Source organism: Mastigoproctus giganteus, chromosome 7, assembly GCF_048544385.1.
Source record: "Mastigoproctus giganteus isolate SK-2022 chromosome 7, ASM4854438v1, whole genome shotgun sequence".
In the NCBI taxonomy this organism is placed as follows: Eukaryota; Metazoa; Arthropoda; class Arachnida; order Uropygi; family Thelyphonidae; genus Mastigoproctus; species Mastigoproctus giganteus.
Window position 1 is genome coordinate 224,733,010 of NC_143581.1, and position 269,490 is coordinate 225,002,499.

Sequence of the window (269,490 nt, forward strand, 5' to 3'; positions counted from 1 at the left end):
GAAGAACCTGCGGCCAAAGTCAAGAATGGACACCTGGTACCTCCATCACGATAATGCTCCAGCTCACCGCGCCAAAGCCTGCACCGAATATTTGACCACGACAGGACTGAAACTTCTCGAGCACCCTCCCTACAGACCAGACCTTGCTCCCTGCGACTTTGCACTGTTCCCGCATGTGAAAATGAAGCTAAAAGGGAGGCGGTTTTCCAGTGATGAGGACCTTCTACGGGCTTGGGACAATGAGTGTGCTTTACTCCCTAGTGAAACTTGGCAGAACTGGTTTAAAGATTGGTTTCGGAGGATGGAGAGGTGTATTGAATGTAGAGGAAATTACTTTGAAAAAATTAAATAAACAAAGCTGTATTGCAAAACTTTCCTAGTACCCTTTGTATGCTTCCAAAATTTTCTGTGCTTAGGTATTCACATGAAATGGTAATACAACTCTGCTTCTTTTAGTCTTCTACCTAAATGATTTTTAACCTTTTGTTTGTGTTTAGAACTATCATAAAAATGCACATTACATCAGCACATTACGGTCCACCATTATGGCAGTGGGACTAAAATGTGTAGGTCTGTAATATGCTGCAGTTTCAAGCGATAATTTTAATAACTGGAGAAAATGTGGGACTTTTACCTTTCGCTTCCTTCTAGAAAACAAAAACGCGTTATTGTTTTTCTCTATTGAATAATTTTTGTAAATTTAATTCTTACTCTCTTAAAGTAACGAAAAATAACAATCAAAAGCTTTTTAAAAGATAGCAATTTTGCTGGAAAAATTCTTTCTCAGCGCTCTTTAAATTGTCTAAACCAATCATTACATGCTTCCTTTTGTTAAAGTCTCGTGACATATTTGGAAACTACTGGCCTTCTGAAAAAAATGAAGAAAAACGAAGTATTTTTAATGACAGAGAATTGTCCTGTGTAGTGTAGTATCATTTCACCTCTTAAAATGCTAAAAACAGAAAGTGAGGCCAGGGACGGATAGCTCACCTACTGACAAACGTCAGAACTCAGCAGACCGTAATAGCGAAGGGAAGCGTGTTACACTTCGCAGATTGGAGGCGTATCGCCAATATTGGAAATTAAGTGCATGACATTAGAAGCAGCAAGAATGTAAGTAGGCTGTAAGTTTTGCAATCAGTGCACTATCATTATCGTTTGATAATGGTAATCATTTGACTTCCCGATGTTCTGAAGCAAAAAAAAAAAATTGTTATTTTTAAGGAATAAGAAAAATCTCAACTCGGAATAGTCTATATCCGTCACCAATTTGGAAAAAACAGAAAGATTCTTTGTTCCGATATTTCGATATAAAGAACTTTCGAAACTCCTTTAAAATTAAGTGTGTATTGCATAGCAGTTCAAGAAATACCGAAGTAATAAATGTTTGTTATTAGAAATGTTTTTGGGAGGTTCACAATTGAACCATTTCTTTGCAACGGATCACTACTTAAACGAACTAGTGGCACCTATTTGGTGACTCCTTAGTTTCCCTCAAATCGCTGAGAGAAGCGCAGTAACTAGCCGAAACGGAAAAAAGGGCTTTGGAAGTTGAGAATAATGGCAAAAATCGATGTTTCACAGGCGACAGAAATACACGAAGTGATGTTACCGAACAATTTCCTTAATGGACTTTTAATCACGGGAGTAAATGGCTCCATAAAAAAGATTATCAAAGATTTATAAGATGAACTAGTTAAATATATGGCACTGAGCGCTGTCTCATCAATAATGAATAACGGCAACAAGCCGATGATTACACTGTAAACTCGACATATGCTGCATGCTAATAAGAACTTTTATTTCTCTCTGAACCTCAGATACCAGAAGTTTTACCATCCTATATCGGGGGGGGGGGGGGGGAAGAGAGAGAGATTCTGACACAAAATACCATATATTGACTGGATTCCAAAGATTAAGCAATTTTATTGAAAAAATTCAACGTTGATTGAACTTACCTCAGTAGAAAAACTTAAACAGATTGGACTTAAAGGGATTTGGAGAAGTCTGTTTCTAATCGTCGAGCTTGTTAGAATGGATTAACGTGCAATGATTAATTTCGTGGTTTATACCTTAAGCGCCAAGTATTCACAACTAATTAAGGATGGGATAACGTCAGTTATTACAATACTAACCGTTTCATTTCCTCAGCGGAGAAATTTTTTTAGTTTTATTTTGATCCTATCAACTTTCATATTTTTTTCTTTTTATGCAAGAATATAATTTTTCTCTTTTCGTTTTGGGTCCACCTGTTGCAACCGCACCTTCTGCAACATAGGATGTTGCAGAAGGTGCACATCCTATTTCTACTATACACCTACCCCTATTCTTTAAAAAATAAAAAACGAAGGTGATACACTAGTTTAGAAACGATCTGGTACACCAGTAATAGTTATGGAGAAAGATTGATTTGCGATCCCTACAGAGTTTACTTATGTCATCCTGACGGTTGTCTCTTTAAAAAGTAATGTCAAAGGTGATGTGTATACAACTGCTATCAACAGTTGTATACACGGAGCAATATGGTCCTCGTTGCTGATGTTCCTAAAAACCCTATAACTACAATCAACAGTTTTCTGTGATCAGTTTTACTGTTTTGTGGGATGAAATACCGAGGTTTTTAGGGGAAAAATATGTAAGCCTTGTCAGAGATCGACTAATTTTACTTACGTATACATTATCGTTACAGCTTCGTGCCGGTTCGATAAGGAATCCAGTTTTCTCCATTTATTTCTATCTTTCTACCGTTTTTCTCTCTCTCTCTCTCTCTCTCTCTCTCTCCGCCCCCCAACTCATCCCAGCAAAATCTCTTCTTGCCGTCTTCGTTTCAGCCTTTATCTTGATTTTTTTTAAGCTCAATTTTCGTTTATAACATCCTCTTTGGCAGACTATCCTCCATTCTCTTTACATGTCCAAACCATCTTCGTTTCCGTCGCTTGCATTCTGATAATATTCTTCTCCCACATTACATATGATTTTTATCCATGGGTTAACATTGGTACATAATAAGCTCAATAAAGTACCATCTTTCACTACCTCGGGTACCTTCTTTCCCAAACTAGATCTAGATCTCTTAGGCAGTTATAAAACATTTTTCTTCCTTGGTTTGCTCTTCTGCATATCTTCTTATCAATTCTCCCTTATTTTTCTACTATACCCCGCAGAATATCTGAAACTATCCACTTCTTTCCCTCAGTAAAAAAGTTAATTCCCTCCTAGCTTGTCATTTGCATTTTACTCTTAGCATCTTTAGACTTTAAATTGCATTTTTGTCTCCGCCACCCAGCTTTTTGTGTGCTCCTGTGCCTCCCATTCCCATAGATCAACAAATCATCAGCAAACATCATACCCTCATGGGTAGCACAGCTTGAATAATCAGAGAGAGAGAGAGAGAGAGAGAGAGAGACCTGTAATTTCTTAAACTCAAATTTTCCGTTTCCGAGCTCCATGAAAAATTAGGGGACCTGCTGAAGAATTTTAAGAAAACAAGAACATCAAAATATGCTTTCAACAGTAACAGAATCCCAGGACTCGCTGTAATCAGGTCTCAAGGGGGGTGGGGGCCCACTCCGTCTTGACAGCATAGATTACCCGGAAGTGGCAACAATTTTTTTTTTTAGCTCGGTGGCGAAAATTTTGATCATATCTCCTATTTTCTACACGAGTTTCTAAAAGTTTGTATTTTAAGTACCACAAATATTATATACGTAAATAATTTTATTATTATTCTTTGTCATACTTGCACCACCATTTGTCTTTTACAGATAGCTTTGGTCATCAGAAAATTTCTTCCCTAAGCGCTTTGAAGAGAAGTGTAAATCACTGGGTCTCTTCTCAGTGTGATCAGCGACACCTTGTTTTTAACTTAATTCTCTAGTGGCTACGCGTATGTCCATATAAATCGAGCGTACTGCTTTGTTTTCCCATGTGTCTCTTCCGTTAGTCAACTTTTGTGTTCTAGAGCCTCACAGTGGCAACCCACTTAAGTGTTTCTGTGACAAATAGCGGTGTAGTTCATCAATCCCATTAACGTTGCATCGAAGCCGAGAATGCAGTGTTAGAGGAAGGCTCTCTATTCGAATTTAGAGTACACAAAAACATTTAGATTTTTTTAACCCTACACTGCTTCGGATGATTGTGAAATGAGGACGATGTACGAACTTGCTTGTTGTGATAAAAACCGATCAGGTTCCCTACTTTCTTTTCTGTCCTCTTACTGCCTGGAAAAAAATTATCTGTTTTGAGAACATGCGACTTTAAAAAAGTAGAGCAGTTGGCGTTCTTGGGTGCAAAATTAAAAAGTAAACCTTTTGCTGTAGGCCTGGCATCCTTCAGTAAAATAAGAGGGATTGTAATTTTGATGTTTGGTTAACAATAGAATAAAGTGTAAAAGGCGTTAATGAAATATTTTATTTATATTCCGATCTAACGTTTTACGTTATAAAAATTACATCCGAACTCAAAATATTGTTTTAATTAGAAATATTTAATTATCATTACACTTTGATTAGTAATTTTCGAAGATTTTTTTTTTTTTTTTGGTGGATGTACTTCTAGTTTTTGTGAGCGTTGTCAGTATGTTTGTTTTTCTCATTAAATAGATCACTTTCTAACCAAACTGGATATCAGTTTGGTTACGGGGTAAATACCGTAACCAAACTGATGTGAAAATATTCTGTGAGAAAGAACTAAGTATCAACTCTTCAGTAAAAATGTATAATTTCTTCAATGCCAAACGGCATGAACAAATCCCGGCTGTATCATTTGTAATAACAAGCCAGTTCCCAATAAGCTACTGTAGAACAGTTACGACCCTTACCTTCACGTGTAAAAAGGCCTAACTTACACATCTAATCTAGATGGGTGAATTTTCAAACTGTGGTCGAGTTAGCTGGTCTCGAGCAAGGATTTTTCTTCCTGAAACGGATTTTTCATCCTAAAAACTCGAAAATGTATCATTAAATATGCGCAGTTATACTGATACCATATTCTCTTAGTTGATTATAGCAATTAAACACAACCCAGGGCTCCCATACCCCTAAGAAATGGCCTGGATTCGATAGGAAATCGAATCAAGGCCGCTTACAGAGCCTGTAACTTTTAGTTTTTTTTGGTCACTGCTGCCGAGTTAGTCTGCGTGAGAGTTGTCCTTATTTCCGTCCTGAAACTCTACAAAACAGGCGTTTAGAGATACTATATAAATGGGTGTTATAATTAAAGTGCATCGCTCTGCCCATTTATAGGTGGAAAATCATCCAAAGATTAAATTTGAAATAGACACTGCCTCCCACCATGTGAAATTTGTAAAATATAGAGATTAACTCACCTTTTTATAGGAAGTTCTTCGGCCCGAAGCTCGCATCAAATTACTCCAATTAATACATTATATAAAACTAAATTTATGACACGATATTATGGTTTAAAATCGTTAATATATAGGGGTTTCTTAAAAATAATCCTGTATTCAATTTCCATAATCTACTCACTGGTAAAAGAAGAGCAAAGCGAAGCCAATGCACATCAATCCACTAAAATCTAAACGAACCAGCAATAACGGCCTGGAAATTGAAGACAATTGTCAAATTTTATTAAAATATTTTAGACTAAACTTCTTATTTACTAAAATATTTTAGACTAAACTTGTTTTTAGTAAATTTGACAATTGCCTCCAATTTCCAGGCCGTTATTGCTGGTTGGTTTAGTTTTTAGTGGGTTGATGTGCATCGGCTTAGCTTTGCTCTTCCTTTTATCAGTGAGTAGATTATGGAAATTGAATACAGGATTATTTTTAAGAAACCCCTATATATTAACAATTTTAAACCATAATATCGTGTCATAAATTTAGTTTTATATAATGTATTAATTGGAGTAATTTGATGTGAGTGTCGGCCGAAAAACTTCCTATAAAAAGGTATGAGTTAATCTCTATATTTTACAAATAGTATTTAAGTTCTCATATATTTTGTTCTCACATATATCTTATATAAGCTCTCATATATTTTGGCACCATGTGAAATATAAAAATTCTGAAAAAAAAAAAAAAAGTTTAGCTACACTAGGATGCGCTTGGCACCAGTGACATATTAAGGAGTCTTTGGACCCCAGTGTGCTTGGAAAGTTGTCCCTGGATCTTCATCTTCGCTTACCCAAATAAAATATGCGAGCTGCCGTTACTCTGAACTTACGACTCAAAATGAAAAAGTTGAGAGGCGACATTTTGATAGACACAACAGCATATGAGAGAGAGGCACCTCCGTAGCCAGGTGGGCAGGAGCAGCAGTGCGTAGCACACGCTTCTTGATTAGACCAGGGTTCGAACCCGTGACTGCCGAATGAATTTCTTCAAAACGCAGGAGAGCTTGGCAGATGGTATGAAGAGGAGAACGAGCTTGTTTTTATTGGCTTCTGTGATTCTAGCGAGATGCTAAGACCTTTTCCTGTAGGTTTATTGATGCAGAAATTATTCAAGTCGGCATCGAGGTGTTGTACTTCATTTGCATTTGATTTGGGAGGAAGCGATCCGAGATATGAAGTCTCCGATGTTTCGGGCAGAGCATCGAGGTTGACCGAAATTCTGGCTTGGGTTTTCGCCAGTAATCCCAAATGGACGGTGTAGAGATTTTGTCTGTGACCATCTTAACTGTGGCTCGCTGTACTTTTATAATATCAGGTAGTCGTTGCATCCCCAGTGAAGTAGCTAAGGTTGTAGTCAGTGGCAGCTCGTCACTGATTTTTTGGAGTGCTGCGTCTTAAAGTTACATTAAATTGCCTTGGTTATAAGACATGTAGACACATATACACAATAATAATAATAAGCGAGTTAAAAATACTACAAAACATTAACTAGACATTTACCATTACCAGATTTGAACTTTTATTTAAAAACAAAATCCAGTCTACGGGTTTTTATTTGTCGAAAATAGATTAATAACTTTTTCATTCAAGTTTGGTGTACTGTTGACCGAGATTTTCTCTATTGAAAGCATTGCTTGAGCATTTAGCCTTTCCTGATTCATAGTGCTCCTTAAAAATGTTTTCATTCTTTTTAATGTCGAATGGCAGCGTTCGGGCTCTGAAGTAGTCATCGGAACGGTCAAAAGAACTTTTATAAGTTTTGTAAGTTCACTAAGAACTTCAGCTAGATTATTTTCTGAGATAAATTTCAACGAGTCAGTTAATTTGAAATAACTGTGTAGATCATGTCTGCTATAGAAAACTTGTAATTCCGTATGAAGTTTTTCTCTTTCAATCATGGGATATGCCTCAATAGTCTCCCGTAACTCGTTCGTGGGCATTTTCGTACGAAAAATAAAGTTCTCCTTGTTAAACAATTTAGCAGCAATTAATTGCTTTGTAAAAGAATATCTCTCACCTCTGCCAACACTTATATAGTCGCATACTTCCTTCGCTTCAATCATGAGTGTTTTTGAAGGATTTTCACAGTACATTGAATTCCTGATTTTTAGAATGGCATTCTTAAAGTTTCCTATATATTCATGTATTTTAACTGCCTCAATTTCTCGAGATTGCATTTGATTATAAATAACTTCCACGTGAGGCATTATCTGATAGAAAAGTTCTAACAAGAACTCGAATTTTTCATTACTCAAGATGTGCAAATTTCCAGTTATTAGGGTCACTCGGAAAGTTATTCCATCTACCCATGTGTATTGTATCTGTAAACTGCGTATTCTCTGGTCAATTTGCTGCTTTTCTGGTTAAAAATCCCCGTTTTTTTTCGGGGTGAAAACCTTGCTATCTGTGCATGAGAACAATTAACTCAGCCATGCAGTGAAAAGAGCCCAGAAAAGTTCCTCACTCCATCGACGCCTTTCTTGGTAACAAAGCAAACTATTATTTTTAGGCCACCCGAATAATTAAATTCATCTGTCGTGCTGTGTTTTTTTTTTTTTTTTTGTAGTTGTTGGCGCATCGGCTTCTGTGGCCATAATGCCTCTCCCAAGGTTTTTGCAGTACTTTGATCCAAGCCCGAGGCGGGATTCGAACCCGCGACCTTTGGTTGCCAGGCAGGCACTTTACCTACCTGGCTAGCCCGGTTGGCGTGCTGTGTGTCGTATGTCTATTAAATGCGTGTGTTCTATGGTCGATTTATCTGTTTTGCTGGGGGGGAAAACCTTGCTATCTACGCTTGAGACCGACTAACTCAGCCACGGAGTAAAAAAAGTCCATTAAAATTTCTCACGTCATCGACGGGATTCGAACCCGGGCATTTTCCACTCGGTGTGGGAAGGACAGTGACGATACCACTGTTACCACGCAGACTCCTCCTTTCTTGGTAAGGATCCCCTTTGTAAGCATCCCTTGGTAAGCATCCCGCTCACCAATCTCGTTGCATTTCTCTGTATTAGTTCCAGCACCACCACATCCTTCCTAAAACGAGGTCGCCAGACTTGCGTGCAGTACTCAATTATTCCGTTTATCCTGGTGATTATCCCATTGCCTTATATAATGGGATAATCACCTCCTTATTATCCTTGCTAGCAAATGCTGTGTGTAGCAAAAAAAATGCTATGTGTAGCAAATAGCAAAATTACTGAGTAATTTTGCTATTTGCTACACACCCCCGCGTAACGTACACAGTTGGTACGTTACGCGGGGGGTTACTGCTATTCGTATGCAGTACTATGCATTTATCAATGTAAAAATTACACTGGTGTGCAAAACTTAAGGACTAACACGATTTCTAAAGGCTACAACCACAAAATCTTAAGGTACCCCTTATTGATGGGAGTAGATTCAGTCTCAGCAGCGATTCTGGACGTCAGCTTATCTGGCGAGAGGTTGGCACACGGTATCACTCCGCAAACATCACTGAAAGGGATCGATATGGCGGTCGAGGTGTTCTCGTTTGGGGAGACGTTATCTTGGATGGACGTACACAACTCCAGATACTGGAAGGCGGTACTGTAACCGGTGCATGCTACTGTACTGATGTCATCCTTCCCCGTATGCGTCTGTTCCGAGGTGCCATTGGCCCGAGTTCGTGTTTATGGATGACGCCACACCCCCATCGCACTGCAGCTGTTGATATGCTTTTGGAAGTGAGGACATTGTTAGTATGATTGGCCTGCCCGTTCCACCGATCTAAATCCTATCGAACACATATGGAACGCTCTGGGGAGACGCCTAGCGGCACGTTCACACCCACCAGAAAATGTTCAGCAGCTGAAGATGGCGCTGACAGAGGAATGGACGATGTTACCGCAAGAACTTATCAACAACATTGTTCTTAGTATGGACAGGCGGTGCACAGCCTGCATCAACATTAGGGGTGGCCATATCTCCTACTGAAGACCACCTCTTCCCTTTGTTCCGTCTTTGGCAGTGATGCATCCGTATCATGGCAGCCAGTGCTATGTTGCCATTTTTGAATAACGTCCCTCTGTACCGTTTTGTTTCCGTTGTTGTGTCGGTGTTTCCTTCATTTCTGTACCTCACGAAGTTCCTTTGGTATGCTTTTCCCATATCCAGGCCATTCCTATGAGAAGTTACAAGTGAAAACCTGATTGGTCGTTAAAATTTGCACACCAGTGTAGTTGCCATTTCTCAGCCATCTGCTTAAGTTTTCGAGATCCTGTTGAAGTAGCATGCTGTCATTAACCACCCTGCCAACCTGTGTAACAGCTGCAAACATGGACATTAAGCCTGGTATGCCTTGATCAATATAAATGATAAATATAGAAAACAACAATGGGCTCAACATCAAAAACTGGATGACTGCACTAATAATATTAATGCATGAAGAGCAATGTCCATTGATTACTACTCTGTTTTCTCCCACTGAACAGTCCCTTTATATATAGCAGCCACTTGCCCCTAATGCTACACTGGCCCAATTTGTACAGCCGTCTTTTATGTGCAACAGTATCAAAAGCTTTTCTAAGATCCACGTATATGATATCCAAATTATTTTTTGCATCCAGTTCCTTTGTGACCACATCATAGTATTCAATCAGATTGGTCAGACAAGACTTCCCCTTAGCAAATCCATGCTGTGTCTGAACTATAACTGCAGTCTTGTTTAGATGATTCTGCAGTGCTTCTTTAACAAGTGACTTCATTATTTCCCCTGAACAGAAGTTAAGCTAACGGGTCCGTTAAACCTCGTGTCACCCTTTCCTCTCTCTTTTTGAATTAGGGATACATTCGCACATCTCCAGTTTTCTGGGACCTCCCCTGAATCGAGGGATGCTCTCATAATTATCGCTAAGGGTTTATTACTCCCTTCACTCCCTCCCTGAAGAATGAAGATAACTGGATAGATACTGTCCACTCCCCAGTGCCTTTCTTACGTTTAACTTCAACAGTTTCTCGTACACTTTCCTCTCAGTTATTACAAATTTATTTAGCTCTCTGTTGCAGAGTTCGATAAACTTGTGGCCTTCACTTCCCTACAGACATTCCTCGTGTGAATATTGATGCAAAATACTTGTCCAGTTTGTCAGCAACGTGAGCAGGATCATCAACAGTCGAACAATCAATGCAAGTGGACCAATTTGATTCATCTCCTTTCTAGAATTTTCATAAGTAACGTCTTTGCTGATTTTATTGGCAGCCTTTTCCAATGCTTTTGTGGTAATCTGCGCTCGCTTACCGGACACCTTTTGTGACTTGATTACAGACCATATCTACCATAGGCTTCTGTGTCGCGCAATAATTTCTGTGCACCCCCATGCAATTTTCTTTTGTTCCACGAGTTTCATCCGTTCATCTGAGATTCATTTAAGCCTATACGTTGAAGAGTATTTCTTAGTTGGTATGAAAAGCCTTGTAGCTTTTGTTAATTCCTTGAATTCTCCCCATTAGAATTTGCTGATGGTAAAATCATCAGTTAGTGCACTTAATGGACTTAGATTTTATGGACTTAAGTCACTTATTCAGAAAGGACAAACAAGAAACTGAGAAGTTCATGTCACAATCATGTCGAATCTAAAAAAAAAAGGTATAACTGTTCAAGAAGTGATAGCATTTGTGATTCTTCTTCGGTCCATGGAAGACAACTTCCGACGTTTGAGGAAGTGTGCTGTCGAGATACACTTAACAAACTTGCTCCCAAGGTTTTTTTTTTTTTAATGCTGCTGATTTAGATCTTATTTTATTGATTATTGTTTGTTATTTGGTTTTTAGGGGCATTAGCAACTAAGGCCATATTGCTCCGGGGATATGCGGTGGTCATTCCCTGACATTTCCGCATCATCCGTATTTAGCATTAGTAGAGGCATATGATGCAAGAAAGCAAGCTTATGCAGCATCAGCCAAAAAAAAAAAAAAAAAACCGCTACAATTTCACCCCTCCGTTCGTTCCAAATACCTGTCCAGCTCAGCCTTAAATTTATTTAGGCTATCAACTTCCACAACAAGGGATGGAAGTCTGTTCCACCAACCAACTACCTGCTGGCTAAAGGCAAATTTCCGCACATCTATCCTACATCTGTCTTTCCTCAATCTGAATTTATGTCCTCTCAGGTGATTATTCTGAGCAAGAGGAAGAATCCCATCGGCATTGAGCATGCTCAAACCATTCAAGGCTTTATACACCTCTATTAGATCACCTCGCCGGTGCCTAGTCTCCAGACACTGTAATTTGCAGAACTTAAGCCTTTCTTCGTAATAGCAACCCTTTGTTCCATTCACTAATCTTGTCCTTCTCTGTACTCGTTCCAGCAGCTCTACATCCTTCTTGAAATGAGGCCTCCAGACCTGTATACAGTACTCAAGGTGTGCCCTGACCATTGCCTCATACAAGGGAATAATCACCTCCTTATCCCTGCTAGAAAAATTCCTGTATATCATTGACAAGACACCATGAGCTACTCTTGCTGCCCGTCTGCACTGCTCAGAGAACTTCATGTCTGCCTGCACAATTACCCCCAGGTCCTTTTCATTCTCTACCACTGTCAGTGTAGTACCACAGAGTTGATACGTTGCCCTGGGGTTGCTGTTTCCCATATGTAGTACTTTACATTTGTCAATGTTAAACTTCATTTTCCACATGTCAGCCCATCTGCTCAATTTTTCTAGATCCTGTTGCAGCAGCGTACTGTCATTATGTGCTTAACAACCCTGCCAACCTTCGTATGGTCTGCAAACCTGGACATTAAGCTTGTTATACAATCATCAATATTATTTATAAATACAGAAAACAATAGTGGACACAACACCGAACCCTGAGGGACTCCACTAATAACATTAGTCCACGATGAGCAGTGTCTATTGATTACCACTCTGCCTTCTTCCACTCAACCATCCCTTTATCCATAGGAGCAATTTGCCTCCAGTGCCACACTACTCCAATTTGTGCAGCAGTCTTCCATGTGCAACAGTATAAAAAGCCTTTCTAAGATCCAAATATATGATATCAAAGTTATTCCCTGCATCGAGTTCCTTTGTGACCACATCATAGTATCTAGTCAAATTGGCCAGGCAAGACTTTCCCTTAACAAACACATGCTGTGTCAGAGCTATAACTTAAGTCTTGTCTAGATTATTCTGGAGTGCTTCTTTAACCAGTGCCTCCATTAATTTTCCTGGAACATAAGTTAAACTAACAGGTCTGTAATTACTTGTGTTGCCCTTTGATCCTCGTTTGTGAATTGGGTTCACATTTACACATATCCTGTCCATGGGTACCTCCCGTGAGTCCAAAGAAGTTCTAATAATTATGGCTAAGGGTTTGTTTACTTCCTTTGCTGCCTCCTTTAATATAACGGGATAGATCCCATCCACCCCGGGTGCCTTTCTTGTGTTTATCTTCAACAATTTCTTCTCCACTTTCGTCTCAGTTATGACAAAATCATCTAGCTCGCTGCCAGAGTTTAATTCACCTTTGGAATTCCACTCCCTGAATAACTCCTGATGTGTGAATGTAGATTCAAAAAACTCATTTAGTTTGTTAGCCACCTGAGCAGGATCATCAACAGTTGAACGATCAGTATCCAGTGACTAATCTGATTCATCCCTTTTCTTTTAGAGTTTACATTGGTAAAAAACTCTTTCCTGGTTTTCTTTGCATCCTTTGCCAAAGAATTTTCATAATCTGCCTTTGCCTGCCTAATCTCCTTTGTGACTGCCATATGTCTCATTTGTTCATCTGACATCAGTTTAGGCCTAAACCTTGAACAATATTTCTTAGTTGGTATGTAAAGCCTAGTAGCTTCCAAGGTAAATTCTTTGAACTTCCAATTTTGAATTTGCTGTTGGTAACATCATCTGTTTTTCTCACCGTATAGAATTTAAATACTGTCTCAGACCACCGTAATCGCCTTTACGAAAGCAAAAACCCTCCCCTTTACCCCTGGTTGTAGTTACCTCTTTGAGTAAATCCCACTTCAGCACACTGTGATCACTTCCACCTAGTGGTTCCTTTATCTGCAGATTCTTAATGCATGAAGAATCACTACTGATAATCAGATCAAGAGTATTACTCCCTCTAGTTGCCTCCCCAACATGCTGATGTTAAAAACAATCATCCAATAAATCCACAGAAAACCTTGCTAGTGTGTGAGTGACCAACCCACAAATTCCAGTCAATATCTGGGAAATTAAAATCCCCATTATAAGACTCTGATTTACTGGCCCACTCTATTTCCCTGTACAGTTTCTTATTATACTCTTCAGAGTCATTAGGCCTATAGCACACTCCTACTCTCAATTTTGATCTCCCAATGCTTATGTCACACCAAACTGACTCGACTGCACTGTCCAACGATGTCGACTGGCTTCACTTCCTTGGATGTTGTGTTTCTTAACTAATAGCATAACCCCTCCTCCCTTCCTATCTTGTCTATCCTTCCTGTACGCATTGTATTCCTCAAATTCCACATCTACATTCCTTATATCTGTGGACACCACGTCTCTGATATCCGAGCAATATCTGCCTTTGATGTTTTGACCAAAACCTCAAATTCATCAAATTTATTTACCAAACTCCTAGCATTGGTGTATACGCAAGTATACATGCACCTGTTCCTATTCTTAGCTACCCTAACAAAACCCAGTGACTTGTACCGCAGTGACTCCCAGCCGTCTCTGAAATACCCTGCATCTTGTTTTCCAGGCGGCTGCTGCTCATTCCAATAGAAGCAGTGCAAGAATCACTTTCACCTCTGCCAGTGGCTACAGTTGATTTATTAGTCCTTGTACCTGCCCCCCAAGCTAGCAGTTTTCCGACCCACCTAACACTGCCTCGATAGCATCAGTAAATATTCTTGCACCCTTTCTATTTAAGTGTGTCCCATTCCTGTAGAAGCGGCCTCTCCTGTTAACAAGTACAGACCAGGCTGAAAAAAATTCTACCCCTTGAGCCTTGCGCAATCTTTCCAGGGCCGGATTGATCGACAAGGCTTTCATCATATACTCCCTCCTATCGTGTCTGGGCAGAATTGCAGACATTTTCAAATTAACTGCTAATTCATGGCTTTTTTTCGACAATGGCCTGTACTTGTTAAGTAATTCCACCGGTCTCCTACTCTTAATATCATTAATTCCAACGTGTACAATAATATCACCTTTTGTGCCCTTAAAAGATGATATCTGCTCTACAACGTCATGAACCTTTGCCCCTGGCAGAGATATCCTGATCGTGTTGCACCTATCCTTTTTAAATACCATGTTCCTCGTTTCCCTGACAATAGTCACCAACAACTACTAGTTCCTGTGGGACCAGCGGATTCTGCCTTGGCAGTTGCCGCTTTTTTTCTTGATGATCAAGTGCAAGTTCTGGCGTTGATGTGGGCAGGTGAGAGCTTAATGGGCCCCTCAATTTAGATCCTTGGCAATATCATGTCCTGTACCTTATGGCTCCACAAACATCAAGCAAGCAGTGCATTTTTAAAGGCTGTGATTCAGAGGGCAACTTCTCCCGTTAGCTTGAGCCTATTGCTTTGCTACTCTGGTCTGAGTCATGATATCGATTCAATTTCAGTACAAAATTTTTACCCTAAACTTGTATCCTAACGCAGTTTTAACACTATATATATTTTTTCAGTATCGAGTATTATCTCTGAGTTTCGTTATATAATTTCCGTATCAAGTTATGTATTAATTAATAATGTTACATTTGTAAAATCTAAGTCGTTATATGTATTTAGTTAAAAAGTACAATTTAATTGACAATGAAGTTTAACAAGATTAATAATTTTTACAGCTTAATTGATAATATTTATATACTATACTAAGCTAACGCTATCTAATTCGGGATATAACGTATCGTATAACAACAGCTGCAAGTTACGAACTGTAAATCTATGGACACTTAAGTATTAATTAAATTCCAAAATTTCGCTGTCGCAATTCAGAATAAACCAAGGCTCTTGACTAGGTCTACAAGCTACTTATAGAAAATAATTTAATATAACAATTAGTCAATAAAGCGGCTAAATATAGCTAAAAAAAACTTTCGTTCCCTTGCTGATACTAAGTAATAACCTACAAAATCTCTGTCTAAGTTAAAATTTAAACTAAGTATCGTAACTAGGAATATAAAGCTAATATGCCTAGAAAATAAGTTAATATAACAGAAAAAACTTCTCTGTTTTCCGGAGCCATAAAAACTTCGCCTGCGCAAGGCTACTTTCGTTCCCTTTCATCCAATTTGGTAGTCACGGGCTCGAACCCCGGTCTAACCAAGAAGCGTGTGTTACGCATTGTTGCTCCTCTTCACTTGGCTACGGAGGCGCCTGTTCTTTTGGTATGAACATCTATTCAAATGACTTTTTTGGTATTCCAAAATAATATGGTCGTGGTATGGTCAGCTGAAAATCCAACTTAAACTTTTGATAACTAATTAAAAAAAAAACTGTAGGTATTACTTTTGTGTGTCTAATATAAAGAACTAGAAATATGAAAGCCAGAACAGCAGAATTTAAAGGGTAATAAATAAAATTTATAAACTTAAAATATTTTATTGCATATTTTATTGGATGGACAGTACAACAGGCGTTCGCATATTGAAGTAGCTGTACAAGTGCATGGTAAAACTTTACATTTTTTCATGATATCTTCTGACTTTCTGTATAGATTCCATTCTTTAGATTCTCGCCTCCAGTAAACCATCCATCCATCAATAAACTATCCATTACGTATTTTAATTTATCCTCCACCCTCTACCATACGCTTCTTGACCTCTATTGTGTTTCCAATGACCGCCGCCCTTTGTTTGGGAAATTCCATATTCTTTATTGTCACTATATTTGCTACTCTGATGTCCATAACTGTAATTATTGCTCTGTCCATCCCTTTGGTTACCACGTGAAGCCCACGTCTGGAGACCATATCCTATCTTCGCAGGTCTATACCCATTGATTGCATAGTCTTGCTTATGGTCATTGTTCGCCTGTTGATATCCGTACCTGTTACCCATATGCCCGTATCTCCTGAATCCAACTCCATGACCACTCTGCCTACTGCTTTCATCAGACAATCTCATCTGAGTTTGTTGCAAGTGTCTCTGATTTTGATCACTTCCAAACATTTTTTGTGCAGCTTCTTCAAATATTTCTTTTTGGGTTCTTTGCCAAGGTCTGGGATTTCGATCACTTACTGACATCTTTTGTACATTTCGGCTAAACATTTCTTTCTGAGTGCGTCGCCAGGTTCTCCGATTTGGACCGCTTACTGACGTCTTTTGTACATCTTCACTAAACATTTCTTTTTTGGTTCCTTGCCAAGGACTCTCATCTTTACTGAACATTTTTTCTGCACTTTGGACAACCTCTTTCATAGTATGCTGAAAGGTGCTCTGCTTATCATCACTTAATGCCTTTTGTGTACCTTGTTCAGATATTCCCTTTTGAGTTTGCTTCCAAGATCTCTGACTTTTATCGAATAATACTTTTTGAACCGATTGGCCAGACATTTCCTTTTGAATTTCTTGCAATGACCTCTGACTGTCGCCTTCATTTAAAAACTTTGAAACTTCGCCAAATAATTCCTTTGGAGGTTCCAAAGGTTTTTGGTTGTTGTGATTGTGTAATGCCGGTTTTCCGATTTGCCTCGACCATTGCCTCTGAGACTGCCATGGTTTTTGAGCCTGCCAAGCTTTTTGACCATAAACAACTGTTTTTTGAAGCATCTTTCCGGAACCTTTGGAGTAGGTCATTTCATCCATTGCTTTAATCTCGATTCGAGACACCGTGACTACTGCCAGAAGAAATGATAGCGTTACCTAGGAGGAAGAAAATATAATCCTATTATTGCAGAATTTTTTTAATGCATATAAAAGAAATAGGACTATCATATAACAGTCATTGCAAATTAAAAATAATAAATTAATAATATATTTATAATTTACGAAAATTTATACAAATGTATGCACTTTTTAAAAAGAAATTTATATAAATGTTGAAAATGTTGATTATTTAATAGTAATAATACAGTGATTCAAATTTATTGTAACGTATAAACTCTGAGATGTATCTCCAAAGGTTTATTAGGCAAACATAAAAGAAAATTTGCAACATAGTTGGCGAATATGTAGGAATGTAGTTCATGGCAATGTTTAGGTTACATGTTCAACTCTGTAGGCATACATGAACAGCATCTTTTCTCAAAAACTCGGTATATAGTAACGGAAATAGCAACTGTAATTTTACTTGATGCTTGCACACTTTTTCCTTAAGATATTCTCAACCAGAGCCCAGAATTATAAGATATCTAGATCTTGGAGATTATCCTTCAGTAGTTCCCAACGATCTATCAACCGTTCTTAGTTTCGAGACACTCACGGACATCGGCGTAACAATATGCTGGGGCACCATCCTGCTGAAATTACACCCTGTGTTCCGAAACATGTTTGTTATTGCTGGAATTGCATTATTCATTAATATTTAAATAAATCTTTATTGAGTATACCATTCCAATAAATAACAAAGTATAAAGTACATTATGTCCATCACGACAAGAAGCCGGAGTCTAACAAGAAGCATAACAGATACATACTCATGAGCCAAATTATGACCAATTAATTAATATCGTGTTCGGCCACCTTTAGCCGCGATAACCGGTGAAATCGACTCCACGAGACCGCAGAAGACGTTTTCAGATATCCTGGGCCAGTTGGACAGAAGGACGTCCGCAGTTCGGAAAAGGAGCGAGGCACTGGCGTGGAGTGGCGAATGCTGCATTCTACCGCATCCCACAAATGTTCGATGGGATTGATGTCGGGAGAATTTGGCGGCCAGGGAAACACATGAAATGCTTGAACATGATCCGCGAACCTATCCTGCATATCTTTGTGCAGGCCTTGTAACGCGGTGAGTTGTCCTGTTGAAAGAGTTAGTGTCATCTGGATACACGTCACCAAGTAGCGCAAAGCTTGGTCCGAAATAATGCAGAGGTAGAATCCTGGTGGTTGCGGTTTTTTTCAGTGGGAATAAAATCACCCGGTAATGTCCATGAAAACATCTCTCAAAACCATGATATCACAGCCACCGGTCTGTTTTCATCCAACTCTCCAGTCTGGTTGAAGTTCTTCATTTTCTCGCCAACGAATATGCACATGTTCATCAGCACAATGCAGCTGGAACCTTGATTCATCAGACCAGGCGACTCTTTTGCAGTCGTCCAATGTCCAGTTACGATGCTCATGTGCCCACTGCACGCGAGGGGGTCGATTCAACGTTGGCACATGAACTGGTCGCCTAGTCCGTACGCCTATCCACAAGAGCGTCCGCTGGATGTTGTTCTCGGAAACGTTTCTCTGTGCTTGTAGGCTAGCGTTAACTGGGGTATCGTGAGCAGTATTCCCCGGACAGAACGTGCCAACCGCCATTCACCTAGGCTGTCAACCAGTGAGTGGAGTGGTGTCCTCTGATCGCTCACTGAGGGTGATGGTAGATGGCTCTCTGTCTTCTAACTTCTCCGCTAATGCTGGTGGCCCCCAAGGTTCAGTTCTTTCCCCCCACTCTTTTCCTTTTGTATATTAATGACCTTCTTCCATTGACTGGAAATCATATCAATAGTTTTGCCGATGATAGCACGATGCATTCCACTTTCCATTTTGAGAAACCCTGCCCTGAGAAACCCAATCAGCTTAAACTTCTCGAATATCCGCTACCAATTCATTAAATGCCGATCTTCAGGTAATTCTCCAGTGGGGCAAAGACAACTTAGTTGATTTCAGTCGTTCTAAAACAGTCTTGTCTTATATCTCGCAAAAGGATTCTTTTGCTCCTATGCTTATCTTTGGTGACACTCCGATTTCTAGGCAAAATGATATATATCTTTTGGGGATTACTCTGACTTGTAATCTCTCTTGGCACAAGCACATTACAAATATTGCTTCCTCTGCATCTAAAAAACTTGGTTTTCTTTCGCTCTCGGCATTACTTTTCTTCCAAACAGCTGTTCACTCTGTACAAATCGCAAATCCGCCCTACCATGGAATATTGTTCCCACATCTGGGACGATGCCCCCAAAATCTTTCTCAGGCTTCTAGATTCCATTCAGAAGAGGGCAGTTAGGTTAATTAATGATTCCCTCTCTAACAATCTCTCTCCACCCTGTCTCATTCACGTACTGTTTCTGCTGCATGCCTTTTCTACAGATACTTCCATGGGCACTGTTCTTCTGAATTGGCTTCTGTAATTTCCGCTCTCTCTCTCTCTCTCTCTCTCTGTCTCTTTCAAACAGTCCGAACACGTGCTGCCACCAGCCAACATCCATTTATTGTCCAACTTGAAACTCACAGAACCAACTTTTCAACTTCCTCATTTATTCATTCGACTGTCGTTTTCTGGAATAGCCTTCCTTCATACCCATTTCTTGAAAATTACAGTCTACAGAAGTTCAAGTCTAATGTCAACAAATATCTTCTTTCGTCTTCTCAACCTCCAACCCAAGCACGGTACTAAGTACTATAGGTTCTAATACCTCTCGTGTTTGGGGTTTTCATAAAAAAAAATAATAAAATAAAAATAAATAATTTAATCCGAAAAATGTTTTTTTTGGAATACCGGTATCCAGGTTTGTTTCATAAATTAAAAATACCGAATTACCGGTATTGAGATGTTGACCGGTATTGAGATGTTGACCGGTATTGTGAGCCCTTGCGCGGTTGGAATTTCATCACTCTGTAAGACACTCCAAGTGCATTGTGTATCAGAGAGTCGTTTAACAATATAAAGGTAAAATAAATTATGGCCCAACACCACAATAAGCATAAGTGCCATACTTTAAAGTTTGTTGAGCTAAACGCTCAGAGAGCGCTTGCCGTCGTTGACCAAATAAAACTCAAAATGTAGGAAGAGCATATTGACATATTAACTGTTCAAGAGTTCTACAACCACTTGAGAGAAGATTCAAGAGTAAACCGCACGTATCTAATTGTAGAGTTTACTACTAATACCACTTGGGCAGCCATAGTTATCAGGAACACTAAACTGACAGTGACTAAAGGCAATTTCATTTGCTGCCTGTGCAGCAAATCATATCATTTGGCTCTCTCCATGTTATATCAGTGTACTGTCAAGCAGGAGAGGACACTGCTCCCTGTATAAACTACACTGGTGTGCAAAACGTAAGGACTAGTCAGGTTTTGACCAGTTGCTTCTCATAGGAGTGGCCTGGATATGGGAAAAGCATACCAAAGGAACCTCGTGAGGCACAGAAATGATGAAGGAAACAATACCGACACAACGGAAATAAAACGGTACAGAAGGACTTTATTCAAAAATGGCAACTAAGCACTGGCTGCCATGATACAGATGCATCACTGCCAAAGATGGAACAGAGGTAAGAGGTGGTCCTCAGTAAGAGATATGGGCACCCCTAATGTCGATGCAGGATTTGCACCGCATGTCCATACCTGTTGAACAGGCGGTGTTCTTCTTGCGGTAACATCGTCCATTCCTCTGTCAGCGCCATCTTCAGCTGCTGAACATTTTCTGATGGGTGTGGGCGTGCCGCTAGGCGTCTCCCCAGAGCGTCCCATATGTATTCGATGGGATTTAGATTAGTGAAACGGGCAGGCTAATCTATACGAAAAATGTCCTCACTTCCCAAAAGCATATCAACAGCTGTAGTGCGATGGGTTGTCTTGTTATCATCCATAAACACGAACTCTGGGCCAATGGCACCTCGGAACAGACTCACATGGGGAAAGATTACCTCAGTACAGTAGCGTGCACCGGTTACAGTACCGAATTCGAGCTTCCCAATTATTCGACACCGGTTATAGTCATCCAGTGTTGTCTACTGGCCATTTCGTTGTCTGTAGCACTGTATGAAACCAATCGAACGTCTGTAATAATCGTGCTCACCATTCGGTAATTTGCACATAACTGCTGCTTTTATCTGTTTATGTGAGCCCTCTCATCACGATTAAAATTTTTGCATGTGCACCATCTTTCTACTGAACGGCCACAGTTATGCAAATCGCCACAGGCTGTTTCGTTTGATTTTGTGGTTGTAACTTTTAGAAATAGTGTTGGTCCTTACGTTTTGCACACCAGTGTACCTGCAGTCTGCGCTCACTCTATTACCAGGATTCAAACTGCTGGTTGTCATAGATACCCACTCTTGCTCTACGTTATGGCATAGCCGCACAGAAGATCGTGCAGGCACAAATAACGGTCAGCAGCTGGAGGACTTTATGACAACACCTTTCATGGTTTTAAACCAATTGAATAATTTAAAGAAAGATTTTTATAGAAACCTTCACCAAAATTACCATAGAAGAAAATTAACATAGATTATAACCTCAGCCTTCAATACTGCCGTACAGAAGAAACAAACAAGGAAACGTGCCCTCCCGTGGTGGTACCCCGAGCTCATAATCTCCAGCTACAGGCACACCAGGCTAGGAAGGAATTTTAGATATTACGAAGGAACTGGCTAGTAAACGAAATAAATGTACTTAGAGAAGCTTATAGAAATCGGAGGAAGTCTTAGACACCTATGATTGAAAAAAAAAAAAAAAAAAAAAACCTGAAAAGAAGAAAAAAAAAAAAAAAAGCCGGTACCTCCAGCAATGCAGACACTTGGGGCGTGGTATTCCGGATCATCACTAATAAAAAGATGTGACATCGTTATTGCTATAATTATGACTATCCGTACTTCAACTCATACTTCGTCTGATCAAGTACAAATCTTGATAACGACATATAGCAATTACAGCGCAGAACTATCTTTTATCTTAGATGAATTAAAAGCAGCAATTGATAGGTCCAAGACAAACGTCCTGGCTACGATCTGCTAGAGATCGAGGTTACCAAAAAATTCGCTGAAAGCTACCCGGACGACCTACTAGAATTATTCAACAGTTGCTTAGCAATATTCCCTGACACTTGAAAGCAAGAAAATCTTAGGCTTATTCTGAAAAATCCGGAAAACTGCCGACGAAACCCAATTCCTACAGGACTATATCACTTTTACTAGTTCTGTGCAAGCTATTATAAAGATTACTACTATACAGGCTGACAACTCACTGCTCTGAAGCGAATTTACAGTCCTTACAAAGAATAATATTATTAACTATAACCAGAGCTTGTACAATTAGTACACCTGCTTTACAGATAATATCAGGTACATTTTCGCTGTCCATAGAGGCCTAAAATGGCCGCTGAATTTATGGGAATCGCTCTAGATTTGACAAACGATCCCAAAAAAGGAGAAAACGGCCTTCGCCACCGAACTCCATCAAAAGTGACAAATTGAATGGGACAAAACCACAAAGAGGCGACTAAAAAGTTTCTACTTGAGGTAGCTTTAGTCTGCCCTAAGCCCTTTCATGATACTCTCCCAGCGTATACATTGCTTTCTTCTTAACAGGTATGGTTCCTTCAAGGTTAAACTCCATAGTTTTAGGTTGTCTGAAGATCCACTACGCTTCTGCGGTGCTAATGAAGATTTGCCACATATACTATATGAGTGCCCAAACTATGACAATGGAAGTCAATTGGCAAAATCGGCCCAGTGCCAAAAGACCATGAACATCTTTTCATAATATAACAAAACTATAACAAGGCCCGGTTGAATATGCCCATATATTTTTTACAATAAGATGTTCTAACTAATGGCTAGCACTGCCTCAAAATACAACTTCAAATTTATTAGATAATCCAACGGCACTATCTCAGGCCCCAGGAGCTCACCCTGATCCGGTTGTAACCACACTGATGAGACTTTCCCCTATCGTGACTAAAAAGCTAGGGGTAAGGATACTGTGCCCGGGACCCTTAGAGACCGGCCACAACCGCTACTTGATTCGATCGCTGATATCGCGCCATGGTATGAAGCGGGATTGTTGCAGACACTGGCTCAGCCAGTGTGGAATAAAAATAGACCGGAATTGACTGCTGACATTGTGTCTTAGCACTTTGTGAGCTTGTTGCTGACACAGTTCCCCTGGGGACTGGTGTGGGAATTCTGCCTGTAGCCTACTGCGGGCCTATTCATCGCTGTCTGCACAGAGTGCACCTTGGCCCTATGACGTTATTTTTCTCACACCAAGTGCTGTCTCCCCTTCTACTTCACCCTCTTTGGTTTCGCCTGAAGGTAGGACCATAATGTATTTCCATCTTTAGGTAAAACTCAGGCGACCCCGGGTTTCGCCCCTCTATAGTACTTTATTCCTCCGTACTTCCTGGCTCTGCTCCACTCATCGATTGACGGGAAACAGGAAGTCGGTGGTGTTCTGTGGGCCCTCTGGCTAAGAGGACAGATAAACTACATAACACAAAAACACACTAACTCACCCTCTCTGAGCATTACAGAGTTTGAATAAGACACGGAGTTCGCTATACGCCCAGATGGGGGATATCCCCGATGGCGCTTGTCGTGTAACACTAAACTACGTCAGGTTTTCCGTTTCTCATTGCACGGGCTTCGTTCTGACGAACTGACAAGCACTAGCTGGTCTATAATTATATGCTTCGCTGGTCGGTAACGTCACTCTTAGGTGTTATGGGATTCGCCCACCAGTGGAGCAGGGGTGGTCATAATGTTTTGGCTCATGAGTGTAATTAAAAAAATTTTTCACAATGAAAATCATCAGTAATTCAGTCTTGTGACTGGTCAGTTCCTCTGAGCTGTCTCCATCTTTGTCTCTCTTGCGCCATTTGTTTTAGTTTCTCAAAATTTCGTCGAAGTCCTGCTTTATCCAGCAACGTCCTGATGAAGGAAATTTTTGGTCTTTCCGTAGGGCGTTTTCTTTCCACAGTCCCCTCCAAGGCATCCAGAAGCAAACCACTGTGTGGAATCATGTGGTCCACCCATTTGAGTCTAGTTAATCTTATTATACCTAGAATTTTCATTTGTTCTTAATATTTCCACATTTGACACTTTTTCAGTCCATTGAATTTTTTCCCTCCTGCGCCACCACCACATCTTTGTAAGAATCCGTCTCTGCTGCATATAGTGCCACTGACCAAATATGTCATTATTATATTCTTCCTAATTTCGTGCGACATCTTCTGTGTAATTAACGACAGTTTATTCTTGGAAGATTGTTTTGCCGTTGCAGTTCTGGTTCGAATCTCAGTTTGACATGAAATATCTTGTGCAAATAACTCCCCAGATACCTAAAGTAAACTACCTGTTCTGTTCTTACTCCGTCGATCTCAATTCGGAAAGGAATTGACCTTTTATCATTCACCATTGCCTTTGTTTTCATCATGTTTATCTTCATTTCATACGTCAGCGCTTTCTTATTTAGTGTTGTGATAATTTTTTGCAGCGTAGCAGGCAACCTGCTGGTATAGCCTGATTGTTTGCAAATTTAATAGCCTATACGTACTTTTCACCTATTTTAATCCCCCACTTCTTACTCCCAAGTGCCTCCTTTATTATCACTTGGGTAAAAACATTGAACAATCCAGGTGAAAAAAAACATTGAACAATCCAGGTGAAAGTAAGCATCCCTCTCTTACTCCCTTTTTAACTTTAACTTTTTCTATCAGTTCTCTTCCTTACTCTTATGTTCGCATTTTGTCTTCTATATAAGTCATAGATCAGTCCAATAATCTTCTTGCATCCTATTTTCTCAAACAATGGGAACAGTTCTCTCCAGATTGCTCTATCAAACGCCTTCTCGTAATCCACAAAACATACATAGAGGTTTCTTCCCATGTTATACATTTTCGCTCTCAACACTCCCAACCTTCCAATAGCATCTCTCGTCGACTTGCCTCTGCGAAAGCCGCACTGTGAGTCATCCAGAAATTGTTCAATATGACTCTCCATACGGACTTTAACTTTCAGCAGAATCTTGGATGCATCGTATAGTTCTGTAGTCTTGGCATACTGTTGGTGTCATCTTCTTGGGTATGAGGATTATGATTGATGTGCAGAATTCCTCCGGCTAACGTTCATCCCTGTATATCTTCTTTATTAGTTCAAATAAGGCTTTATTCAGATTTTCTCCACTGCATTTTAAAAGCTCTGCCGGTATGTTGTCAATTCCTGTTGCTTTGTTATTGCTAAGAGACTTTAAGGCTGAGTTGAATTCATCTTTAGATATTTCCTCTTTCATGGTTTCTTGTTTTTCTAGTGAAGAACTTTATGAAGATTCAAGCACGTACACACGGAGGAATACTCCATGTGTACGTGCTGGAATCTTCATAAAGTTCTTCAGCATATCTCCTCCATATTTCGTTTTGTCTTCAAAATTCAGTACTCTCATTCCCTTTTCATCTCGCATTGCTCTCGTTAGAATTCCGCTACTCTTTCTCGTTAATTCTTATTTTTCTGTGTGTCAAGTCCATTCAACCTTGTTGTTCAAGCGTTTCAATATCTTGACAGTTCTTTGTCCACCACTGTCCTTTTGTCCTACAGTGAAAAGACAGAATTCATTGGATACCTGGTCCCTGGATAACGCGACACTGTCACCCCTCTCGCTAGTGGACGAACCCACCGCTTGGCAGGTATATAGGTACACTGTATCACTGCATTCATGTAGACGGTAATTCGATGTCAGTATGGATAAACGTCGTGAGTTAACCGACTTTGGAAGAGGGATGTGATAGTGAGTGCCCGACGCATGGGTCACTCTATCGCGGAGGTGGTACAGAAATTGCACGATTCCCGTTCGACAGTATCAAGAGTGTATCGGGAATACGCCATTTTCGGAATAACATTTCATCATGGACAACGCTGTGGACGTGTATGTTTGTATATACTATGTCCGGGTGGTTCCTAGGCATGTGCCCATGTCCACCTAATTCATAAATAGTTAACAGAAAAACTGTAAAATGGGCCTGATAAATAGAAAAGAAATAATTTTCAAAACAAGAGAAATTTTGAGTTGATAACAATTTTAAGCGAATATTTAAAATTAATAATAAAAATTTTGTATAGGAAGGATTAAAAATGTGTTAAAGAAATGTGTGTGAGTGTAGTATGTTGTTAATGTCAGGTCACTTTGTCATCAGGAAGCAGCCGACACAAAGCAGCTGCTAACTGATGCCCGTCCCCGGCATGTGGAGCCGGACCTGCTTCTACTATTTTAAGCTGTAGTGCAAAAGCATAATCCCGCACCCACCAGAGGAAGGCCAATACTGGTGGGTGCCTGTATTCTCGGTCTCAGGCCGCCCAAACCCGAGAACCGAAAAAAAAAAAAAAAAAATGCTCGGGAGCCACAGACAAACAAGGCACTGCCAGGTCTGAAGCCACCAAGCCTAGATGCATTCATACGTTGATCATATACGCTGCCAGTTCAATATCCGATAGATTCCTTATGATCAGTCTCTTAGCAAATACAGCAGCAGAAAAAGTCTGTAAAGCCTGAAAACTAGATACTCCACTAAGAAGAACTTGTACATTATCCTCAGCAAGATCAGAAATCTCTCCAATAAGCCGACGCCGTTCAACACCATAAAGAGGACAAAGGAACAGTACATGCGACCAAGACTCCGCCTCACCACAAGAACACCATGGATCTGGCTCCAATCCCCTTGAATACAATTTGTCACGAAAGGAACCATGTCCTGTCAGTATATAACTGGCAAACATCGAAGGATAAAACCATGGCGAAACTGTTTTCGAAATGGCAAAATCCGCCAATGGAATAATTTTCCTTGTTATCTCTCCAACCTCAGAAGAGTTCCAACGAGTCCTCCATATTTCAATTAGACCATTCCAGATTCTAAGTTTCTCTTCTTTAATACCAGCAACCTGGTCAATAGAAATATCCAGAGAATGAGTAGGAATTCCTCTTCTCAGTGCATAAAGCATTCCACGATAAACAATGTACAAGTCAACAGAAATGGACTCCGCAATCACCTGCAGCGCAGCCCTGGATATAGTTCTCGGAGCAAGCAACGAAGCCAACAACATTGATCTCTGAAGCGACATGAGTTTATTTCTAATTCTAACTTTGACCACTGCTCTCATCCACACTCCTGCAGCATAGGCAACGATTGGCAAAAAGATAGTTTTATAGTACAAGGACATAGTATAGTTCTTTTATTAAGTCTCCATTCTTTCTTTGAAATACGAATCACAGAGGAAGTAAATTCCTTGAGTTTATCAGACATGCAACACATGCAGATGAAAGCCTAATCTGTCATCCAATATTACCTCTAAATGCTTAATATTAGACACAAAGGGAACTTGATTTCCATTTAATAGTACTCTGGGCGGACGATTGTAGTCAAAATGCTTATGAATAGCATGAACTTAGTTTTCTTAGACGAAATTTATTCAAGACAGCCTACTCGGAGAGGTCCTCCAAAATTTCTTGTATTTTTTGCTCCAACACTATTCTAGATCCTCCAGAAACTCCCAGATTCATTCCAGAACTTCGCATTCCAAAATGTCTGCCCCATCTCCGACTGACATATTTTCAAAACATCAAATGCTTTGCACAAACCTTCACTAGCCGATCACTGAAGTAGGAACGTATAACTCCATAGATGTGCCTATCACATCCAGCCATTCTCAAAGACTTCAACACGCTCTCCCACCAGACAGAATCAAAAGCACCCTCAAAGTCAACAAACACAACCAAAACATACTTATCAGGAGAAAATCTTTTATGTAAGTTATCAATGCTAAAATTGCTTCCTCCGTCGAGTGTCCTTTTTTGAAACCAAATTGACAATCTGATCTAATATGACTTTCTATCAACATTCTAACAATTCGAGAAACCAACAGCCTCTCAAACAACTTCCCAAGATTAGCCAAAAGAGAAATAGGTCTATACGCCCGAGGGCCTCGCTTCGGTTTACCAGGCTTGGGTAGAATCTTGAGTAGAGCAATATTCCAAGATCTAGGGAAGGTCATCTCCAACAAACATTTGTTGTACATTTTCAACAAAAATCATAAAATTTAATCAACATTTTGTTTTCAATCAAATCTAGGCCTGGGCATTTTTTAACATTTTAGTTTAGCAATAGCAGCTCCAAGTTCCAACAAGGAGAAAAGATTTATTTCAGATGAACCCACATACGCACCATTATCCAAACGTATTTTGGATTGATCTCTCGTATCAAACTCTAGCTCATCCTCAGGAAAAAGTTTTTTAACAATATGCTCCACAGTATTATACCAATTGTCAGTTTCTTCTCCATCAGATATAACGGTACTATAAATTTCTCCGTGCAATAACTTATCACGTGAGATCTTATAAATCAGTCACCTCTCTAACAAGACCCTGCCAACAATCAATTTTAGCTCGAGCAATCTCCTTATGATATTCACTGCGCAAGGATCTATAATTCTCCCTAAACAGCTGAACATCTCGCTCCGACAAATGCCTATTCCGCTGGAACACTCTCCTAGCTCTTTGCACCTGAGACTTCCGCACAGTCAATGCCGGAGTCCACCAAGGAACCGGGGTCACCCTGAATTGTTTTATTTTAGTACACTGCAGCATTGCCTGATATAAGTGATACTCTACATGGGCTACCAACTCTTGAGCGTTAAGATCATTTAGAATCAATATATTCTGATCATTATACATTGTGGGCGGAGAAAGGTGGTGGATGAACGTGGCCGTCGACGTCTGTCTCGCATTGTTTCAGCCAAATCACCGCCGACCTCAACGATGGTGGTACCAGAAACATCTCCACCAAGACCATCAGGCGATCATTAACCGCAATAGGTTATGGGAGCCGCCCACCCACCAGAGTCCCATCGCTAACACCTCGGCACAGGACTCTACGCCTCAACTGGGCGAAAGAACATCGACACTGGACCTTGGATGATTGGAGACGGGTCTCCCGATCCGATGAGTCCCGTTTCCAGTTTCGAGAGAACGGGAGGGTGCGTATCTGGCGGAAGCAGCACGAAGCTATGCACCCGTCATGTCAACAAGGAACTGGTCCAGGCAGGCAGGCAGACGGTCGGTCGGTAATGGTCTGGGGGATTTAACTGGCGCACGGGACCGCTGGTACGTCTAGGCGCATCTCTGAACGGTCCAGGTAACGTGTCCATCTTTGCAGACCATTGCATCCTTTCATGGTCATCGTGCACCAACAGGGCAATGGACTCTGTCAGCAGGACAATGCGCCTCCCAACAGAACCGTGGTGACTAGAACGAAGAGAATTCTGCAGATTTTACCACCATGGAACAGCCTCTCGTTCACCGGTCATGAACCTTATGGAGTATCTTTGGGATGCTGTGGAAAGATCCGTTCGAGCTTTGGATCCTCCACCCAGAAATGTGACGGAATTATAGACTGCGATGCAGCAAACATGGATGGAAATACCTGTGGAACGCTTTCGTGAACTAGTGGATTCAATGCCTCGCCGTGTGACTGCCCTTATCCTGGCGAAAGGTGGGTCTATCCGTTACTAGGTAGGTATCCCATGATTTCTGTCCACTCAGTGTACATTCTATATCAATTTCATTCTTCAAAGTACGATACTTCCTTTGATCATCATCATTTTTTTGCCTTTCAGTCTCCTCCTCTCATCCATTCTCTGCATTAAAATACCTGTGATCCAAGGCATCCTCATTTTTTCACTCTTCTCCGGTGCCTGTGATGCAGTTTTACAAATTTTAAGACTAGATTGATTTAAGACTAAATTTGCTCTAGATTGTTCGTGGTCTCCCCAGTAGCTATAACGTTGGTCAGACCTTGAAACAATTTTTTTTTGCATTCTCTCTAAATTTCTCAATGTTCCATCTCATGAATGATTTCCTTTTATTCAGGCGCTTTAATTTTAGTATCACATTCATCTTCACGAGTGAGTGGTCTGAATCTCCGTCCGTTCCAGGATAGGACATTGCTTTCTCACTTGGTCACGGTTTCTTTGTTTAACTAAGATGTAATCAATTTGGTACCTTCGCGAGTCGCCAGGATTCTTCCATGTATGTCTTCTGCGGAGTGGTGCGGTAAACCACACATTTGCTACCATTAGTCTTTCTTCTGTACAAAACTCCTAAGCGTTGGCCTTTTGTGTTTCTCACACCTAGACCACAGTTCTCCACAGTCTTTTCTTCCCTTCTTTCTCCAACCGTCTTATTCCAATCCCCTATAATTATCACCTTGTCTCCTGATCTAGTTTTCCTTATTAATTCCTCCAACTGTTCATGTCTCCTCAGTTAATTCGTCAGCACTATTTGTATAATCACCATGTCGATCGGATTTTCAGAAAATCTGACCATCATCGTCGCAAATCTGACAATGAAAATATGGCACAAAGTAAATGTCTTAACTTTTTTTTAGACGTTACATTTTATTATATTATAATTTTATTCGGGTGTTTTTAAACTTGCAGTGTACAACCAACCAATTTTAACACGGCAATAGCCTAAAACTTGAGAGTAAAAAGTCGATGTCTATCACTGGAGGGATAAAAATTTCACCAAGATAGAAATTGAAAGCAGAGAAATGCCTATAATTTTTAAATTCTAACAGAGTGAACATTTAACCTCCTAGATGGCGACACTATCGTCTCGTTTTGATTTTTTTCACTTTTTATACAGTCGAACCCTTTCTGTAAAAATGAAAACTTTAAAATTTATTTCAGAATGCCGATTTTTATAGAAAGATTAAATATCAATCAGAAATATGAGTTTTTATTTTTAACAGTATTATTTAATTTCATTGAACAAATTACTTGCCACTTAGTCAGTAATTTAATGTGATTACCGTGTATTAACGCCGAAACGTTTCTTTAATATTCTTGCAATGAAATGGGCCTACTGTATAGCATTCTTTTTTTTGAACGATATTATTTATACTCTAGTCCCGAAACGATGTTAATATTTTCTGATGTGACCAGTGTTCAGATGTTGCACACTTCAAGATAATCATGCTCCTTTGTTTGATGTGCAAACAAAGGAGCATGATTATTTATGAAACTAGTACAAGTACTCATCCACCAAAATACGGGGATTTAACATTGAAATGAAGAAAATAAGTTACGATAATATAGAGAAGCATAATGGAATAATTTAACCGAATCAAAAGAACAATAAGATATAAGGATAATTTGTCATATGAGATGATTTCGTAATTGAAATCATCACTTCGAAGCATAGAAATATACAATCCAAATATCTTATATTAGTAATGTTCCATCGGGATTTTTACGTGTGTATATTCGACCGGGAAGAAAACAGAGTATACAGAGATAAGCGATGAAGTCGAAGGCATGGAGGCAATACTACGGAGTTATATGAATTCTGTTATTGATAAACTAATGATACTTTGAGAAGTCGGCGCCTGTTAATAAGTAACTTTATTTCATCGCATTCATTTCTTGAGTTTGTTGTAATAACTGTGTCGACACCGTGTAACAATTCAAGATATGTCGAAAGTGTGCCACGTAGATTTCTGGTCCATGTTGATTGATTTGCTTCCGACACTGATTCTACACCCTCACAAGTTGCTTCCGCATGTGCTCTATTTCAAAACGCGCTTCTGTGTTGAGATTTGGAAGTGCTATTGGAAGGAGTACAGTAACATAGCAATTCATTGTGAAGGTAAATGGTTCTCTGTATGATTAATCTGTACAGTTACTTTTTCCTATTTATGCACTTTATTCTATTACGATCACAGGTTTGTAGGCAAACAACAGAAAAAGAACGTGTCTAGCTCAATCATATGTTTACTTTTTAACAAGTCGTGAAGCTGTTTCAAATTTCTTCTACTTACATACATTTCTGGTATTCATTTGATTAAGTTGGTGTCCTTTTCGAATGTCCTGTTGTAGTACGACTATTTATGCACACTCATTTAAGTTTTGGGTGATGGTAATCTTGAAAGTGTGATTGTGTTAATTAGCATTAGAATGGCCAAATGTTGCAAAAAGTTAAAAAAAAAAAAAAAAAACTTCTCCATTCACTCATATTCCGTTTTCAGGTTATGCCTGTCTAGTTCCTCCTTAAAACCTTGACAGACTGGAGAGATAATTTATTGTTCTTCAACGCTGCGTCCGAATGCAGACTTTATGAGATCAAACCTTTTGTTGTTCCTTCAGAGTTTATATTTGGGGCCCTTAGTCTCTCCAACTGACGAAAATATAACTCTCTCAGGTAATGCATATCAGTCGAGTCCGCCCCCAACCCCCTTCCAAGGTACTGTATTTAGTTGCCGAGATTTGCAGTTTGCGACTTCTAAATCATCCTTCAGGATGTAGAGGCAGTGATTACTACTGCTCTGTTGAATCTCTCTCTAAAAGTTTTTTCTTTTTGTATAATAATATCCCTTTTCCTACTCGCAAAAAAAAGGTCGGATATAATATGATATTCCTTCCTGGCTGCCTGTTTACACCACACGGGAAAAAAGCCATAAGTGACAGTGAGAGACCTCCTAGTTTTATTTGTTAAAACTGCGTTCTGTGTCAAAGTATGCAGAAAACTATTAATTACTTATTATAATTCGAATTTTTTTTCTGTTGCTAAAATTCAATGCACTTAACATCTTTTCCTGCTTCTAAGATGTTCATATTATTTGCTCCTTTGAAAAACATCTTAAACTCAGACCTGGCTTATATCTCGCAAAAAAGGTTTCTTTATCCTTTGCTTATCTTCAATGACACTCAGATTTCTAGACAAGATCACATATCTCTATTAGACATTACCATGATTTCTAATCTCTCTTGGCATAAGCACATCACAAATATTGCTTCCTCTGCATCTAAAAAACTTGATTTTCTTTCGCTCTCGGCGTTACTTTTCTTCAAAACAGCTGTTCATTCTGTACAAATTGCAAATCCTCCGTACCATGGAATATTTTTCCCACTTTTCTTCCGAACAGCTTTCGAATCAGGGACGGTGCCTCCTCAGGCTTCTATATTCCATTCATAAGAGGGCAGTTAGATTAATTAATGACTCATCTCTAACAGAGTCTCTCCATTCTCTATTTCATAGTCGCCTTGTTTCTGCTGCATGCTTTTTCTATAGATATTTCCATGGGCACGGTTCTTCTGAGATGGCTTCTATAATTCCGGCCCTCTCTTCCAAACTAGTGAAAACACGTGACGCAACCAGTCAGCATCATTTTACTGTCCAGCTTTAAACACAGAGAACAAACTTTTCTTCTTCTTTCTCATTTATCATTTCAACATCCGTCTTCTGGAAAAACCTTTCATATGCATTTTCTGAAAGTCACAATCTACAGGAATTCAAGTCTAATGTCAACAAGTATCTTCTTTCATCTTTCCAATATGTATTCTTGCATGTACGCCAATCCTAGGAGTATAGTAAATAAATTTGATGAATTTGAAGAGTTGGTCAAGACATCAAAGGCGTATATTGTTGGGATATCAGGGACATGGTGTGACACTGATATAAGCAGTGCAGAATTGGAATTTGGGGAGTACAAGGTGTACAGAAAGGATAGACAGGATAGGAAGGGAGGAGGGGTTATGTTGTTAGTTAAGAAACACAAAATCCAATGAAGTGCATCCAGTTGACAGAGATGGTCAGTGCAATGTTGGGTCAGTTTGGTGTGACATAAGCACTGGGAAAGCAAAAATGACTCCGATCAGTACAACGAACATCTGTACAGAGAAATAGTGGGCCAATAAATCAGATTGTCTAATAACGGGGGATTTTAACTTCCCAGATATTGACTGGAACGTGTGGATTGGTCACTCGCACGCTAGCAAGACTTTTGTGGATTTATTGGATGATTGTTTTCTGCAGCAGCATGTTCGAGAGGCAACCAGAAAGAGTAAGACGTGGTCTGACTAACATTAGTGATTATTCTTGCATTAAGAATTTGCAGATAAAGGAAGCACTGGGGGCAGTAATCACAGTATACTGATGTGAGATTTACTTAAAGGTATTACTACCATCGGGGGTAAAGGGAAAGGTTTTTCTTCTGTAAAGGAGACTACAGTGGTCTTAGACAGTTTTTGTATTGTATACAGTGGGACAAACTGATGATGTTAACTAGCAGCAAATTCTAAATAGGAAGCATTCAAGGAAGTAATCGTGGAAGCTACTAGGCTTTTCATACCAATTAAGAAATACGTTCAAGGTTAGGGCAAATGGATGTCAGAAGACCTAGTGAGACATGGCTGAGAAGTAAAATTCATGGGACGAATATAAATTATCAGGAGACACAGATGCGTATAATAGATATAAGATAGTCTATAATGAAGTCACACAGGAAGTTAGGCAAGCGAAGGCAGATTACGAGAAATCTTTGGCAAAGGATGCTAAGAAAAACAGCAAGGACTTCTTTAGTTATATAAACTCTAGAAGGAAAGGGTTGAATCAGATTGGTCCACTTGATATCGATGGTTCGACTGTTCATGATCCTGCTCAGATAGCTGACGATCTGAATGAGTATTTCGCATCTACATTCACACATGAGGAGTTATTAAGGGAGGAAAATGCCAGACGTTTATCAAATTGTAACAGGGTGTTTAATGATTTTGTATAAACTGAGTGCATAGTGGAGGAGAAATTGATGAAGTTAAACATAAGAAAGACACATGGGATTAGTATTAGCAATGGCCACATGGTGCAAGAAAGCCTATGGCTTATGCTGCACCAGCCAAAAATAAAATAATAAAATAAACAATAATAATAAAATAAATAATAATAAAATAACAAAAAAATAAATAAATAAAATTATAAGAATAAAATATACTGGTGTGCAAAATTTAAGGACCAGTCAGGTTTTCACCTGTAGCTTCTCATAGGAGTGACCTGGATATGGGAAAAGCATACTAAAGGAACCTCGTGAAGTACAGAAATGATGAAGGAAACAATACCGACACAACTGAAACAAAACGGTACAGAAGGACTTTATTCAAAAATGGCAACATAGCACTGGCTGCCATGATACAGATGCATCACTGCCAAAGATGGAACAAAGGGAAGAGGTGGTCCTCAGTAGGAGATATGGCCACCCCTAATGTCGATGCAGGCTTTGCACAGCCTGTCCATACTTAGAACAATGTTATTGATAAGTTCTTGCGGTAATAGCGTCCGTTCCTCTGTCAGCGCCATCTTCAGCTGCTGAACATTTTCTGGTGGGTGTGGACGTGCCGCTAGGCGTCTCCCCAGAGCGGCCCATATGTATTCGATGGCATTTAGATCGATGGAACGGGCAGGCTAATACATACGAACAATGTCCTTACTTTTCAAAAGCAGGCGCACTATAGCCCCGGCAGCTTATGCGCCCCTAAACACACACACACACACACACACACACACACACACACACACACACACACACACACACACACACACACACACACACACACACTCTCTCTCTCTCTCTCTCTCTCTCTCTCTCTCTAAAGGCGCCTCCGTAGCCAAGTGGGAAGGAGCAGCAGTGCGTAGCACACGCTTCTTGATTAGACCGGGGTTCGAGCCCGTCACCACCAAATACGGAGGATGCGGAAAGGTCAGGGAACGACCACCGCATATTCCCGGAGCAATATGGCCTTAGTTGCTTATGCTCCTAAAAACCAAAATAACAACAATAACACTTTCTAAAAGCATATGAACAGCTGCAGTGCGATGTGGTTGCGGTGTTATCATCCATAAACACGAACTCGGGGCCAATGGCACCTCGGAACAGACTCACATGGGGAAAGATTACCTCAGTACAGTAGCGTGCACCGGTTACAGTACCGCCTTCCAGTATCTGGAGTTGTGAAAGTCCATCCAAGATAACGCCTCCCCAGACGAGAACACCTCGACCGCCATATCGATCCTTTTCAGTGATGTCTGCGGAGTGATACCGTGTGCCAACCTCTCGCTAGATTAGCTGACGTCCACAATCGCTGCTGAGACTAAATCTACTCTTATCAGTAAAGAGTACCTTACCCCATTGCGCTGCTGTCCAGTCCTTATGTTCGATGCATCACTGTAAACGGTGTCCCGATGGGCAAGTGTGAAAAGAACACAGCGTATTGGCCTTCGGGAAAACAGTCCACCTTTGTGGAATCGCCTGGCCACAGTAAACCGCGATATCCTGTGTTCTGTGCAGTTGGTTTGCAAACGATCCCGCTGTCTGGTGTCGGTCCCTTTTAGCCTGTAGGTGTATATAGCGGTCATCGTTGGGCGTTGTTTTTCGTTGACGACCACCACCACCACTGGTCCTTCGAACAGCTGTACTTGTCGTTCTGAAGGCCGACCACGCACGTGAGATGATGCTATGGGAGATACCGAACTCTGTAACCACACTCCTCGCACTTCGACCTTGCTCGAGCTTCCCAATTATTCGACCTCGGGTAAAGTCATCCACATGTTGTCTACTGTCCATTTCGTTGTCTGTATGAAACCAATCGAACGTCTGTAACAATCGTGCTCACTATTCGGTAATTTGCATATAACTGCTGAATTGTAAGGAGTAAATATTTTAGGTTTTAATATTTACGTACGCCAGGGTCCCAGCTGCAGCCTCCTTTGTTAAATTATCTCTCTTCTCCTAGCCTCCTTTTGTTAAATTTTAGAGGGGATTCACTTTAAAAGCCAACCCACGTTATTAGTATTAAGTACTAATAATAAGGATGTGAGAGTTTTGTATTTAAAGTACTGTACAGTACTGTATTAAGTTTGTCACAATCCGAATTTGAGGTCGCACGCGTCATTACTGGCGAATAACCGTCATACCGTATACTACCGGACAACGTATTTTTTCAGTGGAATCGTACTTGGCACTGTAGCATTCATCACACGGATTACCTTAAGAAACGGTTAAATATAAGCATAAACTTTGTTTTTTTTTTTTAATATATAGTGATAATGTGTGTCCGTGAGTTACATTTCAGGGCGTTTAAATTTTACTTCCTTAAATGATTGAATTTTCATTTTCTGTAATAATAATAATAGAGAAAAGTACATAACTAATTAACTTGTTACTAATAATATACAAAAGTGAAAGGTATACGTAAAAAAAGTAAACTGCAGGATGGAAGCTTCCTCAACAATTCATGTTGAGGGAAATGGATCATAATCTGCCACGCTGGTCAGCAGATCGACCGTATTTAGCAGTCAGGGGTTTGAACACCAGTCTACTCAACAAGCGTGTGTTACTACACTCCCGCTCCTCACCACTCGGCTACGGAAGCCTGCTGTATGCATACGTGCTGTGATTGATATAATAAATTTATACATTTAAATTAATAACACCAAAACCAGCCCTTCAAATTCTTCATGTTCGCAGTGTTGAGAGCGAGCGAGAGAGAGAGAGGGAGTTTTCCCTTACAGGTAATGCCCGATTTCGTTGGAGGAGGGGGGGAGGCAGAGGAACTTAGTGGTCTGCGAAATCGACAGTTCCCCTTAATACCTTTCCAAGAATCAACGAAATATACGCTGAAAATTTGGAGACCAATCGACTTTTTCTTCTCGAGTAATGTTCGAACACCCTAAGCGATATGTAGATTTCTGGAGTAGGGGGAATAAAGAATCGTAATTTACCCTTATTTTCAAGGATACTAAAAAGGGAGGGGAATAAAGAATCGTAATTTACGCTAAATTTTCAAGGATACTAAAAAGAACATACGCTTAAAATTTTGTGTTGATCTCACTCTCTTCCTTATGGAGTAATCCCGAATATCTGAAACTTCTGAAAGATTGCTTATCGAGATTTTCCGAAAAAAAAAAAGCATAGCCGATTTCTTTTTTCACCAATTTTAATGAAATTTGGTGGAACAGCTTAAATCTAAAAATATAAATTTCATGAAAATATGTCAACTAGAAGTCGAATTATTCCATGCTGAATAACGAGCGTACTGAAAGTAGAGGCGATGCATTTTTGATCAATATTATTTCAAATTTAAGGTAACCGAACCTTATTTTATCGAAAAATATTGTTATTTGCTGATTAATTTGAATTAACTTATATTTGAAAGTATTTTTTAGCTACGCGATAATATATAAGTAGTGAACAGTATTGGTACGTAGTGAAAAAATAAATTCGGTATACTGTTCAGTACTTATGAAATCACAACATCGTGGCCCACTTCGTTGTCCAAATTGAGCAACAGCAACCTCTCTTTGTAACTCTGATGCTGATGAAACCAATTTTTTTTTGTGAACTCTTTCTGCATCCCCCAGTATTTGAAGGACGCAGAGAAATTCAATACTTGAAGCATGCAGATTCAATTCGCAGTGTAGAGACCATTCTTCAGTACTTGTAATTTCTTAAAACTACCCTGAAAGTATGTTTAAGCACTTCCAGCTTAGCTGGAAATTCCCAATGTCCTTTGCATAGCGAAAGTTTTTTCATTAAACACTAATACTTTAGTACATATAAGTAAGTGGAGCTTGCTTCATCTCTATACTTAACCGGAAAAACTGCATTTACTTATATGTAATAAACGTACCGTAACCTGAAGCTATATAGCCCTAAATTAATTATACTAATCCTTTAGTTAATCCATATTGAGACTGTGAAAATACGTTGTAGCGATTTTTCTATCTCCTTATGCCTGAACAGAGTCGTCTTTTCAAAGGTACTTGCATATTTTTGTGGGGAAATAAACTTGGAAGAGTCATTTAGATATTTGTATACTGGATTCCCCCCTTGGTACAAGTGTCTAAAATTCCGTGCCCAGAAAATAATGATTTCTCTCAGCATAGACTCTTAACTTTTGGAAACCTTGTCGCGGTATATTGACGCTGGACATGTTTCGGGCAATAGTTGTCCATGCTATACTGCGTCTACAGCTCATTTATAACTTATATAGCTGTTTTATCTTCAAAACCTGTAGCTTCGTCATACTGTAATGTAACTTGATCAAATGAACTGTTGTGTGTCAACTATGGCTGCATACAGTTTTTTTTTTTTTTTTTGAAACTGTTTTGTACTTTTCGTTCGTTTCTGCATGGTGTCGATGCTCTCTTTTTCAAATTCCATATCTGGATGATTCGTGGTTTGTTTGCCATCTACTGGCACCCAGAGTGATGTACTTCGATTATAGCTATCCTGCATTTACTGAATTTATACAGTTGTTTGGTGACAACTTAACAATGGCTAATGGGTGTAGTTAAACATGATTTCCCTTTTAACAAATCTATCCTGCGATTTCAGTATAATTCCATTCTCGTTCATGCAATGCATTCTTAATTATGGACTCCATAAATTTTTTGCCCTAAAAGGTAAACTTGCAGGTATGTGTACGTATCCATTTCACCCTTATCTTCGGTCACTCGTCCCCTCAGTTGTAACCAAGATACTCATGTGGCGTCTGCTTAACCCCCTGTTTTGTTTGTTTTAATTATTAAAAAAAATAATTTTTAGCTTGTTTACTGAATCGAAAACGGTGATATATAAATTGATTCGCTAAACCCAGTTAAAAATATCGAACGAAAATAAATGAGCAAAACCAATAATAATAACGAAAGTTTTTATCGTACATTTTTAGAATTTTCCAGGTCACCGATCACGGAATGAAAGAGATGCTTGCGTGGCGTCTGACAGTCTGTATTTTTTGTCAGCTGTCCGCGTTTAGCTGACGAAATCATAACATTACGACATGATTAGACATCTGTCGTTGACGTCTCTTGGACACCATGCGGGATAGGAGTTGCCTAGAAGAGCGGCTGTTAAGCCCAACAAAAATTGTGTCTCGTAATTCATAGTACAGTATATCGAAATGAAAACAGAAAATACTGTATGTCCAGTTAGAGAATATTAGTAGGGAAAGGTAAAGGGGAGGATTTCATTTTATTTAAGATTTGAGAAAATATCAGAAAAATTGGAAAAAGTTGCATGTGTCAGACACCATGCTAGCAGATAAAAGTTAACATCTCCTTTTGTTATGTGAAGGCTCGTTCAGTCTATATTGGAAGTAGTGGCCTTGTCGCCGAAACATTTATAACGAAGAAGAAAGCTGAGATCGCACCCTTGTGCACTCGGAAATTCTTAGATAATCCAGACGACGTTGCGGATGAATTGAATAGGTACTTTGCATTGGTCTTTACTGACGAAAGACCCTTCGTACTGAGAAGAGGCTGTGCGAGTGAGGCTGAGCCATATGAAATTAGTAATTTCGTAATTACAGAGATGATTGTTCATTAGAAAAACCTTTGACCATAAAGGCAAGTAAGGCTCCCGGAGTTGATGGCATCTACCTGGCAGTTTTGAGGGAGATCGCCAGGGACTGTATTGAACCACTGAGGTAATTATGAGGCACCTTTGGATTCGGAGGAGATTCATTCGGATTGGAGAAGTGTCAACGTATCGCCAATACATAAAGGCAGTTTTAAGAGTGAAGTTGGTAACTGCTGACCTGTTAGTCCGACTTCAGTGGTAGGAAAAATTTTAGAGGCAATGATTAAGAGTGGAATCCCTTGACATTTAAAGAGATATGGCGCTCTGAAGGACACACAGCATGGTTTTGTTAAAGGGAAATCATGTATTTAGCAAGTAATTTTGACAAAGTTACTCATGAGCTGGAGGTAGGGAATAATTTCGACATTGTTCATTTGGATTTTAGCAAGAAATTTAATTTAGTCCCACATGAGAGTTATTGTATAAGCTGAAACATGTTGGGATTATTGGAAAATTTACGTTGGGTGGCTGCGAGGCAGAAGGCAGAGGCTTGTGATTAATGGATATGCTTCAGATTGGTGTGAAGTGAGGAGTGGGTTCATCAAGGATCGGTTCTTGGACCATTGTTGTTTCTCATTTTCATAAATGACATCGATGATGGGATAGAAGGCATTAGGTAAACATTTGCCGACGACGTGAAGATTTGTCGAGTCGTTAATGATCAGTCCCAAGCAGCGCTCCTTCAGGATAACTTGAAGGTTTCAAAAATGGTCAGAAAAATGGCAGCTAAGTTTTAATGCAGCAAAATGCAAGGTCTTACATTTGTGAAAGAGCAATCCCAAAATAAATTTTACCCTTGGGGGTGGGTTGAACTAAAAACAGTAGAGGAAAAAAGGGATCTGGGAATATGATACGGGCAGATATGAAGTTTTCTGAACAGTGTAAACAGGCAGCCAGGAAAGCCCATGGTGTCTTTCGATGATTTATCGAATAGATAGGGCTTATATCGAATAGATTATGACTACGGGCTTAATGCATTTTGCTGCATTAAGCCCGTGGTCATAATCCCACTGTAAGATCCCATTTGGAATATTGTGTTCAATTATGGAAACTTTATCCGAAAATGACATTCTAAGCTTCTCGAAAGGTATAAAGACGAGCAACTCGAATGCTGAGATCGGCAGACGGAGGACCGTACGAGGAAACACTCCAATTATATGGACTAGAGAGCTTGGAAACTAGGCACATCGGAGGTGACCTGATTGAGGTTTATAAGGCACTGAAAGGGATTAGTAAAATGAGTGAAGGTGGAAATTTCACAGTTATAAAGAATTCCAGAACTAGAATAAATTCGAAGGTGAACTGGATAGTTGCATGTATGAGGAGGGAAGCATATAATTTGTATTTTCTTGTCTACATGTTTTTTTTTTTTTTTTTTTTTTTTTTTTGTCAGTGCAGCAAAAGCCCGTGGTTTCCTTGGTTCACTATATAGGTATTACTATTTCTGTTATATATGTTTATATCTCAAATAATTAAATAAAATAAAGTAATAAAGAAATAAAGATTGTGTACAGAGTCGTAAGTAAATGCAGGAAGCTTCGTCAGGTATTTACAACTTTGTTTCTCAAGAGACTAGGAACAAGAAACAAAGAAAACATAAGCTTTAACTCTCTGCTTTTGGGTTCACTTGTAACCTGTATAATTTTTTATGTTAGTGTTTATCTGCAGTTGCGTTTTAGAATTTCCTACTGGTTATTAGGATAACAAACAAAAAGATAATTTTTTCCATTTTAGTTTCACAAAACATTTAACACAGTTCTTCTTTCTTTGGCGCATTTTAACATAATTTCTTCATGCAGATCAGTTTTAAATGAAATAAAAAAATTAATAATTGTCTGTTTTTTTTTTTTTTTTTTTTTTTTATGTTGGAAGCGTTGTGTAATACTTATGCCTTACCGTTCAGAACAGAATGTACGAGATGTTTTTCTTCTCTATAACATTTAATATCATGCTGTAAAATGGTGAGCTCGTAGAGAACCTTCGGCCAGCACTTGACGTGCCTAATATTCACAGAGTAACTGCAGTAGACTGTTTAGTCAGATAAGCACACATGTAATATAAAAGCTCTTCGTGTTACTTAAATTACATTTATCAATTTCCTTACACCTAACTCGGCGATGAAAATGTAGCATTAGGTCTACACTATGTTACTAAAAGTTCGGGATAGTGAATAACACATTTTAATTAAATGAAGTTGTACAAATAAACAAGCATTCACAGTCGACATGCTTCGTCGAAACAAACTTAACGAATTTGAACGTAGAAAATTATGGAACTTTGCATATTGCGAAGATCTCCGTATGGAACATCGTACCCGAGTAGAAGGTTGCATTCACTGGCCAAAAAAATTAGAAACATTTATTCAGTATCTAGTTGGGTTAACTTCAGTCCGATTACAGCCCGTATACACCATGACATGGATTCCACTATGTGTCTGAGGGAGTCTATCTCCAAATTTATCCTTTTTTTTATTGTTAGTACTGATGAATGATGCAAGGAAGCAAGTTTACATTTCATAGGTTAAAAAACCACCCCATCTATCCATCCCCTATAATAATATATCTAAGTCTTCCTTACATTTATTGAAACTATCCACTTCCATGAAAGCAAATTTTCCAACATATAACCTGCATCCATTGTTTTTCAATTTAATTTTATATCCCCTTGTACGTTGTGCGAGAAAGGTTTAGAGTACCATCATCATTAAGTATACTTAATCCGTTTAAATCTATAAACACTCTTTTATGGTAATAGTTCTGTACACCTCTGTGTTCTTGACTAATTTTTGCTCTTCTCGAAATAAGTTCCGACAGATCCACATCATTTCTTAAAATGAAATTTTCAGACCTGGATGCACTACTCAGTATGTGACCTGACATTGCCTTGTACAATGGGATAATCACCACCTTGTACCTGCTGGAAATTCCTGTATATCATTCACAGAACCCATGAGCTGCTCTAGGAGCCTGAATGCACTGCTCAGAGAACTTCATGTCGGACTGTACAGTCCCGACATGAAGTGCTCCACCCGATTAGTGTGGTAGAACCTATGCCATTCTGGAATTACTGCTGCCCATATACAATTTTTATTTACCAATGTTAAACGACAATTGCCACTTTTCATCCTACCTGGCTAATTTTTCGAGATCTTGTTGCAGTAACATACCCTGATTACTGTCATTAACCACCCTGCTAATCTTTATATCATCTGCAAACTTAGACATTAAGTCTGATAATGCCTTCATCAATATTGTTACTAAATACTGTAAACAGTAAGCAGCTCAGAACTGAACCCTGCAGGACTCCACTAATGACAGTCCAAGAAGAGCAATGTCCATTGATAACCATTATGTCTTCTCACACTCCACCATTCTTTATCCTTAGTAGCAACTTTCGCTTAATACCACACTGTCCCAATTTGTACAGCAGTCTTTTATGTGCAGTAGCATCAAAAGTTTTCCTGACATCTAAATATGAAGTAAAAATTATTATTTGCATAGCTCCTTTGTTGCTGCGTGATAACTAATCAGATTGGTCAAACAGGATCTCCCATTCTTGACAAACCCATGCTGTACTTACTCCATTTTTCCTAGAACAGAAGTCAAGTTTATAGGCCTATAATTTCTCACGTTGCCCTTTGATCTCCTTTTGTGAATGCGAGACACATACGCACATCTCCAGTATATGAGAACCTCTCCTGAATGTAAGGTTGCTCTTATGATTGTCACCAATGATTTGTTTATCTTTTTCCTTTTCTTTTAATATAACCGGATAGATCCCATTAGCTCCATGTGCCTTATTTACATTTAGCTTCAGCAATTTCTTTCTTATCAGCTATAACAAAATCACTTAGCGCACAACTATAACTTGGTGTATTTTTGGTGTTCCCACCCATGAAAATTTCTTCGCAAGTGACTATAGATGCAAAATATTTATTTAGTTTGTCACCAACTTGAACAGAATCAATAGTAGTTATGCCGTTCGTATCTTGTGGGCCAATGTCCTTCATCCTTTTCTTTCTACGAGATGCGTTTGAAAAGTTCATGGCCTTAGTATGAAAAGGTGGTAGTATAGTGTTAAAAAATTTTGTACTTAAAGAATAACACTTCAAATAGTAACCCACAAGTTTCATGCCTTTCAGTGACATCTCTTTTTAATTGCAGATTCTGAATTTAACAAAGTTTTGTGAATGAGAAAAAATGGACAAAATTTGTCTCCGTGTAGTCATCCAATATTTGGGAAAAGGGACTAACGCCAAAGTCAATTCATGAGGATATGGTTGCAACATTAGGGAGGAGGATGTTCCCTTCCTGTTCCGTGGTTAAGAAGTGTGCAGCAGAATTTAAACGAGGGAGATTACCTATGTTGCCCACGCTGTGCAAGACCTGCAACGTCCACCTCCAGATGTTGTTGACAGTGTGCAGGATCTGGTGATGTGGATTACCTTCAGAAAGGTCAGACAGTCACAGGGGAATATGGGAATATTACTTACCTTGTGAGGCGTCTGCATGAAAACATTAAAAACACAAACGCTGAGGAAAACTCAGCAAAGGAATCTTGTTCCACCAAGATAACGCCCCTGTTCACAAGCCTGTTATTGTAATGGTTACACTACATGAGAGCGACTTTGAAATCTTGGAACATCCGCCATATTCATCAGATCTAGCACGATCGGACTTTCATTTATTTCCTAATTTAAAAAAAAAAACCCTGGTCGGCATCCATTTTCTAAAGTCATTGCTGAAGTGGATGCGTTTCTGGAGACCAAAGCGAAAACTTTCTTCGCAGTTGGAATCAACGCATTGCAGCATCGGTGTGAAAAGTGTATTGACATAATCAAATTTCAGCATAGCCCCCTTTGATTTTTGATTCCAAAGGGACAATGTTGAAAAATAACATGTTACCAGGCCCCTCAAATAAACCCTTCGTATTCAGGTCACGAACTCTTCAAACGCCCCTCGTAGTGTTAAAATGGGCAAAAAATTATTTGCTTCTTTTCTTTTCAGTCTTAGCCAGAGACTTCACGTAATCTGTCTTAACTGGTCTAACTGCATTAGTGAACTGATTTCAGACTATTTCGTACTTGCTATAGGATTCCATATCCCCTATAATTTATAATAATCTCACTCATTTTCTTTTCTGCCACTAGTCTCATTAGATCATCTGGCATCCATTTAGATTTAAACCTCGAACTAGATCTCTTTAGTTGATATGAAAAGCCTAGTATATTCTATGATTCCTTCCATAAATTCCTCCCATTTAGAATGTGCAGTGGAAACGTCATAAGGGTTCTACTGAAAGGAACTTAAAAACTGTCTAAGGCCACTGAATTGCCTTTACGAAAGCAAAATCCTTTCCTTGGAATCCTCTAGCAAGTACGAAACCTTACCTTGAGAATATTTAAATATATCCCACATAAATACGCTCTGAGATCTGCCACTTTATCTAGATATTCTTTAGTGCATGAAGAGTCTCTGCAGATGATCAGATGAAGAGTATTTCTTTCTCTGTTTGCTTCTTTAATAAATCTACCAAAGTCTTGGTAGATTTTGGTACATGGTAGTGTGAGTGTCCAACCCACAAGTTGCAGTCAACATATGGAAAATTAAATCTCCCATTATAAGACATTCTGATTTACTGTCCCACTCTATTTCTCTGTACAGTTCGATTTTCACTCATCATTGTCATTTGAACTAACACACACTCGTTCTCTCATTTTTTGTTTTCCCGCTGCTTAAGTAACATCACAACTGACTGACTCAACATTGAACTGGCCAACTGTGGAAATTGGATGCACTGGCTTAGATTGGATTTGATATGATTTTTAGCATTACTCTTTCCCTTACTGTCCTTCCTCCACACATACAACCTCACGTGGGTTGCACAGTGGTTATAATTATCGCCCTTTCCACACTGGATGGAAAAGCCCGGGTTATAATCCTATCAATTATGCGAGGAACTTTTATGTGCTCTTTTCACTTCGTGATTGAGTTAGTCGGTTTCAGGCGTGGATAGTCGATTTTTGTCCAGGAAAAACAGGCAAATCGACTAGAGCATACGTAATTTATGGACATGTTACACACGGGCAGATAAATTAGCTTTCAGGTGGCCCTAATATCACTTTTTTTTTTTTTTTTAATAACATGCTCACCACATTCAAATTCCGCATTGTTTATGTTTGTAGTGGCGCTATGTTTCTAATATCTCTACTGTTTTTGACATGGTAAACATTTCAATATATTTTTTAGTAACTCTAACAGAGTCCATAATTTATGTATCACATGGTGATCCTCAGAAGGCCATGGAAGCTCTGGCAACTCGTTTTTTAGGCTTCTGTATGTCCCATTATAAGCAATGCCAGAATCACTTTCATATCTACTTGCGGCTGTTGTTAATCTGTTATTCTGTGTATCTACCCCAAGCTAGCAATTTTCCGACTCGCCTAATACTGCTTCGATGGCATCAGCAAATATTCTTCTACCCCTTCTATTTAATATTATCCCATTCCTGTACAAACTGTCTCTCCTGTTAACGAGAACAGGCCATGGTGAGAAAATTCTACGCCATGAGCCTTGCACAATTTCTCCAAGGCCGAATTGATTGACAAGGTTTTCATCATGTACTCCCAACTATCGTATCTGGGCAAAATTGCTGGCAATTTCAAATTTATTTCTAACTCACGAGTTTTTCTCGACTTTGCTCTAAACTTAAGTAAATCTTCGGGTCTTTACTCTTCATATTATTAGTATCAAGGTGTACAACAATATCATCTTTTGTGCCCTTGAACGATGATAGTTGCTCTAAACCTCATCAAATTTTGCACCCCGTAGACATACTCTGCTCCTATTCTACCGATCAAGATATTTGTCAGCTGCTTATTGTGGTCAGTAGAGAACTGCCAAGCCGAATTGCCCTTTTCAACATGTACCAGACATTCTTAATTAGATTCACATCTGGGAAATTAGGAGGCCAGAGTTGATGTTGGAAATCCTCGAACCATTCCAATACAATATTTTTGCATTGTAGATAGTCGTGTTGTTCTTGAAAGAACAATCCGAGTAAAAATGAAGCAGCGCAGGGCTAAGTTTATTCGATGGCGATAGAACGATATATATTGTAGGTAACACGACCTAACGGTATGTTCGGATGGTATGATACCACCTCCAGTTTGAGCGGGTAGCACGGTGTTATGTCACCGTTCTCCCCCAAACCAGGTGGAAAAGGCCGGGGTTCAAATTCCGTCGATGACGCGAGTAACTTTTTTTCACTCTGTGGCTGAGTTAGTCGGTCTCAGGCATAAATAGCAAAGTATTTTCCCCCAGAAACTGGACGAAAAAGTCCAGCAAAACAGGCAAATCGACCAGAGAACACATGTAATTTACAAACGAAATAAATTAAGATTCTTAGCAAAGCTTATTAATTTACTAAGCTTATTAATTTACAGACGAAATGAATATATGGGTAGATGTAATCATTTATGGGTGACCACTATCATAATTTTTTTTTTTTTTTTTTTTGATACCACCTCCAAACGCTTGAATGGTGAACACGAGACAGTCTGGATACATGGCTTCTGAGTTCACGCCACTCTTTCACCGTATAATGGTGCCAAAAAAAAAAAAAAAAACACGTAAATCGAGACTTATAGACCCTATGATCTATTTTCACTGTTCCACAGTCTTGGTGTAGATATGTATTGGTATATGTATGCAGCTGTCAAATGCCAGATTCTTCATCTCCCGTCTCATATTAGGTCTTTCTTTCCCTAATTTGAATTTTTTAATCACTTGTGCACACTGAACATTCTGTTCTGATTGCAGGTTTCATTTGAAAACTTGTGAAAATCATTTGTAAGTTTTATTCGACATTGAAGGAAAGCAGTTGAAAGTTATCATTGTCCAATTTGTCTACTAAGGAGATCACATAAGAGAGAGAGAGATGTTGTTTAAGTGCACTCGTTGATTGTTTATTCTGGTAAATCGACTTCTCCTATGGCAAGGTGATGCACAAGCCAAGGATGAACTAGCCAAAACTTGCATGGAGATTAAACGTAATGGTGTTTTGCTGTAAAATATTGTAAAGTATAGTAGATTAAATTTATTAACCTTTTTAATTTTAATTGTTATTTAATTTCATCGTATTTGAGTGGAAAATCATGTCCCAGACTAGAGCAGCAAAGCAACATGCATAAAGTAGCGGAAGTGTTGTGGCTCGGGGGAGAACCGAAGGGCGCGATTCTCAAACCCATAACAGCCTAAAAAAATGTGTACTTCTGAAATGTTTGCGGATTTCTGGAACAGGACATGATATAGCCAAGGAGGATGTCTTTGTATTTTCTAGGTGCACAGAGTATAAAGAAATTAGGCGCCAACTCAGCTTTCTGATGGGCGTCTATGAGAGTTTGAAGAGTAGGCTAGATGCCCCAGAAGGAATTGAAATGGAGGGCCCATCAAACTGTTAGCTGCCCAACTCAACGCCACGGCTCACGTTTGTGCATCAGGCAACACCGGCAACCTTCAGGGCAGAATGCGCTGGTCCCGCAGGAGCTAGTTATTGTCGGTGACTGTATTATTGGAGCCGGGAAATATATTGTGCAAAAAGGATAGGTGGAACAAGACCAGGGTATGTCTGCCAGGGGAACAAGTTGATGACGTTGTAGAGTAGATATCATTTTTTAAGGGGACAAAGGGTGATATTGTTGTACATGTTGACACTAATGACATTAAGAGTAGATCTGCGGACTTAAATAACAAGTACAGGTCAATGTTAAAAAAGTCGCGAGTTAAGGTTAAATTTGAAAGCGTCTGCAATTCTTCCCAGATACGATAGGAGGGAGTATATAGAGGAGAGTATATCAATTCATCCTCGAAGAGATTGTGCAAGGCTCATGGGGTAGAATTTTTTTTTTTTTTTTTTTTTTTAGCGTGGTCTGTGCTTGTTAACAGATTGTTTGTTTCCACAGGGATGGGATACACTTAAACAGAAAGCGTGCAGTAATATTTGCTGATGCTATTGAGGCAGTGTTAGATGAGACGTAAAACTGCTAGCTTGGGGGGATTCACAGACTAATAGATTAACGGGAGCCACAGGCAGAGGTGAAAGTGGTTCTTGCACTGTTTTATTGGAATGAGCAGCAGCCTGGAAAGCAAGGTACTGGGGATTTCAAGAGTTGCTGGAAGTCATCATGGAACAAGTAAATACATAAGTTGTGTTAGGGAAACTAAGAGTAAGAACAGGTGCGTGTATACTTGCATGTACACCAATGTTAGGAGTTTAGTAAATGAATTTGAGGTGCTGGTGAAGACATCAAAGGCTGATCATGTTGGGATATCAGAGACGTGGTGTCACGCAGATATAAGGAATGCAGAAATGGAATTTGGGGAGTACAATGTGTACAGGAAGGATAGGCAGGATAGGAAGGGGGGGAGGGGTTATGCTATTAGTTAAGAAACACATAAAATCCAAGGAAGTGAAGCCAGTCGACATCGCTGGACAGTGCAGTGTGGAGTCAGTTTGGTGTGACATAAGCATTGTGAGATCAAAATTGAGAGTAGGAGTGTGTTATAGGCCTAATGACTCTGATGAGTATAATAAGAAACTGTACAGGGAAATAGAGTGGGCCAGTAAATCAGAGTCTTATAATGGGAGATTTTAATTTCCCAGATATTGACTGGAATTTGGGGACTGGTCACTCACACACTAGAAGGGCTTTTGTGGATTTATTGGATGATTGTTTTCTACATCAGCATTTTCGGGAGGCAACTAGAGGGAGTAATACTCTTGATCTGATTATCAGTAGTGATTCTTCAAGCATTAAGAATCTGCAGATAGGTGGCAGTGATCACAGTGTGCTGAAGTGGGATTTACTCAAAGAGGTAACTACCATCAGGGGTAAAGGGAAGGGTTTTTGCTTTCGTAAAGGTGACTACGGTGGTCTGAGCCAGTATTTAAATTCTGTACGGTGAGACCAACTGATGATGTTACCAACAGCAAATTCTAAATGGGAAGCATTAAAGAAGTAATCTTGGAAGCTACTAGGCTTTTCATACCAACTAAGAAATATTGTTCAAGGTTTAGGCCTAAACGGATGTCAGATGACCTAGTAAGACGTGGCTGAGAAGTAAAATTCATGGGCGGCATATAATTATCAGGAGACAGATACGTATGGTAGATATAAGATAGTCTGTAATCAAGTCACAAAGGACGTTAGGCAAGCCAATGCAGATTACGAGAAATCTTTGGCAAACGATAAAAAAAAAAAAAAACAGTAAAGACTTTTATGTAAACTCTAGGGGAAGAATCAGATTGTTTCACTTGACAACAATGGTTCGATCGTTGATGCACCTGCTGAGGTAACTGAGAAACTGAATGAGTATTTTGCATCTATATTCACACATGAGGAGTTATTCACGGAGGTGAATGCCAGAAGTTTATCAAACTCTGGCAGGGAGCTAAATAATTTTGTAATAACTTGAGAGCAAAGTGGAGGAGAAATTGTTGAAATTGAAAAATAACAAAGGCACCTGGGGTGGAGTGGAATCTATCCAGTTATATTAAAGCAAGCAGCAAAGGAAGTAAGTAAACCCTTAGCCATATTTATGAAAGCTTCCTTGGACTCACGGGAGGTCCCCATGGACTAACGATGTGCAAATGTGTCCCCAGTTCACAAAGGGAGATCAAAGGGTGAGGAGTATTTAGAGACCTGATAGTTTAACGTCTGTTCCAGGGAAATTAATGGAGGCACTGGTTAAAGAAGTAATGCAGGATCATCTAGACCAGGGGTCACCAAACTTTTTCTCGACGGGCCAGATAACTGAGAGATTGACGAGCGCGGGCCGTATAATCATTTTGTTCAATATGTACAATTAAGTAAATACAACAAAAATGAAGACAAAGAATATATTTATTTACCAATCACAAAATATGCAAAAATAAAGAATATATAGAAAAATAAAGATAACAAATATATTTATTTATCAAGGAAGGCGACATTAGGAATAAGATAAGCAGAAAAGATTAATGTGATTATAAGGAACTGGCGTTTATCTTTTAAAATATCATCAGTGTTTGCTTTTGAATTGCTACACCCAACCAAGAGAATTGCCTTTAAATGTTCATCACTCAGCCTTGTTCGATATGTGGACTTTACATATTTCAGTTTTGAAAATGCTTGCTCACAGACATAAGTTGTACCGAACACTGATGCCATAGCAGAGGCAAATTTCTTCAATTTTGAAAACTCATTGTCAGATCATCATCAGCCATTTTCAATCCACTGCAGGATGAAGGCCTTTCCAGTTCCTTCTGTTTTGAGCACTGGCCATCCATTTACTACTCACAAACTCATGAATTTCATCTATCCATTTCCGCCTTTGTCTTCCAGGTTTTCTTCTAGCTCCTCTTGGGTACCATTCTGTTATTTTCTTAGTCCATCTGTCATCATGTCTCCGAGCTATGTGTCCTGCCGAAACACCATTTTAGTTCTTTGGTTTTGATAAGAATGTCCTTTACTTAAGTTTGCTGCCTAATCCATGTGTTTCTCTTCTTATCTAACAGTCTGATTCCCAATATAATTCGTTCCATTCTTCGCTGTGTATTTCTCACCTTCTCTTCCATTCTTTTGGTGAGTGCCCAAGTTTCACTTCCATAAGTCATAGTGGGGAGTATATATTGGTTGATTATTTTACGTTTCAGACAAACTGGGATATTGCTCTTCAGTATGTGACCATATTTCCTGAATGCTATCCATCCAAAATTTATTCTTCTCTTGACTTCCAGCCGTTTATCATTATTACAGCTAATCACTTGTCCCATATAAGTATATGACTCCACCTTTTCAATTACTGCTCCTTCAATCATAATTTTCCTTTCTGTGGCATACTTGTTCATCATTACTTTTGTTTTAGCCATATTCATCTTTAGTTCAAAATCCTTACTAACTGTGCATAACTGATTAAGATTTTCCTCTAATTCTTTGGAATCGTGGCTTATGACCACAATGTCAACTGAAAATCGTAAATGGTTTAGGTATTCTCCGTTCACATTGACTCCTTTCTGCGACCAGTCTAACCTTCCGATCCTCATTGTCAGATAAGCAGTGATAAAATTCTACAAGATTTCCTTCTCTGTGTTTCTCTTTCAATAGGTCATTTGCTTGTAAATCAATGATCTCTAACTGTAGTTCGACTGGCACGTCATCAACGTTACAATGAAACGGATTTTGAAACAAAAGAATATCACTCTCAATTCTATGGAGGTCTGAAAATCTTTCCAAAAAATGCTTTTTTAAGTCATTAATAATTTTCTTTGGAAACTCGAGATTGATATCTTCTCCGATTTCGCTCGCCGTTGCCAAGGTATAAACCCCGCTCACAAGCTATCATTGAAACAGTAGTATTTCGTTGATTCACTATTTATTATATTTCCATATAAATAATTACAATATATTTTAGAAATTTTGATCATTTGTAGCACAGTGCGGGGCGGGCCGGATGAACAGACTACGCGAGCTGGATCTGCCCCGCGGGCCGTAGTTTGGTGACCCCTGATCTAGACAATACTGCAGTTATAGTTCAGACACAGCGTGGGTTTGTTTAGAGGAAGTCTTGTCTGACTAGTTTGATTGGATACTGTGATGTGGTCACAAAGGAACCGGATGCAAAAAATAATTTTGATATCATATAGTCGGATTTTAGCAAAGCTTTTGAGACTGTGGCACATGGGGGACTACTATACAAATTGCAGCAGTATGGCATTTAGGGCAAGTTGCTACAATGGATAAAAGAATGGTTCATTGGGAGATGACAGAGTGTGGTAATCAATGGACACTGCTCTTCGTGGACTAATGTTATTAGTGAAGTCCCTCAGGGTTCGGTGTTTTGTCCATTACTGTTTTCTGTATTTATCAGTGATATTGATGGTGTTTCAGGGTTGATTTCTAAGTTTGCAGACGATACGAGGGTTGGCAAGGTTATTAATTACAGTAATGATAATACGCTACTGCATTTATACATGTCTTATATATCATTTATATATTGAGAATAATGTCCTTAAAAACCTTGCCAACCTTCGTATCGTCTGCAAACTTGGACATTAAGCCTAATACATCATCATCAATATCATTTATAAATACAGAAGACATGTAATACATGTCTTCTGTATTTTTCTGTATCTTATGTAATTGGCAAGGTTTTTAAGGACACTAATGACAGTATGCTGCTGCAGCAGGATCTGAAAAAGTTGGGTAGATGGGCTGAGAAGTGGCAAGTGAAGTTTAACATTGACAAATGTAAAGTAATGCATATGGGTAGCAGTAATCCCAGAGTAACATCAACTGGATGGTACTACACACAGGGTAGTGGAGGATGAAAAGGACCTGGGGGTAATTGTGCAGCAGGCAGATATGAAGTTTTCTGAGTAGTGCAGGCAGGGTGCAAGAGTAGCTCATGGTGTCTTGTCAATGATATACAGGAATTTCGCTAGCAGGGATAAGGTCGCGATTGTCCCCTTGTATAAAGGAATGGGCAGGCCCCAGCTCAGCCTTGAATTTATTTAGGCTATCAACTTCCACAACAAAAGATGGAAGTCTGTTCAATCAAATACCCGCTGGCTAAAGGCACTCTTCCGCACATCTATCCTACAACATTCTTTCCTCAAATTGAATTTATGCCCTCTCAGGTGGTGATTATTCTGAGCAAGAGGAAGAATCCCATCAGCACTGAACATGCTCAAACCATTCAAGGCTTTATACACCTCAGTCAGATCACCTCGCAGGTGCCTAGTCTTCAAACCCTGTAATCTGCAAAACTTAAGCCTTTCTTCGTATGAGCAACCCTTCGTTCCATTCACTAATCTTGTTGTTCTTCTCTGTACTCGTTCCAACAGCTCTACATCCTTCTTAAAATGAGGCCTCCAGACCTGTATATAATACTCAAGGTGTGGCCTGACCATTGCCTTATACAAGGGGATAATCACCTCCTTATCCCTGCTAGAAAAATTCCTGTATATCATTGACAAGACACCATGAGCAACTCTTGCAGACCGTCTGCACTGCTCATAAAACTTCATATCTGCCTGCACAATAACCCCCAGGTCCTTTTCATTCCTACCACTGTCAGTGTAGTACCACAGAGTTGATACGTTACTCTAGGGTTACTGCTTCCCATATGTAGTACTTTACATTTGTCAATGTTAAACTTCATTTGCCACCTCTCCGCCCATCTGCTCAACTTTTCTAGATCCTGTTGCAGCAGCGTACTGTCATTAGTGTCCTTAAAAACTTTGCCAACCTTCGTATCGTCTAAACTTTGACATTAGCCTGATACACCATCATCAATATCATTTATAAATACAGAAGACAACAATGGACCCCCAACACTGAACCCTGAGGGACTCCACTAATAACATTACTTCACGAAGAGCAGTGTTCATTGATTACCACTCTGTCTTCTCCCACTCAACCATCTCTTTATCCATAGCAGCAGTCTTCCATTGCAACAGTATCAAAAGCCTTTGTAAGATCCAAATATATTACATCAAAGTTATTCCCTGCATCCAGTTCCTTTGTGACCACATCATAGTATCCAACCAAATTGGTTGAACAAGACTCCCCCTTAACAAAACCATGCTGTGTCCGAGCTATAACTGAAGTCTTGTCTAGATGATCCTGCAGTGCTTCTCTAACCAGTGCCGCTATTAATTTCCCTGGAACAGAAGTTAAACTAAGAGGTATATAATTACTTGTCTCGCCTTTTGATCCTTCTTTGTGAATTGAGGTCACATTTGCACATCTCCAGTCCATGGGTACCTCCCCTGAGTCCAAGGAATACAGAGCTTCTGGAACGAGTACAGAGAAGGGCAACGAGAGTTAGTGGAACAAAGTGTTGCTGTTACCGAGAAAGGCTTAAGTTCTGCAAATTGCAGCTTCTGGAGATTAAGCATTCGCGAACTGATCTAATTGAGGTGTATAAGACCTTGAATGGTTTGATCAAGCTGAATGCTGATGGCATTTTTTTTATGTAACCCCAAAACACAAGAGGTATTAGAACCTATAGTACTTAGTACCGTGCATGGGTTGGAGGTTGAGAAGACGAAAGAAAATATTTGTTGACATTAGACTTGAACTTCTGTAGACAGTAATTTTCAGGAAATACATATGAAGGAAGTTTGTTCCAGAAAACGGCAGTTGAATAAATAAACGAGGAAGATGAAAAGTTGGTTCTGTGAGTTTGAAGTTTGACGACAAATGGATGTTGGTTGGTGGCGACACGTGTTTGAACTGTTTTGAAAGAGTGAGCGGAAATTATAGAAGCAAATTCAGAAGAACAGTGCGCATGGAAGTATCTGTAGAAAAGGCATGCAGCAGAAGCAGTGCGTCTATGAGACAGAGTGGAGAGAGTCTGTTAGAGATGAATCATTAATTAACCTAATTGCCGTCTTCTGAATGTAATCTCGAAACCTGAGAGGTTTTGGGGCACCGCCCGAGATGTGAGAACAATGTTCCATGGTTGGGTGGATTTTCGATTTGTACAGAGTGAACAGCTGTTTGGAAGAAAAGTAACGCCGAGAGCGAAAGGGAAAATCGCGTTTTTTAGATGCAGAGGAAGCAATATTTGTAATGTGCTCGTGCCAAGAGAGATTAGAAATCAGGGAAATCAACAAAAGTGATGTATCATCTTTTCTAGAAATGGAGTGTCACCAAAGATAAGCATAGGTGCAGAGGAATTTGCGAGATATAAGATAGCACTGAGTTTTAGAAGGATTGAAGTCAATTAAGTTGGCTTTGCCCCACTGAAGAATTACCTGGAGATTGTCATTTAACGAATTGGTAGCGGATATTCGAGAAGTTGAAGCTGATTGAGCAGGGCAAAGTTTCTCAAACTGGAAAGTGGAATGCAATGTGCTATCATCGGCAAAACTACGGATAGGATTTCAGGGCAACGGAAGAAGGTCATTAATATACAAGCGGAAAAGAGTGGGGATACCAGCATTAGGGGAGAAGTTAGAAGACAGAGAGCCACGTACCATCAGTGAGCAGTCAGAGAGAAAACTGGATGACCAATTACCAAAAACAGTTGGCCAACCATAACATGGAAGCTTGTTTAGAATGCCTTTATGCCAAACACGATCGAAAGCCTTTGAGATGTCAAGAGCAACTGATTGTGTTTCACCGAACTTTTCCATTGAATTAGTCCCTAAATGGGTAACATAAGCCAGAATATCAACAGTGGATCGACAATGACGGACTCCATACTGGCGATCGTTGATCAGACGAATCGTTTCTGTATAGTTTAAGAGTTGGCAGTTAATTGATTTCTCCATTACTTTGGAAAGAGCAGAAATAATTGCAATGGGACAATAATTGGATGGGAGGGATTTGTCACCCTTTTAAGGAACTGGCTGGATATGAGCAAATTTCCAAGCAGAAGGAAAAACATTTTTGGAATTAGAAAGTGAAAAAAGCGGCAAAGAACAGGATTAAGTTCAGGAGCGCAGGTTTTGAGAACAGATGGAGAAATACCATCAGGACCTGGAACTTTCTTGAATGAAGATTGGTCAAAATCCTGCTGACATCCTTTTGACGGAAGATCACAGGAGGCATTGAATGGAGCGTGCTGGGAAAGGTGAGAGGTGTTTTTCTATGATCATTAATACATGAGTTGGAAGAAAAATGGGATGCTAGCAGGTCATCTTTATCCTTAGCTGAAGTGACAATAGAACCATCTGGTTTTGACAGAGGTGAGCGCAGAGATGGGCAAAAGTTGCGGCCAATAATTTTGCCAAGAGCCCAGAATTCTAGGCTACCGATAGGGCAAGAAGCAAGTTTTCTACTCTTAGCCTGTTCAAAATCTAGTTTGAACTGATTAATAGCTGCTTTACAACTGTTGCAAGCTCTGGTGTAGGCAGAAAATGAAACTGAAGAATTGGAAACAAACCAATTGCGATATGCAGCATTCGTCTCTTGAAGAGCCTTAGCACATTTATTGGAAAATCAAGGTTTAGATAAAGGATGAGATTTTAAGGTGGAATGTGGAATAAAGGATTCCATTCCTACAAGAATAATTTCACTGACATGATCTGAGCAACCGTTGATATCAGGAGTTTTGAAACAGTAATCCGACCAAGGAAAAGAAGAAAAGAAATCTCGCAGGTCATACCATGTTGCATTCTTGTAATGCCAAACAACACAAGGTTGGGAATAGTAATGAGATAAAGGCTCCAATGGAGAAGAGTCAATCACGAAGTTGTGATCTGAGGTGCCTAAAGGACCACTCACTTCGACCGTGTACTTAGAAGGGTTGTTTTTGAGAAATAGATTAAGCGTGTTGGCTGTATGGTTAGGATTGTCCGGTATTCTGTTCTGGTAGGTAAACGAATAATCTGTGTGGTCATTAGTAATTGCAAAAGTCTCAGCATCTCGACCAGCTGGTTCTGTATGAATAGAAAATGGAAGCCAGCTGGAGTTGTGAACATTAAAATCACCAAGGAAAATTACCTCACTATTAGGAAAGTTGGACTGGAGAAAGTCCAGTTTCAAAGAGAGGAAGTCAGAGTTCCAAGTGATTAGTGGAATTGGGAGAATGGTAGATGCAACAGAGGAATTTGACAGAATGAGGTAGGGATATTTTAAGCGAGAGAAGATCGAAAAGAGGAGTTTCCAAATTACCAAGTCTCTGACAGGGAATATCAGAACGGACGTATGCACAAGTATCACCTTTGAGGCGAAAGGAATAATTTGGTCAACTGAGATGAGCAGTCGTTGAATCAACCGATAACTGACATTCTATCAGAAAAAGTACATGGGGTTTGGTAGACTGAGTGGAATTGGGCATCATTAAGATTCGAACTGAGACCACGTATATTTGCGAAATGAACTAAGAAGTGTTTCGGAGGTTTAGATCTTTTCGCAGATAAGCTTACTCTATCAGTTTGACAATTCATGGTGTATTCAATAGTAAGAAAAAGTGGGGGGGGGGGGGACATGACATGCTGTGTGAAGTAATGAAATTTTTGGATATGGCGTACACATAGTAAAAATATACACAGATCCTTGACATAACGTGGCCTCGAGAATGCCCCCCCCCCCCGCATACACACTACTCGGACTCCCTCCAGTCATTATCTGGCAGAGTAGAAGCAGCAAGATTGTACACTAGCTGATCCGGAAGCCTCCTAGAGAGTTACCAATAGGTTCAGTCCGGTGTACTAACTAGCGGCTGACCTGCGAACACCGTTTTAGAGCTGTACCCTCGAATGTAAGGAAGTTTGGATTTCACCATTTTGTTCATCATAACCTCAAAAGACGTCAATCATACTGCAAGATGGAACAGATGGGGAGAGGATTGACTGGAACTTAGCTGTGGAGGCTAAACATGGGTTCCACCACTTCAATCCTCCAATAAGCATTTCACCGGTTGCTGAGAGTCATATACTACCTTGCTCAAGATTACTCGCCTGAGGGGGCATAAATTCAAATTGTGGAAAGACAGTTGTAGAATGGATGTGCGGAAATTTGCTTTTAGCCAGTGGGTGGTTGATAGTAGGAACAAACTTCCATCTGCTGAAGTGGAGGTCAACAACTTAATGGCCGACCGGGCTAGCCGAGTGGGTAAAGTACCTGCCCTGCAACCCAAAGGTCGCGGGTTCGATTCCCGCCTCGGGCTTGGATCAAAGTACTGCAAAAACCTTGGGAGGTGCAATATGGCCACAGAAGCCGATGCGCCAACAACTACCAAATCAAAAAAAAAAACAACAACTTAATGTAAGTTCAAAACAGAACTAAAACATTTGGAGTGAATGGATGGGTGAAATGGGAAGGTTTTTTTTCCCCCGGGTGATGCTATATAAGCTTGCTTTCTTGCATCGTATGCCTGTCCTAATGCTAATGCTATTTGCATCTTAAAGTGTTTACATCAGAAATCGTGATAGTGTAAAATCCTAAGACGTAGTCATTTCACAAAGACTAATTTGTGAGCGATGTAATGAAGAAAAATAAGACAAATTTAGAATCTACTAAGCTAGATTATTTCGTTACCATGCAAGGTTGCGATTTTTTAAAATAAACATCGAGGTCCGCAGTTTATCACAATCGCGTGTTTAATTTTAGTAAGGTTACTGTGAAGGGCGTGCCGGATATGTGTCCGTTGGTGACACGAAGAGGAATTGACAGCATTACCTCGAAAGCAGAGACAGATATTTTATATAATTTGAGCGCCTTGTTACGCTTAAAGCCCATTATCCTACAGCCATCAGAATATAAATGAAGAGTTGAGAATGTAATTGGATTTATGATATCACTTGCACGTGCACTACATGCGAGTTTTTTAATTACCGCTTTTTTGTTTCTTTGCTGATATTGTGCATTAACAGCTTTGTTTTATTATGAAATCGCGAATTCCCACGGTTTTAATAAATCTTATAATTTACTCAGTAATGCACTTTGTTAATCTCTAAGAGATAGTAATAAATAATGAAACCGAAATACCATTTTGATATCAATATTTAATGAGAGTTGAAAGTTCTTGACGCTGTTTATTTGATACTGATGACAGAAAATAATAAAAAAGTCAAGTAGTTTTTATTATTTCCTTTAAAATGGTCCTATGTGCGGCCATGATAGAAAAATAATTTAATTGCAGTTGGCCTCCTGGAAAAATAAAAAGCAATAACAGCATTGCCAACTAAACACCGATATAGAGTTTGGCAATGGAAAACTTAGGGAGGATTTAATTGAAGTACGTGTATAAGGCCCTGGGCGATTAGTAAAATGAATGAGTGAGGGATATTCTCACTGGTGAGTGAAAGAAGAACCAGAGGATACTACTATAAAAGCTTAGGGAGCAACAGTAGGCTTGATTTTATGAAAGTTATCTTCGAGCAGCGTGTTGTGGAATATTGGAATAAATTGCCTGAAAATCGAAGCCGAGGCGGATAGCTTGGAAAAATTCAAGGAAGAATTTAATAACTTGTCATATTAGGGCCACTCGAGAACCAACTAATTTTCCCATGTGTAATATGCCCATAAATTGTCTATTCTTTGGTTGATATGCCTGGACGAAAAACCTTGCTATCCACGCCTGAGACCAACTAAGGCAGCTATGGATTGAAAAAATCTAATAAAAGTTCCTCGTGTCATTGACGGGATTCGAACCGAAGCTTTTTCCACATGGTTTGGGGAGGACGGTGATTATATCCACTGTGTCACCCGCGAGGGCAGTTACTTTCATCTTCTATTCTATTTGTTTCTTAAGGGACCACGTTTCATTTCCACAGTTCATAATAAATTAGAATAATGATTCATTCTACATTGCAAGCATAGTGGTAGATTAACTTTCAGAAAGCCATTGTACATCTTGGAATCGTACATATCAAGCCCTAAAAGGTCTTTCCAAGTCCACTTGAAAAGTGGACTTTTGAAGTCCACTTTTATTAAGTTATTAATAATCAAAGTAACACACTGAAATATACTACTACATATGGATAGGTAGCTTTAATAAATTACATAAACACTGTACAAAGTGATAATTTAGAATTATTTAAGGTCCCTCTGATTTTTCAAATTCATTAATCCCAGCTTCGTTATATGGGTAAAACCAATGGCGATCTCTGGATTTCCTGAAAGGGAAGGGGTGGGTAAAGCAGTTCCAGGTAATCATTGAAAAAAATCACATCACATTATTTTTATCATACTGGATGGGGCAGTTGTTGTTGTAGGATTTCGGGTGCATCAGCAACTAGGCCATATTGCGCTGTATATAATGTCTATAACTGCGTGTGTTCTGTGGTCCATTTGTTGTTTGCTGTACGAAAAACCCGCGTTTCCTGGTGAAGAAACCATGCTGACCTACTTGAGACCGACTAACTTAGCCACGTTGTGGAAAATGTGAATAAAAGCTTCTCACGTCATTGACTGGACGTGACTCAGGTCTTTCACTATGGGAGGACTTTGATTATACCAACTGTGCTCATCATGAGGCAATGGGGTGGTATCCCTATACTCCCATCTAGGACCATCACCGGTTGTAACATCCACTTTGATTCTCAGGTCACAAGAATGGATCTATGTTAGTTTTTATAAGCCGGATGAGATCCTACCTAAATGTACGGTTCAGGCCATTCTTTCCAACTTAATTATATTTTGTTATTCTATTCCTGCCACTGGCCATTGCTTATTCGTGGTTTTCTCTCATATACAGGTCACTGTATATTGAGGTCATCAGTGGTACTGCGATAAGCGCGTTTTTTCCCCCTAAGCAATGTCTTCCTTTTTCACTATGAATGCAATTTATTAACTTTTCAATATCTGGTGGAATAGTATGGGTTCACATGCTGTCTCGCGGGGCCTTAACAAGTGGATATATTCTGTTTATTAGGACCCAGCGCGAATAGTTCCTTTTTCTTAAGGTAGCGCTCTGTGTGAGGCTCTTATTTTAACAGCAGTCTCTCAGCGAAGAATAGTCCTGATGTTCTTAAGTGAAAGTGCACGTCTCGCTATAAATTGTAGTAGTCTTCTATTTTAGTCAGTAGTTACCTCCTTGCAGTTCAGAAACAAACTAACTTGCAATGACAAATAACACGGTTTCTGTATGCATGCGTAGTAAATGTATAGACAGTTCTGTTGATTGCAACAGAATCGCCTAGTTTTGTTTCAGAATAAGTACAGTATTAAAACAGTTAGATTAGGTTATGTGTGTGTTGAGCGCCAAAGCAACTAAGGCTATGAGGTTTTTGTATATTGTATCTGGGTATATTCATCGGTCGGTTGTGCTGTTTGATGGACGAAAACCCGAGTTTCTTTGAAATGTGCAATCCTTGCCTGAGACCGACTAATCACGTTATCTATATAATATCGGTGTATATACACCAGTGTACCCATAAATTTAACTACTTACGCATGTAGTGTGAAAGGCATCGTTTTTAATTGTATCTCATATCTTATCTGGGTACCCGCCCACCCACCGATGATAGGCCAACAGCTTTGAAACAGTGCCGTCTGGATGGTGGTATACACTGAGAATAAATAACATTAGTCTTCTCTACTAGAGAAGCGTTACTTATTCGAAGTAATACAATACCTGGTATCTCGTTGTGATGAAGGTAGCCACAATATGGGATACAATTAAAATCGATGCCTTTCACACTATGTAAATAGTTTAATTTATGGGTAAACTATGGTGTACCTACACCGATATTATATATAATAGTTAATTTAAACCCATGTCATATTATGCCTTGTACATTTAATCTTCAAATAGTCACGTTATAAAAAAAAAAAAAAAAAAAGCCTATAAAAATTCCTGATGTCATTGACGCGATTCGAAGTCAGGTCTTTTCCGCAAGGTGTGGGAGGACGACAATTATAACTACTGTGCTGCCCACGAGGCTTGTGAAAATGCGATATCGAAAAATACACACTGTACCCATAGAGTCCTACGGCACGTAGGAATATTATTATTTTGGAGGCATTCTATAAAATCTTGGGATTTCTGATTGTATTCCGTTATTGTTGTAACCAATTTATGTAGCTTGTTATCTGTCCTTCAGTTTGGAGAATACTGCGTAATTTGAATCACGACACGTTTCTTGAGACTGTCCAACACTTATGCATTGGACAGCGTGAGATCATAAACGAAGAAAGTTTCGTTAGTCTGTTCTTCGTCCAGTAGATTTTGCAAATGCCACCGTGACCATTTTATAAGTTCCCTTGTCTTGTATTATTACTTATTGGTATTGTGTGATAACGGTCTCACTTATGGTGCAACTTGAGAGTAGCTGAAGCCGAGGAATGATGTGTGAAAACTTGACACCATTGCAGTTGGTGTTTTCCCCTCTTCAGAAAACGTCTGGTAAAAGTTCGTAGTTTGTCTGTGTTCTTAGATGCGCTCGGACCAAATTGTGGAACACTTGGTACTGCAGGAGAACTCTTCAGCCATCTTGTGTCCTGAGTTTTTTTTTTTCTTCTGAATACAAGATTCAAAATTATTAAATCTTTTATTTCTTTGCTAATACTTGCATGTTGAACACTGTGCTTGACACAGAGCCTACAACCTGTATTTTTGCTGAGCCATATCATTATGCGTCAGATAATCATGGCAGAATTATAGTAATTCTGGAACTCCTGTTCTGTAACTGCTTATTTTGTAGAAATTTCTCCAGGTGTTCGAAGGAGAATTCTGAAGGAGAGTTCCTAAATGAAGTTTATACATCCAGTTAACCTTGCACTTCATTCCTGCCAGTCTGTCTTGGTTCTGGATAAAGATGTTTAACGTGTTGAGGATGAATCGTAATTTTCCTTGAAACTATTAGAATTTGTGTTGTATTCTCTTAGAATCCTGACGGCACGTTTGATGAAAAGCCTTTTGTGGCAATGGGAAATTGTGGGAGCGAAGTTAAAAAATATGTAATTAATGATATTGAAATTTCGCAAGATTATTTAATGAAAAGCTTTCGAGCCTACAGACCAGTAAGGCTCCTGGAGTTGATGGAATATACTCTATAATCTTAAGAGAGGCGGCAAGCGAGTGCATTGAACCATTGAGGCTAATTATGCGAGCATCACTAGACTCTGGGGAGATTCCCTTGGATTGGAAAAGTGCAAATGTATCTCCCATACATAAGGGTGGCTCTAAAAGTGAAGTTGGAAATTATCGACCTGTCAGTCTGACTTCAGTAGTAGGGAAAATCATGGAGGCAATGATCAAGGGTGGAATTCAGGATCATTTGGATCGAATTGAAATTCTCAAGGATACTCAGCATGGTTTTGTAAAGGGAAAATCATGTTTAACAAATCTGGTTCGCTGTTTTGAAAGGGCCACTCACGAGCTGGATTTAGGGAATAATTTCGACATTGTTTATGTAGATTTCAGCAAAGCTTTTGACTCAGTCCCACATGAGCGGTTGCTTTATAAGCTGGAACAGGTTGGAATCACTGGGAAAATCCTTAGATGGATAGAAGGATGGCTTCAGGGCAGGAGGCAGAGGGTTGTGATAAATGGCTATTCCTCAGATTGGGTTGATGTAAGAAGTGGGGTTCCCCAAAGATCAGTATTAGGACCACTGTTGTTTTTAATTTTCATAAACGACATTGATGAAGGGATAGAGGGCGTGATGTCTAAATTTGCAGATGATGTTAAAATTGGTAGAGTAGTTAATGATCACTGTCAAGCTGAGCTTCTTCCGATAAACCTAGATAGACTTCAGGAATGGTCAGAAAAATGGCAGCTGTGCTTTTATCCAACAAAGTGTAAGGTATTACGACTGGGAAACAGTAATCCCAAAAAAACCTATTCACTTGGTGGAGTTCAGCTAAACCCAGTACTGGAGGAAAGGGACTTAGATGTTACGATACGGTCAGACATGAAATTCTCTGAGCATTGTAAACAGGTTGCAAGGAAGGCCCATGGTGTCCTATCGATGATCTATCGAACTTTTGCAAGTAGAGATAGGGACGTGATAATCCCATTATATAAGGCTTATGTTAGACCACATTTGGAATACTGTGTTCAAGTATGGAGACCGCACCTAAAGAAAGACATCGAGCTTCTTGAAAGGGTGCAACGAAGGGTAACTCGCCTGGTGAGATCGGCAAAAGGGCGTCCTTATGAAGAAAGACTTCGAATATGTGGGTTGCAGAGTTTGGAAACTAGACACCTTAGAGGAGATTTGATTGAGGTTTTTAAGGCTCTGAGAGGCATCAGTAAAATGAATGAGGACAAAATTTTCAAGATTATAAATGATGCTAGAACTAGGGGACATAAATTCAAGTTACGGGGGGAAATGTTTAGATTGGACTGCAGGAAGTTTTATTTTAGCCAGCGAGTTATAAATTACTGGAATAAGTTGCCTTCATGGGTGGTAGAGGCCGACAGTTTGGGGAAATTCAAAGGTCATCTGGATAGTACTTTCGGGTAAGGGAAGCGCATAGGATGATAGGCTTAATTTCCTTTTTTTTTTATTAATTATTATTATTTAGTTATTTATTTTTTTATTTTATTTTTTTTTATCATTGTTTTGTTCGGGTTTTTTTTTTTTTTTTTTTTTTTGGCTGGTGCAGCATAAGCCATAGGCTTTCTTGCACCATGCGGCCGTTGCTAATACTAATACTAATGATAAAAGTGGCAATATGGAATGATAGCACTGACTAGACGTTATGGCTCATTCTGCGGCCAATTTATTACAGCTTTTCTGCATAAAAACAGTATTTATGTTGTTATTTTCTCCTAGGAGGTGGTAGAATATAGTTCCTCCCTGAATGTATCCAGAAAAAGGACCGAAGCCTTATTCAATTCCTGCCCCAGTTTGTTCCATTTTATAGACAGATTCTTTTTGCTACTTTTGCTGCAAACACAACTTATTTCTACCTTCAGTTTTCATGGTAAACTGACACTTTTTCCCATCATCTTTATCCAAACGTGACGTCTGGGTGAAGTCCATTCTTTTCATATAAGAGGCAACAGTATGAACGATACCCCGAGGGCATGAGCACGTAAAGGTGAGCCTGTGTGGTATAGTCGCTCCTCCGAACAAGACAGAACTCTTTAAAACCATCACTGATGTTATTCCACACTCCGGCAAATGAATTTCTTCGGCACGAACCCAAGAATACTATATAGAAAGAGAGAGAGAGAGAGAGAGAGAGAGAGAGAGAGAGATTGCCAAACCACTTCACTGTTCACAGTGCGTAATTTTAAGTACCTTTTCAGTCGGATGTACAGCCTCGGAGTGTTGTTTGCGGTAGGGCAGCTAAAGTTCGTAGTATATTCCCTCTGCAATCTCGCTGTCTCTTTAATTATGCACTCCGCGATTAATTACCTTGAGATACATAAGTATTTGTGCAAAATTAAGGTACGTTTTCAGAAGTTACTCAAGTAGCACAAGTAAATATTATCTCCTAACTTCAAACGTAGTAAAATTTATTGCTTGCCATTACACAAAATACTGGTCTTGTGATATTTTTAGTAATTTATCATGGCAACGTTCGTCGATATTGAGAATTGTTGCTAGGATACAGATGGTCAAATACAAGCAACGGTGCACTATCGTAGGACAATGACTCGTTCGAAGGGCCTCTAAAAATTTTTAATATTCCTGATCGTGAAAAATCGAAAATCTAAATTTTATTGATAGAATAACGAGTTGATTGACAGGGGTGTAGTTTCAGATTTCAGCTGTTCTCTACTACATATCCATAAATCTGACATACGTGTATCCGTTGGTTACCCAACCGATCCATAACAAAGAAACAAAACGTACCAAACACACCCTCCAACAGATTCGAGAGAGAGAGAGAGAGAATCTTAAATAGAAAGCCAATTTGGTATAATCCTAACATTCTTAGACACATTTTCAGAAAGTACCTAAAGACAAGAAAAGAAAAAGAGTTTCCCACTGTGATTTCTGTTTTTCTTATGGATTCACCAGCAGACTGTTTTTCCTACTGAAATTACCTTTTAAAGGTAGAGATCGGGAAACCCCTACAGATTTTTTAGCTGTAAAACAGGAACAAATACGTACCGTTTTTGCCATGTTAACTCTAGACGGATGATCCTATAACACGTCTTGTTCTTAATATCAGGCGTTAAGTAGATGATGATCTAGGAAAATCCAAAATTCATAGCTCTACGCGCCTAAGTGACCGTTTTAAACTGCAGGATGGATGTGACGTTAGCTGCTGCTAATACCAAATGACAGAGGTGCTCTGATTTCTCGATACTGCGCATGTGCCTCACGTCACATTCTTTAGATTAGTTGGGGTTTGCGAAAGCTTAAACATTTCTTAATTACAAGCCAAATAACACTAGGACCCATAACACTAATCAGGAAAAACAAATAACGTGCAAATCGCAACTATTTAGATTTAAAGTTGGTAGTTTTCAAGTAATTGTATTGAATAAATGCGCAGTTTTAGTGAATCAGACTCCTTTCAACGTGACGTACAGTTGGAGGAGTAAGGGAGTTAACTACCGCATATGCAACTATTGGTTACAAAGAGGATGAAATTATCTTATTTTCATGCACATAAACTAAGTGGTTTATCTGCATAAAAATAAGCACAGTAAGGAATTTTACGAATAAACACGGTTATTTATACTTCGGGACAGCTACGTAGTGTGAGAGGAGTTTGCAAGGCCACTACATATTTAGTAGTATCACATGGTTCGAACGAATGGCATGTATAATTCTGAACTCGTGTTGACCATTCGCTTGTGGTCATGCACAGAGGTAAAAATCAATTAAATCGTTGAAATACGCCATTGCTACTGTTTTTGCTTGACATGGTAAGCCGAAAACAGAGACGATATACTTGGGTATATCATCTATCGTATACACTGGTGTTCAAAGAAAGTGCATCACCTGGGAATTTCACATTTAAATTTTCTGTTTATACTCCGGCACAACAACCAAGTCAGTAGTTTACAATAAATCGTCAATACAAATATTTATCGTATTTAGTAGTCACGGGCTTGAACCCAAGTCCACTCAAGGAACGCGTGCTATGCACTCTCGCTCCTGACTACTGGGCTACGTCAGGCCTACTCTAACCCTTTTTCATGATGGTATGTTGCATTAATGACTAGCATCACACATAGAAATTTAAACAAAATATATTTATTAATAGTTAAGGCAAAGCTAAGTAATATTTGACAGGTGCTCTCCAAATATTCCAAAATGAGCATTTACAACCTTTATATAACAGTTTTTGGCAGACACGACAATTATGGCTGAAATGTTATCAGAAGCCCTCAGTTTGCTTCAGTTTATCAAGGGCTAGCCGGGCGGGTAAAGTGCCTGCCTGGCAGCCCAAAGGTCGCGGGTTCGAATCCCGCCTCGGGCTTGGATCAAAGTACTGCAAAAAAACCTTGGGAGGTGCATTATGGCCACAGAAGCCGATGCGCCAACAACTACTACCAGTTTATCATTTTATATGGAAAACAAAATGAAAGGTTCACCAGGTGCAAACTAATATTTAATTGAACGGCCTCTAGCCCTGATGACAGCAGCACATCGTCGAGGCATTGCCAAGATCAATTTCTGAAGATAATCAACTGGTAGTTCGTGGTTCCAAACACCAATTATGGCTTCTTGAAGTTCACGAAGGGTCTTTGTTTTCTTTCTGCCAACTGCAAGATTCCACACGATGCCAACAGTTCTCTATAGGATTCAGGTCCTATAGAGAACTGTTGTTTCTCTATACGACCTGAATCCGGGTTGTTTCCTGGCCAGCTAAGAGTTGTAATGGACCGTTCGTCCAACCGTTTTTTCACCTGAAACAAATGTAAACACATTACTATCGAACCTCTAATGCAGAAATAAAGCTAAAGTAACTACAGAAGCGCCTACTTACACTTTTCACCCGAAAGAAATTGCATCACCCCTTAAAATTGTAATTGTCGTCCGAATAACGTAGGTATATGACAATATTTCTTACAGATTGCATCATATAAGATTGACACGCGTAGGTGATGACGTAATATTGCATCAGCTGTTACTTTCAGCTATACAAGCACCCTCTGCAAGAGTTCCAGTTATTCCTTGCTTGTGTCAGGATGGCGAGTTATGTGCAGTTGACGCCAGGAAGGAAGAGTGCTATTGTTGCATTACGTGAGGAAGGATGTTCTTCCCGTCATATTGCTTGCTTATAGAGTGTCTTGTAATCAGTAGACAGTGAGTAGCATTCTTTCCAAACTCAAGAATATTGGTTCTGCTGATAAGAAAAAAGGAACCGGACGCAAACGACTCTCTACGCCAAAACAGGACGGCGTTTTGAAGCGCTTATGCCTTAAAAACCGTAAAGCTTCTTCCTCTGAGCTGAAAAGAGAATGAGAAGAACATACAGGAGTGGTAGCAAGTGCAGTAACAGTCAGAAGACACCTCTTCAAAAATTGACTTGTAGCCCGTCGTCCTAAGAAGCCCCTCCTCACACAAATTGAAAAAAGTAAAAAAAAAGTAAAGTGCAGCCATTATCAACCCACTGCAGGATGGAGGCTTCCATCAATTCATGTATTCAACAATTCATGTTGAGGGAAATGGACCATAATCTGCCACGCTGGTCCAGTGCGAGTTGGCAGATCGACCGTATTCAGCAGTCAGGGGCTTGAACCCCGGTCTACTCAATGAGCGTGTGCTACTGCACCCCGCTCCTGACAACTCGGCTACTAAAATTGAAAAAGGCATGATTAATTTGGTGCAAGGAGCATGTCAAATGGACATCCGAGCAGTGTAAGTCAGTTATTTTCTCGGATGAGAAGAAATTCAACCTACATGGCTCTGATGGGAGACAAACGATTCGCCGTAGACGTGGTGAAGAATACTATCCAGACGGCAAGGTGTCTACAGTGAAATTCCCTACCAGCCAAATGATATGGGGGTGCTGCATTTCGTATCGCGGAGTAGGTCACCTGCAGTTTATAAAAGGTTCCATCTGGCTGCCAGTGGATACCTGGCTATATTATAAGGCAAATTGCTGTCAACCATTAGAGACCATTTCAACCTGCCAAGTAACTGCATCTTTCAGGACGACTCTGCTCCTTGACATCGGGCGAAAAGTGTAAGTAGGAACTTCTGTAGTTAGTTTAGCTTCATTTCTGCATTAGAGTTCGACACTAATGTGTTTACATTTGTTACAGGTGAAACAATGGTTGGAAGAACGATCCATTACAACTGTTAGCTGGCCAGGAAACAGCCCGGACCTGAATCCTACAGAGAACTGTTGGCATCGTGTGGAATCTGCAGTTGTCAGAAAGAAACCAAAGACTCTTCGTGAACTTCAAGAAGCCATAATTGGTGTTTGGAACCACGAACTATAAGTTGATTATCTTCAGAAATTGATTTTGTCAATGCCTCGACGGTGTGCTGCTGCCATCAGGGCCAGAGGCGGTTCAACTAAATATTAGTTTGCATCTGGTGAACTTTTCATTTTGTTTTCCATTTAAAATGATAAACTGAAGCAAATTGAGGGCTTCTTTCTGATACAATAAAAGGGTAAACTGCAGCCATTATCAACACACTGCAGGATGGAAGCCTCCTCAATAATTCATGTTCAGGGAAATGGACAATAATCTGCCACGCTAGTCCAGTGCGGGTTGGCAAATCGACCGTATTCAGCAGTCAGGGGCTTGAACCCCGGTCTACTCAAGGAGCGTGTGCTCCTGACCACTCGGCTACGGAGATAAAGGACGAGATGTTAAAGTGGAGTGTGGGATAAAGGATTCCATTCCTGCAAGAATAATTTCTCTGTCACGATCTGAACAAATATTGACATCAGAAGTTTTGAAACAGTAATCCAACGAAGGAAAAGAAGAAACGAAATCTCGCAGGTCATCCCATTTTGCATTCTTGTAATGCCAAACAATACGAGGTTGGGAATAGCTATGAGATAAAGGCTCCATTGGAGAAGAACCAATCACCAAGTTGTGATCTGAGGTGCCTAAAGGACCTCTCACTTCGACCGTGTACTTAAAAGGGTTGTTTGTGAGAAAACGATCAAGCGTGTTGGCTGTATGGTTTGGATTGTCCGTTATTCTTGTAGGTAAATGAACAATCTGTGCTAGGTCATTAGTAATTGCAAAAGCCTCAGCATCTCGACCAACTGGGTCGGTGTGACTAGAAAACGGAAGCCAGCTGGAGTTATGAACATTAAAATCACCAAGGAAAATTACCTCACTGTTGGGAAAGTTGGACTGGAGAAAGTCACGTTGCAAAGAGAGAGGAAGTCAATGAGCTCCAAGTGATTAGTGGAACTGGGTGAACGGTAGAGACAGCAGATTAATTTGACACAATGAGGTAGAGAGATTTTAAGCCAGAGAAGATCGAAAAGAGGAGATTCCAAATTACCAAGTCTCTGACAGGGAATATCGGAACGGACATATGCACAAGTACCACCTTTGAGGCGAAAGGAATCATACAGCGAATAAGGAAATAAAAGTAATGACTATTATTAAATGTATGAATAATTTAAATAAAATTTGCCATTTGTAAGAATATTATAATAATTAAAATAATTCATCCTATCTGATATAATAATAAATTGGAAACCATCCTTACAGAATTTTTCAATTAAAAGTCGTCATCATCAGCCATTTTCAATCCACTGCAGGATGAAGGCCTCTCCAGCAACTTTCCAATTCCTTCTATTTTGAGCACTGGCCATCCATTTACTATCCACAAACTCATGAATTTCATCTATCCATCTCCGCCTTTGTCTTCCAGGTTTTCTTCTAGCTCCTCTTGGGTACCATTCTGTTATTTTTTTTGTCCATCTGTCATCATGTCTTCGAGCTATGTGTCCTGCCCAAGACCATTTTAGTTCTTTAGTTTTGATACGAATGTCCTTTACTTGAGTTTACTGCATAATCTATGTGTTTCTCTTCTTATCTAACAGTCTGATTCCCAATATAATTCGTTCCGTTCTTCGGTGTGTAGTTCTCACCTTCTCTTCCATTCTTTTTGGTGAGTGTCCAAGTTTCACTTCCATAAGTCATGGTGGGGAGTATATATTGGTTCATTATTTTACGTTTCAGACAAACTGGAATATTGCTCCTCAGTATGTGACTATATTTCCTGAATGCTATCCATCCAAAATTTATTCTTCTCTTAACTTCCAGCCATTTATCATTATTACAGCTAATAACTTGTCCCAGATAAGTATATGACTCCACCTTTTCAATTACTTCTCCTTCAATCATTATTTCCTTTTCTGTGTCATACTTGTTCATCATTACTTTTGTTTTAGCCATATTCATCTTTAGTCCAAAATCCTTACTAACTGTGCATAACTGATTAAGATTTTCCTCTAATTCTCTGGGATCGTGGCTTATGACCACAATGTCATCTGTAAATCGTAAATGGTTTAGGTACTCTCCGTTCACATTGACTCCTTTCTGCGACCAGTCTAATCTTCTGAATGCTTCCTCAAGGGCAGCAGTAAACAGCTTCGGAGATATTGTGTCTTCTTGTCGAACTCCTTTCTGGATTTTAAATTTCATACTGTCTTTGTCTAGTCTAATAAAGGAGGTAGCACTCTCATATATTTTCCCTCATATATTTTCTTCAAAATCATAATATATGGGGTATCTATGCCTTGTCTTTCCAGTGCCCGAAACATTGCCTTATGCTGTATGGAGTCAAATGCCTTTTCATAATCCACAAATGCCAGGCATAATGGTGATTTATATTCATTTGCTTTATCCATTAGCTGTAATATTACGTGAAGGTGATCCATAGTTGAGAATCCTGTCCTAAAGCCAGCTTGCTCTTTCGGTTGATTCTCATCAAGCATTCTTTCTAATCTGTTAGTAATGACCCTTGTGAACAACTTGTAGATGTGGGATAACAAGCTAATTGGTCTATAATTTCCAATTTCTGATTTATCTCCTTCTTATGCAGCAAAACTATGATTGCATTATTCCACTGCTTAGGCGTCAGACCTTTTCTAATGCACATTGTGAAGAGCCTTGCCAGTTTTTGTGTTATGTCTCTTCCTCCCAATTTTAACAACTCTACAGTAACTTCATCTTCCCCCGGGGCTTTCTGATTCTTCATTTTCTTCAATGCATGTTCTACCTCATCAGGAAGAATATCGGGTATGTCGTATGTGTTGCTACTTTGCAACCCATCTTCCCCACTGCCGGCATCATTCCCTCGCTCCTTGTATAATTCTCTATAATAGTCTTCTGCTATTTGAATTATGCCTTCTCTGCTGTTTATAAGTACACCATCGCTATTCTTCAGTTTCAGTATCATTTGTCTTTCTGTATTACTGCTCATGGCTGCTGATTTAAATCCTTTGTTTTCCCTTAATGCTTGTTCTACTTTTCTTGTGTTAAATCTTCTTATGTCCTCTCTGAGTCTCTTTCTAATGGCTTTGCATAACTCAGTATACTCAATTTTCTCCTTGTCAGTGTTTTTCTTGTTCTTCATTTGTCGTCTTCGGTTCATCATGACAAGTTTTCTTGACTAATTTTTTCTTCTTTGGATTTCTTTTTCCCTATAGGTTTCTTGGGCTTTATCACTTTCAGAAAGTTGTAATGTTCCTCGTCGATATCTTGGTCCTGAGCAGTCTGCAGAAGCTCAAACTTATTCTTAAATTCCAGTACATACTGTTTTTTCTCCTCTTCTGTTATCTCAAAGACCTTTGTATTATTTACTCGAGTCAGTTTTTTCCTTTCCTTTCCTTTCCTACATCTATATCAAGTGTACATCTTACCATTCTGTGATCACTTCCAACATTTACCCTTATTCAGGACGGTAATATCATTCACAATATATCTTGTGTTAGTGAGGATGAAGTCGATTTCATTAGTTGTTAATCCATTTGGACTCTTCCATGTCCACTTTCTGTTCACCCTTTTCTTGAAAAAAGTGTTCATTACTGACACTCCTTGAGATTCTGCAAATTCCACAAGTCTTTCTCTTCTTTTATTTCTTTCACTAATTCCAAAATTTCCTATAGTTCCCCTTTCTGCGCTGTTTTGCCTTTTTCCGACCTTATCATTGAAGTCCCCCATAATAATAGTGTAGTGGGTTTTCTGCTCATCTAGAAGACTCAATTTCGATGTACATTTCTTCAACCTCTTCATCATCATGGCTCGATGTTGGTGCATAAATCATTATAATCTTTAGCTTGTACCTCTTAGAAATCTTGAGTATTAGTCTTGGCACCCTTGGTGATGTACTTTTGAATTCCAAAATGTTGTTTTTAAAATCATTATGGACCAGAAACCCAACTCCACCTTCACTCCTTTCACTGTTTCCATTGGTGTACAGCAGATTTCCACTTGATAAACTTATAAGTGATTCATTTCTTCTTCTTGTTTCAGCCAAACCGATGATATTCCAATTCACATTTTCTAATTCCTTTTCCAGCTCTAATATCCTGTCTTCACCGATGAGTGACCTTACGTTATAACAGGCCAAGTTCAGTTTCCGTGCATGGCAGCCTGGTCGTACCCAGAGATTCTTAGCACCCTCTGCTTCCACTCTGATCCTCTCGCTGCCGTAAGAGGGAGAGTGAAAGCTGCTTGGGACTGAAGGCCATTTCTTTTATCGTGCTGTCATATGCTGGAGGGTTTGGTCTTTTCCTCTTCACGCTGACCAGGCGTCTTGAAGAGAACCACTCTGCACGTTCGTTGCCACCTAAGTGACGTAACAGGACTTACCATCGAGAAGGTGTGCATGAGTGGATTTTAGGGAGGCAGGTCAACCGGACTTCTCCTAAATCTTCTGTAATAGAGAGATATTGGATCCATCAGTGTTTTAGGCTGAGTGTCATAACACACAGGATACCTGTTCTCCTCTATTCTGCACTAAGTATAAAAGAATGAATTTTTTCGAGCATATATTATCTATTATGAAACAAATAGGGACAACAGCGCCGTCTTAGTTCAGGTAACTGCAAGATAAACTAAATAAATTTAAAAAATATTAATTTATAACACCAAAGAAAGCAGCGCCCCCTGAATTTCATGTAACTTTAAGACAAACTAATTGATTGAAATTATAGTTAATCATCATTATCAGCCATTTTCAAAACACTGCAGGATGAAGGGTCTGCGCGCGTAGCACAGTGGTATTGTCACCGTTCTCCGCACACCGGGTGGAAAAGGCCCGTGTTCGAATCCCGTCGATGACGCGAGCAACTTTAGTGGACTTTTTTCACTCCGTGGCTGAGTTAGTCGGTCTCAGGCGTAGATAGCAAGGTTTTTTCCCCCAAATAGACAAATCGACTAGAGAACACACGCAATTTACTGACAAAATAAATATGGGTAGATGTAATCATTTACAGTGTACCCTGATATCATTTTTTTTTTTTTTTTTTTTTTTTTTTTGCAGGATAAAGGCCTTTCCAGTTCTTTCTGTTTTGTGCAATGGCCATCCATTTTACTACCCACAAACTCATGAATTTCATCTGTCCATCTTCGTTGTTGTCTTCCAGGTTTTCTTCTAGCTCCTCTTGGGTAATTCTGTTATTTTCTTAGTCCACCTTTCATCATGTCTTCGAGCTATGTGTGCTGCCCAAGTCCATTTTAGTTCTTTAGTTTTGATAAAAATGTCCTTTACTTGATTTTGCTGCCTAATCCATGTGTTTCTCTTATCTAACAGTCTGATTCCTAATATAATTCGTTCTATTCTTCACTGTGTAGTTCTCAGCTTCTCTTCCATTCTTTTGGTGAGTGCCCAAGTTTCACTTCCATAAGTCATGGTGGGGAGTATACATTGGTTCATTATTTTATTTCAGACAAATTGGGATATTGCTCCTTAGTATGTGACTATATTTTCTGAATACGTACTATCCATCTGAAATTTATTCTTCTCTTGACTTCCAGCCATTTATCATTATTACAGCTAATGACTTGTCCCAAATAAGTATGACTCCACCTTTTTAATTACTGCTCCTTCAATCATTATATCCCTTTCTGTGGCATACTTGTTAATCATTACTTTTGGTTTAGCCATATTCATCTTTAGTCAAAATCCTTACTAACTGTGCATAACTGATTAAGATTTTCTTAATGAGTTAACCATCGTCTTATACAAAGGAATAAAGGCATCATTTTTCCTACTTGCGCAGCAGAGGCGGATTTAACGGCACGCGCCGTGGGCCCCGACTTCTGAAGGGCCCACGCAAAACCCCAACTTTATTCGCAAAACCCCAACAAATTAGTTGAACTAATATGTTCAACTATTAGTTCAAAACTTTGTGATTATTATTATGCTATTATTAATTATATTATACATATATTATATTCAAATTTTATTGGAAATAAAACATTAATAGTACATAATATTTTTTATTTATTTAAAAAAATGGTTAACATGTATTTTTATTTTCCCTGTCTCTCTCTTTTTTTTAAGGGACCCAATATTTTCTTCTGCGCCCGAGGCCTCAACCGACCTTAATCCGCTACTGTTGCGCAGGACCTATATATCATAGACTGCGCCTTCCTAACTGCCTGTTTGCACTGCAATGAAAATTTCATGTCTAATAGAGTCCTAATCTCTAAATCTTTTTCATTTTGGACCACTTTTAATTCCACGCTCCCTAAGCGTGTAAGTAACTCACGATTTCTGTTCTATGGATTTGTACCGTGAGAATACATATCATTTAGCAGCATTAAACTTCTGTTGTCATTTTTGAGACATATATGCAACTGATCTGTCATTTTGAAGCAGAATGGTCCGATCCTTGTGGTTAACACCCTTCCTACATTTACATCATCAGAAAACTTTAAAAACTTTCCTTGCACTCCCTTATCGAAGTTATTAAAGAAGATAAGAAGTGACCCCAACATTGAACCTTGAGAGAATCTACTCGCTATATTGTTCCACCCTGACGTATGTCTATTTATAACTACTCTGTCTTTAATCTTTAGCGGGCTCTCGACCCAACGAAGCTCTAATTTAAATAATAGCCTTTCATTGGGAACCGTATCAAAAGGCTTACCGAAGTCAAGGGAAATAACGTCAGAGTTGTTTCTTGCATATAACTGTTTTATGACTTCGTCATAATAATTAAGTAGATTGGTCAGCCACACTTTCATCCACCTATTGGTGCAAAAAAAAATTTAAATCGATATTCGTCAGACCACATGATCTTTTCCCATTTTTCCACCGTTCAGTTTTCTTTAGATACTTTTATATCTGTTTAGATACGTTTTGAGGTCTTTATAGAAGCAAATCCAACATCCAGCTGTCCATTGAAGATGCTCCGATACCGGTTGCCAAACAGCATGTAGGACTAGCTGTGATGTTTGATCATAAAGTCAGATATGACTTGAGGACGCTACATTATCTAGTATAAATTTACCCCCCTCCCCTGGCTTTTCTCAAGGTTGGTTTCACTATCGTCCTATAGACAGGAATAACTATTTTCTCTCTATCTCTCTCCTTGCATAATTCCGAAAAATCATAAGAACACTATATGCCCTTCTTGTCATCTGCTAAGACTGCATGTTGAACTTTCTCCCACTGCAGTGGTTCGACAATGGCTTATGATGATGAGCTTTATTGCTCATTTAACTATGGACTCCATAATCCTACCAAACGCAAATGTAACACTCACTGATCAATAATTGTCCATTACTGTTTAGCTCCTCAATTATGGACTGGCAAACATTGACACTTTTCCAGTCCGTACTTTCTAATAACCTCTGAATCTAACGATGGTCTCATTAATGATTAATCAATGGAGGTACTCACCTGTCTCCTCTTTCGATGTGTCTGGTTGTATTATACTATCCGACCTTGAGGCTTGACGCTGTTTTAGCTTCAGTAGCTTTTCAGATATCAAAATTAAAATGCAATCATGTCTCTAGCATTACACTTTTTGCTCTTCTCTGCGCATTTTCAAAGTGTGCCCTAAAACGAAATTTCCAAACTTGTACGTGGATTGAAGATGCAGCATAACCATCAGTGTCTTATACAACGGGACAATCACTTATTTTCTTGGCTGGAAAAATTTACCGACCCACATGATCAGTTCTAGCAGCCTGTGTACACTGTCCAGTCCAGGAACTTCATGGCGGATTGTAGTAGTAGTAGTGGCATGTGATGCAAGAAAGCAAGCGTATGAGCTTATGCTGCATCAGCCAAAAAAAAAAAAAAAAAAAATTACAAAACAATCCCCTCTAAATATTTGTCCAGTTCCTCCTTAAATCTATTTAACCTATCAACTTCCACAACGACATATGGAAGTTTGTTCCAGCAATTAATCACCCGCTGGCTAAAGGCAAATTCCGCACATCTATTCTACATCTGTCCTTCCTCAATTTCAATTTATGCCCCCTTAGGGTTGGTAAGCTGAACAAGTGTAAGAATCCCATCAGAATTCAGCGTTCTCAACCCATTCAAGGCCTTATACACCTCAATCAGATCACATCGCAGGTGCCTAGTCTTCAGCTGCTGCAATTTGCAGGACTTAAGCCTCTCCTGGTAAGAGGATCCCTTCGTTCCCCTCACCAATCTTGTTGCCCTTCTCTGTACACGCTCAAGCAAATCTACATCCTTCCTAAAATGAGGCTTCCAGACCTGCACGCAGTACTCAAGGCGTGGCCTGACCATTACCTTATACAGAGGGACAATCACCTCGTTTTCCCTGCTAACATAATTCCTGTATATCATTGACAAGACCCCATGACCTGCCCTGGCAGCCTGTCTGCATTGCTCAGAAAACTTCATATCTGACTACACAATTACTCCCAGGTCTTTTTCATTTTCTACCTCCTTAAGTGTAGTACCACACAGTTGGTACGTTTCTCGGGGATTACTTCTACCGATATGCAGTACTTTACATTTTTCAATGTTAAACTTCAGTTGCCACTTTTCAGCCCATCTGCTCAAATTTTCTATATCCTGTTGCAGTAACACACTGCCATTACTGTCATTAACAACCCTGCCAACCTTTTTATAATCTGCAAACTTCGAAACTAAGCCTGATATACCTTCATCAGTATCATTGATAAATATGCAAAACAACAGTGGACCCAACACCGAAACCTGTGGGACTCCACTAATAACATTAGTCCACGAAGAGTAGTACCCATTGATTACTACCCTCTGTCTTCTGCCACTCAACCATCCTTTTATCCATTGTAGCAACTTACCCTTAATACCATTCTGTTCCAATTTGTACAGTAGTCTTCCATGTGCAACAGTGTCAAAAGCTTTCCTGAAATCCAAATATATGATATAAAAATTATTTTTTGCATCCAGTTCCTTTGTAACCACATCATAATAACCAATCAAATTTGTCAGACAAGACTTTCCCTTAACAAACCCATGCTGTGTCTGAATTATTGCTGCAGTCTTGTCTAGATGATCCTGCAATGCATCTTTAACCAGTGACTCCATTATTTTACCCGGAACAGAAGTTAAACTAACTTGTCTGTAATTACTCGTGTCACACTTCGATCCCCCTTTGTGAATTGGGGATACATTTGCACATCTCCAGTCCGTGGGGATCTCCCCTGAGTCCAAGGATGCTCTCATAATTATGACTAAGGGTTTGCTTACTTCCTTTGCCGCCTCCTTTAATATAACTGGATAGATCCCCATCTATCCCAGGTGCCTTTCTTATGTTTAACTTCAACAATTTCTTCTCCACTTTGTTCTCAGTTATTGCAAAATCATTAAGCACCCTGTTAAAATTTGATAACCTTGTAGCATTTTGAAACCTTGATAACTCCTCATGTGTGAATGTAGATGCAAAATACTCATTTAGTTTGTTTGCTATCTGAGCAGGATCATCAACAGTCGAACCATCGATATGAAGTGGACCAATCAGATTCATCCCCTTCCTTTTAGAGTGTATACAGGGTGTCTCAGATTATTGGTACAAACGTTTAGGGGAGGTAGGTAACATCTAAAGGAAAGTGAATCGCATAGGATCCCATAACCGGAAACGTCACGGGAAAGTAGTAGCAGAGGCACAAGAAGCAGAAATGACACATGACAGTAATTAGTGGCAAACATTTATTTGACATAATATTAACAATGGAGTACGAGATGGATGCATTTCATGATGTTACAACAGATGCTCGAAGGTTCCACCATGAGACGCGATGCATGCGTGACACCGACGCAGCATGGATTGGCGGACACGGTCGAACATACCTGGAGTTTCTTTGACAGTAGCAGCAGCGCAGACGAGTCTCGCCACAAGATCCATTTCCGTCTCCACAGGCGATTCATACACGATAGATTTGAGGGCCCCCACAGAAAGAAATGAATGCTCGATAAATCAGGTGAGCGTGGGGCCAGGCAACGGGTTTACCACGGCCAATCCATCGACGCCCAAAACGCCTGTTCAAATGGTCAGGAACAGACCTTCCATAATGGGCAGGCGCCCCGTCATGTTGAAACCAAATGTTGCGTCTCACATTTTCTGGAACATCGTCAAGTAACCCTGGTAGAATTTGTTCAAGAAAGATCCGATATTTAGCGGAGTTCATGCGGGATGATAACAGGTATGGGCCGACTAAGCAGTCACCGACCATACCTGCCCACACACACATTTATTGCGAAGCGATGTTGTGCCGCGTGTGGGCCCTCTGCTAATCCATACACTAGGTGGATGTCTGCCAGCTCACAGTTCGTATATCGATGCATGCTCTTCGTGCGGCGACTACTGCTTGAATGAGTAAACCAGAAAATTTCCCTCTCCCGAACTGATGAACAGCGCCGTTTACCGACTTACGGTGACGTTTCCGGTTATGGGCTATGCGATTCACATTCCTTTTAGATGTTACCTACCTTCCCTAAAAGTTTGTACGAATATTTTTGAGACACCCTGTATAAGTAAAGAAATCCTTGCTGTTTTTCTTAGCATCCTTTGCCAAAGATTTCTCGTAATCTGCCTTCGCCTGCCTAACCTCCTTTGTGACTTGATTACAGACTAGCTTATATATATCTTAGTCTTTTGTGTCGCCTGATAATTTATATGCATCCCATGCATATAAATGCGTGTGTTTCTCGGCAGACACCACCACCCAGACGGCACTGTTTCAAAGCTTGTTGCCCTCTCATCTGTGGGTGGGTAACTGACACAATGAATGACAACCCAGTTATGAAGTTTAACTCTACAATATGAGAGATGCCAGACGGTGTTCGATAGTAGGGACTAAAAAGGTTTAGGGCTGAAAGCCTCAGACTAAGGGAAATTTACTAGACGAACAAGTTAGTGCGCAAAGCATTATTTTAGTTCGTAGTAAATCCAGGCGACTTGTTGTGAAGCCATTCACTGGCTTTGAGCCCTGTGAAACCCTTTTCAATACTTCTATATTGCACACCGTCTGGTATCTCTCATAAGTGGAATTAAACCTCATAACTGAGTTGTCACTCATTTAATATTTATTTTTTTATTTATTAAATCTGTTTATTGCTCTGCCGAAGAGCTGGAGTAATACTGGAGTACCCACCCACTGATGAGCGTCCAACAAGCTTCGAAACGATGCTGTCTGGGTGGTGGCATCCGCCGTTAGTCTTCTTTACAGGGGAAGCATTGCTTATTCGAGATAGTGATATAAGCATGATAACTTCCACTATCATGCTTGTCCCTTGGAAGCATGACAGTTTGGCAGTTTGGAACTTCTGATCAGAATTTAATGTGCACTGAACAACACAGTTTAATTAGATATTGTCTTTCTGGACATTAAAGCAGTATGTGGTGACATGCGTATTCCAGCGATCGTTAATATTTTTAGTAAACGTTTTAGAATAATGTGCGGTCTGTCGAAGTTTATTGAGAATCCTGCTTCAAAGCTGAAACTCCATCATATTCCATACCAGTCTTTAGTGCATTATTACTAGTTTCATAGGCATCTCGCGGGGAAGAGATCCTTTCGGCAACACATTTTATTGCAGTTCTGGGGCCCGTCCTGTCCGCTTTATAACTGAGTTGGGATTGATCTCATCTAAAGTTCTGCATTAGTTCAAAGGAGCATGCAAGTTTATCATCTTTAAACAGAATTTAGAATATTCACCATTAAGAAAATATGGCAAGAAGATGGATGAATACAGAGCTGGCTAGTCTGGTAGAAAAATATATCATGGAACAAGAGCAGTAAAAATTCCCAGTGCCTATGACAGCTACCAGTTGATACGTATTAGTATAGTATCTCAGAAAAGGTGAGTTTGGCAAAAGCGAGTATGAGAAGTCACTGTGAATACAAAAATGAAGAAAATTAGTGAGCATGGACCACCGCATAATGGGTTCAGCCCTGACGTTGCTGATGAATTCAACAGGTTCTTCGTATTAATCTATTTTGACAAAAGACCCTTTACAGGGAAGAGGCTGTGCGAGTGAAGCTGAACAGTATGAAATTAATGATGTTGAAATCATAGACGATTGTTTATTAGAAAAACTTTTAAGCCCAAGCTGAAGTAAGACCTGAGTCGAGATAGTGCAATAACAAGCCCCTCGTTGTGAAGCAGTATATACTCATTATGTACTCATAGCATATACTCAGTAATTATGGAGCGGCCCAGAGTGCATTGAACCATTGAGGTTTATTAAAAGGCATTGTTGAATTCAGGAGGATTCTTCTGAATTGGAAAAGCGCATGGTATGGAAGCAGTCGTAACGGGTAAAGTATACTACAGAGACATTTATAGATGGATTTTTGAAAGGGTACAACACGATTTTGTTAAGTGAAAAATATGTTTCACGAACCTAGTTAGCTATTTGAACACAGCTACTGATGAGCTGGATGTAGGAAATAATTTCGATATTGTTTATTTGTATTTTAGCAAAGCATTTGATTTAGTATCTTATGAAAAGGTACTGTACAAGTTGGAATATGTTGAAATCACTAGTAAGATTCTAAAATGGATCGCATGATAGCTCTAGAATAGGAAGCAGAGGGTGGTGACTACTCTTCAGATTGGTCTAGTGTTAGAAGTGGGGGATCCTCAAGAATGTTTTCTGGGACCACTGTTCTTTCTGATTTTTGTAAGTGACATTGACGATGTGATGTCAATGTTTGAAAGTGATGTGAAGATTGTTGAGAGAATGAATAATGATTAGTGTCAAGCACCGCTCTTTCAAGATGACTTGGATATTCATTCTCTCCTAGATCGGCTTCAAGGACAGTCAGAAATGTGGCAGCTGTGTACACTTTAGGAACAGCAACCCAAAAATAATTCATATACTTAATGAGGTTAAATTAAAAACAGTAGAGGAAGAAATGATTTGGCAATTTCGATACGAGTGGACCGAAAGTTCTCCAAGCAGTGTAGAAAGTCGGAAAAGAAGGTCAGTGGTCCTATTTATGGTTTATTGCTAGAGATAGATAGATCATTATCCCAGAGCATGAGGCAGTTGTAAGATTGCAGTTTGAATACGGTTTCAAGTATGGAGATAGCACATAAAAAAATATACCGAGATTATTGAGAGTCCAGTGATCTGCAACCCGATTTGTGAGATCTGCAAAAGGGCACACGTATGAGAAAAGGTTACAAATATATGAGCTACAGAGATTGGCACCTTAGAGGAATCTGATTGAGATTTATAAGGTTTTCAGAGGGGATAATTAACGAATGAAAGCAAACTTTTCATTGTTATAAATGAATCCTGAACTAGCGACTACTAATTCAAATTACGGGAAAAGAGATTTAGATTGGAGATTGTAGTAAGTTTTATTTTGGGCAGCAAGTTGTTTATTGCTAGAGTAAATTACCTCCGTGTGTGTTTGAGGCTTATGGAAATTTAAAGCTTAGCTGTGCAGTCATCTCTCAGATGAAAAACACTGATATTGTTTATTTTTTATTTATTTTTTCATCCAGGAAAAGCCTGTGACTTCATTGCACTATATGGCCACTACTAATACTAATCTATAGGCCGCTAAACATCAGAATTCTATGAAGAGTTCGCACGAGCCTTCAGCGTGTAGCTAAACCGACCAAAACTGTACGATTAATTTCATAAAAGTAAAGACTAAAAGTGAAGTTACCTCCTGTATAGGCCGTGGCACCGGGGTAATCCAAGGAGAGCACCACCTGGACTTTTCTGTCTTATGTGGACTGACAGTGTTACCTTTTAATAAATAAATAAATTTTCTGTTTATACTCCGGGACGACCAAACGGCCAGAGGAGTTCACAGGATAGACAAAATACGAGAAACAGCTTTGCTCATCTGTTCAGGAGTACTAAGGCTAAGACATACGGATCAGTGCGGGCTTTCAGGCTGGAACTGCTGGGTATCTGCCTGAAGTACTAATTACGTACTGACCAATTGCTTAACAACGTCGCCGAGAAACTCTTCTATATCCAGTTATACCATTGTCATCAACCTTACTGTCATTCCTAAACACAACAAAAATGGCTAGGAACCTCTTCATATTTGCTCAGTCATTCTTCACCCTGCACAACGAGGACAAACATCACTAAGTAGTATCTCTTATTAAGAACCAACTTTGAGCTACCTGGGCCACATGTTCTATAATAACACTCTGTAGTTGTTAAACACCCAGGATATAAACTGCGAAGTTACGTGAAGGTAAATCATGTTGAAGGCAGTGTTATAATGAAGTTAGTTCTAATGAATGATCATTTTGCGCATTCCGTGTTCAGCCTCCCCTGGAGTACGGATATAGTAATTCGTAGCTTTCCAAATCGGGTTCTTAAAGTTAATAGTCCCTAAAAATATTGTATTGAGTTGTATATTTTAGAGTTATATAATTCTGTATATTGAGTTATGTGTTGTCCCCCGAGAATGTACTGCTCACATTTTATTCGGTGTTTATGATTATTTCATGAATTACACTTTGGATTTTGTATTGTGTTTAATGGCGTTCTAGGTCATATGTATCTACCAAATGTCAGCCGAAGTGATGATGAACACCCTCGGCTGTGTAGGAATTAGCTAACTGGGTTTGATGCAACTGTGATAAATAAATAATATCACTTTAAAGATATGAAAAGATGAGTAACTTCTACATTTGCTTCTTTTTTTAGCATTTGTACTTGTTACATTCGCCAACTGCAACTGTTGAATAGAAATTAAATAGTACCTAAACCCATCAATTTCCGTTGCGAAAAATGAAACCCGTTATTCTCGATTATGATTTTCTTGTTTTATAAGTCCTATGTTGATACAAATACATGTGATTACTACCTTTTTAATGGAATCTTAATGCAAAAAATTGTTAATATCAGTTGAATACTTGGAAAAATTAGGGCCAGTTTATCGGCTACCTTCCGTATGCGTTTCCATGATTTTCGATTCAGAGTATACAGCTACTCTGCGAGCATTCTGTGTAAAATCAAATATTACCGTGGTAATACAAAAGTTAAGGTATATGAGGTGTGACAAAGTTTCCGGACTGTTCCTGTTATGTTCAGTGAATTTGAAAATAGACAAAGTAGTTGAAACTTTCTCCAACAGATGGTGGTATAGAGATTTCCAGTAGGCTGACTGGTTGCAACAAGTTTCGTCTTCCAGTTTAAAGTGTCCTTAGTAGCGTTAACGTTCCATGTCACGATTTTGCAGTGGAGCAATGAACAAATATCAAATTTCACTTTAAACTGGGAAAATCCGTAAGAGTAACGTATGAAATGCTTAAAACTGTTTAATGATGAAATAAGTTGTGCCAGTGTGTTTGAATGGTATAAGCGCTTCAAAGACGGACGTGAGAATATTCGCGATGACCCAAGAAATGGGCATCCGTCAACCTCTCGAAACAGAGTTGCAAAGTTCGGGAAATTGTTTCAAAAAATCGTTGTTTAGCCCTCAGAATGATAGCTAAGGAGTTGGATATGAATAAAGAGACGATTTAACAAATGGAGCATGAAGATATGTGCAAAATTCATGCTGTACAGCCTCACGGATGAGCAGAAGCAACGAAGAATGTCATCATATGAAGACTTCATCCTCGATTGTACTGTCACTGGAGATGAGTGTTGGGTGTTTCAGTACGACCCAGAGACGAAGCGTCAGAGGCTTTTCTTTTCTTAAATATTGAAATTGTTAGTAATTTGCTGCACACTGTACCTTCTATTCTGACGCACAATTCCCTTTAAATTCCCGCGGTCACATTCTTAGAAAACCTATTCTTTGCCGCATTTCTTCCTTTTAGAGCTGCCTTATTATTTTCGTCTTCCACTTATTGTATACTTTTGAGGTGGTTGCTTTCAACACAGCAGTGATTCTCAATTGTGGTTTCTGCTTGTCGTCCTCCAATAATAACACTTTTGTGGAAATTGGAAAGATCACTGTCTTCCACATGATGCTAAGAAGCCCAGGAAAGCTCATAGTATTTATCTGAAACCAAGGAATTTGCATACCGTACATTTAATCATCTATTGACACCAATTTTAAAAGGTTCCTCATTTTTTGTATCATTTCCTCATTTCCCCATAAATGCTTTAAGATAGTATTGTAATTACAATAGATTTCGTGGTAAGGCAAATCACAACTCTGCTCTACCATGGAATATTATTACCACAACTGGGTCTGTCCCCTAATACTTCTCTTAACTTCGCATATTTTATCCAAAAAGAGTCGATCAGATTGCTTAATCGACTCATTATAAAAGGATTTTGTGTTTGAGCATGAACATACATGAATGCTAATGGAATTTCTCTAATTTTTATTACAGTAAATTCTATTTATGGTAAAAATAATTTACCTGTTTTACTGGTGTTTTCTTCTTTTTAACAATAATTATTTAAGAAATACCGTGTAATGCTCTCTCAATAGATTAAATATATAAATTTAATTTTTAATAAAATACGAATTTAAAATAATTCAATATATTTGATATATTTACATGAAACATATTTAATGGCCAAAAATATTTTGAAAATAGTTTGCTAAAGTAATATTTTATATTAAATTAAATATTCGTTCAGTATTAATGATTGTTACTACCACGAGATGTCGCCCTGTGCCAAAATAATTATTCAACTGCTGTTATAAGGCCTTGATGATAATTCAGTTTTTAAACTGTATTTTTATATTTGTCTTGAATAGTGGCGCATCGCTGTTTTATTGAAAAAAAATCGCTGAAATATGCCCTCTAAGGAAATTGTAGTCAGATTATGTCACTTTATTTTTTTATTTATGACCTTAGTATGTACTGGTAATTTAGAGTTCAACACATCTTGAGGTAACAAAATTTATTAATGTAATTTGTACATTGGTTTGCCGTTACACATTGAACACCGATTTTAAGGCATCGCAATTACAGCCTCGAAATAGGAAATCTCAAAATTAGTTACACCTAACATACAACAGAAATTTATCACTGAATTTCAGTATAAGTAGTACGACACAGTATTAGCGAGGCAGTAGCGAATTGATTTACATAAAAAAAACATAGTTTGAAAGGAAGACAGCAGCTACATATATATACATTGGACGGCTGCTCCATAACGGCAGAAATATCACTTGGCAAATGAAATAAATTTGCCCTCTCTCTCATTCACTCCAGGAACTGTGACTATGAATGTCGGAAAATGGCGTATATGTACAAATAGATAAATATCGGATGGTAATATGAATATCTGCTAAGAAGATTTGAAATATGGAAGGATCATGAAAATAAAACTAATGCAAAAATAATTTCATCGGGGTAAAAAGTATTTCTCAATATACATCTCAGAAAAAGGATGGGCTAAATATGCAGAGTGAACACAAGTTATCTTTACAACTCCATCTAGCGCCAATAACAGTAACGATTGAACACAAATAAATAAATTTGGTTTAATTTTAATTCACACTAAAATTATAAAATAAGACAAAAACCACGAGAATATTTTAAAGCGAATGCTCCTTTGCCCGCGTCTCAATATGGACAATAATAATAAATAAATAAATAATAATATTAAATAACAGGAATAATAATAAATAAATAAAAGGTTAGAAGCAGGTGATTTAGAACATATTGTGTTCAACAAGTTGAGGGGCGGGAATATTAGTCAAGGTCCGGAGGAACAGTTGATGAAGAGTAAAAGTTTTATATTGCGCCAGCAGTTATCATATTCTGCAGTATGATGACCGCTGGCCTAATAGCTCCCTCGAGTAGGGCTAAGGAATTGGTAGCCACGGCATATTTATCCCGCTGCCTGCACTTCTAAGAGTGTATTGCACAGTTGCCACATCTAGTGCGTGCAGTGCCTCGGCTGAAAGCTCCATCCCATTACCACACATTAAGACACCAGTTCCGCTTTTACTCTATCGTGCTATATGCCTGAATTGTGGGGCGTGCTTACAAGGGGGGTATTATTGCTGAAGACAAGGATCGCATATTTGAGCACGAAGACGCTATTCAGACAGTAAATTTCGCTTGCTTCATCCTCTCCGAGTATTATTCGTACTAAGTACTACATAGTCTGCTCAATCCGCGATATGTGATAGTCAAACGTGCCCACATTTTCCGGTTTAGACTGCGGCTTTATTCATTACAAACCTTATCTTCGATCCCAGTATAAATCGTATTAGAGGACCTGCATTCATCCTGTAATGGAGGCTGCTATTTTCCAGTGTGATAATCGTTGGCGAAGTATTACAAGGGTTTAGTTATTTTTTCCGTCGATTTCCGTCTCTTTTTCGAGCACATGACATGAATGCATTCATATTTTGTAACTTTTTTAAATTGCCGTGCCCATATTGATTATGAGTTGACAAAAGACCACTCAACTCGAAAAGCTTTTAAAAGTTACGCAAAATCCATTGAAACTGATTGGTAATTTATGAAATCTAGTTTATTTAATTTTGTGTTGAATTGATTTATTAGTGTTTGTAATAATGACAGTTTACATTGCCCCATTGGGACAAATGTTTTTCAATGTCGAACTATCTAAATAGATCAAATCTTTAGTATAGTGGACACTAGTCAGTTTAAATGGAGATAGATTTTGCGCGATAAGCAGTGATGGTTATGATCATTTCGAAATGGCCTAGGTTCGAATCCCACCAAGACGTGAAAAATTTTTCACACCTTGGTCGAGTTAGTTCGTTCTCTGGAGAGGATTGCTCGCCCCCTCCTCTAGAAACTCATATTTTTGACAAAGAAAAACAGGCAACTCGACCATAGAATACACATTGTACAGACCTCCCATAGTCTTACTTCACTTGACTCTAAAAATAAATAAAAATAATAATTGTAGCGAACCGGAGGTCACTAAAACTATTTCAGGACTTGATGGAGAGTACTATAAACCCAATGGGATAGCTGTCGTATTCGCGATTACCAACATGAGGGTGTCTAGTTTAAAGAAACTATTTTATTCGCAATTTAAGCTATATCAATAGGTTCAAAGTTAAACAAGCTGTTTAACTTTGAAGCGGGTCATAATATTTAGAGAAAATGCCGTTGTCACATAAGATATATCGAGTGGTTCATTCATTGAGACCAAATCCGTTACCTAAGAAAGTACCAGTACTAGAAGGAATCGCGTTGGTGATGTTGGTGATCATAAATGTCTGAATGGTATGTAAACTGTTTTATGGGAGTCAGGCAATGAACTGAGTGTCCTCGAAGAACATGTGCGACAAGTGATTCACAACCATTCTTGATCGAATGAATTGTCGCATTATGTTTTTAGAAGAAATTATCTTTCTTCTTTTGTCTAGGAAGGCAAGTAGACACCGTATTGGAGCTGTCAAACAAAAAGTTTGAGTTACTGTAAAAAAAAATGAAACAAGCTGTTTAACTCATTTATCTTTTAAAATTTAGCAAAGATGATGTAAAGATAATTTGTGTTTATTCTACATTATTAAGACTTCCGTAAAACGCATCACTATAAAGAATATTTGTACATAGAGTATAAAAGAAAAATTTAGGTATCAGTTATGATACCTAAATTTTTCCGTTATCAGTTAGGTAACAGTAATGACTGCTAAGGCCTATTTATATATACTGTAATTTAAAAATGTTAAACGAAATATACCACAGATGAAACGTTAAATGAACTGATTGGTCCTTGTATAAACTGCCTGTAAATAAACATATAAAATAACTTAAATTTATATAATGCAGAAATGTTTTCGGACTCTTTCAACATAAAACATAGAAACAAAGAGTAGGAAAGGCGTATTTTCCCTTATTCATACAAAAACAGAAACTCTTCGCTTCTTTACAAATGCTGCCACCTAGTGAGTTTGTCAAGAAATATCTAATTTTCGAATAAAATATTACGAGACTTTTAATAAAATAGATATACTTCTCAAAGAAATGGCCGGACTGTAAAGAGCTTCTGCAATATGTGTATATCATTAGCTAGGCATGCCGATAATTTCCAGTATGTGAAGGCAAATATTATAATGGTGGAATATTTAATCGGCATTTTTAATTACAACTGGAATTGGATAATATTTGCTGATCGTGAATAAAGTTAAGTACACGAACATTTTGTAAAACGAGCTCTGAAAACATGCTCATAAAATTTGAATTAACTCATCAATGAGAAAATCATTAAAAAGTCTGGTTAAGTCTGATCATTGCTACATGATATACTATATAATTATATTCAGAATTAATTCTATTATTGATTTTCATATTTCGTGTTTACGTAAGATAAAAATGTTCCTTAACGGGACAACAGAAAAGTAAACACAGGCCTGCCGGTTCAGAACAAAGGACGGACGTTTTCTAAAGCTAAGAGAAGGCAACTCGAATGTTCGAGGCGCAATTAACACTATAAATGGAACCAAACACACCAAGAACGTAACCTTTGCTTCCGTTTAACGGTAGCGACAGGCCGTTTTTATGAGTAGCTGCCTACGGCTGTGTGAACAGGTGACGGACGAAAATTGAGGTCGCTGATATGACTCAGATGTGTCGCTGGACCCAAGTTGCTCCTCCTGTTTCTGTCGGAATAACACAACTTCATCTTTCCGCAGTGCCAGCGACATTGAGGTACCTTTGTAGACCTAATATAGGCACGTGAATAGTGGTGCAGAGATACCCTCTGGCTGCACCATTGTAGACTGCTCGATGGCTTTCCAAAGCAAAAGTTGCAGGTTGCGTACGGCAACTTCCAAATATTTCTAGGCTACTGCCTCTCTCACGTCCATCTGAATTCGGGAATTTTCTTGGCCGTACCGTGTAATTGCAACCATCCGAATACTTTCTGGTGGGTTAAAAGAGCATTTTGGGAGAGTATTTTCTCCATCCTGTTGTCGGAGAATACTTCCATATTCAGATTGGCTGTCAGAGTCTGAAAATAAAGTAATCAGAATTTATAAATATATTAAAGATTTGATTATATTAAAAGTAGTACATTATGATACATGTTTTTACTGTAAAATACGGAGTAATGCGAAGTGGCTCAGTTAGTTAGTCTCTGGGAGTGTCGCACAGCTCTCCCCCTGGAACCCAGATTTTTAATTCAATGAAACAAACAAAACGACAAAAGACTTTGATAAAGCACAGATCGTGGGAGCTCGACAAGCTGGTGCCTCGATTTTCCAAAGGCTGAATTGGTGGGGTGTTCGAGAGCCGCCGTAGTTAAAGTGTACCAGGACTGGCGTCAAAATGGTCAAACAATGACTCGACGGCAAAACTGCAAAGGTTAGCGAAAGGTTGAAGTTAGAGGTGAGCGCCGGTTCCGACGACTCGTACAGGCGAACAGGCGCAGCACTGTTGAAGAGTTGACCACCCAGAACAACATGGAACAATATCTGCCATGACCATGCGTCGCACGTATGGGCTATACCAGCAGACGGCCCCTAAGGCATCCTCTGCTGACCAAGGTTCATCGGCATAAAAGACTCGCCTGGTGCAAAGAGCATGCAAGTTGGACGTTGGAAGAAGGTGTGCTGGTCGGATGAGTTCACGTTATTTACTCTACACTGTGGATGGTCATGTACGGATTTGGCGTCAAGAACATGAGGCTCTTGATCCATCATGCATGGTATCAAAAGTGCAGGCCGGTGGAGGCGGTTGTATGGTGTGGGGCATGTTTCACTGGCAGGAACTTGGATCCCTGTTGCATGTGGAACAACATATCACTGGTCTCCGCTATCGTCAACTCCGCTACTTACTGACTGTGTATACCCCTCTATGTTACACTTTCTCCCGAATAGCTACGATGTCTTCCAAGATGACAATGCGCCGAGCCATCGGGCACTTGTTGTGCGTGCAGGAATGGTTTGAGGAACGCAGTTCTGACTTCCAGCATATTGATTGGCCTCTGAACTCCCCCGATATCAATCCCATAGAGCACTTATGGGACACTATGGAAAGGCATATCAGGCGTCTGGATACACCAATCACCTCCATACCTGCATTGCTGGCCGCATTACACACAGCTAGTTGGCCATACCTCCCGAACGCTTCTGACATCTTATTGAATCAATGCCACGTCGGATAGCTGAGTTGCAAAAGGAGAAAGGAGGACCTACGAAGTATTAGGTAGGTGGTCATAATTCAGTGATCACTCAGTGTATAATAAATACTAGGAGGGCTTTGCTCGCCCACACCCCGCGCACGCTTTTCTACGTAAAATGTAGAGGTATACGGAGTAGGTCAAATCTTTTCTACGTAAAAGACACATCTGTCGAAACGCACTGGCCGATATCTAATCAGGAAATTAGCTATCTGATTATTTACCTGTGCATTTATAGTGCGCGGCATTCTCAAAGTAGAATAAATATCACGGTAAAGCTCCAGAACGTTGTACACCCTCCAACATGGCGGCAAGCAAAACAGTGGGAAGGCAGTGATTGACAAGTTCTGCCTCCCATATTTCGACTAACGAACAGGAATAAAGCAGTGATTGGCAGATGCCACTGCTTTCCCCACCCATCCTAGTTTGATATGCCTAGGGTGTTTTTCCCCACATTTGCCGCTGTTTTTAAATCGGAAATCGTTTTCCTATTTTAAAACAGCGGGATGGAGGGATAAACACCCTACCTAAGCTAAGCCTCCCCTCCTCGACGACACAGAACAATTAGAAAAGGGAGGCGCCTTCACCTGTCAATTATCGCCGTCTTCCTCGCTTTCATCGAAGTACCTGCTGGTTGTATACTGTCCTGGACTTGAGCCAATATCATTACTATGTAATTATTTACCTGCGTTTACATAGGTCACTTAGGAAGAGGCCTTTTGCTTCGGGTTCCATAATACATGAGGAATATTGTTGCATCCGCAAGAGCAGGACTAAATTATTTAACTGAAATATTTACAAACTATACAAATATTTAAAATATTTACAAAATACTAAACCACAGTATTTACAAATATACAATTTTCATTAATATACAAAAACGTTACAATGGAACATTAAATGTTAGACAGTGAATCACGTGCACGAGGTTGGTTATGGAGGCAGTTTTCAATAATTAATTGCATTTGTAGTGACTCGCTCTCTTCTCCCATTGGCTCGAATAAATATCACTAGGAGGAAAACTTTTTTAATGTGTAGATAGATAAGTACGTAAACCAATTAGGCAAAATCCTGGATAATCTATTTATGCTTGCAGTCTGATAACGAACTTTCTTTGAATAATTCTATGATATTCTCTGATCTGGTGTCGTAGGCAAGTCGATCATAGAAAATTACTTTTGTAAACTGATTGACCACTTTATTATGTACACTTACGTAAGAGCAAGTAGGACTCCTAAGTCCACAGAACAGCCGTAATTCGTCATGGCACGGACTGAACGAATTGGCGATATGGTGTCATAGGAATGTTGGTCGATGTTGACTCAATTGCTTTACACAGTTTCAATCAGTTGTGGTCTTCTACTCCGAAGAGTTCGTTCGGACACCTTAAACCCGAACGAACCGTCACGGAGTGGGAATTTCACTCCGTGACGGGTACTGCTACCAAGTACACAGGGTGGTTGTAATGTCTGGTGTTACTGTTGGTCGAAGAACTTTGACTATCCTACAGGTGTTCAGGATTGCGACTTTCTGGAGTTCCTTGTATGTGTTCTCTGGGAGACCTATTGCTGCTATGTAGGATCTTTGGCACCATACCGGTGGTCGAAACGATGATCAGGATGGCCGTTACTTCTTGCATATGCCACATCTCCTTGACCTCATGTCTCAGGTCAAGGTTCGTGTACTTCCTATTTTTTTCCTCATGGGTTTTCTGGAAAATGCTAGTGTTGGGCATCGCTATGTCAATCAGGTAGGCAGCCTTTTCTATCTTGTCCACAAGGGTCATGTCCGGTCTGTTGTGCGGGATGGTCTTATCCGTTATTAGGGCTCGGTCCCAGTACAGCTTGGGGGTTGGAGTCTCTAGTACTACTGCCTGGAGTTCGGTCTTGTAGTATGGTACACTTTCTTTGGTCAACTGGTATTTCCTCGCTAGCTTCTGTTGTATTATCCTGGCTACCTGGTCGTGTTTATGAGTGTACTCAGTCTGGGTGATCGCCTTGCACCTCGCGGTGATGTGATGGATCGTTTCTGAGGCCAGGTGGCATTGTCGACATGTGTCATCTGACATTGATATTCCGGGCTCTTTGCGATGTATTTTCTATAGTTTCTGGTGTTGACCACCTGGTTTTGGATGGCCAGCATGCATGAATCCTTCAGTCTCGTGGAAGGGCGTCCCTCTTGTGAGCCCTGCATTGGAAGCAATGGTATCGATGTGATCTTGATGGAAGTCAATGTCGTGTCTGCCATGGAGTGTCTTCTTTGCCCATCTTTCTAGCTTCGTTTCTTGTGCCGTCTGGGCGGAAAGGGCTCCTCGCTTAGATTGAGTGGGATATACCACTTATCTATCTTCCTTATGGCCTGGTGTTGTGTTGTTCTCGAAGTAATCCTTCAGGTTAATTATCGCTGTTTTCTGTTGCTTTATCAGGTCTATCAGGCCCCTTCCTCCCTTTTTCCGAGCTATTGTTAGTCTCTCCACTGCTGACTTCGAGTGGTGTTGGCGGCTCTTGGTCATCCTTGTCCTTGTCTTTCGTCATAGCTCGGTGTTAGTCAAATCTATGACCCCAAAGGAGTATGTTAGTACTGGAGCTGCATAGGTGTTTATGGCTTTAACTGTGTTCCCTCCGTTCAATTTTGCTTTCAGCAGGCTTCTGAGTCTCTGATGATATTTTTCGGTCATGCACTTCTTGATTTCCTTGTGCTCTAACTGCTGAGTCTGCATCATCCTTAGGTATTTGTAGGTCTCTCCTTCTGTCATAGCTCTTTACCAGTCAGCAGCTTCGTAGTTTTTCGTAGTTTCGGCCGAATAATTCTCCCTGGTGCAGTGTGTGGGTCTTGCATTTGTTTAGACCAAATTCCATCCTGATGTTCTCGCTGAATTCTTCGGTGATCCGGAGTAGTTGCTAGAGTTGCTTCTCGGTTGCCGCGTAGAGCTTGATGTCATCCATGTACATTAGGTGGGTGAGGGTGTACAGGTGCTTTCTTCCTTGTTTGAGGTTATATCCATACTTGCTGCCGTTAAGCATGGTGGATAGAGGGTTGAGTGCTAGACAGAACCACAGTGAGCTCAGAGCATCTCCCTGAAAGATTCCTCTTCTGATGGGGACTGGTCGGGTTGGGATTTTCTCGACCTTAATGGTGGTACTTCATTTCACCATTATTGCTCATAGGAAGATTGTCACTATCGGATTGACCTTGTAGACTTCAGGGTCTTTATTAGTCAGCTGTGAGGTACGGAGTTGAAGGCCTTGCGGTAATCGATGTAGGCCGTTTATAGGTTGCGGTGCTTCTTGTAGGCTTGCTCCATAACTGCGGCATCTATGGTTAATTGCTCCTTGCATCCTTTGCTTCTCCGCTTGCATCCTTTCTGCTGTTTGGCCATTATGTTCTGACTCTCTAAAGTGGTCTGATATCTTTTTGGTTATGCAGCTGGTCAGGATCTTGTACATCGTTGGGAGGCAGGTGATTGTCCTATATTTCGCTAGGTTTCTTGTATCTTCGTCTTTAGGCTTCAGATATGTGACTCCTTCAGTGAGAAACTTCGAGATTGTCTCCGGATCCGTTATCATTCTAGTGAACTGCTCTGCTAGGTGCTTGTATGAGCAAGTGAGCTTCTTGTACCAGTAGTTGTGGATGTTATCAATTCCTGGGGTTCGCGGGTTGTGGGTGTTCCTGATCGACTGTTTTACTACTTCTTCTCGAATCTTCCACTCTCTCATCTCCTGTACATCCTTGGTTTTCTTCCGTTCTACTGCTACGCAGGGGTCTCGGCTGTTATGTCTTAATTCACTTATGTCTTGCTCCAGATATTTCCCCAGAACTCCTCGATCGTCTTCTTCTCGGGTGGTCCGTTTCCTGTTTTCTCATCTTCTCCCAGTTATTATTATTATTAGCCATATAGTTCAAGGAAGCCTGAGGCTTATGCTGCACCAGCCAAAAAAATAAATTTCCAAGAGAGAGAGAGAGAGAGAGAGAGAGAGGAATCAGCAAGAAAGGGAAGAATGATGATATCCAGCTCAGGACCCTGGGTGTGCCAAGCCCATACTCGCCAGATGTGAGCCCCTGGGATTGAGTTCTGGTGATTGGGGAGGTCACCGCAGGAGGGAATTTAGCGCGGTAGGCTAAATTCCCTCCCATGTTTCTGGAACCATTACTGTACAATTCTGGCGTTATCCTGCTGGAAGAACCGCAGATGAATACCTGTAGCCAAGAAAGGAGACGCATGGTCGGAAACAATTTCCGGATAACCTGTGACATCGAAATGTTGCATCACTATTATCAAGAGGGCCCAGTGTGCCCCACTAAAACACTTCCCACACCATTATAGGTAGGGAGTGTTTTTGTGCCACCACCAGCCTACACTGTTGAACCTGAAGGATGGATCCATGGACTCATGCCTGTTTTCGCCAATTTTTTTGTCCTTCCCTCATCATGAATTTTGTATGTAGTCCCGTAATTTGCCAGACCGAGCAGCATATTTACGACCCTCTACTGTCGAACATTGAGGCCGCCCGTACCGGAGGGAAACCCATTAGGTTGTCGGCTGCAGTTATTTCATCCGTTATAAGGTTCAACGAATTGTGCATTCTGAATTTTTTTTATTTTTTTTTATTTTTACACCACTATTTTACTGGATTTTTATTTGGCTAACTGTATCCTCTTTGTTACCCTTCACAAGTCTTGTCAGTGCCTGTTGGTCTCCACGCATCAATTTGGTTGTTGGACTAATCTCGATACACCTGTGACACAGTCATATAGCAAACCCCAGCAGAATTGCAGTTTCTGAGATACTTATACCGCAGCGTGTGGCGCCTGACTACAGTGCCGCGTTCAAAGTTACTTAAATCTTTTTGCCCATTCTCGCAAATGAGCATCCCCGTGTATCTGCTTACTTGCTTTATACTGTGTGGCTGGAACACAGAGAAGCTGTTACTGAAAAGGTACAATTCTGTGCCTTTTTCGTGATATGGAAATGGAGTGACCACATTGAGGGCATCTAATCATGTGGTCACTCAGTGTATATATATGTTATTTTATACCAAATTTATCGTCATAGTGCCAACCCTAATAATTTATAAATACACAATTCTAAAATGTGAATATAGTCGACTTTTCAAAGTATTTTATTAGCATATTATTGGTCAATAAAAGAAAATAAAGAGTGAATTGAAAAAAATATATTTATTTATTTTTTTTTATTCTTTGACTTGAAATCCGTCATTTACAAAACTGTATATTACGGAGTTCATGCAAGCTAGGGGGCGGGTAGGAAGTAGATTTGAAATTAGTATTGTGCAATATGTTAAGTTTGGTTACAAGTTACTTTGGATTTGTGCTAAGGCCACGAGGCTTAATGTTGTCATATTTGTAAATCGCGTATTCTCTGGTCGGTTTTCTTCGTTTGCTACTGCTCTTACACCTCTGGAATTTAACCTTTGGGCGCCATTTCAGACCCAAGGCGTGCTTTTAAGATCACCCCTAAAATAGTTCTTAATCATAGTGCCATCTTCTTGGATTAGCAAAAACCATTCGCATTGTTGAGTTCGCGTGAATGAGCTCATATTGGACAGATTTTTTAACACTATCTACCCAGAATTTCCAGATTTATGACCCTGTAAAATTTGATATAATTAATGGGCTAGGGATAAAGTAAAGTGCAGCCATTATCAACCCACTGCAGGATGGAAGCCTCCTCAACAATTCATGCTGAGGGAAATGGACCATAATCTGCCACGCTGGTCCAGTGCGGGTTGGCAGATCGACCGTATTCAGCAGTCAGGGGCTTGAACCCCGGTCTAACTCAAAGAGCGTGTGCTACTGCACTCCCGCTCCTGCCCACTCGGCTACGGAGATAGCGGGCTAGGGATAGGAAGTGTTATAAAAGCTTTATATATACCTCCTTTACCCAGCTTTGTTAGATCTCGACAAAGAAGAATTATAATATTTCTACTTTTTTTTTTTTTTTTTTCCTTTTTTGTATTCTTTGGTATTACTATTATTTCTAAATTTGATATACATATGATTTTCTAATTTATATTAAATTACAGTTAAAGGATAAAACAGTTCCTATTTTTTATCTCTTTTTTTTCCTTGTTACGATGTGTGAGGGTAATACAAGAATCACATTTGAATAGCGGGTTGTGAAAATTATAAACGTAACATTTATTAATACTGTACGAGTATTAGTAAGATGACCATTAGTTTTAGTTCACTGTGAAAGGTTATAAGGATTTGTTGTAAAGGTCTTTGGTGTATTATGAATGATACTGGTATACCCCCTTCTTTGTCAAGATCTAATAAATAAACATGGCTGAATAACACTATGAATCTAATCGTGAATATTAATGTATAGACCAGAGGTTCCCAAACTTTCTCGTTCACAGTACCCTTAGTGTCTCAGTAATTTTTTCACGGTGCCCCTAGGCCAAATGAAATACCTGACAGTTCCGTTTATTAAGTACTGTACTTAAGTCCAAACAACTTGATAAGTAACGTTGACACTGTGAACTAACTCGAGCTAGTAGTTCGCGCGGTGTCCGATAGATGTCGAATACCGCTGTGTTTCCCTCGAAAATTATCCCGCGGCGCCCCTGTGAGTTCGTTCCGGCTGCCTGGGGCGCCGCAGCGCACAGGTTTGGAACAGCTGGTATAGACTCTGCTCACTGCCATATACTTACCATCTTTGTCGTCATCTGGTAGACACGAAAGGCCACTAGGAGAGTGATTCATAGTTTCTGGTGTCAATCCAGGACTTAAGTCGAGATAATTCTGTTGAGAACAAAATAAATTTGCTTGTTAAAGTTCATGCATTGCTTACTTGTATTTTATTGTTTCATATTTTATAGATAGGGTAAACAAAGCCCCTGCACTCTGGCATTGATCTCTCACATTTATGGCGAGTTATTCGGTAGTCCTTTATAAATAAAACTTCCCTTATAACAACTAGCGTGACATTTATTAGGCACAGCCTACTCACGTATTTTTAAATAGCTATTAATGTTTGTGTTATTTACATACTATTTTTGAGTCATAAACTGTAGATAATTAAGTGAATAACACTTTTCTTTTATAATGTATCCCGAGAAATACTTGATTAACGAGTTAATTAATGTTACATTTTCGATTACAGAATAGTTTAGCGCTGAAGCCGCAGGTTACATAGGGAGTTAACTAGCGTACAAGTTAGTGCAATGGCATCATTTTTGTGCGTAGCCAACTACTTAAGTAGTTATAAATTGGCATCATTAAGTATATCTCATATTGTGAATACCTTCACAACGAGTTGCCATGATATTGCACTACCTCGAATAAGTAACGCTTCACCATAGGATAAGACTATTTTTACTTATTCTCAGCGGATACCATCATCCATAGGGCACCGTTTCGGAGCTTATTGGCTCCTCATCAGTGGGTGGGCATGTACCCTGGTGTTGCAATGATGACAACCCAGTTGTGAAATATAACTCCACAATATGAGAGGCTTCAGCCCTAAACTATTCTGTAATCTAAATTACTCCACACCATCAGACATCTCTCATATTGTGGAGTTATACTTCGCAACTGGGTTGTCATATTGCAATACCAGAGTACCTGCCCACCCACTGATGAGGAGCCAGCAAGCTCCGAAACGGTGCCATATGGGGGTGGGGCTGATGGCCACGGAGTTTCCGAGAATAGGTAACAACAATCTTCTCTACTGGGGAAGCGTTGCCTATTCGGGGAATTTATGAGCTTTTGAGTATTGTGAGTTGGAGTAACTGTTCCTTTCTTCCTTCGACGGCATTTCTTCCTCTTCCTCTCGTACTATCACCTTCCTACATCTTTTCTGCTTTCCTAAGTCTAATAGGGATAGTATGAGGATAACAAAGATCTTTATCCCATACCATATTTCAAACGGTGCCGTATGGGTGATGGTATCCGCTGAGAATAAGTAACAATAGTCTTCTCCTATGGTGAAGTGTTACTTTTTCGAGGTAGTGCATTGCCTTGGCAACTCGTTATGAAGGTATTCACAATATGAGATATACTTAATGATGACAATTTATAACTACTTAAGTAGTTGGCTACGCAGAGAAATGATGCAATTGCAGTAACTTGTACGCTAGTTACATTTTCGGTATTTTAAGCATTTACTATCGATATAAATTGGCAGAGCGGAGCACTCTTTGGTTTTAACTTAGCTTAAGTTAATAGCTTGCGTCGAAACTACTTTGAGATTCAAAATGGAAGCGAACAGACAACGTCAAGAAATTGATAAAATATATCAAAAAGGACAGAACAGCTTTTACGGAACGCTGTAACCATAGCAACAGACACAAAGGAAAAACTTCAGAGGCAAACAAAACGCCTGCTTTTAAAATTGGTGGCTGCAGACGGTTCAGGTTTTTGTCGAGGGAAAGGATATTATAGACGGACGATATGTTATTGTCTCGAATCCATTGGATATCCAAAGAGCCAGTTTTAAAAGAAAAGTCGCAGAATTTAAATTTTCCTTATCATGAAATTAAAACAGTAATCGCAGTTTATTCTTTATCAGAGAAGCTAGTAATGGTATCTGCCGATTATCGTCTATTCCTATTTTTTTAGAGTGTAGAAAACAGAAAATTAGTAAAAAAAATTTATTTTCTTATTAATCGGATTATTGAATTTTCATAATTAAAAACACTTAACATTACAATAACTTCTTTTTGTTGTTTTCGGAGTCGATTACAAATTATATTATTAAATATAATCAGAAAGAAAAATGGTCTGTTTATACACCGGCATTATCACCTAAGATGTATTTACACCTAACCATGACAAGATTACGATCATTAACCATATTTAGCAGTCACGTGATTTTGAACCACTATAACCTGAAACGGGTGTTACTGTATTCTAGCATTGGCTACTAGGCAATTTAGTCTACTACTTTTGTTCGATTAATAAGTGATAATTAATTTCTCTCATTGCTAAATTTAAATTATTGAATAAAATTTTTTTAACAGATGCTCGTTGAAATTGGTTGTTCCGAAATGATATTTTAATTGAATATTATTTCGGAATAAGCGTTCTTAATTAATTCATTTAATAATAATTTAATGAGTGAGTTCGACAATAAATCAAATTTTAGCATTTAATAAACAATATCTCTCTTAAATACTGTTTATTTCTCTTTCAGTGATAAACAAGTATGTAATCATTAACTAGCGAGGAACAGTTAAGGTTCGGTTAGGTGTGTGACCAAGGTTTAATTTTCACTTACCACTGTATCTTGCAGGAACCCATCGAACCTTTGGATCAGTTCCTTAAACGAGGGTCGGTCATGCGGGCTCTCCCTCCAACAACTTTTCATGAGCTGATACCTGAGGAGAAAATATGTTGCAATTAACACTAAAGACACTGAACAGGAATTTCGGAAATTAGCTGAATTTACAAATGTTGATTAAGTGACAGTCGGAGTCATTTTTAAAGAAGTTAACAGGTGGGAAATAGGTTAATAATGCAGCATACATCTGTTTTCTGATGTACACCACAAATAATGGAATAGGTGACAAACCCAACTCCAGTGGACCATCAGTAATTTTTTACTGAAAAAAAAAAAAAAAAAGAAAAAAAAACGCTGCTCATTCTATTTTTCAAAACCAAGAACGCACGCAGAACATTTCATTCCACCTAGCATACTATCTTTTACCAAAAGGCTGACTCAATGCATTATGTTATTAAAAATGTTAGGACACCAAGAAGCAATATTGTCTGACCACGTTTGGCCTTCCATGCACTCATTCTACGCAGAAATTTTTCCACTAATTTTTCGCAAAGGTTCAGTGGAAATATTTATATTTATGAAAAAAATAATAATAATAAATATTGCAGAAAATCTTTTAATGCAGCTTATGAAGTCGGCCTTCATGGTCGGTTTCGGACACGCATACGGAGGTTATGCATATTATGCTAACGCGCCTAAAAATGACTACGGAGTTTTGAGTGGTAACAAATATTAAAAATAGCTAAAATAATAAATAATATTAATAAGAAATAATATATACAAATAAGAAGAAAATAATAAATATTTCATTTATTTATTTATATATTATTTATGATGAAAGAATTACCCCTTCATATTGATCATGAAGGGGCAATTCCCTTCAGCGTTTACGCTAATTTCGTGTGCCTTCCCAACACGGCCTATTTTAGAATTTACCATTGTTAAAAGGGCCTACCAGTAAGTTTCTCCGCCTCTGTCCTAGGTAACGTTTAAAATAGAGTGTACGTTTTATGTACATCCTATATTTAATAAAATAAAACCGAATAAAAATTTTAAATAAAAATAAACAGAGCTTACTTACAGTTCATCTGAGCAGTTTTCTGGCTTGTCCATCCTGTAGCCTGCCTTTAACAAATGAAAAAGCCTCTCTGGTGTGACTCCAGGATAAGGGGTTGCGCCTGTAACAGTAAGCCAATTGTTTTGTCAGCGTTTTAATAAATTAAAATATCGAACTAATTAAGCTTTAATTGTAACAGTGCTGAACATAATTTTATTCCTTGAAATTCTCGAATTATCATCAAAAATTGTTTTTCATTATTATAAGCATTTGTTCAGTTATTTATTATGTCAGAAAATATAATTTGAGTATAGAGAACCCAGATCGTTTTAAGTAACAGCTTAATTTTCCAATAGGGTGAATGTTTCCAAATATGTTGGCTATTGGATCTCTTGAAGGCTTTTTGAAGATGCATATGAAATATTTTTGGATCTTGATTTCAGCCGGATAGGGTAGATTCATACACAACTTTTTTATTCAGTAATAATTTATCTAATATTTCTCCATGCGATATTTTTGTCACTTCAACTTAAAGAAATTATGAAAGGATAATAGTTGATGAGAGTTGAAAACTCTACTCGAAACTGCTGCCCAATGGCAGTGGACAAAATTTAAGCAGTAGAAAGAGTTTATGAATTTTCAATCCCAGATCTAAAACTCCATGAAATGGTTGAAACTTGCCCATATTTTCTCAAGATGTTTAATTTAATATTCAACCGTGTACACTTCCCTCACACTAATAATATAGTTCACGATATATAAGAATATCGTTTATTATTTGTAATCCAATATTCCACCTGTGCAACTCGTTCCCTCAGCATCGGGTATAGTAATTTTATCTGTCTCCATGTAGTTTAGTGCCATTAAGATATGAAAATTACTGCTGTTAAGCGTTCTTCAGTTTACAGTCATGTTCTCGGATAATAAATAACACCTGTAAAAGTTTCACATCCAAATGAAATGTGTTTTCTTTCACGCTGCATAAAATTGTCCGGACGTGTTCTGAATTCGATATCCAACTTCACATTCTGCCAGTTGCGCAGAAGTTTAAACAGATTTCTTTAATAATAGTGTAACATACCGCTATGTTTTACCAAGAAATTCAGCCTGTTAGATGTAAATCGAAAAGATTTGTTAATTTATTAGTTTACTAAAATTCTTTACACTATTTGCAGCCAGCTAAAGAAGAAAACAATAGAAAAGGAAAATAATTTCAGAGTGTGCTCTCTCAAACAGTCTTTCAGTTGAATAGCTTATTTGTAATTATTTAATACGTTTATCTGTTATTAACTTCATTTTTACATTTATTTATTTATTATTTATTTTTAATTCACCATTTAAGTACTTATTTTCGATTGAGCTTTTCCGACACAATTACATTTCCTTCTGCAATGAAGATATTATTAAAGCAACTCATTCATTGCTCTTGGGTCCACCTTATAAGTTTCTCATTTTGCTAGATCCAAATTCGAAAATGGACTATAAAGTAATGTACCGTATCTAGACTGTCTTATGGTTTACCTGGTGCAGTCTCAAATTAATAAGCCACAATTTTTTTTGTTTATTTACTCTCATTATTACAAAGAGTAATCATCTTTACACTGCAATAAAGGCTAGTAGGATGTATCATAATTGCTTATAATTTCTTGATGGTACATTTTTTTCTTTCAGTACTTGATACAAAAACAAAACTTGCAATCTATTTTGTTACTTTTACGATAAAGTTGCTTCTACTTTACAGTTCTGAGATTTCTCCTGTTTACTTCTGTAATATTACATTTTCCAGTATCTCTTTTACTTTTAAATGCATTAATTTACTCCTTCTCAGTCTTAAAACTTAGAACCATTATATGTACTCCTTCCTCTTTTCTTTGCTGGTAGGTTCCCTTTGGGTTAGTTACTGTGGTAGGTACTGCAGCCATTATACATGCCCAATCTAAGTCACCTCGGGTGTCCCACAGGGATCACCTTTAGGTGTTCTGTATTTCATACTATTAATGTCTTCAGCTGCTCTCCCATCTCAACATTCAACATCAATTATTTGCTGAAATGAATGTCTCTTTGTTTACCACTACTATACTGCGTTGTTACTGAACTGACTGTAGCCTCTCTGTTACTGTGCACAAGGCTTTTCAGCTTCCGTTGGCCTTCAGAGTTAGCTGTTGGATGGACGTTGATTATTGGCTAATACCGTCTCCTTGCACTGGATTGAAAAAACCCGGCTTCGAACCCGTCAATGACGCAAGGAATTTTTATGAGCTTCTTTTTTTTTTTTTTTTTTTTTTTTTCACAACGTGACAGGGTGACAGAGTTAGTCTGTCTCAGGCGAGAGTTGCAAATTTAGTTTCTTTGGCGCTTAAAACAGGCACATTTTCTTATTGGATCAATTCTGACACTCGAGACACAATTGTACTTGAATATCTCAGCAGAGTTACAGTTTTCGAGGGCCGACCGGGCTAGCCGAGTGGGTAAAGTACCTGCCCGGCAACCCAAAGGTCGCGGGTTCGATTCCCGCCTCGGGCTTGGATCAAAGTACTGCAAAAACCTTGGGAGGTGCAATATGGCCACAGAAGCCGATGCGCCAACAACTACCAAATCAAAAATCAACAGTTTTCGAGAAACTAATACAGGCGCGTTTGGTGCCAACTACCATGCACCGTTCAAAGTCGCTCAATTCTTTCATCTTATACAATCTCGCACTGAATTGCACACATACAGTATCTCTACGTATCTGTCCACCTACCTTATATCGCGCGATACGAACACGTGAAGCTGTTGCTGAAGGGGAGCACCATTTAATGAAAATGTAAGTGTATCTAATAAAGTGGCCACTCAGTGTAATTATTCTTTGAGTTAAGGTGGAGAATTGTTTTAAATAAATAGACTGACACCTACCTAATGTGAGGATTTCCCAGAGCACTACTCCAAATGACCATCTGCAAAAATAGCAAACTCTACATATAATTATTTGAAATGAGAAAGAGAGAGAATTTCTTATAATTTCTAAGTTCTTATTCGAATTCATAATGCATTTCATGAATGTTGTATGTTGTCATTTAGATTAGATTTATAGAAACACAACTCACACATCTGTCCTTGTGGTGTAAATGTGATCTTCCAAAGATTCGATGGCCATCCATTTGACAGGAACTCTCGACTGTAAAAGAAAAATAGTACCATATAAAAACAATAGGCCTTCATTAGGATCAACTCACCTCCTCAATTCAATATACCTTTCTTCTGCTGGCTGTTTCTTTCTACAAAGCATCCCATTATATTAAGAAAGAGGTGCATTTAAAAAATAAATACAATACTAATTCTGTGCATTCTGCTCAAGTTTCCACAGCCCATAACGATAACTCATTGATCAACCTAGTTGATAGTTTGTTTCCTTTGTTAGCTGATTCACGTCATTTTGTATTGTGGTCATCGGCTTGTAGTTCCCGATTCCGCGATGGCCGCGTCCTACATTGAGATTTTTTGGAAAAGGGACAACCCTAACGTGAAATTGGTGTACATTAATTTATGTGCGCATTTATGTACATTAATCATGAAACCTACGAACAACTTGGAATGAGCTGCACAAATTGCACTCAAAATGTTCCCAAAGAAGTTCGAGTTAATATAACAATTATTTATTACTCACGAATCAGATGACATTACAGGGCTTAGAGCAAGGGAACCATTGACAGAAAGTGATCACGCAGTCGTTAGTTGGAAGATGAAAAAGAAAAAAAATGTTAGAGTACTTAAAGGTCAAGGCACGAGATTTAGTTTCAGAAAAGGGAACATTATGGCAATTTAAACTGCCATAGTGTAAGGTGCTACATGGCATCGGATTAATTGGGCTGATTGCAGAGTGAGAGCAAATACACTTGAATTATGGACTATCTTTAAAGAAAAAATAATAACTGAAGCCATGAATGCATGCATATTAAGAAAATACTGCAGGAGGAGGATGCTAGAGATGGATGAATGCGCAGCTGGCCGGTCATATTGAGCGGAAAAAAAAGATAGTAAGGAACAGTTAAAGAGCGATGAAAAGCACTGAAGCCTACAACAGCTACAAGTTGGTTTTTAACAGTCTACAGATAAGGTTAGAGAGGCCAAGGTTGCTTATGAGAAAGCATTGGCTAAGAGAGCAAGGAATTTTTCATGTATGTGAATAAAAAAAAAAAAAGAAAGAAAGAAAGAAAAAGCGAATCAGATCGGGCCCTTGTGCACTGGGTGTGGGTATTTTTCATCTGACTTTACTGAAGAAAGACCATTCCTGCTAGAGGAGGCTGTGCCAGTGAGGTTGAGTCACATGAAATTAGTGATTTTTAAATTACAGATGACTACTATAAAAAAACCTTTCGAGCATGAAGGCAATCTTTACACTCGAGAGAGATTCCTTTAGATTGGAGACGTGCCAACGTATCAGCAATATATAAAAGTAGTTCTAAGTGCTAAGTCAGTAACCAGAGACCGGTTAGTCTGACTTCAGTGGTAGGAAAAATCATTAGGCAATGATCAGAGTGCGATCCAGGGACATTTAGATAATATGGCATTCTGGATAATACACAACATGGTTTTTTTAAGGGAAAATCATGTTTAAGTAACTAGTGGGTTGTTTTAACACAGTTACTCATGAGCTGGATGTAGGAAACAATTCCGACAGTTTATTTGGATTTCAGAAAGGAAATACTGCATACGCTGGAACATGCTGGGGTTACTGGAAAAATGTTAAGATCGATTGCTGGGTGGCTGCAGGGCAGAAGGCAGAGGGTTCTGATTAATGTATATTCTTCAGATTGTAAAATCAGAAGTGAGATCTCTCAAGGGTCTGTTATTGGACCACAGTTGGTTCTGATTTTCATAAATTACATCGACGATGGGATAGAAGGCTTGATGTCAAAATTTTCAGACGACGAAAAGATTGGTAGAGTTGCTAATGATCAGTAACATGTAGGCATTCTTCAGGATGACTTGAGCAGGCTGCAAGAATGGTCAGAAAAGTGGCAGCAATGTTTTAACGCAGGAAAATGCAACAAGGCCTTACACTTGGGGAACAGCAACCCAAAAATAAATTATACATTTAGTGGGGTTGAATTAAAAACAGTAGAGGAAGAAAGGAATCTGGAAGTTACGATACGGGCAGATATCAAGTTAGCAGTGTAAACAGGCAGCCTGGAAAGCCCATAGTGTCCTATCGATGATTTATCGAACATTATCCTGAAAAGATATGGAGTAGTCCCAGTGTATAATGCAATTGTAAGACCACATTTGGAATAATGTATTCAGATATGGAAATCTCATCTGAATAAAAAATTGAACTTCTTGAAAGGGTCCAAAGACGGGCAACTTGCATGGTTGAGATCGGCAAAATGGCGTCCGTAGGAGGAAAGACTGATTTAGATTATGCAGGATACAGTTTCGCAACCAGGCACCCTAGAGGTGACCTTATTGAGGTTTATATAAATCTCTTAGAGGGGTTTTAGACGGAATTTTTACTGTTATAAAGAATTCCATAACTAGGGGCCATAAATTCAAATTGCAAGGGAACAGGTTTGGATTAGCCTTAGGAAATGTTTTTTATAGCCATAGTTTGAACAGATTCCAAGGATAATTGGATAGTTACCTACGTCAGGAAGGAAGCACATAATTTGTTTTGTATTTTTTAAATTTTTTTTTTTGGTTGGTGCAGCAAAAGCCTGTCTTTTTTGTACTATATGGCAAATACTATAGTGAAGCTATCGGTGTAAGTAGTGCATCCCACATCTGGTTGGACCATGAAAACAATGGAAGCTCTCGAGCCACAGTGTCTTGTCTGGCATTTATTATCGTATTAACGAAATTCCTCATCCTATAATTAACGAACTTGCTTTCCTTTCATTTTTTTGTGTTATATAAACCTTTCATGTTGTTATAACGTTATCTTTTAATATTATAACGTTTTAATATTATAACGTTATCTTTTAATATTATAACGTTTTAATATTATAACGTTATCTTTTAATATTATAACGTTCAAGTTACATAGTGTCTTTCACTGAATTAATTTTGCCTTATCCAACTTGTCTAACTTCATACGATCTTTTTATTTCATTCTTTTTCTCTTTATTCCAAAGTAAGAGGCAGTGAACGGTTTTCTCTCTCTGACGGCTCACAACGGGTGACGGTAGATGGCTCTGTCTTTTGACTTCTCCACTTATGCTGGTGTTCCCCAAGTTTCAGTTCTTTCTCCTACTCTCTTCCTCTTATATATTAATATTTCGTAAAAAGAATTATTCTGCTCCTATGCTTATCTTGGGCGACACTCAGATTTCTAGACAGGATCATATATATATCTGTTTGAGATTATCCTGAATTGTAATCTTTCTCTTGGCATAAGCACGTCACAAGTTACATAGTGTCCACAAAACACTATGCTTCCCCTCTCAAACCTTTCTCAGGCTTCTACACTCCATTCCAAAGAGAGCAATTAGGTTAATTAATGACCGATCTCTTACAAAATCTCTCCGCTCTCTGTCTCATAAACGTTCTGTTTCTGCGGCATGCCTTTTCTGTAAATACTTCCATGAGCACTGTTCTTCTGAATTGGCTACTATAATTCCCGCTCTCTCTTCCAAACCAGTCCGAACACGCGCCGCAACCAGTCAGCATCCTTTTACTGTCCAAATTCAATCTCACCGAACCAACTTTTCTTCTTTATCTTTTATTTCTACAGCTTCCGTTTTCTGGAACAACCTCGCTTCATGGCGCCTCCGTAGCCAGGTGGGCAGGAGCAGCAGTGCGTAGCACACGCTTCTTGATTAGACCAGGATTCGAACCCGTGACTACCGAATGCGGAAAGGTCAGGGAATGACCACCGCATATCCCCGGAGCAATATGGCCTTAGTTGCTAATGCTCCTAAAAACCAAATAACAAACAAAAACCTCGCTTCATACGTATTTCCTGAAGATTAATGTCAACATTTTGTTGCAACCTCCAACCCACGCACGGTACTAAATACTATAAGTTCTAAAACTTTTCATGTTTGGAGTTTTCATTAAAAAAAATGGAACCCTAGTTATAATATGTAAGTTGAGTAAGTTAATACATTCACGTGGTCAGTCCTAACACCGACCTTAATTTTGTATTTTCTTTTTCCTTTTGAAGCTCCGTAATAAAACGGCTGTTATGTTAGAAAACAGGCTTTGTGCGTCGGGTTGCATTATATCATCCAAGTTTCTTGCGACGACCGACTAACTGGTTAAAATAAAAATGATATATACATAAGATAAAACAGAAATAAAATAAGATAAAAGCGTTAAAATACAATGAGATAAAAGTGTTAAAATATAATATAATAAAAGCGTTAAAATACATAGTAGCTTTCGAAGCGAAGTGCCTCTTCATCAGCTATGAAGAGGCACTTCGCTTCGAAAGCTACTATGTATTTTAACGCTTTTATTATATTATATTTTAACACTTTTATCTCATTGTATTTTAACGCTTTTATCTTATTTTATTTCTGTTTTATCTTATGTATATATCATTTTTATTTTAATAAATTTATTTTAACCAGTTAGTCGGTCGTCGCAAGAAACTTGGATAATATGGACTATTATGTTTACTTGTGATTAGATTAATAATTTACTGATAAACGTACGTATAAGTTAAGTTACGTTATGGTTACCCTGTTTTTTAGTTAAAATTAAATGTCTTGCATCGATATAAAAGAACTTGCATGTTAGGTAATTATGGCAGATATACGGCATGTTATATCGGAAGGTCGTATTAAACGGAAAGATCGTACAGCAGAATGAATTATTGTATTGCTTTGTTTCTGTTCGATCTTTTAAACAGTAAAGACTAATAGTTAATAAATTAATTACAACTATTTTATCGTTCCTCGGTTATTTTGGTCACTTACCTTGCTTTTCTTAAGGTATGTATCTCCCTCATAGACGTCTCGACTTAAACCAAAGTCTGAGATCTTCAACACCATTCCTGTAGCCACTAGCACATTTCTGGCTGCAAGGTCTCTGTGCACCAACTGTAAATATTAAAGATTAATTTCGGTAAGGAAACATATAATTAATTTCCACTTGTAATTCGTGGCACACATAGAATCTTTCGAACATAATTTTTACCTTCATGTCGCTCAAATAAGCCATCCCTTTAGCAATTTGCCACGCGAAGGACAGCAAATCTTTCTTTGAAATGGATCCGATTTCGTTCTGCCAAAAGTTAACGCTGTGAGGCACGTACGAAGGGTTGTCAATACATCGCATAGTGGGGACCTTGACACTCAGTTCCGGGTCGCGGCTTTTTCTCAAGTAGTTTCGCAGAGAACCATGCTCCGCGTACTCTACAATAATATAAAAGGGCCCTCCTGGAAAAGAAAGAAAAAAGAAATTATGTCTGATTCGCTGTTTTTAAGAAAATATGTATCGCTGTCTATCGGAAGATATTTGTAACATCTGTAATTTGATATTTTGTATTCGTTATCTTATCTCTGTTGTTTTATAAAGGCAGATGCTGTACACTTACTCAGACTTCACATTGCTCACCTTTCTGGGTGCATGCTCCAAGTAGCCTCACTACATTTGGGTGGCAAACTTCCTTCAGCATCTGAAACTCAGAAAATAAGTCCTGCTGTTCCTCTATCGTCCCGTTGCCTAGAAACCCAGAGAGAGGGGGGGAGAGAGAGAGAGAGAGAGAGAGAGAGAGAGAGAAGCACTTAGTACGCAGTAGTCTCAAACACCGTGAACAAACACCTTATCGGTGTTTGTTCTTTTAGTGGAACATGCAGCATATTTACTGTTTAATTATTATATTTAGTATACGAGGGTTGTTCAGAAAATAGAACGCAGCTGTTAAAAAAAAAGGAAAGTACAGTATATGAATATTTATCCCAAAATAATCTTTCCCTTCTTGTTCTACCGATCAGCTGCTCGCAGTATGTCTTGAGGTATCTGAAAGTGATGACCTCTGACTGACTCCTTCAGCTTGGGGAACAAACTAACAAATGGTTTCCCACTGCCACCGCTTCATAGTATCAGCAGCATCAAATGAGCATAGGTTTCATCCAATGTGATCACGCTCTTCAGAAAAACCTCATTATGCTTCCCGTTATGTTTCAGGTGTACTTTTGCAACTTCGTAATGATGACACTTTCTGACATCAGCAAGAGAATGAGGAACCCAGCGAGACGCAGTCTTCTGTACATAGGTAGTTCTTTGAAGACCGCAATAATGTTGTAGGTGCACAACCTACACCAACAACCAATTAGAGCAGGAGCGTCCAAAATTTTTTCGCTAGGAGCAGAAATAGAATAAAACGTTGGAGTAGAGCTGTGAAGGGACTTTAACTACTTTTAAAAACAACTGGAATTGCAGATTAAAATTCAGAAGAACAGTGCCCAGCGAACTATCTGTAGGAAATTTATGGAGTGTGTGATAGGGAGGAGTGAGTTTGTAAGCGAAGGCTCATTAACTAACCTATCAGCCCTTTTTTGGGATATAGTTGAACTTAAGAGAAGTTTTGGAGAAACACCCCCAAGGTGTTGGAACAGTATTCAATGGTAAGTCGAGTTTTAGATTTTTATGGAGTCAGTAGCTGCGTAGAAGAAAAGTAACTACGAGAGCGAAAGAGAAAACCTAGTTTTTTCGATTCATGGGAAGCAATTATTTGTGTGATGTCTTATGCCAAGATAAGTAGAAGTCTCTCCAGTAGCCGTCGAGGTTAGCACAGTAGTCACGATCACCGTCCTTTCACACCTGAAAGAGGCGTGGAATCGAATCACGTCTCGACGGGAGGAGCTTAAATCGGTTTTTTTTTTCACAGCATGGCTGTATCGTTTTATCTAGCAGACAGGCAAATCGAACGAAGATGCAGGAGATTGCAGACTCCTCAGAGCTTTAGTTGCTTTGTTATTTAACACACATACACCATTTCCCAGTTAAGGTTGATGAGAATAATCTTGTGTGGAGTATCAGTGTTCTTGAATATGATAACGGAAAAAGCAGTTTTTTTTTTTTTTTTTAACGAATGAAACGGGATTGAGTTTTAGATTTAGAGTTTTTTTTATTCTCTTCATTAGGTAAATATGTTGCCAGGGCGGTTTGAAAATAAATTTATTCGGACAATCAGCAAAATTAAAGAAAAAAACTCTTAAATATGATAAAACGTAAATTTACTTACACCCTAATTTAATATTCATAAATATGAATATATACAGTATGTGTAATATTTATATATAGTATTCATATTTATAAAAGTATATTACAGCTTAATAATTTGACATATAATTTAATATGCACATATTCTTTTTGGAAAAAGGAAAACAGTGAAATTCGCTTTTTTTTTCCTTTGTTAGGCGCGTTCTCATATATATAATATCCACGTAATAGTATTCGCCATACAGTTCTAGGAAGCCATAGGCTTTTGCTGCACCTGGCAAAAAAAAAAAAAAAAAAAAAAAAAAAAACAAGTAGATAAGAAAATAAAATTACATGCTTCCCTCCTCATACATACAGGTAACTATCCAGTTGACCTTTGAATTGGTTCAAACTGTCAGACTCCACTACCTACGAGGGGAACTTGTTCCAGCAATCAACGATTAAAAGAAAACTTCTTACAATTCTAATTTGAACCCCAACTCTAATTTGAATTTATGGTCCCTAGTTCTGAAATTCTTTAGAACAGTAAAAATTCATTCATTTTACTAACCTCTCTCAGGGCGTTATAAATCTCAATCAGGTCACCCCTGAGGTTCCAGGTTGCAAAGCTCTCTATCCTACATAATCGGAGTCTTTCCTTGTCCGGTCGTTCTTTTGCCGATCTACACATTCGAGTTTCTCGTCTTTGGATCCTTTCAAGAAACTATTTTTTCAGATGAGGTCTCCTTACTGGAACACAGTATTCCAGATGTGGTTTTACAGTTGCCTTATATAGTGGGATTAGGACCTCCCTATCTTTTACAGGATAACGTTCGATAAATCATCGATAGGACACCATGGGATCTCCTGGCTGCCTGTTTATATTGCTCAACTCTGCTCAGAAAACTTCATATCTGTCCGTATGGTAACACCTAATCCATTTCTTCCTCTATTGCTTTTTAATTCAGCTCCACCAAGTGTATAATTTATTTTTGGATTGCTCTTTCCCAAATGGAAGACCTTGCATTTTGTTGCAGTAAAACTTAGCTGCCACTTTTCTGACCATTCCAGCGTGTTGAAGTCATCCTGAAGGTGCGCTGCTTGACATTGATCATTAACGACTGTACCAATCTTTACGTCGTCTGCAAATTTTGACATAATGCCTTCATCCCTTCGTATATGTAATTTATGAAAATGAGAAACAGTGGTCCAAGAACCGATTCTCGAGGTACCCCACTCCTGACTTTATACTAATCTGAAGAATATCCATTAATCACAACATTCTGCTTTCTGCCCTGCAGCCACCCAGCAATCCATCTTACCCGTAATCCAAATCTGTTCAAGTTTTTACAGTAACTTCTCATTAGGGACTCAGTCAAATAAAAAAAGTAAAATCCAAATAAACTATGTAGAAATTGTTCTCTACATCATGAGTAACTGTGTCAAAATAGCCGACTAAATTAAACATGATTTTTCCTTAACAAAACCATGTGTATTTCAGAATGCCATATCTATCTAAATGTCCCTGAATTGCTCTCTTAATTACCACCTCTAAGATTTTTCCTACCACTACCACTACCACTGATGTCAGACTAACCGGTCTGTAGCTACCAACTTCACTCTTAGAATCGCCTTTATGTATTGGCGATACGTTGGCACTTCTCCATTCCAAAGGAATCTTCCCTGAATGCAAAGATACCATTATAATTAACCTCAATCGTTCAATACACTGTCTTGTGATCTCCCTGAAAACTACCAGGTATATGCCATTAACTCCCGGAGCTTTTACTTGCCTTTATACTCAAATTTCCGCCTGTCTGTCCGTTTCGTATTTGGGTTTTTTAAAAATGTTTTTGGTACATTCACTGCGTAAACTAATATTAATTAACTTATTTTGTCTTCTTGCGAATGGTAAACATTAACTCACCAACGAGAGCAGTATGTTATGTTGTTCTAAGTAGTTCAATAAAGTTGGCACTAGTTATGCTGGACTTCAACAGGAAATAATATTCTTCGTTTTAACATGGACGCACACGGACGAAATTAAAAAAAAAAAAAGGGGTGGGGGGAGAATAATGCTAAAATTAAGTATGCAGTAAAAAACCGAAGGTTGCTTTTATTTTGGAATGTTCTTTTTATTTTCTAACTAACTTGTTAATGACTGTGCTATACGTTATGTGCAAGAATAGAGAACGTCTTACCTTTCAACATTTTCACAGCAACTGTGTGGTACCCTTGACTTCCATTTATCCCCCAGGCCTGCGCTTTCATCACTTTTCCAAATTCTCCTTCTCCTAGAGTTTCGTTTAAGATGAGATGCTCTCGAGGGAATTCCCACTTGGCATCACACTGCAAACATAATCCACAAAAAAGAGTGATAGTTTAAATATAACAATATACATTTAAAATGAATTGAACTTATAATAAAAAATGCTCGTTATATCTGGACATGTAGAATTTATACATGTGCTGAAATTTGTAGAAGAATAAGAGTTTACCTCTATATATTTAGTACTTCAGTACTTCTGATATTCATAAAATTCAGTCTAAGCGAAAATTTAGACACTACTTCTGTTATTATTAATATTAAATAAAGTTTATTGTAATTTTTAAACATTTGAAAATGGCATAATTTCATTTTAATGGAAAAAAAGCTATTATAATAGAAATAGAGTATTTATTGAAATTTGAATTATCGAGGAGAATTTTCAATATTTATAAAATATTACTATAATGAAACTACTGACGTTATTAAAATATTTGTGAAAACATAGTATACATTACTTTTTTTTAAGAGAGTAAAGAATTATAATAGTATATAAATATATTTGCAATTAGAGGGAGATATATTATTTTAAATTCATTTTGATATTATACAATCAATGAACAAGCAGAGCCGATGTAATTATAGATTTATTATAGAAGTATTGATATATTGGTCAGAGTAATTATTAATATCGATAGATGGCGACACTTACCATCCCTTTGGTGACCGATGCGGTCTCGCTGAAAGCTTGGGAATCGGGCACGGACAATGACCTGTCGTCTACGTAGTCCGAAGGCACTGCTGATAGAGACATTCTACTACCGATGTACTTGTGCTTATCATGTCGCTTGTTGTGCGTTTTGAGGCGTCGGAAGAACACAAAGATACCACAAATGATCAAACTGCAGGAAACGGCCAAAAATATGAAGGCTACACATCCTCGACCACAGGCAGTGGTACTGGTCAGACCTAAATAAAAAGCACTAATCTGTAGTAACGTTCGACGAAAAGCTCATGTCTCCTACTCTCGCTAGAAGAGTGATTATGATGCTATTTCTCAATGTACGTGACATACAAATCATGTAACTCACCTGCCTTGTAGAAAATGTCGTATCCTGTCGGTCTTGATTTATTTTCGCTTCCAGGGGAGATACCATTCTGTGGCTTAGGGGTTGACACAGCAGGTGAGAGGCTGAATTTCCTGATGCTGTTGTTCACTTGCGGCCTATCAAGGCTGGTTATCTGATCACGTGTTTCCATAGTGCCGGTGTTGTTGGTGACGTATTCTCTGACACAAGTGCAACTGGTTTCTCCACACGTGCAAGGTCCGATAGCCGATTTTATACCTCGTCCAGACGGTTGACGAGTTGCCTCGCCCATGATGGACTCTAATAATGAATATGAATGACTTTGAATTAATAAATTGGCTACTGAATAAAATACTAATACTTTTACGCTAACATTTTATCACGGATGCAAAATATCACCCACAAAGGAATAAGTTTTCGGCTATAGTAGAAGGCCCGATTGGGAGCTATAATCAAAATTTCGAACACGATGGTCAACTCAGGGGAACTTTTTCTCATTATTAGCATTATCAGAGGCATCCAATGCATCAGCCAAAAAAAAAAAAAAAAAAAAAAAAGCCCCTTCACATTTCATCCAAAAGTTTATCCAGTTCTTCCTTAAATTTCTTTAAGCTATCAACCACCCGCTGGCTAAAGGAAAATTTCCGCACCTCTATTCTACAACTGCCTTTCCTCAGTTTGAATTTATGTCCCTTCAAGTGCTTAGTCTGAGCAAGAGGAAGAATCCCATCAGAATTAAGCTTGCTCATACCATTCAGAGCGTTAGACACCTCACTGAGATCACCTTGCAGGTAATTAGTCTCTAGACGCTGTAATTTGCAGAACTTAAGCCTTTCTTGATAAGAGTAACCCTTTGTTCTACATCACCAATCTCGTTGCCCTTCTCTGTACTCGTTCCAGCAGCTCTACATCCTTCCTAAAATGAGGCCTTTAACGGTATGCAGTACTTAAGTTGTGGCCTGACAATTTGCCTTCTACAAAGGGATAATCAACCTAGCAAAATTCTTTTTTTCATTGACAAGATCCAATGGCAGCACTGCCCACAAAACTTCGTATCTGACTGCACACAAATATCCCTCTGTCTACCCATATGCAGTACTTTGCACTTCTCATTGTTAGACTTCAGTTGCCACCTCTCAGCCCGACTTTTCTCGATCCTGTTGCAGTAGCGTACTGTCATTAAAAACACTGCCAATCTTCGTATCGTCCGCAAACTTGGACATTAAGCCTGATATACCGTAATCAATATTACTGATAAATGTATAAAACAACGATGGGCCCAATACCGAACCCTGGGGGACTCTACTAATAATCCACGAAGATTCATTGATTACTACTCTGTCTTCTCCCATTCAACCATCCCTTTATCCATAGCAGCAGCTTGCCCTTAATGCCATACTGCTCCAATTTATACAGCAGTTTTCCATGTCAACATTAACTTTATCAAATGCTTTCCATCCAGTTTTGCATCCAGTTCCTTTGTGACCACATCCTAGTATTTTTGGTGGACGAACAAAAAATAGTGATAATATTATGCCTAAAAATAAAAACGTAAATTTTAGAAAAATTATAATTAGAAATATTTTTTTTCTAATTAATTGTAATTAGAATATAATATAAGTAGAAATATGAATTAGAAATTATTTTTAAACAAGTTATCTTCATCCAAAACTTCAAAAATAATATCAAGCTCAGTTAGAGTCGACTCTAAGCGGTAAATTTCGCGTTGGAAAGCCCTTAAAAGTCAGTGCCGTAGCTACTGCTAATTATGAGAATGCGTGGTCGACCTATAACAGATCCATGTTGGATTGCCTTATGGCTCCACTCCTATCAAGATGACCTTGCATTACTTCTTTACTCCATTATTTTCCTGGCACAGATTCAAGCTTACAGGACTGTAGTTACCCACTTCATCAAATGTAACTCCTATTCATTCTTGTAAATAGGAGTTGCATTTGCGAATCCGCAGTCTACAGGTATTTTTCGTGAGTAAAAGAGATTCTCTCATTATTATGGCTAAAGGTTTAGCTACCTCTTTTGCAGCCTCTCATACTATAATTAGATAAATTCGATCAGCCCCAATATTTTGTTCCCTTTTAGCTGCAACGGTTTCTCTTCTACCTTTCTTTACGTTGTTAAAGTTATTTAATCCCCAGTCCGCATTAGAGAGATCTCTTCCGACCTAAAAACGTGCCTATGAAAACTTCATACGAATTCCAATCGACATCTGTTTTGTTGGCCAATTTTCCAACGTAGATGCGGGATGCATAATAATTAATCAGTTTATTAGCAATCTGTAAAAGGTCATCACGCATCATACATATCCAGTGAACCAATGTGATTCATCTCTTTTCTTCTATTGTTAACATACACGAAGGATTCCTTGCTGCTTTTCTTTACACTGTTAGCCAAGGACTTGTCATTATTTGTCATAACTCCCTGTTCCTTCCCCTGAGTAATTTGATAACAGGATAGTTACTACTTAGGACTCTGTATCCCTAAAACAATTTAAAATCATCATATTGGTATTTTCGAGTCAATTATTAATCAATTTTGCTAAAGCAAAATCCCCTCCCTTTATGTTTTTCTTAAATCCCACATAAATACACTATGATCACTGCCACCTTTCTTAACTCGAAGTTTCTTAATACATCATGAACCACTGCTGATAACCAGATCAAGAAAAACTGCTCTCTCTTGTTGCCTCTCTAACATACTGGTTAACACCGTCGTCTAGCAAATCGAGAACTCTTTTGCTGCTGAGTGAGCTGACAATCCACGAATTCCAATCGATATCGGAAAGAAGTTCCTCCTGTTGTTGTTGTTGGCACACTATTATTCTGTGTAGTTGTTCGTTATACTCTTCACAGCCATTTGGCTTATAACAGACTCAACTGTCATTTTTGTTTTCCGAGTGCTCATGCTACACCAATCAGATTCAACGTTACACTGGCACTGCTATAATACACATCAAACTTAGCTGTAATAAAAAAGGCTATAAATTCCCCATTACATAAAATACTCAAGTACTTCTTTTTCAGCATAAATTTCGTTTATCGTATCAGTAAATCGGTTGTAGAATTTTACGCGCATTAGCGATATGCCATATTGCGCCGTATATAACATGTTTGTAAATGTGCCTGTGTTTTGTGGCCGGTTTGCTGGTTGTTGTGATAGGATTTTAGGAGTATCAGCGACTGAAGCCATATTGCTCCTTGCGTGTGTTCTGTGGTTGATTTTCTGTCTTCTGGACGAAAAACGAGTTTCTGGGAGACAAAACCATGCTACCCTCGCCTGAGACTGAGTCACAACTCAGTCACGTTGTGAAAAGACCGGTAAAAATTCCTCACTTCACCAACGGGACTCGAACTCAGGTCTTTTCCGCCCAGTGTGGGGAGGATGGCGATTCTACCAAGTGTACTACCCATGAGGACAGTGTGGTTGGTGTTATGTGGAGATGGCATAATCTACTTGGCTTGTTTCACAACTACATCAATTTTCGTAGTTTTTTAGGCGCGTTAGTATGCGTGCATAAGCACCAACCTTGTCTTCACCTGTTGTCTGTCCGTCCAAATGTAATAACGATTCTTAATGGATGGATTTCCACACAATTTTATATTTTCCTCTTTTGTCTAGTTATCCAAATTTCATTAAAATTGGAGCAATGGAAGTCCAGCAATTATTATTTATTTTTTCATATATATCACATATGCTATCCATACATCGTATAGTGTAGCTGAAGAACTGGTTATTATTTGCTGCTGTGCACGAATTGGAGGAATGGATGAACCATATGATAGGTGCGCAGAAACGAAATTGTCTCGGTTCGCGCATAAAAGTCGTTACTTTTTGTTATAAATTATGAAAAGCGCCTGAAATGTAACTCACTGTTGTGCGTTAAATTTCAAATGTAAAAATAAATGTAACATTTGTTTTTATACAGTATATGCGCTTTCTTCTTTACATTTTTATTTGTACGGACCCTCAATTTTAGTTTCCATAAACAGGGGTTATCTTTTAGTATTAGTATTAGTAATGGCCGCATGGTGCAAGAAAGCCTATGGCTTATGCTGCACCAGCCAAAAAAAAAAAAAAAAAAAACGAATAAAACAATGATAAAAAAATAATAATAATTAATAAAAGAAAAGGAAATTAAACCTATCATCCTATGCGCTTCCCTCACCCGAAGGTACTATCCAGATGACCTTTGAATTTCCCCAAACTGTCAGCCTCTACCACCCATGTAGGCAACTTATTCCAGTAATTTATAACTCGCTAGCTAAAATAAAACTTCCTGCAGTCCAATCTAAACATTTCCCTCCGTTAATTTATGTCCCCTAGTTCTAACATCATTTATAATCTTGAAAATTCCGTCCTCATTCATTTTACTGATGCCTCTCAGAGCCTTAAACACCTCAATCAAATCTCCGCAAAGATGTCTAGTTACCAAACTCTGCAACCCACATATTCAAAGTCTTTCTTCATAAGGACGCCCTTTTGCCGATCCACCAGGCGTTACCCGTCTTTGCACCCTTTCAAGAAGCTCGATGTCTTTCTTTAGGTGCGGTCTCCATACAGTATTCCAAGTGTGGTCTAACAAAAGCTTTATATAATGGGATTATCACGTCCCTATCTCTACTTGCAAAAGTTCGATAGATCATCGATAGGACACCATGGGCCTTCCTTGCAACCTGTTTACAATGCTCAGAGAATTTCATGTCTGACCGTATCGTAACACCCAAATACCTTTCCTCCAGTACTGGGTTTAGTTGAACTCTACCAAGTGAATAAGTTAATTTGGGATTACTGTTTCCCAGGTGTAATACTTTACAACACAGTATTCCAATATGCTTTAATCCACAGTTGGATTAAAGCATAGCTACCATTTTTCTGACCATTCCTGAAGTCTATCTAGGTCTCTCTGAAGAAGCTCAGCTTGACAGTGATCATTAACTACTCTATCAATTTTAACATCATCTGCAAATTTAGACATCACGCCCTCTATCCCTTCATCGATGTCGTTTATGAAAATTAAAAACAACAGTGGTTCTAATACTGATCCTTGGGGAACCCCATTTCTTACATCAACCCAATCTGAGGAATAGCCATTTATCACAACCCTCTGCCTCCTACCCTGAAGCCATTCTGCTATCAATCTAAGCATTTTTCCAGTGATTCCAACCTGTTCCAGCTTATAAAGCAACCGCTCATGTGGGACTGAGTCAAAAGCTTTGCTGAAATCTAAATAAACAATGTCGAAATTATTCCCTAAATCCAGCTCGTGAGTGATCCTTTCAAAACAGCGAACCAGATTTGTTAAACATGATTTTCCCTTCACAAAACTATGCTGAGTATCCTTGAGAATTTCAATTCGATCCAAATGATCCTGAATTCCACCCTTGATCATTGCCTCCATTATTTTCCCTACCACTGAAGTCAGACTGACAGGTCGATAATTTCCCACTTCACTCTTAGAGCCACCCTTATGTATGGGAGATATATTGGCACTTTTCCAATCCAACGGAATCTCCCCAGAGTCTAGTGATGCTCGCATAATTAGCCTCAATGGTTCAATGCACTCACTTGCCGCCTCCCTTAAGATTATAGGGTATATTCCATCGACTCCAGGAGCCTTATTGGCCTATAGGCTCGAAAATTTTTTTATTAAATAATCTTGAGAAATTTCAATATCATTAATTACATATTTTTCAACTTCGCGCCAACAATTTCCCATTGCCACAAAAGGTTTTTCATTTGTAAATATCGATGCAAAATAACTGTTGAGTTCATCTGCAACGGCTGATGGTGTATTTAATACTATCCCCTTCCCCTTACGTAAAGAACGTAAAGGTCCGATCTGGTTTGTCCTGCTCTTCTTGGCATTTATATATGTGAAGAATTCTTTATTCCCCCTCTTTGCTCTGTTTGCTATGAATTCTCATAAACTGCCTTTGCCTGTCGAACCTTTTCTGTGGCTCTATTACAGATCATCTTGTAGCTGTTATAGGCTGCAGTACTTTTTATTGCTCTGTAACCTTTCCATGCCACCTTTTTCTGCTGAAGTAATGTGGCAACTTTACTATTCATCCAACTTGGAACCCTCCTCGTGGAGTATTTTTTTAATGGTAAATACGCATTCAAGGCATCTGTGATTAATGTTTTAAAAGCATACCACAGTTCAAATGTATTCATTCTCTGCGCGATATCTACCCAGTTAATAGAGGCCATGTAGTACCTTAAGGCATTGTAATTTCCTTTTCTGAAATTAAAACTCATTCCTTTGCCTTTTACTGCTGCTACCTCTCTCATCAGTCGTAGAACTCCGTGATCACTTCCTGCTATTGGTTCCTCTACTGTCAGCCCTGTTATGTCATCTGATTCATGGGTGATGATGAGGTCTAGGATATTCTTTTCTCTAGTACACTCCCTGACATGTTGATACAAATAACAGTCATCTAGTTGATTTAAAAATTTTGTTCCCCATGTCGAGTTTCCTTCCCATTTACTTCAATCAATTAGAGGAAAATTGAAATCACCCATAATAAGACATTGACGCTTACTTGCCCATTCCATTTGCATGTAGAGACTTTCGTCATAATCTTCACAATCACCTGGTCTGTAGATTACTCCTACTCGCATTGTACCTTTGTTTCCAACTATCTCACACCATACAGACTCTATACTAGCATGTGAAACATCTGAATCCGGGAAAGCTATCGTCGCACTCAGGCTGCTTCTGATAAGAAGCATTACCTCATCACCCCTTCTATCTACCCTATCCTTCCTAAATACATTATACAAACCGTACTGAAACTCATCATCCCCAATTTCCGGGTGGCACCACGTCTCCGTAAGTCCTATTATGTCCGCGTTACTTGTTTTAACCAGCAGTTCGAATTCTCTCATTTTAATGACGCCACTTCTAACATTACTATATAAACAATTAAGACTTACTGTTCTTGTATATTTAACAATCCTAACACAACCCTTGAAGTTTTTTAGACTCGCTTCCCTAGCATTAGCTACCCGCTCACGTGAAACGTTTCTGCCCCCAGAACATCTAGATAATATATCCAGTTGGGGTAACAGATAAGAACTCTTGAGGTATTTGTAAGAGTTACTTTGACCAATATTATCAGATAAACGCGTATCAGTATTACCCACATCCCCCCTAACTAGCAGTTTCCCTGAACCTTTAAGGTATCCTCAATAATACTGGCAAAAACTTTTGCACCACCTTTGTTTAAGTGTATCCCGTCTCAAAAAAACAAATTCCTTCTACCTACAAGTGTGGGCCATGCTGATAGAAATTTCCCCCCTAAAGCCTTGCAGAGTCCTTCATGTCTTGAGTTAATTCACAAGGCTTTTAACATATAATCCTTCCTATCGTGTCTGGGCAGAATTGCGGACACATAGACATTGTGGCCTCCGTAGCCGAGTGGGCAGGAGCGGGAGTGCAGTAGCACACGCTCTTTGAGTAGACCGGGGTTCAAGCCCCTGAATACTGTCGATCTGCCAACCCGCACTGGACCAGCGTGGCAGATTATGGTCCATTTCCCTCAGCATGAATTGTTGAAGAGGCTTCCATCCTGCAGTGGGTTGATAATGGCTGCACTTTACTTATTTTTTTTTTTTTTAGACATTGTGGCCTAGCTCGCGGCATTTCCTCAGCATGGTCATGTATTTGTCCAACAAATCGTCAGATCGTGTACGTTTAATGTCATTAGTCCCCACATGAATAATAATATTCTCTTTACCCCCCTTAAAATCTGACAATCTGTTGGTGACATCATTAATAGTTGCTTCCGACAGACATACCCTGGTTCTACTCCACCTATCCTTATTACAAAAAATATAGAGTACAGCTCGATGAACTCTGCAATAAATTCTTTTTATTTTTTTAACAATTATGTATAGAACTACAAACAATGCATGAACTACACCTTAGCTGCAGATTATTTCGATATATAACGATCCAGGTTAACCAGATTTTGACAGTTGCACCATTAAATCCGTATCAGAAAAGAAATTAATGTGGAGAGAGCGCATTAAGATGAATATACACCACGGAAATAAACATTAGGTGAAGCATAACTTTAACGCCCTTCCGATTGCTACTAGTTGGATCAAATTACTGAAAATGTACTGAAAAATACAGAACTTGTATCAGAAAAAAATAATAACAAAACTGGCATATTTCAAGCAGTGAAACATTGGAAATTATTTTATAATTGTATAAGGATATACATTACGTGATGTGTAAATAATAAATGCAAGTTGCCGGAATTTTCTCTCATTAATTTTTCTGCTTCCCTTTTGTAGATAGTGCATTTAAATCGATTATCCAAAAAAAATAGACTATCCGAAATACTCTCGCTCTCTCCATTGTTTCAGTTAACTAGGTTTCTAAAGCGCTAATGTTGGAAAGAGCAGATAAAAGGTATATCTTACTTGCACAATCCTGAGGACACACTCCTTTATCAAGACTCTCTAGTTCATCGCAGATACCATCGGGACACGTGTATCTGTCTGCTGTACAGGTTTCAAAGTCTAGACTTGGAGTTTTGAGGAACGCTGTCTTATTAGAGCTCCTCCACCAACACTTCCCACTTCTGACTCCACGACCACAATGAGAGTTACAATTCTCTTCCGTGTCTGCTGAAGAACACAGTCCATCTACAAATGGAAAGAATTTTTGTGATTAATTATGCCAGGAATTTTTGAAATATTTCTCTTTATCTATAGTGCAATGATTAACTTGTCCGTGTATTTTACCACACGGGAAAGGTAGACAATATGCAGCACCTCTGATATTGTGATATTGTTGGTATGAGTGCTATCATGCGTCATACATTTCTGACAAAGTGTAGAACTGATTGATATTTAGTCTATATCTGATCATTAACGAGACTTTCATCAGCCTTCCACCAATAAATGACAAATTTTCGATGAATGCCAAACCTCCACATGTTTAAGAAGCCTTCGATTCCTTTGAGATACTTCAGGTCGCATTGATATTTCGACGTGAAGGTCTTAAGAGGTCTTTGCGACCGCGATTACCACCAGGTCCCTGTGGTCTAATGAGTACCAAATGCTAATATTGCACATAATTTGCATCGCTTACTTGGACCACACAGATCATGATCATTAATTTTTCCAATACAACACTCCATGAACTAAATAATTGCCCTCCGCTTCACAGAACTGCTAAAATTTTAGCAATAGTTAAAGGCTTATCCAGCATTACAGCCCTGTTATTGTGCAATTCCTTGGCGCCTCATTGCTTACTCTTGAAGAACAACTTAAGTTTCTACACAAAGCATTTGTTGCTGTCTATACTAATTCTTATTCAATAGTCAACTCCTCTTTTTTATATGAAGCCCCAGAGCCATTATAGGTAATTGCCCTGACAGCTACCCTTGTTATTTCAATTTATACAATAAATATGATTATTTTACTCTATATTTGTGAATGTTTGCTTACATTTCTTATAATAAATCCAGATAGGTATTTTGTGTCCAGTCTGGTGTGTTGCAGTTAATGGAAGATAACGATGGTTTGTAAAGATCAGGATAATACGTGATCCAGTTACTCACCTAGGAAAATCAAGGAACGTTTTATAATTCACGAAAATAGAAACATCGCTTTCGTCAAAAACCATTTCGAACCCTTTGGGTTAACCATACGCTTCGGAAAAGCCAGTTCTGCTATATTATAAATTAAAAATATAAATTGCAAAGTAGGATTAATATAATTTTAATGATCACAACAACAGCTCCACATGAATTAAATTCACTGTGAACCTCTCAGAAATTCCGGCGAGTTTTGCTCTAAGTTAAAATAACTCCTAAAAGAAAAATATTCCATTATAATGACTGAGTACTGCAGAATTGTGTTTAAGAGGGCAGTTTGTTGGAGAAAAACCCAAGCATCTTAGAATTTCTGATTTTGATAAATGATTTCAATTATCCAATTTTCCACCAAATGGCGTCACCAGTGAGGTTGCCGATTTCTGCTAGCTACTGAACCATAATCTCGTCTTTAGACAGACCAGTATTCCAACCATAGTTTACTGAGTACTGTTCAGGCCGATGACGTCATCACGGCGATATCTGGTCTAGTATAGTTGTGATAACAAGATTTGTGAGTAAGATTTGTCATGCTTTTATTTTAGTGTGTTGTACCTTAGATTGAAGAGGGTGTATTTTTACGTTGGTTATTGACAGTGCTCGAAATAGAAAATTTTACAGAAATCTAAATGCTCATTAATAGAATATCTTGTTTAATTTTTTTAAAGTATGCACATGACATTACCGATACATATGATAAACCGAAAAACAGCATTCCGAGGTTTTTTTTTTTTTTTTTATGTTGTTTTGTTGGGTTTTAAGCGCATCAGCAACTTAGGCCACATTGCGCCGTATTGTGTGATCGATTTGCTGGATACAAAAACCCGATTTTCCGGGAGAAAAAACCATGCTACCCTCGCCTGAGACCGACTACCTGAGTCACGTTGTGAAAAAGACCCATAAAATTGCTCCCGTCATTGACAGGATTCGAACTCGGGGCTTTTCCACCTGTGTGGGGGAGGACAGTGATTATACCAACTGTGCTACCCACGAGAACATTCCGAAGGGCTCTGGTGCAAAGAAAGTTTTTTGTGATTTAGGAAAACCTTAGTTGCTTTGGCCCTTGGCACAAACCATCATCACCTGAAAGCAGTCCCAAATGATCTGCGTCTTGGGACATGGCGCATTATCTTGCTGTAAATAGTTACCAGCTCGATGAACTGTGAGCATTAAAGTATGCACCTGGCAGGCATGTTCAATTAGTTTGTAGAATTCAGACGTTAACCGATCGATATTAGAAGTTCTAAATTGTGCCACTAAAATTCCGCACACGATCGTACTTCCACTAGTTGTTTCAGTGTCAACGCCACTCCTAACATGGTGATCAATTTCCATTGCCGCCTCCATACTCTGTTGCTGCGATCAGTACGTAATGACTGCATCCGAGGTTCGTCGGACCAGTCGACCTTTTTCCACTCTTCAATTGTTCCTGTGCCCCTTTTAACCATAGCTGCATTTTTTTAGCTGATAAATCAATAGCAACCCCACAAAAGCAGACAACCGCACCGTGGAACCTGGTGGGGTTGTTTGCTTCTGTACCCCATTCTTGAAAAGGTCCGATGCAGCATCCGTTCTGATATACCCCTTCGTACGCCACTGTCCTACTGCCCTGGTACTTCGACTGACTCTATTTTATCTAAATAAATAAAAAAATAATAAATATATTTATACTCTTGGGATGGCCAAAAGAAATCGGCATTTTTTGCAAGATATATATATATATATGTGTGTGAGAGAGAGTACAAGGACATCATCTTATTTATCGATCCCGAGGGCTTGAATCATGGCCAATTCATCTCTCTCTCTCTCTCTCTCTCTCTCTCTCTCTCTCTCTCTCTCTCTCTCTCTCGTTGGCTGGATGCATTCTGGTTAGGCCATTCTTGGTATATTTTGCAGTCCGTGCGGTCATATCCATGATACTTGTATTTGCACCGCCAGATATACCTCGCTCATAGTCAGGCTGCTCTTGCTGAATTAGGAGTAATAAAGCAATGTGTATATACACTGCAACTCACTGTATATATATTTTATTTTTCGCAATATATTTAAACCAACGATTGCCTCATGTCGTTAAATTTTATAAGAATCGCACAAATTTTTAGTTTTATTAATCAAAGTTCAATTATTCAATTCAAAATGCATTACAGACTTGACCAGTTAATATGTGAAGCAGTAGAGCAGTGTTCCAGTATAAAGATTTTAAAAGTTTAATAATGCAATATTTCAATGGCTGTACAGTTCTTTCAGGAAACCAGTCCAATCGCGAGTTAAAAACACAAATCAGAGATAGTGACACTATTTTTTTGATTCATATTGTATTTTTCTCTAATCCAATCTCAGTAATATAATAAACAAAAATAAAATATAATTTATAATAAACAAAAGTGTGTCTGACTTCTTTGACAAATTAAAAAACTGTTTTAAAGTTCTAGTTCTACAAAAAGAAATGTTGATATAGTATAAATGTAGGAAGCACAACTCTATACTTACCACACTTCTCGCTGCTCGTGTCTGAAAAAGAGCAAGAAATACATGGTCAGTGTTTTCAAAATCTGAAATCATGACAAAATACAGCACAGCTTTTATATGAAAATCAGTACCAGTTATTAAAAAATTCAAATGTTGACTGGTTTGTGAAACAAATTAATATTTATTTTTCCATAAAAAAAAGTACAATACTGTTGCCATGAGTTCTGGTATTTGTCAAAATTTTTAAAATCAGCATGTCTACTAGGGAGGCCCGCTGACTGTGGGTGTCACTGAAAACCCGTTTATTCACCATCACTAATGTCACCTCGGGGAGTCTATCAGCTAGGAGGGTGTTACATAAATAATTTTGATCTAACGTACAGAAAATTATACGTTTTTTTTCCCAAACACCTATTTACATTTAACATAAAAATATACAATTTTTTGTATATTTACGGGTGTTACGGATACATTTAACAACATGCGAGTTATTTACTCGTGTTATTTAGAATTATGAGGATCGTAATAAAAGATAAAACAAATAAATTATTTCCGTAATCTGTTCTTCGACAGACCTTATTATTTGAACTTATTTCTTACTAGATACTCTATTACAAATATAGTGATTTACCAAGCTGCTGGAGATTAAGATATGTATTGCGAAATTACTTCATTTTGTTTATTGATTTAACAGGTCCCGAAGTTCACAGCTGCGTAAACCCATGAGAATTTTTCAGAATTTGTTTATGTTGTCGCCATGGTAACTGGGGGAAATTGAGATTTGCCTTCAGATCAGTTTGGCAAGAACTAGTTTGTTTTCGTTTTGTTATTTGGTTTTTAGGAGCATTAGCTACTAAGGCCATATTTCTCCGGGGATATGCGGTGGTCATTCTCTGACCTTTCCGCATCCTCCGTATTTGGTGGTCACGGGCTCGAACCCCGGTCTAATCAAGAAGCGTGTGCTACGCACTGCTGCTCCTGCCCACCTGGCTACGGAGTCGCCGCAAGAACTAGTATGAGTTTTAATACTGTATCACAAAAAAATTAAAAATTTTTTTTCTCTATTTCAAATTAAAATATATAATTCTGATAAGTCAAATATGCTGAATTTAAAACATCAGCCATCAATTTTATGGGAAATGGAAAGAAAAATTATCCTTATTATAAAATTTATCTTTTTTTAAGTTAAAAAAACACAATTGATATCTGGAAATTCCTTAATTAGAGTGCAATTGTAGTCGGACCATACACTTAGATTCAATTTTCCCTGGTAACGTTTTTCCATATCAGATATACAAAGTTCTATCCAGGTGTTAGCACAGTGGTTACGATCACTATTCTTTGATTCCATGTGGAAATGGTCTCGTTCGAGTCCCGTTATGACTTTTTTGCGAGGCGCTTCAAATTGTGTCCGAGTTTGTCAGTTTTGGGCTGCATGGTTGTGTTTCTCGGAAGCTCATGTTTTCCCATTAAACAAACTGTTAAATTTGCAAGAGAATCTATAGAAATACATTCTCATAACTTACAGGAATTTTTCTAGCAGGGATAAGAAGGTGATAAGATATGCCATTGTAAAAGACAATGGCATATCTTATCAATGTTAGGCCGCAATTTGAGTACTGCATACAAGTCTGGAAGCTTCATTCTAGGAAGGATGTAGAACTGCTGGAACGGGTGCAGAGAAGAGCAACAAGATTAGTGAGAGGAAAAAAAGAGTGGTGTTACCATGAAAGGCTTAATTTCTGAAAACTGCAGCGTCTGGACACTAGAAACCTGCGAGGAGATCTGATTGGGGGAGTTTAAGGCTTTGAATGGATTGAGCAAACTCAGTGCTGATGGCATTCTTGCTCAGGCTGCACACATAAGGGAACATAAATTCAATTTGAGGAAGGATGGTTGAAGGATAGATGAGCTGAAGTTTACCTTTAGCTAGTAGATAGTTGATTGTTGGAACAAACTTTCATCTGGTGCTATGAAAGTGGGTAGTTTACATAACTTCAAGGAAGAAGTAGACAGACTAATAGATAGGATGGACAGGTGATGTGGGAAGTGGTTTCTCTTTGGCTAATGCCAAACTTGCTTTCTTGAAACATTTTCTCTGTTAATACTAATCTAAACTTCTAAATTCTTTTTTTTTGTTGTTGTTTTGGACCTTTTTTGATCTTCGCTTCATAAGGAAATCCGTTGCAATTCTTATTCATGATTTTGGAAATTTTAAATGAATAAATTTCCGTTAATCGCGAAAAATGCCGTTCACAATGGCTGCCCTTAAATTTCAACGCCATCATTTACAATGGGCAGTGCACTTTTAGTGGCAGCTAACGGGCTCGAACCCTCAACCTGGGCTGTCCCAATAACTTTTCAGTAATTCTAGTTTTATGTGAACAGATAGCAAGAAAATTTTCTGTGTTTAGCAGTGGTTGATAAACACTATTAAAGAGGCAATTCTTTAACGTTATAATGTTTGTCTTGTACAACAGTACTGTACTGTTTAGATTGGACTGCAGGAAGTTTTATTTTAGCCAGCGAGTTATAAATTATTGGAATAAGTTGCCTTCATGGGTGGTAGAGGCCGACAGTTTGGGGAAATTCAAAGGTCATCTGGATACTACTTTCGGATAAGGGAAGCGCATAGGATAATAGGATTAATTTCCTTTTTATTTATTTTTTATTTCATTTTATTATTTTTATTTATTTATTTATTTAATTTTTGTTTATATCATTGTTTTGTTCGGATTTTTTTTTTTTTTTTTTTGGCTGGTGCAGCATAAGCCATAGGCTTTCTTGCACCATACGGCCGTTACTAATACTAATACTAATATATCCCTATTACTTTCATGTCTTCTGCCAACAAGAAACTCGTTTGATCACTGTTTCTTACAGGCGACTGAATATCCTCATATACTTCCCTTGTTGTTGTTGTTGTTGGTCTTTAGGAGCATTACCAACTAAGGCCATATTGCTCCGGGAATATGCGGTGGTCATTCCCTGACCTTTTCACATCCTTCGTATATGGTGGTCACGGGCTCGAACCCTGGTCTAATCAAGAAGCGTGTGCTACGCACTGCTGCTCCTGCCCAACTGGCTACGGAGGCGCCACTTCCCTTGTATGAAGAGAACCGCGAAATATATGACAACACCGCCTAAATATATCTTTTATGAAATAAATAAACAGTGTTATTGTGGATAGAGTCTTGTGATCATGATCATCGATTAATCCTTTTACATCATTACAAAATGGCCGGCAAGCACTCATAGAATGAAACTGACTGCAAAATCGCTCTGACGCTTGTGAAACAAGGAAATTTTGGCATACTTTTCCATTAGATTTAGTGATATCAATTATTTTTACTGTTTTTTTTTTTTTTTTTTTTTTTGAGAAAGAAATTATGAATGATTTTTCAAAAGGAGTCCGGAACGAGAAGGTTTCGGTTTTATTTTCGTAATCAGCTTAAAAACGCATGGTGCACTGAGTATGCGTTTTTACGCTGGCACAGCAATACCTGCAAATGCTTTAAGCATAACTTACCTTCGTCAGTGAAGTTAACTACAATAATGGCTACACCTTTGCTTTTCGAACTCATCCAATTCAAAACAAGACGGTGGCCCTCTTGTATGCTTGACCTTAGCAGGTTGTCGTCTGCCACATATATAATTCCGGTTTTAGGGGTGGCACGGAATATTTTACTTTCCTCCGATTCGAGCACGCAAGTCACACCTGAGATCTCCATTGAAGACAAGATCTGAAAAACCTAGATAAGGAAGAATTGTTTCAGATCTCAGCATTTGCCTCTGTATTTCTTTCTTTCATTATATTATAATTTCTTCCATTTATATTAAAAATTTCTATGAAACTAAGAGATATTATTCCTCAATATATCTTATGTTTTGTCAATACTTAAAAATGCAAGAGTTTACCTCAGTACTTCTTCATAGGATGAGTTCTACACTATACTCTCCAAGTAAGACCGATGTTAAAAATGCATAAAAACTTTAAAATAATTTAATGTGTTCATCACTCTTAGCACATGAACAATCCGACCCGCAGGGATCACAGTCGAAAGTCCCAACCCGACCCCAGACCCCCACGAAACCTCGAATGTCTGAAGACATTATGTCAAATATATAGTATAAAAATAGACGCCAATAAAATTATATCGTGAAATAAAAGTTTACTATGTAAAGAACGCGACGATGAAATTGTTTTAAATAAGTTTTTATGGATTTTTAAATCGGTCTTACTTTGAGAGTATAGTGTAGAAGTCACCCTGTGAAGAAGTACTGAGGTAAACTCTTTTGCACTTTTAAGAATTAAAAATTTCATTATTACCCGACGCTTTTATTTGACTTTTTAAAGCGCTTAATCCAGATGAGAGAGAGAGAGAGAGAGAGAGAGAGAGTGAAGGAAACAATACCTACTTATACTGCAGCACGACCATTAGGTCGGAGGACTTTACAATTAATAATTTTGACAAAAAGACAAAAAAAAAGTGATACAAAGTAGAAATTAAAATAGAAAAGAGAAAATAAAAGAAAGAAATATTAAAATTAAAAAAATAAATTGAGAGAAAATAAAAGAAAGAAATATTAAAATTAAAAAAATAAATTGAGAGAAACTGAAACAGAAATAAAATAAAAGCGAACATAAAATAGAAAGAGTGAATAAAAAAATAAAGAAAATAAAAGCAAGAAAAAGAATAAATAAAACAGGAAAGAAGGAGATAGAGGTAAATAGTATTAGGAAAATGATGCAAGAAAGAAAGCTTACAAGGCATCAGCCAAAAAAAAAAAAAAAAAAAAATATCCCACATAACCTGTTCATCCCTTCCATAAATTCTTCCTCGAATTTATTACAGTTGCCCACTTCCACAACACCAGATTTGTTTTCCAACAATCAACCGCCCGCTGAGGAAGAGGAAGAATGTCATCAATACTGAGCCTTAATCAATCAGATCACCACGCAGGTACCTAATCTCCAGACACTGCAGTTTGCAGAACTGAATCCTTTCTTGGTAAGAGCACCCTTTCGTTCTCTTCACCAATCTCGTTGCCCTTCTGTGCACCCGTTACATCAAGTTCTACATCTTTCCTAAAATGAGTACCTGTATGCAGCACTCAAGACGCGGCCTTGTGCAATGGTATAATCACCTCCATATCCCTACTAGCAAAGTTCCTATACATCATTGACAAAGCCCCATGAGCTGTTCTGGCCGCCTGTCTGCACTTCTCAGAGAATTTCATATCGGACTGCACAAATTATCCCCAGGTCTTTTCCATGTTCTCTGCCCTGAGTGTAGTACCACACAGTTGTTACGTTAATCTGGGATTACTGCTACCTATATGCAGTACTTTGCATTCGATGTTAAACTTCAACTGCCATTTCTCAGCCCATCGGCTTAATTTTTATAGATCTTGTTGCAGTAGCTTACCTTGATTACTGTTATTAGCCATCTTCCCAACCTTTGTATTAACTGCAAACGTAGACATTAAGCCCGATATACCTTCGTCAATATGATTAATAAATACAGCAAACAACAATGGTCCCAGCACTGAACCCTGGGAAACCCTGCTAGCATTAGTCCACGAAGAGCAGTGTCCATTGATAACCACTCTGTCTTCTCCCACTCAACCATCCCTTTATCCAAAGAAGTAACTTGCTCTTAATGCCACACTGCTCTAACTTTTATAGCAGTCTTGTGTGCAACACTATCAAAAGCTTTCCTGAAATCAGTTATATGACATAAAAATTATTATTTTTGCATCCAGTTCCTTTGTTACTGCATCATAGTATTCAATCAGATTGGTCACACAATATCACTCCTTAACAAATCCATGCTCTGACTGCAGTATAACGTCATTCTTGTCTAGATGGTCCTTTATTACTTCTTTAACCAGTGACTGTATTACTTTCCTGGAACAGAAATCAGGGTAACAGGTCTGTGATTACTCATAAATAAATAAATTTTCTGTTTATACTCCGAGAGGACCACATAAGTCAGAGGAATTCACAAGATAGAGAGAATACAACGACATTACACTGTATTTAGTAGTCATGGGCTTGAACCACGGTCGCTGAACTTTTGTGAATTGTGATACACTCGCGCATCTCCAATCCACGAGGACCTCTCTTGAATCCAAAGTTGTTTTCATAATTATAGCTAAGGATTGGCTTGCCTCCTTTGATTCCTTCCTTAATATAATTCAATAGATCTCATCCACCCCAGGTGATATTTTTATGTTACGCTTCAACAATATCTCTTCCACTTTCCTCACAGTTATCACAAAATCACATAGCTCCCCGTTAGAGTTTGATAAACTTCTGGCATCCCCCTGTCTGAATAATTTTTCATGGGCATAATACGTATTCAGTTTTTCAGCAACCTGATCATTAACTAGTTAAACCATTGATATCAAATGGACCTACACGATTCAACTCCTTCCTCCTACCTTCTTAAATAAAAGAAAACGATAAAGTAATAGAAAAAGAAAAGTGTGTTTAGGGTCAAACGGCACCAGGGGGGTTCCCCCCATCTCCTCAAATAGAAAAAGAAAAGTGAGAAATTGAAAGAAGAGAATGAGAGAAAAAAAGCAGGGAATGATAATTCATTATGTACTTACTCTTGCATGCAGCGCTGCCTTGCGGGACAAAACCGTTTCATGAAAAGCGTATTCTGGAGGAAGTGTAGGCACGCTGAGAACCGATGAGCGATTGTGGATACGGACAAAGAACACAACCTGTAAAGCGATATAAGAAAAACCTTGAATTACGAAAAGACATAGACAAAAATAAACATTCAGCGAAATACGGCGAGATAATTATTGTATTAGTGAATGTCCTTACTTTGTTATCTTTTTTCCCTTGGTAGGACACATCTTGAAACACAACGGAAAAGTTATACTGAGAACCTTTAAATAGAATGGGCTTCGTCGCTTTGACATCTATTAAAAAGAAAGAAAATATAAGCACTAACCTTATTTCAGCAATTTTATCTTAAAGTTGAAGTTTAACCTTCATTTCTGTACATGCATTAAGCGCATGCTGAGAAATGAATTCTATCGCTCACCTGCATTCATAAGCATAGCCCCGTCTCTAGCACTCTCAAACACCATAGTGTTAGAAATGGTAAATAATCCGAGCGGATCGTCTTCTACACGAACTTCAATGTTGTTTACTTTTTTTGAATCCTTGTCCAATACGTTGAGATTCAAGGAAGGAATAACTCTGCCCTAAAATAAAAAGAAAACGAATCTCAGAAAAGATGAAAGTTAGTCCACTTAATGGCTAATAAACTCACTCAAGAAATTGATTATTTTTAACCGGGGATTCAGCATCTTTGTGAAAAGGATTACTGTTATCTGCTGCACTATTGTTTTCATTCATTCTTTGGGAAAAACCTTCGCTGATGACTCATTTGGGGCACTCTGGTCTCATCCCTCTGCAGGAATCCTTACTGAGAAATTCCAACGATCAAAAATCAATTGACCACACGGTCATTTACACCTGTTATAGACATCACCACTCTTCCTAGAAATGGCCGTAACAAATGAGGGTGTGGCTAGGCGGCAAATGATTTTCTCGTCAGAATTCTAGTGATTTAGGTAGCTCCCAGCAGTGGCATTTAATAATATCTCAGAAGGGTGGCTGGCCCTGATGCGGGTTGAAGATATGAAGCATGAATTTATGTACAATTTGTGTGTAATGAAATATTTCGACATTTCTGAAGGAAGGAATACTATCGAGATATTTGCTTACTTTATAATGTGTAGGTCCTGTATTTATTTTCCTCATATTTTTACAATAATAAATGAATTTTAAAAGTAATATAGGTAAAGTTTTTAATAAAAAAACATAGCAGTAATTAAGATAAATTTTGTGAAAAATGCATTTATTTAATAATGGATATAATAATTAGAAATAGCCTGAGTCACAGTTGATTTGTTTCTTATCTGATATAAATTCCACTTTTATTAAATATAATATAAGGTAGATATATTTATTATATTTTTATTATTTGCTTTGCTAACTTTTATTTAGTTTAGTAAACATTAAATTGAACGCTATCTTCAGCTGCGATAATTTAATTTATATATTTTCAGCTTAATTTTATTATGCTATTTTTTAAAAATTAAAATACATTTAAGAATAATAATTAAAATACTTTTAAAATGTCTTATTTATACATGCGACTTGGCTAATTCGTGCTTCGCTATTCTAAATCGTATATTCCTTCTTAAAAAATCCTTCGACGGCTGTTTTGATACCAGTATCCGAATTGAAGTGATTGATATATCGTTAAAACTTTATTTTTCAACTGAACATAAACATGAAAGTGGTATGGTATAAGATCAGACGTAGGACGGTTCTCACGGTAGCATATTGCTTATAATCACCGCCTTCCTCACACTCGGTGAAATTGCCCTGAGTTTGAATCCCATCAATGAAGGGAGAAATTTTTATGGGCTTTTTTCACAAGTAGCTGAGCTAGTTGGTTTCAAGCGAGGGTAGCATGGAAACTCGGTTTTTTGTGCGTGAAACAGGCAGTCGACCGCAGAACACATGCAGTTTGCAGACAGACATAATAATATATAAGCTGCAATATGGTTTAAGTCGCTGATGCAACTAAAACCCTTCAAGGGGTTGTTTTAGCACGAATCGAAAAAGCTCAAGTTCGAATCCTGTCAATTAGGAGGAAAAATAGTCCTATTAATGAATTTTTTTTCACTCGGTGGCTGAGTTAGTTTGTCTCAAGTGAGGATAACCAAATATTTCCTTCTGGAAACTCGGGTTTTTCGTCCCGAAAAACGGGCAAACAGACCAGAAAATACATGTAATTTAAAATAAATAAATAAATTTTCAGTTTATACTCCGGCACGACAACCAAGTCAGTAGAGTTTACAATAAATCGTCAATACAAATATTTATCGTATTTAGTAGTCACGGGCTTGAACCCCGGTCCACTCAAGGAACGCGTGCTATACACTCTCGCTCCTGACCACTCGGCTACGTCAGGCATAATACACACATAGGTGGATAAGGTTGGTCTAGGGTAATCCTGATATGACAGTTAAAAAACAAATACTAGGGCAGCCCTTCATGACAGTATAATGGTTTAGTCACTTGTCTGGAGAGGTTGGTTCTATTCTCGTAGATGACTGGAGGAATTTCTAAAGTCCTCTTCAATCACGGCTATAGTTAAACCGTAAGTCTGATGTAGCCGAGTGGTCACAAGCACAAGTGCAGTATTACACGTTATTTGAATTGATCGTGGTTCAAGCCCGTGACTGCGAAATACGACTAACTGTTATTTTCATGTTTTATTGTAAACTCCTCTGACCTGGTGGCCGTGCTGGATTATTAACAAAGACCATTATTAATGGTATTCCGGGTTTTATAGCCCACACAAAGTGCAAATCGGCCTGTGAACACATCTACAGATACGGATACTTGGGGGCCATTACCATAATGTTTATTATTAGCAGTAATACGAAGGGCGTTTGAGTGCCTCCTAGTATATTTTCCTTTGCCTGAATCAGTTAACAAGATGTGGCAACCTGCATTGTTACAACGTGACTTTTTCTCACTGGTGTATTATGCAGGATAGAACAAACTATTGGCAATTAAGAAAACAAAATAAAATCAGGCTGTGAGATTAAATAAATAAAAAAAAACTTAGAAACAGAATTACAGGATAGAATTGCAGGTTGTCTTGAAAATGAAGTTTTAACAATATATCAATCAGAGAGTTTACATAACCTGAGATAATTGTTGTAATAACTACTCTTTCCCTAACTATATTAACCTAAGATAGTTGCTTCCGTGAAACTTCAAAGGATTTTGATAACAGATAAATTGAATAACCTCAGGTTGATCGACAGTATTTTTTATGATTTAGAGACCATATTACATCATTTTTTAGCAAGCAGTCTTCACGTTGTCGAGGCAATAGCCTAACATAAAAAGCGAGCCGTGAGCTCTGATGTGGTGAAAGTAAATGAGCCATATGCATAGCATATTATCTGTTCTCGTTCGCTTGTTTTAGGCAGTCTCGGCGCTAAAGTGTCGACATTGTCCAGTAAAAGTGACTGTAATTCATGGAAGTCATACAACATAAGGAACCCTTATTTCCATTGTGTGGGGGGGGGAGGAACGATGCAATCCATCTCCGATTAATTCACCACATAAACTTTTAAACTACACTAGCTGATCTATGATATAAGTAGCTTGCTGTCCTAGGACATCTATTTGGATGTATTTCTTTAAGGTTGGAGTGTGTATGACGTTGCGATTCAACAGAGTAAACCAGTCTTTCCATGATAACATGTGTTTATTGATTTTGATATTTCAAAGTTTTAATTTTTCTTTGACGACACAGGAGTTGGTAGGAGTAAACTGAATTTACGTAACAATCACGTTGGGTAGACATTTTTGGATGAATGGCTTTAAGTCTATCGAGTGGATTCGACAACGGTGTAAACCAACGGAATTTCCCCAACCACTACAACTAGCGCCCCTGGATTTCTCCTTGTTGAGTTGGGAGAAAGGTAGACTGTGTACCGCTAACCTCCAATAGATTCTCCTCAACAGATATACCACTGCTCTAGTGTAGGAAGTGTTCAGCTTTTTATACTGCGAGCTGTGAAGCATAGTCCATTACGGATGGGGTGGTCAGTCGCCGTACAGCCATCCAATACAGTATTTGGGAAAATCGGGACTAACGCCAAAGGCAATTCATGAGGATATGTTCATAACTTTGGGAGAGAATGTCCCTTCCTATTCCATGGTTACGAACTGGGCAGCAGAATTTAAACGAGGGAGGGGAAAACCTAGAAGGTGACCCATACTATTGAAGACCTGCAATATTCATCACTCCAGAAAATTGTTCACAGTCTGCAGAATGTGGCAATGTGTAATCGACGAGTAACAGTTCGGTACTTTGCTAGCGTCTTGGGTATTTCATCCGAATGTGTGTTCCACGTAATAATAGAGGTTCTCGCAATGAAAAAGATATCAGCACGATGGGTCTCAAAGCTGTTGACAGCAGATCAAAAACAGGAAAACTCAGAAAAGCAGTCTTCTTCCACCAGAACAACGTGCCTGCTCACAAGTCTGTCATTTCCATGGCTGCACTGCATGAGTGCGGCTTTGAAATCTTGGACCACGCACCATATTGACCAGATCGAACACTATCGGACTTTTACCTGTTTCCTCATTTGAAAAAAATACCTGGCTGACATCCATTTTCCCACCGATAGTGACGTCATGACTGTAGTGAAAGCATTCCTGGAGGCCCAATAGCCTCCAGGAATGCATTCACTGCCCTTTTTTTTCAGCTTTTTTTTCAACTGGAATCAACTTTTTTTTCCAGCTGGAATCAACACAGTGCAGCATCAATGGCAAAAATGTATTGACTCCAAACTGGACTATGTTGTAATGTAACACGTCATCAGACTCCTTAAATAAACCCTTCATACTCAGGCCACGCACTTTTCAAACTTCTCTCGTATACCGATGAGCCAAAACATTATGACCACCTGCCTAATATGATGTTGGTACTCCACGTGCAGCCAAAACAGCTCGTACCCGGCGAGGCACGGACGCTACAAGATTTCTAAATGTGTCTTGTGGTATCTGGTACCAACACGTAACCAGCAGATCCTTTAACTCCTGTAAGGTTCGAGACACCGCAGATCGAATTTGCTGTTCCAACACAAACTACAGATTCTCTATGGGATTGATATCTGGGGAATTTGGAGCCCAGGGCACCTGGAAGTCTTTCTCATGTTCCGCGAACCAGTCTTGAACAATCCGGGCTGTGTGGCATGGCACATTATCCTGCTGAAAGATGGCACTGCCAAAGGGAAGACCGTTGCCATGAAAGGTTGTACCTGGTCAGCAATGATGTTTAGGTAGGTGGTAGACGACAGAATGCTCGACACATGGATGACTGGACCCAGGGTATCCCAGAAGAACTTCGCCCAAAGCATGACACTGCCACCATCGGCTTGTTTTCTTCCCAAGGTGCACCTAGGTGCCATCACTTCCCCAGGTAAACGACGCACACGTACCCGGCCGTCCACAGGTGCAACAGGAAACGTGATTCATCGGACCAGATGACCTTCTTCCAATCACTCACTCAAGGTCCAGTTTAGTTTCGATGCTCACATGCCCATTGTAGGCGCTGTCGCCGGTGAACCGTGGTTAGCTTGGTCACTCGGAGCGGCCTGCGGCTACGCAGCCCCATTTACAGCAGGGTTCGATGTACTGTGGGTTGTGACACATTACTCCCGTCACCAACATTCCAATTACCGGCGAGTTGCGCCACAGTCGCCCTTCGGTTGCCACGTACCATCCGGGAGAGGCTTCGCTCAACTCTAGCATCGATGAGCCGTGGTCGTCCAACACCTCGCCGGAGGTTCGTAGGTTTTCCCTCCTCGGACCACTTTCCGTAGGTACTAACCACGGCTGACCGTGAGCATCCTACCAGCCGTGCTGTTTCGGCTATGCTCTGACCCAGTCGTCTGGTTATTACAATTTGGCCTTTGTCAAACTCGCTTAAGCGAGTTTGGCCTTTGTCAAACTCGCTTAAGTCCACTGCCTTTCTCATCTAAACAACAAGAATAACACTGATTAACGGAGCACAGTATCAGGTGTTTTCTATACCGTGTCCCGACCTGCGCATGCACCGTAGTTCACCTGCAGTTGCTTCGATTTGCATACCGACTCGCTGGTCATAATGTTTTGGCTCATCGGTGTATATCTTGTCTCTAAACGGCATTTATTCGGGCCGGTGGTAATGTTGCCTGTTTTAGAGGAAAGTAAAACTCGAGTTTCCGATATGAATAAACTAGTGCAACTGTTGCTCAACCTTTGCTCAGTTAAAAAAAAACTGGGCGCATAAAAGTTCCTCTTATCCTAACAGTGAACAATCCAGGCCTTTTCCACACGATGCGAGAAAAGGCATTAATGCTGTATACGCTTGGATGTTGAATTATTGAGGTCTTTATTTCACTGCTTACTACTTGATGTATTTATAGTATTATCTATTATAAAACTTGTTAATTACCTCCATTAATTCTTCATACGGTGTGATAACTTTTTTTCCCTCCTCCCTTTTTTATCCTCTTGATTGTATTTTATTATCTGTCATTCAGCCACTTTCTGACTTGCACCAAAGCCATAAAACTCTTTCCACTGGAGGTTTTATGAGCGTTTTAACACCTTAGCCGACGTTTGCTGCTGTCGCAAGAAAGTTGGCTTTTTATCCAACCGGAAGCTCGGAATTTTCAATCCAAATTCAATTATTTTACTCTTAAGTATTCGCATAATCTTTATCCTTAATTTGGCTGTAACGACGATCCGATATAACGAGTAATTGGTTTTTGGCAACTGTCGTTATAGCGAGTTTTCACGGTAGTTTAGTTTGCGATACGATACAAGCGAAAGTTATATATACGCACTTATTTATTTATTATTTTGTTAGTTGTTGGCGCATCGGCTTCTGTGGCCATATTGCACCTCCCAAAGTTTTTTTAATTTTCTACTCTAATCCAAGCCCGAGGCGGGATTCGAACCCGCGACCTTTGGGTTGCCAGGCAGTCACTTTACCCACCCAGCTAGCCCGGTTGGCATACGCACTTAATTCCTTAAAAAGGTTTCACAATATCATTGGCCTTGTCTTTAAGCGTAACCCAAACTCACTCTATGTTAATTAATTCTAAATGATTAAAGCTGAAAGAAAGCTAGCTTCATGCGAAGGCAAAGAATCACGGAGAAGGGAATACCGTAAGCGTCGAAGTTCACGGTGATCAGTAAATAAACTATCGGAAATAAGCGGTATCGTCTGAAGAAAAACGCATGTTGCACCTTCCAGCGAGAGAGCACGTCATTATAATTTTGAAGAAAAAATTGCACAACACGCGTTATCTTTCCTCGCAATAAAGTACAACGATAAGAAATTAGAAGAGTCTTGAGGTAATAAACGTCATTGTGGTGTTATTTTAATTTCCGTATTATTTTATCACCAAAGGAAGGTTTGGAAGTTGTTTACTTCTCGCGTGGAACGTACGTGTCGCGAAGGATGAAAACTAGGAGGTTAATCACATCACGTAGTATTCCAGGCCCGAAGATATATCGCAGCCAAGTAAGAGCATAAGCGAAGTAAACAAACTCCTCTCTGCGCTCATTACGGTAATCCGGGACGACATGAAGTCGTGGGCATAAAGAATATCTGCCGACATTTTTCATGCATGTATCTGTAATTCTCTTACTTGGAGATAATAAAACTACGTTAATAAACCATTCAATAAATATAGCTGACGGAAACATAAAGATCTGAACAGTTTATTTATGCTCGTAATGAGAACAAGGGCATAACCTAGTAATGGGTTCTATTATTAGAAACTTTGCAATATGTTCCTGCCAGCGAGAATATGTGGTATTCATTTTCAACCTTGGCAGTGTGAGATTAAAGTTGAAACAATGAAGCATTTATCGCTCATATTTTATTCGTGGACTTCGGTTTTAAAGTAATTAAAAATATTAAGGCAGAATATTAACGGAGAACTCACTGCTTCGATATCTGCTGCATTGACGTCAAACGCCATATCAGCTCCAACTTGCGGATAGGGGGTGTTATCATCAACATCCTGCACTTCTATTAGTCCTCGAAACAGGTAGTTTCTTTTCTGTTGATTCATCCTTTTTACGGAACAAACAACTTGGAATTTTACCGTTGATAATGATTCAGCATCCATCTCTTTTTCAACGTATAATATCCCTGTGGTTGCATTCACTGCTATCAAATCGGTGGTGCCTACAAAAACCAAAGAAAAACATACTTGAAAATAAACATGACGAGGAAAATAACAAACATCTTTGGCAATTTAAAGAAAAAATCCTTTTACCATCCCTGTATATGAAGCTTCGCCTTCTCACAATGTTATCCTGCAGAGAAGAGACTGGGTCAGTGGTTCTCCATAACCTATTCCTCTACAGCTCTGACTGGCCTCAATATGTCCACTTTAATTATTCCACCTATCCCTGTATAGGGCGGTATTAGTGAGACCTAATGTGTGTATCCTTTTGTTTGTATCTAGTTCTAAATTTATACTTCCTGATATTCGTTTGAAAAGTTAATGTACAATGGCTATTATTGTACAAGTAGGGTGTAGCCTCATTCTGTACTCAGCAAACATGGTTTGCTATCTAGCACGTGAATCTCGTATTGACGTGCTAGTCAATCACGTATTGATTTCGTCCCGAGTTGCCTTGTTATTGCACTGTTCTAAATAAAAGAACTGTGCTCCAACGAAGAGTGCATTGCTGCTTTATTTATAGTGTGCGTGCGTCAATACCCAGACTGCCGTTTTCGACTCTGCTTTGAGTCCCATCGGTGAGTAGGTATGCCGTACCCGAGGCTATGCTCTACTTGTACTATAATGTTTATAACTCTCGTGGCATGAGGCTTTTGTCCTAAATTTCTTGAGTTTATTTAACCTGCTGCCACCATCTGGCATCTCATATATTGTGGATATATTTTGTCGCTGGGTTGTACAGGTCTTCTTCACTAACACAAGTGAGATTAACATTTGAAGGAAGTGATTTATTGTTTGTTATTTATGTTATATAGGCCGATATTTAATGGAGGGTGTTTATAATGGGCATTTAGAAATGTGACAGTGACTTAATCGAAGACATTGTGAAAAAAAAGTATAGTTCGGAACAGTTGTTCCAAATGTACATCCTCCTAAGGAAAGGCGATTCAGCGTGAAAATTTGCTTTGCAAATAAACTATTTTAGACTAGCCTAAATAGACTATCTGGCCAGAGTGATGTTTCTGCAGCGAATGATATCCGTACCAATTTTTATCTATTCCAGCATATTGTGAACCTTTTCTAGTTTTACATATGTTTTGGTGCTGGCTGGATGTAAGGAAGTCTTCAGAAGCGCATGTTAATGAGCTAGTTTGCATGTTTTTGCCTAGCGGGTAGTTCAGCGGAAAAATTCTGGGTTCGAACTCCTTTAAAACGGTTGTTGTTGATATAGGGTTTTAGGCGCATCAGAAATTTAGACTATGGTGGACTGTGAATATTATTCTGTAAATTGCATGGTCGCCTAATGAAGTGGCCGAGTTTACGGAAATAAAAAAAAATACAAATCTCGCCTTTCTGAGACTTACTAACCCTGCCACGTCGTGGAAAAAGCCCGTAAAAATTCCTTATATCATTGACGGGATTCGAACTCGTTTCTTTTTCTCCCGGTGTCGGGAGGACTGTGATTATATCTCTGTGCTACCGCGAGGGCACTTGTAACGGGAGGGACTTTATGCACTTTTTCACATCTTGGCCGAGTTTGTCGCTCTTGTCTGTCAACTCATAGGTTTGTCATAAAATTTAATAGGTGGATGAGAGCAACTTCATCCACCCATTATTAAGGTTATTGGACAAAAAAATCCGAGTTTATGTGGGGAAAAAAAAACTTGCTGTACTTGCCTGAGACCAACTAACTCAGCCGTGTTTTGAGTAAAGTCCCATAAGTTTCTCGCGTCGTTGACGGAATTCGAAAATGGGCCTTTTACAAATCTGTGAGAAAGACTGTGCTTCCACAAGGACGTAAATCGCAGGCTTACGTGTTGTTTTTAGGTAGGGCGGCTCCAGAACTCTAGTTCAATTCCACATAATACTCTGTGATGAATACAGAACTCTGTAAAGTGGCCAGAAATTAGTGTATTGTGTGTGTGTGTCTGTTGTTCTGTGCTTTAGTTGCACTTTCTACCAGGAAGCAGAAATCACGAGGAAGTCGGCTTCGTATTAATAACCCGTCCATGTCAGGAGGAGGCGGGCCGAAAACTATGCATGTACTGACGTCGAAAAGGACTAACTAAAGTCCCGCATCCATAGGAAGGCAGTAGCCCATCACCTATGATTGCGGTCTGAGGAGAAAAGAGCAAAGAAAAAAAAAAGAAAGGAAAAAAAAAAGAATAGTACTGAAATATAGAAAAGAAGAAACTGTAATACAGAAAAGAAAAATAATAATTTAAAAAATAACAGTAATATAGAGTATGAAAAAAAAAACAATAGAAAAATTACAAAAATAAAGGAAAAAGGAAAGGGAGTAGGAAAGGTAGTGGAACTATAATTGCGTAACATTATAAAGGTAGCAGCTCATTCACAGCTAAAAATATCAAAAGACAATCAATCAAAGTGAGGTTTGCCAATTGATATGCAGTGTCTAACATGAACTTACTGTAACTATTATTTACAATATCACATATTTTGAACGAAAAATACTTATAGCCAAGCTATTGTGACTATACTAACTCTGTTCCAATTTTTTTTCCTAATCAGTTATTAGAGGACTGACTTAGGAGTGAGTGACTTCCTTCGAGTACATAAAGCTTTGGGGTAATCTTGAAAATACTGAAAAACGGTAGGATCTTCGATGAATTGTGCTCCTGACCTATCAAATATTTGTGTGACAGAATTCACATATTACTTCAGATCACCATAAATCGGGAAGTAATACAACAGATGCTTCCAATCCGCTGGAGCCTCACAAAAGCAGCGGTCCGAGTCAGAAAGATGAAAATATTTAAGTTAAGCGTTGATTGACCCATGTCCAGTGATGTTTTATTTTGTGAAAGTTGTGAAGTTTTATTTAATCTGGCGAAATTTTATTATAAATTCACCCTTCAACAAATCTGCCGCTGACATTTGTTTAGCTTCATTCTTGAGATGGCGAAATCGAATTCTTCCTGGGAAAATGGCATTGTCCTAATGGGAAAAATATGAGGTACCATGGGTTCATGTTGCCTGTTTCAGCTACATTCTTTTTTTTTTCCACGTTGCCATTCTACTTTTCGTAGATTGCTTTAACGTATTTCAGTTTAAGGTTTTTTGTATATGCCTTTAAGTGCCTGCGTCTGAATTGAAAATTTCGTTTGGCGTTATAGCTGAACTCATGTGTACGTGTATAGGACGCATCTGTAACGTCGGCTCAACTCCGCCTCGTGTTCTGTGAAGAAACTCATACTCTTAGGTGTAATTTTTTTTTTGGCGCAAAATAAACAATTTGATTTTCTGTATTAAAAACACAGAAAACCTCTCAGGAAAAACTTTACAACCTCCACCGAGATCAACTATAGTATGATAGGCAGCCTAGCTCACTTCCCAGTGGTGGTGGTGGGCATCGTTGCGTTCTACTAGGGTCCCTGCGGCCGAGCAGCCAGAGACACAGCAACAGAACAAAACACAGTACTACATAAACCAGACATTAAACTTTTTTCTGGCTTTTTCAGTAGTTCTGCATTCCATCACAGAATACATATGGCGCAGATCTGGGAAACCAACGGTGACTCCTGACCCTAAATACTATGCCACTATAGCAACGGGTGTGCAGATATGGGAAACCACCGGTGGTGCCTGACCTTAAATACTAAAATACTACTACAGCAACGGGTAAAAAGGAATTTAATTTTTTTTTTAGTGGTTGGGTGTCGGCCTCTGTCCGAAAGATGCATCTCGGAGTAGATGCATCTTTCGGACAGAGGGCGCATAGGTTCTGGAGGGCGCATAGGTTCTGGGACCGCAAGTGGCTCGAGAGTTTGCGGATTAATTCAACAGAGAATATTAATAGGGACAAAGGTTTTAGGGACAGAGAATATTAATAGGGGACGAATTCATCCCCTCTTTGAGGCTACGATCCTCAGAAGGGATGAACGATTTTGTATGACGCGCTCCCGAGCCGCTTCCGGTCCCAGTACATAGGAGTACACGTGGTGATAAACATGTGATTTAGATAAACCTGCTGGTACTTAAGATGCACCGCAGTACCAGGAAGCCACCGCTGAGGAAGAAGGCTGGAGCCTTCGAAAGCTACGGTCGGTTTTATCGCTTTTAACCCGGTATTTTAATGCATTTTATTCGATGTATATATATATATTTTTTTTTATGTATTTTATCCTTTTTAGTTGCCAAGTTATTTTTAATATAGTAGTAAACATAGTTTTCAAAATTTAGTTTCCGTGTTTTATTTTATTATTTTATTTTATTTTATTATTGGTTGGTGAAAAACATTTATAATTGCAATATCTCGGAGTAGTGTTGGCATTTTGTGCTGTTATTGTTTTTAGTTGATTTTACGCCAGGGTCACCTAAAGCTGTATGGCATCAATGTTTTGTTTTCAGTTTTCATATATTCTGTTGATATGTGTTTGTTTTGGCGCATTATAGCCTTTGTCGCCTGATGTATGTGTCATAAAAACCAAAACAAACAAAACTAATGTATTTTTGCTGGATGAGAAATCAATTTTCTGAGAGTGCAGGAATTGTGCAGCCCTCGCCTGAGAAAAAAAAATCCCATGAAATTTTCTTTCGTCTGGACAGGAGTCGAAGCCAAGCCCGATTCCCAAAAAAATCCCATGAAAGTTTCTTTCGTCTGGACAGGAGTCGAAGCCAAGCCCGATTCATACTAAGGGAGGATATCGATTGCACCTATGCTACCGGCGACGGTAATTCATATGGTCATTAATTGTTTGATCTTAAAAATTTTGTTTCTGAACATGCACAGCTGGCAGATTAAAAGAGAATTACAGAGAGAGAGAGAGATTTCATATGAAAATCATTCTCATTAACAGATACTTTAATCGGAGTGTCAGAAAGTGGTAATTTTTCTCCTTCCCTGGTTATTTTTAAAAACCCATAAATGAGCTGCGATTTCTGAAACAGATAAACGTACACTGAGTGATCACTGAATTATGACCACCCCTATGAAAACTGAATGCGACCCCTTGACCACATTGAGGTACGAGAGTGCGGAGTTCATCGACCTAAGTAGCATAGATAAGGTGTCATTGGTTCAGTAGGTAGTAAAATTTCGAGCGTGATGGGTAAAAGGAAGGATTTATCGGACTTTGATAAAGGACAGATTGTGGGAGCTCGACGAGCTGGTGCCTCAATTTCCCAAACGACTGAACTGGTGGGGTGTTCGACAGCCGCCATTGTTAAAGTGTACCAGGACTTGTGTCAAAATGGTCAAACAACGATCCGACCAAAGGTCAGGGAAAGGGTGATGTTAGAGGTGAGCGCTGGGTCCGACGACTCATACAGGCGAACAAGCGAACCACTGTTGAAGAGTTGACTACCCAGTACAACATGGGCCAACCCGGAACTATATCTGGCATGACCATGCGTCGCACGCTCGCACGTATGGGCTATATACCAGCATACGACCCCTACGACATCCTCTCCTAACCAAGGTTAATCGGCGTAAAAGACTTGCTTGGTGCAAAGAGCATGCCAGTTGGACGTTAGAAGACTGGAAGAAGGTGTGCTGGTCGGATTAGTCACGTTATTTACTCCACACCGTGGATGGTCGTGTACCGATTTGAAGTCAAGAACATGAGGCTCTTGATCCATCATGCATGGTATCAAAAGTGCATGCCGGTGGAGGCGGTTGTATGGTGTGGGGCATGTTTCACTGCAGGAACTCGGTCCCCTGGTGCATGTGGAACAAAGTATAAGTCGTCTCCGTTATCGTCAACTGCTGACTGTGTACACCCCGCTATGTTACGCTTTTTCCCGAATGGCGATGGTGTCTTCCAAGATGACAATGCGCCGAGCCATCGGGCACTTGTTGTGCAGGAATGGTTTGAGGAACACAGTTCTGACTTCCAGCATATCGATTGGCCTCCGAACTCCCTCAATATCAATCCCATAGAGCACTTGTGGGACAATATGGAAAGGCATATCAGGCGTCTGGATACACCAATCACCTCCATACCTGCATTGCTAGCCGCATTACACACAGATTGGTTGGCCATACCTCCAGAAAGGTTCACATTTTGTTGAATCAATGCCACGTCGGATAGCTGCTGTACTGAGGACAAAAGGAGGATATTAGGTACGAAGTATTAGGTAGGTGGTCATAATTCAGTGATCACTCAGTGTATATATATATATATATATATATATATATATATATAGAGAGAGAGAGAGAGAGATTTTTAATTAGTGCTTTGGTTACTTTTTTTTATTATTAATCACAAAAAAACCTTACATTTGTGAAAAACAGTTTGAAATATAACAATAACATATAAAAGTAATAGAAATAAACTTCAGTAAAGTTAAAATATAGAGAATAATACAAAACATGAATGGGCTAAAACGACAGTTTGTGATATTCATTTTTAACACAAGTTTTATTAATAAAAATATCAATTTTATTTTCATTTAACAATGCAGCTATTCTGTTGACAAATTCAAATTTAAGATGATTTGTCCTAAATTTGGAGAAGGCCTAGGGGTCAATTGAAGTTAATACATGACAGTAGCAATAGAGCACCTATTTTGCCTTGAATAATCGAATGTAGAAGGAAGCAGTCAAACATATTCCTTCTAACACATAACATGGGAAAGTTAAAAATTTTACACCAATCTTTATATTTAAACATAAAATAGTCTAAATCTGATTTATAAACTTGCAAACTTAATTAGATTTTTACAGCTTCCATTGCGCTCGTGGGTAGCACAGCTGGTAGGATCACCGTCCTCCTCACACCAGGTTGAAAAGACCTGGCTTTTGAGTCCCGAGGAGAGGAACTTTTATGGCCCGTTTTCACAACGTGGCTGAGTCAGTCGGTCTCAGGCGAGGGTGGCACAGTTTTTGTTTTCCCGGAAACTCGGATTTTTCTTTCAGTAAACAGAAAATTCGCCACAGTACACACGCAATTTACAGACAGTATACACCGGAGCAATATGGCCTTAGTCGCTAATGCTCCTAAAACCCAATAACAACAACTTCCTTCATTACAGATATTTATGGAAGATATGAGATACCGTCAAAAATATTGAATCATTCAACTCACTTAAACTCTCCTGTTAATATTTCTGAAAGGCTTCTTATACATTTCTATGGGCGCTTTAACGCCATGAAATCTCTCTTCGCATTCAACATATATTCGTTGTCTCATTTTTATTCTTTTCGCGAACCTCATGAAATATTTATCTTCTAGAGACAGACAGATGGTCAGCACAATTCTCATGACGGAAGCTCTGCTCTATTGGCAAAGTCTGTCTTTTTACTGATCTCATTTAAAATCATTACTTAACAGATTTCAATATATTTTGGAGAGAAAAAATTCCATTACAAGAAGTTCTATGAGAGTTAATGGATTGTTTTCCTCGATTTGTTTTAAATATACCGTTTTACCATTATCTGTTTATACACTGAATTGTGACCACCCTTATGAAAAGTGATTGCCACCCGATGACCACATGAGGTACGAGAGTGCGCAGTTAGTCGACCTACGTATCATAGATAAGGTGTCACTGGTTCAGCAGGTAGTAAAATTCCGAGCGTGATGGGTAAAAGGAAGGTTTATCGGATTTTGATAAAGGACAGATTGTGGGATCTCGACGAGGTGGTGCCTCGATTTCCCAATCGGCTGAACAGGTGGGGTGTTCGACAGCCGCGTAGTTAAAATGTACCAGGACTGGCGTCAAAATGGTCAAACAACGACCCGACCGCAAAACTGCAAACGTCAGTGAAAGGTTGATGTTAGAGATGAGCGCCGGGTCCGACGACTCGAACAGGCGCTGCACTGTTCAAGAGTTGACTACCCAATACAACATGGACCAACCCGGAACAATATCTGCCATGATCATGCGTCGCAAGCTCGCTATACCAGCAGAAGACCCCTACGGTATCCTCTCCTAACCAAGGTTCATCGGCGTAAAAGACTCGCCTGGTGCAAAGAACATGCAAGTTGTACGTTCGAAGACTGGAAGAAGGTGTGCTTGTCGGATGAGTCACGTTATTTACTCCACACCATGGATGGTCGTGTACGGATTTGGCATCAACAACCTGAGACTCTTCATCCATCATGCACGGTATCAAAAGTGCAAGCCGGTGGAGGCGGTTGTATGGTGTGGGGCATGTTTCACTGGCAGGAACTTGGACCCCTGGTGCATGTGGAACAAAGTATAAGTGGTATCCGCTATCGTCAACTGCTTGCTGACTGTGTACACCCCGCTATGTTACACGTTTTCCCGAATAACGATGGTGTCTACGATGGTGTCTTCCAAGATGAAAATGCGCCGAACATCGGGCTTGATGTTCAGGAATGGTTTGAGGAACACAGTTCTGACTTCTTGCATATCGATTGTCCTTCGATATCAATCTCCTAGAGCACTTGTGGGACACTATGAAAAGGGCATATCAGGTGTTTGGATACACCAATCACCTCCATACCTGCATTGCTGACCGCATTACACACAACTTGGTTGGCGGCCATACCTCCAGAACGCTTCCGATATCTTGTTGAATCAATGCCCCGTCGGACAGCTGCTGTACTGGGGGCAAAAGGAGGACCCACGAAGTATTAGGTAGGTGGTCATAATTCAGTGATCACTCAGTGTATACTGTATACGATTACATATACAGAGTAGTGGCAATTATAAAAATTGTAAACGCCAGACTATCAGAAGTAAGCTACTATTAGAGTCTGTAAAGACAATTTTAAACATCTTGATCTTTTACTGCACAGCGTACTTTTGAATTATTCTTTTTAATTAAAGCGTTTAAAAATAGTTTTATATTATAAGGTTTTATATGTTCGATTTTTTCAAAAACGCACAAAGTTCAGACTCTTGATGACAGCTACTTTGGCATCTGAAAACTGAATTTATTTATATACAGGGTGATTCACTACCAGTGCGACAAACTTGCAGGAGGTGTAGGGGGCACAAAGACGAATCGGAATCACATAGCATTGCAGGGTTCGAAATGCCTTCGTCATGCGGTAGAGGACGTTGAACGGGAGGTCGCGTGAACAGCCATCCCGCTGGAAGTCAGTATTTGCGAACCGTTTCTGTTGATGAAACCAAGTAGCAAAAGTCCTCCAGAGTGGATAATCCGCAGGCTCCAATGATTGGATGCGTTGCAGATGGTATGAACTCATTTGGTTTGTTGACAGTATCCTCCATACAGTCGATTGGGAAATACCCAATCGTTGGCCTATCGCTCGAGTACTCGTACTCGGATTGCCTTCTGCAAGACGTAGGACATTCTCCTCATTGTCTGGCGTCCTCGTCTTTCGCTCTAGATTCATGGTACCTCTCGTGAAACAACCAGTCTCACGTAACCTTCTGTGCACACGTGCGAAAATCGTATGATGAAGAGCACGCCTGTGCGGGAAATGTTCCTGGTAACAAACGCAGAGCGGCGCGCCCGTTACAGTCCGCATCTCCATACACGAGGTAAGTGTAAAGTGTATTCGTGTCAAACGGCACCAGGGGTTTTCCCCCATCTCCGCGTTGTATACATTGTCATGCGACACAGAACATTGTTGAGGCCAGAGATTTAAAAGTGTATGGATTTTGTACATGTGTACTGTCGTGTACCGTTGTTCAGCTGGTCATTTAGCCGCTGGACCCCTACTGAGGCCCAACGTTGCCCACACTCGAGGTGCATGTCGGCCAGTTCAACGTTTGAATACTCGTCCATCCTACTGCCTCGGGAACCGGTTCGCAAATGCCGACTTCCAGCGGGATCGCTGTTCACGCGACCTACCGTTCAACGTCCTCTACCGCATGACGAAGGCATTTCGGACCCTGCAATGCTATGTGATTCCGATTCGTCTTTGTGCCCCCTACACCTCCTGCAAGTTTGTCGCACTGGTAGTGAATCACCCTGTATACACGTTTCTTATACACAGGGCACGCAGACCCTAAATAAAGGTGAGAACGCTAGGAGCTACAGAAAATACAAAACAGTAATAATCAATACAAAACCAGAGTTAAAGTATGTACGAAATTTACATTAAGAAAACATAAGAGTATGGTGCAAATTCTTATAGATAGATGGATTAAGAGTAAAATCAATATTGTAATTATTCAATACCTGAAGGAAACGAAACAGAGGACTACCAAATAAGTGATGAGTACGAGGAACAGGCAATGAGAAATTAATTTTATAACGAGAATTAAAATGGGGTATAGCCAAAAGTATTTCTTCAAGAAGAGATGGAGGATCGATAACAGAGTTTATGATATTGTAGACAAAAAGATGCCCATGGAGTTTTCGTCTAGAGTGAAGAGGAATGATCCTGAAGCGACCACAAAGAGCTCCATAATTTCGACGGTGAAAGGCAAGGCGATTTCGATAGCATAAGAATTTGAATTTAATCTGAATTCTCTCAAGTCTGTGAGAAAGATATTCCTGTTATTGGGACAAGATAATATCGCAATAATCAAAAATGGGAAGTATAAGCTGCTTGTAGAGAAGAATTATAACTTTGTCACTCTTGAAAACAGAGGAAGAACGCTTGATTAATCCAAGAAGTTTGTTTGTTTGTTTGTTATTTGGTTTTTAGGAGCATTAGCAACTAAGGCCATATTGCTCTGGGGATATGCGGTGGTCATTCCCTGACCTTTCCGCATCCTTCGTATTTGGTGGTCACAGGCTCGAACCGCGGTCTAATCAAGAAGCGTGTGCTACGCACTGTTGCTCCTGGCTACGGAGGCGCCAAGTTTAGAAGTGTGAGAAATTACATGATCAACGTGGGAAGAGGGATGAAGGTCAGATAGAAATAGGACACCTAAATCCTTGAACGTATCAGTACTTGCAATTAAAGAGTTTCCAATATAATAATCAGTAAGGACTGAGAGTCTAACTACACGATTTGAGCGAAAGCGACATAGTTTACATTTTAACGGGTTTAGAAACAAGTTATTTTTATTGAGCCAGAGTGAGAGGGAATCAAGACAGGACTGAAGTTCATCGCTGTCAGGTGAAGAACAAATAACTTTGTAAAGTTTAATATCATCTGCATAGAGTTGCCACTCAGCATTAACGGACTGAAATAAGGTTGACAGATCATTAGTATAAACAATAAAGAGCGGACCCAATGGTGAGCCTTGAGGAACACCATGCCAAACAGTAAACGGACCTGATGAAGTACTATCAGTTATTACCGATAGTTTACGATTTCTAAGCAGTGAATCAAGCAAATCTAGTAAATGGGATCGTAGACCACAAGAAAGATGACAGCTTGAACAGCAAAAGGTCGATGTGCACACAGAGTCAAATGCATGTGAAATATCAAGCAAAAGCGAATCAATTTGATTTCCTTTGTCCAAATTAGTTTGTAGGAAATGAGAAAACAAGGCAAGATTTGAAACAGCTGATTTCCTGTGGAAAAAAGCATACTGATCATTATTGATAAAAGGGTGAAGGAACTAAGATATTTATAAAGTAGGAGTTCAAAAATTTTCTCAATTGTATCAATTATTAGGCTTAGCTTTATCACCCTGTTTTTTTATAAATCGGGATGATATAAGCCTCTTTGAACGATGAAGGGTAATAGCCATGAAGAATACAGTAATTGAAGAGATTTGTAAGAACTGGAGCTAAAGACGAACTACTTTTCTTGAAGAAAAGAGCAGGGAGGGTATCGGGACCAGGTGAAGTGAAATCTTTAAGACGAGAAATGGCTGACTGGACGTCATCAGTAGTGAGAACTAATCTATCAAAACTGTCATTACTATTATATTCAAACGGATAACAGGGAATAGAACGTTGCTGTTCGGAAGAACAAAGTTTCGAAAAGTGCGTAGCAAAAATATTAGCAATGCCAATAGGACAGTTGATAGATATATTTGAATCATTAATTAGCATAGGAATTCTAGATCTCGATAGCCGTTTGAGATAGGACCACAATAGTATCGAATTAAAATTCTGAGTAATTTCAGCTTCAACCGAGTGAAGATAATGAGAATATTGAGATTTAGTAATTCTCTTAACATGGCGTCTAAGGGAAGAAAAGGAAAAGTAACTTTTAGTTTTGAGTTTTAAATACCTTTTGTGGAGGTAATTTTTGCGACGAATTAAATAATGCACAAGCTTCGACATTCTGTGAGGGAAGTTACTACGATTAGCGGAAGAGAATTTGATGGGAACTCAGAAATTGCAGAATGGAGGATTAAATACAGATAATCAACATAATGATCGATCGATTCAAAATTATGGATTGGAATCCAGTCAAGATTGCCCAGAAATTGATTTAACGAAGTCCAGTCTGTGTGCCTAAAGCTAAAAAAGTATCTGTCAAAGGAAGGTTGAGAAATAAAAGAAAGGAAATCTACGACAATAGGGAAGTGATCTGATCGGATGAAATTATCACCCTTAGAAATTGAGTAGAGAATTGATTCATGGGTAAAAACTAAATCAAGGTAAGAGGAGTTCCGGATGGGAAAGTTACAGATTTGAGTTAGGGCATTACTAAGCCCAAATGCTGCAAAATTACTTAGCCAGTGAATTCGGTGAACGATTGGGGTCAAAAGCAGTTGGGACATTAAAAAATCACCCAGAGTAATTGGTATTGCTTTCGGAGGTTTCAAAAAGATCGCTGCATCTATTGCATCTATAATATCCTCTAATTGTTGAATAGTGGCTAAAGAAACTGGGGGAGCAAGGTAAAAAAGCATAAGCAGGAGAAGCTTTCCTGCATGATTAACTAATAAATAGATACCTTCAATGGAAAATTGTTTAGTGAACTGCAGCACTTTGACCAAGTGATATGTAAAGATAGCAACGCCACCACCCTTCGAGTCTCGATCCAAACGATAGCCAGAATAGGAGAGAGGTGAAATTTCACTGTCAAGTACTTGTGGATATAACCAGGTTTCAATAAGGACGACTGTGGTAAAAGTTTGTTGCAGAAGGAAGAGACGAAAAGCAGTGATATTTTTTACAACACTTCTACAATTTATATAAAATAGTAACGATAATGATGACGACCTTGATAAACATCGGGGTGATAACTGCTAGCTAGTATCAGTAGGTCTGACACGATGGGTAGCAGTGCCAGAAGACGATCTGTACGGCTTAATAATAGGATCGACTGGCCAAATATTAGTATCAAATATAAGTGCTTGCTCAGATGAATTACTTAAGATTAGAAACGACGCATAGTCTGGATAACGGGTGAATAACTTCCTCACAGAGGTGTGAAGACCTAACTCGATGTTTAGAAAATCCTCAATATCTGAAGGATCTGTGGAAGGAGCAAACCGACTGATGAAAGACTGAGCCTGGCGAGGACCAGCTTGAAATCTTGAGCTGTTATTAGTTCTGAAGGCAATTAGGGGCGCTCTACTTACGTTAGATGAAGAACGAGATACGTCAGCTGATATTGTAGGCTGTTTATAACTGCTGAGGACAAGAACTGACCTGTCAAAGCGACGGGCTGAGGTGCTTTTATATGGCCATTCACATTATTCGGCATGAGTACTCCAGAAGAGCAAGTAGAATCGAGAAATATATTTGAAGGCGTAGTGGAGAACTTGACAGACAGAGGACTAGGTAACTGGGTAGCATCCAAAGACAGGTGAGCAACTTGATTGGAAGTAGTTTTACCATCCAAATGCAATAATAATGACGTGACAGGACTTATAGATTCAGCTGATTGATGAGAATCACTGAAGGAAACCTGCTTAGGATGTAAGCAGGAGGAACTGGAATAGGTTCTGTGCGATCATTCTGGATGAACTCTTTCACAATAAGAAGCATCAGCAATGGAAGATTGATTGATAGTATTTGTGGGATGAGGCTTAGGAACTTCAGTAGTCCCACAGTTGAAGGATGTGAAGAACGAGCTTGGAACGCTACATTGTACGTCATGAAGTGGTGAAAGGCTTTGGGATTTCCCAGTGGGCACAGTGTTAGACTGTAGCATAGAAAAATCTGAAGGGTGACAGTTTGTGCAGGAAGAGGATGAGACCGAAGCTTGCATAATTTCAGGATTGGTTGCTGGTTCATTACTGGGAGCCCTGGAAAGGAGAATTTTGCAGAGATACTCAATTCTGTTAAGCTGGGGTGAGACAGATGAGATTGTAGAGACAGGAGACCGATTAGAACTTGATACAGATTGAATATGAGACGACGATTGATTAGAGATTGGGGCTGAATGGGACACACTCAGAGGGGCAACAGTAGATGGAGAAGTAAAGTAGCACTTAAGGCAAATGTGAGATCCAGGGTTCTGGTGTGTACGAACGTCGTCAGGCATAAAGTTGAGACAACGCTAACATATACTGTATAGTTTTTACAGAGTGTGCACTGGACTGCAGTAAAAACATTGTCAGAACAGCAGACACAAACACAGATGAAATGGCAGATGTACAGTCTTCAGTTACAGTAGAACTGGAAATAAGTTGTGGGTAAGTCGAAGCGTCATGCGTAGAATCCTTACTGTGCATTTGGAATAGGTTTTCTACTTTTTGTAGTAGACTATTCATTGATCCCAGGAGATTACTTGTTACAGCAATTTGCCGTTCGGGAAGCCTAGATAACAAAGAATTACTACGCTGTAAGGATAGCATTTAAGATGACGTTTTTGTTAGGAGATCTTGCAAGCTTAGAAATTGTTTGCTGAAACAATTTATAGCCTCACAACGTTCTCTGATAGAATTAAGTTCATTAAAGACAAGCTTCAGATCATCAATGCGATTGACTAAACATCTTTTAGAACTATCATTAGAAGTGACATCAATATTAGATGAACGAAAACTGGTAGAGTAGGTGAAAGATTTAGAGATGGGGAGGCAGTCCCCACACTTCCAACGATTGCGGGCTTTTCTAGTTAGCTTGCGATTGGAGGGAATGTAGCTAAAACAGTAGAAGTGCGAACAGATGCTACAACATAGGTATTCATCGCACATAGAGTCACAGATAATACAAATCTGCGGCTCCATTTATACAAAATAATGATATACAAGGAAATGTTCAATAAATACTGAAAGATACGATGCAGCCAAAACTATATTAGTTGAACTTTATAATATTTTACCCAGTGATTTGACAATTTCTAATAACTACAAATAAAAATATAACCCAGGCATGTAAGTGATGTGGAAGGAGAAGTAACTGAATATCTTGCATAAAATGAATTCATTAAAAGTTGCTCACCACCAGGATGATGAATTATTAATAAGGCAATATTTCTTCAAATGACAGATGAATTTGGCAAATAATAAAATGTTTCATTTAATTTAGTTTTTTCATCAAATCTATTTGCATTTCATGATGATCAAGAAAAAAGTAATTCATGCATCGTTTAGCATCTGAACCAGAAGAATTAATTGATTTTATGCATACAAGCAGATTTTTATTGTTTTAAAATGCAGAGAGCATAATTATATTTCATGGCAGTATGCTCCTGTATATATGGGCACCTAATCTACAAACAGTGCCCAGTGCCTTGGAGTTTTCTGTGGTCACATGACTGAGTCTTTGCCTATGGTTATCGACCGAAGGTAGCACCTGGTAAAGTGACTCTGGCTACAAAACTAATAACTTCCTAGGAACGTTCTCGCTAACACGCATCCAGACGAAAACGACCTTGACATTTGGTGGTATAATCTAAATTGCACTTGCAACGAGATTAGGAGCGTGAACAGACTTTGTGGACCTCACTTTTAGTATACAGTACTTAATAAAATAGATTTGCACAATTGTCCACATAAAATACTAGAATCCCAAAATACAGTATTAACTCATGAGGATTCAGTAGCTTTTATGCAATGATCTTATCTAGTAGAACCTCGCCTGCTGCATAGCGATTTACTTTTATATAGAAAAAATATCATTGCGTCAGTGGACACAAACAGCATTGAAAAAAATTTGTTATTTAAGTACTGTATTTCAGTTAAGCATTTTTTTTTTTTGTGATTTCACAACGTAAAATTTTATTAATTAACTTTTATTCATCGAGCTTCTCTCTATGTATAGGGGATGGTGCTGGTAAAGATCATCACAAGTGCACATTTGCAGAGTGAAAGTATTTAGCACTAGAACGGTAAGATTCAAAAAAAAAATTTTTTAAGTTAATTTAAGCATCTTGAATTTTGCTGATAGTTTTACAGATGGTAGCCAATAAAAAAAAGCTCTTTTGATAATAATAATAATATTACAATAATATAATAATATTTTATGATGATGATATTATTAATAGAGAGAGAGCTGTTTAAGCTAATTGCTTATTTATATAGTAGACCTGTAGTAGTGTTTAAAGTGAAAATTAATTTCAATAGGTACAATACTATAATAATCTGAAACTACACAAAAATGTAGTAATATTGTAAGCACCCAGTGCATACAAATTGTGGAAAAAATGGTGCAATGTCTTTCAAATACTGTGACTACAACAAAACGAATTCTACAATTGTACTTAGTGTACCTAACTTGTGAAAGAAAAATAGAAAAATCATCATAAACAAATTGGTTACCACATTATGATCATACATTTGTAAAAATAACCAAAAGTAAAATGAGGCAATAAAAATGAGAATTTGATTTATGAAGAGAATCGGAGTTCGATAACTCTGATGTGTCTTCGTAAATCAAATTGTACAAAATTTAATCTGGAAAACTAACATTGCATAAATAATTACTTTTCCTTATATAATACTATTGTATTTTTGTGGTATTACTTTAGCTTTAATCTGTTTCTCTGATCATTTAAATTTATGAGAAACTCATCTTTCTTTAAGGCACATGTCGAAATGTTAACCTCGATATAAATATTATACATTGAGGTTTTTTTGAGGGCTGTGCTCAGATACGGCATGAGTGCTCACTCTTGTAGTGTTAGAGAAACCTTTTCCCGTAGTTCTCAAGCGATTGGTCGTGTGAAGTAGCTGATGTCATCTCTCATTAACTTTTACTAATGATGAATCAGAAAGACATCTCCCATTTTAGCTGCATGTTTAAAACGAATATACACTTTTATGAAAATTGCGATAAAAAGCATACTATTGTACCCTTTTGCGAATTGGGTTAGAACATGTTTTATCTGTTTTATAAATGCCACTATCAAGTGTGGTTGATCGAAATTTGCCTTGCCTGCAGTCAAGCTGTTGACTCGCAAACTATGAGACATCATAGATGTAGCCGAGCACATTCCTCAGGAAATCGCCCTGTCTACTAAAGGGAGATATATGTATTACCTTTATATATACTGTATTCCATTGTCGTATTTGGACATGGGGGAGTCTTCTGTTGTAACTTTCCAAATGCTCTACTTGGTAGCAAGGATTCAGCAAGTTTAAATTTTGATGATCTTGAGGGAAAACAAAGAACGTCTTCTTTCTTGCACAGATCGATTAACCAACCCGAGATGGTAATGATAATATTGGATGAGGCAGGTGGACTGTTAGAATCTTTTGCGGTGACGTGGATGGAGACAGTCCTATTAAGTGGATCTGGTAAGAGGAGATAAAAATAACTTAAATATTAACATTCACAAATTCTACAGTGTTAAATAATATTAAAATAATATTTATTTACGCTGCGCTCCTAAAAGTAGTCGAACTATTCACTTCGAATATTTTCCCCCGCATTCGCTTTAGAGTAACTGCAGACTATATGACAGAAAATCTACTTCCAGCTGCTTGAAAGCACTCTTATATAGGTTTTTGTCAATTTAAAGAAAACAGAAAATACTTGATGAAATATAGGGTGATCATAATAAAAGTACCTGAACTCTGAGACCTCTGCCAATCTAAGGGAAGGGGGGGTTTGCATTCGAACTTGGAATTTCCATGCTTCGAAGGATGCAGAAAAGACTTACGGGTAAGAAAAAACGAAAAAAAAAAAAAAAAAAAAAAAGTTGCCAAAATTCACCAGCAGGGCGATTGGTGGCACTGCATGCATTTTTAAACAACAAAGGAATACAGCAGCGCTGTCGGAAGACTTTCAGCGTTATAAAAGACAGCTGAGCATAAAGTTTTAAGAAATGTGTTTCGTCATTAGTCACTGAGGATTAGATCCTCTCTGGAGATCCAGAAACTCGACCAACGTTTGCCCAGAATTTCTAGTAAGAATAGAATTCGAGAACATGGTACGGGATTTGGTGAGGCCCTCCTCCACTTGAAGGGAGCTGTGAATGTCAAAAAACTGTGAACTGATTTGGATAACAACTAATCCGTAAAATGTCAACGTGATTTGATTTTACGCCTCAGAAAACTGGGCCCTTGTCGACCGGGCTAGTGGGGTGGATGTGGTGCCTGCCTGGCAACCCAAAGGTCGCGGGTTCGAATCCCACCTCGGGCTTGGATCAGAGTAGTGCGAAAACCTTGGGAGGTGCATTATGGCCACAGGAGCCGATGCGCCAACAACTAACAAAAAAAAAAAAAAAAAAAAAAAAAAAAAACCTCGGCCCTTACTTTTTTGGGGATATCTATACGTCAGAATCTGCCTTACTGCCCAATGGTATATGATAAGATTATTTTGTTAGTACTTCAACAGCTTAAGTGTCGTAGACATCTCTGTTTAGTATTAGTGGAAGTGGCAAATGATGCAAGCTTTAACAGCATGCCAAAAAAAAAAAAAAAAAACTTCCCGCATCACTTGTTCAACCCTCCCCCTAACGGTTTGTATAGTTCTTCCTTGAATTTATTCAAACTATCCACTTCCACAACAGATGGGAGTTTGTTCCATCAATCAACCACCCGCTGGCTGAACGGAAATTTCCGCACTTCCGACCTGCAACCTTTCTTCCTCAATTTGAATTTATGCTCCTCACATTTGTTGTCTGAGAAAGAAGGGTGCCACCATCATTTAGCTTACTTAATCCAATCAAAATCTTAACCTTAATCAAATTACCTCCTAGGTGCCAGGTTTTCAGGCACTACAGTTTACAGAATTGAAGTCTATCCAAGTAAGAGCAACCTTTTACTTCACTCACCAATCTTGTTGTGCGTCTCTGTACCCATTTCGACAAATTTACATTCTTTCTAAAATGAGGCCTTCAGACCTTTTTGCGGCACTCAGGATGCGGCCTAACCATTGCCTATAGATGGATAATCACCTCCTTGTTCCTGCTGGCAAAATTCATGTATGTCATCGAGAAAACCCCATGGGCTGTCCTGGCATCCTGTCTGAACTGCACAGAGAACTTCATATCCGACTGTAGAATTACACCCAGATCTTTTTCATTGTCCATTACCCTGAGGGGTGGCACCAGAGTTGGTACGTTAACGTGGGATTACTGCTACCCGTATGAAGTATCTTGCATTTGTTAATGTTAAACTTCAACTTCCATTTTTCAGCCAATCTGCTTAATTTTTCTAGCTCTTGTTACAGTAGCTTACCCTGATTAATGTCATTAACCATCTTGTCAACGTTAGTATCATCTGAAAACTTGGACATTAAGCCTGATATACCTTCTTCAATATCACTAATAAACATTGAAACAACAATAGGCGCAGAACTCAACCTGAGAAATTTACCAATAACATTAGTCCAAGAAGAGCAGAGTCCATTGATAACCACCTGAGCTTCATCACATGGTGGGATTTGTGTAGTAGTGCTTCCTATGGGTGCACAGGAAAAATGGGTCGACCCATCAGTGTAAAATATTATGACGCTAAGGCTTCCTAAGAATATTCTTAATGAATTCTTTCTGTTTATGTGTGTGAGGGGGTGGGGAATGGTTTGAGGATTATAGAATCTGAATTAAAACCACTCCATTGGCGGGCCAAAGAATTTATGCACAATAAATTTGGTATCGATCAGAATTTTCCTTCATGAATAATGCCTGAGGTGGGAGAGAGAGAGAGAGAGAGCAAAAAACATACGCTGGAATTCTGGTTATGTATCCATTGACAATATGAATTTTACATCGCAGGTAATGCCCGAAGCATATTTTCTTCTATGTATACACGTAGATTTCGTCGGTGGGGGAAGGAACTTAGTGGTCTGCGAAATCGCCAGTTGCCCTTAATACCTTTCCAAGAATCGACGAAATATACTCTGAAAATTTGGGGGAGGGGAATAAAGGATCGTAATTTATCCTAAATTTTCAAGGATACCAAAAAGAACATACGCTTAAAATTTTCTGTCGATTCGACTCTCTTCCTTATGGAGTAATCCCGAATATCCGAAACTTCTGAAAGAGTGCTTATCGAGATTTTCAAAAAAAACATAGCCGATTTCTTTTTTGACCAATTTTAATGAAATTTGGTGGAACAACTTAAATCTAAAAATATAAATTTCATGAAAATCTGTCAACTGGAAGTCGAATTATTACATGCTGAATGAAAGTAGAAAAGCGTACTGAAAGTAGACAAGATGTATTTTTGATCAATATTATTTCAAATTTAAGGTAACCGAACTTTCTTTTATTGAAAAATACTGCTATTTGCTGATTAATTTGAATTAACTTTAAGTTAACTTATATTTGAAAGAGTATTTTTTAGCTACGCGATAATATGTAACTAGTGAACAGTATTGGTATGTAGTGAAAAAATAAATTCGGTATACTATTCAGTACTTATGAAATCACAACATCGTGGCCCACTTCATTGTCCAAATTGAGCAACAGCAACCTCTCTTTGTAACTAAGATGCTGACGAAACCAACTTTTTTTTGTGAACTCTTTCTGCATCCCTCAGTATTTGAAGGTCGCAGAGAAATTCAATACTTGAAGCATGCAGATTCAATTCGCAGTGTAGAGACCATTCTTCAGTACTTGTAATTTCTTAAAACTACCTTGAAAGTACGTTTAAGTACTTCCAGCTTAGCTGGAAATTCCCAATGTCCTTTGCATAGCGAAAGTTTTCATTAAACACTTAATACTTTAGTACATATAATTAAGTGGAGCTTGCTTCATCTCTATACTTAACCGGAAAAACTGCATTTACTTATATGTAATAAATGTACTGTAACCTGAAGCTATATAGCCCTAAATTAATTATACTAATCCTTTAGTTAATCCATATAGATCCATATAGTTAATCGATATATGAAAATACGTTGTAGCGATTTTTGTATCTCCTTATGTGTGAACAGAGTCGTCTTTTCAAAAGGTACTTGCATATTTTTGCGGGGAAATAAACTTGGAAGAGTCATTTAGATATGTGTACTTGTGCTGCTCTTTGTACACTGGGTTCCCACTTGGTACAAGTGTCTAAAATTCCGTGCCCAGAAAATAATGATTCCTCTCGGCGTGGACTCTTAACTTTCTAAAACGTGTCACGGTATATTGTATCTCAAAAGTGCCTAGTTTCCACATGCTGCAGTTTTCAGAAATGAAGTTTTTCTTGGAAAGAGTATCCCTTTTTGCTCTGGCTAATCCTTTGAACAAGTTCTTCTTCTTTGCAACAGATTCTCATCTTTCCTAAAATATTCTTGCATCCCCTCTATTTAAGTGTATCCCATCCCTGTAAAAACAGCGTCTTCGGTTACAAACAATGCTTGAAAAAATTCAACCCCATGAACCTTGCACAATCTCTCCCCTTGATATTCCAGGTTTTCGTCATATACTCTTTCCTATCAAGGCTGGGCAAAATCACGGACACTTTAATAATTATGGGAAACGAAAACGTTGTTACGTCTTTATTAAATTAAACTCAAGAAACACTTCAACTACAAAATAAATACAGGAAATTAATTAATGCTCTTAATAGATTATAGCTAAGGCAAGATACCATTTTACTCCTATGAACCTAACCACCCATGTATCAAAATAAATAGATAAATAAACATAAAAAGAAGATTAAAAAAGAAAAGGACCAAAGCAAGAATCACGCTCGGAAGAGTGAACTTATTGCTCTTTGCCCAAACAGACGCACGCCAACATCCCCAAAAAACGAGCGCTGCTAAAATAATAATACAAAAATACTACCAAAAAAAGAAAGAAAGAAAAAGAAGAAGAAAAAAAAGTAAAAAAATAAATATCAGAATAGAAAAGACACACCACTGGGGGTCAATTACCTTAGTAAATATCGATAACTTGATCTGTTTTAAAAATCATTAATATCCTAATAATAACTGAAATTTCTAGAAATGAAGCAAGTTGCATTATTGGTTATTTGATCGGATACCAATTACCATCACAGACTACACAAAAAAGCGCTTGGTTTTTAGTTAGTGGGTGCAGGTTAGAATTGTAACCTGCATCCACGGTGATTATGCAGATCCTTTATTTTGTTCTTAAAAGCAATGAAGAAACCTGAAACAAATGAAGTACGTATAAACGGTACAGAAATTATACGCTGAACTTCTTATTTTAAACTAAAAGTAATTGGAGCTCTTAAAAGCATTTAAGCAATTTGTACTCTATTAGCTATAGAACTCCTGCTATAATATTAGGAAACTAAAAAATAGTAGGAATTCCTATTCAGTACAGGGATCATAGACACTGAATATGCTACTATTATTACATAAATAGAGGTGGTATAAAGAAAGGGCCTCAAGTATGGTCTTCGCAAACGAATCCAAGACAAATTTACAGTTATAAAGGGTCGCCTTAATTTGTATCTGCATCTTGGTATCAGTATTAGTAGATTAGTTGTGGCAAATGATGCAAGAAAGCACGCCTTTACAGAGTCAGCAAAAAAAAACCCCACCTATCCGCCTCATCTGCCCATCCCCCTTAATAATACGTTTAACTCGTCCTTAAATTTATTAAAACTGCCTACTCCACAACAACAGATGGAAGATTGTTCCAACAATCAACTACCCGCTGGCTGAAGGCAAACATACCACATCTATCCTACAATCCTTCTTCAATTTGAATATATGCTACTTCATGCGTGGAGTCTAAGCAAGAGGAAGAATCCCTCAGCATTTAGCTTGCTCAATCCATTCAAAGCCTTAAAGACTTCAATCAGATCACCTAGTCTTCACACTCTGTAATTTACAGAACTGAAATCTTTCTTCACAAAATCATCCATTTATATTCCCTTCACCAACCTCGTTGCATTTCTCTGCACTCGTTTCAAAAAATCTGCATCCTAAAGCAAGGCCACCAGACCTGTATGCAGTACTGAAGATGTGGCCTAACCAATGCCTTGTCCCTGCTATCAAAATTCCTGTATATCACTGACAGAAACCCCATTAGTTTTCCTGGCAGCCTGTCGCACTGCTGCTGAAAGAACATCATGTCTGACTGCACAATTACACCCAGGTCTCTTTCATTTTCCACCACCCTGAGTGCAGTGTCATACAGTTGGTACGTTAATCCGAGATTATTGCTACCCCTATGCTGTACCTTGAATTTCAAAAACAAGATGGAGTTTTACACTGCCCTACTATTAATATCCTGACACCTGCATATCTACAAATAATCTTTATTTAAAGAAAAAACTAATAACGTGTGATGAAATATTTAACCTTTATGACAAACTGTCGTCTTCATGAAACACTGTCCGCCAGGTTTTGTAGATCTCCTCGGATATTTCCCCCATTCGGTCTTCAAGGCGGCAACAAGTTCAGCTCTGTTTTTGAGCAGTCTCTCCTCACAGGCACCCGTCGATCTAATTCATTCCAGAGGTGCTCTATAGGATTTAGGTCACGGTTGGACTGGACTGGGCTTGGCCGGATAGTCCGCATAGAATGGAAAACACAGTTTTCAGTTTTTTGAGGACAACTGTTTGTAGGGCTCTCCTGTCACGTTCCATCAGCCTCTGAGGTTTTCCGGTCGTTTCTTGATGGTTTCAGCACCAGTCCAAAAAGTTGTACTGGCCAGTCCAGTCCAACTTCTCGACGTTTATGTCCTCAAACCAGTCCGTCAAAGCGAGCAGTATAGCATGTCCTGCTGATACAGGTAAGGGCCTTCCCCGACGTGCTGCCACCACAGCGTAGGTAACGCATTTTGTTCAGGGCGTGCAAATGGACCTCTGCATTCATAGGTTTGTCCAAAACAACCAGTAGTCCGAGGTCAAACCATGAAAAACGGTCCCAGAACATCACGCTGCCTCCACAAAATTTCATTGTCGAGACGGTACAATCCGGCAGGTAGCTTTCTTCGCGCATCCACCTCACACAGTTACGACCGTCGCACTGGTAGACCTGGTACAATGGCTCATAATTCCAAAGCACAGCTTTCCATTCTTTGCGGATGATTGTTTGCAAGGCTCTCCTATCAAGTTCCACTCGGAGGGTTTCTGGGTCGTTTTGTGATTGTTTCAGCACTCCACTGCCGTTTGCAGATCCCATCGCGAATCATCCACCAAAGAATCTTCAGTGCCGTTGAAACGTCACGTACAGATCGATTGCTTATGTGGCACTAGTATCATTGCTTGCTGAAAGTATGTGTGTTAACTCCATCATTTTGTATTCATAATCCCTATGCTATCTCCTCGAAGGCTTATGAGCATATTTATAGTTGTGTCTGATAAGTGGGGCTTGGGTAGAAGGTGACGAACTACTGTAAGTACTGTTGTAAATGACAGCCTATGTTGAATTGGTTGACATGACAAGGGATGGCTAAGTAGCAAAGCGGCCAGAAACAGCTAAACAACACACACACACACACACACACACACACACACACACACACACACACACACACACACACACACACACACACATAAAACTCATTTCTGGCCATTGCCTAGAGTCTTGTATATCATCACTGAGAACCATGGCGGAGATAAACTAACGTTTAGGGGTCCCCTTGCGTGAGACACAACACATGTCCACATAATTCACCTGCGTAGAATAGACGGCACTATTGCTATCATCTCTCTGCAGGAAATCCTAGCACACTGGAATTTCTTGTTCTCTAATACGTTGGTAGAGCAGTGTAAATTACGGGATTGTAGAAAGTAGGTCACTGTCATCAGTAAGCAAGATCGCTTCCGAAATCGACATTTCATGACTTTTTTTTGTTCGAATTGGTTGTTGTGGTAGGGTTTTAGGAGCATTGGCGACTAAGGCCTTATTGTTCCTTGTATATTGTACGTAATTTGCGTGTGTTCTGAGGTTGATTTTCTGTCTGCTGGACAAATAAAAAAAAAAAAAAAAAACAGTTTCCAAGGGAGAAACCATGCTGTCGTCTCCTGAGACCAACTAAGTCAGCCACGTTGTGAAAAAGACCCATAAAAATTCCTTCCGTCGTCGATGGGAGTCGAACCCAGGTCTTTTCCACCTGACGTGGGGGGAACGGCGATCCTACCAACTGTTGTTTCTGCAGTATAACGGTGAGAACAACAGAGCCCCCCCCGTCATTTCTGTAAAGCTCTTTCTATTTCGCAGTTAACTCTCTTATTTGCTTAGTATTTAGTTTATTCTGTTTTCTTTCCTATGCAATTCTTCTTAATCGAAGTCACGTGATAACTACCGCTGGTAAATTAAGATACTGCCGTTTGATAATGCCCGGGAGCAAGCGAACTTGTGCTGTTTGAACTATATTCAAAGTTAATTAATGAGTGTACAATGGATTTTCTTTTATAATCTCGGTAATGGTAGCCAAAAAGAGAGAGATCGTAATTCGTAGAGATAATTCGGGTGGCAGATCACTAAATCTACCAGTGTAACTTCAATTCCTTAATGCTCAATTTAGAAACTAAAGCCATTTAACACCAGATGTCGCACAGTTCAATTCAACAGTACCTTTCAGATGAGGGTATTGTTGAATTGGAAGTTAGAATTAGAAGTTCTGAATTTGGATTCATGAATGCACTACTGTATCTAATAGACAAAGACTTTTTCTTATAAAGTTTAAGACAGTGTACGAACGAATATTCTATTTATTAAATTATTTTGCCGCCTTGTAACGATCAGTTGTAAAACCTAAAACAAATATATATTTCTAAGCAAAACTAAAAGTTTTTTTTTTTTTTTTTTTTAATATATTTTGGCGAATTTTTTTTTTTTTTTTTTGTTGAAATCTCTTACCAAATCTTACGTATGAGTTTTAACAATAAAGAGCAAATTTTCACAACTCTTACCAAATCTAATGGCGGCACATTTTTGGGTCGAGAAAATATTTTGGATGATTACTGTTTTAATAAATCGTATTAAAATCGTATTCCTATATTTATGTTATATTTAATAAAATACTAATCAATAATATTTAATAAAATTTTAACTTCTAACTACGTAAATCACAATTAAATACACCATACCAAACTTGCGCTACTTGTCACAACAGCGTGTGGCTTATCAAAAGCAGTTAACATTTCGCAATTGTAACCTGCACCCACGGTTTACGTATTAAAAAACGAGCTGATGTTTACTCGGCGCAGTCTTACTTATGCCGCAGAGGATGACGATGACCTGGTATAGCGGCAAGTGGGCTGGTAGTTATGGGGAAATGTGAGTAGGACACTTTCTTGAGGAAAATGAATTTGTCCTCCTGAAAACACGAAAAACATTAAAACTATTTTTAGTAATACTGCAGTGTATTGTAAATTTAAATTTTATTTCGCCCTTTATATGAAGAAAGACTTCAGCTAAAAGAACTTATTTTGACAAGTACCTCAAGTACGGATTTACTTCGATAATTACAAGAGTGGAAAGGCCGTAATACTGAGGTCATATGCATGGAAATGCTTCCCAACGAATCGTTGAAACCAAATAAATCGAAACGGAATTTAAATGCTATAAACCCTCAACTTAAGAAGGGTGATGTGCATTTTTTTTGTGCATGTGATCTCATAATTCTATAAAATATTTTCCCTGTGGAGAACCTCCTTTCTCGGGTTTGAATTGACTTTGGTTGCAAAGCAAGCCTTACCGAATTGTAAAAATGAGTCGCATTCTCAAAAATATTTGTAACCGCTGTTACAGATGGATCCGTTTAAAAATATTGAATTTGTTAGAATGGAAAATTCAGTATAAAGTGTGCATTTTTATCCATTACCAGTTAAGAACACGTTATATACGTCTATAGTGATATACATTTTTCTTGTCGGGTTTTTTTACTGACAGACCTTATTGCGCCACTTTGTATTACTGTCTATATGTTCACCGCCGATTTGCATGTTGTGCGGGCTGAAAAATCTGGAATAACTCAAGGGGGCCAACTCCCTCCCCCTGAAATTAACTAACTTCAGCCCCGATTGAGGAGTCCTATAGAAATTCCTCTGGTAAATGACAAACCCAGACGTGCATACCTTGGCGTACTGTCTGCCTCAGAACTATGTATATACTCATAGTTATATATTTGGATATTAATTGATCTATAGCATGTTTTAATACCACGTTTTAATTTATTTTTATATCATGGTTTAATTCTCATGTATTTGTGATACATGTTTTTATATTACCCCATAAGCTTGTCAAGCCCCTGACCTCTTGGCCGAGGCTGGCATATATATTGTATCTTTACTGTACAGTAAAGATTACTTCCTCTTCTTCTTACAAACGAATAAGTGTAGAAAACACTCTACTGTCGCGGAGGACAGTCATACCTCGTTCACTTTTCTTTGATGTCGTTTGGGGCTTGTATGTGGGTGGAAATGTGTGTGTGATAAAGACCGGTAGTGGTTGGTGTTCTCTTACTAAATATTCTTTCGCGGAACCCCCTCTTTTTCTACATAGAAACTTTTTTGTACAAATGGCAAAGATCAATTTGATTAGATGTTTGGACACTGGCATGTACACTAGATGAACACAGATTCATCTAGTTTGGGAGACATTTTCTATGAAAGGAATGCAGTATTTGTCATAATGAACCAGCTTGTGTACCGGAACAGTGTGGAATTAAATCGACGATATTGCTCGGTGATGCCGTTAATGGGATTATTCTCAATTCTCATTTTCGCTCAGTTTCCCGAGGTCGCATGTGGGTGGTGCTATTATGAAATGCGGGCGTTAGACTCAAAATATGCGCGTGTACCCATGTGGATGCATACACAAGTTCTCACCTTCGTGTTTGGCAGAATCGAACACAGTGGCGATGCTTATCTCTCCGGACGTCTCGTTAATGCTGAACTGTCTCTTGTTTTGACTGTTGACGGCAGGAAACTCCGTGACACTCTCAATACCGTAGAGGATAGCACTGGATTCCGAAATGGCGATGACCTGGTAGAACGGCACGTGGACGGGGTAGTCATGGGGAAGTGTGAGTAAGACACTTTCTTGAGGAAAATAAACTCTCCCTCCTGAAAATAACAAAAGAAAACATAAAAACACCACATTGTCAGCCAACACACACACGCACGCACGGGCACACACATTTTGAACAAAGCACAGATTAACAAAAACTGTTTATACATGCTCAATATGATTAAATAGAACTAAATTTAGAGTAAATTTTACTTATACTTATGCACAGTGGGATAATTTTCGTTACAATTAAACAGTATAAACAGTAAATGTATAATTACTACAGTGATCGCAAAGTAACCCTCTCTTGAGAGCAGAGCAAAATGATAACAAAGGACATTATGGTTTAGCGATGGGCAGTGGAAAACCATTATGGCAGACTATTCCTGGACTCAAAGCCTAGAAAAGTCATTTCAAACTGTTACAATCAGCCAGAGCTAATTTGTGTACGTTACTTGGAAGGCCGCTGAGGATCCTCTGGAGGAACAAATGTATGTGACCTACATTTCCGCGCATCGCAAAAGTGTGTGCGGAGATCAGGGTGGAGTGAGTGCAGCCGACGTTTAGAGAGAGAGAGAGAGAGAGAGAGAGAGAGAAAAAAAAAAGATGTAATTCGATTACTGTTGATCAAGGTAAACACGTGTATATAGAAATGCGCAGTCTTTTGTATACCCATGAAAAGCCACTCCCAAATGCCGATTTTCCATCAGTAGATATTTTTAAGTGGTGCTAATTATCCTTTGGTTATCTGAATATGTCAGAAGGAAAGTTCCGCTTCCTCAAATATTTTCACGAACCTCTGTGTGAAATTAGGCTCAGTGCATATCTGCAGTTTCCATGCTGAAATTACCTAGCAACCATTGGGCAGATCACGTGACATACAACATAAATATTCCCCCGCTGGCAACATCTGTCAAGCTGCCTCAGACGCATAAAATAAAACAAATGCCACGAGTTATGTGCATATTTCTTCTCGATGTCTAGCTCCATTTGCGTGCCTACGAGCAACAACAGAGTCCCACGTGAGGTCGATACCCCAGTTAATTCTTCTGATATGTTACTACCAGCATGCGCAGAGACTGATTTCTCCATCAAAACGCCTAACTACTTTAGTTCGATATTTGAGAAATATAGATTACCACAACGACTAAGTAACTTTCCACGTGATAATAGCGACTATGTTGTGTACAGTTTGCGTATCGAATTTCATTAAAATTTTTCGTATTTTTTTTTTTTTCAGTACTTCTTGGTTAGACTGAAACTAGAACCAGCGAAAAGAGAAATATTTTAAAAAACAGTAGTGAATGTGTTCAAATGGCGATCTTTAGAAATACAATAATGGCCATGCAGATGGCTTTAAATATCGAAATAAGAAGTTACTAGATGGCAAGATTCCGCTGATGGTGGCAGGAATACGTCTTCTTAAATGGTACAGGAGATAACGATGCTGCAGCTCATAATGAATTGGGAGTTGTCCAAGCAAATTGTTGTAAAAGTAGATAGTGCTCCTTATTATTACAGAAAAATTGCCCCATACCATTACATGAAAAAGTTTTTTTTTTTTTTTTTCCCTCTAATATTATACAAACCTCATTTGTTTATTTGGAGTGATACTCTACCAAGGCAACTCATTGTAAACGTGGCTGTATGAGGATGAAATACCATTTAAAGAATGAATGTTTTTAATAATAGTATTTCGTTATTTAATATTTCCGGGATTACAAAATTGGTGTTAATTCAATGAGGATCCCGCAAAAGTAATATTATTAATTTATCTCTACAACTAATGTAAGCGTGCATTGAATATTGCTAGGCATGATCAACGTCGCAAAAATTTATCAAACTTGCATTTTGCAATAAGTTCAGGCGGTAAATATAAGACATAACTGGGTATACACACTGTATGTAGGATGGATACCCACGTGAGAGGCAGTCAAATGAGTAGTTTATTTTGTGTCCCATTTTATTTTACTTTTTAAGTTCAGAAAAGCAATATGATAGTACATATTGGTTAATTCGGTCAAGTAGTTAATGTTACAAATATACAGCATTCTTTTATATTAAATAAATACACAAATATTTTAAATAAAGAATTACTGCATGGTTCTACAAATTTTGCTTCTTAACTCACCTGAACAAAGAACATCCGCCTATTTCCTATAAACTATAGAACCCTACATGAAAACTGAGTGTCGAAATTACGTTTAACTTGTCAGCCATCTGAAAAATATTACTTTCCTCGTGGCAAGAAAGCTAACCATCTATGTCTTTGACGACGAAAAGCTAAAATGTCAGCTTCCTTATTGTAACAAGGCTTCGGTGTTACCATAGCAACTCATCATTAATGACTAGAAGAGAATCAAAAAGTGCATAAATCATGAACTGAATGTCTCCACCCAAAATATCTCATTCCAAGTTTTGGGCCGAAAAAGGATAAAACGTGCATTTTAGTTTGGATTTCGCCGAACAGTACTGTGTATTTTTCTGAATACGAAAACGATGACACAAATATTTATATTACCTAAAAGGTAAATCCGTTTCTACAGAAACGGGATTTAAAACAGTCGGCGTGATATTCGTTGACTATTCTCGTCATAAATTCATATTCTGTTAAGATGACATTTGCCCGTTTTGCTGTGGACTAAATAATCAACTTGTACTCGATTTCTACTATCTGGTTTCCACTATCATGATTCGCAAAGAAAATGTAATCACAATTCCAATAACCATTGTGTAGAGACAGTAAGAAAGAAACAGATGGTCGTATGTGTAGTAGCTGGGTGATAATAACAACAGGATTCAGTAGATTAGTGCCAATCTATCAAGGGAGCTATGACTCTGTCAACAAACATTGTAGGCGGTGATTAGGATGGAAGATGCAGGGTTTGCAAAAATACTCACCCGCTAAAAAAACATCCAGCAACTGCGCCCTTTTTCATCTTAGATCTTTGCAGATTTAATTTTGATTTTTTTTGCAGTGCTAGAGTTGTCACAGCAAATAGATTTGTTTAACCACTAATTACTAGTAATTTTTAAAAATAAGCTAGACTTTTTTGTTGTAATATAATTTGACTAACTTTTATTTATTCCGGACAGATTGTTTTCCATCTCCCTTATGGTGGAGGAACTTTAAAGTTATCCTTTCTTTTATTAAACACTAATTGCTTGGAAACACCATTATATATAGTTTTTGTTGCTTAGAAAGGCCGTTTTTACCTGAATTTGCTTGTGCAAATGTAATACACAACAAAATCATATAACCTATTCTTGCCCCATTAATAACCTATTAATGGGGCAAGAATAGGTTATATGGTTTTAAATCCGTTTTCTAACCCGAAGTTGGAGAGTCTATGGCAAAGCATTATTCCATATAATTTAGCTTCATAATGATTTCAAAAATTATCAGCGTTAATTTTTACCGACACTTAATAAAATACTGTATATTTTGAACTTGAATTATTAGAAACCGAAAAGCTCTTTAAATAAACAAAATGTTTATAGTTTTGGAAGTATGGAAGGGAAGATCGTCCGGATTAATCATATAGCGAAATCATTGCTCTAAGGTGAAGATCAAGGATGTCGTTTTAATGGGTTATCCACACATCGATGAGGAAATCCACGCTATATCACTACACTGGCTTTTATCTACAAGCGGAGTGTTGCGCACTTTTCGGGTTCAGGTCAGGCCCAAGTACTCGTATAGAGTACAAGAGTTCAAGCATCTGAATAGCTAGAGTGTTTGCATAATTATAGCCATTCACCGCCAAAATTATGCTCGTTTGATTAGTGGAAACAAATTAAGGTCTGGAGGGAACAGACCTCTAGTTATACTAATTCTATATTAATTGCGTAGCTTGTAGAGCAATTCTCTGGGCGGATAGTAGAATAATTAAGATGATGAATCTACAACGATGTCAATCGTCACGCACGCCATCAGGTGGGATAAACATTAATCAAATTAGCAGAAATGCAAGCGTAAAGTGCTAACATAGGTTTTCTTTCAAGATTTACGATTTTCTGATTTTTTAATCAAAAGATCTTTCAATTCAAACTACTGACTCACCGGATGAAACTCTGTTAACAAGTGAAGTCGTTTCAGGCAGGCTTATAAGTGTTTTATATTTCATTTATTATGTCCGTTCTGATATTCTCTGCGAGAAACTTGGTAATTTGGAATCTCCTCTTTTCGATCTTCTCTGGCTTAAAATCTCTTTACCACATTCTTTCTGATTCAACTATTGCCTCTATCGTTCTTCCAACCACAAATCACTTGGAACTCTTTAACTTCCTCTCTTTGAAGCTTGACTTTTTCCAGTCCAACTTTCCTAACAGTGAAGTAATTTTCTTTGGTGATTTTAAAGTTCACAACTCCAGCTGGCTTCCATTTTCTAGTCACACGGACCCAGCTGGTCTGGTCGAGATGCCGAAGCTTTTGCAATTACTAATGAACTCGCGAAATTAAGCAAACAGCTTCGCAAACTATATGGTAAGGAAATGAATACATCTTCAATTTCTGCGCTTAGGAGAGAGTAACATGTTGGCACTGAAGATCCACTTCGCTTGGCTACTGCATGTAAAGTTTACATGTCTATTGTTTACATTGTAAACAATAGGAGCAGGAACTTAATGGATTATTACTGAAGATGCGAAAACTGTTGTAATATATAGCACGCTTAAAATATCCTAAATGGATTATTCAAGGATTATTTATTAATTATTAGTTACAACACAATATTAATTATAAATTATCTAGATTAAAATTAATTTTAAATTTAATAGACTCATATACAGGTTGTTTATAACTCCCTATTTTTAAATTATTGTAACTTTCTTATTTTTGTAACCGATTTTGATGAAACTAACGTTAGTTGAGTCAATGTTCCTTGATGTTTATAAAGTTAATGTTAGTTTGTTTTATAGATCAATCATTCCTCAAGTTTTTGAGTGTGCAAGCGAGGGCCAAAATCACAGTCCACTAGGTGGTTTGGAGATCCGTTATAAGAGATCAAAGGTAGTGGAGGGCCGAACGTGGAATCCATACAACATTGGACGCAGAAACAATAAAACATTACCATAAAAAATTAACGACAGGCTGTGTCACCGATAGGAAGAGAACATGAAAGCAATCAGCCTCACTGACTGCAGTCAACATTGCAACAGTGACCGAGATATTCTCAAAGATCAACAGAATCAGTGCGTCAAGGAGCACGTGAAAATAGACTCTTCCCGTTATCCAACTGCGACCAGCCTCAGGAAAGAATAGTCTTTAAAACCATAGAAGCCACACTACGCTCAGCAGTTGTTTCCTGATGGCTGCGACAAAAGGATGGAATTTGCAAAAATTATTTGGGGTGGAACAAAATGTGGCCAGAGCTGTTTGATAACATTGTTTTGAATGACAAGTCTGTTTCACGTTGGAGGTTTTATTAATTGAGAAACTGGCATTATTGGGCAGCAGAAAATCCGATCAGTGTGTTGAAAAGGCTTGTAATCCAAAGGTCTGTTGTGGTATAACATTATCATTAGCACTAGTAGAGGCATATGATGCAAAAACGCAAGCTTATGCAGCATCAGCCAAAAAAAAAAAAAAAAAAAAAAAAAACACTCCCATTTCACCCCTCCGTTCGTTCCAAATACCTGTCCAGCTCAGCCTTAAATTTATTTAGGCTATCAACTTCCACAACAAACGATGGAAGTCTGTTCCACCAACCAACTATCCGCTGGCTAAAGGCAAATTTCCGCACATCTATCCTACATCTGTCTTTCCTCAATTTGAATTTATGCCCTCTCAGGTGATTATTCTGAACAAGAGGAAGAATCCCATCAGCATTGAGCATGCTCAAACCATTCAACTTTATACACCTCAATCAGATCACCTCGCAGGTGTCTAGTCTCCAGACACTGTAATTTGCAAAACTTAAGCAGTCAATTATTTATTCTTAATTTATTTATCTATTTATTATTTATTTATTATTTATCCTTAAGCAGTCAATTATTTATACTTAATTCCAGTCAATATCTGGGAAATTAAAACTCCCATTATAAGACTTTCTGATTTACTGGCCCACTCTATTTCCCTGTACAGTTTCTTATTATACTCATCAGAGTCATTAATCCTATAACACACTCCTACTCTCAATTTTGATCTCCCAATGCTTATGTCACACCAAACTGACTCGACACTGCACTGTCCAGCGATGTCGAGTGATTTCACTTCCTTGGATTTTATGTGTTTCTTAACTAATAGCATAACCCCTCCCCCCCTACCTATCCTGTCTATCCTTCCAAAGGCCATATTCCCGGAGCAATATGGCCTTTGTTGCTAATGCTCCTAAAAAAAAAAAATAAATAACATAATATTATCTTATGTTACATTAGCTACAATTGTTGGACCTTTCATTCTGCGAGACCCAGTGAATGACAGAAGATATTTCAAAACGTTGCAAGATCGCATGTGGCCAGATATTTCACAGTCGGATAACATTAAAATTTAATTTTATGCAGGATGCCTTCCCTATTTTGCAAATGATGTGCGTATATATGGTTGCATAAGCATTTTCCAGGTCGATGAATTGGATGACGTGATGTGCATGAATGGCCTGTGGCAGCGCAGATCTTATGGGGTGGGCCAAGGAAGATACCGTAAAAACCGCGAAACTTGGGCGAAGTCTAAGCGACAATCACCAACGTTCTCATAGACTTTCCAGTTAACTTTTTTTCACAATCGGCAATAGCGAATGTGAAATGAAAATGCTATGGCACATAAAATGGAATTTTAAAAGGTAGTGTCAAACACTTCAATAAATTATAAATCATTTAACCTTTGTTTAAAAAATTAACTTATTTTTAAAACATAAAGAAGTTAATATTTTTATAAATATAAGATTTTTGTTATTAGTTCATTAATTTAGCTTTGAATATATAAATTATGGATTTAAGTTATTGAATAATTAAATTATATTTGAAGTCATTACGAAAAATTAATTAAAGTCATGTCATTTATTTTAATCAAATCAATCATAAACTGAAATTAATGTTAAATGTATTTAATAATCTTTAAGTTGTGCAACTTGCCTAAATAAATCGAGTGAATTCAATGCATTATTCGAATTTGCTTTCTTTGAGGAATTTAATGCTACAAGTAGCCATTAAATTTCTCAAAGAATTAAATTTCTCTTTATGTGCCATAGCATTTTCATTTCACATTCGCTACTGCGATTGTGAAAAAAGTTAACTGGAAAGTCTGTGAGAACGTTGGTGAATTTAATGCTACAAGTAGCCATTAAATTTCTCAAAGAAGGCAGCTCTCCCAAGGAGATCTGAAAGAATTCATGAGAGGCTGATTAGTGTCGAGGGCAATTAAAAATAAAGGAAATTTATTGTTTTAGTAAACTGCAAAAGGATAAACACCACTATTTTTGATGTGATCTTTTCAAAACATTTGTTACATCACCCCGTAAGTTTCCTGATCATCCTCCATGAACATGTTCCATTGGCTGGCACCACCAAGTATACATCTCATCTTTTACCCCCTTCACCATTTTAAAATCGGTTCCTTTGGTATTGAGTCTTAGCGGTCTGAAAGGTGGTATTCAGTTGAGAGAAAAATCCAGTGTAATTCGACTTTCAGTTTTCGAGTGTTTTCGACGGTCGCTGATGTATTGCGTATGATCACTTGGCTGGCAGAAGGCACAATTTTGAATTTCTTGTACGTTGGACGATGAATTGTGTTTTCATTCAACTTTCTGTGTAATAGAGTTTCTCCGTATTGCGAAATTAATTAATATTCATCTATGAATCTTGGAAGGTTTCAATTCCTGGAACTAGGTTGCCCAACAGTGCTGCAATCAAAAAGCGTAGCCGACATGTTCAAGCCATAGCACAGTAGTGAAACTACAAATTCTGGACCATCGCGAGTTGCACAAATGCCCCCTCCCCTCCGTATTATTTCTTGTTGGTCAGTAGGTGTTGTCAGTTAATTACTAATTAATTAAGAATATATAATGCTAATTGTTATCATTTCCCTGCACATACCTCAACATTATAATCACTCAACTTTTTTGTAGTGTACTTTACTTATTTCCTTCTAGATTTTAATAAACGCTGAAATGCAACACGTATTCGTGATTTAATAAACTAAACAAATAGCAACATACTTCAGTTGTAGTACGCTGTTAACATTTTCGTAATGTAATTTACTTATTCCTTAATTAAATACTTTACAGAGTTTTAAAAACAATTTAAATATAACAAGCATTTTACGTTTCTGCTGTGACTATTATAAATATATATTAGTAAATCGTGATATATATATATATATGTGTGTGTGAACACGCCTAAATACACAGTAAACTACATTTTCTATTTAGGCAACATAAAAAGGACAATAAGGTTGACAATACAATAAGAAAAAAGAAAATAAACAATAATACTAGATTCTTTAGTATGGGGTGGCTCGACTTCCTACTTTTCCATTTTAATTGCGATATCGAGCCATCTCAATTTCAGTTGTGATAGACAACTTTTCTAAGTACTCGTACGGTTTCGACTAAAATAATCGTTAATGACAGAGCGCAATCTATTAGAAACGTGTTTATTTTTAGAAAAAGTAAAAAGTATTATTGAGGTCAAAAGAATGGTTGCCAATGGTTATATTACTAGATGTTAAGTATATTAAATACTGTATATAAAATATGTTAAGAATATACAAACTTGTATTAAATATACAAATACAAATATATTGAATATTATATATTATTTATATTATTTTAATTTTGTTTGATGGCGGCGATTAAAAAAAATAAGATATCTTGCGTCTATAAAATATTGATCTGATCTCAGGCGGAAAGTTAATCGAACTGTATAAGAAATATGGAACAATAGTTGTCCGAATAAATAACATTTTCAGAGATACTGAGATCTTTTTGAATCCATTTGGGATGTTCGGTTTCGCCTGATGGAAAACAGACCACGAGAATTTTTCAGTTGATAATACTGTATTATAGGAAGCGGTCTGTGTGCAGTGACTCACACTGAATTAAGGTCAGTGACCCTCGTAGTACGATACACTGGCAGGTGCAGATCGAACTCAAAAGAGGGTCGGTTAATAATTATGCCAAACTGGAACTCGCACGATAGGTGCGCAGAACAGAGTGGCTATTAAATATTAATCGATATACCATCGATCTCGGGGACTGTAAAAGCAGCTTCATTGTTTACAGTTGCTCTGCTGTTTCTAGTTTACGCAGGCCTCCAAGCAAAAGTAATGAAAAAAGAAGGAAGAAGGGAAGTCCGTGAGACTTTAGAAGGCATTTCTTCGTTGGGGAATGTAAACAAATCTTTCAAATGCTTTTTCATCCAATTCCCAGTGACAGTTTTGTTTTGTTGGGTCATCAAGACACCAAGATAGTCGGAAGATCTAGTGACCCCGGAGGTGTTTTAATGAAGCCTTAGGAAGGCTCGACGAGAAAAAAAAACAATAAAAAAAAAAAAAAAAAAAAAACAGGTCACTACACATACATTCACGGCACGCTTTTTGTGCCTAAACGAGGGCGAAGAGCAGTTTACTCGCGAAAACACTTTCAACACGAGACGCGTTTATTGTGTCAGTGGGTGGTCCTGAAATAGAGGGATGGGACTATTTTGGTTAACTTCACAACGAAAGCCTCAGTGGATTTGAAAAGATATAATAAGAACCTTCGGAAAAAAATCTGATAATCTCTCTCTCTCTCTCTCTCTCTCTCTCTCTCTCTCTCTCTCTCTTTCTCTCTCTCTCTCTTACGATAGCCTCCAAAAGTGAAAAGAAATATATAAAACTCATAGAATTTAAAACTAAATTCGAAGTGATCGAAAGGCATGACAAGAATAAAATAAATTAATTTGCAAAGGAATATGGCCCGTTCTATTCAATTGTGTGTCTACCCTACAACAGAATAAGCCAAACTGAAAGCCTTGAGAGTTACAAATGCTTCCAGACGAGTGATAAAAAGTAGGGAACTAATTGTAGAGATGGAAAAACTGCTTAATATTATGGATTAAAGGAGAGACAAATTCAAGGTGTCCAATGGTGCCAGTTTTATATGTGATAAAAGTATTTTATGATGATCTCGAACGTAAGGCCCCCTGGATCATCTAGTAAAATATATGAGGACTCGAAGACTCAAAGGCTGATTTGAACGATTAACTGAATTAAGTAATACATTTGGAATTCACGTGGTTAGGCAGGGGAAAGTTGCAAGTTCTGTCACGGAGGGCGTAGCAAAGTTTAGGTCTGAATTTTCTGTGTTGATGGAAGGGTACGTACCACAGCTGTTGTTTAATTGTGATGAGACTGGTCTCCTTTGGAAGAAGCTGTAATGGGAACTATATCACCAAGGAACAAGTTTCTATATCAGCACGAGCCTATGTAGATCAGGCTAATTTTGTTCAATGAGATGGCTTCAAATCGAAGCCCAGTTGATCTTATTCAGACATGACCAGGAGTATTAAGCAATAGCAGGTTAACAGGGATTATCCGATGCTCTTTTTCCCTCAATCAGAGCTTGTCTGACCAGGAACAAACTTCCATTCCGTTAGAGGCGCTTCTTTTGTTGTCGGACAACAAATGCTAATGCTAATGCCTCTACTAATGCTAATGCTAATGCTAAAAACAGGGATTATCCGATGCTCTTTTTCCCTCAATCAGAGCTTGTCTGACCAGGAACAAACTTCCATTCCGTTAGAGGCGCTTCTTTTGTTGTCGGACAATACGGCTGCCCACGAACCTAAGCTGGCATATTGACTGTTTAACCCTACAGTTATCCATTTGTCAAAGTTATATTCTTGCCAACAAACATCACCCCATTGATTCATCCTATGGATGAAAGGGTCATTGGAAATTTTAAGAAGGCTTGGACGAAGGTGTTCAAGAAATGCTATGAAGCATCTTCAGCTGATGATAGACACCCCGAGGAAGCAGTAGCTTTGGAAATTTCCACATTGGGTCAATCCATAGGAGTGAAGTGAATGCTGAGGACTTTGAGGAGCTTGTTCAGTTGCATTCCAGAGAGCCGAAAACTGAAGATCTTTAAGACTTTGACCCCTTCATGGATGATGGCAGTAAAGAGTACGAATATGATATCCAGTGTGAAGTTTGTTGGAATTTATCCCTGAATTGAGAAAACTGAACTTCAAGTCTGTGAGTTTAATGGCAAAGTTGTATTCTACTACAGGAAGACGCTGATGGAAAAGAGAATAGCAGTCTAACAGAAAACTGGACGGGTTTTCTAAGAGATCGAGTTTAGAGGCGGTCTCAGTTTATAAAAATCAAAGGTTTAAATATTGCAAAGTTAAGTTTTAACCCAGGAAGTAATTGTGTCCCATTCCGAGACTAGTAACGAATGAAGACTAACATTTTTATAATTCCTATACCGGCATTGCGACCAAACCGCATCATGGTCGTTATGCGAGGATTTCCTGTAAGTAAGAAACTGAACATACCATTTATTTTTTAACATAATTACCCAAAAACATTTATATTCTTGTCCCATCGCTTTGTCAAATTTTAAAAACCCGCCAGATGAAACGTTGCTGTCGTAACAGTGGTACAATCATATTCACCTTCCATATTATAAAAAAACCGTTTGCCACTAAGGTATTGTTTCTTCTTTTTTCTCATTAAATAAACATATTGCTCTTTGGGTTTAGGAAATAAGAAAATCTCTAGGTGCGAGGTCAAGCTGTAGGGAGGATGATCCAGGAGTTTCCACCCTGCCATCCCAAACCATTACTGTTCTGTTTATACACCAGCATGACTACATATATTAGCAAAGGTATTGATCTCTTAGATTGCACGCTATGTGTGGGCTTGCGGAGTCGCAGAAAACGGTCAGAGCTGTTGAGCTCTAAGCTCTCTGCGTGTAAAACGATGCAGCGAAGGTATCGATTCACAATATCTCCAGGCGCTTGAAAAATGGACAAGAATTCCATAACAGTCCCAGAAAACACTTAGGATTATCCTCCTTGCTGATGGAACAGCCTCAGATTTCTTTACTGGGTGGCGAACCAGCATGCTCCCATTGCATTGTTTCACGTTTCAATTCGGGTAGAAAGTAATGGACATGCGGTTCTATTTCTGGCATGCAGAGGTTGAAAATGATGTAATAACTGGTTACGATATCTATTGTAATAGGGTGTCTTAGGAGCATCAGCAACTAAGGCCATATTGCTCCGTATATACTGTCTGTAAATTGCATGTGTTCTGCTGTAGATTTTCTGTTCGCCAGTTTCCGGAAGCAAAAACCATGCTACCCTCGCCTGAGACCGACTAGCTCATTACCAGGCTATTGAGCCTTTCACCAGGCGATTTGAAAAAGACCCAGAAAAATTCCTGATGTCATCGACGGGATTCGAGCTCAAGTCTTTTCCACCTACTGTGGTGAGGATGGCGATTCTACCAACTATGCTATCCACGGGGGCGAAATCAGGCTACGACAGCAACCGACGTCTTTTTTACGCAGCAGGTTAATAGAATTTGATAAAGCGACGGGACAAGAGTGTAAAAGTTTTCACTGATTATTTTGAAGGATATTTTTTTGTTTTGTTTTTTGGTTTTTTTTTAGGAGCATTAGCAACTAAGGCCATATTGCTCCGGGGATATGCGGTGGTCATTCCCTGACCTTTCCGCATCCTCCGTATTTGGTGGTGACGTGCTCGAACCCCGGTCTAATCAAGAAGCGTGTGCTACGCACTGCTGCTCCTTCCCACCTGGCTACGGAGGCGCCATTTGAAGGATAAATGCTATGTTCAGGCTAATTTAGTGCTTAGTTTTTCCCCTTACTTTATTAAGTACTTATTCTGTCTCGTGCCATACATACCTTGTCCTCTCCTCCGACCTGTAATGCTGAGTCGTCGGTATATTGTGTTTCTAATTGCGTCTATCCTTCGGTCATGCTGACTAATGTCATTAAAGCCAGTAGGGATCATACAAAATATTAAAATTTCTTTTTGATTTAACGTATTGTGCAGATGTTTCAGTAGTGTCTGAATGTAGCTGGAGGATAATGTATATCACTGTTTCTACAGTACAAAATGGTACTAATCTTAGCCAGCCAGACATACATTGTCCTACCACTAATATCCGGACACCTGCATTATACAAATTACTTTTACTTAGAGGAAAACTAATAACGTATGCTGGAACCTTTAGCCTTCGTGACAGTCTCCGTGGCAATTCTCCATCAGTTTCTTGTAAATGTCTCCCGATATTTTCCATCATTCGACCGACAAAACTGCGAGTTCAGCTCTGCTTGATGGACAGTCTCTCCTCACACGCCCCCCCCCCCCCAAATTTATTTCGTTACAGAGGTTCTCTACAGAATTGAGGTTGCGACTGGCTGGCCAGTCCAACTTTTAAACGCTAGTGTCATCAAACTAGTTCGTAGCAATCCGAGCAGTATGAGGGAGGGTTGTCCAGCAGATACAATTATGAGCCTTTCCCGACGCGCTGCAACAATGTAGGTAATGCATTACTGTCCAGGAGGTCTAGACAGATCTCAGCATTCATAGTTTTGTCCACGACAACCAGTGGTCCCAATCCAAACGATCACCCTGCCTGAGCCAAACTTCATTGTTGGGACGATACAGTTTGGCAGGTAGCTTTCTCCGTCCATCATACACACCCAGGCACGTAAACCATATACAGTGATTAGTCACTCCAAACTACTGTTTTCCAGTGATCTATCTGTGTTTCAAGAACTGCGAATTATACACCAGGCTTGTGTGTGTGTGTGTGTGTGTGTGTGTGTGTGTGTGTGTGTGTGTGTGTGAGAGAGAGAGAGAGAGCGAGCGAGCGGCGGTACCAGCTGTTTTCCACACAACCGCATTTAGTGGCACTGTGAAGATGCAAAACATTGCAAAGCCGATTGACCGTTAGTTGTGTTGGACTATAAGTTATGTATTGGTGTGTTGTTTGTCTAGCCAAAATACCAGCACGATCACCAAGGGAGGCACCTCCTAGCATTCGGCTACGGCACGAGGGGCCTTTGCCAGGAGCAGACAGCGACGCCTGACGGAACTAATACTCTCGACAGAGTCAAGAGAAGGCACAATTGAAGAGTAGAGTGAAAGAAGGAGAGTGAAAGGTGAAGCGAGTGAGAGTGAGTACCCGAGGCTAGTAGGAACTGGGAAAATATATAATAAGTGGGGTGCCCTCTAGAAGTGTGGGGGAGGTGGGTGATGGAGTAAAAGTAAAAGTAAAGTAAAACCTTGAAAAGTAGATACACTTCCAAGGAGGTCTTCCAAGACAGTAACATGCTGGAGAGCATGAACTTTTCCCGAAGGAATGATGTTTCTTTTGTGAAGGAGTGAGTATTCTGCCTGTGAATCAACCGACCAGCCAGTCCAACCCTAAATGGAGTAGCATGCTGTGGATCTTCCTGTTGAAAGAGATTCCCCAGTGTGAATAGGTGGGCAATCTGCCAGGCGGCTGGTCCACCTATTCATCCCACTCGGAGGTTGTGGTGCTTGCCAGATCTCACGAGATCCCCGGATGGGGGAGCTCGTTCCTGGGGCCATCGTTAGCAAAAGTGTCCCGCATGGAATTACCAGGCTAGCAAGAGTCAAGGTCGTGTTGAAGGTCGCAAGATTGGACTCTTCCATCCTTAGAGTTCGTTATTATAATTCTGGTTCAAGTAGCTGAATGTTCTGCTTTGGTGGTCACGAAGAAGATGACAAGAGGGTCCTTCTCCTCTTGAACATAATTATAAAAGCTTAATTACTTTCATTAGAAAAGGCAGTGGCAGCTTTCGTTGTTGAAATTAGGGAGTAGACAGGCTGCAGGTTTACTCTCCAGAAGAAGTTGCTGTCTGCGGTCTTAGTAGGGAACACAGTTGGACATGATGCGACTCCATTGTTCCTCGTCATCGCAGATGCAAAAAGAGGCCCGGTTCCTATAATTTGGCCTTGATTGGCCCGTATCGGGGGAGGAGATACGTCGTCTCAAGGTTAGGGGGTGAACTAGATCAGTGTGTAGCCGACGAAGCGGTTGATGGGTAGGATCTTTGTTATAAAAAATCTTTGTTATTACACCTCTATCAGTACTGGATCATGAGGATTGCCACAAGACGTTCACTTCTAGATAAATATGTTTCTTTCAGGTCTTGGTCAGGTGTAGTGCATATACCTAGAAATTCTGGTTATGTTCTTCCTGGTACGTTCCATTAGACTGCAGAAAGCGGCGTGCACATCTAAGGGCAATTTCTCTATGATGAATTGGAGAGTGGGTGGATATGGTGCGGAAAGCTCTAGACATGCATAGGAGGAAGAGACGTTGCATCTGTCTCAGCCTGTTGATGATTGTCATCTTGTCCACACGACGAAACCAGACGTCGGCTGCATGAGTTATGATGGGTATGAAGATAGCGCTGTAACCTCTTTTACAGCGCTATCTTCCAGCGCTTTTACAGGGCTTCCTTGAAGTCCCCAGTCTGTCTGGATTACAGAGGCCAACTTGGCTGTGTGGCGCTTAGGTTTTTCTTTGAGGGAATCAAGATGCGGTAAGAAATTCCGATTATTGTCCGTGGTTAGGCCAAGGAACTTGGCTAACCTTTCATATTGGAGAAGATAGCCATGCTATCTAATCGTGGGCTGTCTTCTTACGTGAAGATTGCCTTTATCAAGAGCGTTTTGCTTTTAATTGTGCTGACAGTCACTTGTGGCTTTCAGCCCAGGTGTCAGGGGCTTCGGTGACATGATTTTCCCCGTTGTCAAAGCACACGTTGCCTCATCCAGCAAAATGAAATAATTAGCATAGGAGAACATAGAAGTGTGCTGGAAGTTGTAACCAAGCCATTCGTCCGAGCTAGACTGCGTCTGATATTAGTTAGGGTGATTAGTGACTTGTGACAGCTGCATGACCGTAGCGACCAATAACATGCAGCTCCCTGTAATGGTGCTGACATGTGTCCCAATCGTCTCACTTAGAGCATGTGTGCCGCGATAACGTAGATTTGCTTTCCCATCGGACAATTATTTGCAGGGCTCTCCTGTCACGTTCCATCAGCTTCGGACGTTTTCCAGGTCGTTTCGTTTCGTTTCCAACAGCAGTTCGCATTCATTTGATGATCACATCACCAGTCGTCGACGTAGGGATCTTAGTGCCGTTGAAATATAACGTACTAATCGACTGCTTATATGATACCCTGTTATCATTCCGCTCTGGAAGTCTTAACTCCGTCGATAGTAACATCTTGCATTCACAATCGTACTACTGTCTCCTCGAAGGCCTGTGAGTATGTTTATAGTTGGTCTGACACGTTACTTGGTATTTTGGAAGGACGTGACCAGCTATTATTGCAGGGGTATCCGTATAGTAATGGTAAGGCAGTGTACATTGAGTGATCACTGAATTAAGATCACCTACCTAATACTTCTTATGTCCTCCTTTTGCCCTCAGTACAGCAGCTATCCGACGTGGCATTGATTCTACAAGATGTCGGAAGCGTTCGGGAGGTATGGCCAACCAAGCTGTTTGTAATGCAGTCAGAAATGCAGGTAGGGAGGTGATTGGTGTATCCAGACGCCTGATATTCCTTTCCATAGTGTCCCACAAGTGCGCTATGGGATTGATATCCGGGGAGACATCACTTGGAAGACACCATCGTTATTCCGGAAAACGTGTAACATAGCGGGGTGTACACAGTCAGCAGTTGAAGTTAGCGGAGACCACTGATACGTTGTTCCACATGCACCAGGGGTCCAAGTTCCTGTCAGTGAAACATGCCCCACACCATACAACCGCCTGCACTTTTGATACCATGCATGATGGATGAAGATCCTCAAGATCCTCATGTTGTTGACGCCAAATCCGTACACGACCATCCATGATGTGGAGTAAATAGCGTGACTCATCCGACCAGCACACCTTCTTCCAGTCTTCTAACGTACAACTTGCATGCTCTTTGCACCAGACGAGTCTTTTACGCCGATGAACCTTGGTTAGGAGAGGATGACGTAGGGGTCGTCTGCTGGTATAGCGAGCTTGCGACGCATGGTCATGGCAGATATTGTTCCGGGTTGGTCCCTGTTGTATTGGGTAGTCAACTCTTGAACAGTGCTGCGCCTGTTCGTCTGTACGAGTCGTCGGCCCGGCGCTCACCTCTAACATAAACCTTTCGCTGACGTTTGCAGTTTTGCCGTCGGGTGGTTGTTTTACCATTTTGACGCCAGTCCTGGTACACTTTAACTACGGCGGCACTCGAACACCCCCTCCAGTTCAGCCGTTTGGCAAATCGAGGCACCAGCTTGTCGAGCACCCACCTCGTCGAGCATCCACAATCTGTCCTTTATCGAAGTCCGATAAATCCTTCCTTTTACCCATCACGCTCGGAATTTTACTACCTACTTAACCAGTGACACCTTATCTATGATACGTAAGTCGACACTAACTCCGCACTCTCGTACCTCAGGTGGTCAACGGGTCGCATTCATTCGAGCGTATATTATTTTAGCTATACTTGGTTCGCCAACCAACGTTTGTATTAGAAAAAATGTATTTTATCCCATATGATACAGATTCGCCACCACAACAGGTTGCTATATTGCATTACTTCGAAAAAACAGCACTTTCTTGTTAAGATGTATTATTCCTTTTTTATTTGAGGCAAAAATGCTACCATCTTCAGATAAACAGGAAGTTACTTCCATTGTTGAGAAATTCAGTTATGTGTCCCAAAATAAATTACTTCAAGAAATTAATGCGTGTCTTAGCAATCATCACCACATCTCCAAAAAAAAAAAGGTGTGTGTGGGGGGGGGGGGGAATTAGATGTACCGTATATTGACAACAGCATTCAAATTTGCCCTAAAGTTTCATCATTCTTTTGGCGTAGTTACTTTGCAAAGAATATAACACCTTTTTCAAAACGTGTTTCAAGCTGGGTCTGCTATCGTATCCTTTCTCCGCCTGACCAGAAATAATCTTATGATCGTCAAAGCAGCATGTTCTTGTAGTAGGGTTTTAGAAGCATCAGCGACTAAGTCCATATTGCTCCGTGTATACTGTCCGTAAATGCGTGTGTTCTGTGGTCGATTTTCTGTCTGCCGGATGAAAAACCCCAGTTTCCAGGAGAAAAACCATGCTACCCTCTACTGAGACCGACTAACTCAGCCACGTTGTGAAAAAGGCCCGTAAAAATTCCTCACGTCATCGACTGTAATCGAACTCAGAGCTTTTCCACCCGGCGTGGGGAGAACAGTTAAAGCAGTAATAGAAAACTCAACACATATGTTCCCCAACATATGATGTCATGGGGGAGAGTCACATTCGAGATTTTGGAAATTATCAGATCGACAGAGAAAATGGAGTTTGATTCCAACATAAAAAATACATGATAAAATATGGTTTTTGCTAAATAAAGCAGCAATTCAAGTTTGAAGTTTTATCGTATTTTGCCACTTACTGCAGTAAAATTAAGAATATGCTTCTTACAAATACCGAAAGGAGGGCCAGTTTATTGCAATTTAGCAGAAATAATATGAACACTGAATGTAAGAAAAATACCATCTGCTACCAACATCGCTTGTAAGTCGGTAATATTGTATTTGATGGGTTATTTGCGCGCACGGCAATTCAGTACAGTAGAATGGTTTATGGAAACCGGGCGAATCTTCCCGTCTGTTGAATACATTCCGCTTTATTTTCACAGGATGCAGTCGCCACTTTCTGCTCTACTTCATCAACCCGAGTTATAATTAATGAATTTGCTATTGCTTGCAATTAATTAGCACACGTATGCGATTATTTCTGAATAGCGAAGCGTTGACTGTTGCAGAAGAATTATTCTTAATTAGTTTGTTAATTATTGTAACTTTCGGTAAAGCTCGCTCTTTCTCTGCTCATCCCCGAAAGTAGCACCGTTGGTAGGATCGCCGTCCTCCCCACCCGGGTGATAAAGACCCGAGTTCGAGTCCGGTCGATAAGGGGAGGAATTTTTATGTGCCTTTTTCACAATGGCTGAATTAGTCGGTCTCAGGCAGCATGGTTTTTCCTTCCGTAAACTCGGGTGTTTTGTCCAAAAATACAGAAAATCGACCACAGAAACACACGCAGTTTTTTACAGACAGTATACACGGAGCAATATGGCCTTAGTCGCTGATGCTCCTAAAACCAGGGCCTGCGGAACACGGTAGCCTGGTAAGCAGGGCATAGGGGTGTCAACGTCTTGGGGCGCCGAAATTCAAAATTTTTATTATAGTAATATTTAATAAAAGTATCTCAAGGGCGCCAAGTACATTTCTGCCTAGGGGAACCAAAAATCCTAGCGCCGCGCCTGCCTAAAACCCTACTACAACAACAGCGACAATCTCTCTGCAAAGCTTTCGTGTGTATTTGGAATTAAAGTTGTGTATTTACTCACTCTGCCGAAAGTACTTGACTTGCATCATCAATATGTAAACACGACAGGCGCAAGGTGATTGTGCCACCTGCTAACCGCATTATTTAATGCGCATGACAATAACACAGACTCTCTTTCTCTCCGGACAATGACACCGTGTAGTATCGCATAGACTTCTTTAGTAGTAAACAAGAAAGACATTTTTAGCAGTCATGTTCACTAATGCAGCTATGCTTGTCAGAACACTTCTCTTTATCTATAGGAGTTCTGCAAATTACTGGTGACATCTATGATGCGCTCTGAAAAGTATAGGTTCCCCTGCACGCCTGTGAATTGTGTAGATATCCGTATTCAAAGTAGATGCTGCTATAAAAGTGCCAAGGAAGCACCACAGATATTTATTAGTAGTCTATCGTAACAATATCGTGTGCTAAACATAATTTGGTTTGACATGGTACGTTGTCCTCGTTTCTAAACTCTGACAGAGTGCTATTGATCAAAAGTAATATTTTTTGTTGAAATCCCATATTTTGATAGTTCAGAAATCGTGGCATGACTAGATGTATCGAGCTGAGTTTAGTCAATCACAGAGGAAATTTCGCGTGCGCGTCTGTGTGTATGTGTTAAGGCGTTGATGTGACTGAGATCATGTTTATATATTTTAGGAGTGAAAATCATGCTGTCCTCACCTGATGCCGACTAACTCAGCCACACTGTAAAAACAACCCCCAAAAATTCTTCCCTTCCAGATGGAATTTGAATCCAACTCTTTCGACATGTTGCTGAAGGAAAGGGAATATAACCATAGTTCTGTTAGCGAGGGCTCAGTGTGTGTGTATGTGTGTGTCATTGCTACAACTGTATTCAAACATTTTCTGGTCTTTATAGAAGAAATGCCAGCTGGTAAAAAATATGTAGTCAAAATGCAGTAGGCGTGCTTCTGTAAGGTAGCAGCACAAAGGAAGAAAATCTGAAAAAAAAAATGTTATGAAAGATGTGCCAAAAGATTCATTTTGCAGTCCTCAAATTTTGTATAGCATTGATGTGTTTAAGCCGTGGATATTTTCCATCATTTGAAGAATATCAGCGAATAGCCGTTATTAATTACACTTTAATACCACGCAGTTTATCTTAGGAAAGCTTAAGGTAATCATTAAAAGACACGTCTTGATCATTCTTTTCTAGAGATTCACGAAAGTCCCAACGTGAAAGCTATCCAACTAATTAAGACAAGATAGTGAAATCAGGGTCATCACTCACCGTGGCTTTTAAGTGAAAATACAAATTCTGACTTTGTTGCGAAATACCGTACACGAATAGTAAGCTCATTACGGAACCAAAGAAGTAACAGATAATTAAGGAATAAGACCGTTCTTCGATCCTCTTTATCATTACAAGTCTGAAAGTTCCATCAATATCCTCAATGATCACTTAGCAATACATAGAGTATTTTTCATATTTTTTTAATACGAAAACATTTATTTTACCTTAACAACGGTTTAAAGTAATTCTTTTCCGGTAACAAAGTATAATTTTATTACCCCCACCCCTCCCTCTCCCCATTATCCATCGCCTTACGATCTGCAATAGTCACAACAAACCAGGAAGTGTAATTCTTCCAAACAAACTTCAGAAAGGAATAAACAGGTTTTTGTTTCTCACGGTTATTTTCTATCGAACGAATCTTTGATGAGTTTATCCACTAATCCTTCGTCATATCAGTTGTAATGACAGACGTCACTGTTAGCGGTCAGCATCGCAATAAATAAATCTCCAGTATCTCACCCATTACATGGGGACGTCTATGAACTTTTATTGGCTGCTTATTTTGGGCATATAAAAATGGCTGAAAAATTGGCTGTCTGTGTTCAAGCAAGCAGGCACCTCTAAGATCACCTGTCAAGAAAGAGTATACATTTTACACTTGAACAGGATCTTGGAACAGTGACGTAATTTTCTCAGAGTGAAAAATACATGGAAACCAGCCAGGCCAAATGTTTTTAGAGACTGCTTTAGTCACTTGGGAAATATTGATACCATAATTCAGGAAACGTTTAATTTGATACTCACAGAAAAAAAATAGGTACTGTATATTTATTATTATTGCTGAATAGTTTCTTTTCCATTGCATGAGCAAAATAAATTTATACAAAATACCTATACACATTTTCAATGAATTGAATATTCAGGGATAAACAGTTCAGAGGAGGGCAGTGTTTAGTCTCACACATACCTAGCAGATGGTGTTACTGTGTAATGGAGGGGAAGGTCACGTATCAACAGGCAACTGCTACCAAGAGGTAGGGCGTAATTCAAGATGCCAGAATGTCGATTGACGTTAAAGCAATTGACGTAGGCTGATTGGAGGTGGTGCTAGAAATTGCAGAACATGTGTAAAGAAGTAGGAGAATTATCATTGGGCACAAAATGACGCCTGTTGCGATTGAGGGATCAAATTCTCAATTAAAATGAAATTGTAGCCACAAGTAGCAAAGATGTTTTGCTTCCTGTAGCTTCCCCCAGAACAAAGAAATGTGAACCGTCACTGGAGAAGTGAAAACTGTAATATTTTCACTTCTCCATTGACCATTTCTGCCACTGCAATGTGTTGATCTGCTCTGCTCACATACAAGAATTTTGCCCATTGCTATATGACTTTTCTGTTGGAACTGGGATTCTTGGGTCCGGTGTTGAAGGTTTTGGTGATTGTCTGCAATGTCTGATTGTCAGACATCGGAAGTCATGGAGTGTCTTCTTCCGGCCGGCGCTATTTTCACCTTGCTATTTTTGTCTCACAGCAGCCACTGATTGAAACCTCTAATATTATCTGCATAGATACCTCGGTCATGACTTTCGGGAGATCGGACACTGCCTGCCTTTCCCATGGGCTGCGTCTTTAATGACGTCACCGAGGCACTGCACCTCTTCTGATATGAATGTCGTGCCACATAATCCATCGCGTCATCGCAAGAAATTTCACTACCTACAACGGGAGACGTAAGGGTCTCGGAAAGCTGCATAATTTATTATAATAATAAGGGGGATGGTTAGCCCAGTAGTTACGACGCCAAACTAGCAAACTCGGTCATTAACCGAGTTCGAATTTCGATGGGGGGGAAACCGGTGAAGACAGGGGGGAGAAACGCACGAGTTACTTCACCAGACCTGCCTCAAGTTCGAAGTGATGGCTGGGACCGCGCTATAATAATGGACAACAGACCGGACATAATGCCCTCGTGGGCAACACAGTTGGTAGGATCGCCGTCCTCCCCACACCGGGTGGAAAAGACTTGAGTGAGACTTGAGAGTCCCGTCGATGACGGGAGGAATTTTTATGAGCCTTTCACAACCAGCAAACAGAAAATCGACCTCAGAACACGCAATTTACAGACAATGTACAAGGAGAAATATGGCCTTAGTCGCCGATGCTTCTAAAATCCTAAAACAACGACAACAACAATAATAACAACAACAACAACAACCGGACATAACCTCGAATTACTTAGAGTTGTTGTTGTTATTTGGAGCATTAGCAACTAAGGCCATATTGCTCCGGGGATATGCGGTGGTCATTCCTTGACCTTTCCGCATCCTCCATATTTGGTGGTGACGGGCTCGAACCCCGGTCTAATCAAGAAGCGTGTGCTACGCACTGCCGCTCGTTCCCACCTGGCTACGGAGGCGCCCTACATAACGTCGATGATAAGAAGGAAAGGGTTACCTATCCGATCGACATAGCGGTGCCCAATACGGGCAACTTCCAGAAAACCCAGGAGGAAAGGCTTAGGAAGTAGGCAGACCTAAGACAGGAGATCAAACTGATGTGCTACTTGGAACAAGTAACGACAATCCTGATCACAGTGTCCACCACCCTACACAAGACCCTAGCAGCAATAGGTCCCTCAGAGAATACCTACAAGGAACTCCAGAAAGTCTCAATCCTGAACACTTGCAGAATACCCAGAGAGTTCCTCGACAAATTATAATAACAGCGGGACATAACCCCCCCCCCCCCCATGCACTTGGTACCAGTACTTCACGGAGCGGAAAAAATCAATCCCATAAAGGAGAAAAAGGGTTTTATTATGATGATAATAATAATAAAGCGACCAGCATTTCTTCTTCTTCCTTTGACTTGGCGCATTATAGCCTTAGACGCTAATACGTCATAAAATCCTAAAACAACCAACCATCCAATCTTCTTCCAGTTACATAGCTCCCTGAGGAGCTATTGTGGTCACTAACAAATTCCTCCAACTGCATCGATCGTGTGCTATACGAGCAGTATTCCAAAGTGTCATGCCCAGAGGTTCACTGATCCCATCCTTCCACCTAGTTGCAGGTCTTCCTCTGCACCTCTTCCCCTCGATTTTTCCTTCCGTTATATTCTTCAACAGAATGTTTTCTTTTCTTACTATATGACCAAAAAACTTTAGTTTTCTTTTGTTGATGCTATGAAGAAGAATTTTAGGCCTGCCAGTTTTCTTCAATACTCACTCATTTGTTCTTCGATCCATGTAAGAAATACGCAGTATTCTCCTGTAACACCACATTTCAAATGCTTCAATTTTCTTCCTCTTAACTCTTTTCAGATTACTTCCTTCACATCCATAAGTGGAAACTGGAAAAATTAACGAATCAATGATTCTCAGTTTCGTCTTTAGGGGCAGATCATGATCACTCCATAATTTTATCAGATCAGCGACCAACGTTTTAGCAATACCACCATTTGCAAATAGTTAATTCACAATTTGTATTTTATTTTTATTTGATTATCTAAATTAACTAGATTATTATTATTTGTACCAGCGTGTTAGAGAAAATACTCCAACACGCTGGTACAAATGTTGTTGTTGTTTGGTTTTTAGGAGCATTAGCAACTAAGGCCATATTGCTCCGGGGATATGCGGTGGTCATTCCCTGACCTTTCCGCATCCTCCGTATTTTGTGGTCACGGGCTCGAAAACCGGTCTAATCAAGAAGCGTGTGCTACGCACTGTTGCTCCTGCCCACCTGACTACGGAGGCGCCAGTACAAATGTGTGATGTCATCTAATTCATTACTCAAGAATTAGATGACATCACAGGGTTTAAAATGCAGGAACCATTGGCAGGTAGTGATCATGCAGTCATCAGTTGGAAGATCCGTCTGACTGCAATGGTAACGAAAATCTTGGAGGCAATGATTAAGATTGCAATACAGGAACATTTAGATAGATATGGCATTCTGGATAACACACATGGTTTTGTTAAGGGAAAGTCATGTTTACTTATCTTAGTAGGCCGGTTTTGACACAGTTACTCATGAGCTGGATGTAGGAAACAATTTCGCACAGTTCATTTGGATTTTATCAAGGCATTTGACTCAATCCCTCATGAGAGGTCACTGTATAAGCTGGAACTTGTTGGGCTTACTGGAAAAATTATATGATGGATTGCTGGGTGGCAGGCAGCAGAGGGTTGTGATTAATGGATATTCTTCAGATTGGTGTAAAGTCAGAAGTGGGACCATGTTGTTACTGATTTTCATAAACGACGTCGCCAAAGGGATAGAAGACTCGATGTCAAAATTTGCAGACGACTTAACGATTGGTAGAGTAGTTAATGATCAGAACCAAGCAGCACTCCTTCAGCATGACTTGAATAGTCTGCAAGAATGATCAAAAAAGTGGCAGCAATGTTTTAATGCAGCAGAATGCAAGGTGTTACATTTGGGGAACAATAACCCAAAAAATAAATTATACACTTGGTGGGTTTGAATTAAAAACAGCAGAGAAAGAAAGGGATCTAGGAATTATAATACGGGCAGATAAAGGCTTTCTCTAAAATTTAGCCATTGCCGTCCTGATGGATGCTTTTTTTTTGTGTTTTTAAATTGCAAGATAAAAATTCTGAATTTTGAAAAGGTAAATCATTGAGTCCTCCTCGCTCTAACTCTAATACTGTGTGAAAAAACATTAAAAGTTATTTCTGTTTGAACAAAAGGTAACCTCTTGGATTTCAAACAAAAGGTAACCTCTTGGATTTCAAACAAAAGGTATAACCCAGGTCATTTTTACAGAGTGTTGCGGAACGGTAGGCATCCCTTACACACTAACGTAACACCAAAATGTTTTCTTCTATGTTGATGTTTTGTTATTGACAGTTCCAAAGGAGGTTGACAGATGGATGTCTGTGCTGAGTACTCAGAAGAGATGTCTGTTAACGAAAGAAATTCAATTCCTTGAGTTCATATCACATTTGTAAATTGCATGTATTATCTGATCTTGTGTGCTGCTGCACATTAGTGGGCCGCTAGTATGCTTCGGGTGTGCCGCGAAAAATGCAAATAAAAAAAATTAATAAATCCAAGTTTTATAATAAAAATTAATTCAAATAAAAAAATCGTTTATTTATGCTGTACCGATCACAGCTCCTTCCAGCGGTCAATGTGACGTCACGTTTTGCTTCCTCATACTAGATCTGTTGACCTTTAATCCTTTATTCACCTTTTGATTCCTAGTAATAGATCTGTTCGCCTTAATTCGGCCATTATCATTTGAGAGTCTCTCCCAGGCGTATAAGTGCAACTTGTAAGCAGCATAGTAAGAAATTTCCTTTGTGTTTTAAAAGTACTTTTTGTGTTTTTATATCTCTAAAACGTCATATTCAGTTAAATTAGAACAGGTATTTTCAATTAACTGTATTCGTACATTTTAAAAGTCATTTTAATTTTTTTCGAAATTATTAGCGATGGATAAATTTTTATTGAAAGGAAATCAGAAGAGGCAAATTGATAACAACGAGCTTGGAGAAAATGACAAAAACAAAAACGAGCAACCATCAACGTCAAAAAAAGAAGAAAACATGAGTTGTAAATATGATGATGACTATTTTGGCGATGAGATTTTCACATGCTGGTACCCAAGATTGTCCTCTACCGTTATGTGTGGTATGTGGTTTAAAATTGTCCAATGAATCAATGGTGCCGTGTAAATTGGACCGTCAGTTTTCTACAAACCACGAGAATTTATCGTCCAAAACATGGAGATTTTAAAATACTGCAGGCCTCTACTGGAAAACAAGGTACATAATTTTATAGTATGGCTACAATATTTGATAAAGCTCAAGAAGCCAGCTATTTAGTAGCCGTTGCGTAATCGTGAAAAGTAATTTGGTAGAGGAAGCTGGGAAAAAATAATGACAGTACCACTTTTGAGCAGCATAATTAGCAGGCGTATAAAAGAATGTCCGATGATATTGAAGAACAAGTTGTTCAACATATTTAATAAACTCTGATCGGTTTCGCTTTTTTTTAAAAAATCCGATTGTTCGTGGTGGTGGTCGTACACCTCCGAGTGGTTTCAAATAATTATAGTCAAGAATGAAAAAAGTGTTTAAGAAATGGACATATGTTGTCATTGATGAAAGAGAGGAACTTGAAAATAAGATTCATACCGGATTTATGAGAAAAAAACATGTTTACTTGAGAAGAAAAACTAGGCCCAAGTATTCATTCGGAGTAGATGACTGATCGTTGGTTTGTTACAGGACAGTCGATCTTTCATCTTGTGGACTTGGGTTTGGTTATATTTACCCTTTGTGCTTTATTTGGGCCTAGTTTTTCGGATATAAGTATTATAATCGAAAGCATCGCTCCATTTGAGAGTCGTGAGAGTTTTTACGGATTTCCACAACATTAGGAAAGAGAAAGAGAGGGAGAGAGCAGCTGTATAGACAGTGAAATAGTACTATCACTGATGTCTTTCTCTAGGTTGGTTGATTGTTGTAGCGATTTAGGCGTGGTCGATTTGCTGTTTGTTGGACGAAAAACACGAGTTTCCGGGATCAAAAAAACCCCGAAACTATCGCCCCTTCTGAAAGTCGCGAGAGTAGATGGCACTGGTTTTGAGAACAAGTGGAGAAATACCATCAGGACCTGGAGCTTTCTTAGCATCGAGATTTGTAAAAATCCTTCTGACAGCCTTCTGACGGAAGACCACAGGAGCCATTGAATGGAGCGTGTTGGGAATTTCACGGATTCCGAGAGAGAGAGAGAGAGAGAGAGAGAGAGAGCGCAACTCTGTAGATAGTGAAATACTACGATCTCTGATGTCTAACTAGGTTGGTTTTTTTTTTTTTTTTTTTTTTTATGAAACCCCCAAACACGAGAGGTATTAGAACCTATGGTACTTGGTACCGTGCTTGGGTTGGAGGTTGAGAAGACGAAAGAAGATATATGTTGACATTGGACTTGAACTTCTGTAGACTGTAATTTTCAGGAAATACGTATGAAGGAAGGTTGTTCCAGAAAACGGCAGCTGAATGAATAAACGAGGAAGATGAAAAGTTGGTTCTGTGAGTTTGAAGTTGGACAGTAAATGGATGTTGGCTGGTGGTGGCACGTGTTCGGACTGTTTGAAAAGAGAGAGCAGGAATTATAGAAGCCAATTCAGAAGAACAGTGCCCATGGAAGTATCTGTAGAAAAGGCATGCAGCCGAAACAGTACGTCTATGAGACAGCGAGTGGAGACTCTGTTAGAGAGGATTCATTAATTAACCTAACTGCCCTCTTCTGAATGGAATCTAGAAGCCTGAGAGAGGTTTTGGGGGCATCGCCCCAGATGTGGGAACAATGTTCCATGGTAGGGCGGATTTGCGATTTGTACAGAGTGAACAGCTGTTTGGAAGAAACGTAACGCCGAAAGCGAAAGAGAAAACCAAGTTTTTTAGATGCAGAGGAAGCAATATTTGTAATGTGCTTGTTCCAGAAGAGATTAAAAGTCAGGGTAATTCGCTAAAGAGATATATCATTTTGCCTAGAAATCGGAGTGTCACCAAAGGTAAGCATAGGAACAGAAGAATCTTTCTGCGAGATATAAGACAAGACTGACTTTTAGAAGGATTGAAATCAACTAAGTTGTCTTTGCCTCACTGGAGATCGGCATTTAAGGAATTGGTAGCGGATATTCGAGAAGTTGAAGCTGATTGACCAGGGCAAGTTTTCTCAAAATGGAAAGTGGAATGCAACGTGCTATCATCGGCAAAACTATGGATAGGATTTCCAGTCAATGGAAGAAGGGCATTAATATACAAGAGGAAAAGAGTTGGGGAAAGAACTGAACCTTGGGGGACACCAGCATTAATGGAGAAGTTAGGAGACAGAAAGCCATCTACCATCACCCTCAATGAGCGGTCAGAGAGAAAACTGGATAACCAATTACAGAAAACAGTTGGCAAACCATAAGATGGAAGCTTGTTTAGAAGACCTTTGTGTCAAGCACGATCGAAAGCCTTTGAGATGTCAAGAGCAACTGCTTGTGTTTCATCAAACGTTTCCATTGAATTTGTCCATAAATGGGAAACATAAGCCAGAATATCACCAGTAGATCGACACTGACGGAATCCATACTGGTGATCGTTGATCAGACAGAAGGTAAGGTTTCTAGCTAGTTTAAGAGTTGGCGGTTAATTGATTTCTCCATTACTATAGAAAGAGTAGAAGTAATTGCAATGGGACGTTAATTGGATGGGAGACACTTGTCACCCTTTTTAGGAACTGGGTGGTTATGAGCAAATTTCCGATCAGAAGGAAAAGCACCTTTGGAATAAGAAAGTGAAAAAAGGCGGCAAAGAACAGTAAGTTCAGGAGCACTGGTTTTGAGAACAAGTGGAGAAATACCATCAGGACCTGGAGCTTTCTTAGCATCGAGATCTGACGGAAGACCACAGGAGCCATTGAATGGAGCGTGTTGGGAATGGTGAGAGGTATTTTTCCAAGATCATTAATACATGAGTTGAAGACAAATGGATGCTAGCAGGTCAGCTTTATCCTTGGTGAAGTGACAACACAACCATGTGGTTTTGACAGAGGTGGGAGCAGAGATGGGCAAAAGTTGTGGCTAATAGCTTTGGCAAGAGACCAGAATGCTCGGCTACCATTAGGGTAAGAAGCAAGTTTTCTGCTCTTAACCTGTTCAATACTCTTAACCTGTTCAAAATCTAGTTTCGATGATTATCAATGACTGCTTTACAATTGTTGCGAGCTTTAATGTCGGCAGAAAATGAAACTGAAGATTTGGAAAGAAGCCAATTACGACATGACATTCTTCTCTTGAACAGCCTTAGCACATTTATTGGAAAACCAAGGTTTAGATACAGAACGATACTTTAAAGTGGAGTTTGGAATATAGGATTCCATTCCTACAAAAGTAATTTCATGACACGATCTGAGCAAACGATGACATCAGAAGTTTTGAAACAGTAATCCGACCAAAGAAAAGAAATCTTGCAAGTCATCCCATTTTGCATTCTTGTAATGCCAAATAATACGAAGTTGGGAATAGCCATGGTATTCTTGTAAGTAAAGGTAAATGAACTATCTGTGCAAGGTCATTATAAATTGCAAAAGCCTCAGTATCTCGACCAGCAGGGTCAGTGTGACTAGAAAACGGAAGTCAGCTGGAGTTGTGAACATTAAAATCACTAAGGAAAATTACCTCACTGTTAGGAAAGTTGGACTGGAGCAAGTCAAGTTGCAAAGAGAGGAAGTCAAAGTGCTCCAAGTGATTAGTGGAGTTGGGAGAACGATAGAGACAACAGATGAATTTAACACAATGAGGTAGAGAGATTTTAAGCCAGAGAAGATCGAAAAGAGGAGGTTTCAAATTACCAAGTCTCTGACAGGGAATATCGGAATGGACATATGCACAAGTGCCATCTTTGAGGCGAAAGGAATCATACAGCGAATAATTTAGACAACTGAGATGAGCAGTGGTTGAAACAACCGGTAACTAAGATTCTGTCAGAAAAAGTACATGGGGTTTGGCAGACTGCAAGTGGAAATGGACATCGCTGAGATTAGAATTGAGAACGCGTATATTTGTGAAAATGATTAGGAACTGTTTAGATGTTTTTGTAGTTGGTGTAGTTTGCCGCTAGTTGGTGTACTAACTAGCGGCCGGCCTGCGAACACCGTTTTAGAGCTGTAACCTCGAAATGTAAGGAAGGTTGAATCTCACCATGATGTTCATCATAACCTCAGAAGTCATCAGTCATACTGCATGATGGAAGAGATGGGGAAGTGTTGACCGGAACTTAGCTCTGGAGACTAAATATTGGTTCCACCACTTCAAGGCTCCAGTAAGCAAAGTGGTGGTATTGCACCGGTTGATGAGAGTCATCTACTACCTAGTATTGCCTGGTAACACAGAGGGCGGCATTTCTCCATGTGGTGTTGGCGCCACACCTGGACTCCTGTTTACGTTGGTTAATACCTGGATGGTCACCCATAGTGTGCTTGTGCATGGAGGTTATACCCAGGATTACTAACAGTCCCACTATCGTGAAGGTGCAAGCAGAGGATTTGGCTGTCACAGACCGTCCGGACATCGCCGAAATTGGGTCTACTTGGCTTGAATGTCACCCGAATATCAGTTCCGTCAGCGTTTTAGACTCCCAGGTAGCAAGTACAGCTTGTCTGGCATATCTGAGAGAATGTCTGTGACAATCTCAAGTACCTAAGGACCCTTGTTTGGTCGATTTTCTGTTTACTTGACGAAAAACACAAGTTTCTGGGAGAAAAATCGATGCTTCACTCGCCTGAGATTGAATAACTGAGGTCGTTGTGAAAAAGACCGATAAAAATTCGTCGTGTCGTTGACGGTATTCGAACTCGGGGGTCTTTTCCACCCATTGTGGGGAAGAGAGTGCTTAATATGTACTGTGCTACGCACGCAGTCGTCTTTTTTTTTTTAAGATCCATAAACAGAGCGATAATCATTATCGCTCTGTTTATCGATCTCATGGATACTTGTTTAGGATGGAGGATTATTAGAGTATCATAGGGAACGTGACACGAAAGAAGGGGTTTCCAGCTCTAATAACAGATAATCAGCTTTTAAAGATAAAAATACGTATTAGTGAAAGGATTACAATAAAAGTGAGAATCGGTTTATTGCTTCATCTGTTACTCAAATGTATCTCTTTTACAAAGGACAATCTGCAGCTAGTTAGTGTTATTAGAGCTAGAAACCCCTTCTTTCGTGTCACGTTTCCTATGATATTCAAATAGTCCTCCATCCTAAACAAGTATCCATGAGATCGATAAACTGAGCGATAATGACTATCGCTCTGTTTATGGATCTTAAAAAGAGACGACTGCGTGTGTAGCACAATACATATTAAGCACTCTCTTCCCCACACCGGGTGGAAAAGAACCCCGAGTTCGAATCCTGTCAACGACACAGCAAATCGACTAAACAAGGGTCCTTAGGTCCTTAAGCTTGTCACAGACATTCTCTCAGATATGCCAGACAAGCTGTATTTGCTACCTGGGAGTCTAAAACGCTGATGGAACTGATATTCGGGTCATATTCAAGCCAAGTAGACACAATTTCGGCGATGTCCGGAAGGTCTGTGACAGCCAAATCCTCTGCTTGCACCTTCACGATGGTGGGACTGTTAGTAATCCTGGGTATAACCTCCATGCACAAGAACACTGTGGGTGACCACCCAGGTATGAACCAACGTAAGCAGGGGTCGAGGTGTGGCACCCACACCACATGGAGGAATGCCGCCCCTCTTGTTACCAGGCAATACTAGGTAGTAGATGACTACCTAGTATTGCCTGGTGCCATCAACCGGTGCAATACCACCACTTTGCTTATTGGAGGCTTGAAGTGGTGGAACCCATGTTTAGTCTCCAGAGGTAAGTTCCGGCCAACACTTCCCTATCTCTTCCATCATGCAGTATGACTGATGACTTCTGAGGTTATGATGAACATCATGGCGAGATCCAATCTTCCTTACATTTCGAGGGTACAGCTCTAAAACAGTGTTCACAGGCCGGCCGCTAGTTAGTACACCGGACCGAACCTATTAGTAACTCTCTAGGAGGCTTCCGGATCAGCTAGTGTATAATCTTGCTACCTCTACTCTGCCAGATAGTGACTGGATGGAGTCTGAGTAGTGTGTATACGGAGGGGGGCATTGTCGAGGCCACGTTATGTTAGGTTCTGGGTATATTCTTACAATGTGTACGCTATATTCAAAAATTTCATTACTTCATACAGCATGTCCACCCCTCCACATTTTCTTACTATTGAATACATCATGAATTGTCAAACTAATAGAGTAAGCTTATCTGCGAAAAGATCTAAACCTGCCAAACACTTCCTAATTCATTTCACAAATATACGTGGTCTCAATTGTAATCTCAACGATGTCCATTTCCATTTACAGTCTGCCAAATCCCATGTAGTTTTCTGGCAGAATCTCAGTTATCGGTTGATTCAAATACTGCTCATCTCGGTTGCCCAAATTATTCGCTCTATGATTCCTTTCGCCTCAAAGGTGGTACTTGTGCATATGTCCGTTCCGATATTCCCTGTCAGAGACTTGGTAATTTGGAATCTCCTCTTTTCGATCTTCTCTGGCTTAAAATCTCTCTACCTCATTGTGTTAAATTCATCTGCTGTCTCTTGTGTTAAATTCATCTGTAATCACTTGGAGCTCTTTTGACTTCCTCTCTTTGCAACTTGACTTTCTCCAGTCCAACTTTCCTAACAGTGAGGTAATTTTCCTTGGTGATTTTAATGTTCACAACTCCAGCTGACTTCCGTTTTCTAGTCACACCGACCCTGCTGGTCGAGATGCTGAGGCTTTTGCAATTTATAATCACCTTGCACAGATTGTTCATTTACCTTTACTAACAAGAATACCAGATAATCCTAACCATACAGCCAACACACTTGATCTTTTTCTCACAAACAACCCTTCTAAGTACACGGTCGAAGTGAGTGGTCCTTTAGGTACCTCATATCACAACTTGGTGATTGTCTCTTCTCCAATGAAGCCTTTATGTCATGGCTATTCTACTTGCTGCTGGCTCTTGTTATTCTTTAATGATCATTATAGCCAAAAGCGCAATATCTTGATTTCTGTTAATAATCAATCAACGTAGGGTAATCGTCTGTTCTTTGTAATTCTTGATAATATCTATTAATATATTCCATAATCTTTAAATTAATAAATGCAAGAGTTAAGAATGTCATGGTGCTTTTTTTTACTTAAAGATAGTTTTTGATTAATTAAGAATGAAATATGTTATTAGCCTCCTTAATGATAAAAGATAAATTATGTTGGCTATTTAACATAATCAAGGACCACTGGAAGTAAAGATTAAAGGGAGAGCAGTTATTAAGGATTATGCCATTGTTAAGAGTGAACAGTTCATTAGATTAGATTCGATATTTCTTAAATTATGCTTAATAATATTCATTAACGATCAACACGAGTATAACAGTTAATGGTTCCATCTTGGGAAAATGGAACCATCACAGAAACTTGCAGTAGTGAGATACAAAACGGATAATGAAAAAATAAAACACAATGTTAGCAATACTTAGCGAAAGAATCCAAAGTCCTTTGATTTGTTACAAAGGAACACTTTCCTAAAGATTTCTTTGTGCCATATTTTTCTTAACAAACTAGTTGCAGCTAAAGTCGTTTTTAAATCTCAGAACCTCCTTCACCTGCATCGAGATTATGCCTGGACCCTTTTCATTGCCGGAAGCAACCAGTCTGCTGTTGCTATGGTAACGTATGTTATTGTGTATGAAGTATATCTTATTGAAATAGAAGAATTGGATGACTTTGCTTACTTAGAGTAATCTTTTCCTAAAATTCGTTATGGCTGAGTACAACGGTATTTCGTTTTTCAAGAGAAATTTTATCGCAATATTTTGAAACGATTCTGAGAGGATGTCAAATGCTTTCGGCCAAAATTTTTTTTCAGATGTTTCACAGAGTTTTGGATTTCTTCTTTTGATTAAATGGGATACTTTACTCTTACCTTGCAACGTCTCTCGAGGGGTCTTTCAGTATTGCAAAAACTTTCACCAAAAACTTAATAACAGCTCGTGTTTTTTATGGGTTCTTTCAGTTTAAAGCTCTCACTGGTCAGGTCTCTAAGGGGTAACTCTAGTTTTAAGAAGATCCTCATTATCCTGAACATTTTGATTTCGCAAATATTAGGTTAATCCATTATATTCTCTATTCTAGTTGTGGCAGGTGATGCAAATGATACTGGAGAGCTGAAGTGTTCGACATTAATTTAATTTTCTGCCGTAGATTTTATTAAAATTCTCTACGCTGATATTTCTAAATACAAATAACTTTTAGCTCTAAGTTTCAGGAAACTCTTTGTATTCAACGCGCTCACTAGAAAATGACAAATATATTTTTTAGCTTTCAGGCAAGGAAATTTCAGATTCTTCAAAAATTTATGAGTAGTTTACCATTGCAAGAGGGATCCTTCATGTGTGTGTGTGTGTGTGTGTGTGTGTGTGTGTGTGTGTTACGTGTGTTTTTGTAAGGGGCGGCTCCTAGAACGTCTGTTCAACCTCACCCTCGTATCTCTGTGAAGAACAGTACCACTGTTAGCGGGCCAGAAATATGAGTACTGTAAATTTGTGTGTATTATGTGTGTGTTATGTTCTGGCCGCTTGGCTACCCAGAAGCATTAGTGACCTGGAGAGATGATTCTTGGTACTCGTCCACACCACGGGATGGTGGGCCTCTCCCACTAAAACTCGTGCCATCTCAATTCGAGACTCTGACTCACCTGATGTTGCCAAAAGGTGGGCCAGATTCTTCTGGGGGCCCATTCCAGAGGGGAAAGAAGAGAAGAGATAGAGAGAGAGAGAGAGAGAGAGAGAGAGAGAGAGAGAGAGAGAGAGAGAAAAAAAAAAGAGAGATAAGAGAAAACAAAAAAAAAAAAATCCGGTGGTGTAATAAAAAAAAAAGAGAAGCTACACTAGTGCAAAGTGGGAAAAAAGTATGCTAGTGAAGAGCGCGAAGAGAAAATGAGAAAAAAGAAAAATAAGTAAATAAATAAAAATTTAATTAATAAAATAAAATTTTAAGCTGCTGTCTAGGGATCCCTATTTGTAGCCTGTGCTATATAGTGTCTGTAACAGAATGTCCAGTTGGTTTTCAGTGACAGGAATAATAGTAGCTAGGTCTTGCCTCAGGTCCTCGTAGAGAACGCACCTGAAGGAGGTGGAACCAATTCTCCTTGGCGCCGCAATAGGAAACGTCTATGGGTGTTAGGCAGAGTTGGAGGAGCTTTTCGTTCAATGAGCCATGCCCAGTGACTAGGAACGATGTTTCAAGAGTTAGAGAGAGCCACTTCTGCGCTGATTTAGAGGAGAGGAAAGTCACACCCGGAAGGAATCTGCTTGTAACTGCTCCCTTGGTGGAAGTGTCCCATCTTGTCTGCCAGATGTTTATTATCTCATTATAACATCGCGTTCTCTCTGCCTTAGGATTAGCGTCCAGGTTTAGCTCAATGTCCAAGATCTTGGTCGGAATTTTCTTCCCTGATTCTAAAGGTCAGGCCACGGAAGGTTACATATAGGTCCATTGGAAGGGTCCCAGTTAAGACCTGGATGGCAGCAGTGGATACTGTCCTGCATACCCCATTGGTAGCCAGGAGCGGACATATGCACAAGAGCCTAATTTGCCTATAAATTTACCAATCTCGCTCGGTGAAACCAAGCACCTGCAGCATACGACACGATAGGAAGGAAGACGGCTTTATAGTGTAGCTGGAGCGACCGCTTTGATAGACCCCATTCGTTCCTGGTGATGCTGATGATTGAGCCTGAAAATTTTTCACCTTGGAGCTGAGATGGATGAGGTGGGATTGAAAGCTTAATTTGTGTTCAAGAACCACACCGTAGCACAGTGGTCTGTGTGACAAAGGGAAGACTTTTTTAACCTGCGGAGCTTATTTTTAAAGAGCATTATTTTGTTCTTGCTTGGATTTATCCGTAGTTTTTTTAGTGCGCCCCAGGCAGAGAGGTCGTCAAGGGCCCGATTAGCGTTGTCTTCTATGGCTTTGTGAGAGCGGCCGGACACCACGATCGTGAAGTCCTCTGCAAAAGCCACAATCTTGGTATAGGCAAAGAAGCGGGAAAGCCAGTCTTGTAGGATCATATTCCACACGAGAGGTCCCCCAGGTGGGAAAGAGCAGCAGTGCATAGCACACGCTTCTTGATTAGACCGGGGTTCGAGCCCGTCACCACCAAATACGGAGGATGCGGAAAGGTCAGGGAATGACCACCGCATATCCCGGAGCAATATGGCCTTAGTTGCTAATGCTCCTAAAAAACCAAATAAATAATAACGAGAGGTCCCAGGACTGATCCCTGAGGGCATCCTCGGTGATTGGCCTGGAGACATGATGGTGTTTTGACTTTAGAATTACTGTTCCTTCATGCCAGCTTTGACTGGACACCATGCAAGCTGATTTTAAACAAGCATAATATCATAAACTCTGGCTCCTCACTGACAGAATAGACTCGCCACACATATCAATCGTTGCACCTTCGCACAGCAAAAGAAGAAGAATGCTGCAATCTGCAGCCAGACCTATAATAATCAATCTTCAGCAGCGAAGTCTGTAGAGCATGTTTCCCGCCGACAGCATCTGCTTTTTAGACAGTCGTGGAATTGGTTGTGAGACCCTCTCTTTCGCAATAAATGAACTTTCAAAAGGTGTGCTTGTTGTTGTTTGGTTTTTAGGAGCATTAGCAACTAAGGCTATATTGCTCCATGATATGAGGTGGTCCTTCCCTGACCTTTCCGCATCCTCCGTATTTGGTGGTGACGGGCTCGAACCCCTGTCTAAAAAGGGTGTGCAGTGTAATCACCGTGGTGAACGACTTGTGTTTAAAGATGGCTTACATAATCCCATTTGGTTTAATTGTCTTTAATCTTTTTGTTGAACAAAAACGTAAACACCTGACGCTGTACCATGACGGGTTATTGCTGGTATCGCATACACGTGTATACATTTGTATTGTACATGCTTGCAGTAGTGTTTAATAATAATAATAATAAAGCTTCTATTGGCAACTATGAAAAAAGAGACTCTGTTGATTGTATGTTATTTTATTCCAAAGTAACTAAAGTCAGCATACGCTCAGCAATTATTGAATTATGACCACTCCATTTGTAATGAACTATGGCACATAGCTCGCAGTATAAAAAGACAAACAGCTTTCTACTCTAGAGCAGTGGTAATTTGCATCTGGTCGTGCAAGTCAAAGTGATAAAGTGGCAGTTATTGTGGCGTAGTAATGACATCACGGAATTTCAAAACAGCATGATTGTGGAAGCCCGTGCTTCAGGTGCTTCCTTATCGGAAACGACAAGTCTTAGCATAGAATTATTAGTGGTAAACGATGCAAGAAAGCAAGCTTATACAGAATCACCCCCTCCCCCAAAAAATCTTTTTCATCCACTTTCATTTTCTTTTGTTCATTTTCATTCATCCCCCCCCCATATATTTAAAAATTACTATATTAGGGTTACCGTAATGATTACATTAACCCGTATTCGTGTCTGTAAATTGCCTGTGTTCTCTGGTCGATTTGCCTGTTTTGCTGGACGAAAAAACCCCAGTTTCTGAGGGGGAAAAAACCTTGCTATCTACCCCTGAGACCGACTAACTCAGCCACGGAGTGAAAAAAGCCCACTAAAGTTCCTCGCGTCATCGACCGGATTCGAACCCGGGCCTTTTCCACCCTGTGTAGGGAGGATGGTGACGATACCACTGTGCTACCCACGCAGACGCTCCCCCCCGATAGTTTGTCTAGGTCTTCCTTGAATTTTTATTTAAGCTATTAACTTACAACAACCGATTGAAGTTTGTTCCAGCAATCAACCACCCGCTGGCTAAAGGAAAACTTCCAAACATCTATTCTGCAACCGTCCTTCCTCAATTTCAGTTTATGCCCTCTCATGCGTGTGGTCTGAGCAAGAGGAAGAATCCCAACAGTACTGAGCCTGCTCAATCCATTCAGACCCTTAAATATCTCAATTTGGTCATCTCACAGGTTAGTTCCCCAGATGCTGCAATTTGCAGAACTTTTATAAAAGTACCCTTTGTTCCTTTCGCCAATCTCTTTGCCCTTTGCCTCCAGACTTGTATGCAGTAGTCAAGATGTGGCCTAACCATTACATTATACAATGGGTTAATCACCTTATCCCTGCTAACAAAATTCTTTCTTATATATCATTCGATTGTTCACGGTCCATTATGGTTAAGGCCCTTGACGATGTGTCGTACACTATTATATTAGGCCACCCGAATATTGAAATTCATCTGCCGTGCTCTTGTGTCTTATGTCTATTAATTGTGTGTGTGTGTGTGTGTGTGTGTGTGTGTATGTATGTTCTATGGTCGATTTGTCTATTTTTCTGTACAAACACCGACAGTTTCTGGGGAAAGAACCTTCTATCTACGCCTGAGACCGACTAACTCAGCCGCGGAGTGAAAAAGCCCATTAAAGTTCCTCGCGTCATCGACGGGATTCAAACCCGGGGCTTTTCCACCCGGTGTGGGGAGGACGTAGTGTAGAGTGTATTTTGTGTCAAATGGCACCAGGGGTTTCCCCCCATCGCGATGCTTTCATTGTGGTTGTACCAGTTCGCTAAGAAGCCCAGAGATTTAAAAGTGTATGAATTTTGTAAATGTAGTGTTATGTATCGTTTTCTTCTGGCCATTTGGCCGCTGTACCCCTGCTGAGGTCCAACGTTGCCCGCACTCACCGTGGAGGCAGACCAGGTACCCGGTAATTTGATATTTATACTCTGGCAGGTCCTGCCACCTAATTTCCTGAGATTTCAGTGGCTAGGATCTAAAAATATATATATAAGAAGCACGCGCGATTTATGGGTGAGACGCTAAAAGATTGGAGACCAAGAAGGGGTAATGCGCAATTTTGAACATTTAGATTTTGTTGTGTGCGTCATTCGCTATAAGGTTCAATAAGAGTTGGGGGGGGGGGGGGAGGCTGAAGGCTGAGGAAAAGTCAAAAATATGGGGCCAATAGGGAAGGCAGTCCCAGGAGGTCAGTGGGGCACACCCATCAGTGGGTTTCCCACCAGGATAAGAGAAGAGGGGTGCATAGTATTGGGTCAAGCGCTGCCTGTGGTTTCCCACATCTGTACGCTGTGAAGAAATACAGAACTACTGTAAATGCCAGAAAAGTGTTGGGTTCTGTTGGATGTCATGGCATTTGGCCGCAGGGCCCCTGGTGGGACCCCACATTTCCCGCACACACCGCCGGGAGGTAACCAGGCTGCCCATTATTCTCTGGCTAGCCTCTCCCAGGGTCGCCTAAGACAGAGACCAGTGTAAAAAAAAAAAGTTACTGTGTGGGCTTTAGAATTAAGAGGGTAGTGGAACAGGTAGAAGTATAGGGGACGAGGAAGGCATCCATCAGGCGAAAATAGGGGATGAGAGTGGGAGAAAAGTTACCTTGCAAGGGCGCACAAGCGTGAGCGCCATTTGGCATAATCTTCTTACTCATCTCATTCAGGTCCGGTCGTGATGTCAATTTCAGTGGTGAGGCAGTTAAAGTCCTATCCGGTGATCTGTGTCCAAGCCAGTAGGGATATAAATGGCTATCCTATACTGAATCTTCTCAGATTTGGTGGTTGTGTAGTCTCATTTGCTGGTAGACCTCTGCATTGATTCCCAAAATATTGGTTGTCTTCTCTTGGTTTAGATGATGATCCAGATAGTGACTATATTCATGGTAGGGTCTTCCGTCGTGCGAATAAATCCTGTGCATATCGCGTAAAGGCGACATAGTCTTCTTCTCTTTCGAGGATGTGTTGTTCTTGGTTTTTAGGAAGGTAATGTATTCTAGTGTGGAGGAGGCATCTCAAGTCTTCATATATTTCGTACTCGTACATCAGGTGGTCCCAACTTTCGAGGGAACCACAGAGGCATTGTGGATTTTCGGTGATCCCGAGTGCAGTGAGCTTTCTTCTGATAGATCCATGGCCAGTTAACAAAAAAGGTGACGTATAGGCCAGGGGAGAACCATGTGGGAGATTTCGGGTATACTGTTGCTATTGTAGGAATGAATTTTCTAGTGACTTCTCCTTTTGTAGAGTGCCCACCTAGCCTGCCAGACCTGTTGCAAGTATGCAGTGAGGCGCTTCTTCTCGGCCTTGATGTTATTTGAGGGGTCAGTGGTAAAATTCAGACAGGAGATGGCTTTGCCTTTGGAAAGCATATAAAGTAAACCAAGCACACCACATTTTACTATTTCTAGATCTAGAGATAGTCCGCCGGGCCGCACTTGCAAGGCATGGGTGCTGACCGTGCAGCAGGCCCGGGTGATGGTTAGCAGGATGACGGGCTGAATCGAGTCAAGCTTCCTCATGTTAACTGTTGTGGTGTCTTTGAAAACCAGATACCAGATGCATAGATGATTATGGGGGTGAACATAGCCTTATAAATGAGGGTGAGTACGCGTCGCTTCAATCCCCAGTCCCGACGTGCGATTCTTGCCACGAGTGCAGTATATTTTCGAATCTTCGTACGTAGATATTTTAGGTGTGGTGCGATAGATAGGTTCCTATCCAAGCTCACTCCAAGATATCTCATCTCGGTTTTTAACCAGACAGTTCACCCTTGGATTTTGATTTGTAATGGCCTCTCTACGTTCAGAGAGCCTTTAAACAGGATGGAATTTGTCTTTACTGGTGAGATTTCCAGGTGGTTGTGCCAGGCCCAGTCCTGTAAAGTGGCGAGTGTTCTATTTGCTGCGGCTTCCCGTTAGGATCTAGTATCTGCGGAAAGGGTAAGGACTAAGTCGTCTGCATGTGCTTGAGACTGGACATTGTGCAGATCTGTGTTCAGGAACTCATCAAGTAAGATGTTCCATAGTAGGGGGCACAGGACAGAGCTCTGGGGACATCCTCTGTAGGTTTGGCGCGTAAACTTTGCTATACGGTGTCATGACGGTTATGCTCCGCTGTGATAGCTAATATTTTATGCATTGATTATATGCTAGAGAGATTTGCTGTACGGAGTCTGCCGAGGACGCTTGGACACTAGAGTGCGTCAAACGCCCCGGCAAAGTCCACTGAGATGGTTAAGAAATATTGTCTGTCCGTGCTCTTTGCCCCCTCAGTCATATTCTCCAGGGAGCGTCAACAGTGGAACGACCTTTTCTGAATCCATATTGATTTGGGAACAGTAAGTTGGCATTGTAATATGTTTCTATTCTTTGTCTTAGAAGATGCTCAAACACCTTATATTACAGACAGGAGAGCGATTGGTCTATAGGGGTGGCGGGGAGGGGAGGCGTCCGAAACCGCCCCCCACGCCGGAGATAAGGAGAAAGAGTGGGCCGGGCAAGGGCGCCCCGCCCAGGTCTCCAAAAGGCAATAGACAGTGATTTCTGCTAAGTCCAGCCCGGTGTTCGCTCATATGTGACTCTTGTCCTGACAATGGTGATGGGAGTCATGCCCAGTGAGAATTCTTCCTGGGGGGGTTCCCATCCATGGTTGGTGGTGGGTTCCACATTCCTTCCTGTCGGAGTAATTTTGGTGTTTCCGTTCCGGTGTTACTCCAAGTCCTTGGCGCATGTTATGTCCGTTTGGTGTCTATTCCTTATGCATTGTCTCCTTGGTATTGCTTTCCATCATTTTCTTTGTGCTGTCGCTTTATTTCTATTTTATTTATTTGCTGCACCTATTCAGGCATTGTGGTTTTCAATTTCTCTTCGTCTTCTGTTGAAGGCGTCTAGTGCTAAGCGGCTGAGGGCTTTGTATTCGTCTTCTGAATCCACGAGATGGTACTCTTTGTTTTTTGGCAGGTATATGATCTCGGTTATAAGTCTGCATCTGTGTTCTTCGCAGTTTTCGCAGTCATCCAGTAAATTTCTTATTTTTATCTTCAGTGGGTGGTGTTTGAGTGCCGAACCCGTCTAGCAGCGAAGATAGACTGTGCAAATTCAGTACAGGTGGCGTAGCACTGCTCTTCCATTATAATCAAGTGCTCACAGTGCCGGGGATTATCTTGGATTTTAGTGGCAAACCTTTGCCGGAACGCGTCATATTCATGGCAGTCTTATTACGTGATCCCATGTTTATTCAGCCCCGCAGTGACACAGTGGATCATCTTCTATGCCTAGGGATGTTAGCTTCCCTTTAAAGGGTCCTTGGCCTGTCAATAGAAATGTAGCATGGAGGCCTGGTGAATACCAGGGAGGAAGCTTTGGACTGACGAGGTTCACAGAGGGAATTAACTCTTTGGTTATTAGTCCTTAATGGTGGTGTCCCATGTTTCTAGCCAGACCCTGTACATAATTTCAGTGATTCATTACTTTCCTGTTTGGGGTTATCAAGGTTAAGAGTGATACCTGCTGTTTCTGCGGGAATACTCTTTTTCAATCGTTTATACAATCCTCTTCTTATTACCTCTATGTGTAGGGGTATACATCCAGCTAACACTTCTAGAACTGGGGTACTAACTGTACGGCACGTCCTAGTTACAGCATAGAACGCTGTATGGAGTCCAGTTTAAGGCGTTTTCTATCGAGGGAGGCCCTAGTACACCATACTGAGGCTCCATAGCAAACAATTGGGACAAATATGGCATTATAAATGAGGGACAAAGCAGCCTGGCGCTTAAGGCCCCAGTCTGCACGGCTTATACGGATGATTATGGCCGAGTAGTTTTTTATTTTCTCTGACAAATTTTTCAAGTGAGGATTGAAATTAAGCTTCATATCTAAGGCGATTCCTAAATACTTGATTTCTGGGTATAATCTTATGGAGGTGTTGTCAAGGGACGGTGACGAGATACAGCACTTAGATGTATTGACGGAACTCAATACATCTAAGTGCTGCCACGCAGGCACTTAGATGTATTGAGTTCCATAGCAGATGACTCAAGAGACACCCTCTCCTCACCGCTGATCATCGTCCGACGGCGACTGCTGTGGTATCAACAACTCGCTGGTTGGACACTGGAGGACTGCAAACGAGTGTTGCTGGTCGAATGAGTCCAAATATCTGGTTCAACACGCCGATGGATGCCTTCCTGTGTGTCACAAGCAACACGAGCACACGAACTCATCGTGCATGGTGCCCACTATCCAGGTAGATGGCAATGATTGCTTACTATGGGGGCATGTTTTGCTGGCAAGAATTAGGATTCCTGGTGTGTATGACCAACGTTTTCATTGGTGAGGTCTACCAGCAGCATTATAAGTTCCTTTTTTTTTACTATTTTTGGCTCGTACTTTGTTGGGCTCTTGGCGTCCCTCTCTTCTGCTGCCCCGGTTGGTTGCCCTGATCTACCTTCCGTGGTGGTGGTGCGCGTTTCCGACCTGCTGATTCCGGGTAGCCAAACAGCCAGTTCATTTCTGCAGAATCCTCTAATTTAAAAGTGAAACGAGGCGGAGATTAACTAACGTTCCAGGTGCCGCCCAAGACAAATATATACATACATACCAGCAGCATTTAGGAGACCTTGTGCACTGCATTTTTTTCCTGGGCAGAAAACGGGATGGTCCAAGACGATGATGAGCCATGTCATTGGCCCTGCAATGTGCACGAGGTTCGAGGAACACAGTGCAGATATCACCCATCTTGATTGGCCTCCAAATTCTTCCCGACCTCAATCCAATTGAACACCTGTGGGATGTTTTGAAACGGGACGTAAGGCGTATGGACCTGCAACTGCCATCTATTCCGACACTGGAAAGCATTGCAAGCAGCATGGCTGCAAATCCCTGGACGTCTTCAGACATCTAGTGGACTCAGTGCCTAAGTGAATGCCGACCGGGCTAGCCGAGTGGGTAAAGTACCTGCCCGGCAACCCAAAGGTCGCGGGTTCGATTCCCGCCTCGGGCTTGGATCAAAGTACTGCAAAAACCTTGGGAGGTGCAATATGGCCACAGAAGCCGATGCGCCAACAACTACCAAATCAATCAATCAAAAAATCAGCCTAAGTGAATAGCGGCTATTATCTGTGTGAACAGTGGCTCAATACAGCATTTGGTAGATGACCATAATTCCAGTAATCACTCAGTGTATTGTTTCCGTAACCTGCGTGTCTATGATCGGCTTTATTAATTGCTTTATGGAAAATTTCTCGTTTCGGGAGAACACGAACTATGTGAAGCAAAAAAGCTTATTAAAGTTTCTCCTCTCCACACGTTAAACATGCAATCTGTCTATACTTGAATATTCGATTAAAATCCGAACCATCACACACACAAAATTCCCTTCTTAACTATTAAAAAGACAGAAAAATCAGCTGAAAGCCAATGACTCGCATTAGCTTCAACTAGGGACTAATGAAAACAGGTTCCATGTTTTCCACGTGCTTTACTCACTGGCCACACAAAATAACATTTATACTAGATATAGAGATTTTATTTTTAATCTCGACCTTATATTTGTAAAAATCTTAACTTTCAATGTAGAGAAACAACATTCGATTAACTTCAGCGTAATGCAAACTAGACACTAAAATTGGAGCCCTCGTGGGTAGCACAGTGGGTATAATCACCGTCCTCCCAACACCGGATGGAAAATATTTAAGTTCGAATCCCGTCAAGGACGCGAATAATTTTTATGGGCCCTTTTCAAAACGTGTATGAGGCAGTTGGTCTCAGGCGAATGTAGCATGGTTTTTTCCTCTCTGAAACTCGGATTTTTCCTCCAGAAAACCGACCATACAGCACACACAATTTACAGACGCATTAATACACTGTTCGACAAAATTATCTGGATACGTAGAAATCGTGGTGTAACTCGTGCAGCTTGCTGTGAAGCGTGACAAACTTTGGTATGGTAGTGTACCATAGAATAACGATGAAATGAGGAGACAGAAAGAAACTTCGGACATGTATAAGGGTTATATAAGAATTAAAAAAGGTCACATTACAGAAGCCGATACAAGATGCTCGAAAATGTGGTCACATGACATCAGTACAGTGTATGATCCCCCTCCAACGGCTAAACAGCCATGGCAGGGATGAACCATGCTCGATATAAGGGTGTCTGTAAGATTCTGTGGCAATAAATTCCATTCTTCCGCCAGCGCAGACCTTAACTCACCAAGTGACCAAGGAGTTGGCTGTCGGCATGCAATGTGACGCCCAAGAACATCCCATACATGTTCGAACGGATTTAAGTCTGGTGATCGTACTGGCCATGGAAATTGTTGGATATCTTCAGTTTAAAGATATTTTCCCCACCACTTGAGCTCTATGCGCAGTTACGGTACCCCTATCAAAAACATGAAGAGGAGTGCGGCCGTTGATCATTATTCTGCCCCACACAAAACACCGCCTCCACCGTAAGCGTCCCATTCTCTAATGTTGGAGAGATGGTACCGTATTCCTCGTTTTCTACAGATGAAATAACGTCTACAATCTGTTTGTAGGCTAAAACGGGACTTATCAGAGAACAGAACTGTACCCCTTTTGTTAGGGCTTAAGTCCATGTTGATGGCACTAGTTTCGACGAGCTATGCGGTGGTTTGGGATTAATAGGATAGAAGCCACTTTCTTTCTTGCGTAGAGTCCACTTGAACTGAGGCTTCTTAACACAGTCCGGTTGGAAATGTTTTCACCTGTGGCCACAGCAGTCCCAAGAGACAGTTGATGACAGGACATCGTAGGGTTCCGTCTTGCTGTTAGAGCCAGATAGCGGTATTCTGGTTGATTTAATCAGTCTCAGTTTAAAGTGTAGCATAACTTTTCTAACGAAAATCATCAGGAACATGATATGGGACATAGGGCGGATGTCTTTTAATATTCAAAGATCACCCGCGTTACGATTAACTAAATATGATTTAAATGTTTTTACGTGTGTAACGTAGTTTACGACATCATAACAAGTGTTCTCATAGCATTGTACCAATCATAATGCTGATTGCTCCTCAGTACTTTAAGAGGCAGCCGTGCTATCCAGTTTTTTGACGATGTCATTTGGAAAGTTATGATAGACTTTGATGCTGATTCTTAAACTTGTATTTTAAATTAGTGTTTCTAAAGTAGAAGTCATATTATCATGAGGTTGCTCTGAAATAAACGAAGAGAATACATTTACTATTACTGATATTTAAAATAATTTGGAATCAAATTATTTATTAATAAATTTACTATAAATCGATTAAGTTACCATTATTTATATTGAAATTAGCAAAATCAGCTCGTAAGATTATTGTGTATGTACTAAAGAGTCAAGATAAGTATAATTCCAGGTTATAGATAAAAGTTGAACAAGAAGTGGGGAACTTACTGGCTGTAATTAATATGTCTTTTACTCTTTGAAGTTGGATAGCACAGTCAAATTTCACTGGACACACTCAATTTCTTGAAAACAAAAAAGTGTTCCAGTGATCGCGAAGCTTGTTCTTCTTCTGGCGTTATAACCCAGGGTGGGTCTTAGCCTTCTCAACGATGTTCCACCAGTATACCCTCCCAGAGTCAGAATTCTCCAACTTCTTATTCTCATGATCTTTAAGTCCTCTTCTACGTCATCCATCCATCTTTTCCGCCGTCTTTCTCTCTCTCTCGTCCTCCTACCGGTAGGTTTCCATTTCATTATACACTTAGTTCTGCTGTCATCCATTCTCGCGAAGCTTACTGGCTTATATTAGATTTTATTTTTTCTTTTTTTCGATGAAACTGTCAACAGCTTTATGCCTCTGTTATCCACTCTCTCTCTCTCTCTATCTAATATAATTGCCAAGTCAGAAAATATAAAAAATCCTTGGTATCGAGATTATACAACGCTTGAGGCTATTCCAGGCGTATCTAAGACCACCTGGAGTTCCACTACACACTTGTAATACCGAGACGGAAATCTGGTTTTCTTGTGAAGTTCGTAGGAGCTTCTAATCTGTCTTCATGAAGTAAAAATAAGTAGATAAGGTTAAAGTTCATGGTAAGCCGTTCTAGTTTCCCTGCGGAAACTTATCTTCTTCTTCGTAGTGGGGTATTTCCAGCTGGATAAACGCCAGAAGTTGGCTTTTGACATCTAATTCTGTAGACAGAGTTCAAAGACATCCACCGCAAACTCCACTGTGTCTTAGTCCTACTGGGTAAATAAAGGGGGAAAAATAAACTCAAGGTTAATGAGTACGTTACCTAGAAACGAGCCAAAAAGCAACAGGCGAGACCAGGAAATATAAATTTAAATCCTACTAAATCTGTAATTGTTCCAAAATGATTCGGTGTGTGATATCGTATTTCAGTTTGCCTTTACCCATTCATTTTCTTAATTACAGTACTATTTTTATTATTTATATTAAAATCTTAATTTATTTATTTCATATTCTATTTTATATAATAAAAATTAAAGAAACAAGCCATATAATCTGCATTATTTTATTATAAATAATTAAAATATTAAATAAAAAATAATAAGAGTTATCCGGCATATTCATATCACATACTTCTATTAGGCATTCTTTGATTGGTCTTTGTGCTCTTCGCTAATTAAGAAAGCCAACTGTTTCAAAAGGTTGTCTCATACTAAAGGCACTAAAATTCAATGTCCATAAAGACATGAAAAGATTCTGAGAAATAAAGCCATTTTGATTATGTGGTTAAAGTACCGTACAGAGATTGGTTTCAGGTGTTGTAAAAGACGTTTATCAGTCAAATTGTTTGCTAATCCAAAGATCTGAATGTTCCACGAATCCCGGTGGAAATTATCAGAGACCAGCTCCGAGAAAATACTGAGAGAAGATAATGAGGGAGGAAAATCGATATCTCACTACAATAAGGAGATAAATGGAAAATATGACAGAAAAACAATTAACTTTAAGAAATGTAACTTTGTTTTTTTGAATTTGTATCTAATTCGATGAGTCCGAAATACTATTTGTAGAAATATTAGAGGACAAAAGAATGATAAAAAAGTAATGAAATGTTTTCACAAAGCAGGCATTCGTTTAGAGAGAACAATGCATACATATATTTCTCTAATTGATGAAGAGTTGCTGGTATGGGTGGTTTAAGCAGGTAAAATTACCACCCACTTTTATGGGTGGTAAAATGATGGCCATTGGTTTAACAAATTATGAAATCTTTACTAGTTTCTCAATTGTTTCTAGGATAACCGTAAATCATTACGATATCCGATAGTCTATCTCTACCTGGAAAGGTAGCGATAGACTATCGGACAACTTTAAGTAAGCAATACGATTGTTAGTATTCAGTTCTTGTTATTATGCTAAAAATTGATAAAAATATCTCCGAAATACGAGTATAACGTTGTCACTGAAGATGAATGATATTCTCTGGGACTGGATGGTGAGAAAGATTTATTCACCGAAAAACAGAGTTCCCTTTGAGAAACTATTTTTAAAACTTGCACAACTTCGCAAATTTTAAGAGCAGTTTCTTTTTACCAGTTTTTACGGTTTATATATATTCGATATTTTATCCTTTTAAGGTAAACTTTATTTTATTTGTGGGCAGGCTAAAACCAAGTAACTTTACAGCTTTCGTGGTTTATAAATTCCAGAATTTCTAATTAATTAATGTTGCAAGACCCGCAGAAAACTATTGCTTCAATATACGTTAGTTGCCACCCTTACGGCTAGGATTCAGTTAACAAATATAGCAGATGTCTGTAGTGCAGAAACAAAGCTTGTTTCTGCACTACAGACTTGCAGAAACAAAGCTTGCACATTAAGATGGGGAGAAAGAAAAAAAGACACTAAAAAGGTGTGCAGAGTTATCTTGATTTTGCAATATGTGAAACCATACTGCCATTTGAGAATGAAGGTTTTCTGCTTTATCACTTTTCGAAATCAATTTTATATTTATTGACAGCTTGTTTAGCATTACTGAGATTACTTGAGAAGTTTAATGAACATTTATAATATGCTGTTTATTGTTCAACATCCTTAGCACAGCGTTTGGATTGTCCTCGTGGGTAGCATAGTTGGTAGGATCGCCGTTATCCCTATACCGGGTGGAAAAGATCTGAGTTCGAGTCCCGTTGATGGCAGGAGGAATTTTTATGGGCCTTTTTCACAAAGTGGCTGAGTTAGTCGGTGTCAGGCGAGGATGGCATGGTTTCCCTTCCAGGAAACTCGGGGGTTTTTCGTCCAGCAAACAGAAAATCGACCTCAGAACACACCCAATTTACACACACTTTTCACGGAGTAATATGGCCTTAGTCGCTGATGCTCCTAAAACCCGCCAGTTGACAACAACATCGCTTGGATAAACAAAAAATAAAAATAATAATTTAGGAGGTAAGAAATAATAAAGGATTTCATCTCTATAAAGATAATTTGTTAATGTGCTCAGAGCAAATATCAGTTATTAGAACAGAAAAATTAATTACTCATATCATCCCATTTGGCACCGTTGTAATGTTAAACGATATAAGCCTCAGGTAATCTGAGAAGCTAATACTAGCTGCGTGCTTTGAAGAGTTTGCGAGGAAACAGTGAAGAGTGTTAGGCGTGTGGGTTTGTTTCCCTAGTGATATAGTTGATAGAGGAACAAGTTGTTTAAAATCTTTGTAATAACGAAAGACTCAGCATTTTTACTAGCTGTGTTTGTGACGTAGAAAGTTTAAGCCGGCTAGAGTCGTAAACATTAAAATTACAGAGAAAAATTCCTTCACTGTTAGGAAAGTTATATTAGAGAAAGTCGAGTTTCAAGGAAAAAAAGTTAAAAAAATTATTGGTAATTTGTAGAGTTGGGAGAACGACAGAGGCAGCAGATGAATTTGGCAGAATGGAGTAAAGAGATTTTGAACAAAAGAAGATAAAAAAGAATATGAATCTGAATCTGAAATCTCATTTCAGATTCAGAAGCTTCTGTAAAGAAATATCAGAGCGGCTATATACACCAGTAACCGCGGAGATAATTTGGACAAATGCGATTAAGCGGTGGTCGAGGTAATCAATGGTTGAGAGCCTGTTGGAAAAGTAAGTGAACTTTAGAAGAAGGTTGTAAATGAAAACAAGATTATGCCTGAGAACAAGTATATTTGTGAAATGCATTCGGAAGTTTTTGAGATGGCGGTGCTATTTTTTGATATCGGTGGATGGGGTTTTTCTTTGACCCCAATATGTCAGTTTTGAGTTTTAAATATTATTGCTTGATTGGATCCGGTTAACTATCTACCAGCGTGTTCAAATCCGTTTTAAAACTGTACAGCCGAAATATGAATGTTGCTGGATCCCAACCAGATGGCAGTAATAACATCGAAGGATCTCATACTTTGTAATTCAGAATCTGGAACTTTTCTCTTGAGTTCGAACTTGGCTTTGACCTCTTCATGCCAAGTTTTTTTTTTTTTTTTCCAGAATCATTCTTCTCTTTATTGCAGGCAGTGATTGGTTACATGATTGCCTGATTCAATAATACCCACAACAGCGACAATGCTAGGGGTTTAACATTAAATGACTTATACAGGAAAAATTACTTAAAACATATATTAGGACATAAAACGTATAATTACATATTTTACATATAAAATTAATATTAACATGTGAAATGAAGACACATGAAAAGCGATGAAAAGAGGATGGCAGTCACTCGGTTGAAGACGGAAGCTGGTCCCTGATGATGCGTCTTCTGTACGATTTGTCCTCTATGAACTTTTTGTAGTCCACATCCATCTCCTGGACATTGTGGAGCATCTCCATGGGCAGGAATCTATCCCCTATTCTGAGCCTCCACGCCACAGACTGCAGAGAGGGGAGGGCTCTTAAGGGTTTTGGTGGGATCCTCCAATTGCACATCTGCCAAAAATTTGGCGTATTGACTTCACCCGCTATCATTTTAATTGTCACAAGCAAGCGGAGGGCAAATATCCGTTTGGAGACTTTTCTGTAATTTAGAAGTTGGATGATATCTGAAGTATGTATGAGTGGTGGCAGTTTATGCTTGAAGAGGACCCACCGAAGAAGCCAGTACTCATCAGATGCAATGGTTTTTAGCGTGGTTTTCGTTGCTGACGCCCAGATTTCTGACCCGTAGGTGATGACTGGCTGCAGAAACCGGTATACGTATTGGAGCGTGTACTCAGGCTCTGTGACATGAAGGAGGTGTTGTTTGGCAAGCCATCTTGCTCTGCAGACCTTGTTGTGAATGTCTGCAACATGGTGTTTGAAACTGAGTTTAGGGTCGAATATAACGCCGAGATCTTTGTGCTTAATGACTGGGGTGATGGGGGTTCCGTGGATTTCCAGGTTTAGTTGCGTTGGGTTTGATTTGAGGGAAAATACCATTTGTGCAGGTTTTTTGGATTTATCTTAAGAGAGAACTGTGCCAAGTATGTAATCAGATTCTTGAGGCTGTTGATAATGTTTACAGAAACAGAATCAGGTCGGGCGGTCCCGTTGATCCGATAGAGGAGCTTCAAGTCGTCTGCATAACTGATAAATTTTGTTTGCTGACACAGGAATGGGTGGATGGCAGCCGTAAAGAGGAGCCCTGAGAGAACTCCGCCCTGGGGTACACCTACACAAACTTTCCTTGTGAAAGATTTTTTATTCACAGTCAAGTGAAGGACCCTGGTCGTAAGTAGCGACTTCAAGAATTCCAGTATATTGCCTTTTATCTGGTATCCATCCTCACAAAGTTGCAGGAGGGGCTGGATGTCTATACTGTCGAATGCAGACTGGATATCCAGATAAACAATTGCCATCTCAGCCCTATCTTGTAGAGCCCCCAGAATGGTGTTGGTGGTTTGCAATAGGTTTGTAATGGTGGACCTGCGTTTCAAGGCATAGTGAATGTATGGTGATTCACATGGCAGAACCTGGTTGGTTAGGATTTGGAGAAGGCACTTCCCCATGACTTTGAGGAGACATGAGGCTTTCATTATTGGCCTGAATTGTGAAATTGATGTCGCTCCTTGTGTTTTGGGGATTGGTCGGACAATATATTGATTCCAGGCTGTTGGGAAACTTTGCGTTGTGAGGATTCCATTGAAGATACCTAGGAGTGCATCAATGATGAATACACTAACGCTCTTAAGAATGAATTGTGGGACCCCATCATATCCAGTGCAAGACGTTGGTGGGATATCATTGATGGCTTGGATAAGCTCTCTTTTTGTGATGATGATGGAAGCGAGGACATCTCGCTGACAACTGTTGTAAATTTTAAAGTCTGATGCTGACTTTGGCTTAAATCTTGTGATATAGTCTAGCCATTCAATTGGATTAAGTTGTTGAGGGAATTCATCATGCCTTGCCTTAAACAGTGCTTTCCCGATCTTGATTGTTTTGTCGATATAAGCTTTAATGGCTTCAGATTTGCTTCTATTGAACTGGGCGCGGGCTCTTGAGTATGCAATTCTGTCTAGTGGGTCTAATTTTGCTTTCCATTTTGCATGTAGTCGTTGTTTATTCCGAAATTTAAGGCTGAGATCTTGGGTCCACCATGCTTTGCTTCGACAGGAGATTGAAACTGTTTTTGACGCTGCAGTTCGAGCAATAGACTGCAGCCAGCAGGTAAGAAAGTGCAGCCCGAGCTGTGGATCACATTGGTTTAGGGCTTCCCAAGGAAAAATAGATGCTGCGAAGCAGCATTTCTCTGGATTGAGGAGAGAAGGGCTAATCACTGTCTTCTTAACTGGTGCCTGATGTTGCCAGGATGTCCTGGGAGTGATTGGAGGAATGAGGCCTACTGGTAGATGGTCTGACATGAAGGCTGTTTCCGGTTGGCTGTCAACGGTGAGGGTGTCTGTTGCAAATATTAGGTCTAACAGGTTAGAGCCTCTGGTAGGGGAAAAATTCTGGAGGGTCAGACCTACTGATGCCAGATTAGAAGATAACAATTTGCGAAGACTGTGTTGGCCTGAGCTAATATTAAAGTCTCCACACACTAGTAATGTTGCTTTAGGGTGGCATTGATTAATGATCCAGTTGGAGATCTCTTGTAAAGTGTTCTTTACTGTGGGAGGGGGGATGTAGACTGTGCACACGTCAAGTCTGTGGCCTTGAATGCTGAGTGAGGCTCTTGCAGCTTCAAACAGTTCTGTTTTTAGTGTTGCTGAGCTTGTCAGTGAGAATTTGTTTGTGTTGAAGAGAATGCCTACACCACCACCAGTTGTCTGTTCCCTGGAGGCAAAAATGCCTGAGAAGCAAGTGGCTTGAGAAAATGCGAGGTCTTCTTCATTGGGGGACAGCCATGTCTCTGTGATACAAATGATGTCATACCACCTTGACAAAAGAAGAATTTCCATTGTCTGAAGTTTATTTCTCAGACTTCTAGTATTTTGATAGAAAATTGTGCACATTAAAGAAGTTTGGATATATGTCCTTGTTGGAGCTCTGATGGCCTTCATCAATCGTCTATGGTTCGTTCTGGAGGTAGTTCTCACCTCAATCTTCATATGTGTTCCCCAGGCGTTTGTGGTGGGTGATCATGGCCCTGGCAAGCTTCTGTGAGGGTGTTTGAACCGTTAAGAAGGTCCTGCTCAGTATAACCGGAATGTTCCTCCCCAAACTTCGACTTAATGGCGGGTCTGAGTCAGGTTTTCCTTTCATTATTTGTGGTTTTACTACGTTGGGGATACCGCATCCAGGTAGAGGTACGCTTTGTAGTGTAGAAGTGTTTCACTAGTGCCCCTGCAGGCCATGAAGATGCAAGGCTGAGTAGTTTGTAGTTTGATTCTGCTGTAGTGATTTTGAATGATGCATAGTATGGTTGTTTGGTCGTGAGCCTGGTAACTTCTGTGTCTATACCTAAGTCTTCATTCAAATAAGACCACATCTGTTCAACAGTTGTCTGTGGAGAAAGCCTGGAGACAAAAATTGATTTTTCATGTGATGAGATTTTTAGCGGAATTGCATGTATTTTCGTTGAGTTAGCAGTCCCGACTGTGGGCTTCATGTTGTAGTTTGGCTTTTCTGGTGCAGTTACTTGGTTTTTTGTGTATTTCTGCTTCCCTTTGCACGGTGTCATCTTAGGAAATGTTGGGTGTCTTGGTTTGGTTGTTTCCTCCATGTGGGGGCGAGATGAATAATTTCGGGATGATTTGCTGTGGTTCTGAAATTTCCGGGTGTGATTTGGTTGATAGGGAAGCTCCGGTGCCTCAGATTGTAGACTTTGCATGCCGGGAATTGGTTGCCCCTCTTCCTCTGGTGCGTGCGGCCTGACCCGTAAGCTGGGGGCATTCTTCCAAGGTGTCCGGACGGTTGAATGATTAGATTTAAGGACATCTGCAAATGTAGCACATTGGCTTACTTCAGAGTCTTGGACGGAATAGTTTTTGGGTGGTGCTGTCCTTCTGTGATTTATGTGAGGAGGGGTAAGAGGAGGTTTGGAGTTCAGACGCTGGTTCTCCAGGAGGGGGAAATCGTTCATTGCGTTGAAAACTCTTATTCGCTCCTAATGTTTTTTCCTTGAATGGCTTGGTATTGATCCTGAGTGGGGGATGATATTCATCAGTTGTCTTTTCCTGTGATCGAGAATGATTTTTTCCTTGGGAAGAACACTGTTCGTTCGTGCCTTCTGAAGGGGGCTGTTGGAGACCAGTGGATTCGGCCTGATCAGGGATGTCGATCGAGGCCTCAGCGGAGTCGCTTCTTCTAGGATTTGTAGCGGAAGGAACGTGACTAGATTTTGTTTTACACTCAGGACAAATTAACATGATATTGGTCTTTTCATAATTTTTATAAATCTTAATAAGGTCCTGCGCGTTGAGCAGATTGACAAGCTCTCTAGAATCCTCGGACTTATTCAGTTCGATTTTATTGTAGATGTCTAGAAGAATAAGCTTGATGTCCTTGTTACATCGGTGCAGAAATGTGACGTTATCATGAAGTTCTGCGAGGTTCGCTTTCATCATACTAAAGCCGAATTCCATTTTCGAAATGACGTCGGATGAGGTCTCCTGGAGGTTCCTTAGCTCGTTTTCCATGAAGTTGACTCTTGACATCACAATTTCGGAACTGCTGACGATCGCTTCCATGACGTTGGAATTACTTTCTGTAGTCATTTTATGCTGATGTTCGAGTTTTGCGACTACATTCTCTGTCAGACGCATGTGAGAATCTTTTAACTGATCTAGTCCGGATACCAATTCCGTAACGGCGACTTGAATTGGGTTCACTAGGACTCTCAGCTCATCACAGCCAATGGGATCAGTCTGTTCCGAATGTTTTCTGTAAAAGGTGGGATGCGCAGTATCAACTTTATCGCTGTCATTATTGATCATTTTGCAGACATCACATTTCCACGCAAGTTTAATTTTCTTTGCAAGCTTTTTTACATCCGAATATGGGCTACAAGGTCCGCAGAGACATACCTGCTTACAGGAAGAACATACAAGTAGAAAATCTGCTTCCTTGAGACATCCGGTACATATCAAATTTTCGCCCATGCTGACTAAACTGAAATGTAATGGCAAAGCAGGGTCAGTGAAAGATTAAAATACCTTCAGCGTTTTTACGTTAAACGGAGTGATCTATTGGAAGGTCACTTCGAAAGTGTGCCCTGGAGCGGCTGGCTTTAGCAGGAGACAATCAACGGGGGGTTGCGCTGACCTTGTCCGCAACTGAACTGGCGAGAATGACTTTCTTTGTCAGAGGTGGAAACAACGATAAAAATTATAAAAATTACCTTGAATCTGACGACCTGATGCAGCTTGTCCAGATCTAGAGATCCTCTGTGAGTTTAGTCCCTGGTAGACGAAAAATCACCACTGAATAGTTTTACAAAACCATTTAAAACTGATAAATTTCTGGAGCACCTTCGAGCACATGTTCACCTCGGTACGCGCATGTAAATTCGAAATGTCACGCTGCTACCCGCCCTACTGCATACAATAGCTTGATGTAGCCATCGCCTACTTCTTATTTCGTGGCTGATGTATTCTGGAATATAGTAGACGTACGTATTTTATCTTTAATGCCTTTAGCCCGGGGGATATATAGACCAAGAAGTTAAATACCCATATCAAGGCGGCTGTTTTTATTACTGCTATTTTGAAAGCGTAAGGAAGAACTACTATCCCTAATTTCAAGCAGAAAAATCGTTCCATTCCAGAAGAAGTAATTCGTCTGAATTCTGGTACAAAGTTGGTATTTCAGTAATGCTTGACTTTCGGTATCTGAGACAGGAACACCAAAAGTGTTCAATCTGTTTGCAACAGCCGACAACCACGGGTGTTATGTAATTACTGGGAAGAAGTCATCAACAATCTATTTGAAGAAATCGAGACAGAGCGTCAACACTGGGTAGACTTTAATCTAAGTCTGGTTTGCGCTTTTAAAGTGAAGAATCGAATATTGGAAGAAGGTGATTGGCTGTCTAGCGGTGATCTGCCCCTCTTTCGAAAATTCAGTAGCAACGTACACACAGAAAAAAAAAACAATAAATTCCCTCAAGGATGTGTACAGTATTCTCCCATACTGATGCCCTGAGCACTCTTCGCCGCCATCTGATCTTGGACTTCCCAATTCACTCCACTACCTCAGCTGTTAATAACCTTGTGTCAACCTCCACACGTGGCAGTTTTTGTCCTGTTTTCTTGGCCTAAGACGTTCTCCTCCTCCCCATCCTTGCCTATATTTGTCTTTCTGTTAAAGTTCGACACAAGACGAGGAAGAATATTGCTTCATATCCTCTCGGTCAGCAGATGGATTATGTTTACATCTCCTGGTATGGAAGCTGAATATCAGTTCCTCCCCTTCTCTCACCCCCATTGCAGTTTAGGTACGAAAGCATCAATTTCTTCTGCATCCCAGACTGGTGTTTGGTTTGACAATATTTCCCTAAGCGAGGAACTTTTAGAAAAACATCCAAAGAGCTGTTTTCTAAAGTGAGGAAAATTTGTTAGCTTTTGTCTTAGATTTAGCATACAAATACTTTGTTTTGCTTTGTGAATGAATCTTCGTAAACATGCTGGTAAAAATATCTTGCACTTTAAAGAACACCCAACGATGTTTTTCATCTTTGCTTTTTTGTACACTGTTTACATCCAGTTGGTTGTAAATAACCATTTAGTTATGCATGCGTGAATGAAAAATAATCTAAATTTGAAGAGCACTTTGTCCTGAGACGACGTAGATAAAAACGGTTCACCTGTTGTATTAGCGGGAAGTAGTAAAGCATTCTGACGCCATAGCAGCAACTGGGATGTTTAAATATAGGTCACCAGTGATAACTCGGGTGTGTAAATGTACATGCAAATTGAAGTTCTGAAGAACTGGGGTTCTCGTAACATTAAACGTGTTTTGCATGACATAATACTGAATATTAGGACAAAACAATAAAAAGCTGTATTAATCGAAATACTGATGTTACATTCACGTCATGTTTCCGTTACCTTTGTTTATAATAAATAACTTTGTCTCTACCTATCAAGTTATTTTGCCTCCTACAAATTGTGATTTTTTTAAAAATAATCTTATTACTATATAATTATTTTTATAGAAAAATGCAAGGTGAAATTTAAATTCGTCTTATTAAAATTTCTATCACTAGGTATGTGATACCATGTCTAATGATGCCATGGTAAACAGTTAGATTTTATGTGGATTATGGGAGGTTTATTTTATTTTATATATTTTTATTTCTATTGGAATATGTTTTCTTCTGGTTTGATCATCAATATGCAGTGGTTATCAAACTTTATATATTTTTCCACTGTCAGATACGTGACTAGGTTGTCTATATTTTGGGACATAAATCCGAATCGCATTCAGATGTGGTACTAGTTTCTGTTCTCCTGAATACCAATGAAATCATTTCTTTCAGTTGTGTAATGCTGCAAGCCAGTTTATATTCTGATATCGATCGAATGGACCTTTAACTTTTATCTTTGAAACTACATAAAAATACTCCACTTTTATTTTTATCATTTTGGTTGATTATTCTGTATTCAGGAAAACAATATGAGGATCTTATATATATACACGATAGGCAGTGATAAGTTCTGTTCTTTCTGAACTTAAGGATGCAGTACACTAACAGTTGACAAAAGGCGTAACGGTAAACTTTAAAAACAAGCATGTGCAGTTTCTTTATAAACAAGGAACTTGGACATATCTAATTTTCGTAATTGAAATGCAAAATTTACAAAATATTGGAACACAGGCCGATACTTTTTGCGTCGGCATTTTCGGAAGTATAATCAACAGGTGTGATTTGTTTTGCTAATTGTTTCGAATTTCGGATCAACGGCCCTCTTGAGTAACGGCCCTCGGCAGTTGATAGACTCGTTGTCCTCAACACACCAGATGGAAAAGACCTAGGTTCGAGTCCTGTCGATGACGAGAGGAATCTTTATTGGCCTTTTTTCACAACGTAGCTGAGTTATTCGGTTTCAGGAGAGGGTAGCATATACGGAGCAATATGGCTGTAGTGGCTAATGCTCCTAAAACCCAGTAATAACAACAATTTGGTTCAACGATCTTGTACTCATCCGAAACAAGGAGTAATAAATTAATCTTGGGATCTAATGTCGAAGATTTTCAATTTATCCTTAATGAATCTCACTTAAAAAAAACAAACAAAAGCACTATTTTTCTCACAGATTTTCTAATTTCGTCAACTGATTTTTCAGTATATTGTAATGTTAAGTTTTTAATTTCTCATTTTCAAAAATGAATTATTAATTCGGCATAAAAATTGCGGTACAGTGCTGAATTAAATTTTGCATAGGAACAATTGAGATGAAGGTTTGAATCTAATCTAAAGGTGACCCGAATGAGGTCAGCCGGTAACGAGTTGTCCAGTTCATACAGATACTGCTCCGTAATACTCAACTATACTACACAAAAATCACATTTACAGGAGCAGTTATGCAATTGAAAATAACCGAATTTTAGTTAATTTTCCGTCATATGAATTACTTATAATTAAGTATTTTGAGTAATTTCAGAATTGTAACAGTAAATTTCAGTGGAGATTAATACTTTTATCTCAATTTTTATCAAAGCTGATTTTAAATGATATTCCGACCACACAAAAGTGACGCTAGTGTAGTATGACTGCCCATCCAGCTTTTCATTAATTCAAAATCAATTCTCTTCGTTATTATAAGTGGGTTAAAAAAAGGGAACAAAACGCCGGACGGTATTAAAGAATAAAGGAACAATTGAAATATGCAACGTTTGCAAAATATATTTCGATCATATTTTTTACGACATAACCTGTGCATCGGAGACACTTATGCAAATATAGGTAAATAAATTCGATCAAATGTTCCAAGAATGGAGAAATTCAAAAAACATGGACATTAATAGAGGTAGGCGTGGTCGAAAGTCTAGAGTGGCTGAACGAAGCATGGGTATTTAGAAAGTATTATTACTGTTGATTCTCGTCGAACTACATCACAGTTAAGGAATCTTCAATTCAGAAAATTCGCAACCCATTACAATTCCTGCCACGCATCGAATCATTTGGAAAATGGACTGTGTCAGTTGGAGATCACTTTGCACGCCGTTGATTTCGGAAGTGAACCGGAAAAAAAAGGGCTACAGTGTCAATAGAAAAAGACTGAACTCAGGACTGGTCTTTGTCATGGTGAATCTCTGTTTACGTTATTCTGAAGTGATGAAAGAATTCATTTGGAGGACACTGCATGAAGCAACGGATCCCACCTGCTGTGTACCAACAATACAGGCTGGTGGCGGAGGAATAACGGTGTAGGGGACATTGTTAATGCATCCACCTTGTTCTCCCGAGCCTACTACTACTTAGTAATGCGGAAACTTAAATTACTCGATTAAATGAACTTGCTGGTTGGCACTGTCGTACTTCCAGAAATATAGGGCCCTAGTCAACTGCGAAGAATATATACGTGAGTGGTTTTAGGAGCACAATGTACTCTCGTGGTGTAACACAGTGGTTACGATCGGTGTCCTTCCACACTTTTCCTCTCGTGTAGCATAGTGGTGATAATCACGGTACTTGTACACCGTGTGGAAAAGGCTAGGATTCAAATCCATAAAAGTAAGAATTTTTAGTTGTTTTTTTGAAGCTCGCGTTTGAACCGTATATATATAGACAAAATACACTTGGGTGTATTAGCTACCGCTCGGGTAACTCACAATTTGAAAATGTTTGAATGGAAATGGCCTGGATCCGAATCTGGTCAAGACGGGAGGAACTTGTATGGGTTTTTTCACGCTGTAACCGAATTAGTCGGTCTGGAGTAAGGTTTTTGTCTCGGAAAATCGGGTTTTCCATTCAGTAAAATAGGCCAATGACCTCAGAAGAGAAGCAATTTACGGATACGGTATACTGATACTACGTTGAGTTGAGCACTAAAATGTGGACTAAAATGACGTGCTCGTGAACTGCCCCCCTCCCCACCCACTCAAAATGTCTGCAATAGTTGCTAGATATTTTGCTTATTACATGATACAGGATTTTTGCTGACACTTAAGAACCTCGCAGTCTATCCGTGTCCGAACAATAATCCTGATTCAAGGTAGCTCAGACATGGGCCTAATTACATACCTAGTATAGAATGGGAAAATACCAGAGAGATGAGACCACTTGATGAATTTTCCCTTTATTGGGCAACTGTCGAATTAATTAATTAATTAATTCGAAGAACAAGACATTTTCTTTTGTGTTCTGTTTGGTCCTTATTTTTGTCTTTACGTCTCTGCATAAACTGTAATCCTTTAATTTGCTTTAACATGAAAAAATGCACCAATAAAAGGACAAAGTTATCTAATACAAATAAAATGAGTTCTTTCTGATGAAAACCGCATAAAGCCATGATTATAATTTTTGGATATTTCATCCCTACTAAGAACGTATTTTGCACTGTTATATATATCGCTGTTTACGAGCACACTCAATAAGCAGTAAGTCCTGTAATTAGCAACCTTTGCATTTAATTCAAAATTATATATTATTATTTTACCTTCAGACTCTCATATATTTCGATCTCTCAAAACTGGATGTCCCAATTGTCTCCTATTGTAAATCAATTTTTTGTTTTCGTGTCATGTTTCCTATAATGTTTATAATAATAAATTTCTGTTCAAGAAAAATAATGATAATAAACTAAATAATAGTTAATAATTATAATTAACTAGATATTCAATAATGAGGTTATATTTTCAATAGTAAATTGTTTTTAAACTATTAATTAAAAAAATGAAGTGTATCATACACTAATAATTAATTGAACGGGTGCCTTTGCACCATGTTTTTTTCGTGATGAACTGTCCAAGTCGATAATTGGCATCGTTTTAATTGTATATCATATTGTGAATACCTTCACAACGAGTGGCCGAGGTATTGCAATGTTTTGAATAAGTAACGATTCACCAGTGGAGAAGACTAATGTTACTTATTCTCGACGGTTACCATCACCCAAATCTTAAGTGGGTCCCATGCTTCATGCAAAATAATAGCCTTAGTTTATACTAATAATTAATCTATATACTTCTACTTGAAAAAATTTAAATCATTTACAAGAATATCTTTTCCTATTGACTATTTAAATATTCTTGTTTATTTTAATGTTTCTTTAATTCTACATTTTGTTTTGTCTATTTTTCTGTATACTCAATACGTTTATTATAGAAAAATATTGTCCACCTTTCTAAATCCAAATCGGTTTTGTGGATGTCACACAAATTGATTCTTATACATGAATGACAATCAGACCCTATTTATTCAAAAATGTTCCGATCGATGGAGTTGACAGAGAGAGAGAGAGAGAGAATTCTGGCAAAATAATGATAACACCTCAGATAAGTACCGCTTCAGCTGTTATTGTCAAGAGACAGAAGACTGCAGAAGGTCGATTTCGACAACAGCCCATTCAAGGACGCGAAGGTTAATGATTCCTCATACCCTATCCCCCTGTTTCCCCAATACGGGGATTACCTCTTTGCGTCAATTCCAGCTTAGTCACCCATGCATCACAAATTCTTTCTGCATCAGTCTCTGCCACTACTACCAACGAAGAAAATCTTATGAAGATATTTAGAAAATCAGAAAGGAAACAAAATGGGACCGGCTGACACGTGGATGTCACTACTGTACTTCAGAGCAAAAGGATCAGTGGTATTTTCCTTAATAGCTTAAAACACGTGGCATGTAAATCTGACATGATCAATTTTATAAAAACAAATTAAGCTCCTTCCGACGTATGTTGACATGGTTTCATAATGTTCATCACAAATCTTGCTTATTTAGTTCTTCATAAATAGAATTAAACCCTATTACACCGAATCGAATATATAAATATGAAAAGCTCGGAACTGATCAATATTTTACTCGTTAAGCAACAAAGGCACGTCACTTACCCCAAGTGGTTGTTATCAGCATCAAAATCCATGCACCCCTGAGATATCCGGTGGGCCGAGAGTGGAGAATCATGTTCTGGAAAGATAGGATTATAAGTTGGTACAGGGTTGGACGCCTGTCGTCGTACACGAAGGCATCTTTCGCTCTTGTGTCGCTTAGGGTCAGCGGAGAACTGGCGCCCGTGGATACGGCGACAAGTGAGCAGTGTGATCAACTGTGAGCTCTCGTAGCGCGCGAAGTTTTGCGTGATCAATCTACGAACAATCTCTGGCCTTGGCACGGATGTATTGTTTGTACGGAGCTACACCCCTATAGCACGTACACACACCTCCCTCAACGCCACGTAGGAGAGGGATCGAGTGAGAAGTGACAAATTTACGCTTACTATTACTGCTAGTGACGTAGATGTGACGATTGTCGTGTCTATTTTACAGCTGTCTTGGAGCGCGAGTTGTCTCGCTGGCTTGATTCATTAAGTGGAGACTTCGCTTCTGTTGGTGTGTTTATTCGTATACGAGTAGCTTCTCTGCCTCCCACTATCTGCCAATAACACCGTGATCGTTACCAGGAGATAATGGGATATTTTTCACTAGGCTTCTTGGAATTTATCGATAAATATATTTAATAATAGCTGACTAAACGCTATAGGAAGGTCACGCATTTTCTAGAAGGATAACACACTGTTATGAGACACCCACCGAACCCCCCTTCAACCACTACGAGAAGTCGTAGACTATACCGGCCAAAAGACAGATTTTAACGTTAACTTCATGCATTAATTGCCTGCAACTCTTGTGCCCGCCGCTTGAACTCCCCCTACTTTCTCTCCCCCCCTCTTATTAGAGCGTCTACAACCATGCGTTTCAGGGAGTAGACGCTGCTTGCATGCAATTTCGTATTCCGAAAAAAGATCGATAATTGTAAACCTTTCCACTGTAAAACACAGGTAGTAAGTAGGTAATTTTTCAGAGTGAAAATTACTGTCTATATGGTTGATCTAATATAGAAGATTGTGGAGTTTTTCTTGTGCGTTTCTGCAAATTCTGCAGGTTTTAAACAATTTGATTTACTGTATGTACTTTTTACATATGCTTGGCGGTGAAAATAGGTAAACTGCATGGGCGTGGTCGTATTGCTCTTGACGAAGACTGTGTGCATAACATATGGATAAAAGTGTAGCATTCGAGCCTAGGATTTCAATATTCAAGGTTTTCGGTGCCATTCGAAATCAGATAGCTTCGGCTACTGGTATCAGTAGCCGGACGTCTGTTTGAATTTCAGTTGGTTTCATTTGAATCTCTGAGATTTAAAACGAATAGATTCTATCTATTCGTTTAGCCAGTGAATTTTCCAGTAGACTTGCCTGCTCTCTCTCTCTCTCTCTCTCTCTCTCTCTCTCACAGGAATCTAAATGCTATTTAGAACTGTGTTGCCTTTAATATAAAAGAATGAATGTTGATACGGACTTATATGTTTGTAAAGCACGCTACGGTGCACAGAAATGCCGATTACTAAGATATTTACATACTAAATGATTAGCCAGAAAACTAATCATTTATTTATTCAGTTTAATCTTACATTCTTTATATACACCATCTATTTGTATACTAATATTGACTTTCCAGGAATCATTGATGTCATTAACAATTCATCACCACCTCGTTCTTCTCCAACACACACAAAAATGAAAACAACGCAGATAAGAAAATTAATACAGATCCTCCTTCTTTCCGCAAATTTATTTTATTTTTTTTATAACACTATATACTGTACTTTACTTCTCAAGATCATTCGGACACCATCATATGGACAGTCCTGCAGAAACTGGATCTCCGACTTCAGCTTTTTTAGGGATCTTCTATTTAATTGCCGTCTTCATAAGTCACCATTCTGATTCCTTCAATTTTATGGGCCTACAATATCATAATTTAACTGTTGTATCATCTTCGGACTTCCATTTTCTCACAATGTCAGCCATTGTGGATTTCGGTAAATCAAAAAGTCAGTTTGATGTGCTCTGGAAAAATAATAACAACTGATAACCAAACTTTTTATGCACTTCACAAACTCTTAATACAACTCATTCTGATTTATGCTCATTTTGTCACAACCAGGATAAGTTGTTCCACATTCTCTTCTCTTAAGGATGTAGAATGGCTCATGTGTTGGTATTATACAAAGGGTACTAGGAAAGTTTTGCAATATGACGCAACAATGAATCACAGGAAGCTGCTTGTTGCTGCATGTTGAGACATGTTCATACGTGCATAGTAGCCGCCGCGCCAAGTCGATGGGCTCAGTTATTCATTAGTAGTGAGAGTGTAAAGTGCTTGCGATGGCATCGTGGTCACGAAATGAGATAAGGACAGTTTTGCGGTATAATTTCGTGCGTGGTTTAACCATAGACCAGTGCTTAGAAGAAATGACTCTTTCACTAGATGATGATTGTCCACATCGTACAATGATATTCAGGTGGTATAGAGAATTCCAAAGGGGAAATTTCACTCTGGAGGATTCTGAGAGGCCGGGAAGGCCACGAACGTCAGTTACGGAGGAAAACGTTACTGCTGTGAGGAAAATGCTTGACGAAAACAGGCGAGTGACCTACCAACAGATAGAGGATACTTTGGGCCTAAATGCACCAGCAATTCGTTCGATTCTGCAAGATCATTTGCACGTGAAGAAACTTTGTTCTCTCTGGGTGCCGCATCAACTGACTGAAGAGCAGATGACACGACGTGTGACTTGGTGCCGGGAGATGTTAAAAAAGTTTGATAAGGGACAATCTCGGTATGTGAACAACATCGTGACAGGTGACGAGACTTGGCTGTACTATTACGATCTGCCGACCAAGGCTCAAAACAAAGTTTGGGTCTTTGATGATGACGACACACCCGTAATTGTCAGAAAATCCCGATCTGTAAAGAAGAAAATGATAGCTGTATTTTTCAAATCGAGTGGAATTGTGGAACGTGTCGTTTTGGACACGCAGAAGACAGTCACAGCTAAGTGATATACTGAACAATGCTTGCCTAAAGTCATTGGATCTATGAAGAACCTGCGGCCAAAGTCAAGAATGGACACCTGGTACCTCCATCACGATAATGCTCCAGCTGACCGCGCCAAAGCCTGCACCGAATATTTGACCACGACAGGACTGAAACTTCTCGAGCACCCTCCCTACAGTTCGGACCTTGCTCCCTGCGACTTTGCACTGTTCCCGCATGTGAAAATGAAGCTAAAAGGGAGGCGGTTTTCCAGTGATGAGGACCTTCTACGGGCTTGGGACAACGAGTGTGCTTTACTCCCTAGTGAAACTTGGCAGAACTGGTTTAAAGATTGGTTTCGGAGGATGGAGAGGTGTATTGAATGTAGAGGAAATTACTTTGAAAAAATTAAATAAACAAAGCTGTATTGCAAAACTTTCCTAGTACCCTTTGTACATGTCCATTTATCAGACTACTTCCTCCATAACGATCTTCTTCCCTAATATTTATGGGTTGAATTCGAGTCTCACTATAATTTGTACAGAGAGAAACCCAAAAACTAATTCATAACCATTAAGTGTATGTTAAGTGCCAAAGCAAGTAAGATTATGAGGCGTCAGTATATTGTGTGCATTCTTCAGTTGCTGTGTTCTGGACGAGAAACTCGAATTTTCCCGATAAACACCATGCGATCCTCGCCTGAACTGTTAACTCAGCCACATTGTGCACAAAGGTCCATAAATATTCTTCGCGTCATTGACGGGATTCGAGCTCAGGCCTTTTCCACCCTGTAGGGAGGGATCTGCAATTATAACCACTGTCGCGAGTACCATAAACATCAGGAAAATACCACTACGGAGAAGGTGGTGTTAAGATCTCGTCAGATAAGGTCACGCAAAAACTGACTTCCTAAAGAAACCACGACCAAATCACTCAGAAGTATAATTTTTAGGCAAATGGTCACAGTCTGCAGAGTTTTATACTGAAAGTGATATTTAGGAAATATTATGGGATCATAACAAAATCAAACAGTAGGTTTGTACTGACTTAAAATATAATATATTTAAATTAATTATATTTAAACGTAAATGAGTTATTAAAATCATAAATATATTTTTGAAAGTTATTTATGATCTTAAGTAATATTCCAAAACAGCACAAAGCTTCAAACCTGTATGTATTCTATGTATTTATATAGGGTGATTGTCAAGACGTTGCATACAGTTGTATATATCTCTCTCAATTTATGCTTGTGGGAAGAACATATAATTTGGTTGATATGTAGGTCGGCGGTTTAGTGATAGATGGAAGCATCTATCACTCGGACATTCAGTTCCTGTGTAATCCATGCATGGCGTTAACTCTACAACTTAATTCTTTATTGTGGAGCAATATTTTAAATTTAATTTCTTTGCAAAGGTTAGAAAGGAATATGCACAATATTTCAAGGTAGTATATTATAAGGTAGTATATGTCCCAATTGTGTGCTATGGAGCCTCCATCTGGTGTGAAAAGGCAATGCTGGAAAGGAACAAGCGCAAGCTTGAATCCATTCAAAGATTTATGTTACTATCGGTTATCAGGGCATGCTGTACTGTCAGCACCCTTGCATTACAAGTCATTGCAGGATACCTACCTCTCTATCTGGAAGTTGTCAAGAGGGGTCTCTTCCAGCGCATGAAAAAGGGAATCCCAACGCAATTGTTTAATCTGCAGTTGGATCATGCAAATGACCCTAAAAAGGAAAGAAGAAAAATTGCAGACTGCTTACAAAACCTCTGGGGCAAAAAACATGGGATATGACGCTGAAAGGAGAAATCACCAAAAGGTTTATTCCCTCAATAAGTCGGACTTCCCCAAAGCCTGCTCCCTGGTACTCGCCTGGATTGCAAGTCACCTTCCTGCTTACAGGCCATGGACCATTCCAGCAAAAATTAACAGCCATGGGAATAGAAAATAACCCATATTGCCACTGTGGTAAAGAGGGGTCCTGGGAACGCTTTATGTACGAGTGTCTCGCTTACGAGAATGCCAGACTTCAATTCCTCACAGAGATTCAAATAAACCCCCACAATCAGGAGTCAACTTTACTTCAAGAAGAGGCACATACCAAGCCTTAACACGCTACGCCCAGGCTGTTTTCAATTCTAGAAGAGCAAGACTTGCGGAACTCAGGGCAGAACAGAATAACGTGCCACCCCTAAGAACCCCGACTGGGGTAGGATAATGCAAACCCTGGGTGCAGGATTTCAAAGGCAAGTTGCTCTGCTAACCCGATAAGGGTGGGATTCATGCTAGCACTCCTCAGAATGCAGGATATTCAGAGAGAGCAAAGCGCTCACACAGGAGCACCTGCTCCTGTGACTTTCAACTTCCTTCTCCATCTTAGAGTGGACTGCCTTCCCTATTGGTCCACCCCAATTACTGTTCCCCACATCCTAACCTCTTCTTCTTCTTCTTCTTCTTCTCTTACTCCCCCATATGCTCTCTTCAAAAAAAAAACAAACTTTTTTTTTTATAGCCTCAACTTTTTTTCCCTCTTTTTCTTTTTTCTTTTTTTTAATTTTATTTTTATTCTTATGGCCTCTGTCAGAAAGCTCAGGCAACCCTGGCAGAGGCCAGCCAGAGTATAATGGGCACCCTGGCTCCCTTCCTAGTGGTTGTGGCGGGAAACGTAGGGGCCCCGCAGCCAAGCAGCCAGAGACGCAACAACAGAAAGTACAATACTATATAAATCAGACATTACACTTTTTCTGGCTGTGCAGTAGTTCTGCATTCTATCACAAAGTACATATGGCGCAGATGTGGGAAACCACCGGTGGCGCCTGAACCTAAATACTTTGCCACTATTTCAAGACACAAAAGTACCAAGGAAGCCACCATATGGGAGTTGGAAAAAAAAATTCATGAGGCTGATACGGCCCGATCATTGGTCCTGTTTTCTTTGCAGAAACAAACAATCAACATTCAGCGATATCGGAGATTGAGACGTTGAAAGACTATTTGAAAGCAAGGGAAACATTTGCATTAGTCATTGGTCATTTTTCGACTTCCCAAGTGAAATTAGGAGAGTGGAATAGATTGACACACACACACACACACACCTCTGCGATGCGGACAGTGAAAGCTGTGTTTGAATATCGCATGATCTCTAAGTATCTTTGGCCTCCAAGATTAGTATCCCTTATTGCTTCTGATTTTTTTCTGTGGGGAGGGAGGGTTGTTAAAGAGTGTGCATTTTGAACAACATATGCTTAGAATCAAAGGGACGTCATTCAGTTAATTCTCGACAACAGCGTGTTTAGAAAAGATTGGCAAGCAACTGCATTATTTCTTATAACGAATTGTGACCTTATACGACAGGTTTACACGTCAGCAAAATTATATGTTGTTTGCGCAGTTGTATAGATTTGGTGACCTAAAAGGTCCCTGTGTAATAATAACGAAGAGAAATATTACTGGTTTAAATGTATTCATTTATTTCATTAGAAATTGCCCTTTTTTATGTTTCGACATCGAGTATAGAGATGTTGCACATATCTGTGTAGTAAATTTTCCTGCAGTGTTTTGGGGCTTTAGATAAAGAATGCTGACTTTAGATCGAAAGAATTTGAGTTTTGAAAAAAAGAAGCATGGATTGACATTAAAGATACTATTAATAATTTTTTCGGAAATACCAAGGACTAAAATTACCGACTTATCAGCAGCATGCTTAATAAATTACATTGCTGGTAGCATCGTGTATATAATTATGTGCGTATATAATATAGTGCGTATATAAAACCTGCACCAGATGAAAAAATTTGCTCGGTTTGAATTTTTATGGACTTTTTTTTCCCAATGTGGCTGAGTTAGTCGGTCTCGGGCATGGTTTTCATTCCAGAATATCGGAACCACACAAAGATTAAATGGGGAACCACATTATTAATAATGCGGAACTACTTGTCGGAACCACACAAAGATTAAAGAGTTTAAATTCGCCGGCTTTATATAATCCAGTTAAATTTCATGACCACATTTTATTATGGTAAAAGTAGAGAGAGATGCTCCGCCATTAAACTAAACTGTAATTTTCATTAATTTGCATAAAGATTATTTTAAATTAATCTGCTCTTATAGAGGAATTTAGCAATGCAGTCGTTTCTTGCACCATTCAGAATTTTACAGAATGTAGTCAACCAAAAAACCCACGTGCATAAAGCTTTTATTGCGAAATTAAATACGATGTTTTTTGCTGATTATGGAATTAAAAAACAACTAAATCACAAATATTAATTGGACAACGCCCACATCTATTCTTTGAAAAAGTAGAAGCAAAAAAAGAAGAGATTATCGTAAACATCTTAAAATCTTACAACTGCAACGAATTTTAAAACTAATTTTATAGAAAAAAATCCTAATCTTCATAAAAAGACTATTAGAAAACAAGGAATGATTTGCATGTCATTGGTCATTTTTAAAAGAACGAAACAACTTTCCAAATGAAATTATGAGAGTGTAATAGATTGAAAAAACAGTTGTTAAAGAGGCTTTCAGAATGCAATGAGCAAAGTATCTAAAATGAAAAGGAGAGTCTGCAGTCTGCAAATTATTACTAAACTAAAGAGGGAAAAGGTTTACGAAAAATGCTAGGAATCGGAAAGCTTTAGATCCAAACTTAATTAGTGCGATCATAAAATAGAAAAGGACTAATTAATTATAATAATAAACAAGCTTATCAGAGAAGTTCATAGTGGAGGCATAAGCACACTGATATTTATTGTCTGCAACGAATGTTATATTGAAAGCCTATGTACTAAAATACTTAGAAGTACTAGATATTTGGAAACAGTATAAATTAAAACAAGCTTAAATACCAACTAACAAAAACATAGTTTGATCTCTACAAGCTGCATTCTTCTGAAATGTATTTAAAATGCCACCCTGCTCCACAGCAAGCGCCAACTTGATATCCATTTCCTTGGTACCGCCAGAGCATATAATATGATCGCTCTAGAAGGTAATTCCAAACTAGCATCTTAACTGCATAATCCTGCAGTTGAGAGTGCTGTCTACCTTCCTTTCTGTGGCAGTTTTGGAACCTTCTTATTGGAGCATGAATCTCCTGAAGTGCACACGGTCTGATTAAAGTTTTCATCACATTGGACAGAACAACTTATAAAACCAATTACGAGGTTACAAAGATCATAGCCCTTGACGTTTAAAAATGTAAGACAACAGAATAATATGCAGATTATCGCAAAAGTAAAAAAACACAATAATAAAAACGTAAGCCTCATTTGAGGGAAAAACCTTATGATACACATAACCAAAATAAAACACTTTAAGATTTGGTGTACAGTCAAATAGGAACTTACTGGTTTTACCTGCCGTCAACTAATAACCCCACAGCTAGTAAAATGTTTTGCACCCATCATGTTTTATATATCGGTTATTGACATACAATCTCCAAAGCACTATCCCCATACAAAACTCAATTAAAACCTTGAGGTTCTCGCTTGGGGTTCAAATGGCTTCCTACCGAAGTCTGACAAACTCAGAAAGCCAATGGAAGGTAATGGTGGGGAAAATTTTGGTTCCCTGGCAATCAACTTTATTGAGAAAATATTTTAATCGAGGGTAAATATCATTAGGGAGTTATGTCGCCGAATCCCGTATGGACTCCGTCCGTTATTTCCCAACTCGTTAAATCGAGGATTTCTTGTATTACATATTTATTACGACATATAAGTATAGTATCCACCTTAATTTCGCTCTCTCATAATTACAGATTGAATGTTCCAGTTAGACTGGAAATAGTTGTAAATATATACCTATCGGATTTAATATAAAGTGGTTTAAAAAAAGAACGTATTTCAAAAATATGTTTTGATGTAGTAGTAGTAGTGGCATGTGATGCAAGAAAGCAAATGTATGAGCTTATGCAGCATCAGCCAAAAAAAAAAAAAAAAAAAAAATCACGCCATTCCCTCCAAATGCCTGTCCAGTTCCTCCTTAAATTTATTCACTCTATCAACTTCCACAACGACAGATGAAAGTTTGTTCCAGCAATTAACCACCCGCTGGCTAAAGGCAAATTTCCGCACATCTATTCTACATCTGCCCTTTCTTAATTTGAATTTATGCCCCCTTAGGTTCGTAATCTGAACAAGTGGAAGGATCCCATCAGAATTCAGCGTGCTCAACCCATTCATGTAAACTGTTCTATATTCTAGAAGCGTATGAGGGTTAAGGATACTTGGTAAATATAGATTAATAATAATCAATAATAGTCATTTGTAAGTTTTGTTTTCTAACTAAAGGTTGTTATCAGACCTGATACTAATATTTTCATTTATTCTTATATGCAGAACGGCATAAAATCGAAAAGACGGTTACCCTTTAACGGAACAAAGAATGAGGAATTAAAATACTGGAATTAGAAAATAATCCCGATTAATCATTCCCAGTATTTCGATCCTATCGCTAAGAGAAGTGTACAAATATGCTTTATAGAAATCTGCGCATTACAAGTACAAAACCTTCCATGTATATCTGCATTGAGTGAGATTTTTACATGCATACAGCGTTCCCTCCTTGCGTGCACCGTCATCTATCAACTAATTATTATGTGATTCGTGTTGGTAATGCTGTTTCCCCTGCCCTACCCTACGTGCTTAATGCAAACTTCGCCGCTCTGCGGTAAAGCCGTCTTTACAGGCGTGGCCATCGGACCATTGCACGCTACAAAAACTTTCAACATCTCCTCCCCCACTTTACCATACTTGGAATAGTCCATTATATTAAGATTCCAACTGATTTCTGGAAATAATTAAAATTTAATCGTTTTGTTATTTACATGAACATGGGATCTAAAAGCTAGTATTTCGTAAACATTTAAACGCTATATATTGACTTTAAACTGTTAGAATTAGAATGTTAAGAAATGGAACGCAACCAGGTCACTAGGGGATTATGTAATCTGATATTTTTATGGTGTCTTCCGAGATTTCTTCGAGTTAATTCCTTAGTAGTAACTCCATTAATTAACTTCCAGGTGTAGAAAGAACGGCCTTGGTTATTTAACCTTTGTGTACGTGATCGATCATTATGTCTCTGACAAGAGAACCCAAGTTTAGAAAGTTTAGAGGTCAATGTTCGCTAGATGTCGTTGACATCGTTCGCCATTTCATGTTGTGACTTATCCTTTGTTATATTCATCGTCCCAATTGCGTGATAATGCTAATTCTATCATAATTGTGAAGATTCCGTTAGTTTTTCACTCTCTCTGAACATTGCCTTATTAGATGGGGTGATGTTTGCTATCTCTGACGTCTGCAATGCAAATGCTCTTTTTACTAGCAGAGAGACAGTTTTAAATAATTGAGCGCTGTTTTTACGTATTTTGGAGAGGAGGGTTCCATGGGGATCGATGCCGTGACTTTGTGCGCTAAGAAATTAAATGAAATTACAGCTCACGAAAATGTAAAAAACGAAAACTAAGCTAATGTTTCAAAACAGTTTATTTTGGTTCGGTTGCTAGGCAACCGGTAGCAAAGTTTGGAAACGTTAAGATTGAGTATTTTAGTTGTCACGCTGGCGGTTGATTCTGCACCAACGCCATAATTGCCACGAGGTGTGAGTATGTTGTGCAGATAAATTGTTTTCGGGGGGAAACCATGCTACCCTCTTCGGAGACTGAAAAACGAAGTTGATCCACTGTGAATCCGATCCTATTAAAAAATAAATGACTTCAGGATTTGTACAGCAGTATTTCATCATGAGTTATTAAATAATTATTATCAGTCATTAATATTTAAAAGCATGCATTATTGAACAGAATAATTCCCGAGCCTGTTGCAAATGCAATAATGCGTTTATAAACTATATGCCTGTAATGGATGAGGTTCGATCTCATTGTTAAATTGTAATAGGGTGTAAAATGATTCTTAAATGTGTTCGTGATAATGTTAATAGGACTACTTTTTTTTCGTTGGTAAGAAAAAGCTAACATTAGTTTATAATTAAAAGCTATGATTAAAAATGTAATCGAAAAGCGTTGATCGGAATTAGAAACACACTAGTCAAAACCCTATGACCACCTACCTAATAGTGGGCATGTTCTCCTTTTGTCGCGAGTACCATTGCCACACGGCGAGGCATGGACTCTGCAAGGCCTCTGAACGTTGTAAGACGTCTATTTTGCCATGTGACCAGGATTGCTTCCTGTCGATTTGCGGTAGTCCGTGGTTGAAGAATTTGTCATACTGTTTCAACTTCTGCATTACAAGTTTTTGCAGGTGTATTGCCATTGGACCTTCATGCTTATATAGGTCTTTGTTATAGGTTAAAAAAACCAAATATCAACTGAATTTATGGGTTTGGTTTCGAATATTTATTCAGATGTTAAGCAATAATGTAATCGTTTGTGGAATAAAATTATAAATCTGTGGCAGACCCTCTGGGATATGTCATCTGTTGGATCTGATGCTAGGACTTTCTTCCCTGAGGTGACCTTTTGTGTAAAGCTGAAATCTGTTTGGTTCTCATTGGACTTATATACATCCTTCCTTTTAACGGGACATGGATCTCTTAACGAGAAACTATGTAGTTTTGGTCTTTGTATAACGGAATCTTGTCAATGCGGAGAAAATGAAAATTGGAGCCATGTTTTGTTTGATTGTCCACTATATAATGACATTAGAGATGTTCTTCGTTTGTCAGTTTCTACACTACCTCATGGGAATGAAATTTTGCTGGTGGGAGACAAGAATTCTTATGTTGCTCTTCAGCAGTTTGCGTCTGTTTTTACAAGAAGAAGAAGAATTATTTATACGGCTACGAATAATGCTGGTGGAGCTAGTTATTAGGGAGTAATATTCCTCCGTTGGAGGTTGTGCACATTGTGTATTTAGGAGCCAGTGATTATCTCGGGATGCCATTTACATTAATCGTTTGACTTTAAGCTTAAACTGATTTGTATACATCTGAATTTATTTTGATCTGGCTTGTGATATAGAACATTGTATTTTTCAAGCTTAGTATATTTGTATGGTGCAATATAACTTAAGCCATCTGGTTATTTGTACTAAGTTTATTTTATTTGATAAGGTATTGTCTATCTTAAAGAATGTTAATTGTTATATGATGTACGAATATGAAGTACCTACATGCTGTTTAATGCTTGCTTTCAAATCGACAAGCATATGTATTCCGCCACGATAAACTCTGCCTTTCAGGTATTCCCATAGCCAGAAATCACAAGTATTAAGATTGGGCTGGCCAGAACTGCTGAATCTCTAGAAATGTTTTCCGAATGTTGAACGGAGCGGTTCCTTAACTTGTGGACCAACGCGGGGAGGGGCATCATCTTGCATTAACACTACGGTCTCCAAGCATTGCCTTTCTAGCAGAGCGGGACTGTTCATCTCCAAAGGGTTCAGTTACTGCTCCCCCAAGATCATCCTGTGGCTTTTGCGCAGTGGTTTCTCCAAGAAAGTGTTCAAGACTTGAATTTTCCAGCCTATGTTTTGTTCACGGATGAGGCTTATTTCACTCGGGAAGGCTTATTCAATCAACGCAATGCTCATGTGTGCGCTCACTACAACCCACACGGTGTGCGCCCCCATGCGGCACAACATCGCTTCGCAGTAAATGTGTGGGCAGGTATGGTCGGTGACTGCTTAGTCGGCCCATACCTGTTATCATCCCGCATGAACTCCGCTGAATATCGGATCTTTCTTGAACAAGTTCTACCAGGGTTACTTGACGATGTTCCAGCAAATGTGAGACGCAACATTTGGTTTCAACATGACGGGGCGCCTGCCCATTATGGAAGGTGTGTTCGTGACCATTTGAACAGGCGTTTTGGGCATCGATGGATTGGCCGTGGTGGACCCGTTGCCTGGCCCCCACGCTCACCTGATTTATCGAGCCTTGATTTCTTTCTGTGTGGGGCCCTCAGATCTATCGTGTATGAATCGCCTGTGGAGACGGAAATGGATCTCATGGCGAGACTCGTCTACGCTGCTGCTACTGTCAAAGAAACTCTAGGTGTGTTCGACCGTGTCCGCCAATCCATGCTGCTTCGGTGTCACGTATGCATCGCGTCTCACAGTGGAACCTTCGAGCACCTGTTGTAACATCATGAAATGCATCCATCTCGTACTCCATTGTTAATATTATGTCAAATAAATGTTTGTCACTAATTACTGTCTTGTGTCATTTCTGCTTCTTGTGCCTCTGCTACTACTTTCCCGTGACGTTTCCGGTTATGGGTTCCTATGCGATTCACATTCCTTTAGATGTTACCTACCTCCCCTAAACGTTTGTACCAATATTTTTGAGACACCCTATATATATATATACATATATATATATATATAATAACATGTTTTGATTTTTGAAGAGGTCCGTAAATCTCAATAATTTGGGAACCGCTGTTTTAGAAGAGAGCAGTACCGTGCACTAGTTACCGTACACCTTACGGGGCCATGAGGTGTAGACTTCAAAGAAAAATTGTCCGATTATAAACCCTGCTGTGGATCCACACCATATTGATTGTAGCGTATGGACTTTGTAGTGGTCTTTCATGCACAGCAGATGGACGAAAAGTTCCCCATATTCGGAAATTTTGTGCTTTTACATCCCCATGAAGGGTGAAATGTGCCTCATCAGACCACAAGATCATTGGAGCCCATATATCGTCAAGTTCCATACGAGCTAGAAATCGTAGAGCAAAGTCTATTCGTTGTTGCTGATCGCAAGACTTTAGTTCTTGCACTACGTAAATCTTGTACGGGAACTAGCGTAAAATTATTCGAAGCACTTTAAGTACAGTAGACCAAGGAAGTTTCAAGTCTCCTGACACACCTCTGTAGTTCACTACTGACTGGTAGTGTTTCGCATTGTGACCATTGCAACCGCCACTTCATCCACTACCTCCGTTCCGATAGGTGGTCGTCCCCTTCCTGGAATTACACCTAACTCCCCGGTCGCTTCAAATTTCTTTACTAGTTTTCGAAGCCCCACTGATGTCAAAGGTCCTTTACGCAAACCTTTCTAAGTTTCCGATATCCACGTAGTGCTGCATTAGCGTTACTATAATTCTGGTAGAACAGTTTTACTAAAAGAGCACGTTCCTTTTTTGTAAGAGCCATAATGGTTATTGACGGTGGGGTTGACCTTTCTGTTTTTATCTAACAGGATGGCATTTGCATATGCAGCGTCTAGAAGTAAATGACAACTTTTACATATGTGCAGCGCCATTTCCCCTGATGGCGGAAATTTGAACTACTTTTTTTCCCTTGTACAAATCGCTTCCCCATACGCTAAGTGCCATACCCACCGAATTTCACAGCGCTATCTCTGACCGTTTTGACACTAGGGTCTCCTGAATAGGGAAACTTATTTTATAACCACCCGGTATGTTTTTTTAACACCATGAGAACTTTCCCCCCTCCTCTTGAGTGGGCCCCCCATAGGAATATGGCCCACCTTCTGGCAACATCAGGTGGGTCAAAGTCTCGAATGGAGACAGTACGAGCTTCACTGGGACTGACCCGCCTTCCCGTGGTGTGGACGAGTACCCAGAATCATTTCTCCAGGTGACTGATGCTGAGAGTTGAACTGACGTTGAACTGAGGCAGAGTTGAACTGAGGCAGAGTTGAACTGACGTTGAACTGAGGCAGAGTTGAACGGACGTTGTTGAACTGAGGCAGAGTTGAACTGAGGCAGAGTTGAACTGAGGCAGAGTTGAACTGAGGCAGAGTTGAACTGAGGCAGAGTTGAACTGAGGCAGAGTTGAACTGAGGCCGAGTTGAACTGACGTTCCAGGAGCCGCCCTTTACAAAAACACGTCCACATGTTCAGTCCGTGTTGGAAGAACCAAACGCCGGATTTGTCAATCTACTTAATCCCAGAGATGTTCTAGGAGATTCATATTCAGCGGCAGGAAGTCGCTTTCGTGTTCGGCGTACCACCCTTGAACAATACTAGCAACGCGCTACGGTGCGTTATCCTGCTGGGACACACACCTGTGCCATCCGGAAATACAGTTACCATGAAGGGGTTGTACCTGATCAACAACAATGGATAGGTAGTCTTTAGTATTCACAATGCGATCTAGGGGTAGGAGGATTCCAAGTGATTCTCAGGAATCCTTATATCCCTTACCATAACACTGCTGCCACTTTCCTGTTTTTGTTGGACCTCAAAATCGGAGTGATTCTTTTCCGCGGTTTACCGCCGTGCCCTCCATCTACCATGCACACGGCATAGCAGGAAACGTGGTTCATCAGAACAAGCAACTTTTTTTACTAGTCGTCAATGGTCCAGTGACGCCGCTCAGATGCAAATTTTAGGCGTCGTTGGCGATGGGTGGCTGTAGGAACGGTTACCTTAACCGGGCGCCTACTCCCGAATCCCATACGGAAAATGGTTCGTTGGATCGTGGTCTTGGAAAAAATTTCTTGCCGTTCTCTGGTTAAAGTCCATGGTAAAAAAAAAAAAAATTAAAGAATTGTCATATCAGCCCACCCGAATATTAATTCATCATGCCGTGCCGTGTGTATTATGCCTGTAAATTAAATTGCGTGTGCTCTATGATCTCTTACGAAGAAAGGCTTAAATTTTGCAAATTACAGTGTCTGGAGACTAAGTACCTGCGAGGTGATCTGATTGAAGTGTATAAGGCCTTGAATGGTTTGAGCATGCTCACTGCTGATGGGATTCTTCCTCTTGCCATTATTAATCGCCTGAGGAGACATAAATTCAAATTTAGGAAAGATAGTTGTAGAATAGATGTGCGGAAGTTTACCTTTAGCCAGTGGGTGGTTGATTGCTGGAATAAATGAACTGCTGAAATTGGGAAAGGGTTTTTTTTTTTTTTTGGGTTGATGCTGTATAAGCTTGCTTTCTTGCATCATACGCCTCTGCTAATGCTAATTTGCTTGTTTTGCTGGACGAAAAACCCAAGTTTCCGGTGGAGGGAACCTTGATATCTACGCCTGAGACCGACTAACTCAGCGGAGCGAAAAAAGCCCATAAAAGTACCCCGCGTCATTGATGTCATTTGAACTTGGGCCTTTTCCACCCGGTATGAAAAGGGTGGTGATGCCCACAGTGGCGGCTCTCATATAAAGATCCATCTTCACCTGTTATCTCTGTGATAGTAAAGATATTCTGTAAAGCGGGCCTGAAAAGTGTATGTGTGTTTGTGTGCGTATATGTGCATGTGCTGTTATGTGTGTTGTTTGTGTCAGGCTTCTTCGCCATCAGAGAACAGCCAACACCCAATCAGCTACTTCCTGGTGCCCGTCCCTCGGTAAGAGGAGTCGGGCCTTAGTCTTTTTCAGTGCTATCAGCGCAGTCAGAATCCGCTGGAGGTACTGCTATACCTGTGGATGCGAGACCCCGTACCCAGGTTGCCCAGATCTGAGTACCGGAAAAAAAAGCCTGTAAGCAGTGAGGCTAGCCTATACCAATGTCATATCGGTTCCATAATTAAAGCTGATAGTTCCGTCTTCTTTTGTTAAAAACCTTATTAGCAAATTCCTGTAAAGCACTAAACACCTGCTGACTTGCAATACAGTGTTCTTCCTGTCCATATCTCAGTCACAATAACATATTTTAAGCTGTCCTGAATTCCTCATAAAAAGGACAGTCATATAACACATGGCACCATTATTCACTTGTAACAAAATGGATCCTGTTCCAGGCCTAGATGGTGAGGCGTGGGCGGGCGCCCACGCCTCATCGATGGTCTGGTGAACCATGTACAGTCAAAATATATGATGTTAAACATGTCTGGATAAATCCAAGGTACCGTTTTTCCGTCTATTGTCTCAAGCAAGATGGGACTGCGTACGTTCACCAGACCATCGATGAGGCGTGGGCGCCCGCCATTAGCCGCGCAACTGCTGTTCTGTCCACTGTACTCTTGAAATACCTCAATTACAGCATGCTGCGATCAGCCCACATGAGCTTCCGCAGTACTGCCGAACCTTCAGCTAGCAGTACTCGACGATAATCATCTTTTTTCTAAGTCCGTCAGTCACGTTCCTTGCCCTTGTCGATCAAGTTCTACATATGGACCTCATACCATGAACCTGCAGTATCATATTTAACGGTTCTCACTGCGTCACTTGTACTACCAGGTAGGAAAGAACAGTCGATTGCTAAAACAATAGGGGTGGTCATAATGTTTTGACTGGACAGTGTACATCATTTGAAAATTATATCCTCTACCTTCGTTTATTGTTTTCTTATTGCCTTTTTTTCTGTCGATACCCAGATGACTAAATGGAAATTTGGTAATCCGTGGTTCAGACCACGAAGAACCGAACTAAAATAGGTTTGTAGGATAAAAAATTAAAACAACGGTTTACATATTTCATGATAGTGTGTTAATATGGTATATTACCTCATTTCCCTTGTAATAGCATACATAATCTTTGCAGAACACCTTTTATCAATTTATAGAATTATTTCTCCATTCCTCCAGTAGAAAAGTTTTTAATTGGCCAAGTATTTTAAAAATATATATTTATTTTAACTTTTCAGTTCATCCCATAGTGTTTGTGCTGGGTTCAGCTGGCGACTCGAAGCAAGCCAGTCTAGTGAGCGTCCACCAACCCTCGTCCAACCAAACGCAATCCTTGTGCATCCTCCACCTGGAAACAGGTGCGATGGTGCATAAGTGTACGTGCTTGAGTGTTGGTGTTCAAGCCCGTCACTTCTTAATACGGTGCTGTTCCTTGTATTCTCTCTATTTTGTGAACGCTTCTGACCGTGTGGTCGGCTCGGAGTATAAACAGAACATTTATTTATTTTTTATATTCAGAATAGTGAGAGTGATATGATTCTCTCTGTCTTCAAGTTTTGCCATCTCGAAATTCTGTTTGTAATGGAAAATTTTTGGAACGCCTGGATAGAATACATCTGTACGTTGAAATAAGCGAGATTAGAAATTTTAAAACGTTTTCCTCTCTCTTACATGATTAATCGCATGTATAACCCTTGATGTGTACATCTACGTTACCTTCGACCAATAAACAAAAATTTGGAAAATTAACCATGAAATATCCACTGCATGTGTCAGTCAACTGTTCATGTAATCAGGAGACCAAAAGAACACAGTTTTAATGACAGTGTCCCCCTTCCCGTGAGTGATTAATCACTTGTCTGACACGTCGGATCCTTCACTAAAGGATATTCATTCAGTTTGGATGATACCACACATCAAGTGGAATTATGGGAAAGGATAGTCACATTAACCATTTTTAAAAAAATGGCTACGACCTAGTAAAATATTAAAAATGTAATATAGATAACTTAAAAGACTACTGGTTAGCGACATCTAGTGAGAATTATTTTATATTTTGATATGTACAAAATGTACGTCTCGAAACGGAAAAAAATCGCTTTCTTGAAATTAACTTAAAAGTAGAGAGTGAAAAGATGTGTGAGGGTTCGACTCTGGATTACTTTCCAATTAAAAATTGCTCTCCAGTTTCAACAAAATTACACAACAGCAAGGAAAGCATGTAACTTCTTTAAACCCCCTTAGTTTAAATACATTTTCTTAACATTTATACAGCAAGAATGAATTTTGAGCTTCGAAACGCAGAACCACTTTCGCAAAATTATGATAAACGAATTATGGAAAGGAAAAATGAGCTCATTACTAATCATATTGAATGAGGGGCACTGGGGACAAATAAATAATGAGAATTCTCGAGAGATACTTGGGCGGTTTGGTCTTCCAAGAAAAAAACCGAATCTTGCTATGCTCCTCATGAATTCCCCTAACAGCTTCTGTTTATTTTTTCATTTCTTTAATACAACCGTAGGGGCTCTCATCTGGTGAGTATGGGCTTGGCACACCCAGGGTCCTGAGTTGGATATCATCATCCTTCTCTTTCTTGGTGATTCCTCTCTCTCTCTCTCTCTCTCTCTCTCTCTCTCAGGGTAATTCACAAATTCTTTTTTGGCTGGTGCAGCATAACCCTCAGGCTTCCATACACCATATGGCTAAGCTAATAATAATAATAATATCACTAGGTGTCCCAAATGAAAATCTTCGAAAACGCCAGATATGTCGTTCGTTATTAACTGTATTATGCGGGTCCTCGTGGGTAACACAGTTGGTAGGATCGCCGTCATTTCCACACCCGGTGGAAAAGACCTGAGTTCGAGTCCCGACCGACTAACTCTGCCACGTTTTTCACAAAGTGGCTGAGTTAGTCGATCTCAGACGAGAGTAGCATAATTTTTTTCTCCTGGAAACTCGTTTTTCCCCCCAGAAAAATAGAAAATCGACCACAAATCCACACAATTTACAAACAATATATATGGAACAATTTGGGCTTAGTCGCTGATGTTCTTAAAATCCAACAACAACAACTATTATACAGAATTATGAGCTAGAGACATTGCTGTAAAAATACGTACTTTTAAACCCATAATGTAATATATACTATCTTAAGTTAAATAACATGTATTAATACAGGCGAAGAGTAATGAATAACTGATAGACATATATAAATTCCCTTTTTTTCCCCTTTCTCCTTCTTCTCTAACCTTTTATTTCTTTCTGTATTCCTCTTTCAAATTGTTTTTATAATCCTTTAGCTTTATCTTATATTAATTTTTCCATTTGCTCTAACCTTTTATAATCCTTTTTAAATTGCATTTTAATTTTATTTTACAACATTACGAAAACCGGCATCAGTTAGTACACCAAATTGCTAGGCAGCACAGCTAGGCCTTAATGCCCGAAATGCCTTCCATCCAAAATATAAATTACACAACATACACAAACCCAAAAATAAAAAGGATAAAAAGGTGTATGTACACACACACACACACACACACACACACACACACACTAATATACAAAATACCTATAGTTGCCTGCCTATCTATACACTGGGTAACTTTTGTCATAGGTCTTACCATCCAGATTGAAAGAAAAAAACAATGAATGTAAAAGTTACGTACTAGTATAAGTTTTTAATTTTATAAAAAAAAATATATATATATATATATGTAAAAATATATGTAAAAAATATGTATATATATATATATACATATTTTTTACAAAATATATGCACAAAATATTGTGCAAAATATATGCACAGTGCACATTGATCAAATATTAAATGGTCATTGATAATCTAATTATGTTTAATTATAATCAGTTTACGTTATGCATACATTTTGTAATACATACATAATTTTTTTATGAAATTAAAAACCTTATACTTGACCTTTAGGCCCTATTAATATATATGTATGCATTGAACCATTGAGGCTAATTATGCGAGCATCACTAGACTCTGGGGAGATTCCCTTGGATTGGAAAAGTGCAAATGTATCTCCCATACATAAGGGTGGCTCTAAAAGTGAAGTTGGAAATTATCGACCTGTCAGTCTGACTTCAGTAGTAGGGAAAATCATGGAGGCAATGATCAAGGATGGAATTCAGGATCATTTGGATCGAATTGAAATTCTCAAGGATACTCAGCATGGTTTTGTAAAGGGAAAATCATGTTTAACAAATCTGGTTCGCTATTTCGAAAGGGTCACTCACGAGCTGGATTTAGGGAATAATTTCGACATTGTTTATTTAGATTTCAGCAAAGCTTTTGACTCAGTCCCACATGAGCGGTTGCTTTATAAGCTGGAACAGGTTGGAATCACTGGGAAAATCCTTAGATGGATAGAAGGATGGCTTCAGGGCAGGAGGCAGAGGGTTGTGATAAATGGCTATTCCTCAGATTGGGTTGATGTAAGAAGTGGTGTTCCCAAAGGATCAGTATTAGGACCACTGTTGTTTTTAATTTTCATAAACGACATTGATGAAGGGATAGAGGGCGTGATGTCTAAATTTGCAGATGATGTTAAAATTGGTAGAGTAGTTAATGATCACTGTCAAGCTGAGCTTCTTCAGAGAGACCTAGATAGACTACAGGAATGGTCAGAAAAATGGCAGCTATGCTTTAATCCAACAAAGTGTAAGGTATTACACCTGGGAAACAGTAATCCCAGAAAAAACTTATTCACTTGGTGGAGTTCAACTAAACCCAGTACTGGAGGAAAGAGACTTGGGTGTTACGATACGGTCAGACATGAAATTCTCTGAGCATTGTAAACAGGTTGCAAGGAAGGCCCATGGTGTCCTATCGATGATCTATCGAACTTTTGCAAGTAGAGATAGGGACGTGATAATCCCATTATATAAGACTTGGAATACTGTGTTCAAGTATGGAGACCGCACCTAAAGAAAGACATCGAGCTTCTTGAAAGGGTACAGAGACGGGTAACTCGCCTGGTGAGATCGGCAAAAATGCGTCCTTATGAAGAAAGACTTCGAATATGTGGGTTGCAGAGTTTGGAAACTAGACACCTTAGAGGAGATTTGATTGAGGTGTTTAAGGCTCTGAGAGGAATCAGTAAAATGAATGAGGACGAAATTTTCAAGATTATAAATGATGCTAGAACTAGGGGACATAAATTCAAGTTACGGGGGGAAATGTTTAGATTGGACTGCAGGAAGTTTTATTTTAGCCAGCGAGTTATAAATTAGTGGAATAAGTTGCCTTCATGGGTGGTAGAGGCCGACAGTTTGGGGAAATTCAAAGGTCATCTGGATAGTACTTTCGGGTAAGGGAAGTGCATAGGATGATAGGTTTAATTTCCTTTTTTTTTTTTTATTTATTATTATTATTTAGTTATTTATTTTATTTATTTATTTTTTTTGTTTTTATCATTGTTTTGTTCGGATTTTATTTTTTATTTTATTTATTTATTTATTTATTTTATTATTTTATTTTTTTGGCTGGTGCAGCATAAGCCATAGGCTTTCTTGCACCATGCGGCCGTTACTAATACTAATACTAATGTAAGGTCTTACAGCGTATTGATTATCACAGACCTAGAGAACCACTTATCGTTGATTTTACTTTCAATCTGAGTGGTTCAGCTCTGAAAAAGTTACCCAGATTGTAGATATACAGCGATAGGTATTTTGTATAATATCGTGTGTGTGTGTGTTCTTTAACAAGCTAATATAAAGTTACCTACGTGTAACCCATAAATTGATCCAGGTATGCCTGTCAGTTATTCACTACTCTACACTAGTACTAATACACGTAATCTAAAAATAAGATAAATACACGCTGGCCTAAAAATCATAAACCTTTATTCAATATTTAGAATGTCCAAGTTTTGCTTGAATTACAGGTCCGTATACGTCGTGGCATACACTACGTGTCTGAGGGAGTATAGCTCCAAATTTAACCATTCTTCAATCGGGATATTTGTCAGCTGCTGTATTGTGGGTGCTAGAGAACTGTTAAGTCGAACTGCCTTTTCAAGATATCCTAGACATTCTCAATGGGATTCATATCTGGAGAATTAGAGGGTAGAGAACTACGAAGTGTTCCAAGAGTAAACGTGCTATAGTTGAGGTGTTTCAAGAGTGAACGCGTTGTATTTGAGATATTTCAAGAGTGGGCGTGTTGTATTTGAGATATTTCAAGAGTGGAACGGATGTTGGAAATCTCGGGAATGTTCCCAGAACTATTCATACACAATTTTTGCACGCTTGATAGTTGCGTTGTCATCTTGAAAGACTCGATCGCAATCCGAGTGAAAATAGAGCATTGCATGGTGAAGTTAGTCCGGTAATAGGACATTCATTGAAGGTAACACGACTCTCTATCGGTCTGGGCGAGCGATGCCGTACCAACAGAACTTATCCCATACCACCTCCAGCCGCTTGAGTGGTGGACATGGTGTATAATGTAGTGTGCTTCTTATCAAACGGCACCGAGGGTCCTTACCAATCCGTAATTCTGCAAGAAGCGGCTTTCTACCAGATTTTAACTCCGCCGCATAGTTCGATTATAAATGGGTCTTTCTTTGCCTACATTAAATGTTTCAGTCTTTTGTCTACTGCAGTCTCGTTTTTGGAGTTAAACTTTTTGCCACATTTCTTCCTTTAGACTTGCATTCTCCTTTATTCTTCCACTCATTGTGAACTTTTCAGATGGTAGCTTTAGACACACCAGTGATTTCCATTGTTTTTTCAATTGTGGATCCTGATAAACATGCTCAAAAAATAACGCTTCGTTGAAAATTGGAAAGGTTCTGTGCTCCCCCATAAACGGATCGACTAAGAAGCCCCAGGAAAGCATACAGTATTTGTCTAATACTAAGGAAGTTGTTACGGTTGCATACCGTACTTTTAATTGTGTTGACGCCATCAATTTCAGAAGCTTTCTAAATTTTTGACCAGTGAGTGTATATATATGTATAATATTGCAATAGCACTTTAGTAGAAAATGAAACTGTTTGAGCATTATACAAAGCTACAACTTCAGGAGAGTACGAGCGAATGAAGAGTGGGCCAATTGAAGCTCTTCAAAGTCGAAAACTTTCGAAAAATGCCAACTATAAGGAAGGTAATGCTGACGGGATTTTGGAAGAAAAATTGGTTGGGTAATTTTAAAGAACTACGTGGAGAGGGAACTGTCCACGGCATTTCGGCTATATGATTAGAAGCTGTCGCAGTATGCTGAATTTTGAAAGTTAAGATTTGTTTTGCAGTGCCACCCCACTTTCTTATTCTTCTGGATTGGTTTCAAGAGGCTGTCATTTTCTTAGACCACTCAAAAAGGCATTAGGAAGAAAGCACTTCCACTCGGATTACGATGTCAAAAACGGTGAATGAGTGACTCAGCAAACTAACAAAGAAAATCTTCTCTGACGGTATCCAGGAGTCTGCTCCCGTAACACAATTGTTATAATCACCGCCCTCCCCACACCAGGTGAAAAGGCTCGGGGTCCAAATCTCGTCAACCACGCGAAGAACTGTTTAACGGGCTCTTTTCATTCCATGGCCGAGTTAGTCGGCCTCAGGTGTGGACAGCAAGGTTTTCTCCCCCCCCCCCCCTTAAGGAAACTGGGGATTTTCGTCCAGAAAAATAGGCACATCGACCAGAAAACATGCAATTTATGGACATGCATATGAAATAGGAATGCAGGGGTATAGATAAAATAGCCCTTGGGTGGCCTTAATATGACAACTTTTTTGACTCTATCCAAGCATTAGGTTTTCGATGAGAGACGTCTCTTACAAGAGGAGAAGATTACTGATATAGAGGCTAACTTTTCATCAACCTACAGTAGAAATATGGGTATAAATAATTGTCAAATTAGGGCCACCGAAGGACGAATAAATATGTCCATAAACTTCCTGTGTTCTCTAGTCGATTTGCTTGTTTTGCGAGACAAAAAATATGAGTATTAGGGGAGAAAAACTTGCTTTCCACGCCTCTTACCTACTTACTCAGCCACGGCGTGAAAAAAGGTTCATAAAATTGAATGAAGGTACTGCGCTACTCATATCCATAAAATGTTTCTGGTCATTGACGTGTTTCGAACCCGAAACTTTTTCACCCGGTGTAGGGAGGACGGTGATTATAAACCACTGGCTATCCGCACTCTTAGAAATATGGGCATATTGAAGATATCAAAAGTAATAAACCAATCGAAAAAATTCTCCTAATAGGCCAGTGTCATGAGTGGGGTAGGTAAAGGTTCTGTTGTGGGGGCTCTGTTCTTTATAATTTTCATTAATGATATTGATGATCTTATTACAAGCTTCATGCCAAAATTTTTGGCAATATGCAGGATCGCTAACAACGAGAGTCAGGGTCTGTTACTACAGTAAAAGAGATAAATGATACAATTGGTTTAAAATTGCAATTTAGCAAATGCAAGGCTCTACAAGATGGTCAAAGTATTTGCCAGTTAAATTAATAACGTGGGATGAGCACACTTAATGCAGATGAAGATAAAAGGATATGAGAATTGCTATACAGTCCGACGTGAAGATCTCACAACTGTTTAGTAATGTGTCTAGGACAGCGCATAGGTTACTGCCAGTGATATACAAGAATTTGTTTTTATGCAAACCCCAAGCACGAAATATGTTAGAAATTGTGGTACTTAGTACTGTGGATGGGTTGAAGACTGAAAGGACAGAAAATAGATGTTAAAATTTGCTATTAGAGATAAATATTATTTTGCAGTACAGATCAAGAGTCTCACAACATATTTTTAATATTATGCACAGTGCATGGTCTAACCGCAGATTTGTATATTTTATATTTGATTTCGGGAATTTACTTGAGCTGACTTTTTTTTCTAATTTTCACTGTATCATAACTTAAATTAAAATATGTAATAAAATCGAATTGCACCTGAATGTATCCCAACCGTTCTACTTTCCAGTTTGGTTGGGCTTTTAAAAAATCATCGGACATCCTCCCCACACCAGGTGAAAGGCCACAAATTGTTTTCTCTTGTAAAGATACCATCACAGATCGTAAAAGCATTGAAGATAAAATTTTAATGGAAGCGTTATTTTTAGACTCCACTGTGTGGTCAATGGCCCTTTTCATCACAATGCTTGTTTTTCACTCACGAAGAACGAATTCTCTTAAAACCACTAACAGGGAAGTTTATCTCAGATTTCCCATGAGAGGGGATATATATTTTAAGTATATTAATTCATTAAAAGTCAAACTCTCCACCGCTAAAAAAATTGCACTTAAAAATTCAAATTTTATTATAAATTAACCATAGCTAGCCCTTTATGCTTGCGTATTAATACGACAAATGCGTATTAACTTAAATATTTCATGATCGGGAAGCATGAGTTCGTTATTTATTCGAATTACGAAAAATGTTTCGGTATTTCAGTTTAGATGGAGAAGTCTGATATCTTATCAGATAGTGTACTATTAAACAAACTAGGATTCTTCCTTATCAACATTTCTCTGAAAGTTCTTTGAAAATTTTCAGCGGATTATTGCCAAGTAAAAAGACCAGAACACCAAAAGCGTTCTGGGTTATTTATAGACCATATTCGAAACTGATTTCCTAAACAGCATAATGCACTGTTTGCTTTCAAAGCCTTCCGGTTGATCCCTTACAGAAAAGTAATCATGAAACCCAAAATATTGTCCTGTTGTAACGTCCTATTTTGTCTTCCCCCTGGCGAAAATATATCTTCAACTTCTGTGAACAACATACCAACGTATTCTGCTGCCAGCCTGGTGTCGCTGTATCTTTAAAGTATTCATTTTGTAAGAGAACTTTGCGATGCCTCACTCCTTCCCCTTCACGTAATTTCCAGCAAAAATTCTCTGTGAATGTGTTTGCTCAGCATAATAAACCATTGGAGCGTACAAAGCAGAGAATTTTGCAATCCGGATCGCCGCTATATCAGAACCTGTAGACAGATTTAATGCACGAAATAAAATATTTACCGTTTGTCCACTTGATCCTAGCTATTCTCTATGAATTATGATGCGGGTCTTTCGAGTTGTAGGAAATGTTTTGTCCAAAGAGATAAGGCACTTTATTGCCAATATTGTGACCTCTGACCTTGTTATTAAACACAGCGTCCCCGTTATAACAAGCTGTGATCCCTCACATATGTTTTGAAAATTATCATAAACCGTGTTTATATTGTGTCAGTGAGATTCAGCGCCTTTTAATAGATGCGAAGATTTTCGGCGCCTTCGAAGTTTTACATGGTTTGGTTAAACTCGCATGTTTTAAAACTGAAGGCTGGCTTAGGGCTGTAGTTATCTGGAGTTGTTCTTTCACAGATTATTTCAGCAAGCATAATCTTAATACCAAAATAAAAGAAGTAGGCTTCAATAATTGTAACCAATAAGTTAAAATCAATCAAGTTAATTTTGCAGTAAAAAGAAGTGGGTGTTTTCCTGATTTAACGGAGGGAAAGTTCCATCTGCTTTCCCTCTTAGAACGGTTCACTGTTATCTAATACCATGGACTAAGGATGAAGTTCTGTTGTGGAGTTTGTGCCCTTTTTTTTGTTTACTGCTCGCTGTGTGTGTGACCGTCATAATAATGACCATATAAATAAAAATAAATATTACGATTTTAATTTTTAATAGACATTTATTACATTTAAATTAAATTCAGAGTCCGTTGGAAATCAATACACTCTGTATTCAAATTATTATTATGCAAGGAAGACGAGTTTTTCTACATCAGCCAAATATATATATAATATAACAAATATGAAAAAGTAGAATATTCAAACTCTTCCCATCCAATTTCTCTTTGAATTTATTCATATTCCATGTCTCGATAAGCCGCTACCGATAGATGAATTTCATGAGATCCAATATTCTGTTATTCCTCATGTTTTATATTTGTGCTCCTTGGTTCTTCTGTCACATACGAAGGAGAACAGACCTTCCTCATTCAGTATAGTCAACCTCTTCAGTGCCTATACACCTCGCCCTCGTGGGTAGCACAGTTGGAAAGATCGCCGTCCTCCCCATTCCGGTGGAAAAGACCTGAATTCGAGTCCCGTCGATGGCGTGAGGAATTTTTATGTGCTTTTTTTCAAAACGTGGTTGAGTAAGGAAGTCTCAGGCGATAGTAGAATGGTTTTTTCTCCTGGAAACTCGGATTTTCCACCAGCAGACAGAAAACCAACCTCAATTTACAGACAATATACAAGGAGCAGTATAGCCTTAGTCGATGATGCTCCTAAACCTCAACAACAACAGCCTATACACCCCAATCAGATCTCCTCTTAGATGTCCAGTTAACAAACTTTGCAGCCCACACTTTCTAAGTCTTTCTTCGTATGTGCATCGATTTGCACGCATCACTAATCTGGTCGCCTTTGTTTGAGCCCTCTTCAGAACTTCTGAGGTGTGATCTCCAGACCTGAATACAATATTCCAAATGAGGTCTAACCATCGTCTTGTATATATATAGAGAGAGAGAGAGAGAGAGAGAATGACGTCATTCTCCCTACTAGTAAAAGTCCTATAAATCATTAACAGGACACCATGTGCCTTCCTAGTCGCCTGTTTGCACTGCATGGAAACTTCATATTGGATTTAATCGTAAGTCTTTTTCGTCTTGAAACACTTTTAGCTCCTCTCCTTCTCTTCTTAGCTTATACGTGACACCAGGATTAATGTTTGTCATATGCACACCGTAGATTTAGAAGCATTAAACATTAAATGCCGTTTTTCGAACTATGTATGCAACCGATCCAAGTCTTTTTGAAGCTTTTCTGGCTTGGTTCCGGTTATATGTGTGTGTTATGTGCTAGAGCCACTGACTATAAAGCGTCAGTATACTGTGTCTGTAATTCTGTGGTCTATTTTCCTGTTTGCTATATGAAAAATCCATGTTTTGTGGAAAACAAAAACCATACTACTCTCGCTTGAGACCGGCTAACTTAGCAACGTTGTGAAAAAAGTTTCATAAAATTTTCCGGGCGTCATTGACAGGATTCGAAGCCAGACAACTTTCTAGCCAGTGTATGGAGGCTGTGATTATATTCATTGTTTTACCTGGCGGTTAGCTGTGCTGACCTCAAGGGAAATTAACTGATAATAACATAATTAGTCATTTACTTTTCGTTTCCATTAATCATAAAAAAATTCAATTAATTTAAGAAATACAATTGTAACGAAACTGAAAATTTGAAATGCAACACACTTCGTTCATTAGCTAACTTGTTTGCTTCGTAATCGGTGTATGTGGGAATTTTTTAAACAATCAAAAATAGCTGGTAATTTGACTTGAAAAATTTCACCAATCATTATCAACGATCAAATCTTCGCTTATCCGTTATTATTCTCTAATAAGCAATCAAGATGGGACATCGATCGTGTTCTCCACGGCTTTAAAATTTTCGATGGAATGTTCATACCGATGGATTCATCCTTCAAATCTGAAAGAGTTGCTACTACACTTCGTCAGTTATTTGAATCACTCCTTGATACTGACGGACGACCACGACTAAGTTTAGGAATTAGTAGCCCTGTTCGAAACATCTTACAATATTTAATAGGATTCTTCTTGAACAAGAAGGCCTTGAGATATTTTTGTCTTTGGTACTCTTACGGGCTGCATTTATACTATTGCTATTCCTGAGTAGAGTACATTAAAAAGTGCTTTAGCCTTAGGCTACATTAACCTTCAGGTTTTTTTTTATCTTTATGAGGAATAAGGCCATGACAAGCACGCATTAGAATTCTCTGATCCCAGAGTCATTCTTCTTTATAACGAACTCATATTCTAATATGTTTATTGTAACGAATAAATTGCCTTGCTCATAGTGGCTAAATGTCGAACTAATTTTTTGTTGTTAAAAAATTAACCACCTATATATTCGATAGAACTCAGTTTCCGAGTTATTAAAATTTAAATGTGGGAAAATACTTTATAACCACCTTGTATTACGTATTCTTATTTAGTATACAATAAATAGCCTTAAATCTGCAACAGGGAAAATACCTTGCTTTTTTTTTTTTTTTTTTCAATAGAACGTGTGGTTAAATTAATAAGTAATCATTTACTTACCACCAATCATTTACTTACCAGCAATTAGATTATGAAGCCATTAACACTAAAAGTACACTTAAAGTTTGAACACCCTGTGTATTGTAAAACTCCTATAGATTCTCATCATCATCGACGCTCTGCCAAGTTGTATGTACTCTACAACCACTTTTCCATTCTTCCTATCCTAAGCCCTCTGCTTCATCTCCCCCTCGCCTTACTCGGGTGGACTGCCTTCTCTATCTGTCCACCTTAGCTTTTCCCGCACATTCGGACCTCCCTTCCTCTTGTTCTGCAGGCCTTCTATTCATTTTTTTATTTATTTATTTTTAATTTTTTTTATCTTGGTCTTCGTCCGTCAGGCGACCTTGGCGGAGACCAGCCAGAGAATAAAGGGCCGCCTGGCTACCTCCTAGCGGTGTGTGCGGACAACCTGGGGTTCCACCAGGGGCCCTGCGGCCAAATGCCACACACAACACTTTTCTGGCATTTACAGTAGTACTGTATTTCTTCACAGCATACATATGGCGCAGATATGGGAAACCACAGATGGTGCCTGACCCTAACACTATGCACACTATGCCCCCATATACATCAGCCCCTCTCCATTCCGGCGCCTCCGTAGCCAGGTGGGAAGGAGCACAGTGCGTAGCACACGCTTCTTGATTAGACCGGCGTTCGAGCCCGTCACCACCAAATACGGAGGATGCGGAAAGGTCAGGGAATGACCACTGCATATTCCCGGAGCAATATGGCCTTAGTTGCTAATGCTCCTAAAAAAACAAACAAACAAACAAACCTCTCCATTCCATTAATTTACCATAATTTTTCGGCACTTTTCCTCTGGAGCTCTTCCCCTCAACTTTTTCCTTCGTCACATCTATGATCATCTTTCGCTTTACAACACATGTATAATCCGATTTCTCTTCCGCCTTCTGATTATTTCAGTCAAATATCTCTTCTCACCCGCCCTTCATTTCTCGCTTTATAGACCAACCTTATTTTTCTATCTTCTTCTATGTCCACATCTCCGAACTTTCTAATCTTTTATTGGCGCATTATAGCCTTAGTTGCTAATGCGCCAATAAAACCAAATCAAATCAAATCTAATCTTTTAATAACTTTCATTCTCAGTGTCCAGTCTCTGCTCCATAAAGTATCCCACTCCATACCACCATCTCACCAATCTTTTCCGTAAACCAATTCCTAATCTCTCACATAACATTCTTCGTTTCCCAAAGGCTTTGTTACTTATTGTTATTTTTGTTCTTATTTCTCTGGTGGTCTTTGCTCGCTCACCTTTCTATACTCCCATTTCAATTTTTAACTCACACTTTTCTTTTCCCACTCTTCATAACCTTTGTTTCCTCAGTATTTATTCTCATCGCACACTTAGCATTAGCATTAGCATTAGTAGAGGCATTTGATGCAAGAAAGCAAGCTTATGCAGAATCAGCCAAAAAAAAAAAAAAAAAAAACCCACTTCCACTTCACCCCTCTGTTCGTTCAAAATACCTGTCCAGCTGAGCCTTAAACTTATTTAGGCTATCAACCTCCACCACAAGGGATGGCAGTCTGTTCCACCAACCAACCACCCGCTGGCTAAAGGCAAATTTCCGCACGTCTATCCTACATCTGTCTTTCCTCAATTTGAATTTATGCCCTCTCAGGTGATTTTTCTGAGCTAGAGGAAGAATCCCATCAGCATTGAGCATGCTTAAACCATTCAAGGCTTTATACACCTCTATCAGATCACCTCGCTGGTGCCTAGTCTCCAGACACTGTAATTTGCAAAACTTAAGCCTTTCTTCGTAAGAGCACCCCTTTGTTCCATTCACTAATCTTGTTGCCCTTCTCTGTACTCGTTCCAGCAGCTCTACATCCTTCTTGAAATGAGGCCTCCAGACCTGTATACAGTACTCTAGGTGTGGCCTGACCATTGCCTTATACAATGGAATAATCACCTCCTTATCCCTGCTGGAAAAATTCCTGTATATCATTGACAATACTCCATGAGCTACTCTTGCAGCCCGTCTGCACTGCTCAGAGAACTTCATATCTGCCTGCACAATCACCCCCAAGTCCCTTTCATTCTCTACCACTGTCAGTGTAGTACCACAGAGTTGATACGTTGCTCTGGGGTTGCTGTTTCCCATGTGTAGTACTTTACATTTGTCAATGTTAAACTTCATTTGCCACCTCTCAGCCCATCTGCTCAACCTTTCCAGATCCTGTTGCAGCAGCATAGTGTCAGTAGTGTCCTTGACAACCCTGCCAACCTTTGTATCATCTGCAAACTTGGACATTAAGCTTGATATACCATCATCAATATCATTTATAAATACAGAAAACAATAATGGACCCAACACTGAGCCCTGAGGGACTCCACTAATAACATTAGTCCACGATGAGCAGTGTCCATTGATTACCACTCTCTGTCTTCTCCCCCTCAACCACCCCTTTATCCATAGCAGCAATTTGCCTCCAATGTCACACTGCTCCAATTTGTGTAGCAGTCTTCCATGTGCAACAGTATCAAAAGCCTTTCTAAGATCCAAGTATATAATATCAAAGTTATTCCCTGCATCCAGTTCTTTTGTGACTGCATCATAGTATCCAATCAAATTGGTCAGGCAAGACTTCCCCTTAACAAAACCATGCTGTGTCTGAGCTATAACTGAAGTCTTGTCTAAATGATCCTGCAGTGCTTCTTTAACCAGTGCCTCCATTAATTTTCCTGGAACAGAAGTTAAGCTCACAGGTCTATAATTACTTGTGTCAGCCTTTGATCCTCCTTTGTGAATTGGGGTCACATTTGCACATTTCCAGTCTATGGGTACCTCCCCTGAGTCCAAGGAAGCTCTCATAATTATGGCTAAGGGTTTGCTTACTTCCTTTGCTGCCTCCTTTAATATAACCGGATAGATCCCATCCACCCCGGGTGCCTTTCTTGTGTTTATCTTCAACAGTTTCTCCTCCACTTTACTCCCAGTTAAAAGCCGAGAATTAGGGTTGAATTTGAAAGTGTCTGCAATTCTGCCCAGACACGATAGGAGGGAGTATATGATGAGAGCCTTGTCGATCAATTCGGCCCTGGAAAGATTGTGCAAGGCTCAAGGGGTAGAATTTTTTTCAGCCTGGACTGTACTTGTTAACAGGAGAGATTGCTTCTACAGGGATGGGATACACTTAAATAGAAAGGGTGCAAGAATATTTGCTGATGCTATCGAGGCAGTGTTAGGTGGGTCGGAAAACTGCTAGCTTGGGGGGAGACAAAGACCAATAGATTGACAGTAGCCACTGGCAGAGGTGAAAGAGATTCTTGCACTGCTTCTATTAGAATGAGCAGAAGCCTGAAAAACAAGATGCATGGTATTTCAGAGACTGCTGGGAGCCATTGCGGTACAAGTAACCACATGGGTTGTGTTAGGGTAGCTAAGAATAGAAACAGGTGCAGGTATACTTGCGTGTACACCAATGCTAGGAGTTTAGTAAATAAATTTGATGAATTTGAGGTATTGCTCAAAACATCAAAGGCAGATATTGTTGGGATATCAGAGACGTGGTGTCACACAGATATAAGAGATGCAGAACTGCAATTTGGGGAGTACAACCTCTACAGAAAGGATAGACAGGATAGGAAGGGGGGAGGGGTTATGCTATTAGTTAAGAAACACATAAAAACCAAGGAAGTGAAGCCAGTCGACATCGCTGGACAGTGCAGTGTTGAGTCAGTTTGGTGTGACATAAGCATTGGGAGATCAAAATTGAGAGTAGGAGTGTGCTATAGGCCTAATGACTCTGATGAGTATAATAAGGAACTGTACAGGGAAATAGAGTGGGCCAGTAAATCAGAGAGTCTTATAATGGGAGATTTTAATTTCCCAGATATTGACTGGAATTTGGGGGCTGGTTACTCACACACTAGCAGGGCTTTTGTGGATTTATTGGATGATTGTTTTCTACATCAGCATGTTCGGGAGGCAACTAGAGGGAGTAATACTCTTGATTTGATTATCAGCAGTGATTCTTCATGCATTAAGAATCTGCAGATAAATGAACCACTAGGTGGCAGTGATCACAGTGTGCTGAAGTGGGATTTACTGAAAGAGGTTACTACCATTAGGGGTAAAGGGAAGGGTTATTGCTTCCGTAAAGGCGACTACGATGGACTGAGACAGTATTTAAATTCTATACAGTGGGACCAACTGATGATGTTACCAACAGCAAATTCAAAATGGGAAGCATTCAGAGAACTTATCTTGGAAGCTACTAGGCTTTACATACCAACTAAGAAATATTGTTCAAGGTTTAGGCCAAAATGGATGTCAGATGAACTAATGAGGCATATGGCAGAGAATAAAAATGCATGGGATACTTACAAATTAACACATGACACAGAAGCCTATGATAGATACAAGTTGATATGCAACCAAGTTACAAAGGAGGTTAGGCAGGCGAAGGCAGATTACGAGAAATCCTTGGCAAGGGATGCAAAGAAAAACAGCAAAGAGTTCTTTACTTATGTAAACTCTAGAAGGAAGGGGATGAATCAGATTGGTCCACTTGATATTGATGGGTCAACTGTTGATGATCCTGCTCAGGTAGCTAACAAACTAAATGAATATTTTGCATCGACATTCACACATGAGGAGTTATTCAGCGAGGGGAATGCCAGAGGTGTATTCAACTCTAGCAGTAAGCTACAGAATCTTGAAATAAGTGGGAGTAATTTCTTGTCACAACTTTCTGTCGGAGATAACAACATCCCTGTCTCACACTTCTTCCTGTCTCTATACTTTCAGTGTCACCTTGTACAACCCTGTTGTACAAATAAGGCCAATTTAAGCCTCATTGCAAGGTTTAGAAATAGAAAAGTCCACGCCTAAATAATAAGAGTACAGAGTAGCTAAGAGTCAGTACCACCATATGAATATTAAAATTAATATATAGAGGCAGATATCATAGAAAATTTAATAATATTGTTTGTACTACTTGGTTGTCACAGAGTTTTAGGCACATCAGCAGCTTAGGCTATATTGCACCGTATATATTATGTCTTTAAATTGCATGTGTTCTGTGGATTCGCAGTATGCTGGGTCAAACTGCGAATCCACGGAAACTCGGGTTTTTTGACCCGAGTTTCGGTAGAAAAACCAGGCTGTCCTCTCCTGAGACTGACTAACTCAGCCACGTTGTGAAAAAGGCTGATAAAAATTCCTCGCTTCACTGATGGGATTCGAACTCAGGCCTTTTTCCAGTGGGTGTGGGGAGGACAGTGATTATACAAGCTGTGCTATCCACGAGGACTTTGTGCCGCTAATATTATTATGGTTTATAGTTTTACTAATACTGTATTACTTTTCTTTACTATTTTACTAATAGTAATTAGTAATCGGTATGGAATTTAAAATGAAAGAAAGAGTTATGCTTACATTCTTCCCAAAATATTCAAATTTATCTATTTAGGTAGGACACACAGGTATTTAATGATGTTTTACTTTACCCCTCATGCCATCAGTGACGTTGGAATGATGGTATCCTTTTCTGGTAAGAAAATCCTTTTGTATTCCTGGCTAATCTTGTTGCTCTTCTCTGAATCCCTTCTAACAGATCCACATCCTTCATATGATGATGTTTCCAGATCTGTATGTAGAATATTCCAGATCTGTATGCGGCCTAACTGTTTTCTTATACATCAGGATAATTACCTCCTTGTTCTTGCTAGCAAGATTCCTATATATTATTGACAGAACCCCTTGGGATGTCTTAGTAGCTTGTCTGCACTCTTCAGAGAATATCATATTCTCTACACGATAACACCCAAATCTTTTTCACAATTACTTGAGTGCAGTAATGTCCAATTATTCTAGGATTACTGTTACCAAAATGCCTATTTTGCATTTATCAACTTTAAACTACACAGTTGCTTTTTTGTTGTTGTGGGAGGTTTTAGGTGCATCAGCAACATAAGAGCATATTGCTCTTGTATTTGTCGCCGTATATCTGGTCTATTTGCCTGTTTTATGGATGAAACTAGAGTTTCCCGGAGAGGAAAACCATTTTCACTCGCCTGAGACCGACTAACTCAGCCCCATTGTGAAAATTATCCGTAAAACTTCTTCGCATCATTGAGGGGATTAGAACACAGGTCTTTTCCTACCCGTGTGGAGAGGACGGTGATTATTTCAACTGTGCTGCCTTGCGGCAACACAGTTGAACAATTGCCACTTTTAAGTTCATGTACCTAAGTTATCCAGGTCTTATTGTAGTAGCATAAGTTGATCCATGTCATTAACCACCTTGCAAACCTTTCTGTCATCAGCAAACAGACATTAAACTTGATGTGCGTTCCTTAATATCATTAATAAATATTGAAAAGCATAACGGGCCAAACACCGAACCACAACATCGACCAATGTTGATAACATTAGTCGATGTAGAGGAGTGGCTATTAATAATAACTTTCTGTCTTTGGCCACTCAATTCATCTCTTAGCAGTAACTTGCCCCTAATGGCACATTGTTCCAATTTGTACAGCAGTTGTTTATGGGGGACAGTAGCAATAGATTTAAGCTATTGATACTATTACGAAATCATTGATACTGTTCTTAGCATATGACGCCAGTATTTTTTCTTCCAAATCCTCTGACTACTTCAATAGCAGCTAATCAGATTG

At 39.2% G+C, this 269,490-nt stretch overlaps 1 protein-coding gene across 1 annotated transcript; it reads right to left on the minus strand.

Moving 5' to 3' along the window:
- Positions 1–90,476: 90,476 nt before the first annotated feature.
- LOC150083729 (proto-oncogene tyrosine-protein kinase receptor Ret-like) lies at positions 90,477–233,655 on the minus strand. Its single transcript, XM_090378589.1, has 22 exons — positions 233,426–233,655; positions 170,792–171,028; positions 160,142–160,396; positions 142,706–142,950; positions 135,202–135,364; positions 134,979–135,076; positions 134,756–134,872; positions 131,667–131,889; positions 128,159–128,179; positions 124,491–124,715; positions 116,043–116,339; positions 115,664–115,920; positions 114,887–115,034; positions 111,096–111,203; positions 110,676–110,917; positions 110,456–110,578; positions 105,644–105,714; positions 105,453–105,493; positions 102,582–102,678; positions 101,498–101,597; positions 98,931–99,021; positions 90,477–91,086 (listed from the first exon to the last, which is right to left on the minus strand). The coding sequence occupies exons 1-22, from the start codon at positions 233,496–233,498 to the stop codon at positions 90,917–90,919; spliced, it is 3,402 nt and encodes a 1,133-aa protein (XP_090234715.1). The 5' UTR covers positions 233,499–233,655; the 3' UTR covers positions 90,477–90,916.
- Positions 233,656–269,490: the final 35,835 nt, after the last annotated feature.

Coding starts and splice junctions, on each gene's coding strand:
- LOC150083729 (XM_090378589.1), bottom strand. CDS start 233,498: ATGATTCTCCACTCTCGGCCCACCGGATATCTCAGGGGTGCATGGATT. Junction 116,340..124,490: donor GTGTCCTCAGGATTGTGCAA/GTAAGATATACC, acceptor ATTCATTATTAG/AGTCCATCATGGGCGAGGCA. Junction 91,087..98,930: donor ACCAGATGACGACAAAGATG/GTAAGTATATGG, acceptor CTTTATTTTCAG/ACTCTGACAGCCAATCTGAA.